General features: G+C 36.4%; 15 protein-coding genes, 4 long non-coding RNA genes and 4 pseudogenes across 31 annotated transcripts; 10 read left to right on the top strand and 13 right to left on the bottom strand.

Annotated features, from left to right (window-relative positions):
• The first annotated feature begins 4,995 nt into the window (after window positions 1-4,995).
• Window positions 4,996-9,017, top strand: LOC147537485 (luminal-binding protein 5). The gene is made up of 8 exons (XM_086640631.1): window positions 4,996-5,173; window positions 5,921-6,188; window positions 6,266-6,480; window positions 6,590-6,832; window positions 6,979-7,458; window positions 7,572-7,726; window positions 8,021-8,103; window positions 8,202-9,017. Exons 1-8 carry the CDS (start codon window positions 5,116-5,118, stop codon window positions 8,704-8,706), a joined length of 2,007 nt encoding a protein of 668 aa, XP_086496757.1. The 5' UTR covers window positions 4,996-5,115; the 3' UTR covers window positions 8,707-9,017.
• A 3,960-nt stretch (window positions 9,018-12,977) lies between these two features.
• Window positions 12,978-19,804, bottom strand: LOC147537484 (protein SAWADEE HOMEODOMAIN HOMOLOG 2-like). Its single transcript, XM_086640629.1, has 9 exons — window positions 19,470-19,804; window positions 18,230-18,312; window positions 18,058-18,103; window positions 17,844-17,976; window positions 15,390-15,456; window positions 15,211-15,262; window positions 13,959-14,102; window positions 13,749-13,868; window positions 12,978-13,557 (listed from the first exon to the last, which is right to left on the bottom strand). The coding sequence occupies exons 1-9, from the start codon at window positions 19,521-19,523 to the stop codon at window positions 13,141-13,143; spliced, it is 1,116 nt and encodes a 371-aa protein (XP_086496755.1). The 5' UTR covers window positions 19,524-19,804; the 3' UTR covers window positions 12,978-13,140.
• A 13,220-nt stretch (window positions 19,805-33,024) lies between these two features.
• LOC147537483 (uncharacterized) lies at window positions 33,025-36,149 on the bottom strand. Its single transcript, XM_086640628.1, has 3 exons — window positions 35,519-36,149; window positions 34,559-34,693; window positions 33,025-33,368 (listed from the first exon to the last, which is right to left on the bottom strand). The coding sequence occupies exons 1-3, from the start codon at window positions 35,970-35,972 to the stop codon at window positions 33,229-33,231; spliced, it is 729 nt and encodes a 242-aa protein (XP_086496754.1). The 5' UTR covers window positions 35,973-36,149; the 3' UTR covers window positions 33,025-33,228.
• A 17,532-nt stretch (window positions 36,150-53,681) lies between these two features.
• On the bottom strand, window positions 53,682-55,305 carry LOC147537482 (uncharacterized). The gene is made up of 2 exons (XM_086642785.1): window positions 54,559-55,305; window positions 53,682-54,362 (listed from the first exon to the last, which is right to left on the bottom strand). The coding sequence occupies exons 1-2, from the start codon at window positions 55,303-55,305 to the stop codon at window positions 53,682-53,684; spliced, it is 1,428 nt and encodes a 475-aa protein (XP_086498911.1).
• Window positions 55,306-77,182: 21,877 nt separating this feature from the next.
• On the top strand, window positions 77,183-77,580 carry LOC147537481 (uncharacterized). The gene is made up of 2 exons (XR_015224966.1): window positions 77,183-77,242; window positions 77,478-77,580. It is a non-coding gene; the product is annotated as an uncharacterized LOC147537481 (long non-coding RNA).
• A 291-nt stretch (window positions 77,581-77,871) lies between these two features.
• On the top strand, window positions 77,872-81,785 carry LOC147537480 (small ribosomal subunit protein mS33-like). Of its 4 annotated transcripts, none has more exons than XM_086641859.1 (3): window positions 77,872-78,030; window positions 80,417-80,653; window positions 81,466-81,785. In XM_086641859.1, exons 2-3 carry the CDS (start codon window positions 80,442-80,444, stop codon window positions 81,554-81,556), a joined length of 303 nt encoding a protein of 100 aa, XP_086497985.1. In that variant the 5' UTR covers window positions 77,872-78,030; window positions 80,417-80,441; the 3' UTR covers window positions 81,557-81,785. The 4 variants fall into 4 exon arrangements, with proteins under 4 accessions (XP_086497985.1, XP_086497983.1, XP_086497984.1 ...); XM_086641857.1 differs by having other exon boundaries at window positions 77,874-78,030; window positions 80,410-80,653; XM_086641858.1 differs by lacking the exon at window positions 77,872-78,030 and adding an exon at window positions 78,939-79,026 and having other exon boundaries at window positions 80,410-80,653.
• Window positions 81,786-97,665: 15,880 nt separating this feature from the next.
• LOC147537479 (uncharacterized) lies at window positions 97,666-99,920 on the top strand. Its single transcript, XR_015225028.1, has 2 exons — window positions 97,666-97,703; window positions 99,871-99,920. It is a non-coding gene; the product is annotated as an uncharacterized LOC147537479 (long non-coding RNA).
• A 233-nt stretch (window positions 99,921-100,153) lies between these two features.
• Window positions 100,154-106,350, top strand: LOC147537478 (Pentatricopeptide repeat (PPR) superfamily protein). Of its 5 annotated transcripts, XM_086640984.1 has the most exons (4): window positions 100,224-102,304; window positions 102,588-102,682; window positions 102,801-102,966; window positions 105,922-106,350. In XM_086640984.1, the coding sequence occupies exon 1, from the start codon at window positions 100,424-100,426 to the stop codon at window positions 102,161-102,163; it is 1,740 nt and encodes a 579-aa protein (XP_086497110.1). In that variant the 5' UTR covers window positions 100,224-100,423; the 3' UTR covers window positions 102,164-102,304; window positions 102,588-102,682; window positions 102,801-102,966; window positions 105,922-106,350. The 5 variants fall into 5 exon arrangements, with proteins under 5 accessions (XP_086497108.1, XP_086497111.1, XP_086497110.1 ...); XM_086640982.1 differs by lacking the exon at window positions 102,588-102,682 and having other exon boundaries at window positions 100,154-102,304; XM_086640985.1 differs by lacking the exon at window positions 102,588-102,682 and having other exon boundaries at window positions 100,172-102,304; window positions 102,875-102,966; window positions 105,922-106,242.
• Window positions 106,351-107,235: 885 nt separating this feature from the next.
• Window positions 107,236-109,230, top strand: LOC147537477 (inositol-tetrakisphosphate 1-kinase 1 pseudogene; annotated as a pseudogene). Its single transcript, XR_015225354.1, has one exon. The product of XR_015225354.1 is annotated as an inositol-tetrakisphosphate 1-kinase 1 pseudogene (transcript).
• Window positions 109,198-112,087, top strand: LOC147537476 (inositol-tetrakisphosphate 1-kinase 1 pseudogene; annotated as a pseudogene). Its single transcript, XR_015225352.1, has one exon. The product of XR_015225352.1 is annotated as an inositol-tetrakisphosphate 1-kinase 1 pseudogene (transcript).
• A 2,981-nt stretch (window positions 112,088-115,068) lies between these two features.
• On the bottom strand, window positions 115,069-119,175 carry LOC147537475 (inositol-tetrakisphosphate 1-kinase 1 pseudogene; annotated as a pseudogene). The gene is made up of 3 exons (XR_015225351.1): window positions 118,026-119,175; window positions 116,398-116,516; window positions 115,069-115,323 (listed from the first exon to the last, which is right to left on the bottom strand). The product of XR_015225351.1 is annotated as an inositol-tetrakisphosphate 1-kinase 1 pseudogene (transcript).
• Window positions 119,176-125,646: 6,471 nt separating this feature from the next.
• Window positions 125,647-127,824, bottom strand: LOC147537474 (uncharacterized). Its single transcript, XM_086642784.1, has 4 exons — window positions 127,821-127,824; window positions 127,698-127,747; window positions 125,850-127,655; window positions 125,647-125,761 (listed from the first exon to the last, which is right to left on the bottom strand). The coding sequence occupies exons 1-3, from the start codon at window positions 127,822-127,824 to the stop codon at window positions 125,874-125,876; spliced, it is 1,836 nt and encodes a 611-aa protein (XP_086498910.1). The 3' UTR covers window positions 125,647-125,761; window positions 125,850-125,873.
• A 52-nt stretch (window positions 127,825-127,876) lies between these two features.
• On the bottom strand, window positions 127,877-129,038 carry LOC147537473 (uncharacterized). Its single transcript, XR_015225780.1, has 3 exons — window positions 128,934-129,038; window positions 128,106-128,159; window positions 127,877-128,003 (listed from the first exon to the last, which is right to left on the bottom strand). It is a non-coding gene; the product is annotated as an uncharacterized LOC147537473 (long non-coding RNA).
• Window positions 129,039-135,235: 6,197 nt separating this feature from the next.
• LOC147537472 (binding partner of ACD11 1-like) lies at window positions 135,236-139,100 on the top strand. The gene is made up of 5 exons (XM_086643411.1): window positions 135,236-135,481; window positions 136,656-136,759; window positions 136,865-136,940; window positions 138,116-138,199; window positions 138,287-139,100. Exons 1-5 carry the CDS (start codon window positions 135,476-135,478, stop codon window positions 138,881-138,883), a joined length of 867 nt encoding a protein of 288 aa, XP_086499537.1. The 5' UTR covers window positions 135,236-135,475; the 3' UTR covers window positions 138,884-139,100.
• A 1,406-nt stretch (window positions 139,101-140,506) lies between these two features.
• NAD-ME1 (NAD-dependent malic enzyme 1) lies at window positions 140,507-155,486 on the bottom strand. Its single transcript, XM_086643409.1, has 19 exons — window positions 154,781-155,486; window positions 154,603-154,699; window positions 153,152-153,270; window positions 152,823-152,990; window positions 151,571-151,699; window positions 150,691-150,751; window positions 150,327-150,430; window positions 150,155-150,238; window positions 149,448-149,554; window positions 148,794-148,905; window positions 148,427-148,540; window positions 147,744-147,809; window positions 143,568-143,640; window positions 143,403-143,489; window positions 142,418-142,472; window positions 142,261-142,332; window positions 142,096-142,158; window positions 141,892-142,006; window positions 140,507-140,907 (listed from the first exon to the last, which is right to left on the bottom strand). Exons 1-19 carry the CDS (start codon window positions 154,970-154,972, stop codon window positions 140,833-140,835), a joined length of 1,893 nt encoding a protein of 630 aa, XP_086499535.1. The 5' UTR covers window positions 154,973-155,486; the 3' UTR covers window positions 140,507-140,832.
• Window positions 155,487-159,195: 3,709 nt separating this feature from the next.
• LOC147537470 (Cox19 family protein (CHCH motif)) lies at window positions 159,196-162,469 on the top strand. The gene is made up of 3 exons (XM_086643410.1): window positions 159,196-159,460; window positions 161,733-161,809; window positions 161,918-162,469. The coding sequence occupies exons 1-3, from the start codon at window positions 159,337-159,339 to the stop codon at window positions 161,963-161,965; spliced, it is 249 nt and encodes an 82-aa protein (XP_086499536.1). The 5' UTR covers window positions 159,196-159,336; the 3' UTR covers window positions 161,966-162,469.
• An 8,818-nt stretch (window positions 162,470-171,287) lies between these two features.
• LOC147537469 (uncharacterized) lies at window positions 171,288-174,512 on the bottom strand. The gene is made up of 2 exons (XR_015225934.1): window positions 174,384-174,512; window positions 171,288-173,371 (listed from the first exon to the last, which is right to left on the bottom strand). It is a non-coding gene; the product is annotated as an uncharacterized LOC147537469 (long non-coding RNA).
• Window positions 174,513-179,882: 5,370 nt separating this feature from the next.
• LOC147537468 (uncharacterized) lies at window positions 179,883-180,882 on the top strand. The gene is made up of 2 exons (XM_086642783.1): window positions 179,883-179,902; window positions 180,051-180,882. Exons 1-2 carry the CDS (start codon window positions 179,883-179,885, stop codon window positions 180,880-180,882), a joined length of 852 nt encoding a protein of 283 aa, XP_086498909.1.
• A 4,772-nt stretch (window positions 180,883-185,654) lies between these two features.
• Window positions 185,655-215,510, bottom strand: LOC147537466 (F-box/LRR-repeat protein At3g59190-like). Its single transcript, XM_086642782.1, has 11 exons — window positions 215,317-215,510; window positions 214,114-215,127; window positions 213,600-213,764; window positions 213,462-213,500; window positions 213,087-213,374; window positions 212,278-212,361; window positions 212,045-212,083; window positions 211,638-211,939; window positions 211,430-211,549; window positions 210,948-210,999; window positions 185,655-187,775 (listed from the first exon to the last, which is right to left on the bottom strand). The coding sequence occupies exons 2-8, from the start codon at window positions 215,113-215,115 to the stop codon at window positions 211,646-211,648; spliced, it is 1,911 nt and encodes a 636-aa protein (XP_086498908.1). The 5' UTR covers window positions 215,116-215,127; window positions 215,317-215,510; the 3' UTR covers window positions 185,655-187,775; window positions 210,948-210,999; window positions 211,430-211,549; window positions 211,638-211,645.
• Window positions 185,828-187,760, bottom strand: LOC147537467 (indole-3-acetic acid-amido synthetase GH3.5-like; annotated as a pseudogene).
• A 5,087-nt stretch (window positions 215,511-220,597) lies between the features above and the next one.
• On the bottom strand, window positions 220,598-224,070 carry LOC147537464 (putative F-box/FBD/LRR-repeat protein At4g03220). Of its 3 annotated transcripts, none has more exons than XM_086642043.1 (5): window positions 223,906-224,070; window positions 223,104-223,324; window positions 221,322-221,486; window positions 221,181-221,234; window positions 220,598-221,030 (listed from the first exon to the last, which is right to left on the bottom strand). In XM_086642043.1, the coding sequence occupies exons 2-5, from the start codon at window positions 223,314-223,316 to the stop codon at window positions 220,749-220,751; spliced, it is 714 nt and encodes a 237-aa protein (XP_086498169.1). In that variant the 5' UTR covers window positions 223,317-223,324; window positions 223,906-224,070; the 3' UTR covers window positions 220,598-220,748. The 3 variants fall into 3 exon arrangements, with proteins under 3 accessions (XP_086498169.1, XP_086498171.1, XP_086498170.1); XM_086642045.1 differs by having other exon boundaries at window positions 223,104-223,316; XM_086642044.1 differs by having other exon boundaries at window positions 223,104-223,680; window positions 223,906-224,060.
• Window positions 223,472-223,945, bottom strand: LOC147537465 (F-box/LRR-repeat protein At3g58900-like). Its single transcript, XM_086642781.1, has one exon. The coding sequence runs from the start codon at window positions 223,943-223,945 to the stop codon at window positions 223,472-223,474; it is 474 nt and encodes a 157-aa protein (XP_086498907.1).
• A 1,914-nt stretch (window positions 224,071-225,984) lies between the features above and the next one.
• Window positions 225,985-226,767, bottom strand: LOC147537463 (uncharacterized). Its single transcript, XM_086642780.1, has one exon. The coding sequence runs from the start codon at window positions 226,765-226,767 to the stop codon at window positions 225,985-225,987; it is 783 nt and encodes a 260-aa protein (XP_086498906.1).
• Between the last annotated feature and the right edge of the window lie 8,430 nt (window positions 226,768-235,197).

Genomic DNA, 235,197 nt, shown 5'->3' with positions numbered 1-235,197 from the left:
GACATCCTCCAATGTGTTGGATTATTTCATTTTTTTTTTTTTTTTTGTTGAAAGGATTATTTCATCTTTAAAGAAGAAAACAGTGCGGACTAGGGAAGCTACAAAAAAACTATGTATACATATAAGACTTCCTGCTGATTTTTGAGCATGAATTGATCTACGGAGGCGTAAGTAAACACTCTCCGCCTCATTATGTCATCTTTGATTGAGTTAAAGAAAAGTGTCACAGAACTCAATGTCGAACTAGTCTGACACCTATTTGCTGATGTCAAAATTTGTCATCTTAGAATACGTCAAGATGTTGAGACTGTTATGTTGAATCTTGTTGATGTCAAAATTTGTCTTTCTCAATCAGTCAAGGGGTTGGGACCGTTACACTGAATCTCGTTTTGCTCCTCTCAATCTGGGGGTGAAACCTGCAAGGAACTCGGAAGCTTCTCCGACGCTCAAGATTGCCCTTGCAGTTAAGAAATCGAATATTAAATGAACCCGAGTTTCCGGAGTGTGGTATTGTTGAGTTTGTAACTTGTTCAAGGCGTTCTGATTACATTATATAGGTTGTTTGACCGACTGTAGGTAGGTGGTGTTGATGAGGCGGCTGAGATCTACCATATTGGATTGAAATTACTATTTGGTAGTCTGAAGATATCAGAATTCCTCTTTAGGGTTATCCCGTCTTTGACATTTAGAAGTTACCTTATTCAAGGATACTTAGAGCTTAGGATAGATTGTGTTTCCGAGTTTATAGATCATTTAGGAGTTAAGTTGAATAAATAATCAAGATCCTCACCGCCTGGGATCTTCGATTAGATTTGGGATTAAGTCGGTAAGCATTTGGCACGCTTCTACTCCCATGTTCCGGCATTGAGGTATCATCCCCAGTTAAACAAACCTCTTAGTCTTCTCTTAAGTCCTACAGCAGACCTAGTTGTATTTGAGACAAGGCAGGGCTTAAGGCGCCTAAGACAGTCGTACCGATCCCCCAGTTCTGGGCTTGAGTAGCAAACCTCTTTCATATTCAACCTCCTTGTTGACTTGATACGGGTTGACCCGTTGGGCTTTCAAGTATCTTCTTGACTTATTGACATCAGTCAACGGATGATCATTTTTTGGATCATCACTATTGACAAGTCTCGGTTTGAGCCCACGGAGAATTGGCGTACTGATTGATCTGAATGTGTGTGGCGGGGACTGCTGATGTCAAAATTTGTCTTTTCAAAATCAGTCAGAATAGTGAGACTGCTACTTTGAATCTTGCTTTGCTTCTCGTGATCTGGGGGAGAAACCTACAAGGAATTCATTAAAAACAGGAGTCTACTAGATTTTCCACCTAACATTCGCCTGACAATTTCCCCTCGATCCCTGTAGGAGGGTCTAAGTGTGGTGTATCAACGGCTTCTCGTATGTCACCATGTTAGCTTCAATTTCATCTCCAAATCAACTTTGAACTTTACAAGCCTTCTCGCTCCTGACATGAGTAAAACATAACCTATTGAGAAAAGGAAAGAAAACTATAAAAACAAAAAGCAGAGTAAGATTTGACAGTACGAGGTCTCATGGAATGTCAAGTTCGAAAAATCTCAAACTAGGACTACTTCCGGTGTGTTTGACAAGACTAAGACTAGAGGTACCGAGAACCCTTAACTATCCATTTCAGAGAGATCTCAGACTAGCACTAGTTCAGGCTAGGCACCGAAGACTATTGAATTATCAAAGTGGAAGATCTTGGACTGAACTTACCGAGACCTCTCAAACCGATACAAAGCCAAGTCGTACTAGAAATTGATCTGACTCGTTTCGGTTCTTTAATACTCAAAAATCACTCCAAAAACCACTCGAAATTAACAAGAAAGTGATGGTAAACCTTTCTAACACTATGCATACCTTTCTAACACGTTAGACACAATAAACCTCAACAAACGCAATAAGGTTTTGATTAAGAATTTGAAAAGGAAATCAAAGGGACAAGAAGATTCAAAAGAGGAAGATGACTGGTTAGGGCACATGAGTTTTTGTCAAAGAGTTGTAATTTTTGTTCAAGCCTTCTGGACTGACGACCTTTAACGGACCATAGTTAAAGGGGGTTAGAGTGCATACTCAAGTCCTTAGTCACCCCGCGTACGAAGAACAGCTTAGCAAACTCCAAATTCTGACTTTCTGAATAAATATGCGCGTCGGTCTTGCCCAACCAAGATTCATCTAAAAATATTTGCTCGAGATTACTTATGTCGCTTCATTTTGTTGTCCCTGCGTTTATCTACAAAAGCTCTATGAAACATTAAGAGAATCACTGCTCGAACTCTATCTTTACGAGCTTCTTTTGATGTATTCGGTACTAATCTAATATCTAATCTAATTCTAATAAATATAAAAGATAACTAACTCATTACCAAAAATGTTATCTAAGTTCACTAAAACTAAAGAGGGGTTGGGCAAAAGGCCCAATCCTTGACACAAAATAAGAAGCAGGTCTACTGCAGGAAAAGAACAAGGGGCAGGTCCAATGGTCAGGAGGTGGGGGTGGAATTTCCGAAACACCCTTCTAGTTTTCGAAATTTACGAAACGACCATCGAAAAATTTTCGGGAAACTCTCAAATTTCTGAGAAATAATCTCACACGCCTCCCATCATACAGTGTACTTTCCATAAATTTACAAAATTGCCACCGAAAAATTCCCAGGAAATGCGAAATTTTTTGAAAAATAGTCTGACGCACCTGACATTAAACCTTGTACTGTCCACGAATTTACAGAATTGCCATTACAAAATTTACCAACTTGCCATTTTCGTTATTTTTTCCAGATTTATTTCTTATTTCTTATTTATTTTCTCCCACACATATTTATCTCTCCAATCTTTTTAAATTTCTCTCTCCAATCTCAACAAATTTCGTTCTTTTTTCCAGATTTATTTCTTATCTCTTTCCAATCTCAACAAATTTCTTCATTTTTGGTAGTTTTTCTTGAATTTGTACAAGGAAATTTTCTTGTGTACCGGGAATTATTTAGTTTACTAGCCATTTTTTGGATATGTACTATACATTTTTGTACTGGAATTTTCTTGTGTACCGGGAATTGTTCTGTGTGCTGGCCATTTGGTTATGTACTAGACATTTTTGTAGTGAGAATTTTCTTGTCTACCGGGAATTGTTCTGTGTACTCGCCATTCGGCTATATACTAGACATTTTTGTACTGGGAATTTTCTTTTGCACCGGAAATTGTTCCGTGTACTGGCCATTTGGTTGAATACTGGACACTTTTGAACTGGGAATTTTCTTCTGTACCGGGAATGGTTCTGTGCACTGACCATTTGGTTATGTACTTTGATGTTTTTAGAGATGAAGAAGATAAAATGTGAAACAAATAAGAATGATGAAGAAGAAAAATAAGAACATAAAACTTTTAGAGAGAGAAACACAGGAAACTTTGATGTTTTTAGAGATTGAAAGAGATGAAGAAGATAAAATGTGAAGCAAAATAAGAATGATGAACATCCAAAAATAAGAACATAAAACTTTTAGAGAGAGAAAGAACCGAAAATTTATGTTCTTGGAGATTGAAAGAGATGAAGAAGATAAAATGTGAATGTTTTCAAAAATAATGAGAGAAAGAACAGAAAATATAGTGGGGAGGATCCAAAAAAATTGCCTGAAATTTCATCAAAAAATGGCGCCATTTTTGAATTTTCAAAAAATTTGAATGTTTCTCTGACATTACGTCATGTACGGAGAATTAATTGCTTCGCTGTCATCCGTCAGATTGTTAGAAAACACGGAAATTTCCCGTAAAGGGGTAAAAGAAGGATAAATAAAATAAAAACCAGAAAAGTGTGAGCTGTCCTAACAATTTGGACTGGGTTCTCATTTTTGTTTTAGGCTGGGGGTAATACTTATTTACCCTCCATTTTTTGGGCCTCTCACTCAAAAATCCTAAAAGCTCTTGAGAATGGCAGAAGGGAATAAGTCCAGCTCCATGATAAACGACATTCCACCATATGTAATTCTTTTGTTTAATGAAATGACAACACTTCAACAAAAGATGAGATGGTCAAGATATATATCTTGCACAACGAACTCAAGATAGGACTTTGCCTTTTAATGGTAGGTACTTGGGAGATGTATCAATCTAACATTACACTTAAAATCCTCTTTTTCACCCTAAATTTCATTACCTCTTTCAAAGGATTTCTTGGCTTACACGTTTCATTTTTTATTAGATTGTATTCTATTAATATCATTTTATCAGAGTGACCTCAATTACTAATTTGAGTTTATTTTGTTTTTGCCATCTTCTTTCAATATATTATCAAAATTCTTTCGACATCATCTTTTACTCTTTTCGCACTTAGGTTTCCTTTACAAGATTCTCGTTTTGGTAGTGATCACGTGGGACAATGGGTAGATCTTTACCCGATCTAAACACAAACATTATAATATTCATTTGATTATATAGTTCTCGAAAAGAGTTTCGACTGATCAGGCGAAAACTTCAATTATCTATTTTTCCTTCATAAATTTGGCGAAAACAATTTATGGAGGACATTCTTTATGCAGTGTCGCAAAAACTTGACCTACTTACATACTGTCTCAAAGACATTAGATTTAATACATAAGTAATTGAAATCGTCTAAAATTTACTACTGGTCTTTTTCGTTTTTCCGTGAAATCTAAATCTTTCTTCCTATGTTATATACTATCTAATTTTTTTTTTCTTTTTTATAGTAAGTCAAAGTCAAAATCTAAATCAAACCACAATTTCAAAAAGAAATTGTGTGGTATTTATTTTCCTTTCCAGGTTCCTTCTCTCTCTCTCTTCCAAGGAAACAAACGGTGAAGATACAACCAACACAAAGAAAAAAATCTTATTGGTTAAGACGTGTTGTTCTCAACATCTGATTGGTCCACGTCATTCTCTATGACATTCATTTTTTCCTTTTCCTTTGCCACTTCCCTGGTATTTCTTTATATAAATAGTTTTCCAATCTCAGATCCAGCCTCACTTCTTCCCCCCAACTCCATTCAACAACAAAACCTCTTCCTAGAGAGAGAAAGAGAGAGAGAATTCTAGTGAGAGAAAGACGAAATAATTCGAGATCTATTGGCTTCAACGATAACAATGGATGGATCCTGGAGAGATCGCCGGTCTTTGATCTTGTTTTCAATCGTTTTAAGTGGTAATTGTTTGTTCTAATCTTCTTTATTGTTTCATTTTCAATTAGATCTAGTTTTTCTTTTCTATATTTGGAAACTGAGTTTCGTTGTTCTTTCGATCAAGTAATAGATCTGGTACGAGTGTTAATACGAATAAGATTCTTCATTTTGGATTTGTTTAGATCTATAGAAGAAGATCTAGGTCTTACTTCAGTAAGTAGCTTATTAATCTTGAAAAGATATCGACTTTTATGATTTAATTTGAACTATTGATCCTGCTAGATCAACATATTTCTAGATCTGATGTAATTTACTTTCGGTTCTTCGTCTTTTAAAATGTTCGTGATTCATCTTAGACGATGATAGATCTAGCTTAAATTAGGTTTTTTACTCCCTTTAGTCATATAGATAGATCAAATTACGAGGTTGAATTGGAAATGTGTAGTAGCTAATTATTTCTAGTATTTGATGCATCCTGTCATTTTATCATTTCAGATCATTTTTTTAGCATTTGAGAAAGTATTTAAGAACATTTATGAATTGGTGAATCTGACCACAGAATAAATCCATGTTTTCTATACATAAAAAAGCTATCTTTCAAGTTTCATCCTATATCCTTACCTTTCGATTGGTCTATGGTCATAGTGCAGTGAGCCAGTGACTATGGTCTAGTCGGAAATGACCTAATATTTTTTGCTTTGCTTTTAGCTATGGTTGATAAATAATGCATTTATATTATGTATTAACGTTATAAATGAATTCAAATACAGGATGTCTATTTGCATTTGCTGCCGCTAAAGAGGAACCCACAAAGTTGGGAACAGTAATTGGAATAGATCTTGGTACAACATATTCATGTGTTGGTGTTTACAAGAATGGCCATGTTGAAATCATAGCCAACGACCAAGGAAACCGTATTACTCCATCATGGGTTGCATTCACTGACGGTGAAAGATTGATTGGTGAGGCTGCAAAGAATCAGGCACCAGCCAACGCTGAGAGAACCATCTTTGATGTGAAAAGACTTATCGGAAGAAAGTAATGCTATTTTTATCTCTCTCTAGATTCAATTGTATAAGATGCTCGTGATGATTCTAACCGAAATCCTATGGCAGGTTTGAGGACAAAGAGGTTCAGAAGGACATGAAGCTTGTGCCATACAAGATCGTGAACAAGGATGGAAAGCCTTATATTTCAGTTAAAGGAAAGGATGGTGACAACAAAGTCTTCAGTCCTGAGGAAGTTAGTGCTATGATTCTAACTAAAATGAAGGAGACAGCAGAAGCTTTCCTAGGAAAGAAAATTAAGGATGCTGTTGTTACTGTCCCTGGTAATGAAATCACCTTTTTAATTTAACTAAAATGGGAATTAGGTTCGTGCTTGAGATGATTAACAATTTATGTTACATATATTAACTCATTTCATTTGTATCTCTGCAGCTTACTTTAACGATGCCCAGAGGCAGGCCACAAAGGATGCTGGTGTAATTGCTGGCTTAAATGTAGCTAGAATTATCAATGAGCCAACTGCAGCTGCTATCGCCTATGGTTTGGACAAGAAGGGTGGAGAAAAGAACATCCTTGTCTTTGATCTTGGTGGTGGAACATTCGATGTCAGTATCTTGACTATTGATAATGGTGTCTTTGAGGTTCTTTCCACCAATGGAGACACCCATTTGGGAGGTAAGGCCCTTTCTAGTTTCTATCACAACGGTTGTTTGTGGTTTTTTCCTAAAAGATGAAAATTTTGTTGACTCTTAGGCTTACCGTTTCCTAGTATATAAACAATCACTTTTGTTAACGGAGTTTTGGAATCAATTTGTCTACAGGTGAGGATTTTGATCACAGAGTTATGGATTACTTCATCAAATTGATCAAGAAGAAGCACGGAAAGGACATCAGCAAGGACAACAGAGCTCTTGGAAAGCTTAGAAGGGAATGTGAGCGTGCTAAGAGAGCTTTGAGTAACCAGCACCAAGTTCGTGTTGAAATTGAGTCTCTTTACGATGGCTTGGATTTCTCTGAACCACTCACCCGTGCTAGATTTGAAGAATTGAACAACGACCTGTTCAGGAAGACCATGGGCCCTGTTAAGAAGGCAATGGACGATGCAGGATTAGAGAAAAACCAGATTGATGAAATTGTTCTTGTTGGTGGTAGTACTAGAATCCCAAAGGTTCAACAACTCCTTAAAGATTATTTTGATGGAAAAGAGCCAAACAAAGGTGTTAACCCTGACGAAGCTGTTGCTTATGGTGCTGCTGTTCAAGGAGGTATTTTGAGTGGAGAAGGTGGTGATGAAACCAAAGGTAATTCCTCATAGTCAATTGTGAATCCATCAAAAATGAATATACGGAAGTTCAATTATATCTCGTATCATTATTGACGGTATAATGATTCATATACTTGTGTATTTGTGCAGATATTCTTCTTTTGGATGTCGCACCTCTAACTCTTGGTATCGAAACCGTTGGTGGTGTGATGACCAAGTTGATTCCAAGAAACACTGTTATCCCAACTAAGAAATCTCAAGTTTTCACCACTTACCAGGATCAACAAACTACTGTCTCCATTCAGGTACTTCCCTATCTGAAACTGCAATAAGTGACCAGTTCATTAGGTTTATTGTGGGCTCAATGAGCCTGATTAATCATCTCCAAAACTGTTTTGTTATCGAGAATCCTTCAAAACAGTAAGGAATAATCAGTTCGTCAATGTCACCTTGGGCCTCAATGGCCAGATTAACGACCATGACCGAGAATTCTCTTATCAAGTTTTGTTTTATTTAGCATTACCCTTGTAAAACGATCTAAATACGTCTAATTTCTATATAATATGGAATACTGAAATAAAATATATGATCTCTTGAAGGTATTTGAAGGTGAAAGAAGTCTCACAAAAGACTGCAGAGAGCTAGGAAAGTTTGATCTTACTGGCATTCCTCCAGCTCCAAGGTTTGCCTCCTTAAACCCTAAACCCTTCTGAATTCTGTTACTGTAAACATTTATATGTTATATTAAGCGCTTAAATTTAACTTGATTGATTTATACAGAGGAACTCCTCAGATTGAAGTAACATTCGAAGTAGATGCCAATGGTATTTTGAACGTTAAAGCCGAAGACAAAGCAAGTGGAAAGTCAGAGAAAATTACAATCACAAACGACAAAGGTCGATTGAGCCAAGAAGAAATTGATCGTATGGTTCGTGAAGCTGAGGAATTTGCAGAGGAAGATAAGAAGGTTAAAGAAAGGATCGATGCAAGAAACAGTTTAGAAACTTACATATACAACATGAAGAACCAAATCAATGACAAAGACAAGTTAGCTGAGAAATTAGAATCAGATGAGAAAGAGAAGATCGAAACAGCAGTTAAAGAAACACTTGAATGGCTTGATGAGAACCAATCAGCTGAGAAAGAAGATTACGACGAAAAGCTTAAGGAAGTAGAAGCTGTTTGTAACCCAATCATCACAGCTGTTTACCAGAGATCTGGTGGAGCTCCTGGTGGTGGTGCTGAATCTGAAGGTGCCGATAATGATGATCACGACGAGCTTTAGATTTTGTTTCTCTTAAAAATGAGATGAAGTAGAGAGAGGAAGATAGAATCGGTTCGCCCGAAGAATTTCTTGTTTTTTAAGTAGTAGTTAAGAGAAAAGAAGATAGAGAACTCAAGAACAACAACAATGAGTGAGAAGGAATGAAAGAAAGAAAGGTATTTCAGTTCTTTCATAAGTTTGTTTTTCATTCTACTCATTAGAGATTGTCTTGATTTTGGTGGTAAATGTTCGAGAAAAATTTCTGACTGCTGTAATTTTGTTTCGTACTACTCAGACTTATATCCTTTTTAATTGACATTGAATTTTGTTCATCTCTTTTTGTGTTTTGTTACTTAAAGTGCCTATTTATGTTCAGAAAGTTTTAATAGGCAATGTCCAAGTGTGGTTAGAGGCAATGTGTTTTTTTACTTAAATCTTCGTCAAAACAAATTGACCAAGTGTGGTTAGAGGCAATGCTAAATTTGAGAGTGTTTATACCTACCTCATCCTTTCATCTTCTTCCAGCAAAAAGTTGATGTTTGGAGTTCGAATTTTTCATCTCTGCGATTCACTGTTCAAAAGAGATGTGGCGAAATAGAGATGAACCTCCCACCATTCCTGTATATATTGTTTGTGATGAATCAAGGACCCTTTGCTCTCTAGTTTCCATTTATCGCCGCACACAAATAACTACACAAATCCTGTACATACTGTTTGTGATGGATCAAGGTATATACCATACCCTTTTCTCTCTCCAGTTTCCATTTATCATCACACACCAATAACTCAATTGGTATTTGAAATTTTTATCATCTAATAATAGCAAATTACTCAAATTCAAATACTAATTTTTCATTATGAACTTAAACCCTAGTTTTTCTTATTGGAAAGTTTAGAATAAGTAATTCATTTTAAGTATGAATTAACCTAGTTTTTCTTACCAAATATAATGTAGAAGTGTTAAACTGTTATTACAGAAAACTGGGTTTTCTTACCGGCCTACGACGACCTACCGGCCTCAATTGAATGTTAGGTTTTTGTATACTTTTTCTATGCACAACCTTTAACCGTTTTAAGGATTGCCTTTAGAAAACTTGCTTTTAACAACTTTGGACATTGCTTCATTTGTTCTGCCATAAACACACATTTAATTACTTCAATTGTTTCTTTCTCTACATTTATATATATATATTATATATCCATTATATGGAACAAGAGGGATTCTTTTAGGATGACCCATAGAGAGAGAGAGAGAGAGAGAGGGAGAGTGCTATTGTCTCAGGAAAATGTTGGTTAGTTGAGAGTTAGATTTTTGCATACTTTTCCTTTTGCAGCAGCAGGAGTTTTGATGTTTTGACTCAAGAATTATGAGTATTTATTTTTTGTATTTTGGGAAATAACAGAAAATTTGCGGGACATAAAGGAGACATAATTATTTATACCCCAAAATCAACTTCATTGAACTATCACCCTTAATCTTCATCTTCTCTCACCTCCACCACCACCACCACCATTTCCGGGAATACCAAGTCCGACCACCATTTTCCCTCTAATTACTTCAGTTTTGAAACCCCATTTCATCTATTTAGCTTAATAATCATTAAATGGCTTAGTTGTACTTGTTATTAGAGAAAATTCAAAATGTACCAGTGGTAACCAGTAAACAACAAACTACATATCCAATTTTCCAATCAAAACGAAGATACTAGATCAATCTCATCATCATTTGAATCATGAACAGAAGAAGAAAGTAATAACAGTATAACTTCATGCAAATATTCTTCAAGATGTGTTGGAAATTAAAAGTGTTTAATTTTCGAATGATAAAGGAAACTAATTTTGCATAGACAAAGAAGAATGAAGAAGATATTTAACTGAATTGAATTACTTGACTTGATTTGATTTTGAAATTAACTACAAAGACTGATCTGTTTGTAGATCCAAATTCTACCCACTAACTATGAACACTACTAACATTAACCCACTAACTTATCCATTAATCAACTAAAGAAAATAACTTCACACTAATAAACTTAACTCTCTCATTACTTAATTATAAAATTAATCTTCTCATTAAAATTGAGTTTAAATAAACTTTAACAAGATGTTCAAGAGGTTTTTCAACTGATGAAGATCCAAAAAAATCTAAACAACCCAGATCTGAAATCCCACTTGAAATTGATATTCTTCATCTCCTTTAAGTTCTTCAAATCATGCTGGAATAGTTCTTCCTTAATCAATCAACACAAATAGTTCTAAGAGATTTAACGACGAACTTGACTCAGTTATAGATTCTTTCTCAATCAACCATTCTGGAAAATTCTTCCCCAGTCTATCAACACAAACCGTGAGAAAGAGAGATCTAGGGTGTAGGAGCAAGAGAGGTTTACAGTACTAAGAGAGAGACTTACATCGAGAAAGAGAGAGACATCGAGATAGATAGATAGATCTAGAGAGAGAGACAACGAAACAGTAAGGGAGAGAGTGAGAGGAGATGGAGATTAAGGGTGATAGTTTAATGAAGTTAATTTTTGGCGTAAAAAATAATAAAGTCCCATAAGTCAATCTCGATTGACTAAGTCTTTATGCTCCGGAGATTTTTCGTTATTCCCCGAAACCACAACCTTATTTTTTTGAAGAAAAAAAAGGTCAATGTTTTGGAAAAATAGAAAAATTTTGGGTGGAAATAAAAATATTTAGAAACTTTTTGTTCCCTCCAACGTTACCCTTTATGTTTTTATTTTAGTTTTTTATTCTTTCCTCTCCCTTTCCCACCTCTACTAGAATTCCGGTGACCTCTACCATATTCCGGTGACCTCCACAATTAACGTCTCCTCTTCCTCTCTCTCTCTCTCTCTCTCTCTCTTTTCTTCTCTCTTCTCTATCCTCTTTCCTTCTCCCTGGTTCTCTGTCTTTCTTTGTCTAAGTTCTAGCGAAGGGGAAAGCTCCTTCGCAGGAACCTCGTCGGGCACACGAGGGTCGAGGGGCTTCGCCTGGATATGGTTTTTCCAGATGCAGACGACGGGGTGCATTGAAGGGGCCCTCCCCTTGGTTGGAATTTAGAGAGGGAGAGAGAGAGACAGAGAGAGAGAGAGGGAGGGAGGGAGGGAGAGAGAGAGAGAGGCAAAGAAGTCGTCGGTTAACTCTAGCCTACGACTCTCTGCCGACAACTTGAAGTGATGTGTTTGGAGAATGATTTTTGGATTTTCCACCTTTTTTTCGGTTTCTTATTTCCTCAAAACACCTACAAAAAAAGAATTACAACAAAACTTGGACAGCTTACATCATCATAGCTTCCCAGTTCTAAACAAAGTTGAATAGGATTTAAACTTAGTGGGCTTCGAATTTCTATTGCCACCTTTGTTACATTATGGGGACTAGACTCCTGTAGGTCTTATAGTTTACCTATCCTTCCAATGTCCAGAGTCCTGAAATTCTGTCATTGATTCATAGCTTGATCACTCGATTTTGCGAAGCTTCAACTAATGTTGAAAGCATCAATCAAGTAGAATCACAAGCCCGTAGCACTCCGGAATGCTACAATTGGTGGTCTGCGTCTCTTCATGCTCCTTACAAAGAATGCATTATTCACAAGTTGGAAGCCCATCTACTTAAGCTTGTCAACTGTGGAAAGCTTATGAAAGATGAAGAGGAACAGTTCAAATTATTAAGCCGACTCTAGGGTGGTTTGGTTTTTCCCTAGGAGGGTTTGGAGAGAGTAGGTGTTGTCATCTACATGTGGGTTCACCCTTTGGTAACACATTGCTTGACCAAAGAGGTCTTTATCTTCCTCTTCCAACCAAACCCTTATATCTTCCTCTTGATTGTGGTGGGGGGGGGGGGGGGGGGGGGTAACATTGCTTGACCAAAGAGGTCTTTATCTTACTCTTCCAACCAAACCCTTATATCTTCCTCTTGATTGGGGGGGGGGGGGGGTAACATTGCTTGACCAAAGAGGTCTTTATCTTCCTCTTCCAACCAAACCCTTATATCTTCCTCTTGATTGGGGTGGATGACATCGAGGATGCCCAACAACTTAACGACCTGAGCTAAATAATGTAAGACAATAGAAGTGTGGTTCCATGACATAATACTCTAACCAGAAGGCTGTCTACTCATCCCCGCCCCTCTCTTGATCGAACAACCACCTTTCTTTTCAACAAGGAAAGAAATCAGCCAGACCACCTTAAACCCACATTTCCGCACAAGATTTGGGCTTAATATCCACGGTAGGCAGTAAAGATTGATCATAACCTAATGGAGTTGAACAAATGGTCAAGCATTTGAGCAATGATAAATTTTTTTTCATTTCTAACTTCAAAATCCTCAGTTCAACAAAAAAAAAAAACTTCAAAATCCTTATTCGTCAAGTTTATACTTGAATTTCAGTGACTTTCCAATACATTTAAGCAATGATAACCAAGACATGGATTGGACTATTAACCATTTCACTTCTTAAGTACTTTTACCTGCACCAGTTCCCGAGCCTCCGAAGCCGCCTGAGCCGGATCCAGTGCTAGTTGCAGCAGTGCTAAATATAACAGGAGGAGCACCACCAATACGTTCACCAGATATTCCAAATTTACCGTCATCGAAGTTTTCAGTCTTCATGATTCTTGCAGCTTCAGTAGTTATCGGTTCTGCGGTTCCTGAAGAAGGAATAGTGTTCACCACCATCTCACTAGCTTTTCCTTTTTGTCTGCGATTCTTCCTTGTCTTTGGAGAATTGAAATCCTTAGAAGTACCACCAAGAGAAGGATCTTTCTTCATATCCTGCAGATTGACAGATCCAAGATCTTTCGATGCATACATCAACTGCAATCTGAAATCAGTTTCGGGGCGACGACAGAGCTTTCTCAGGGACACAACTTCCTGAAAGAAAATTAAATTCAAACAATATTAGCAGGAGCTTCCTATAACACAATCCATGTGGTCTGATCCTTCATCTACCTCAGTAGTCTGTTTGATAATTTCAGGGTACAAAACTTTAATCAGAGTCATTGAATGATAATCTTACAAGACAAAAGAAATAAAAATAAAGTGTTCTAAAAATGGATTTATACCTCAGACTGGTCATGATCATAACGGACGGTGAACCTGCAGCGACATCCTCGTACATCGTGCCTCCATCTCTGAACATCAACTACATGTGCATCCATGTAAAGTGCCTGTTCTTTACCTTCCTGAAAATTTTTGGAACATGAAAGTTTTTTCAGAAATCATGAAGGCCAGATATGATAATCGAAATAGTAGAATTTTAAAATGGAACCCACCAGAAAACACAGAATCAAGTCTCCAGGCAGTACAACAGCACATTCTGATGGTTCACAAGGAATGGAAGATGGTCTTATTTGGGTGCGCACATCTAACCACTCATCTTCCTCCTCTCCAAATCCACCAAATCGAACAAGAACTTCCTGAAAATACCCGAAATATTAGAAAAGAAAAAAAATGAGAGAAATTACATGAATCACCCTCCAAGTATATTTTCATCATGACATTGGAAGAGTAAATAAGATTTTTCAATTTGTCAAGTAGCCGAAGCGTCTGTCGACAAGTTTAATCACTAAAGGTGTCAAGGATAACGACGAGTAGTAGCCAGGACAGGTTGAGAGTTGAGACAGGTTAGAGCAAGTAGAAGAGCGGTGGGAACTTAAAAGATGAATACAAGCACTGAGAATGTGGGTCAATGTCTCTACATGTCAAAACCAGCTTTTATTTTGGCCATTGAGGCTTCAAGCTACAAAAGTCTCTCGAAGAGCATCGCCTTCATATAAAGTCAAGAGCGTAAATGTTGTGAATATTGTCATGAACAGCTAAGAAACGATAAAGAATGGAGAAACATGTCAAAGGATAATCTAGAATCGCTTCACCTAACAGTGCTAAAAAGTTCAAGAAAAACTCAGGAATACAATTTGGAAGGGTTGTATCAAATGCAGAGTAAGACAGAACAAAGGAGATTTAAGAAAAACATGAGCATTCCAACCCTGAGAGTAAGGACTAAAGAGAGTTGGAACTGATAATTTTAAAGATCTTGATATTGTTGATGGTCCTACGTGCACAACTTGATCCAAGATACATAGAGATAGAAACACCCATTGAGAAGGTAGTCTCTTTTCGGTAGAAGAAACGCGAAGAGCCAACATCGCATGATAGCAAGAAAGACTACAGAGGGCTCAATACAACATCAAATACCACTTTACCATTTCAGTGGTCGACATAGACTGATCTGCTCATCTAAACCAAATAACCATTGAATTCGGTGGAACATCACATAAACACTCCATTGTGATAAAACCAATTTCTCTCTCGTGCCCGCAGAACAACTGAATTTGTCTTCTTGCTCATACCAAGAGTCCAAGACCCTAACACGCTAATGTGACATGTCCATTGGCCATACCGACGAAAAAAAAACGCATCAATACATTCATAACTAAGAGAGATATGTTTGCATTTCCTCCAATTCTTTTAAACTCATTTAATAAGTTGACTAATATATGTAATAAATGAGAGTCAGGAAACTACCGGGTTACCCGTCTCAACCTTTCTATTGTTTATAAAGCTCCCAACATCATACCTGAGCAACAGACAGTAATAGTGAATGGCCATATAGAACAAATTGAGAAGAGTCGTGCAACATTATTATATGGAGTAATATGGAGAGTAAGAATCAATGTCAAGACAAATGTCAATGTTTTACTTACCATGCTCCATCCTTCGCTGACTTCGCTTCATATCCAATCGAAACATAGTTTTCAGAATGAGTCCTTCCTACATTAGAAAAACAAAGTAATGTTAGTTTGGAAGGACAGAGCAAAATAATATGTTTGTTCCATGTTTAGAGATAGATAATAAAAACACTAACATGGGTAAGAACATTATGTGAATGCTCTGTACGTGGCACTTTTGTTTCTCTTTTTTGAGCATCATCTTTTTATTCTTCATACTCAGATGGTTCAGATAAAACTTAAAACTATTAACAAAATTTCAGAACCTGAATTCTATGATTTTCCTAATCTAATTGACTGCAAGCAAATACATTACAAACTTAATTAGATTCTAAGTTCAATACAAGGGGTAGAAAATAGATATTTAGATTAAATCTACCATACAAATTACATAAAGTTCTTATACTAAGACGCAGAATTGACTAAATGAATATCCCAAATCTATCCAAAAGAAGAATTCACTAACGCTGAAATGATTTACTACTGGCCTAAAATGGAGAAGGGATCCAACGCTACCCTAACGATGATATTTCTTCTTCCCTGTTTCTTCATCTCATTTTCATTACTATGACTTGTCAGGCGGAAGAGAAAGAACACATCTAGGGAAAGATTAAGCAAACTGAGAAAATAATTCAAATGATAGTGAACTTTCTATGATCACAAACCTCCAATCAAGAGAAAAATAGCACTGAAACCACGACAAAAATCTAGGCTTTCTGTTAGTATTTAGAAAGATAAATCAACTGAAATTTCGATAGTAAAGCCTGAACAAGTAAAATATAAGAACCTTACTTTGATCAGAAATAAGCAAATTGAAAATAAGGGTTTTAGTAGGGACACATAGATCTGATTTTGCTAGGAATTTAGATAGGGAAAAAACGAAACCTTTTCTCTTCAGTGTTTTTTTAGGATACTCGCTAACAGATTCCTCTTGGTTCTTCTTGCAAGGATCACTCTTCTCATGATGGATTAAATAATGGTGAGCTACCAAGGTGTTAACAGTTTCAATCTTAGCTTGAGTGTCAACGTACCCCATTACAGTGAAAGGAAAGCAAAACCCTACTTCTGGTGAAACTGGAGAGAGATGAGGAGTTCCTAATCGACTCTTCTATTTATTCGTTCAGGGTTTGGGCGAGAGTTACAAAGACTGAAGTATTACAACCACTGCGATTGTTTTGTTGCTCTTTTCCCTTTACAGGTGTAGGTCCACAATAATTATTTGCCATCAGTGTACAACGTGGCTATTAAACTGCGGTCATCATTTCCCCACTAAGTGATACAAGCAAAGGTTTTATTCCAAAAGTAAATTTCATTAAGTTGTCAAGAAACTCTTTTATTGAATTTGCCTATTAACATTTTATCGCACATAATCTCTATATACATCACAATTTCATTACATTATGCTATCATAGAAAAGTAATTGCTTAGATTGCAAATAAAATAATTAATACTAAAATGGTAATATATCGTTTCAAAGATCCCCTTAGTTCTGTATGTTGGAGTTCAAAACAAAATTAAGAAATAACTCTGTCGTCACCCAGACTAAATCTTTCATTAGCTAATGTAGGTCACATCTCATCTCATACTATGGCCTAAATAATTAAGCCTTTTTACATTGACATAACTAAATAACAAGTTACTTGCTTAATTACCATAAGCTAACAAATATAGCATAAGGGAAGGAGGATGAATTGGACTGCCCTGAAATGGGATATACATTATTGGACAAATAGTAGCACGGGAAATTTGGTCAATACTCCCTACAAATTTTTTGCTTTGGTGAAAAGGGATCACCTATTTTTTGGTCTTTAGCTCCCTAGGTATTTTTGTAATTTGCAAGAGGTTTCAACAACTTTGCAATAGCTTGCAGCAGCTTTGCAACAACTTTGCAACAGCTTGCAAAAAAGTTGCAAAGATATTGAGTTTTTAACTAAACAAAATGAAAATTTTGGGTTTTTAACAAAACAAAATACAGATTTTGGACTTTTAACCAAACAAAATATAACTTGTCTTTTTAACTTAAAAAAAAAAATTTAAAATTGGGTTTTCGGCCCAATTTCCTATAGTAGCATTAAGAACATATCAATATTATCTAATTATTAGGCTCCATTTATTCAATTTATTTTCTTTTCTAGAGACTGTGTGCTTGATTACTTTGATATCAAACACGAACACATAAACGCTGAGAGCTAAATAGCAAACGATTTATGGCCCTGCCATTTGTAGGGTGCTTAAGAAAAAGCAGAAACACAAGAACGCAATAATCTTGGGAACTCTCCAGCTGACATTTCTACCAGTGATACTGATTTCTTTTTCCAAAGAAAATGTAAATTTCCAACTGACAATATACTTCCATGCAATATTTTCATATTTGGTGAACTGAAATGACATGGAATGTGAAGTCGAGAAAAGATAATACAAGAAGCATACCTGCAGAAACAGGTATACGGGTTTTGTTAAAACACAAATCATCTTGAGGCATGGAAGAGACATTTAACTTCCCGGGAGCCTTCGTTAATTTTGCCTTTTGAGCATACCTCCTATTCTGGAACCAATTCCATACCTGTTAAAGGAATTAAAATAAGCCAAGGCTCAAAAATATCATCTTCATGTGACATGTGAGAAATTACGTATAATAAGTAACCTGCTTTGATTGCACAACAATCTTTCCTGCTCTATCTGGAGAGGCACTACAAAAGAGAATATATATGTCAACTTTACAATGTTTACATACAACTATCACAGTAGCAATATTGAACTCTTATCCCAATACTTCACACAATCCTAAGAGACACGCAAGTTAGAATTGCACATACCTAAATTTTTCCGCAATTGAACAGACAATTTCACGAGTTGGAACTACTTTATTCTCTTGTAAAAAAGCTTCCATTTCCGCCACCTTGAAAGAAGTTGTATTATCACATCATTGAGGATATTACATTGAAAATCATCACTAGATTCTTAAAGGCGAGCATATAATAGGAGGTAAGTACCAATTAAACTATTAGATAGTATTTGATGATGCAAAAAACTAGGTATCTAATCACATCCTTAAGTGGCATAAAGTTTCAACTTAGACTTCAAAAGGTTTAGATTTCCAAAATCAGCACATCAACTTAACGTATTTAACTCTTCAATCAACGCAAGAGATTATGACTAGTTTTAATGCATATCATAACTTTTCTTTGATACGAGGGCATGAGGCTCACTTAGGAGCTTGAAGCGTCAATTAAAGTATACATGATACATATCCAAACCACAAATATACTTATTTTATTTCTTTTTCCACACAATGTACTGTACTCATATTCCAAAGGAAGATGGTCGTCCTTCTCTATCAAGGTCTTCTTCAATCAGAATATTTTACATGCAAATACGCAATTAACGGTTTATTAGCATAAAATCTATCCACATATGAATCCCAAATCAAACAAATGACAAAGATTTTTGTTCTTTTCGGGTTTACAAGCGAACACGTTGCAACTTGTGTGGATGTCATCAACAATTACTATGGTTCTTGTCAACTCTAACATATATTTCTCAATTTATCAAAATATTTAATGTGGCTTGAAATTTGAATAAACCCATGTATAAAGTTTCACAATCTTCTTGTGAGATTCTTTTAACCAAATTAGAGAAAGATCAGGTTTCACTTCCTTTATGTTTCAGAATCATCACACTGGTTTTCTGCAATACCCACAAATCGATTACCTACTTAAACAATAGCTTGAAAAAAAAATCACAAAATCAATAACCCATTTTCCTAACATAAACATTCTAAAGCTCAAATCCTGAAAGCATGCATAATAATCAATACCCAAACAAAGTTAAACCCTAAACCCCAATAATGTTCCAATTAAACATAAGTAAACAAACCCATTTCTAAAAAAAGCTCCAGATATTTGCATGAACAAACAGAGATAGATTAAGGTAGGGAAAACTAAAGTTTCAAATGACCCAAGTTCATTTTAATCAAGAATTTAAAAAGGTTTAATCAGTTAAGAGAAAAACAAATGAAACCCATAATCGATCATGTAAAATCAACACTGATGATACCTCAGAAGAAGTGAATCGGAAGGCAGGAGACCCACTCTGTGGAGGTTTACCCATTGAAGTAGTAGTAACTGAGAAATCAGAAGGAGGAGAAGAAAGGAATATAGAGATTTATTTATATAGGGGAGGGGATTGGGGTTTTGTAATTAGGTTTACTTCGATTGTGTCTCCAAGAGGTGAAGAAGTGTTTATGGAATCTTTTGGATGGTTTCAATTTGGACAGCAAACGGTGTGGTGCTGCTTCATCTCTTTCATCATTCTTCCATCTGTAGAGGTTTCTCATGCTCACTCAACTAAAGATTATTTCCGTGGATTTCAACTTTGAACTTCTAATAGATACTAAACGGGTTACTAATCCAACCCGTTCAGTTAACGGGTTTGTTTCAACTCCAGTTTCCATGCTCACTAAAGGTGGGAAATGGGCCGGGTTCGGGCGCCTATGAGTACCTATAGTAGGGCCGTTGGGGTTTGGGCTAGGGTTGGGAAAAAAGTTTGTGGCCCCGTTCCGCCCGAGTCCGATCGGGTGTCCGAGACGGACACTACCCGACCACGAACTTTAAGCGGAAGGACACAGACAAGAAGTTCTAACCGCCATTCCGTCTGAGTTTGGCCGATAAAGCCCGACCGAAGCTTGACGCTTGATACATAACTCATTTGGGAATTTTAATTTTCTATAAATAATAAGTATTTAACTAAAAAGTTAGCATTTAGGTTGTCCACTTGTACCTACGTGCATTAGTAGACTACTGCTCCCATTCCTCTTATTTATAAAGTTTTGGATCTCTTTTATCTCAAAAATTTACAATGTGGAACTAAGATATTATAACAAAAATAAATTTTGTTCTCTACAATTTTGTCCCACATCACTAGTGGTAAAGGAAAAAAGTGATTGAAGTTACTTATAAGAGTTGAGATATAGAACCTTCTTTGTTGGGTTTCAAAGTGGGTTTCGATCTAATGTAAAATTTTATCAATATCTTTGTGGGTACTTAAAGAAGAAATAAAAAGTGGTTATGCCCGGGTCCGAATAGCACGTGCCCGAATTGTTCGACATTTTAGGCGGACACGGATGGGTAATGGACAACTCGATTTTGTCAAGTGTTCGCATGTGTTTGTCCAGCAATATGAGTGGACAAATTTAAAATGTGTTTGTCCCCGGACCGGAGAAGTATGTATCCGCGGACTACCCGTACGGTCAGTTTCCTACCCCTAGTTTGGGTGTTCTAGGCATCTAATGTAGGTAAGCTGACTTAAGGGGCAGGGGAAAGGTTACCAGATTCGCGGTACGCTCGGGTACACAGTACGAAAATGGGTATGCCTATTAGAATGTATCTGGTATGTGTGGGGGGAGGGGGTATACATTTACGGTACATAATTCACTTAATATAAAATTTCAGTTCGTTACTTTAATAAGATATTCCAAATTATATCTTAATTATAGACATATATATTTAAAAACTCATAAAGGACGAAACAACTAATTACTCAAAGTCAGATATCATAATAGTACTTAAAACATGAAGATAAAATCTTAAAATAGCAATTACTTGGAAATCCAAAACCTAAAACTCAAAATCAAGAAAAATATTACTAATACTAATTCATCTTTCATTTGCCTTTGTCTTTTGAACTACTTCCTTCTGCAAACTTCGAAATGAAATTTGGAAGGCTTAAAGCTTTAGATGGTGTATTATCTTCTTCATTATCATCGTGAACTTGATCATCTTCTAAGTAACTCCAACGCATATCCTCTAGTCTAATAATCAAGTCATCTAGGTATGTGCTCAGGATCGATGTCCCACTTTTTGTAAGGACCTTCCTTATAACCCTTAATTAAACTTGATTGAAGACGGATATTGGAATGGATGTAAACCAATTTACCAGCTCTTGTACAATTCAACCTATTTCTCTTCACACTATGTATAAATGAATATGTGCTCCAATTTCTTTTAGCAGGCGAGCTAGTAATTGGTTGAGCCAATACCTTAAAATAAAAATATATAAATTTTAAAACTATGAAAATAATAGTAGAAAAATAATAAATACTAATACAATTTCACATTTTTAGCCACTTTAGCCAGTTTTGGAGTTTCTGAACCATATGTGCACCACCAATCAATTGCATTCATTGTTACAGCATCAGTTTGGGTAGACATCATGGCATATATATTTTTTCTTAAGTGAAATCTCGCAAATTTCTCGCGCAATTCTTTTGATTCATTAACATCTTCTGATATTTTGTCAAATGCTTCCAGAATCCCCATCATTACCTCCTTATCTTGATTTGGAGATTTTCTTGTTGTACCACGTGGGGCAGCTGTAGCAAGATATAGAGAATCATAATACCTTGGGGTTAATGCAAATCCAAGACAAGACAATGCAATTGAATATTCATTTTTTTTTCACCTCTTAAGCACAATACTTTCAAGTTCAGGATACTTATCGACATGTTTTCCTTCACACATAATATCGTTTATTTCACCAAGCATATTGTCCATTCTTTCATAAATTTCAGCTATTTTTTTGCCTTCTCCATCATAAAACTTGATTCGGAAATATATTGGTCTGACGATTCTTAGTATATGGTCCACATCATCCCAAAATTCTTCACTAATAATTGTATTTGTAACTAATTCTTCCATTTTCGGTTGTGTTCATCTCCACTTTTTACCATATCTTTCCATGTTCTAACAATAATAGTTGTTGCAAGAGCTTCTCTACAATCAAGAAGAGCTTCTCTACAATCAACAAGTCGCTTCAACAAATATAATGTGAAGCAAACCTAGTCTTTGCCACTTTAAGAAGTTCTAATTTGGAATGATTCTTAAAAAGCTAAAGCATGCGTATGGTTAAGAAAGTATTTCACAATATTTTTTCACTTCTATAAGTATATATAAACCAGGTAAATGCTTTTCCAATATCTTTGAAAATGAGATTTAAAGTGTGAACAACACAAGGAGACCAAAAAATATGTTTGTGTACCTTCTGAACTCTTTACCAACAAGCTTGCAATTTGCTGCATCATCAGTAACAACTTGCAATACGTTAGATGGATCTACTGTTTCAGTTGCTTCAAGTAAAAATTCGAAATCGCTAAACCAGTTTTTTCTGTCCCCTCAAAATCTAGAGCATATAAGAACATGACGCTTAGACTATTTACTACAATGATGTTATTCAATGGTTGATTTTTAACATTAATCCAACCATTTGAAACAATTGAAACTCCATGAGAAAACCATGTATCCTTGAGAGGTGTCATATCCCTTTCAATGTTTCTTCTACACACATCTAACAAAGTAGTTCTTGTCTTTTTATATGATGGAGCCTTGTAATCCTTGGGTCATCTACTTATTGTTGTAATCATCTTATGAAACTAAGGATTTCTAAGAACATTAAAAGGGATTCCATTTACACACAATCTTTTCATTGTTTTCATATCAACCTCATCTCTATCCATTATTCTGAATGCATTTTATAATGGCGCTGAAAATACTTGTTTTGGTTTTGTAAGAGTGAAACTTTTTAGTGACGAAAAAACTCATTTTTTCCACTTCAATTGATTTTTGACGCACTTTATCATATAAAGATCAATTGGTCATTAAAACATTACATCGTTTGATATCAATTTTTTTTCCTACTGGAGGACCAAAGAAGTGAGTGTAAATACGAGTATATGAACTTGTAAAATTACCTTTTACAATGTTTGCAAGACCAATTCCTTGCTCCTCCAGTATTTGTTGATTTATTATCATCGAAAATCACTCCATCATGCAATGGTTTTGATTCTTTTGAATTCGAATCATCTTTTATTTGTCTTGGTTTGTTAGAACTTACACATGAATTATTGTTAGCCTGAGTAGAATTGTCATCTTCACCAGAGTCCTCTTCCGAATTATGAACTTCAATCCCTTCTTGATCAACATCTTGTGTCTGAGATGAAAGAAATATCACGATCATCTCTTGTTCTTTTTTCTTTTCCAAACACCATCTTTGTAATTAACTCTAAAAAACTACCCAAAACCATTTAGTAATTGATAAACTAAGCATGAGGATATTAATACTTTTACATGCATATATATACATATATATATATATATATCTATTATACAAAACAGATCCTTGTGACTGGGACACAATTAATACAAAAGAATGTGACTAGGATATGTGATTAGGATAAAATTATTATGATTGGACCTATGATATGTGATTATGTGATTATGACATGAATTAAATTATTTTTAATTTCTTAATAATTATTAACCCTCCATCTTTATCTCTCCCTTTTCCATTATTTTTCATTTTAATATCTACTTACTCCTCCCACATTATATCAAATTTTTATCCTAATTTCTCTATTTATCCCTTAGTTTAATTTCACTGTAATTATTTCTCATTTTAATATCTACTTACTCCTCCCACATATATCAAATTTTATTTTAATTTATCTATTTCTCCCTTAGTTTTTTCAATCTTAAAACACCGGCCATTTTAGTTTCTTTGGATTTTAGAATATATAAAACTTCATAGAATGTGACTAGGATATGTGATTAGGATAAAATTATTATGATTGGACCTATGATATGTGATTATGTGATTATGACATGAATTAAATTATTTTTAATTTCTTAATAATTATTAACCCTCCATCTTTATCTCTCCCTCTTCCATTATTTTTCATTTTAATATCTACTTACTCCTCCCACATTATATCAAATTTTTATCCTAATTTCTCTATTTCTCCCTTAGTTTAATTTCACTGTAATTATTTCTCATTTTAATATCTACTTACTCCTCCCACATATATCAAATTTTATTCTAATTTGTCTATTTCTCCCTTAGTTTTTTCAATCTTGAAACACCGGCCATTTTAGTTTCTTTGGATTTTAGAATATATAAAACTTCATATGAAATTTCTCATATATAAAACTTCATTCGAAATTTCTCACTACATCTTTCTATCTTTGCACAGTCTGTTTGGGAAAATTTCAAAGTGAAAAAATTAAATATGTTCTGATGGATAGTTGTTATATTAATAACTCCAAATCCCTGTTATGTCGAATGCTATATTGAAGAGTCTAAATATCTAGATAAATTTTTAATCGATGAATTACAAATTTCATTGTTGGTGCTTGGACATATAATGATAATAGGGTCAAGGCTTCCAACTCATGTGAAAAAATCTACAGGAGAATACTAAGAGGTTGTCGTACAATTAATACTAATTAACTCGTAAGAACCTTGAAATAATAATTGATTTCCATGTATAACATGATATGAACTAAAAATCCTAAAAAATTATATATGTTGGACCGAGTTAACTCTTATGCTGCGAGACTAATGTCTCTATTTTCCCACTTTCATAAATCATACCATATAATACGCCACCTCGAGTAAAATCCAACCGTATAGGTCCTTCATTTCTCTCAAATGTCCCACTTCTCACAAATCAAATTCCCACGTTGTCACAACTCTTTCGTTTTTTATCTTTTCCTCTTCTCCTCCGTCATGAATCTCAAATCTGTAGATCCCAGTTTGAAACCTAACTATATTTCTCCTCAAAATCAAACATAATTTTCAAGTAGTCAAAGTTACACTAACAAAACTGTCGTCATCACCACGTTGTCATTATTTTTTGGTTTTTCCTCCTTTTTTGCTCTCATGAATCCCAAATCTGTAAATCCGAGAGTTCGGAACCCAACTCCATTTCTCCTCAAAATTAAACACAATTTTCAAGTATTCAAAGTCACACAAACAAAAATTTCTTCATCGCCAATTTAGAATGACAAAAAATTACGAACAAGTGAACAATTTCTATTTCTCCCGTGAAATAAATTGGTCTTTGATTCATTGCATGCATGACAATTCTTTCTTCGAATTTCTTGGCACCAAATACTTCAGCTTCTTGTTTTGTTACAGTTGAAGTATGCAGATAAGAAAAATAGAGATCCTATCAGTGAAGTACATATCAAGATTTTCAATTCGAATTGAGTTATCATTTTTTTAGCTTAAAGATTAAATATGTTTGTTAATATCCTCCGCCACTAGGCTTACCACTTTAACTCGTAGAGAAGGATTCAATTACTAAGATGTACAACGGGAAGACGATAGAGTGTGTGGCCAGTTACTTGAAATTTTGTAGAGGTAAACTTAGCCGCTGCATAAAGAAGATATGATTTTTTTTTTTTTTTTTTGCACTTTAAATTCCTATACTAAACATTGTTTTCCTACCGTTGCAGGATTATCCAGGTTGGTGGTCGTATCTTAAACCCATCTTACCGTGTGAGTGAGACTTTTTGTTTAGCGAAATTGTTATGTACAACAAACGCAACTAAAATTTCTTATACTAAGCTTTTTCTTCTTGTTGTTTTAGACCATTTTGTTTTGTAATATAGTCTAGGCAAAAAGAACACCAAGTACGGAAACATTCAAAATTACCTTGGCAAAATGAGCAACAAATACGGAAACATTCAAAATTATCTTGACAAGACCTATGAACTTGTTAAAGTTGCAAATGTTGCAAGCATTAGATTCCTTGAAACTTTAAAAATTAGGAGCTTGCCAAGTAAAAGGTAGAAACTAAAACTGGGCAAGCCATCTGTTATAGGAGGATCACTAGAGATATCATTTGTTCTTTAATCAAGAGTGTGCATCTCTTGCGAAGAAATTAAAAGACACCCCTACAAGGTTCTCCCGCATTGTAATTTCTCAATTCATCGCCTTTCGCAACCTTTTTCTTTCTTTCCCTGCAAGCTTCTTCATTACTTTTCGTTTATCTGAAACTCTCGCTTATTATCATCCCCTCCCAAGAAATTAATCAGTTTAGTTATGGAGTTGCCACAAATTAAGTTCAGTATGTGTTCTTCTTCAATTTTTAGCCATTTGTTTGAACTTATGGTTGGAATTTCCTTGATTAAATGTTACATACAAATTAGTTTGTTCATTCTTTAGACCGTTGACTGTAATTTTGGTTTACATAAAGCTTATTCATGATAAACCAACTTACCAGGTAAATATATTTTCTCATAAGTCTTTCTTGCATATGTAGTTTATATCTTTCTCATGTTCTATCCTTGTTTTTATTTGTAACTCTCTCATTCGATCTTTCTCTCACTCTAATTATCTTAAAACCATTTACATCCATATACTTAAAAACTCAGTTTTTCCTAATAATTATACATTCCCTTTTGTTGTTTTAGATGTATTAAACAAGTGCAATATATTCAAACCCATGTTCGTAAATTGGTTATTTTTAATGATAGTATTTATATTCAACATTCTATCTTCAATCTTTACTCATTTTGTGGTGAATGGGTAAATGTCATGAACTGTGTGTTGAAATACCACAAAGAGATTTTGTCATGAACAACGGTAAATGAAGCTACTATAAATGTTGTTGGTGTTTTGTTTTATGTTGAACATATGACACTTTCAGGAGTTCAACCTAATTAAGTAACAATTAGATTTAGGTTTTTATTTGATTGTCATGGTTGTTCATATTAGTTTGCGTATATATATGTCAAACAAGATAATTTAACACAACAAATAGTTTTGTTTACTTTGATCGTCATGGTTGTGCATCTTAGTTTGCGTATATTAGATCAAAATTTGTGATTTTCATCTATAGGGTGGATAAATAGGACTAACAACATCGGTCTAAGAACTTCATTTAATTAGCATCTTGCGTTAACTCGATCTTTTATGCTGAAAAACTTATTTTATCTTTCCCTTTTAGTAAAAAAAAATACTCCACAGGTAACAAATGGATAAATGTTATTCGATTTCAGGTATTTTGATCTTTAAATTTTTAATCAGAATCCTAACATACTTATATCAATATATGTCAAACAAGATAATCTGATCAAAAGGAACATTTCTATTTACTTCGATGTAAATTGTTGTTCATATTTTTGAATAAGTTTGATACAGTTTCGTGATTTTCTTGTATATGGTGGATTGATAGGACACGGCTGATGTTGATTCAGATACACGTGGTAAATCAAGTATGTTCGTTAAGCAATGGTATGGAAAAATTTCATCATTTATGTTGTAATGAGCATCACGGTAGCGAGAAATATATTTTCTTAACAGATTTAAGAACGTCAAATGGTTTTGTAGGCTTAAATTAAACCTTAAATACCTTAAGATAATTACGTCTTATACTTCAGAATACTACACATATATTTAGATGATCTGAAAAGTTAAAAATTACAATGAGAAAACATTAAACGCGGAGAAAAAGAGCAAAGTTAAATATTCAAATATCGCTTCTATATTTGGATTAAAAGGCATTTCCCCGCCCGTAGGGCGGGGATTATGCCTAGTATATATATATACTTTAACATGCAAAATAGACTTTGGTTACTGGTAGTCTTTTTTTGAATAGAAATTCCTATTAAGGATATTAATTTTTATTGGTAATAATGAGTTGTTTTTAATTAACTAGATAGTTGGTATTATCTACTCTAGTAATTAGATAGTTATCATTGTATTATATAAATTAGATAGTTAGATAGAATATTTTTGAGAATGTCTTCTTATGCCCGACTTTTCTATTCGTTTTTTATTCTGTTATAACTTTCCTATATTTTCTCCAACATACAATGAACAAAATATTTTATATTTGAAAGTTCTCTAAATTTAAAATCGAAAAGCCTAGAAAAAATATATTTTGGAAACACTTTCTTAATCGTTTTTTTTTTATTATTATAACTACTTCCCAAATTTTTCTTTGATTTCCAATGCAAGAACATTTTATTTTTGGAAAGTCTTTAACGTAAAAAGTTTTAACCCCTAAAGAATACCGATTGAAAATATTTTCCTAGTGGTTGTTTATTGTTGCAATGTATTAAAAAAAGTCAAAACCTTAAAATTCTAAATTCAATTGTCCCAATTTATCAAGATTAAAATATTTAGGAAACCCTATAGTTAAACTTACCTACAAGAACAATTACTCTTTCCTCTTCCCATAAGGCATCAACAATCCGACTACTCTCTATCTCTCTTTGAAGAAAACTGAACAAAAAAATGAAAAAGCTAATACATGAAGAAAAAATACAGAGTATAGAAGGAAAAGAAAAGATTTATTTTTGGCTTATTGCTATTTCTTTCTTATTATTTATATTACTCTGTATATATTTCTTTGATCCATTCACCAAGAGCTTAATATTTTGGAAGAATCAGTTCGCTAGATCTGGCAATCTGGTACGCAAACATACCCTAAATGGGTATGCGTGAACCAGATTGTAATTCGCAAGGGGTGCAACAAATCTGGTAACCTTTGACGGGGGGGGGGGGGGGGGGGGGGGGGGGGTGGGGTGCTCGGGCCAGACAAATTTGAGATTTCCTAACACTCCGTGCGCATAAACCCGACACGACCATGACAACCATCTGGTCGGTCGGGTTCGAATGCAATCATTTTAAAAGATTAAATATATAAAATTACATCAAGTACGAATAATTGAATCAGAAAGCCTCTTCATTAAAATTCATAAGTTCATATTTTAAAAATAAGAAGAGCATGAACACAAAATATTGCCCTGTTCACCAAAAAAATTAGTTGTCTACAGGATTTCCGAAGTCAAAAAACTCAACAACTTCCGCTTCATGATCTAGAAAATATAAATGAAGAATTCGATATAGAAAGATAAAAAAACGAGTTAGAAATAGAGAGACCGAAATAGAGAGATAAAATTAAAGGATTAGAAACATAATCATCATAAGGAGTTTGAAAAAAATAATAGAAATGCAGAGATGAAAATTACACTATTATCATCAGCGGTAGATCTTGGAAGGTCGTACATCATTAGATAATATGATTTGAGTCACCAGTTCACAACAATAATGTTACCTCTAATAGTTATTTACGCTATGATAACTAAAGTTTAGGTGTAATAGAAATCGGTTTTAATGATGAATTAGAAATATACTTGAACTGTTTTACTGTAATATGAGAAAGATTTTTAAAATATTTTTTTATGATACTGAAACTACTTTGGATTTTCTTTTATATAATCGCCTTTAGATTATGTCAAACTACGGGCATTAGCCATTGAAATTAGGATAACATATTGACATGGGGTGTAACCCATGTGAGGTGTTGAGACCTTGGGAGCGAAGTGGTCCACTCGCTCCTAGTGCTTGTGCTTCCATCGCGAGACTCATGGTTGTACAACCTGACCGCTCATCTGATGTGATAACATTGACTGGGATTCATCTGTTTTATGTGATGTGACTCTTGGTCGTTCCACTAACGTGTTTGATAAGATTATGAATTATGCAAAAATGTTGTTTTTGATATATGAATGTAATTGATTTTAATATATCACTTTAGATGCATGATAAGATACCAAAGAGAATAAAGTTCATGTGTTTTCATGTATATTAGGGGACGACTCTCACTTCGAACTCGATGGCGCAAAATGTATTAAGTACTTAAAGTATATGATATCATGGGGTGGCCTCTTGAATGGCTGCAGAGTTCCTTGTAGGAAAGTGACTTACTGAATAGGGGTAAGACTTCTTCTGGGAGATGCTAGTACTATGACTAATGTTGGTATGGGACAGTACTAGCTAACGTACAATAGAGTCTTCTGAGGCGACTCTCTTTACTTTAGAAGTGCACCATGGGTGGGAAGCTAATTCTTGCTATTGATTGTTAAATATATAAAAAAAATTAAAATAGTATATACATGCTCTATAAATTATTAGGTTATTTCCCAAATATCCCCCAACTTTCTGACCAGCTTCCTGCCTAGCCCCCTACTTTGTCAAAAAATACCCAGATGACCCCCTTTTTGAGTTTCCGTTATAACTTGTTAACCAGTCGTCATTTCTATCTCCTCCATCTCATCACCTCTCTCTCCTCCATCTCATCACCTCTCTCTCCTCCATCTCATCACCTCTCTCTGCCACCTCATCTTCTCACCACCTCATCGTCTTCATCGACAAAGGTCGCCGATCGATCAATTTTCCGGCAAGCGACACTCAAAAAGAAGAAGAGAGAGAAAACAGGAGAGAGGAAGAAGATAATTTTTTTTTTAGGTTTGAAGGTCGCCGACCGAAAAATTGGTCGGTCGGTGACCGAAAAATTGGTCGGTCGGTGACCTTTGCAGGTGAAGAAGATGAGGTGGCGAGATAGCAGAGAGAGGTGATGAGATGGAGGAGAGAGAAATGATGACTGATTAACGGAGTTATAACGGAAACTCAAAAAGGAGGTCATCTGGGTATTTTTGATAAAGTAGGGGGCTAGGCAGGAAACTGGTCACAAAGTTGTGGGCTATTTGGGAAATAACCCTAAATTATTTTGTCATGATTGTGTACATAACTGATTAAAGAAACTGTTCAAAACTGATGGATTTTGGATTGGTTCTACAAACATAACTCGTGTAGGTGAGTTTCTAACCCCATACTAGTGTGAGTATCCATGTGTTACGTTTTTGTTTGACGTGACGATTCTTGGTCTGTAGATACCTCTTTTGCATTAAAGTCATGTTTCCTTGTGGTTTTTCTTTTTTGTTCTTTTGACTTATCTTCGATATATCTTCGCTCATGGATAAACAAATTATGTGTATATGTCACACTTATATTTGGATTTAGGTTGTGTATGTTAAAAGAGTTGTTTGTAGTTTTCTTGGTTTGTGCGCCGACTCGAAGCAGTGTTTTGTTAGTTTGAGTTTTTTAGCTACCGCTTCGTAATTTCAATTTGTGCATGTGAATGTATATTTTGCATGACAGATTTTTTCCAGGTACGACCAATCTGATTTACAAAGGAGACTCTACCGGAACTTTATATCGTCTGTTAAATGCGAGGCGCGCTTGTGTCTATTTTGGAACACGGGGCGTCACAGTCCCAATGACCCTGAGCTCAAGGAGTAGCCTCCATGAAATCGATGATGGGGACTTGTTAGGCTCCGAAGAAATTCTGATAAACGCCTGCTTGAAGGTGGAGATCTAGTCGAACGGGTGTTTGAGACGATCGAGGGAAGAAACAAACTCAATCATCAGGAGCAAAAGAAGGAACGAACGTTCTCCCAAAATTCAGTACGGAACAGGATAGAAGGAACGTTGTATATATAACGAAGAAGGCTTAAGAAAAAGATTTGGAAAAAGACTTCATATGCGTGTAAAAGAAAAGAAGACGAAATTGTCAAGGAAATTTATAAAAGAATATAATTGTTGCACTGATGAGTACGGATCTCAGTTGGCGGACCAACAACTGATACGGTGCTTGCGGTAAAAATAGATAACAACATTGAGAAAAATAATTGTATTATTGAGAGGATTCTTGGGAAGATTATGCGCTTTTTGATTAATGTGCGCCCAATGGTGTTGCCTGATTCCCATGACATGCAAAGGTCCTTATCCAACAACTCTTGTTTGCGAATAAAGAACGAGAAGTTTGAGGCAGATTTATAACATGCTACTCCGCCTAATGTACGATTATATCTCACAAAGTTTAATGTCTTGTCAATATAATGCGATTATATGTCACTAACATTGACACGTGGGGATGAGTCTCTGAGTTCTTCAACTTAACTTCGACCAGTCAAGAAGAAAGCAAATTGACCAAAGCAACACATGACCAATGACAAAACCCTTAATCATTAGGGGGTCGATCCAACATAAGTCGATTACTTCACAACTTGCAACACTTGACTGACTTGAGCAGGAGTGTCTTTTTCGCAGACCCTCTCATTTCATACAAATAAAAATATTAATCAACTTTGACTAGTCAAGAAGTAAGCAGATTGACCTGCAGCACGTGCCCAATGACCAAACCCTCATTAGAGCCATCAAAGGGTATATCCGACAGAGGTCAATTACTTTGCAAATTGCGACTTTTGACTGACTTGGTCAATCAAATTTGACCCCAATAGCTTAGAGATATGACCCTTCGTGTTGAACCAAATATTAGTCTAACTTTGACCAGTTACGAAGTAAGCGGGCTGACCTAAGAAACATGTGCCCAATGACGAAACCCTTGATAGAGCCATCAGTGGGTGGATCCGACAGAGGTCGATTACTTTACAACTTACAACACTTAACTGACTTGAGCGTCGGAGTGTCTTTTTTTATAGACCTCCCACCATACAGATCAAAATTGGGTGGTAAATACAATTTAGGTGTAGGGAAATACAAGACTTGATTAATCTTTAGCATCCCCAACAGCTTGGCGGTTACTTGGTTAATCTTCAACGTCCCCACTCCGACCACCACCTTCAGCGGCCACCGCCGCCTCCACCTTCTTCTTTTTTCTCTGTTCCGGTGAAGCAGACCATCGCCTTCCCCACAACAAAGAGAGAAACCACCACGTCCACGACTCCACTTCTCTATCTCTCTTCTTCTTTTCTCTCTATTCCAGATAAGCGAACTATCCCCTTGCCCAAAAGAGAGAGATATATATGAAGGTTGCAGGGGTGGTGGTCGAAGGTGGTGGCAAGCGAACATGAAGAGATGAAGATAAAGTTGACCACATCTTGCATGCCCCTATTTTCTCACCCCAAAAGCCCATATTCCCACAAAATAATATCCCTACACCGCCCGCTAAAAGAAAAAAAAATTCAACACCACAAAATGTCAACATCGAATTATGAGGTACCCAATATTCAAAAGAAATACAACTCCTTGTACTAGTTAGGAAAGAAACAAACACCTCTCATTGCTACTCAAAACACAACCAGATAGAGAAGTAATAGTTTTTTAATACATCACATACTTTTTCTAAAGTGAATTGTTGTTATTGCTTACTTTGGATTCTGCAACTTCAATGCATAGTTCTCATAATGCCGTGAAGGTAGCCACCGGTCATGACCAAGGAAACTAAAGATACAACACCTGCTGGGAATATCTTCCCTGACTTCTTGAAGCGAGAACCCATTACTCCTAAAAGTGCAGCTGATAAGCCTGAGTTGTTGCCATTCAATGGTAAATGTTAAACTTCGAATGATATAATCTCACGAAAAACATGAATGTCAAAGGGTACATATAGACTGTATCAATAAGTAAATTAAATCGGCTATTTTCTATGGGATGAATACGATCATGGAGAGAGACGAAATATAGAACACCAAATTTCTCCATATAAAATCTCTCTCCTTACTCCTTTCTCTCTCTAACCCAAACTGATTCTCTCTCTCTAACCCAAACTGATTCTCTCTCTCTCTCTCATTGATGTTTTTAGAGAGAGAAAATCATAAAATGGATCGCTCTGACTCTCCACCTTCTCTCTCTAGTCTTCTCTGTCAAGATTCCACAGATTGCTTTGATGAAGAACTCAAAGAAGAAAGGGGTTAACAACAAGAATCGTTTCTTAACTTGGATTACTCTAAAAATGATGATAAACATATTCAAATGATGTTCGAGAGAGAAAGTACTAATTTTGCAAGCAAAAATAGTGAATTTTCAGAAATGGGGGTTTAGAAATCTGACAATCAATTTTGGAAGCAAAAATAGTCTAATAAGCCTGAGTAGTTGTCATTTAATGGTAAATGTTAAACTTCGTATGACATAATCTCAAGAAAAACATGAATGTTAAAGGGTACATACAGACTGTATCATTTAAGTAGTTTACATCGACTATTTTCTATGGGATGAGATGAATAAGATCATGGAGCTACATAATATAGAGACAGAATATGTCAGCACTATTTGCGCCATATCACCAACTAGGCTGGATAAACATATATCTGCAATATATTATAAATATAGGCAATATATAAGCCCAAGTAGTTGGGTTCGCAAGTAAATTGTGAGGCAACCTTGAGCTAAGGGGGTTTATCGCGACATACCCCAACAATAGGTTTAAATTCGCTTGGGAGATGCCTTAATATGGGTATTGTACCAAAAGGAAACAAGGCTGAGGACCCAATTTCATGCCTCTCTGTGCGGGCCCGTGAGAACTGTGAAAACCTTACATAATATGCGCAAACTTCTGCAAACCTTGCATAAGGAGCTAAAGCCAAAAATAAAACATGGATTCTTTTTGACAAACGAAGCTGGGTTGGGGAGGTTTAGACATTTTGCCTTGTACTAGAGCTAATTCCAACCCTACAAGAATCTATGAAATGAAGAAAAAGAATGAAATGGTAACTCACCAAGTCCAATAGCAGATGCAAAAGCTGGCTTTGTTGGAAGCTGAGTATACACATAGTACAACAGCAAGGCTGACAATCCTCCTGATGCTAATGACTTCTGGCTCCCACTCTTGACATAGCCCATAAATCCTCCAACTGCTCAATGAAAACAAATAATCACATATAATTACAAGAAAGATGAAAAACTTTTTGACCAACAAACACAGTATAGGCCTCGATGTAGTTGTTTATCGAGTTATTTTCACAAATTCTGAAAATTTCACCAAGAGAGATAGAGATACTGAACACTTTTAGAAGTTAGACTTTTCATAGACAGATACCGAAATATTTAGGAGCACGGACATAAGAATTCATTATCAGATTTCTATCGAGTCATAATGCAAATTGAATGAAATGTAGAATGTAGATGGGCTATTAGATGTTTCGGCTACATAATAAAGCGTGGACTGTCAATTTTTCTGATCAGGGCATTTTTCGGTAGAAGGCACAGTTCTAGGTATGATTTACAAGAGAATGTATCTGAGAAGAAAACTGCCCATCTATCCACCAATTCCATGGTTATTTTTGGTTTTATATAAAGCACCAGATCTTTAAGAAACTAGTTTCACCCAAAACCCTAAACCTGAATCAAATAGAAAGTCACTTGAAAATGTAAACATAAATTTCAATAAGATCCAAATCAGAACCATTCAAACCATTAAAGAAATCACAGTGTTTGAGTGAATTGAAATCCAACAGTATTTCAGAATCCCAAATAACAAAATCTAGTCAAGTTTGAAAATCCAAGATCAACATCAATAAAGCTCAGATCAAATATAATCAACAGATGACAATAATTCAATCAATCAAATAACATTATCTCTATTAAGAAATCCCCCCGTCGAAATTAAATTTAGGAAGAAACCCTAACTGTAAATTAGGAAGGTAGAAGTAGTAGTTGTGGTGATGGACTATAATTACCTCCAACTAGGGCAGCGTAACCAAGAGTTAACTTCTGTGACATAGACATAGCCATTTTCTTATTACTTTCAAATTCTTCTCCTCCACTTTCCTCTTTGTCGTTACTGTCGTCACCACCACCACCACCTCCGCCGCCTCTTCCACCAGTTCCACCAAAATCGTCTCCTCCGCCTCCGCCGCTGTTATCAAGCAAAACTTCGTTCTTCTCTTCTGTAAGAGCTAGTACTTTGAAATTACTCCTCGGTGTGAAGTTGATCGTAGTAGGAAGAGTCAAAGATCTTATTCTGTTGATGTTGATCTTGATATTTGATGAAGAAGAAGAGAAAGCGATGGAAGTGGGTGATGAAAATCCTCCTTTTAACCTAGTAAGATTAGTAGAACCAGAGAATAGAATCGAAGAAGTTGAAGAAGTTGAAGAAGTTGAAGAAGTCTGAGATGAAAAACACAACGCCATTTGTGTATGTGTTTGTTTTTAGGTCGTCTTTCTTTTTCATTACTCTCTTACCAAAATAACAACAAATCAAGTGCTTGATTACTTTCTTAGCCGTCCGATTAAATCATTTTTTTTTTTGACATAAACCAGACATTCGGGATGGACCAAGTAGAGACGAATTACGGTTTCATCCAGAACACCACCAAGTTTCTCGGAGACGAATTATTATACTTGATTTCGAGGATGAAGGTTGAGTGATTGTCTTCTTGTTGTTTATGTATAATCTTTCCTCCTCCATTGATATTTTCTTGGGAGATTTGTTATTTGGACCCCCTTTCATATAATTGACTTGTTGTTTGGACTCCCTTTTTTCAGAGTTGTACTTTGGACTCTCTTTTGACGGAATCACTCAGGAATATTCCGTTTCTAAAGTTATACTTTAACAAATTCCCAATTTACCCTTGTATAATTAATTTGAATTTCCACTTTCTCTTTTTGTTGAAGGCACCTGGTTATACTCTACCAAATATTCTCTTCACAAAAGTTCATCACAGCTAATTCTTTCAACTTCAAAATAAATAATTCATTATTAATTTCAAAATCAAGCTTCTTGTTTCTGTTTTAGAAATCTAGAGAGAGAAAGGAAATAGAGAAGAAATAACAGCATCACAACAACCAGAGTAGAAAAGAGAAGATGAAGATGAATGAAGAACAAATAGAGACAGACAACAATGGCAACAATATGATTAGTTCTTTTAGTAGCACGTTTAAAACATGCTTTTGAATCATTAATTCAACATTGGCGTCGTCCATTATTAGTATTTCTTCTCGATTTTGTTCTTTTAAGTATACTATTTATATCAGGCCGATCTAATTCGTCAAGTAAAGAAACAGAGAAAAATTAATCTTGATGATGAAGTTAAAGTAACAAGAGGATCATGATGAAAGAAAAAGAGACTACCTAAAAAAAACATCATTATTAGCAATGTGTCATCGTCATTATCATCATCAACCGTTCAACACCATTATTAGAGAGTGAGAAGATAAAAACAGAGACTAATTTGGATAAGTAAGAAAATGAAGAACTTGAAGAAAAACTTGAAGACAAACATATTAATGGAGTCTCAAGTACTAATAATGAAGATATAAATGCTAGGGTTGAAGCCTTTATTGTAATGTTCAGACATCAATTAGCTTTGGATGCTCTAGATAATGGCGGAAGAAGAAGGTCAGTTTTCGTCCCACAAAAATGGATCAACCTTCCTGGCCTCTTGTTAAGGCTAGGTCCAGTGGCTATGAATTTAATAATGGGGTTTCTGGAGATTGATGAAGAATCAAAACAGATAAAGGGAAGAGGTGGGTTGTTGGGTTAACTACTTAGGTTAGGGTTGGTTAAATAGAGGGTAAAATCATATTTTCACATGATTAGGGCAAAATAGTATTTTCATCTCCCATGAGTTATTTAAATGTTATATTTAACTTTTTTTTTAAAAGGGAGTCCAAAAAGCAACTCTAGAAAAAGGGAGTCCAAATAGCAAGTCAATTATACGAAAGGGAGTCCAAACGGCAAATCTCCCTTTTTTCTTCTTATCATCAAGATACAGAAACCCAGATCGATGAGGAAGAGAAGGAAATTTGGATATGGAAAATACCTTCTAGTTTCCTCTCCTTTTTTCCTGTTTTCTTGAAAATCTCTCAAATCTAGAACCAAAAAATAAATTGCTCTACTTTCAAAAAAATTACTATAAATTGAAGGAACCCCTCCTCCGAAATAATTGAAGATCTAGGAAACTAGTTTGGAGAGAATTGAGGAGGCGGTTAGGAGAGAATGGAGGAGGCGGTTTATTGTAACAAAAGAAGATTAATCTAATCATATTTCTTTACTAAGACAAAATGGTTCACTTTCATGTAGTGGTGTCCAACGTTCCGTGCTCGCTAACACTGTTATCAGCCATGCCATACCGTGTCGTGCTCACACTACATTACTACAAAGTCTCCGCGCTTTAATGTAGCCAACGACAATCACCTTTATGAGTCAGGCCATACCGTGTCGTGCTCAGACTACATTACTACAAAGTATCCGCGTGTTTTAACATTGCCAACAACATACACATTATAACAAAGTCTCCGAACAAAAACGCCCCATAGCAACGCCCTAACACTGTCGAGTCATTGTCATGGCGTATCTGGGCGTGTATCAATTTCTTATGGTTGAGATGTACGGTTTTACATGTATTTAATACATATCTAACTAGTGTTGGTAGCGGAATCTTAAACATCTAATGTTTAACACTAAGTTATCCAGCATCTATACATGAACTAACTACGAACTAGAAGGAAGAAGAATACCTTTAATCGCTTTCCCACGAACTAAATTTCGACCAGTATTCGGAAGATAAAGAGCTTCAAGCATGAAGCTCCTCTACTTGAGACACCGAATTGTATAACTCGAACTCCCTTCTTTCTAAAAAAAAGTCAGCTAGGACCTTGTTGAAGGTTGAGATGAAGAACTGCTTCTTCTAGACTTGATAGATATAATGAAAACTTTTTCTCTAAAATCCTCTCTCTCCAATAGTTGTGTGAAGAGAATGATTTTCTTCAGAGAAAATTTCACACCTTTTCTGAAGTCATAATGGGGTTTTATATAGGCATTAGCTTAGTAGATTCCCACTCAAATAAGGAATCCTAAAAGTCCCTCAGAAAAGATATGTACAAGTTAGTGTTAAACTAACTGGGACTCTTAATATAGGGAAAACCCTAATTAGGGTTTCCTCATGGTGTGGCCGGCCAGAGTAGCCCTTAATGGGCTTACTCTGCCCGGCCCACCCCCTTAATAAGGCCGGCCAGGGATCCCCCCTTAAGGGAATCCCTTGTTGACCCCTTAAAGTGGGTTTTTTCTTTTCCGGACTTCTCTTGGACTAGATCATATCCATCTATATAATAGTTCCCATCTATTCTCACTGTTCAAGTTATCAATTCTTATGTGTAACTTGTTGTAGGATCCAGTCTATGTTAGTCGCGGATAACCGAAGTGATCCGACAATCGTAAGCGGCTTCTAGCTAAGATTTATGACTCCTAATTGAACCAGATTTATTGATCTTCCACGATCGTCTCCTCCGCCTCCGCCGCTGTTATCAAGCAAAACTTCGTTCTTCTCTTCTGTAAGAGCTTGTACTTCGAAATTCCTCCTCGATGTGAAGTTGATAAGTAGTAGGAAGAGTCAAAGATCTTATTCTGTTAATGTTGATCTTGATATTAGATGAAGAAGAAGAAGAGAAAGCGATGGAAGTGGGTGATGAGAATCCTCCTTTTAACTTAGTAAGAGTAGTAGAACCAGATAATAGAATCGAAGAAGTTGAAGAAGTCTGAGATGAAAAACACAACACCATTTGTGTATGTGTTTGTTTTTAGGTCGTCTTTCTTTTTCATTACTCTCTTACCAAAATAACAACAAATCAAGTGCTTGATACTTTCTTAGCCGTCCGATTACATCGTTATTTCTTTGTTTAGAGAAATGGTTCACTCTATAGAGGGTGTTTGAGTTTTTAGCACTTAGAAGTGCTACTACTTACTAAGTGATTATCACTTAGTAAGTGATTATCACTTAGTAAGTGGTATGGCGTTTGTTTTTCGTCGCTTCTAAGTGCTTGATTTCTGTTTTTATATTAATTCTAAAGGTTATAAAGATGAGAAATTGCCTATTTTAACTTTAATGTATTTACACATTGGCATTTCATACTAATTCATTAAGTTCGCAAATTTTTCTATTTTTATATTAATTCGAAAGGTTATAAAAATGAGAAATTTCCTATTTTAACCTTAATGTGTTTACACATTGGCATTTCATACTAATTCATTAAGTTCGCAAGTTTAGGTAAAAGAGAATTACGGTTTATGAATACTATGTCAAAAATCGCAAATCATTAAGAATTATGAAGGAGAAAGAGCTTAGTTGTATCATAGAGTTTGGGTGTTCAGTGATTAGTGAAGGAAGAGATGCTAAAAAGAATTAGAATAAAAACTTAGATGAAGGATGAGTGAAGATGGAGAAGAGTCATCGCTAAAGTCGTAAAAAGATTTTGTATTTATCAATTGATTAAGATTTCTTTTTATTTATAATTATATTGGTAATTATAATATTAGGAGAAGGATAAAAATGACCTTTTTAGCACTTAAGTAAGTGCAAAAAAGTAAGCTCCAAGTTGGAAGTGATTTTCACTTATTAGGAGAACGATATAAAATGACCTTTTTAGCACTTACTTACTTTACCACCACTTAGAAGTGATTTTCACTTATTAAGTGAAAAAAGAAACGATCTAAAATTGCCGACCCACACTTAATAAGTGAAAATCACTTAATAAATGCAAAAATCAAACACCATCTTAGTGGTGGCCAACGTTCTGTTGCCAATGACAAACACCATTACGAGCTCTGCCATACCATACCGGGTCGTGCCAAACTACATTACTGCAAAGTCTATGCACGAAAACGCTTCATAGCAACATCCCAATCGTTGTCGGGTTGTTGCCATGAATATGGTGAGGTTTTGTTTCAAATGAAAACAGGATTGTGGAAGAGCAATACAAGCGTCGTGCGGCTAGGCGAATCGGTGGAGTGTTACACACTAGATGGCAAGAGTCCAATAGCCGAAAGCGTCACTAGCTTACGCTCTGATCCTAGTAGCATGGGGCACATGGATTCTCGTGTGAATCAACAAGGACCTTGCAATGAATTCCCGTGTGAATCAGCAAGGACCACCTTGCAAGGCTAAATTCTGTTGGAAAGGAAATTGGTGTCTTTTATTTCTTTTTTAATTTTATTTAAAAACACAAACTTTTGTTTTTGCTTTATCTTTCAGTAGACGTGGAACAAAATTACTAATTTACGTATTACTTCACTTTTTGTTTGTACTAACTTGTTAAGTCTAAGTTTACTATTTTGATCGCGGCCCCACCGTGTGACATGGTTTTTTTTTCTTTTTAACATAAAGTTGGCACAAAAGCAGGCCCGTGCGGGCAGGGCGCCCGCACTGGGCCTCCCACCACACGGGGCCCACAAATTTCATTTGATAAATAACTAAAAAAACGGTTGACTGTATTTACTAATTAAGGATTGGTGGTTCTAAAGGAATCAGGCCGAAAGGCTGTTAGCATCCATCTCTATGAACACCAGGCCCAACCGCTCCTTTCTCTATTAGCACCAACAAACTATGTAGGCACTAGTCCCTTTCTCGGTTAACCCTAACCCCTCCATTCATCTCTCACAAAACCAACCAGAAATCTCAATTTCAAAATTTCTCTCTTTAAGCAAACTGAGTATCCGATCATCTAAATCGAAGCTTCTCTTACCATAGGGTTCCAATTCACCAAAAATGGGTTGTTTTTTGTCGTCTAGATTGAGATTGTATTAGGGAAGACAGAGAATTTCGATATTCTGGTGGAATCAGCTGCTGCTGCAAAATTGGAACGACTGAGGTTGCTGCCACAAATTTTTAGGGGCCACATATTTACAAAATTGCCTGTAACCACTTCTACCAATTAATTGTTCTTAACCCGGCCCACCTCGTAACTACTGTATGAGAGCGCCCACATTCAACATGCAGCAACCTTGCTTTTAGGCCAGCGCTTTGGGGAAAGCTAAATAGTTTCCGGGGTGTGAAATTTTAAAGGGAATATGCATGTAGAACTTTAGAAATTTTCCGGGGAAATAAATTTTAAGGGGAAATAAAAAAAAAACACTCCACCTCACTTCACTCTATCTCCACCTCACCTCACTCTCTCTCCACCTCACCTCTTTGTCTTCTCCGATTAGGTCGCCGTCCGGAAAACTTTCCGGTCGGCGACCATGAACACAAAAAAAAAAACATTCACTCTCTCTCTAGAAACTCCGGCGAAGGGGTTTCCCTTCGCCGGAGTTCCGGTCTGTTGAAGAACAGACCGGAACTGGTCTGTTGAAGAACATACCAGATCTGGCCTGTTGAAGAACAGACCGGAACTGGTCTGTTGAAGAACAGACCGGAACTGGTCTGTTGAAGAACAGACCGGATCTGGCCTGTTGAAGAACAGACCGGATCTGGCCTGTTGAAGAACAGACCAGATCGGTCTGTTCTTCAACAGACCCGATTTGGTCTGTTGAAGACCAGACCAGATCGGTCTGTTCTTCAACAGACCGGAACTCCGGCGAAGGGAAACCCCTTCGCCGGAGTTTCTAGAGAGAGAGAGAGTGAATTTTTTTTTTTAATGGTCGCCGGCCGAAAATTTTTCCGGCCGGCGACCTAATCGGAGAAGATAGAGGTGAGGTGGAAAGAGAGTGAGGTGGGTGGATAGAGAGTGAGGTGAGGTGGAGAGAGAGAGGTGAGGTGGAGAAGTATTGTGCTTTCCCCTAAATAAAATTGACCAATTTTTGACCAAGTCTTCACACCCCGGAAACTATTTAGCTTTCCCCAAAGCGCTGGCCTGCTTTTATATCTTTTCAAAAAGTGGGCCCACCAATTTTTTCAAAAAATATCTAACTTTGTGAATATTGACACGTGTCTGCTAACAAGTTGTGATTGTGTATCTCTCCGGGCTCCTCTCCATCTCTACTTCCTATCTATCACTTAAATCTAGGTCACTAATTCTACCCTCGTCCCAATCTCCACCACTCTATAGTTTTTTATATTGTGATCGATAATGGTGATTTTCTGTTTCTGGTAGCTTTTACTGTGTTGAAATTCATTTGAGTTGTTGTGGTGTGAGATTAGAGGGAGAATTACAGGAAATGTTTGAAATCTGTTAGAATTGGTTGAAGAATATAGATAGATGTTGAGATAATCTCTCTTCACTCTTTCTTTTCTTCTTGTTGATTTTGTATATGTGTTTTTGTTCAGTTTCTTGTAGTGATGAAAAGGCGAAAAATCTATCTTGTCCTTGAAGCACGATGATATGAAAATTTGTAGCTTCTATGGTGGGGGTTTTTAGTATTTGAATCTAATTCATCTAAATTTGAATTTTGTATATGTGACTTGTTCAACAACATATGCACCCCAAATCAATCGTATCAACGGAGTTTCCAACGCATGCAAAATTAGAGCTCGAAACAAATTGATTGATGTGCAAACTATTCGACTCATGCCTTGCCAGATTGACACATTACTGTATTTCCAATCTCAAAACTTTTGAAAATCTACCTAGGCAGTTTGTGATGTGGGGATGTGGGGTTTGTGCCTTGTGAGACCTGTTCAGGTAGTTGTAAGATTTACTACGAAGAAGAGGAAGAAGAAGAAGATAGTGATGAGGAGAAAGAAGAGGAAGAAGAAGAAGATATTGATGAGGAGAAAGAAGAGGAAGAAGAAGAGGGAGAAGAAAATGGAGGTGGGTTTCATAGATGTCCAGATTGTAATGAAATGGTATTATAAGATTTCTTGTTTGTTGTAACTGGAAGAATTGGAAAAAGAAGATGGAAAAAGCAAACGAAGGTGAACGTCACCCACATTAAGAAAAAGGTGCTTATAGAGAACTCGGCTCAATGGCCATTGATCCGAGTCAATAAAATTTTTGGATGCTAACAAGCTTTTGGCCCGGTGCCTTTAGAAGCACCCTTGAGGATTGTTTCCTTCTATTCACTTTTAGCAAGTGGGGCCAAATTTTCCTACCAATTTGTTTGCCCTTACTTTATTTGAATCCGATCTCTCTCTATTTTTTTTATTTTTTTTTAGTAGACACCTTTCTCTATCTAATTCACAATATTTTCTCTCTCCCAAAATTTAAACATTCCATAAATATTTGATCATTTTTTGGTGTCTTTCTATCTATTGTTTATTCTCATTTTATGTTGCAAGTGATTTCTCTAACTAATTCTATAATGAGTTGATTAAAAAAAGCTAAATCTATAATTTATTCTCTCTAGTAGAAAGATTAAAACTTATATAATTTTATAGTTTTAACCGGTAGATTCATCTTTTTTTCAAGTTATTGACTCCTATGTAGTTTTGCAAAAAGAAAAAAAAAACAAAATCATTTAATTTTAGGTCGGTATGTTCGTTTTCTCTTATTTTGGCGTGACATAAATTTTATTTCTATGTTTTCTTACGTTTTTTTCTCTTTGATCCATCAAGTATTAATCTGTTAGCCTATCTATAGTATATCAAATTATTTTTCGCTTCTTTTTTATTTAGCTTTACGAAACTCATTTTTTTTTACAATTGACTATACAATAGGCCCAAAACAAAATTTGGCACTGGGCCCTCAAAATCTCAGGCACGGCCGTGCACAAAAGTCTTGTACATTTCAAATACATTAGATGAGTTTAGTTGGGTATGATATGAGACAGAAATAAAGAATAAAAATTTGAGCCGGCTCGTCATAAAAAATAAAATTGAAATACCTCTTCGATTAATTTGAAAGAAACAAAATGTGCATCACTAATTCACTATACCTTCTTTAGGTACATCCGAACTGGGTTAACACCCATCTAACTATCAATCATTTTCAAAGATACAAAAATAATGCACAAAAATTCCAAAATTAACTTAACAATAAAAATCACCACCATTACGCATGTCATCACCGTCTGTATTCGAACTACTGACGTCTAGAGGTTTCAATTGATCATCCAAATGATACTGTACTCAATTAATATTGACCTTCTAACTGATGAAGTTTTTCGAATTGTAATAAATGTTGATTCAAATGTTATTGTAGAAGTTAGAGGTGGGAGAGGATCTCGAGCAAATATAGATAGGATTGGAAATTTAGTCTTCCTTTCTCTTTCCACCAACCTAAATCGGTGTAATCTTTTTCTTCTTCTTTTGTAAGAACACTTTGTAGATTTGTATTATACTATGAGAATACTTTTGCAGACATTTGTAATTCGTGGTCTAATCAGACAACACCTTGCTATTCTCAGTCCCCTTCAACAAAAACAAAAGACTACGGGAATAGTTCATTGGTTTCTTTGATGGACATGAATAGTTCATTGTTGACAATTGCTTATGGTTGAGATTCATCAATTTCACTAAAGAATATATTACTACTTTTTTGGAAGTACCAAAGAATATATTTGTCGCATTTGTAACTTTATCAATAACCACAAGCAATGACGAATATAGGAATTCGACCCAAGGGGTGCAAAATTATATACCAAACGAAAAAAATTGCAAACAAAATAAATAGGAAAGAAAAACTATCGGCACAAAGATATTATGTATTATATATTATTATGGATGTATACGAAACTAAGGGAGGAGTCAAAATTTTACGTTAGACAGAGCTGGTCATAGATTAAAATGGTAGGAAAGAAAAATCCATTTGTTTGACCAATTTTGATGAAGACAATTTTTAGTGTGAATACAGTTGTTTCACTGTACATGTTTATTGCGGCACAAATAAAAATAATTTGATTTTTGAGTCAAGTAGAATCTTTTTAATTAGTGGTAAAAAATGCTTAAATAATTAGTTTAAAAGAGAACCGATAAAACCCGGTACGTGACGAGTATCCACACTTTTTATAGGTTTCGATTTTGATCCTTTTATGGAAAGTTTTACCCGCGCCTCCTAAAACTGTTATTGGGGCCTCCCCGGACTCAATTGACTGAGTCAATTGGAGTTAACCACTAATAGTTACAGGCGACTCCCTTTGGTAATTTCTAGCAAGCTTTGAAATGGGCTGGTAATACCGAATTTTCTACACACTTTATTGTGTTCACGTGTTCCATTTCTAAGTACTAGAGGTGCCGTTGTAGTTAGCAACCACCATGGGAGGAGAAAACCCCAAATTTAGGGAGACATTAAAGGAACCTATCTAATCGATTTAGGATGATGATTCGAGTTCTAAAGAGGTATACAAACAACAACAACAACACCTACCAAATTATTAGATATATGAAGGCTAATAGTTGATATTTATGATAAGAAAAACTTTTGATCACGAAGTCAGGTCTGGTCCTGTTCCAAACTATGTCAAATAATTTAGTACGAAAAAACCAAACTGGTCTGAAAAGAACCGAGTCCATATTATATGTAAAATATCAGTTCAAACCGATATTGTATGCAAAATTCGGTATAGACCGCTGATATGGATATCAAAACCTTCTGTTGCTGAAATCGGTGTGGCTGACCCGATAATTTGAATTAGATTTCGGTGTTGTTGGTTGGATATATGTGTATTAATCTGGCTTGAATATATTTCTTTTTATGTGTTATAGTTAATATGATTTACTTTTTTTATATGACTTAGATGTTCTTCTTGTATCTCAATTCCCAACTCATATTTCTTATGACACTTGGATTATGGAGGTCCTTATACCCAAGAGAAGTGGCATGTTGCAACAGAAGATATAGAATCATCTCCGAAATCTCATATTTCTTCTGCTCTTGAAGTCGGACTTTCTGTTTTCATATCGGAAAAACTTCTCGCAGTAAATATTCAAGTTCTGTAAGAGTTATCTTTGCTGGTTTCGAGCTTCACTGTCAAAGCTCTAAGTTGTGAAGCTCTAAGATGAATATATGTTTAAATCATCAACCAAAGCCATCTAATTTTTCAAATTTTCCACTTCTTTATACCTAGTAAGGAATGATTACAACCTCCTATCCACTACTAATACATTTAGTTCGAAAACTAGCCTAGTGTATGATATAGTACAATGTGCTTATTCTTTTTTGTAATTTCAGTCTGCCAAGGAAGTTGCCTTCTAAACTCAGCTTTTGACCATCTAAGTCAGTGGTTGGAAATTGGAATGAGGTGCATGTTATTTAAAGGTTGTCCTGATTGAAGGACTTAGTTTATTTAATCAAGTGATATATAACAGCCTGGTAACTGAAATGCCTAATAATTAAAATTTGAGACTGAGATGAGTTCACCTGTAACTAGGGGTGGGAAAAAGATCCGGAAGACCGCTATCCGATCCGTTCGACCGAGATAAAAAGTGTTCATGGACACCCGATGGTCATAACGGTCAGTGTCCGACCGGCCCGAAAGAATTGACAGACGGTCACGGTCAAAATTTTATGTCGAAGGACCGACCGCTGACCGACCGATACGAGTGACCGAATAGGTTGATCGACTAAACTGTCCTCATTTTTAGAAGTTGACCGTTGAATTTTATAGACATATAAATATATGATGTTCGTTGGCTATAGTCATATAGTCCTCTGGAAGACCAAACATTAGTGAATGGCTTAATTATATCTTGTCGAATGGTGATCAACTGTGTTTTTTCTTTTTTATATTTACTTTTGATTTCTTGGCTAAACATCTTCATTTGTAAGTAATTTTGTTTGTGGTAATAAAAATAAAGTTCTGAATTAAGTAAATTTATTGGAAAGTCCGGACCGAGACCGTCCGGTGTCCGACTGGACCGGTAAAATAAACGGTCTTGGACGGTCAATGGACAAAGAATTCTTGAGAGTGACCGTCCGAGTCCGCCCGAGTAAATAGGTGGTCACCAACAGTTTATGTCCGAGTCGACCGGTTCGATGAAGTTAGAGTCCGATACCGACCGGTCCGGACCGATTCCCACCCCTACCTGTAACCGACAATTTGATGTACCATTCCAGTTGAGTGAACTTGGTGCTTGTGATGAATCTCGAGAGTCCTACAAAGATATTCAATAGTTAAAATGTAAAATTGATGAATCTCGAGAGTTTTAGTAATTTGATGTACAAAATCCATACCTTTGAAGCATTTTCGCCGATAAGTTAAATATTTACCATCTTTTCCCCAGCTAATGGATTCACCGGAGCAAGATTTTTGCGTGTATGAGTCTTTCTATACACCACCGTATGAGGGAGATTTGTTACGCTCTTTCCTCAATTATGAAAGAAAAATACAGTAAGGTCTAAGCACATAGCAAATTTAATCATTCGTATTAGATATGGGAAAAGACAAAAGTAACCTCTTCCGCATGGTTAGCAAACGACTTTGAACCTCCTGTGTGTGGAATCCGGTTACATGCCCTATTTCGTGCATTTTTAAGGCTTTGTTCCTACATTATAAGTATCAAATTTTTTACAAAATATAATTTAATGATATATATAGTATGTAAGTTCTTAGCATCAGTACCTTAACTTTATTTTTGTTCCAGTAATTGACCATCTCAACCCATTGGTTTGGGACAACTCCGTCAGGTTGATTAGCGTATTGATCTTCTATTTTGTCAAATGGAGTGAACCCTTCTCTTTTAATCTTACATTTAAAATCTCTCCATCTAGCACTTAGCCTCTCAGATAACCATTGGTCGAAATTAGGAGGAGCCTCGAATATTTCCTTGAACAGAAAGAAAAGATCAATTAAAATTTATATCATGTAAACTTGGATAGAAGGTATTCATATACATACCTTGATTTGGGTTACTGCATTATCTATGAGATCCCTATGCAACTTCTCCATATCCTTCCAATTATATATAGTAAGTGGAAACATATTTCCATCCTTCGCTAAATATCGATATAGCTCGATAAGTGTGTTGCATTGATCCCTAAAGGCTGCAATTTATTATCAAGTTCTGTTTTGAATTTTCCCTCAATTGGTAGTTGATCTATCCATTTAAGCTTAGTTGACCCACTTCCTTCCTTTCTACGCACTTGGTTATCTAGTAAGCACTACAAGTAAGAAAATAGGAAACACTAAGAACTATAAACTTAGATTAAACATGGCAAAATTAAGTTTTGAATTAGTATTCCACAGATAAATATTTCAATACAGACCATCTCTTCCTTCTCTCACTAACACTAAAATAGTCAATTTGTTTGAATCTGAGTTTAAACTGATCAGTATTCGTTAAAGTGTCGCATGGGTGGTTTGTACAAGTTACTATTATAGCTATCAAAAAACATAAGAGATAATACAGAACAATGTATCAAAATCTAACACTAAAATAGGCTTCATCCTACACCCAAAAGGACTAAAGGAGACATGAGTTTGATTATTAAAATCTAACATGTTTGTTGTTCATAATAATTTACATTTTTTGTAGTGGTTCTAACAGTTTATCGAATACTTTCGATGATCTTAACAATGATAAAAATAACCAAAAACTCATTGGATCGGCTCATATGTCGGCGACTGCATTATTACAGAAAGCAGTTCAAATGGGTGCCACTATGAGTAGTAGTATTAACTCTCCCATTATGCAGAAAAGCTTTGTTTCTGGTATGGTTGAATTAGACCGTGATTTAAATAGCATAAGGTCTTCATATAACAAGCAGCAAGATCAAATATTAAAAAAATAAATAAAAAAAATTCTCCTCTCCTTTCTCTCTCTCTAGATCTGGTTCATGGTGAACCAGATCTAGAGCGAGAGAGAAAGGAGAGAAAAAAAAATATTTTTTTAGAGAGAGATAAGAGTGAGGAAAAAAATAATTTTTTGTCATGTTAGAAGGTCGCCGGCCGGAAAATTGGTCGACCGATGACTTTCAACGGTGAAGACGATGAGGTGGCGAGAAGGTGAGGCCGCAGAGAGAGAGGTAATGAGATGGAGGAGAGAGAAATGATGACTGGTTAATGGAGTTATAACATTAACTCAAAAAGGGGACCATCTGGTATTTTTGGTAAAGTAATAGGCTAGCCTGGAAGCTGGTCACAAAGTTGGAGGCTATTTGAGAAACCTTAACTTATTATAAATATACAAAAATATAAATATTTAAATTTATTTGTTAGGTTGGAATTAATTTTTTTAAACCTTTTTATTTACTAGTCATTTTAAATAAATAAATAAAATGTCACCATTATTATTTTAACTATCAATTTCATGCATTATTTATTTATTTTTTTAAGGCTAAATAACCTTTTTATTTTTAATATTTTCTTACAGTTTATTTATTTATTAATAACATTTAATAGTTATTAAATGAGTTTGCAGAGCTAAAGCCTTTTATTTTAAATATTTTATTACAGTTTATTTATTTATTTAATACAATTTAATCGTTATTAATTAAGCTTATTAAAACAAAATCTTTCTTTAATAGTTATTAAATAAGTTTATCAATTAACTTTTTCTTGTCTTGCAGGTGCCTTTAAAAGACGTAATGAATTGTTGTGTGATGGGAGATGACTTGGCACGGTCAACCTAAAGCTATCTTTGACTTCCAAAGACTAATATAATAAATCTCTTTGGAAACTCTGGTCCCATTTCCCTTTTCTTCTAATCTAGGGTTCTTGATCGAAATACTAGTATTAACAAAAACAAATATGCAACTCTTGAAGCTAGCTATTGCGGATTGTAAGTAGTTGTCCAAGAGGGATCACATATAGTTTAAAGAAATCTTTATAAACATTTTTTACAAATTTAAGTTAAACATGAATTGGTTCTAATTAAAACCATTCTAAAAGTTTAGTATAATGAAAAACAATTAAAACCGTGATTCATGGGATTTTAATATAAATAACATTATACTCAAATGGATTGTTAATAGTTATTCCCCAAAAGTCTTAGGAATGAACTTTATTAACTACAAGTGGTATTATTGAAGTTGGTGAGAACCCTTACATAAGTGAATTTACCGTTGTTGAAAGATATAGATTTGCTTACGAATAAATTTTCGTAAGATTATTGTTCTAAAAATTTGGTTGTTTTTATTTTTAATGTCTATTTTGTAACTTTATTAATTTTTTTATTAAAACTTAATTATTTTTATTTTTATATTAACTTTGTAGGTTTATTAATTGTTTTACTAAAACTTATTTTTTTTTTATTTTCATGTCTATATTGAAGATTTAGTTGCTGAGAACACTTACATAAATGATTTTAAAGATTTAGTTGATATCTTCGGAACGTTTATTTCTTCTTCTAATGCGCTAGAAGCTAGAGATCAATAAATTTTCGTAAGATTATTGTTCTTAAAATTTAAATGTTTGTATTTTAATGTCTATTTTGTAGGTTTCTTAATTTTTTGTTACTAAAACTTACTTGTTTTTATTTTAATGTTTATTTTTTAAGTTTGTTGATTCTTTTTTATTAAAACTAAATTGTTTTTATTTTGATATCTGTTTTGTAGGTTTACTAATTATTATTATTATTATTTTAGGATATCTAACAATCAATTATTACTATTATTATTTTAGGATATCTTACAACAAATTTTCGAAAGATTATTTTTCTTAAAACTTAATTGTTTTTATTTTAATGTTTATTTGGTTGGTTTATTAAAACTTAATTAATTGCTTTTATTTTAATGTCTATTTTGTAGGTTCATTATTTTTTTATTAAAACTTAATAATTTTTATTTTAATGTCTATTTTGTAGGTTTGTTAATTATTATTACTTATTTTAGGATATCCAACATCTTCCCAACAAAATTCAAATTTTGATTAAATCAAGAAACTATATATTATTTACCCAATATTTTATACGAACGAAAGTGTTTTAACATTTTTTTGGTTGATACAGTGTATTTTCTATTTGTGTAGAAGGAGATTTGATAAACTACAAAGAGAAAAGCTTGATTTTAAACAAAGAAAAGCAATAGGTAAATTTATATTTTTTTTTGTTGAGCTAGCTTTCATAGATTAAATAACAACGTTATTACAATATTTATTAACTAAAATACAAGGTACATTCTTCCACTCTTTACTCGTGTTTTTCTTCCTTGCCCATTTAGCTAATCTGTCTGCGTTGGAATTGAGTTCTCTTTTCGTATACTTGGATTTCACCACTTCGAATTCTTTCCTGCTTTCTCGAATTCTCCGGATGTGGATTAAAGATTGCTAGTGTAATGTGTAATGTTTATTGTGAAGATGTTTGATGAGATTGATATTGTCGCTTTCTACAATTATATTCTTGAGTTGATTTGCTTTCGCCCATTCGAGGTCGAATAAGATTGCCATCACCTCTCCTTCTTCACTGTTTCTGGCTCTAGTGGATTTTACTTTCGCTTTTATGAATTTCGATTCTGCATTGTGAACAATCAAGCTAATTCCCACATTGGATGTTATATTAGTAAAAGATGCACCAACATTCACCTTAATAAAATTCTGGGGCGGGGGATGCCATTTCTCACTAGAAGTATGTTTGATTTTCTCCTGTTTCATATTGATTTTTGGGAAGTTTTCGATCATTTTGATTATTTTATTCAGGTCATTGCTTTCATATTGAAAACAGTGGTCACACCTCACTTTCCATAAAATCCATAAAATGGTCGAAAAGTGAATATTATCTCTGGTGTAGCAAAGATGAATATGATTTTCCAAGAGAAGATCCAGTCAGATATGGACGTAATATTTTCAGATATGATATTGTAGTTAAACCAGATGTTTTTAGCCAAAGCGCAGTGTAAAAAAGCATGTTCAATGGATTCTATACTAGTGCAGTTGGGACAAGTGGTATTATTGTCGATGTATTTTCCGATTCTTTCCCTAACAGGGATAGCTTTGGTGCAGATTTTCCAGATGAACATTTTGATGCGCGGAACGGTTGGGAGAGACCAGATGAAATTCCAGTTTTGGTTGTTAGGGTTGTGATTATTGTTATTATTGCTGAGGTGTTGATACATGGAAGCAACCGTGAATTTACCCGATTTGGTAAGTTTCCATTTGAGCTGGTCCTTACCTTCGCTGTTCACCGGGATAGTTTTGATAAGATTCTGAGTATTAACGTCGAAGTTGGCTCTGAGCACTTCATTATTCCAGTTGTTGTTCGAGATAAGTTGAGCTACTTTGGTAAGATCGGATTGATTGTTGTTCTGAATAGTTTCATTGATTTCAGGGATCCAATTGTCAGTTCAGATGTTAATGTCATTACCCGATTGCACTTTCCAAGTTGATAGATCATCAAGAAGGCTATAGTGCTTTCTGATTGTCTTCCAATTCCAAGAGTGATGAGCTTTAGAAGGGCCTGAGGTGTTGGAGTGCGGGAAATAATTGGCTTTAAGCAGTTTGACCCATATTGCTTCTGGTTCAGTCTTGAGCCGCCAGGCCATCTTAGAAAGGAGAACTGTATTATCCAGATCTGGCAGATGAAGCCCTAGCCCTCCAAGTTTTTTAGGAGTGCAGATATAAGACCAGGCTTTGGTGCAAATACCTTTCGACTTACCCCACCAGAAATTCCGTTGAACGGCCTTGATGCTTTTGCTTATTCCTTTAGGAATTGCAAAGCACTGCATCTGGTATCGGGGTACGACCGCCGCTATGGCTGAGATGACCACAGTGCGACCAGCTTGGGATAGGAATGAGTGGTTCCACTTGTTGAGCTTATTCTTGATGTGCTCCAAGATATCCTTGAATACTTCGATTTTTTGTGCTCCGATGAACAACTGGGCTACCAGGTATTTCAATGAGGTGGAAGCATATTTAACTTTCAAAGTGCGCATAATCAGTCTTTTGAACTTGGGGTGTGAATTCTTTGAGTAGAAGATGTTGGATTTAGCGTAATTAATCATTTGACTCGAGCTATCACAGAAGTCCTGAAGAATCTTTTTGAGGATGTGGATGTTATCTATTGTGTTTTTACCAAAAATGATGCAATCGTCGGCGAATAGGAGGTGGGAGATCTCAAAGTCTGAATGATAAGTAGGAAAACCCAAAAACCTATCATGATTATTATTCATCATCAACTTACGACTTAGGCCTTCCATAGCTATAGTGAAGAGAAACGGGGAAAGCGGGTCTCCTTGCCGAATACCTCTAGTAGGATAAAAAGCTTTACCTGGTCGACCATTAATAAGCATTGACATTGAAGAAGTAAAGATGCAAGTATAGATCATCTTAATCCAATGTTCGTCATAGCCTAGTTTTCTCATGATGTCTGTTAGAAATTTCTATTCTATTCTATCGAACGCTTTGGACATGTCTAACTTAAGATCAAAATATTCAACGGAACCTTTCATCTTCTTGAAAGAGTGGATAATTTCCTGTCCCATAATGATGTTGTCTGTTATCTGTCGACCAGGGACGTAAGCTGCTTGAAAGGGAGAGATAATAGGGTTTAAGGTGTGTTTGAAACGTTCAGCCAACAGCTTGGTAATGATCTTGTAAGTGGTGTTCAGGAGACTGATGGGCCGATAGTCTGCCGGGGTTTGGGGAATAGGGGTTTTGGGGATCAGACAGATATGAGTATGATTTATTTCAGGAGGAAGGTAGGCTGTTTGGAAGAAATTCTGAACCAGGTCATAAATATCTGCGTTGACAGTCTCCCAGTTAGATTGGAAGAAATAAGGAGGGAAACCGTCTGGGCCTGGGGCAGCTTCTTTTTTGAGACTTTGAATAGCCCAATTGATTTCTTCCTCGTCTGGAATAACTAGTAGGTCTATGTTCTGATTCTGCGTGATAGTGGGAGTGAAAAGGTTGAGAGTATTCTGATCTTCTCTAGGATTGATCGTAGTACTAATATCAAGGAGATGTGAAGTGAAAGTATCTTGAATGTCTTTTATATCTTCATGCCAATCTCCATCTTTATCTTTGATAGCATTGATTTTGTTGGTCCTGTTGCGTTGAATAGCCTGAGAGTGAAAATATTTGGTATTTTTTGTCGCCTAAGGTGATAAAGTTGTTTCTTGATTTCTCCTTCCATAAAATCTCTTGGTGGTTGTAGAGCTCCTCCAGGGCAAGTGTGAGTTTGTGTTCTTCCTCTTTAGATTTACTATTCTGAAGGCTTTTTGTAATCTGATTGATGGTATTTTCTATGTTACCGAAAACCTTTTTATTCCATTTAGATAGCTGCTTGCTAAGCTTTTTAAGATCTTGTTGAATATTGTTGGGGTTCTGATATTGTTTTATGTGTTCCCAATTGTCAGCAATGAAGTTATAGTGGTCAGGGTGGGTCATCCACGTTCTGATAGACTTAAAAGGTTTAGGGGTAGTTTGACTTTGATCTTTGTTGTCAAGAAGGATGGGCAAATGGTCTGATCCGACTGCTTCCAAGTGAGTGACTCCATAAGATTGGAATTGGTGAAGCCATTGAAGGTTAGCCAATGCCCTATCCAGCCTATCTTCAATCAAATTCTCTCCAATTTGTTTATTACTCCAAGTGTAGGGATTACCTTGATAGCCTAAATATAATAAACCTAATTTATTGATAATCTCCAAGATTTTAGGAATATTAGAGTAGGACCCTTTAGAGCCTCCACTCTTCTCTATGGGACCAAGAATAGAGTTGAGAACCCCAATCATCACCCAAGGGTTCTCTTGGTTTTGATTCAGCTGACTGAGAGTTTTCCAAGGCTTGAACTTGTTCTTGTAGTAAGGGGACCCATAGAAACCAGTAATCGTGATGAGAGTGGGCCAGCTGGCATTCTTCAATTCAGCTTGAATAATGTTGTTGTCCGAGTATATAACTTTGAGGTTGAGGTGGTGCTTCCAGTAAATGGCGAGGCCTCCTACTTTGTTAAGAGGGTCCACAAAGTAACTAGAGTAGTTTTTGGAGATGGGAATGTATTTATTCATATTGTATGATTTGTTTTTGGTTTCCGAAAGGAAAATGATGTCCGGCTTGTGCTTCATGATCATGTTGAGGGTGTGTTTCTTAGTGAGGAAAGTTGAGGGGGCCCTCACATTCCAACTTAAAATGGATGGATTATCCATGGTGGGGGTGTTATTCAGCATACTGAGGTATAGAGGCAGACTTAAAGTCCCGGAGACCCAAAGAATAAAGGCACTCCCCAAGAGCACCACAAATAGAAAAATAATGAGCATAAACAAGCAGACGAACTAAATGAGAAGCTAGTAAGAGGCAGATACATAATTACAATGAAAGAAGACAATCACTAACACTATAACATATAAGGATGAGAGAGAGTAAACACGATTAATACTAACATTAAAAACTAAACGAGATTAAAACTAGGCGGAATCCGTGGACTCCTAAAGCAAAGAAAACAAACAGGAAAAATATACCAGCTAACAACAATACTATGAAACTAACAAACTCTATGTTTTTATTTATTTATAAAGAAAACTAACTAATCAGAGATCAAAAGAGAGAAAACCTAGAGAAAACAAAGAGAGACTCAAGGAAGAATCAAAAACTAAAATAAGCTAATCTTAAGACCAAGTCTAATAATTTAGTACTGCAAAGAAAAAGAAAAAGCAAAACTAAAACAAGCTAATCTTAAGACCAAGTCTAATAATAAAGTACAATTTACCTAAAAACAGAAACACTAAACAAGATACTAGACATATTATTAACAAGAATAACAAACACTAATATGGTAATTCACACTATTACTATTATATGTTGAACTTAATTCACACTATAACTAGAAAAGGGGATAAACTGAAAACCAAAAAGAAAAAGCAAACTATATAGATCCACAAAACCTAAACTGAAATTAAACAAAGATCTAGTAATAACTCTAAACAACCAATATTCTTCAAACTATAACTAATAACAAGTCAAATGTATACACAAACTCTAGAGAACTAAGCACAACCTAAGAGCTAACAAACGTCAGCAGATAATCTAACTCCCAAGATAATAAAAGAGATAACAGTAATAACTAAAAATTAAAGAAAATAAGCTAATAGAAATTACTAGAAGAGGCTAAGGAAATTAAAAGGGCAATCAAACTTTATCCACCTATCTCCATGGGAAAGACTAAATAGCATTCAAATTTCTCACCTAGCATGGTATTTAGACCCTGAACCAAGAGCAGGTAGCCAATTAATTAATTCCAAAAGCCCTAGATCTAATACTAACATGAGCATCAGATCAACTAAACGAAAATAATATTAAAAAGCCCTAAAGAGAGTAGAGATTACTGCCTTGAATACTGCAACAATCTTTGCTTGTTGACGATTTGAGCACTGATTCACTCTCTCGGCTACCTCCACTTGACTATTTTGCTTTCCTCCTAATTGGCGATCAAGGGGAAACCTGCAAGCAATGAATTTTCCATGGATTTCTTAGATCTCTCACTTCACTTGAAGCTACTTTACTCACTCGAAGTTCCGAAAGATGATCTCTCACAGACCCTGGCGCCGTTCTTTATGCTTCTATAAGAAAAGCTACGATTTAGGGTTTTACTGATTTATAAGAGAAGGTTCTAGTAGGTTGGGTGAAGGGGAATCTGAAAGCATGCAAGTTTAAGATGATTTCTAGAAAAGATTTGAGGGGTTTCTACTTTCTTCTTACTCTTTGTATGATTTTGGTGTTCTCCATTTAGATCTGGTTCTATATGCTATTATACTAACCTCTTAATATCTCTTAGTAGTACTAGGGTGAAATTAGTAGGGGGAATCGATGTGTAGAACTATATTTTGCTGGTTTTTTTATGGTAGATCAACTATGAAAAGGATGAAGATTAAGTTTAGTGTTTGATTGAGCCAAGGGTTTCGGTTGAAAGGAGAAAAAGAAAAAAATCGCCCGATGGGGAACTTCTCTCTCCTAAAATAACCTAGGCAAAATTCATTAGTTCAATCAGTTAATGCTTGTTCAGGTAAATTTATACTTGATATAAAAAAGTTGTTTAAAATTTTTAAATGTTGGGGAGAAAAAATTACGCGAAGTTCCAGGATTGTACAAAAAGTGTGTTGCCGAACTAAATGAAATTTTTAAGGGATATTTAGTGTTTGGGTCAAGGATAAGTACCGATTTTAGTGTTTAGGTCACAAGTTTGTCTGTTATAGGGTCTGGGTCACGGACTAACAGTTGACCCCTTGACTAATGACGATAGCTAACTACCGTCATTAGTCAACATGGTCAATGGTTAGTCCGTGACCCAGACCCTAAAGCCGGTATTTATCCTTGACCCAAACACTAAACACGAGCTGATGTGAGCCGTTCTAAGTCCCATTTGTTGCTGCCATGAAAACCGAGTTAGTCCCTTGAAATCCCAAGCTCGAGGGTGCTTCCATGAACGTCCAAGCTGCTGCCACCTTCCATGAGCCGAGCTCAACTCCTTCTTCCCGTGTCGGCGTAAGCATTGGCCGGTCGGCCAAGCTTTTGCCGGTCATCTCTCTCTCTCTTTCCCTCTTTTCAAGCTCTCTGAAACCCTAACTCTCAAGAACCCTGGAAAACCCCCAACTTCAGAAAACCCTAGCTTTTCCCCCCTTTTCATAATAAAATGTGAAGATCTGTTCATTTACTCATCTAACAACTTTCGATACAATTGTCATGGATTCACATCTAAAAAAACAAGGTAAAATCAGATCTAGAATCTTTTATTAAATTAAAACAATTTTATCATCGATTACGTCTTGTTTGGAAACAAAGCTATCTTCTTCGGTCTTCCATAAATTGGAAAATCATCATTCGTTTCCGCCATGGCTAAATTCCAGAACTACGATATCTACGATATAAATATATCAAATGTTACTGATGATTCTGACCTAAAAATGCTTCTTCTTCAAACAACAAAACGATTAGTTATTTTTATTAAAGATTTAGATCTATATTTGAATGAGAAATCAACATCTATAAGTTTATCAGGAATTTTGAATTTCATGGACGAAATTTTCTCTACTTGGTTGAAGAAAGAATCATGGTGATTACTATGAACAACAAAGACCAAATTGATCCATCAATTTTAAGACCTGAAAGAATTGATGTTCAAATCCTTTTTCTGATTTTAATGAGTTCAAATTTATTTCCGTCTTTGGAACGGCTCACAGCAACGCTATTTAGTGTTTGGGTCAAGGATAAGTACCGACTTTAGGGTCTGGGTCACGGACTAACCATTGACCCGTTGACTAATGACGCTAGTTAACTGCGTCATTAGTCAACGTGGTCAATGGTTAGTCCGTGACCCAGACCCTATAACGGACAAACTTGTGACCTAAACACTAAAACCAATACTTATCCTTGACCCAAACGCTAAATATCCCAATTTTTAATTCGACCCGTTACTTCCACTTCGCAATACAATAGGTTAAATATATCCGGAATCTCTTTTCGCCTTATTGAAAAATCGAAGAGACTCAACAAAAGAACCAGCATGTAGGTATATATCTCTGTATAAATTTTTTATTTTTACGCTTTAGTTAAAATAAAGAGTTAATTCCTATTTGGCCCCTTACTTTGTGACCAACTTCCTTTATGGCCCCTATTTTCCGTAAATTCAAGTATGACCCCCCTTTTTAATGTAAATGTCAGAACTACCCTTCCTAAAAATATTTTGTCAAAATAAAATTAAAATGAAAACATGAATTCCACCTCACTTCCCTTTCCACCACACATCTCTCTCCACATAACCTCTCTCTCTTTCACTCCCTCTCCCTCTCTCCAACTCACCTCTCTCTAATTCTCGGCGGGCGACCTTCAAACATAAATATATATATATATATATATCTTGAAGAACAGACCTTGAAGGTCTGTTGAAGAACAGACTAGAACAGGTTTGTTCTTCAACAGACCGATCTGGTTTGTTCCTCAACAGATCAGAACTAGTATGTTCCTCAACAGATCATAACAGGTATGTTGAAAAACATACTAGATCTCCGGCGAAAGGAACCCCTTCGCCGGAGTGTTTAGAGAGACAGAGATGCGAGATTTTTTTATTTATGTTTGAAGGTCGCCGGCCGGAAAATTTTCCGGCCGGGACCTTCGTCGGAGAAGAGAGTAGCGAGTTGGAGAGAGAGAGGTGAGATGGAGAGAGAGAGAGGTGACGTGAAGAGAGATGTGTGGTGGAAAGGGAGGTGAGGTGGAATTTATGTTTTCATTTTAATTTTATTTTTGAAAAAATATTTATAGGAGGGGTAATTCTGACATTTACATTAAAAAACGGGAGCCATATTTGAATTTACAGAAAATAAGGAGCCATAAAGGAAGCTGATCACAATGTAGGGGGTTTAATAGGAATTAACTCTAAAATAAATAAATGATATGTTCAGGGTGGGCCCTGCCCAAAGAAAGCAAACCTAGCTTTGGCCACTAAATTCGTCTATAGAGTTTGTTCAAGATCGGAGGCATGACTGTAGTTGGAGGCCCACTATGTAACGAGAGAGAGAGAAAGGAACGGGCAACTACCGAACTAACACAAAAGAGTGGGCCCGTCTTTTCTAACCCACTTCATTCCTTTTTCTTAGCCAGTGAGGGCCCCACCTCTTGTCCCTTTCTCATCATTTTCTCACTCCCAACACTCTATGGGTTTTTATTCTTACTCCATGACCTCCTCTTATATCTCTCCCTAGATTCTCATCTCTTTAGGTGGCCTCTCAGCCTCTCTTTACTTTCAAATTCTTTTTCTGTTTTTGCAAGTTTATTTTCTTGGCTCTTAAATATCAATTTGAATTTTGGGAGCCCCAGCCCAGCCCGTTGGCTGCCCAACCCGGGAGCCCGGGCTGGGGGCTCCCAGCCCCAAAATGCTACCGTTGGGGTTTCCCAACGGTGGGTGGATCCCCTAAAAAAGGGGATCCACCCTACTTAAATTTATTTTTTTAAAAATTTTTTAAAATTTTTTTTAATTTTTTTTTCAATTGTTTTTTTGTTTAATCTTCTTAAAATGTTTTAAGCTACTTTTGAATCTTTTTTTTTTTTTTTTTTTTTTTTTGTGTGTTTATCTTTTTGAAATTATCTATCTCGGACAATATCACATTTTAATTTATAGTCGAAATCTAATAATTCATAGTCGAAATCTAAAATCAAAATTTCGCACACGTACTTCACGCACGTACATTATTTGGTTTTGGGAGACTCTGTTGGGAGCCTGACGTTGGAATTGAGACAAAGCCCCGGGGTTCCCAAAATTCAGGGGCTCCCAAAATTGGGAGCCCGAGCCCCACACTGGCTTTGCCCTAATGCTTAGACGATAGTTCTCTTTGTGAAATATGCTTTAGGAGAACATCAAATACATGATGCACAAATAAGAATGATAACACTTTAACTCTTACGTTTGCTAAATAAATTTATGTTTATAACTATTTTTGAATAATAATTAGAAAAAGATTACTCCTTAAGATCCAAAATCAGATATAAAGCATCTCCATTAATCCTCAAAAGGATGTTGTAAACAAATAATTGTATAATTCTGCAAGAACCGTGAAACGTAGATAAGGGGGCCACATCATAATAACTCGCTTCGGGCCACCAAAATGTCAGGGTCGGCCCTGGATATGTTGTCCTTACAGGCCATTTTTGATCATCCATATCCAAACGGTGTTGTAGTTTTTATACAAAAGAAATTTCCGAACCTCATGATGGAGCTCTACAACATATATCGAAATAACAAACATTTGAGAACTATTCATGACCCCTTTTTCTTAAACCCTTTTTTATGTAATGAATTGGCTTTGATTGTCTAGACTAGCAATGGCTTGAGTTAGCAAGACAAGACTTTTGTTTCGATATGAGACGGAATAGTTTATCACTTTTAATGAACTAAATTATTGTCTACACCAACGTTTTATCTTTCAACGTTTTTCCTTTTATTATGAGTGAAATTTTTACAGGAAACTTCATGGCACCAATAGAAATATGAAGATTCTTTTACTTGAAGATGGGGCTTGCTCTCAATTTTTACATATGTATATATCTTTCAACTACTTACTCATTAAGTAAGTATTGGTTTGATTTCTGTTTGAAGACATACAAACAATATGTATAATTCTGCACACACCTTTAAGAAACTCTAAGAATGTCACTGCTGGAGTCTCCAAGGTACATATTTACCTCAAATAAAAATATATATAATTCTGCACACACCTTTGACTTGTTTCATTTGCAAATCAAGGTGCCTTAACTATTTCCATCCTAAAAATTTGATCGCATCTGGGTAGTAGTCTACTAGTATGTGGAATTTCAGAAACAAGTTGTTTCCCAATACAGAACAAGGATATGGAACCTCCTAGTATTAGAGGTTTGTTCTTTTTGATCTTATTTTCTTCGTTAGACTGATGATATTTACAGGAACACATCTAAATCTCAACATACCTCCCTACTCTACCTTATCTGGAATCTTGTTATATAGTGAAATTTGGACAATTTATCCACAACACAGGGTTAGAACCATGCTTGAAAAGAAAAACATAGGGGAATCTTTGGTGGGTGGAACTTTTCTTTGTGTTGCGTGTGAGGTGACAGTCGTTTGGATACCAAGTCCTATGGGAGAGTGCATTCAACTATACAACAAAACCTTTGTGAGAGGAAAAGTATTCAACTATACAACAAAATTCGACATTGTTTCAGTTTTGTGAGTGCATTCCAAGTCTTATGGAAGAGTCTACTATTGACTGCAACAAGGTTGGGACCATGCCTAACGTTACCTTCACCATCGCTCAGAGCAGGTGGAATTTTATGATAGGTTATTCAAATGTTATGGTTTCAGAGAACTTAGGGTATTCTTTTCGACTTATTTGTGTTTTCGTTGCATTTCAATAAATCCTAAAAAATTAGAAAAGGTACGGATTTGGGTCCGACCCAAAAAATGGTAGTCTTGCCCGACGTCATTCTTGACTTGGCTCCTGGTTAAAAGCTTATGAGAAAATGACTCTTAAGGTAGTAAAAGATTTCACAATTGCTAAAAAAGCAAGTATGTTTCTTTATTAACTAAAAGTTGTCAAAATATTATGGCTAATGATGCATTAGGTTTAAAATAATTTGAATAATTAGTAATCAGGTCATTTTTTAATATTTTGCTTCCTAAAATACCCTTACATATTAAAAACTACTTTCTCTCTAAAAAAATAGCTTTAGGGTTTTTTCTCTTCTTCTCCAATCCCTCTTTTTCTCCGATTCTCCTTTAGGGTCCGTTTGATACGTGTGCAAATGTGAGTAAGAAAATCGTTTTCTTAAGAAAATCAGTTTTCCGCCGTTTGATAGGCCACTATGAGTAAGAAAATCAATTTCTTAAGAAAAAAAAAGTGGGCAAATAGTCCAATTTTTTTTCCCACCTAAAAGGTGGGAAAACTGATTTCTCACTCTCTCCTCCATAAAATTCTAAAGGCACCTTCATTTTTAGGAAAGATGATGAACGAAATTCTAAAGGCACCTCCAAAAAGTAACAACGCACTAAATTGTAGAGGCACCTCCATAAAATTCTAAAGGCACCTCCATAAATTCTAAAGGCACATCCATTTTATGGGAAGATGATGGCCGAAATTCTAAAGGCACTTCCAAAAAGTAACAATGCACTAAATTCTAGAGGCACCTCCATAAAATTCTAAAGGCACCTCCAAAATTCTAAAGGCACTTCCATTTTTAGGGTAGATGGTGACCGAAATTCTAAAGGCACTTCCAATGAACCCCTAAATTTTTGAAACTCACTCTTAAAATCCTAATTCTAAAGGCACTCCCCTGGTTTTCCCACACTCCTATCAAACATCAAAAACTCAATTCACATGTGAAAGCAAATGACTTTCTTACTCATGATTTCTTACTCATGATTTCTTACTCATCATTTCTCACGTATCAAATGGACCCTTAGAGATCAATAAACTCTCAGCAATGGAAGCAAATCACTCGAGAACTATCGACATTTCTTCATAAGTTAACCACATCTGATCAAGATTTCGGCGATTATCCGGTAGTATTATCTGATGTTCGGATTCTCACTTCTAATCGATTAACAATCCTAGCAAATCCAAACATTCTGGTAATCCTCTCTTCATCCAGACCTTCTCTCTTAATTCATTACAAAATGTCACTCACAACTTATGATGAAGACTAACAACAAGCCCTAACTACTGACGTTAGAGAGATTCTTGAAAACCCCTAAAGAATAGGGGGAGTTCTGTTAAAAACCATAACTAGGGTTTAGTGTAGTCACCAAGATGATTCTTAATGCTTATTTTCTCTGTGGGTTTATCACTGATGCCAGGAAGTTGTTTGATGAAATGACTGAGAGAGATATTGTTTCGGACAACTTTGATTTCGGGTTTTTCGAGGCAAGGGTTCTATGACAAATGTTTATGGTTTTTAGAAGAATGATGGTTGATGAGTTAGTTGTGCAGGTTTTTAGAAGAATGATGGTTGATGAGTTAGTTGTGCGGCCCAATGTGGCTACTGTGGTTTCACTAATGGCAGCTTGTGCGAATTTAGGTTCTTTGGACCACACTAAGAGTTTGCATTCTTATTTAGTGAAGGCAGGGTGGGTGGACGTAGAGGTTTCGGGAAGAGGTTTCGCTAATGAATTGTATATATTTCTCGACGGATTAGCCCGTTTATCATGCTTGGAGTAGCATATTAGAAACCCAAATATTTCTACTCTAGACAGATACAAAACGTGATTATTAGAATTATTAACAATCTTTGAGTGAAGTGTGGATAACCCGTAGTGGAGTGGCTGGAGAAGGACCACCCTGCACAGTTTATGAAGGATGAATATCAATCTACTAGCTAGGAGGATTTCTGGGGAAGGGTATCCATTGAAGTCCCACTATGTGGTTAAGTATGATCCAAGATGATCATGTACATTTTCTTTGGGAGAATTTTCTATCTCCTTTTCAGTTGGATGATAAAAGAGAAATGAGCTAACTGTTATGTCTGATTCTTTCCAGGTGCATGATGAAAGAGAAATGGATCGTATGCTAGGAATAAACGGTATTGAACTCACTGGCATTAACAACCGTAATCTTGGTAAGACAGGCTAATCCACTCTTTCGGGAAATGATTATAGATTCTCATAATTTTGTTTAGCTTCACTTTATTTTGTGCCGTATTGTTCCGTTTTGTTAGTTTCTGAACTTACATTATTCCTTCTATTGATCAAAGAACAACAGAGCACATAATAAGGTTGGTCGGTCGTTTTAATAAACAAATTTTGCTCTGACTGACAGAAACATTTGAGGTTGATATTAGTAACAAAAAAAGCTTCTTGAGGGAGATCGTGGGGAAGCTATCCGACAAAAAGGAATCATTGTAAGTAATACTACTAGCATTACGAAGATTCCATGTGTAGAAATGTCGTATTACGAGGTTGATATTAGTATTTGACATGGAACTAACTACTCATCATGATACACTTTCAGGTAATTGAGGAATCGGGTATATTTACTCCTGATGACATTGGTTATGTACAAGATGCAAGGCGGTACTATCTTCTAGAGCATCATTGTTTGTTGCTTCATATTTCTTCTATGTTTGTTTATTTTTCAAGTACATTTAGTGGTGTAGATGAGATGGAGCCGATGATACCAAGTTGGTTTTGATCTCAAATATCAGTACCTATTCTTCTAAGACTGAAAATGATGGTATATGGAATTGCAGGTATTGGTGGGGGAATAGATAGTGAAACAGAATGATCCAGGAAGGGAATTAGTGGACTGTTTGGGAAGGATATTTCTCCATAATTTGATGTTTTTTTTTTCTTCTCATAAAAGAGTGATACAGACCACGTAACATAAAAAGTGTTGTAGTATGTTGTCAAAGTTTTGAATGAGTACATAGTAGGAGAAGGATCCCCATTAATTGATGTTAATATATGTTTCTCTCTTATAACCTGATCTGAGATCTCGTTCCAGTCGTTCGACGCTTTCCTACTTTTATTTAATTTAAGGTTTTTCCGAATGTGAGCATAGGGACTATTGATAGATCTTGTGTACATGCAATTGTTCTTACTGGTAGTTTCAATTTGTGAAACCGAACTTTTAGTATCTGGAGCCGAAACTATCACAAGAAAGGCAAACAACTTTGATCTTTATAAGAAAGCAGAACCAAAGTTCGTACAATCTTAGAAACTGAGTATGCAAAATTGCGAATTCAAACTCAAGTTGTAAAATCTGAAATTGAAACACACTTTGCAAAATCTCAAATTCAAACTCAGTTTGCGAAACCTCAAGATTTCGTAGATACATATTCTTAGTCTTTATATTCTCGATTTGCAAATCGAGTTTGCACGATATGCAACCCAAGATTATATTCTGCAAAGCTTGCAAATCATGTTTGCGATTTAAATTTTGCAAATACAGTTTATCGTTTACATGTGCAAACACATGTTTGCAGTTTACATTATGCAAACACACGTTTGCATAACAGGTCGTTGCAAACACATTTGCATAACAGGTCGTTGCAAACACGTTTGCATAACAGGTCGTTGCAAACACGTTTGCATCACAGGTCGTTGCAATCACGTTTGCATGACAGGTCGTTGCAAACACGTTTCGTTGCAAACACGTTTGCATGACAGATCGTTGCAAACACGTTTGCAGAAAAACGTAAAGGAAAAAAACGCCGTTTTTTTCTGGGTTTTTTTTTGGAAAAAAGTATTGAAAGTGGATCTTGTTAGAAAGCTAATGAAAAATCATTTCTAAATATATAATTTTTATAGAAATCCGACATCTCAAACAAAAATTATATCGATTTAAAGTGTAAAGAAAAATAAAAGAATTTAGTTACACAAAATGACAAAAATGGGTATTTTAGTATTTGCACACTTTTTGACCTGAATAATAATTTTCAAATGTTTAGTGCTTTTCTACTCATTTTCAATATTATTTTGACCTTTCTAGTAATTACCTCAAAGCTTATTCTGCTGCTCGTGGGTGATTCTTTTAATGAGGTGATTTTCTCCTGATCACATTGTGGGCTTGTTCCTTTGCTCTTTTAATGCTTTCTTACGTCAACTTTTTTTTCTTTTATTTCGAGCAATTTCCTCTATAATAGATCTGAATGGTGACACTTTTCTTGATGTTCTTTATGTTACAATTTCTTTTGTAATAGACTTAACTGAGTAATGAATCTATCTGTTATGGCTCTCCTCTTATCATTTGTTATCTTCCGAGTAATGACCACCTTTTAGTGGGGAACAATATTTGTCTCCCATACAATCTGCTTTGCCAATATTTTTCGGTTGAACCGTCCGCTCGTACTGTCTTCCCACGACCCAGGCCTATAAATATGGCTCGGATGGGTGGATAATTTCATCTGTTTCCTTCATGACCAATTTGTCTATCCAAGGGTTTCTCCATCGCAACGACCTTAGAGTTAGTCTTCGCCTGACACTTCTTGCTCCCGGATTTTACGTCTGTCGCTATCACATTGACGTTGAAGGCGAAGGTCCGATCAGGGTTTTTCGATTCATTGGCTTGTCGGTCTTTGTGAATCTAGAGGCGATTCTATTCGGCGATCCCTTTTGTCCTCTGCAACTCTCCTAGAGAGGGGTGCTGAACGACGACCGACGAGTGGCCTTTGAAGTGATGGGGTACTTGGTCCGCTTGTTAGATGGTAGTCTCGTGGCAGTGATTATACGGACCTCTATAGAACTAGTCCCTTCAGATGTAATCTCCATATCTCCTTCTTCTCATGTTTCTTCTTCTTCGTCTAACATGTAAATAGTTGATGATGGGTGTTTCTTGACGCTTATCTGCACATACTCAAACATGGAATGATCGCCCCTAGTCTTACTAATGCATTCCTAATCTTACTACGCATGCTCTAAATGATCGCCCCTACAAAAACTAAAGAAAGTTATACTTAATCTATCATGCTCTAATCTATTTACTTCTGCAAAATAAAACCCAAATTAGCATAATTCCGAGAATCATAGTGATTTTCGAGTCTGGTTGTGCCCCCGATCATGGCTATTGCTCCCAGGGTTGTCCTTTGCTAGTCTCGTCTCAACCAATTTAGCTAGGATTTCTCCTCGGACCCCTGGTCGTTGCTTTCGCTACAAGGGCTGGTTTCGTTGGCTTGAGCACAACTAGTTTGGCTAGGACTTCTCCTTGGACCTTGAAGGAGTTGAAGGAGATGTCCTTCGACCAAGGTGACAATGCGAATAATTTGTCAGATAGGACAATTGATGTAGAAGATCATCAAGTCCGATTGATTTAGGGATCGTAGAGTTGTAGCTAGAGACCAACTACGATCGTCGAATTACGAAGTAATTCGCGGCTAACTTCGATCGGATCATACAACGGATTACACATAAGAGTGACAAATTGATCTAGGATATGACTAGTGGGAGTGAGATATAATCATGGGAGTGTCCCATAAACATATCTCATAGGACGATTCGGGCACTTTTAGGGCCCGGATTGGGCTGATTTTTGGAGGGACGTTTCCTTATGTTATGAACATTAAATCTGCCAATTTTGGCTGGGTTTGGACGTCATCTCCTTAGGGAATTGAGAAAATATCAACTAGTTGCTATTTTCGACTATTTCCCTAAATCTTATTCTAAAGGGTGTTTTAGGAAACCTAAAAGGAGGTGGATTCTTATTAGGGTTCTATATAAACACTCTTAGGGCAGAGAATAAGGTGGGAATTTCTCTCTAAGCTTTCTTACTCTACCACATCAAGTAGAGAGGAGAAAGTAAGCTAATTCCCATTACTATCTATCCAGTCAAAGAAGAAGGTGTTCTTCTTTCCAACCACCATTGGTGTGCTAGCTATACAACAAGGTGGAGATCAAGTTGATTGCTCGTGTCCCAAGTAGAGGAGCTACACTTGAAGCTCTTGGTCTTCTTTAATCAATTCAACTAGTTCGAGGGAAAAAGCGATTAAGGTAATCTATTATCTCCATTAGTTTAATTACTAGTTTTGCATGATGATCTTAGGGATACTAGTGTTAGACATTAGATGTCGTTATCCGCTATAAACACTAGTATAAGGGTATAAATCCCTACAGTGGCGTCAGAGCCTCTTGCAATGAACTAGTTTTTGCTAAAAATCGAACTAGTTCATATTGGATATGATTGATAGTTTGATAAATTGAGTTTATAAAAGTATTTTAAAAGTGTTTTAAAATTATTTAAACTCACAAAATTTGATACTATTGAACGGGATTCAATGAATTTTAAATTAAGAATCAAATTGATGATGAAAAGTGTTTTAAAAGACTCAATTTGATTGAATTTCAAACTAATCCATGCTTGATTAAGTTGATAGTTATGTTTAAAAAGGTTTTAAACATAAAATTTGATTAATTTTGAATTGGATTCAAAGATTTTTCAAATTGATTTCAAAATTGTTCTTTGAAAAAGTTTCAAAAACCTAGATTTTGATCCAAAATTGGTTTGATTAAGAGTTGTTTTTAAGTTTTGGAAACTTTTGAAAAACAAAAAATTTGGAATTTTAGAAGTATTCTAAAAGGAGTTGTTTTGAGTTTAGGAAACTCCCAAAACAAATTTGTAAAATTTTAAAAAATTTTAGAAGTGTTCTAAAAGGAATTTCAAAATTTTAGAAAAGTTTTAAAATAGGAAAATAGCAACTTAGAGCTGCATAAGAAAAAAAAATTGGAAACTAGGGTTTTTTGGAAAAACCCTAGTGTCCGGCCAGGAAGCTTACTGGCCGGCCAGAAGCTCCTGGATGTGTCCTCTGGACGCGTCCAGAGCAGCTGCTGAGACGCGTCTAGGACGCGACCAGCAGCTGCGACAGAAGCTTCTGGACGCGTCTTGGAGACGCGTCCAGGGCTCTCGACCAGACGCGTCTTGGAGACGCGTCTGGGAGGTTCTGGGTGTCTCGGACTAGGTCCGAGACACCTAGTGCTGGTCCGGTCCAGCACCAGACGCGTCTGGTACATGGACTAGCGTCCTGGCTCCGGCCAGGACGAGACCAAGCCTTGATAGGCCTCGGCCAGGACATGCCGGCCCTATGGGCCGTGCTATTTCCGGACCTTGTCCGAGCCCTTTTGTGGGCTTGGGCCGGGACTTGTCTAGGACTTCTCCCGGGCTTTTTCGAGGCTTTTCGGACCACGAAAAGGGACCATCATTCGAGTGGGAGTTTTTGCCAAAATTTCTTTCGATTCCAACCAAATAAATTCCAAAATCAATCCGGGCCATCCAGAAGGCCAAAACGGATTTCTCTTTAAATTGATTTATGAAATCATTAAGAATCGAACCAATATTTTTTTCCGAAATTGACCCGGGCTTTAAGAACCCGAAACGGAGTTTTTCTTAAAAATGATTTTAGAAATCATAAAAGATAAAACCGGAACGCACCATTAGTTGAAATTCTTCGAATTTAGACTTAAGGTCCATAATGTGACATGTGATGTCAACAAAAGTATCTCCCAAGATAATCAAGCATATATAATTCTTAGCCTTGATATATTATATGATTGCATGTGATGTGAATGCGGGAAACTAGTATGGCCATAGATTTATTTCTTTATTCTTGTTTTAAGCACGGATGGGTGCATGCTTTGTAATTAATTTTAATTTCAAGTTTATACGATCTGCGAATCGTTAGAGTCTTGTAATTAGAGTTTAGGGTCTATGAGTCCATTGAAGAAACTCGAGGATGAAATTCAAAGGCGAGTGGGAGAAATCAATGGAGGTTCAAATATGGCGATCTAAGACGAACCAAAAGGCGAAACAAGAAGAAAACCAAAGGAGATTAGATCTTCTAGGTTAGGGGTCATACTAGGATCCATGTCTGCTTGATTTACTTTCTCGCGCGCATTTACTTACTTATTTACGCTTTATGTCGTGGATGTTAGTTAGGCTAAATAGTTCACTATAACAAACGCCAGACTAGCGTAAAAGTCCCCAAAACGTAATCTTGAGTAATCGCCTATCCAGATTAATACACTCGTTGCGCCCTTGTTCGAGGAAGGTGGGTGGGCCTTCGCAGAGTACCTCCTTTACCTTGGGACAATGTGGGTAGGTCTATAGAAGAGGCCTACACGTCTAAATGGTTCTACTCAACGAGATCAGTAAGAGAGTCTTGGATACTCGAGGCAAAAGGATAGATTAGTCATTCATTAATGAAATCTATCAACCAAGAGTCATAAGGTATGATCAGTGAAGTAGTTCACTCACCCGGAACGACGGAGTCAAAGGGTAGGGCCTTCGTCCGCTTTACTCCGAAGAACTGAGATCTTGGAATCACTTATTCAATCGGGGACGATTTTTATTGAATAATGTGGGAAAACTAAGTTTTTCAAAAACGATAACGAGTTTTAAAACTTTGTCATTTCTTTATGTAGAATTAAGATGACACATGAAAACGGTTTCAACTTTAAAATCACACCTAAGGGAGGTGTTGATCCACTTCCTAGAATGGAAGAATGAATCCGAGAATAGTTCTCAGATTCAAAAGGAAAGCTTACTAGAATACCCAATCCCAATGTTGACTCATACCGAAGAAGGTCAAAAGCCATTTGCAAGCAATCTTATAACATTCTCTTTGGAAGAGTATGGATGCTAGCATAACCATTAAGACAAACTGAGGAAGAATTTCCCACAGAAGTCATAAATGGAGAGGTACGAGACCTCCAAGGCAATCTGAAAGTCATCCTAATGGAAGACAACAGAATACATCTATCACCCAATTCAATATCGATTGAACAAAGATAGATAAAACCTTAGATGAGTCACTCAGGTTGTTACGAACAAACTGAGCAGAACATACGGGAATATCCAATCTAAGAAAGGTTCTTGAGATTTGGTACAAAAATCTAAGAAAGAGTTAAGATTCAAAAGGGCAAAGGGTCAGTCAAGTGAGACAAACGTTTGATCGAAGAAAAGGCAAACAGTTACCGAGTACATGATCAAAAGTATTTCTCATTACTGTGAGTGTTTCCAAACAATGGCTAGACCATTCAAGAGGAAACTACCCTTAGCACCTGGAGGACATAAGGAATGGAATTACGAATTCCGATTCCGATTCCAACATCCTTGTTAACAAAGTTAAAAACAAGTATCGTAAAATTTCTTCATCAGGTATTTTATACCGGATGTACGGCTCGGTAAAGCTCAAGGAAATCACATACTTGACTAAAAGAAGTAAAGATCCAAGAGGGAGCCGAAGCAGTAATGCTAAGGATGTTGAAAGGGATCAAAGTCTTCTTTTAGACATTGATCTAGCTTAGAACTTAATAGTGATTATTTTGTTCTTCTAGAAACGTCTGATGTTTTAAACCAGTGGTAAAATTAACTGAAGGTTAACATTGATAATGGCTAAAATCAAGAGATTCAAACTCATTAAACTTCAGCATTGTCAATTAGGTCTTAAGGACTAAATTGACAAAGTCACCCTTTTCAAAAGGCATAGAGACTAGTAATCTATTAGGACTCATACAGTGTTATGCAGACCTATAAGTTTACTTGTAGAAGCTAACGAGAGCTACTCCAATATGTACGCTGATAACTTCATGAAGTATGGAAACGTACAAATCATAAAGTATAAGTCAGAATGTTTGAAAGGTTCAAACAAAGTACAAACCGAAGTAAAGAATCATTTTGACAAGAGAGTTTAAGTCATCCGATTAGATTGGAGTGGTAAAAACTTGAGTCAAACATTTGATAACCATCAAAGGATTTGAGAAGCCGATTCCCAACTCGCTCCATAGAACACATCTATGGGATGGTGGATTCAGTGGGAGTAATCGAACATTGCTATGCATGATTCGATCAAAGATGGATTTAAGCCAGTCTTCCGAATATTTTGGGATATAGTCTAGACACGATTGTTTTCACACTTAACCTATTCCGTCTAAAGCTAAAACTTGTAAAAACGTTACAAAACTAGCTAATATCTGACGCAATTTCTTTTAGAAGAAATTTGGGCTTCTTCCACAACCAATCAAGAGAACAAAGTGTTTGTTGCTCATGATAGTATTCTTCTAGTAATTAGCACACCTAGTAGTCTGGGAGAAAAGTACTAATTATTACAAGAATAAGTGGGAGAAAAGTACAAGTCGATTTAATTCGATCATGAGAAAAATCATGAAGGGTCATGAAGAACAATCATGAAACTTGTACAAGACGATTAAATTCGACCAAGAGCAACAAACTGCGGCTCCTCGGAAAAGGAAAGGTTAAAGATATGATCTTGTAAACCCACCGCACAAAAGCGAATGTCATTTGCAGGAGAACTCTCAAAGCGAGTGAAAGTGTCTCTAAAGGAATATCTCAAAGTAGTTGAGAAAATTCCAAATTGTTGTTCAAAAACCCTGAAAGGTCAAAATAAAATCTCAAAGACTCAGAAAATAAAGGTTATTTCTGAAGAGATAAAAGACTTGCGCAGAAACGGAAACTGACTCTAGATTTTGGCTAGAAGCCAAAATCATCGTGGAATCCATATCTCGTCAAGACATGAAGCTTGATAATTTAAGTCAACAGAAGACCTAAATTGGTTTTCCAAAGTAGAAAACTGAGAAGGATGGAAACATTCATGTTTCCCGAAACTAGACAAGAAGAATAAGATTCTTCCAATCAAGTTATGTCCATAGGCATGCTTCAGAAATCTATCGACGGATTAAAAGTACGCAAGAGTTAGAATCTTCGATTCAAAAAGGCAATCAAAGAAGTTTGATTCCTGAGGAATGAAGATAATCTTGAATCACGAGTTTCAAGAAGGTAAGTGGGAGAAACAAACCTTCCAGGTCCGTATGCTGAGTACATACAAAAGATTGAGTACGACATAAGATGTTGTGTAACAGTGAACACACTGACTCAATAAAAGGACCACACACAAGGATGAAATGCCATTTTGGGCATCTGAAGATCTATCAGCATAGATCAAAAGGATGATAGGATTGGAGAGACTCAGTACGCTGAGATGCTTGAGATCCGAAACAGAAAATCTAAGACTCGGAAAGTCTAAAAGAATTTTGATCCAAAACTCATGACTAAGAGCATTGCTAAATCGGAGTTTGAAAAGACACCGATGTAGCAAACAAGCATGAGAGAGAGATTTATGTACGAATACATAATGTCAATCATATTGGATATGATTAGCATTTGAATATCCAACTTCGGATTTGAAAACCGAAACACTACTTAGAAAAATCCTAGAAGGCTAAAGGATGAAGTAGTACAAAAGTTGAACATATCATCATAGCAAACTTCCAGACATGGAAGGAAAGTATGCTAAAAGTGTTTTAAGCCGGGAACTGTTGCAAATACTACATAAAGAATTAAAAGCCTTAACTCTAGTAAAAGTTACTAGAAATTATCATGGTTGAAGATAACGGTCTTCAAATTAATTGATAATTAGCAAAGTTTAAACGGATTACATCCGTAGTCAAACTAAACTGTCACCTAAGACAAAGTATGAGAGTCATACACGAGTCTAAGGCATGAGGTATAATTTTAAACCTCGACAAGTAAAACTGAGTGGGTAAAAAGAGTTTTACGGAAGAGGCTCAGATTTACAACTCTCGTTATCAGAAATAATAGAGTTATTTCACAAGTCGTCTAAATTTGATTTAGTGTTTAAACGACAGTCCATTGATGATAAAACATTCCGAATAGGTTTGTCAGATACGTGATCTGATGAATGAAACCCTATTAAGTGAACTTGGAATATTTATTATCAAATCCCTGGTCCAGGTCATTGCATGGACAACAATGACTCACGAAGATTAGCACGGGAGTCGATGGGATAGCGCAGTTTCATGGGCTATAGGAATAGTATATTCTATTCGACTACGTGGGTGTGTAAAAGGTTTATACACTGGATAACCCTCAAATGAGAAGTACATCACTCGTGATGAACGTCAATAAATGACTTTTCGTTACTGACAAACGAAACGTCAATAGGGTTCGGGTTACTGAAGTGATGATTTTGCTGCAAATGCCCTCCTTCTAGCGCCAAATGCTGATGTCAAAAAATGACTTTTCGTTAGATCAGCATGAAATAGGGAGTTGATGATGCATGACAACCTCCGTTATGTGTGATTGTTCTGTTAAGTTGAGTGTTGTTCTGCTCTGTGCCTCCACTTCCGGCTCTACTTATTGCTCCGCTTCCTGCTACGCTTCCTACTCTGCTCCTTGCTCCCTGCTCTTACACCTTGCTCCTGCTCCTCGTTCCTAGCTCTTGTTCCTGTTCTTCTGCTCCCAAGGGGGAAAAACTGCAAAGGGTTCGAAAACCGCTCGACGCTCAAGCCAGTCAGGGTGCTCTTTCCAGTAAAAAAATGAATATTGATTGATCCCTTTGGGGGCGAGTTATGGGAACTATGAGATTTAGATGATCTTTTCGGGTAAAGAGATCGTGTCCTTTGAAGGACGATGTGGGGGGCCTTTTATAGGCGATGTTAGGCCGACTTTGATTAGTGGCGGTGGTGAGGCGGTTGCCGTCAGAACAAAGAGGAAGTTTCCTCTCTCGAGTATCTAGGGTTTCTCTTAGAGCCTAGCTCAGATTTTTGATAAGTGGAAGTTCTTGAGTTCAAGAATTCTTCGTAGATATCTTGCCGATGTGATAGATCCTAGAGGAGAAGTTTCCTCCTTCAGTTACGTGGAGTCCAAGCGGGCTTAAACACTTCGAGATGTGTGGCCGACTGAGATCCTTCTGGAAGATTCGGGATTAAGTCGATAGATCGCCCAGCGCTGCTGCCTTCCCAGTTCTGGGCGTAAGACATTGGTCGGATCTGTTTGGATCCCCCTTACTCCTCTGAAGACCCCAGGGTTGATCTGTTCATGCCAAGGGCGTTTGCAGGGCTGGTTTCTTCTGGCCGACCTCCCAGTTAGGGGAATGTTTGGTAGATCATCAGGGGCTCAACGATTCTGCTACCTTAAGCTGGGTTGACCCAGTAGACTTCAGGTCTGATCTTGACTCTTCAGACGTTAGTCAACGTCTGGACATTTTTATGCATCATCGGTACTGCTACGGGGGTGTAAAATGTCTTAAGAAAAGAGAATTTATTCTCGCCTCGACTCCATGATCTTTTGTCTATCTCAGTTAATCCGAAGAAGGAATTACTGATAAAGTCGGTATTCGCTTATCATTAACATGTCTCTACTTCAACCCAGACTTTGGCTAAGGCCTCATTTGGGTACATACATAGCTTATATTATGAGCTTTTCTATAAGCCCATAAATAAAAGCGCTTTTTAAAAATCTGTCTGAGTCGTTTGGTACGCTACATAAAAAGTGTTTTTATATCTTAAAAAGCTAGGTATGACATTTGGTAAAAAAATGTAATCTTCGTATTGTAGTTATCAAACAATATGCTTATATCATTATATTAATAAAAAATTATAAACATTAAATACTAAAATAAAATAATACTCCCTCCGCCCCATTTTGTTTGTAGTTTTGGGGAATTCAACTTATTAAGAGATATTATTTATTGTTGACAAATATAAAGACTTTTCCTAAATTACCCTCATTTATTATAGAGTATTTCATTAAATACAACATCGATAGAAGTGTAGAACCAATTAGAACCTTTGAATGGCATTCAAACTAAAGGGTAGTCTTGGAAGTTTGATCATTTTAATAATTAAATGAATGTTATAAAAGGAAAGTGACCAAACATTTTGGGACATCCACAAAAGGAATAACAACCAAACAAAATGGGACCGAGGGAGTAGAATTTTTTAAATTTTCATAAACACATAAAGATCAAAATTTGAACCTAATGCAGTGGTCATAGTGCTCAATGGTGGTGGACGTATTATGGCGGTGCTCAATGGTGGCGGAGTTATGGTAGTGATGGTGGTTGTAGATGGGGGGGGGTGTTTGGTGGTTAGGGGGTAAAGTTGCAACGACGGTAGTGAAATGGGGTTGGTGAAGGTGGTATTGTGTGATGGTGGAGTGGTCGATTCGTGGCGATGGTGGTGAAGTGGTTGTGGTAGTGGTGGAGTTGCACCGAAGGTGAAGCTACGTCGGAGGTTGTGGAGTTGCGGGGGAGATGGTGAAGCGTTCGGTGATGGTGGTAGAGTGCTGACGAAGGTGGTGGAGAGGTTGTAAAAAAAATTTGATGGTTGTAGAATAGTTGTGATGGTGGTGGAGTTGCGGCGAAAGTGGTGGAGTGGTGGAATGGTGGCATAGGTGGTGGGGTGATGGTCAGAGGTGGTGGAGTGATTGTGGTGGTAGAGGTGGTGGGGTGGTTGTGATGGTGGTGGATGTTTATTGATGGTGACAAAAAAAAAATTATTTTATTTTCATAGCTAGCTTGTAATAAGCCGCTATAAAAAGCCATAAAATTGTGGCTTCTGCTTTATAGAGAAAATGGGCTTTTCTAGCTTAAAATAAGCTACAGCTTTTTTGAACCAAACGCGTAAAGTTTTCAATAAGCGCTTAAAATATGCTAAAAGCTGGTTTTTAGCTTTTTTTTAGCGGAACCGAACGAGGCCTTAATCAAGACCAGACAGAGTACCTGAAAGTCGATGAAAGAGACTGGGGTCTGTTTTTATTTTGCACCTTCAATTTCAAAAATCCGGATCTTCCATTAACATGTCTTTACTTGGGGAATTACTCTTTCCCTCAGGAAGCTTATTTTGAAATCACAATCTTATCATTTCAAGATGATGATGATGATGGTGATGGGGTAGACTTTGTTCGACGAAATGCCAAACAAAGTAAGAAGAAGGAAGGTGAAAAAGCTAGGCTCATAGAAGAACCGCAAGATGTCGATTCTCGATTCGATCCATTAACACATATTGCAAGCAGCAAAAAAGTAATAGGTTTGAAGAAGCGAAGGTTGGGAACAAGGAAGAAGGCAAAGATGAAGGAGCCATGATGTCCTTAGGGCTTACACTTGGAGGCATTCTTCCTTATAAACTACCTGGAAGCTATCATGGTTCAATAGGACTCAATTCTAAGGGTTCTGCTTATCTTGAGGGTAACTGTTCTCTCATTTCTCTATTCAAAATCAAACTATGGTTTCTATAAATTGTTCTCATGTTTGTGAAATCTCTCTTGTGTTTACTTTGAATATTAAATTTGTAATATCTCTAACCAGCTTTGATTTATTCGTAAAAGTTCAAAGTATAATTTTGATTGTTTTTCTTGCTTTGAACTTTCTTTTGGTATTATACTCACCCGATAAACTCTCTTCCTCTCCTTTTTTCTGTTAGGTAAGAAAGATCTTATGTTTGAAGTTGAATGAAGGAGGCCCTTTCATTCACTGGAAATAAAGAGGGAAAAGTGAGATGAGAGAGAAGAAGGAAAGAGAAGAAGGAAAGAGAAGAAGAAAAAAAGGAGAAAAAATAAGAAAGAACAAAGAAGAAAGAACAAAGAAGAAAGAAGAATTTCTTTTTTAAGTAAGAGCAATCTCCGACTATTTGTTGGGTGGGTAGCATTGACTTTAACCAAACTTGGTCATAATGTATTGACCAAGTCAATCTTGCAAAATACATTGTCTTTAACAAGAACGGGCTTTGCCTATAAAATTTCCCTAACTTGGGTTAGGTTTGCTCTTAGTGTTAGCTTTGGTCACACCAAGATGGTAGACGCTCATCAAATTAATCTCGTCTACGACTCAAGTGTTGGCTCATTGCTAAACCCCGAAGGCCCAAACCAACCCACGTTTTAGGTAGGGTTTTAGGAGTGAGGAAAATGGGAGAACAAACCTAGCCGAACAAATCAACTCTTTCACTCTTACTCTTCAAGAATTCAATCCAAGTTGAGGTCAGTATTTCTAAATAAATCTAGTTTTCATTGATTTGAACCATAGTTTGATGTTCTTCAATGGATTTCGTTTTTTGTGTTTAGGGTTTTGGTTGTTCTTCAATGGATATATTGTTCACATTGTACACAGTTATCTGATCTAATCTAATCTTATAGTTTGAAACGAAAATCTAGTGTAGAAACCCTAATATTGTTTGGACCTTATTGATATCTGAATTTAACTCATGAAATAGGCATTCCTTGATCACTGTTTGACTGTAAATTAGTTTAGATCTTTCAATGATGTTCAATCAATTCGAAAGGTTGATATGGGATTGCATTAATTTTCAATACTCAGTATCTCAATGAAAATGTTACTTTGATTTTGCTTATTCTTTTTCATATCTAGTTTGTCAAATCAAGCTCTTTTGAATATATTTTTCGAAATCTGTAATTTTGGTATGTACAAAATTACAAAGTTGAACAAATATCATACAAATGGCCCGAAGTGGACGAATGAGAAAAACTATTTTCCATTGCCTTTAGATTTTAGTTTTGGAAGTAGTAGATGATAGATTATATAGGGGGTCTGACCCCCATACCTAAAATCCTAGTTCCGCCTCTGAGAACAGTGAAGAAGAAAGAACACAAAGAAGAAGACAAGAAGAAGACTGGAACTAGAAAAAAACAATCAAGATAGAAGTGGGTCGACTTTTTCTCTTCATCGTTACCTCCAATGTTTGAAAAAGCGATTGAAGCGTACGCATCGAGGCGCACTTCGCTTCGATGCGTAACCCAACCGAATCGAGTTACACGCTTTGGCCATCAATTTCAACTCGTACGCCTTCTTAAACCGAAGCGTACGAGTCGGGACAGTACGCTTTGATGCGTACAAGGCGTACGAGTTGGAACCACTGGTGTGTATTTAGAATTTGGGATAAAATAGAACTGTTAGGGCTTTTTTTCCTTCTTTCTATCTCTGCGAACTGAAGAAACTCCAGAATCAGCCAACAGCAGGTATGTCTCTCGATTTTCTTCTATCTTTCTCTCGATTTTCTTCTCTCTCTCTCTAGGTGTTCTTTTCTCTCTCTCGCGGTTTTCTTCTCTCTCTCTAGGTTTTCATACTCATTCTCTCGATTTCTCTCTCTTTTTGTTTTCAAACCACTGGTATATTGTTTTTTTTGGAAGAAAGTGATGGTATATTGTTAGTAGTAGTATATTAGTATGTGTATAAAGAAATATGTGTTAGACTGTTAGTAATACTGATAGTATGTGTATTAGAGTATAAGTTATAAGTAGAACTGTTTTAGTGTTACTGTTATACACTGTTAATTGTTGTTAATTGTTTAAATTGGGGTTAGTAATAGCAATATAGTGTTTGTAAGTGTTAAATCCTTGATCTAAGTCTTGCACATGACAATTAAGTTAGGGTTTTTATTAACTGAAACTTGGTATTAGTTATATAGATTATTTGTGAATATCATTTACAATTTCGAAGGGTTTTGGGTTATTACAATTATGAACAGTTTGGGTTTTAAATAGAGATTAAGGTCATCCCAGTTTTCCTAATTGAATGGGTTGATTCAGTTGTTTTAACAAAAAAAGTCGAAGAAATAAAAATATGGTTGTTAGGAAGTCCCTTCGAACATTTGAGAGTTGATTCATCGGGTTTTTAGGTAATGATATGATGCATATGATTTGTTTTACATGCAGATATGAGTTCATGAAGTGTTGTAAGAGTTTAGGGTTCAGGGAGACTATAATGGTGTAACACGATGAATTTTAGGAGATTATCTGCTAGGTAGTATATTGAAACTTTTCTAGGGTTTTGTTCTATTTTACCTGTGTTATATTCTTAGTGCTGGTTCTGGGTTTATTTTGTAATTGCAGAATACATAAACATTCAGATGTGATTTCCCACATGTTAGCCTGATCATTCATCATCAACAAACACATATATCACATTTTGCCTTCAAAAATTTTTTTGGCCAGTCTTTTCTTTTGACTTTAGTAGTATCATAATTGGTTTAAGTTACAGGGAATATAGGGTAATCATTTGGGGTTTTGGATAATATCATTCAGAGACACCTTTCAGGTTGAACATTATCGGTTGCAAATAAAATTTTTGAATGGGAATTAAAAAGTAAATATTCGTCAGGCATCGAATCAGAAATATCAATGAAAAATTTGGGTTTTGAATTCGGTTAATGCACCATTGAGTTCAATATTGTTTGTTATCACTCATAAGTGTCATATTCATGTTGAGATCTTTCTGGGGGGGGGGGGACATTAACATTAGATACAATTCTACTCACCCACAAAACTATAAATTTGTCAATCGTGCGAGTTTTATCGCTCTTTATGCTTTTCAGAATGACTGATTTTTCTTTGTTTTTGAAGAGATTAGATAGATTTTGAGGGGGTCAAGGAGAATGAGTAGCTTGAAGCTCATGCTGGCCGGGGCAACCCTAAGAGGGGTGACAGAAGCCCGAGCCCGCATATTTGGACATGTATTAAATCCAACTGGGCAGAGATCACCTCACAAGATTCTCCGGAAAAAGCTTATTGGGGAGAAGGTAGCACAGTGGTACCCTTACGATATCAAGAAGGATGACCCTCTCGTCATGGCTCGTGAAGAACAAGAGTAACGATTCCTATCTCATTTCTTTATTTTTAACAAGTTGACTTCAGTTCTGTTTCTCTTGGCATATTTAGAGGAGCAAAAATTTGAAACATGAGTGAGACTGTAGGATTCAACTTTCATTCGTGTCAGGATTACAGGAAAACTAACTTGAATAAGAAACTATGACTTCAGGTCACTACTGAAGAAGAAGAAGAATACCATTTAACATTGAATATTTGTAGAAAAATGTCGTAAATCAACAAAATTTTATACATATGCAGTAGCAAATTCTCAACATGATTGAAGATGGTACATTGGTCTGTAATTTGTATATTGGTCTGTAATTTTTATATCAGTCTGAAGTTTATATACGAACAGGGTAATATGAACAATAAAATTAACTAAATAGATCATTTTTAAAAATAACTAGATTATATGAAAACCAGGAAGCGTATCAATTTCTAAGACCAGTACAAGGTCATTGGACACTGTGGAGTGAAGGCCAAAAAAGGAACAAGAATGTAAAAAAATTTCATGTCTTAATTAGTAGGTCCCTTATCAGATTATACCCTCTAGGGCGACTGAATGTATGACAGGACAGGAGTATATTCGATAAAATCAAAAGAATACTAAAATGAGTGTCACACTGTTACATAGAGATAACAAATGTCATAATTCATGATATATGCTTGGTAGGTTGATGATTTCAGAACACCGAAATCATCTTTCAACTCTGTAATTTTTCTCTTAACGTTTAAACATAATTCCAATCTTGGTCATCTAATGATGTATGCTAATCTTTTATCCTGCACTTTTTCTATCTTATTTTGTAGGCGCTTATCGAAGCTTGAAATGTTGAAACGTCGTGGGAAAGGTCCACCTAAGAAGGGCCAAGGAAGGCGTGCTGTGAAACGAAACAAGTAGACAGGGTAACTCAACGAGAGTATTCTTATTGGGTACTGAAAAGTTCAGGAGATTTAAGTGGGCTGAATTTTGACAACAAAGTCTAGTTTAACTTTAATAATCTTGTTTGCGATCTTCTCTAATTCTATTTGGATAACAATACTTGTGTTATTTGTATTTGCTGTTGAAGGACATAATTGGTGTATCTTTTTTGATAATATCTGCAGCTTTGGTGGTTAGGTACTTTTCATGTTTGGTTTTGTGGAGAATGTTCTTTTCCTTTTCTCTTATGTTGATATTTCTGATGAAGAGGAAGAGAGAAGAAAAAGAAATGCTAGCAGTAATGTCAATTGGCCGGTCTCTTTGCGATTGGGCCAAATTGGCCTGCTATGTCCATCTTATTGGCTCAGTTTGTGGGTGAATTGGTTTGAGGTCTACCTATTTTTTGGAAAAATGAGCTAGCCGGTGAGTAGATTGGTACGGCTGGGCGTAGTTCAATGATAGCCGGGTTGGCCGGCCCGGCTATGTATGTGGTTTGGGCCAAGTTGGCCTTCTAGGTTTGGACCGATTGAGAACATTAAATATTAGGAAATTTCATGTAATCATCTGTTTTGGTGAGCATAGCCGTCTTGTTTGCTAGAGAAGCTAGAAAATTCGAGAAACTTCTTTTGCTCTTTGATTTATAGCAAGTTGTTTTCAACTGGTAGGCCTTGTGTTGGATACACGTGTACGTATATTTACCTTGCAAATGATATTATACAACGTAAAATAAAACTACTTGGGGTCTCTCTCTAAGTTTTTGCTCCCAGGCTGAGCCAGCACTTGCGGTGGGCATGAACGGTTTTTAGAGGCAGTTTTTGGCAATTACAACGGTTTCTCATTTGAATTCTCTGGTTTTTGTTTTCAATTTTTGGTTCATCACTCTCTTTAAAGGTATCTTCCGATCAAAGTCTTTTCATAGTGCTTAATCCTCGCCGGATCTGACGAGGGTTTCGAGCAAGATGACTCTCTTCTTCCCGTCTATCTGTTGATATGGGTCTTATTTCTCTATCTTTCTCTCTAATCAAAGTTCACGGTTAATATTATGCCAGATCCGACAAGGGTTTCGAGCGAGACGATGTGGTAATGGTGGTACTGGTACTGGTGGTGGGTTTTGTGGTAATGGTGATGGGGACTTGTGGGGGTGATTTTGTGGTTATGGTGGTGGTGGTTTGTGGTGGTGATTTAGTGGTGAAGGGGTGGTCTGTGTCGGTATGTGATGACGATGGTGAGACGTAAAAGATTTTTCTACAACACCGGGAGACGGATATAGAAGATGAATTCGTGCAAAGAAAGGGGTTTGGAAACATCGTGATTCGTCTTTTATTAGTATTACTGTAATAATTTTGTCGACCTTTAGGGTCTTTTCATTCTCCATCTTTAGGATCTTTTGTCGGCCTTTAGGGTCTTTTCTTTGAGTCGGTGTCGAGTCAATTTCTGTCCCATTATGAGGCACTTTACATTCGAAAGTTCTATGAAATTTTCTTATGTAACTCTCATGAAGTTGAAGAGAGAAATAACAATTATCTACCATGTATCTTCGTGATGTTTATCGCTTATGAATGAAATTAGTATAGGTTTACTAACAAAAAAACCGTAAAATAAAACTAAATATAAATGTGTCTATGTTGAAACTATAATGTGTGGACCTAACTTTGATACTATGTTGAGATCGTTCGACATCTAGCAAAATAAATAACGAGAGGAGAAGGTTTGGATATTATATTCATGGTTATAGCTACGAGAGTACGTTTTTTTTAACAAGAAAAAGGATGCAACATGAAGTTCCCCTGCAAGAGTTTGAAGAAAATAAGTATTTCTGAGGGGTGAAATCGGTTGGATAACCGACTTTTTGAGCCTGTTCATAATCCGATCCGAAGGGTTCGGTTATTCTAAATCTCAATCTGAACTAATCTGTTCATGGTTTGGTTTTTGCCAAAACAAAATTTTGAGTTGTCGACTTTAAAATCTGTTACAATTATACTTAGAACGTACTCAAAGTTGGTATTATCTCACAAACCATTAAGTCTACATTACTTGATCAATTCGACATAGTTTATCAACATTTGAGAAAGACAAGAAAAAACGATAAATTGAATCTCCACCATTCATCATGTCCAATCATATATTGTTACATATATAATATATAAAAGATAATAATAAATGGTTTGGTTCGGTTTTTCCTGTTATCTGTCAAACAAATCCTTGGACTAAACCAAACCACTCGATTTTGACATCTGAGTATCTGAACTAATCAGGATAATCATTGGATCGGTCCCCAAACCGCCTAACTCTGTTTGGATCGGATTGGTTTGGTCGGTTCAGATACAAAATGTACACTTCTAATTTGTCTCGTTCTCTTTGAAGCTTTTCTCGTATCTATATCTTATAAATCTCTAGTTCTTTCTCTACATCAGCCATCCTTGAACCATATATCTTCCACGACATTATCTCGTACTGTGACGAATTTGGTATCAAGTTTTACAATTTATGGGGATGCAACTCAAAATTAATCGATTATGAACAGACAAGGCCTAAATGAGGTATTCCTGAGTAAGGTGTTCAAATATAATCAGAATCCTCAATTCAAACCAGAACAAATCGATCCAACCGGCTTTTTAACCAAACCAAACAATCTCCAGTTTGGTTTGGAATAATCCAGAACGACTAGATTGATTTGGTTAGCAGATTTACAGAACCAAACCACATACAAATCATCTTAGTACATTTTACATATATTTAAGAATTTAAAATGTTAATTAATATAAACCATATTATATATATTGATGATGCATAAGTTGTCGAGACGTTGACTAACGTCAGAAAGTCAAGAACTGACCTGAAGTCCAACGGGCCAATCCGGCTTAAGGAAGCAGAACAACTGAGCCTTTAACGCTCCGCCACCTACACCCCAAACTGGGAGGTCGGTCAGGATAAGCTAAGAGGTAACAACTCTGTTTCACCCTCGGCACAGACAGATCAGCCCTGAAATCTTTTAAAGAATTAGGGGGGTCCACGTAAGCTAGGCCTCTACCTCACACCCTAAACTGGGGAGGCAGGTCAGCGCTGCAGGCTTACCGGCTCAATCCCGAAATCTCCTTAAAAGATCCCAGTCAATTATAATATTAAGTGTTTAAGCAAGCTTGGGCTTCAAGAGTCTCCAAAGAGAAAGTATCTCCCCGAAGATCTATCACCTCGGCAAGATATCTACGAAGTATCCTTGAACATAGGAACTTCGTGTTATCTTAGATACGAGATAGACTCTAAGGAAACCCCTAGATACGAGTAGAAGGAAACTTCTTTAACGATTTGACGGACATTGCCTCACCTACGCCACTAATCACAGTCGACCTAACATCGTTTATAAAAGGGGGCCCATCGTCTTCCACAAGACACGATCTCTCAACCAGAAAGATCACCACTTCCACTGAGTAACACATACTCGCCCCTAAAAGGTTCAATCAATATTCAATCTTTTACTGCAAAGAACACCCTGACTGTCTTGAGCGTTAGAGCGGTTTTCGAACCCTTTGCAGGTTTTCCCCCTGGGAATCAGGAGCTAGAGCTAGAGATAGAAGTTGGAGCTAGGAGCAGGAGCTAAGATCAGGAGCAGGAACAAGGAGCAGAAACAGGAGGAGCAGGAGCAAGGAGCAGAAGAAGGAATATGAATCAACTCACAGAATATTCGATCATAACGGAGGCCATCATGCATCAATTGCCTTTTTCATGCTGATAAAACGGAAGACCATTTTTTGACATCTGGATATATATATATATATATATATATATATATATATATATATATATCGCTATATGCATAAATAAAAATTATACATTATATTCTAGTATCAAAAGATAAGAAGAAAACGATGACGATAACATAATATTATTTTTTTCATCATGAGTAACTATTTGATTTTCAATCATATATATTCAGATATATTATAATGGTTCATTAACCAAACCATACCAATCTACTTATATTTTTTTTGTTTTTTTGTTGAAAGGTTATATTTATGTTGTTTGATTAGCAGATGACTCCAAAATATTAGATTATAAGCCAACAAACACTCCTAAAACTAATTGATTAGGAACAAAAAAAATGTATATATGTTGTAAAGCAATGCCATATTGGTGGTGAGACAGAGTGTGATGTTCCTCTTAAAGGTCAAGCGCCCTTCCCTAGTGAGAGACCTTTAAAATCGTGAGGTCCAGGTGGGCCAAAGCGGACAATATCACTAACAACCCAGAAGGCTGGTTCGTATCATCCTATAATAAAATAATATATTTTTTATCGTCAAAATATCATTGAGCCATAGTTTTCTGAAGATTGAATGTTTCTTCTAGGAAGAGGATGGCGGACCTTGGCCTTTAAAGAAGGGGTGTTACTAATCAACATCTTTTTCTTTTTAGTCTGTCCATCTTTAATTTATTTCCACTTCTGATCGTGTATGGTAAACCTAAACTATCATTAGTTTCTTGCCATCTTATTTGTTTCTTGTTGTTAGATCTGTCCACTATGTTTAAGTTCATTTAGGTTTTCAACTTTTGTTTATTTCCTCCTTCTGATCTAGTTTATCTAGGTTATGTATGTTGTTGGAGACTGATGAGATATGAAAATGTCCCATCTGAATCTCTTAACTCGGGTTAGTTAGTCCGTCTCGGGCAGTTACTCTGATAAATTGTGCGTTTCTCATTCCCAGGTGTCTTTTACGGAGTTCAGTGCAAAAAATGGATAAAAACGGGAGAAAGACGAACCTAGGGGCATTTTGGTAATTTTGAGATGATGGTGTTCTAGAAATGTTAGTACTCGGATGATACGTAGAGTCGAAGACAAACCCGTGAGTGAAAACGGGAGTTAAATCGGAGTCCGGATGCGAAAACTAGGACGGGTCAAAGTTTGGTTCAAAACCAAGTCAACTGGAGGACACGTGGCGCGCAGGAATGGACTGAATTGCACGGCTCCAACGCTCCACGGGATATATTCGGTCATATCAGACGGGCTATCGGGATTTCTAAGGTCTTTGATTTTGTGTGACCTGACACAATATAATACCGTCAATTCGAGTAAATCTAGCGGTTGGAATTATTTGTGGTCACGTGGTTTTATATGTACTTGTGGTACAACATCTTATACTACTTCTTGATGCACCAAATCATTCTACATAAATGCCCACAAAACAGCACGGATTTGCCACGATTTTGGGAAGTAGTTGTCATCCTTTCTCTTTCCTTAATTATTTCTTTTACAGTAACAAGGTAAATAGGAAAGTGGAAAACCAAGAACTTGGAAATTATTAACTGATTAAAGAAAGGAAGGGACTGATTTTTATTCTCTTCAAATCAAGAATGGAACCCGAAATAAAGAAATGATTTTGTATCCAGAAATAAAGAAGACAGAAACCATTAGGAAGAGGAGATTTCCATTGAGATGGAAGGAGGGGATTAGCTGGTCAGTTTTCTCTATATGGGATACATTTTAGAGAGAAAGAGATTGATAAAAAATCTAATATTAGCTGTAGACGGCGTGAAGATGGAATCGACAGAAAGATTATTGCTGGTCTTATAGAGAGAGAAGGAGATAATTCTATTTCATTTCTTCTCTCTAATATTTGGAATTTCATAGAAAGGAAAGGAGATAAGATATGGCAGGTTAGAGAAGACATAGCTGGAGATTTCTACATAGAAGGAAACAAAGAGAGGGATTCGGCTAAGAGAAATATTAAGAGAGATTGAGGATGAAAGATTTCTAGAAATAAGAAGGACAATTGCTACTATTTTCTTCTCCTTTATTCTCTTATAAATAGCCAAGAACAGAGAGTATGGAGGGGATCTTCTCTTTGGTCTCTAACAGCAACTGAACAGGGAGCTCTTCTTCTCTCTCAGAGCTTCAAGGATATATTTGAGTGAGAGAGAAGAAGAGCTGGAACTGAAACAAAGATTAATTTTAGAGAGAGAGAGAGAGAGAGAGATCAACTTTCACCATAATGTGTATTTCTTACTAGCTTGTTAACACTTTACAGAAGATCAATAAAGCAAGATAGTTAGTCTTTGTGAGAGAGATTAATCTTCATCACTTCATCATATATATCATCTTTGGTAACTTAGGCTGCAATCAAGAGGAACTTGGTGATAAGATCTCCTTTCTTCTTTATTTTCTTGTCCATGTATATTGATTATGATTATGTGTATGCAAAGTATGAGTAGGGAAGACTAAATAAATAGCTTCTTCATTTTCTTTTCGTGATTCTCGTTGATGCGCTTTATTGTTTAACTAGGCTTAATTTGATTCCACCGAATAATAATAGTAACTTCATCGTCTATGCTTATAGCTTGATAGGTCATACTTAGGATTAAATTTCTTTGATGATTTATACTTGTCGTTTGATAGGCGATAGTTGGGATATGATTATTTAGGATTTAAATTTAGTGTAGTTCATCTCGGATATATTTGTTTAAAAGGTTTAATTTTCCGATGTTTAGATAATGTTGTTTTTCTAAATGTTGAGTTATAAAGTTAGAAAATCATGATAGAAAGGGGGTTGATGTTATTTATGAATGTTTAAAGTGGATTTTGAACTCTAGGATTTATCTTCATAAGTGTTTCTCATTAATTATCTTTTTATTATTTTGTTCGTTATTTTATCACCAAACCTAAAACCATTTTCAAAACCGTCTTACTTCCAAGTCTTAGAATAGGTTTCAGTTAGTCCCTGAGGAACGAACCGGTCTTACCGGAACTATCACTTGACGCCCGTATACTTGCGGGTGGTGACCTATTTAGGAAACTTTCTAGGCCCATCAGAGACCCTTTGCTACACTTATTTGTTCTTCTTGTCCATGTTTTCTTCTCAGTCAAAAAATGAAAACCGTCCGATTTCTTCGTTCAACCACTCATGACCCTCCAGTAGGCTTAACTTTTGCTCTACACGTGTCTTTTGGAAACAAACACCTGTTGTTCTAACTCCAAATCTTTTGACAAGTGTTGAGTTTGGTGGGTTATCTACTCCAATGGGCTTGGCCCATTCTCTTAGGACTACTAACTTGTGGGCTGATAGAATAAAGGCCCAAATTTATATTCACTGGGTTCCTTAAATGCCTTTCAATCCAGGGGTGTAAATAAGACTTTTTTCTTCTAAATCATGGCCCAGTACTGATACTCCCTTTGTCCAACTATTAACTCCTCTCCGATAAGTCCTTACTCAAGTTCCCAGTCAGAGCCAACCAACGTTTCATTGATTCATTCTTCCTTTTCTTTTAGTTAGATCTTTTATTTAGATTTTCTAAATTCCTTCTTCGATTACGACATAAATGAAATATGAAATTCGGTCAACTCACATGTACTTCTTTGGCTGAGTGGCATGTACTTCCATGGTGTCCATTTTCCAATTATGAAGCATGGCTAAACGATCCTACTCACATTGGACCCACCCCACCCTTGGAACATACTACAACCCCAGGTGGCGAAGAGCCGACATCGAGGTGGCAAACCTTTCCGTCGATGTGAACTCTTGGGGGAGATCAGCCTGTTATCCCTAGAGTAACTTTTATCCGTTGAGCGACGACCCTTCCACTCGGCATCATCGGATCACTAAGGCCGACTTTCGTCCCTGCTCGACGGGTGGTCTTGCAGTCAAGCTCCCCTAGTATGGGAATTCATAAATCCCTTCTGATGATCTTGCTTGCTCTCAGCTTTATTCTTTTCTTAGGTCTTTACATAACATTTGATCCAGAAGGTCCTTCTATCATCAAGGTTTTATGTTGCCATGTTTTCTCTTATAGATGCCTTACATTATCCTTTTTCCCTGCATCAGTAAGCACAATTATAGTTATTCTCTTGTCGGTAATATCTCTCCGCTTTTTCATCGTTACTTTGGTGCGATTTTGTGTCAGTTTTGATATTCTTACTTGAAGGGCTGATGCGATCTCTAGATTTTTCATCGTTACTTTGGTGCATACTTTTGTGTCAGCTTTGAAATTATTACTTCAAGGGTTGATGCAATCCTAGGTCTAGGAGTTTACTCTCTACTCTTGCTATCAGGATCAAGACAACTTATGGTCTCTTTATTGAAACGTGTGGGGACAACCTCTCTATCACTGGCCTTTACTACCTCGGTTGGGCCACTTTTTGTCTCTATGGAACATTGAGTTTTCACAGCAAGACTCGAAGATCAAGAGATATCAAATGTTTGGTTATGTGTGTGCTTACAAGTTATTGTCTTCACTTAGGAGATCTTAATTTATGGTTCAAATTGGGCGAAGAAGTATTCATATTGGACAACAGATATGGGCAGCTTCTCAAGGATTTATGTGTGTCAATTGTGTATCTTACAGAAGAGTGGTCCTTGAAGGAGAGAGTAACAATAGTGTAGACATGCTAACAGGTCAAACTACTCATGCTTATTGGATCAACACAAAAGTCATCACCTTAGATCTAGCTTTAAAAGCTTCTTTTTGAAATTTTATGCTTTAATCTTGTATGTACTATTAAAACTTACATAAAATAAATTCTTTACTAGAATTAATTCTCGTTGCATTGTTGCAGAGGTACTTGTTTCTTAAATAGTAGTTATGATTTGAAATTCAAAATGACTAACTGCCAAATACATGTTTGATCCTTATCTACAATGAAAATTGTCTAGCACATCTATCATCTTTAACCCCCGCCCCTTCAAACTGAACAACCGTCAGAGATTCAATTTGTGTCGTAATAAGAGAAATCGAAGAGATGACAACGGTTTAGTAAAAACTTCAGCAATTTGATCTACTGTGGAAATGATCTTTACTGTAAGTTGTTTTCGACTAACCATTTCACGAACAAAATAAAAATCAATTTCCACATGTTTAGTTCGATCACGAAAAATCGGGTTAGCTATGAGATATGTTGCACCAATATTATCGCACCATAGTGTAGGAGGAGCTGTAACATTAATCTTTAATTCACGAAGTAGGGACATGAACCACATCAATTCTGTAGCAACAAAAATAATAACTCTGTATTCTGCCTTCGTGCTTGACTTAGCAATGGTAGGTTGTTTCTTCGAACTCAAACACACCCAATTTTGACCAAGATACACTGCATAGCCACCAGTAGAACGACGATTATCTAAACATCCAACCCAATCAACATCAGAAAAGAATGATATCATTGGAGGCGAATTTTTGAAAAATTGAAGGCCAATTGTAATGAAGTCTTTTAGATGACGTAAAAGACGTTTAATAACACACCAATGTTCTACGGTAGGTTTATGCATGTACTGGCACGCTTTGTATATAAAGTGATATGTGGAAAATATTCACTAGATGTTGCTGTAATCTTGGCATTTGATGCAATTGGTGTTCTAATTGGCTTGACTTCAAGCATTTTAGTACGGGCAAGGAGATCATTGATGTACCGTTGTTGAGAAATAATGAGACCCAACGAATTGTAAGAAGCTTCAAAGCCAAGGAAGTAATGCAATATACCTAGATCTTTAAGGGAAAATTCACCACCAATTGTGGTTATTAGCTTCTTAATGGCATCTGGATTGTTTCCGGTAACTAGTAAGTCATCGACCTAAACCAATACATAAAGAAGAACACCTACCTTATGAAAAATGAAAAGTAATGGATCTGTCTTTGAACCTTCAAAATCAAGTTGTAATAAATAACCACTAAGTCGATTAAACCATGCCCGAGGTGATTGTTTGAGCCCATATAGCGATTTAACCAGTTTGCGCACATAGTCAGGGTATTGATCGTGAACAAACCCAGGGGGTTGGACCATAAAAACTTCATCATCTAAATGTCCATTAAGAAAGGCATTTTGATGTCTAGTTGGGGCAAGACCCAACTTTAAGAGGTATCATAGGCAATAACTGTGCGGAGTGTAATAAATTTAACTACTGGGCTGAAAGTATCGGTATAATCCAAACCATGTTGTTGATGATATCCTTTGGCAACAAAGCGAGCTTTAAAACGTGCTAGGGTCCCATCTGCATGACGTTTGATTATAAAACCCCATTTATTCCCTAATACATTCATTGAAGGTGTACGTGGAACAAGTTACCAAGTACCTTGTTGGAGGAGAGCATTAATTTCGGAAACCATTGCTTGGTGCCACTGTGGTCTTTTAAAAGCGTGGGCCGCACAAGTTGGTATATCATCTTTTGGGATGTCAACATGTAAAGGAATAGGATAACGAGTAGTTAGAAAAGTTTTGTTCTTCGTAATATCTGACTTTGATCATGTTTGCATGGGATGAATATTTGAAGAAGTATCATCAGATGCGTGAGTTTGCGAGCAAGAGATCAACTGAGTGTTGTTGTTGGCGTGTAATTCTATGCTTAATAAAGATTCTCCAGAAGAAGAAGGAATATTGGTATTTGCAATAACAACCTCAGAAATATTAATTAATTCATTAGGTATTTGATAACTAGCATCATTACTAGTAATAATGGGAGGTTGGTGGAGAAATGCATTATGTGATGGCACAACTGGTGGAGATGACAGTATGTTGTTACTTAGGTCTAGCAACACAATTAGAACAGACGAAGTAGGGGGGAGGTATGCATATAGAAGAAACTTCAGAAAAAGGAAATAGAGCCTCGTCAAAAATTACGTGACGAGCAATATACATACGCTTTGCTTCAGAATTATAGCAACGATAACCACAGTGATGAGGGTTGTAACCCAAGAATACACATCGTGTGGACCTGTAATTTATTTTCTGCCAGTTGTAAGGATGAAGACACGGGTAACACGCACAAACGAACACTTTCAAAAACTCATAATCGGGTTTATTTTGAAATAGTACTTCCATAGGTGAAACACCCTTAAAAATTGTAGCAGACAAACTGTTAATTAAAAAGACGGCAGTCTCAAATGCATAGTTCCAAAATTCATGAGGTATTGAAGCATGCGCCATAAGTGTGAGACCCGTCTCGACTATGTGGCGATGCTGGCGTTCCACTAATCCATTTTGCCCATTGTTTATGGGAATAGTGGTAGTAGTAGTAGTAGTTTTCAACTGTGAAAATGATGACAACGCTTTAGTAAAAACGTCAGCCACGACTAGAACCACGAAACACGAGTATGAGTGTCCTGAGAATGACGTCCACCACGATAATAATTGCCTCCTGAAACACGACTATTAACACGCGTAGAAGTGGAATTGGAATTTGTGGAATTGGAATTAGTAATTAAATTTGCCAGTGGTGTGGAAGAATCAACAACGGAAACTTCATCGACCAAATAAATTTCGTGGCTCAAAAGAAATCCTTATAGATCAGAAAATGTGACAGGTTCGGATCGTGTGGTCATTGCAGTGACAAAAGACCCATATTCGGGATCTAAACCACCTAATATGTAGAGAAATAACTCATCATCGGAAAGAGAACGTTCAGAAGCTATGATATTATCCGCAAATGATTTCATCCTAGTAAGATATTGAAGGGATTTTATCACTTTACACCATGTTTTAGAAATTGATTCATATATCCCCATGTTTTTTTGAAATTTCATTTCCTACCAAGTTCCGTCATATTTAACACCACAAATAGTTAAGTTCATGTGAAAAGTAGTCAATTTTCACCCTTATACCAATTTCTAAAATATTAGGGGCGATTTAGTCATTTCCGATTTGGAATCCCCAATTTCTTAGGGCCAAATATGTTTTTCTCCCTCCACCAAACAGTCGACTTTCTCTCTCTACTCCTTCACCGACGATCAGGGAAGCCTCCGACGATCAACATTGAAACGAAATTTCTCTCTCTAATCACTTACCGACAATCAGGTTAACATACTTTTTAATTGTGAGGTTTGAAACTCTAGTTTTTTTTTTCAAAAACTAAAAGAGAGTTGTTATTGTGATAAGAACTTAACACCATGTTCTTGATTGTATGAATATGGTTGGAACTTAACACCATGTACAAATTGGTTTAGTTAGTTTCCAAAATAGGGTTCAAACCTCACAATAACAACTCTCTAAAGTGATAAAACTAATTAAACCATTAATAGCAATTTCTATATAAGACATTAGTAGCGATTTCCATATAAAGCTTCCATATAGTAGTAATTGATAGTTATAATATCATAATATCACATTATCACATATAGTTAAAAAAGACTTTACAATATCACAAGTAGTTATTGTTATTGTTATTGTAGGGTTAGGAATTCATTTTAGGTTATGTTATTGTTATTATCATTGTTATTGTATGGTTATGAACTCATTTTAGGCTATGTTAATGTTACAGTTCATGTCGTGATATACGACTGCCCGACGACGTAACGAGCTCGAAAAAGAAAATGTAAGTTTCGTTATCGATCAATTCTTTTGTGCGCGGATGTTTAACAAATTATTTCTTTAATTTTTGTATATGGTTATTAATGTGTAACCCTTTGAACAGGGCTCGAGTTGGGGGTAAGGGTCATCTTAAACAAATGGTCGATAACTCGGCTTTAATTCATGAGGATGATACTTATGTTGTTATTGATGATAATGAAGAAGTCATTCAAGCTGATAATAACAGAGTTGATTGGGGAGCAATTGACAGACAGTTTGAAACGTTATATATGGGTAGACAACCGGTTTTTGGAATACCTCCACCACCATCAAGTAATTGGTTTTGTTGTTTTTCTCTTATTTCATATTGGATTAGTTTATATATGACTTACTAATGATCCTTATCTTGTAACAGGTGCTACTACCGGTGCCAGTGAGCCTACCTTTAATTATGGTGATGAATATGTTCAAAATAATCCCTATGATCATTTTCCTATATTTTTTTAGCCTCAAATAGATCCGATAACCGGCAATGTTTTGGGATTAGATGACATTTGTGTAAATGATACTGAAGAAGATGAAGATAGCTTTTGGGCTCAAAATGGGTTTGTTGATGAGGGTGAATGTAATGTGGCTGAACCTAATGTCGAATCTGCCGCTGACATTTATGATCCACCTGGAGACGTTAATCCTCCTACTCAACCTCCACTTCATTTTGATTGAGCACAAGGAAGAACAAGAGTTTGGTGAGTTTGTTCACGACACCGAAGGGCTGAAAGAGTACGACATGGAGTTCAATGATGAAAGTCAAGTTCCTGTTGCATTTCAGAAGGGTATGTAATTCTCTTTTGTTACCTTGTTTAGAAAGATTGCTAAAAATATGCTATTTTGAATAACTTTAATATGCGGACTCCGTGGAATGATGGTGATAGGATCTTGTGTGTTTGTGCCGAAAACCCCCTTTATCATTGGGTGAATCTTGAAACGAATAAATCACATTCATGTCCATGGCATGTTTATTTGTCTCAGGTTGCTGGTACAAAAACAATTAAAGTGAGGAGGGTTTATAATGTTCATACATGTGGACTTAGGGGTAGTAAGAAGAACTGTAGTACCACTTATGTGTTTTGTGCTGATGCAACAGAGAAATATGCCAGACAAAATATTTTAAGTTTCAAGCCAGAAAGTGTTGGTAACTATATGTGAGAGCATTACAGGGTGAGAATTGTTTATATAAAAGGTTATAGAGCATGCAATCTTATTAAAGATAGGGTTTATGGGAGTTTCGAAGATTCATTTGCATTTATCCCGTTGTTATGCCAAAAAAATTATAAACAAACCCTGGGAGTGTGGCACAATATGGCATAGATCCAGTAACTAGGGAGTTTAGATATTGTTGTGTGGCATACTAAAACTTGATGGGCCTAAAAGATTACACCTAAAAGTTCTCCACCCGCAAGTATACGGGTCTCAAGTAGCTCGGCAAGACCGAGGTCAATTCACAGAGACTAAGTCAAACCTATTCTAAATCTTATAACTAGTACGAATTTTTTCGAAAATTGGTTTTGGGATAAGAAACCTATTCTAAACCTATTCTACGCCATTATCCAACTATTTTCTCTTACCTCGATCACGTAAACGTTTGGCAAGCACTTGATTAAGGAATATGACTGGCCTTTCACTCTCTAGACGATCACCTAATCAAGGAAGACGACTGATCTTTCTCTCTCCAGATGACCACCTGATCAAGGAAGACGACATATCTTTCTCTCTAGATGACTATTTGATCAAGGAAGACGACTGATCTTTCTCTCTTTTGACGACCACCTGATCAAGGAAGACGACTGATCTTTCTCTCTCTAGACAACCATTTGATCAAGAAAAGTCGACCGATCTTTTTCTCTTTCCTGACGACCAAAGGGTCAAGCATTTTATCTCCCTCGACGACCAGAGAATTAGGCAAGCGTACACCTGATTGTACCACCTTTTCTCCTGACCATCGTCTTGCTTACATAAATAACTCCATAGCTCAATCTTTGGTTTACAATTCGTATTTATTATTTGTCAAGCTTACTGACTTAACCGTCGGAGCCCCCTTAGGCCGACACCATCCCGGTGTCCAAGGATCTCACAGTCACGTGTGTTTTGTATCTTGTCACAAGTTAAGCCCAAAGACGTTGTCGGTGTCCGTAAAAATATTAACAGGTGAAGGTCCGACTTCCGGTCAACGACCGGTCCTCTTGACTTCTTGACCCACTATTTCAGACCCTCACAAAAATTGTCCAGCACACCTATCATCTTTAACATAAACAAAGTGTAGCTATTTCTATGTTCAGCTAGCCCAATTCAGTTATACTGAACACATTATTTGAGAATGACATAGTATTTATAGGTCAAACTCGTTGTCGAATTGAAATGATGTTTTTGTTATATCCTTCCAAGCCCGTAAACGGTGGTCCGAAAGTCCGAATCCGATCCGTATCCGCACTCAAATAATCCGAAAATTCTGATTTCAGATTCGAATTTCGGATATCGATTTCGGAGTCAGATACAGCTATATCCGAATTCGAAATAATCCGATCCGGTTTTGGTTTGAAATCAACGGTTAAGATTCACCAATGGGATTAAAAAAACCCTAGTCAACTTCAAGTCTAAGTCTAACTTTCTAAGTCTCCAAAGTTTCAACAAAAAGAAAAAAACCCTAGCAACGGAGCTCGACAGTACGCACTCCGGCACTCGACTCCATCACTCCGGTCTCCGACACTCGACTCCATCTCTCGGCAGCTCCTTCCCTAAATCTCAACTCCATCTCTATTATCTCTCTCCAATTCATGTAAGTATTTAGTTTTGATCACAATTGTTTTTAGTTCTGGTTTTGGGTTTTTGATAATTTCCATAATAAACCAGATTTCATAATATTACTATAATAAACCAGATTTCTGATTCATGGTATGATCTCTTTAACTTAACATTTCATTTTATTTTGATCATCATACTTTAAATCTTCTATTTTGGTTTAAGAGTTTACTTTATGCAAAGATTATACTTGTTGTTCTAGGGTAGATTTTTGGTGTTCTTTGCTATTTTTGAGAGAGAGAGAGAGAGAGGAACATGGGGTATTGTTTAGTTCTATGGGTTTATTTGTGTTTATACATAATTCGTTCAAAAGGAGTGATCGCGTAAGAATATGGGGTTTTCTTGAATCATTTTGTGGGTTGGTTCATGGTTGCCCTATATTTTGGATATGATTAAGTCCTATATTGTAGTTAGAGCGCTTTTGGTAACTGGTGTTATCGAAATTTTTTATCGGTATAATCTTTATCTCTAACCTTTATGGTGATTCATGAATTATTTTAGTGAAAGATGCAAACTTTACAAATTGCTAAATGATTGTGGGGTTTTAGGTTTTTGCTTTGTATGAAGTATGAACTAACAACTATTCAAACAGAGCATGTATTTCTGTTTTCGGTGAACATGATTGTTTTTTGTTTTGCGCTAATGAGATCTTTTTATAGTGGACTAATGAATAATGATCATTACTTTGTTATATTAGTTATGATGCTTTCTTAGATATTGTAGGATGAACTAACTGATTACTTCTATCAACAAATTATTGAATGATGAAATACACTTAGCTGATAGGAATGTAGAAAGTAACAGTTTTCTTCCGCCAACTAATTTGTATCTGTTCTTTCTTCCATTTTATTATTGAGGTTGAAATTTATTATGGCAACTTAATCAATGCAGTATCTAGAACCTTACAGCAGTAGTATGACGTGCAAGAACGCTTTTCAGCTAGGAACATTCACAGAGCAGCAACTAAACGCGGCAAATATGTTATGGATTTGAATGTTAAACACTTAGGTGTCGTTTGGCAACACTAAGGTGTCGTTTGGCAACCAAAAGTAGAAGTCATTTTACTTGTAGTAGAAGTTCTTTTGCTTTAAAAAGGTATTAAAGTTTCAAAAGTATATTTGGCAAAAATGATACTTATAAGTAAAAAAATCAAAAAGTTAGTTTGGCAACTCAATTTACTCTTGATAATTTTATTTTTCTTTTTCATAAAGATGTTTTATTTTAATTGAATTTGTTTATGATTTCCACGATTACTCTCGTATACGAAGTAGTGGTGATATTGGTGGTAGTGGTGGTGTCATGAAGGTATGGTTATGGGGTGTGGTGGTGGTTGAGGTTTGATGGCGGTGGTGGTAGAGGTATGATGGTGGCAGCGGTGGTGATTGTGGTAGAGGTATGGGTGGTGGTGGAGGTATGATGGTGGCGCTAGTGGTGGAAGTATGGTGGTGGTGGAAGTACGATGGTGGTGGATAATGGTGATGGTGGTAAAGGTGGTGGATAAGATATATAGGTGGTAATAATGGAGGTATGGTGGTGGTGACAGTGAAGGTACGGTGGTGGTGGTGGAGGTACCGTGGTAGTGGTGGTGGTACGAGGTGGTTGTTGTCGAGGTATGGTGGTGTATGGTGGTGGTGGTGGTGGTACGAAGATGGTGGTTAAGGTGTGGTGGTGGTAGTTGCGGGGGGTGGTGAGGGAGGTGCAATGGTTGCTGTGATGGTGGTGGGGGTAGAATGGTATGGTAGAAGTTTAGTTGTGGTAGTGGAACGGAGATAGACAAAAAAATCGTCAAGTAAAATTCAGCATGTCTCAAAAAAAAGTTACTTTACTTTGAAGTCAAAAGCTAAAAATTTTAACTTTAAAAGAAAATCAAATTTTAACTTAAATGAAGTCGGTAATTTTTGCGTACCAAACTAACTTTTCGACTTAAATAAGCAAAAAAGTAACTTATTCTAGTGTTGCCAAACGACACCTAAAATAAGTAACTTTTTTTGCTTATTTAAGTAGAAAAACAAAAAAGTTAGTTTGGGAACGTGAAAATTTCTGACTTCACTTAAGTTAAAATTTGACTTCCTTTTGAAGTTAAAATTTTTAGCTTTTAACTTTAAAGTAAAGTAACTTATGTACAACACATACATAAATTTTACTTGACGAATTCTTTTTTTTTCGTCTACCTCCGCTCCACCACCACAACTAAACTTCAACCATTCGATTGTACCTCCGCCACCACCTCAACAACAATTGTACCTCCCCCACCACCATACCTCAACCACCTTCGCACCTTCACACCTCAACACCTCCACCTTCACCACCACCACCACCACCACCACCACCACGATACCTCCATCACTAACACACCTCCACGACACCACACCTCAACTACAACCACCTTCGTACCTCCACCACCACCGTACCTTCACCACCACCACCACCACCGTACCTTCACCATACCTCCATCACTACCACCCACATATTTTATTAACCATCACCACCACTATACACCACCACCACCAAATTTCCATCATTACCACCTACATATCTTTTCCACCACCATACCTCCGTCACTACTAGTCACTTACCTCATCCACCACCACTACGACACGTCCACCACCACCACCACCACTACGATACGTCCACCACCACCACTACGATACGTCCACCACCACCGTATCTCAACCACCACACCACCATCGTATCTCAACCACCACACCACCCCCACCATACTTCCACCACTACCGTACTTCCACCACCATCACCATCATCATACCTCCACCACTACCATCACCATCATCACACCTCCAACACTACCATCACCATAGCTCTACCACCACCATTGCCAACATCATTCCTCTCCGACCACCATCATACCTCAACCACCACCAAACCCCATAACCATACCTTCAAGGCACCGACACCACCACTACCCCCAATATCACCACCACTTCGTATACTAGAGTAATCGTGGAAATCATAAATAAATTCATTAAAATCAAGTATCTATATGAGTAAAAGAAAAATAAAATTATCAAAAATAAATTGGATTACCAAACTAACTTTTTGACTTATAAGTTACATTTTTGCCAAATATACTTTTGAAATTTTTTTACTTTTTTAAAGCAAAAGAACTTCTACTACAAGCAAAAGTACTTATACTTTTGGTTGCCATACGACACCTTAGACTTATGTTTTAGCTTTTGAGGATTACAACTTATATTTTCAATGGTGTTATACTGTTATGGCTTAAACTTTATTATTATTGTGATATCTGATATGTTTCTGTTAGGTTTTATCATGGTTTATGTTAAATCTGAAATTTAGAAAAGAATTTGAAAGGTTCAGAATTTCGGATTGGATAATATTCGATATCCGATTAGCATTTCGGATATCGGATTCGGATGTCATTTTTTACCATCCGTCGGATATCGAACCCTTTTCGGATAGTTCGAATATTTTCGGATTTCGAATTCGGATAATACTGCATCCGAAAATAGTTCGTTTCGTTTACAAGCCTAATCCTTCCATCAATGAAATGAGTTCCCCTTCTTTAAAAAAAAAAAAAATTATTCTCTTACATCTATGGTGTATGAAGTATCCAGAGACCATGAGGTTTGCAAAAAAAGAAAAAGCACAAGACCATGAGCTATTCAACCCCTCTTTGAATTGAAAATGTGAAGAAGCATATGTGAACTTACTTCCACAACCCTACACAAAGTTCCCAATTTGGATCCAAAATGAAGTTTTTACATCGAATTGGTAGAAATTTCATCTCTGAAATAATCTCATCAGATATCAAACTCATTAGATTTCAAAATCACTCCCCAAAAAACTTCCGATTAATCCATACATCAATCATAAGAGAAACGGATAACGAGGATATTATCATCCCAATCTGTGATTTGTTAAGAAGAGGTGGAAATTGGGATAATTTGAGTCATCAATTCAATTCAATTAGGTTAAATGATTCGATTATTGAGAAAGTATTACTAGAATTGAAAGAACCTATTGATGCAAAAAAGGCATTAACTTTCTTTCACTGGTCGAGATCTCTGAATAATAACGAACTAGGGTTTCGATCTTACTGTATTACAATTCACATTTTAGTTCGAGCTAAGCTTCTTATTGATGCTAAAGCTTTACTTGAATCAGTTATTAAAAAGAGCATCAAAGGTGATTCTTCATCTTCTTCTTCAGGAATTAGGGTTTTGGAGTTGCTTTTTGCTACTTATAAGAACACAATTTCAAGTCCTTTTGTATTTGATTTGTTGATTCAAACCTATTCGAAGTTGAGATTGTTCGATACAGCTTTTAATGCTTGTGTTTTTGTGGAAGAAAATGGGTTTTCTTGTAGCTTAATAAGTTTCAATACTCTAATTCATTTAGTTCAAAAATCAGATCAATGTTCATTAGTTTGGAGAATTTACGAGTTTATGATCCAAAAAAGAACATACCCAAATGAAATTACTGTCAGGATTATGATTAATGCATTGTGTAAGGAAGGGAATTTGAAGAAATTTGTAGACATTTTGGATAGGATTCATGGGAAAAGATGTTCACCTGGTGTGATTGTTAATACTTCACTTGTTTTTAGGGTTTTAGAAGAGGGGAGAGTTGATGAAGGGGTTACTATATTGAAAAGATTATTACAGAAGAACTTGATATTGGATGATGTCACTTATTCTTTAATCATATTTGGTAAGATTAAACTTGGACAATTTGAGTATGCACAAAAGTTGTTTGAAGAAATGCTTAAGAGAGGATTTAGTGCAAATTCTTTTCTTTATACTTTGTTCATTGGTGTTCATTGTCGAAAGGGAATGGTCAATGAAGCAAATAAGTTATTTGAAGAAATGAAACTTGGAGGTTTTAAGCCTTATGATGAGACCTTTAATGCCCTCATTGAGGGCTATTCGAATGCGGGTAGTCCCAATGAGAGCTTAAATCTTTGTGAAGATATGATGAAAGATGGATTCTTGCCAAGTAGTTCATCTTTTAATGAGATGGTAAGAAAAATCGGCGAAATAAAGGAAGTAAAGAGGGCCAATTCATTGCTCACTCTTATGATAGACAAAGGATTTATACCGAATGAAATCACTTACTCTTATCTCATGGATGGGTATGGAAGAGAATGTGAAATTGATGAGGTTCTTAAGCTGTTTTATGAGTTAGAATACAGAGTTCAATTTCCCACTGAGATTCCTTATGCTTCATTAATTAACAATTTATGTTACTGTGGGAAGTTGAATGAAGCAGATAAATATTTAACGATCATGGAGGATCGATCTTTAACACCGACATTGCCTATTTACGAAGCATTAATGATTGCTCATTGTAAGAAGGATAACTTAAAGAGGGTTATTCAACTTCATACTGAAATGGTTAAGAAAGATTTGAAGCCTAACTCTGGTATATCAGAGCTGCTGAAGAGAAGCCTTAACGTCGATTTGTCTGCTGTGAAGACCATCTGTGTTTAAATTAAACGTAAACACAGATGGTTACCATTCTTGTTTCTACGATCAAAATTTCATTACTTTTGCCTAGTTTGAAGAGCTATGGCCTTGCAAGAGTTTCGCTTGGCATTTTTTTGGCTTCACGAAATAGTCGCTCCTCGCTAGGTAAGTGGTAAGATCTCTGTAAAGTGTTTTTTTTTTCTGATATGTATCCAACAAGTTGTACGAGCTGTAGACTAGGACGAGTGGAAAAGGTCAGTATTGTGATATGGTCATACAGATACATAATTGTCTTAGTTAGTGGTCTTTTGTTTTTTGTTTACGCTTTTCATTTTAAAATGCAAAGATTTAGGAACTGACAAATTTTAACTTTGAGTGGCTATTTATGGTTGTCAAACTATTGTGTACAAGTTCTACATACAAAAATCTGACACTTTAGTTCATACAGTGACGAGTATATCAAACACCTACAGTAGTATCCTGATGTTTACTACGGGCTTCTCTATCCGGTGCACCAAAAATAAATACTAGACAGGAGAACAGGTTATATATGTGGTGTATTATTTACTGCTCTGTTAAACTGTATCTTTGAGTGGGATCAATTTTATTTGTTGAAATTTGGGTTTTTCTATTCTGTGAACTCTTGTTATGTAAAATACAGGATTCCACAGCTGAGATAGAAGCTTAGGCAGATGCTGGCTGGAGCTTTCTGACTGTTGTGGTGTCTTTACTCAGGAGACAACGTACTATGATCAAATGCGTAAAGATGAGTCTGACGGTGGGAACATATCAGCTTGATCTATATCACCTAGCAGAAGGACAAAGAGGTAATGAGATAAAGAATCTGTACAATATAATTTTGTTATATAAATGACAATACCAAATGAAATAAATAAATGAATTAAACTATACGTAGTTTAACTTAATACCAAATTGAAGAACTCGTAATCTCAAACTTTGATGATTGGCCAATGATCAAGATTCGTCACAGACTGATCAATTTATAATTAAATGAATAATTTATAAATGGTATTATGTGAATAAATGTAAGTAGTCACTTTTAGTTTTCAGTTTTCTCATGCAATGAGTTTATATGAACGAGTGCAAATAGCTGCATTCAGAAATCTTAATTAATAATTTATTACTCTTAGCAGGTAAAACAAAGAAATCTAAGATGCATGATTACACAACACTTACATTTCTGCAATTAAAGAGTTCAGAAATGCAGTAAACAAGATAACTTTCTTATCTACTACCTAAAGGTTGTAATATTCGTCAATTATGATCTCAATGCATGAAGGTCGTAATATTTAACAAACTATAGAAATGATGGTTGTGCAAATGATAGAATGCATAGTCACAAGATTATTAGACAATAAATACGCATAAACAAGATGGCATCATACTCTCACAAGTCACAACAAGTGATTAAGGTATATTTAACAATGACACAAACTTCTTCACTAAAAAACACTTAATTGTTTTAAGTTCCTGATAACGACACGCGTTCATTGCAGTACAGATTACAACCACATTGGTCTCCTACCATCTTCATCACCGTCTTGGTTTGGATTTTGATGGAACTGATGTCCATGTCCTACATAACTGCAATTGTGTCCTTAACATATACTTACGATAGCAATTATGATATTCTTGAAGGTATTGTCTATATTCCTCCGCATGAATACCCCATGATGGTCCAAGTAGCGGGTATTTAAAATTGCAATGGAACTTAGGTGCGCCCTATACGAACCCTTGGGTTATAACCAATACAAGTTGGAGCTCCGCACAATGTTGCTGAGAAATTAGTTTCAGTGCTTGGGTTGTTATGTCCAAATACGAGGACGAACTACCATAACGGGCCATCTTGAATACCCATACTACTGAAACACGCAGCAACAGATTCAACATCATTGGTTGAAGGAGTATCCACATCCATTTCAGCTAAATGTTTAGACTTTCTGCGAGAATACGTTCTGTCTTTTGCTGGTCTCTGCAATGCTCAATGATCTGTATCTTGGGTTGCATGATCACAGATCAAAGTGGGTTTCTTCCACGAATGGGACATATCTCTGATTTGTCTCATACTCTCATTGTTCTCTTCACCAACATTGTCATTATCGTTATTGTTTCCAAATTCCATCATCCCCATCCCCAGTATCTCCTAATATGTTAGAAGGGATAAGTGTACTTGACACACTAGGACCATCTGAGAATGTCACATCTTCAGTTTGAAATGTCCTCATGTAGTAATCAGCATCTGCTCCCATTTGAGAAGCAATTTCAGAACTTAGCCTATTTCGTGTTGCGTCCATTACAGTTTCCCTCATCTCTTTTAACCATTCATATAATGGGTCTGCATTACCTTCTTCGCCGAATGTCTGCTAGGTCAATAGCGCTTGAATCTCGGTTGTTTGTATCTTCTCTTACGTCTTTCGCATAGAATTTGGTTCGGTCATAGCTGCTTTTGAAAATGGGAAGTTAATTGGATCTTCATGTGTGACACATCTAAGCAATGTCAGTTATAGGTAGTTATGTTTTAGTCTGTATATGGTGATGGTAATCTGCAGAAGAGCTCATGAGACTTAAGTTGGTTTTGCATCACTCTCTTTATTAATTCAACGTTAGTAGCTTATAAGGGATCCGAAACGGAAAATATTGTCGATAAATAGAAGGACGTCTTGTTCATTAACATTCCGGAAATATTCCGCCATAGTTAGGGCAGTCAAACCAACTCTTATACAAACTCCCGGCGGTTCATTCATCTGACCACAGAACAGAGCTACTTTTGGGTTCTGCAATATTTTGTCCATTAATCACTCCAGACTTCCATTTCCATGTAAAGATCACTCCCTCCACGAGTACGTTCGCCTACTCTGCCAAATGCGGATACCCCTCCATGAGCTTTGGCAATGTTGTTGATCAATTCAATGATAACTATTGTTTTACCCACTTTTGTGTTTTTGTATAAAGGGCTCCATTTGCAATTTGGCGCTTGACCCCCAAATAGTTAGTGACGCCTTTGTTCATTTTTTACAAGAATTTCTTTCTTCAATAGATGTATGTATTTAGGTATTGTACAGTATAATATGACACGACAGAATGCAATGGCGTGGATAGAGGGTTGCCTGCGCCCAATAGCGATGGTTAACTTGCCCCCTTGTCCATAGGGACCTTGTGGCACACAACCGCCATGACTCCCTCTAGATAGCTACCCTCTCTCTCCCTTATTGTAGCTTCATGTGCATGCGAAAGATGGAAAGTTACAGAATGGGGCAGTGAAGGCTCGCGATTTTGTTGAATTCTGATCTGTAATCGCACTCGAGACTGAATAGGCTTGATTTGGATTTCAATTTTCTTTTTTTTTTGTAAATTTTCTGACGGGTAATTCTTGACCACAATTGCCATTAGACGGCCGAGGCAGCCAATTGTGAAACTGTGAAGTACCAAAATGTCGATGGTTCTCTATGCCAAATGTGGATCTGTATACCACTTTCTGTTGTTTGGATATCAACTATTCATGGAGCAGAACCTAGCAAATTTCATGCGCTTTGGGTATTTATTATGAATTTATTTAGCTTTTTCTCTCTTTCCAATCTTAAAGGTAGGATACGATAATTATGATGGTCATGTTCTGCCTTCTTTATCATCTGTTTTTTTTTTTTTGACAATATCCGTTTTGCAAAAAAATTGTTACAGTATCTGTTTTGTTCGTCATAACGCTAAATGTTAATGTCTATAGATCGTTATAACAATTATTTGGTTTTTGAAACATTAATCAGGGTTATCTCGGAAAGGTGGTGCCTGGTGGTTTAATTGAGAGTAGGGAAAGCTTCAGAAAAGGTGATGTTATTTTTCATATTTGAAGGCGAAATTGTTGAGATTAGGGCAAGGCAACAGAAACTCCCGGTTTGGTTAGTGTTTCTTCCTTCATTCTTCCATACACATTACCTTTATAATTCCCTTTATCTTCACAAACATATCTTTAGGGGATGAGGTTACATTGACAAATCTACTTGACCTACTACTTCGTGCATGATTACCTCACTGTCCATTTTCAATATTTTAAGCAGATATATATAGAATTCAGATCACCTTTATCACTATTTTACTTTTATCCATTTTTTGTTATAAGAAGAGAAGAGACCAATAACTACAAGGGTCAAAGTCTTCCACTAAAATAAAATAAAGGTTTTTGCTTTTATATATAATATATATATATATATGTAGACCAATTCCACACGTTTTGCTGCAACAACCACAACGGAAGGAAAATATTAGTAATATCTTTATACTATTTATTGGTATTAGCCTAATGTGATTAATTATTGAGTTATTTCCCAAATAGCCCCTTACTTTGTGACTAGCTTCCCGCGTAGTTCCCTACTTTATCAAAAATACCCAGATGACCCCTTCTCTGCGGTTAACGTTCCTTCTCCCGAATCTACCCTTCCGCGTTGTCAGACTAGCCTGTTTTTGAACTTGGTAAATTGATGTGTTTATGAATGTTGTCTGACAACACGAAAGGTAGATTCGGGAGAAGGAAAAAGAGTTTAACGGGCTTTTGACGTTCACGGCAGAAAGGGGTCATCTGGGTATTTCTGATAAGTAGGGGGCTATGTGGGAAGCTGGTCACAAAGTAGGGGGCCACTTGGGAAATAACCCTTAATTATTTTGTTGTTCTTATCATCTGGATTTTAAGATTTAAAAATTGCCGTCAACAACTGATACTGATACTGTGTTTAAATTTCTTTTGGGATTCGGACTAGATAAATTCGAGTGCTACAAAGATGGTTGAATTAGAGGTGTTCACACTCTATAGAGATTTAGTATACGACGGGTATTACCCGATTGAAATTAATAAGATTTCAATCATCGTTAGGTGATATTGATGGGTGCCTTGTACCCAACTCTAAGAAGTGATCAATTGAATTATTTTACAAGTCTCAGTTATTTATAAATTGTTAACTAGGTTCTCATTACGTGATTGCAGTTTATCATGTAATGCAAAATCCCGAATTGGTTATAGAAATATTAGATAACAAATTTTATTGGAACTATTGTTATATAATAATAAAATTAGTTCCAAAGTTTGATAATTCAATTATCCATCTCTTGTCAAGGAGGCTTTAATAAAATAACATTTATACGTTAGATGCCTTTTACTTGGTAGTTGGTTTAGGTTTGGTTCTATAGTTTTGTTTTGAGAAAATCTAGAGAAAGAAAAAGATTGATTTAGTAAGTAGCAGAAAAATGGAGATAATTAGAACAATTTTAAAAGGGTGACTTTCAACTGTTTTTGTCCGAAGAAAGGTCTATATCAGTCGATAAATATCAACATTAACCTAAGGTCAATGTCAAAATCTCCCTTAGAAAAATAAAGAAGAGTTTTCGCGCCAAGTGAATCTCTCTCTATATATATATTTCATATTATGTCATCTTCCTTGCATCATACAGTTGGTAGAGTTCAATATTTTATTAACATAAGGATTAAACTCAAGCACTTAGTAAATAAAATTCAGCTTTTTGTTTGATTATTTAAGTCTGTCAACTCTGAATTCATTCCGAACATCTAGTTTCGTTCCAACCTACTTTTTGCTTGCTTTCTCTGATCCAACCTTTTGAATATCGTTTTTATACTTACTCTGTATAACCTTTATAACCGTTTGTTGAGAACTCTAAGAAAGTAGAACAGGTGTTAAAGAAGATGTCAGAATCGAGAAGAAGGAGAAGAAGAATAGGTTATGCTTTTACACCAGGGAAAATTAAAAGCTTTATGAAGGATTCTTTAGTGAATCACTCAAAAGAACGAGGCGTTGATCTAATTTGCATCGATACTAGTAAAAGTTTAATAGATCAAGGTCAATTTGATTGTATCCTTGTCAAACTAACCAGTGGTGATAAATGGATTCAACATTTAGAGGAGTATTCTTCGAAAAAACCCAATGTCTTGATAATCGATCCGCCTAAGGCAATTGAACCTTTACGAAATCGAATTTCAATGCTTGAGGTAGTTTCAACTTTGAAAATTCCTCAACAAGAGGAGACATTTGGAATTCCTAAACAGATTTTGGTCGAAGATATTAACAATCTATTAGAATCTACAACACTTGATACTTTGAATTTTCCTTTGATTTCGAAACATTTGGTGGATGATTGGACTCCAGAATCTCACGAGATGTCAATTTTGTTTAATCGAGATGGTTTGATTAAACTAAAACCTCCGGTCGTCTTACAAGAATTTGTCAATCACGGCGGAGTAATATTCAAGGTATATGTTGTTGGAGATTATGTTGAATGTGTTAAAAGGAAATCACTACCTGATATTTCTAAAGAAGAAGTGAGGAGTTCCAAGAGTTCTTTTTCATTCTCACAGATTTCAAACTCACCCGAAGACATAGAAGATAGCTACTCTGAGGTAGAAATGCCTCCTATGAACTTCATTAGTGAACTTGCTAAAGGATTAGGTCAAGCTATGAATTTGCATCTTTTTAACTTTGATGTCATTAGGGATTCAAGAATGGATAACCATTACCTTATTATTGACATTAATTACTTCCCTGGGTTTGCAAAAATGCCCAACTATGAGTCTGTTTTTACAGATTTCTTCTGTAAAATGATCCCTATAAGCTGATATTGAATGAAAGATATGAATAAGGGATAAATCCGGAGTACTGGGTCTGAATCTTGGAAAGCACATATTTCTTTATGAAATTTACACGTGTAGATAAAGTAAAGGTAGTTGTCAATGGACTCTAGGGTCTGTTTTGTTTAGGGTTCGTTTCAATGGCTTTTAGGGTCTGATGTGGTGTTTTAAGAGATAATTCCATCCTCTTAGATGTATCAATTACATATAGTGTGATGATGTTTTATGTTTGTTATGTGTTTCTTTCTTTTTTTGTTGAGATTGTTATATGTTTCTTGCATCTTCCAATGTATCTATGTCATATGTAATGAATGTAACAAACCCTAACAAGAAAACGTGAGACACGTAGAAGTAAGGGTAGTTATGTCTTACTATGTATATAAGAATTGTAATAAAAAAAATGAATGATTAGTTTATTACTAAAACTTGTAGTTTTAGATTCTTCAACTGAAATAAAACTTTTTAGTTTTAGAGGGTGATTTATCAACTGAAATATGAAATCTTGATTTGCCTGCTTTTTCCCATGTATATTTGACATTTGGTTATAATTAATAATGACAATTTGTTGCCAAAAATATTTGAAATTTTCTAGAAGGGTACCGAATTTTTCTCTTCTTGCCCATAGATTTTAGGATATTTATGCATTTCTAGTCATTTATTTTTTCTTATTAAGTTGTTCAAATATACAAATTCCCCGCGTGGTCTTAGTTTTATTTTTCTCGGAATACAAAATTTTAGATGGAATATTTTGCCAATTTTTTCTGCTCTTTTGTTTTCCCATTATTTCCTCTCCACGATAGTAAGGGCCTCAATAATACTGCCATTGGCAACGGTATTTAATTTTTGTCCCAAATCTTTCTCTCTCTTCCTCACCAACACCACCAATTCTCTCTTCTCTCTCTATACATACTAGTTGTTCTAGGGAAGAGAGGGTCCTTTTGCCGAGGTCCCCTTCGCCCATGAGGGCTTCGCCTCCTGAAGGAGGTTTTGTGATATGGCAATTGCGAGACTCTACAAATATTCGTGGTCGACCGACCACGAATCAATCAATCATGGGTTTTAGGGGTTCAAAAGATCCCCATCAGGAGACAACTTGCATTAGCTGGAATAATGAGGACTGAGCAGAAGAAAATCAAAGTTTTAGAGAGAGAAATGGTGATGGAGGTGGTGGTGAGATGGGCGGAGGCAAGAAAAGAAGTTGGGTTGTCCATTGTGGTCTACCTCACTAAATAAAAGACCCACTGATTCCGTTATTATTATCTACTCACTTCCGTGTTATAGTACATGATCAATATCATATAAAAGCTTCTTCAAGAGCCAATTCTGAAGTTGCCTCAACAAAGATTTTGTCAAAAATTCATCTCATGAGATTCTCTCGCATTAGATTTTCAATTTAATACTCCAATAAGTTCATAAAAAAAAAAAGAAATTAATTGATAATGGAGTTTTCGGCCTTCTGTAACTGGTAATTGAGTGTGTTCCCTCAAACTTATAATATTTGTCAAAATACTTTAAGCTATGTTTAGAGTGTTAGACTAGAATGTTTTTTTTTTTTGTTGAAACGTGTTAGACTAGAATGTGATTACTTTTAAGTAAAAAAAATAGTTTGAAATTGATTCTTCGATCCAATTTCCTGATATGAAAAAGTCAAGTGAAGTTCTGAAATGAGAATGGAATTGATTTCCTAATTATATGAAATACCCTCTATGTAATTAAGGCAAATTCAAGGGACCATATTTGAAATTCATCCCATTTCTATTCCATGTTGAAAAACACGTCAGATGCAATGCCCGGCTGGCGCGCCACGTCAGCGTGCCGGGACTAGGTCGGGATTCCAGCGGGCAGTTATTGTTGGCTTGTGAATGAAGCAAGAAACCCTAATTTGATTGCAATTCCTAATGTAGAAGACAAACGACGATGTCGGAACCAAGAAGAAGAGTTATAGGTTATGCTCTCTCACCGAAGAAAATTCGAAGCTTTATCACTAACTCTTTAGTTAATCAAGCTAAAGAACAAGGCGTCGATCTAATTTCCATTGATACTGGTAAGAATTTAATAGATCAAGGTCCATTTGATTGTATACTTCACAAATTAACTACTGATGAATGGATCCAACAACTACAAGAGTACTCTTTGAAAAACCCTAATGTTTTAATAATCGATTCACCTAAAGCTATTGATCCTTTACGCAATCGAATTTCAATGCTTAAGGTCGTTTCCACTTTAAAACTTCATCATGAAACTGCAACCTTTGGAATCCCTAAACAGATCTTGATTGATAATACTGATGATTTATTGAAACCTTCAGCCATGGATGATTTGAAATTTCCTGTGATTGCTAAGCAATTAGCGGCAGATGGATCTACCAATTCTCATGAAATGTCGATTGTGTTTAATCGAGATGGATTAATTGATCTGGAACCTCCGATTGTGTTGCAAGAATTTGTCAATCATGGGGGAGTGATCTTCAAGGTTTATGTTGTAGGAGATTTTGTTCAATGTGTGAAAAGGAAATCACTACCTGATATTTCTGAGGAAAAATTGAGTAATTCCGAGGGTTCTGTTTCGTTCTCGCAGATATCGAATTTGCCTACTCCAGATGATAATTCTTCTGAGGTAGAACATTTGGAAAAATCTGAGATGCCTCCATTGAACTTCATTAATGAACTTGCTAGAGGATTAGGTCAAGCTATGAAATTGCATCTTTTTAACTTTGATGTCATTAGGGATTCAAGAATTGATAACCATTACCTTGTTATTGATATTAATTACTTCCCTGGGTATGCGAAAATGCCGAACTATGAAGCTGTTTTGACGGATTTCTTCTGCAATATGATTCCCATAAGCTGAAATTGAATGAGAGTGAAGATTTGAATAAGGAATAAAGCTTGGAGACGGATTCTGCTCTATCGGAGCTCCTTCAGAGACGGATTCTGCTCTATCCTTCAGAGACGGATTTTGCAGGAGCACTTGGGAGGTAAATTTCTTTCAAGAACTGAAATTGTGATTTGGTTGGGTTGGATTGGTTTAATAAACTAACTAGTGACTTCAATGTCTTTGAATGCCACTTTATCTTGTGTATCATGTTGAATTTGTGTGTTCTAATCCTGAAAACAGAGTGATAGGCAATTTCTTACAATATACTTGAAGTTTTAGGGGTTTCTCATGCCTGTCCTGGCTTTCAGAGTTTCAGTACATGAAATATGCTTTTCTGTAGCTAACACTAATTGAATGTTTTCATCCTTTCTGTGGTTGATGCACTCATTTCATTTGTTGGAATATAAAGTACGTATATTAGTCGCTGTTTGTTGGTGTGTGCTGACAAAATATAGCTTGTAATATGAGGAAATAGAACATAAGAAAGCTTGAAACCTTAGGTTTTCATGTTTTGAGAGATTACAAACCACTGACCTGTATCTGTATGAATATGTACACCTTCCACATAAGAGATAAGTCTGCGAGTTTGGCCAGATCAGTCTGCCACGACCAACCGCCTACATCTCTCATATAAGAGGTGTGAGGTAGTCTGTACAAGTTTAGTGCTCTTCTAAATACCAGCCATATTATTCATGATTTAAAAGCGTCGGGGACTAGCTTAGTTGACGTGATACAAGGTTCTCCATTGGCAAGGGTTGCTACAAGTCACTTTGGCCTTCTCCGCTTAACCAATTTAACGCACACAGAAGACAGACCTTGAAGATGTGCAAGAGAAGGTATTATGTTATACCCCAGGTTGACACGGTTTTTGTGATGCCTCATGCCCTAAATAGACAAGGCCAAATCATAAATGAGACTAAAATGTGGCAGAGTCTCCAGTGTGAATCGAACTGGTCAAACCTGTATAACCTGTCATACAAGCCATACATTTCAACCCACATTCATTCTAGACACAACATATGTTCCTCCATCTATAGATTCTATATACAACATATGTGATAACTATTTATGCATGTTTTTGGTTCGTCTTTCTGTTAACCATATAACTTCGAATATAATCAAAAGTAACTAGAGGAAACAAATAAAACAAGTGCGACACCCGACGCGACCTCCACGAGCCAAGATCCTTTGTTGGCTCAGCAACGACAGTCAAACTACTAAATAGGTACTTATAGACTATAAGTTGGTAGGGGGTCAGTAACTCACCAACATGAGTTATACTGGTAAAGTAATCCAAAACAAAGCGATGGTAGAACCTTTTTCGATGGTAAGACATGCTAGTACATAAGTATATATAAATCATGGACTAACATATAATAGCAGACCTAACTGTCCAACCATGGTTGACTCTTAATAGATGAAGAGTTACCCAGAGAACTTTATTGTACTTGGGCTAGTCCGGTCCCATACCAACACTAATCAAGGCACTAACATTCTATGAGAAAGCATCTTACTCCTCAAGCTGATAAGTCGTTCTGCCAGTAGGAAACTCGTGAGTCATTGACAAGTTAACCTTATGATACATACATACCCCTATCATAAGTATTCACGTTTTAGTTTCACTGAATTCAAATAGTCAGCTTCTCCTTCAGTATCGAGTTAAAACGGAACACCTATTCTCATCGATATTCTAGGATGCAACTATGTTCCTTGTTTTTGATGTCGAAGCCTGTTGGGTGGACTCGTGGAGGTTCTCCAGAAACAAAACTCTGTACGTACTGTACCTATAGACTTGCGTCTTGAGTGTCAAAAGTGGGGACAATATTGATAATTACTAAGACTTGGGGCTTCCCAACATTCCTATGAAGTTGTGAAACTAAGTTTTCTACGTCTTGGCGCCAGTTTACTGCAGTGCAATAATTGTGATGTTCATGTTGCTTTGTTCGGTATAATGCATGGACGGTTGTTTTATCGAGTTCTATAGTTAGGTATAGACGATTTAGGGAAGTTATATGGATTCTTGGCACATTGGTCCTCGGCAGATAAACACAAACTCTTAGTACTTTTTGGAAAGTTTGATTGATGTAAACTCAGGTCGGGAAAATAGTGGTTTAAGATTCAATGCTAGTACCAACCCAAGCTATCAAACTCAGGTTGTTATCAATTTCTTTTGGCCCTCATCAAGTTCTAATGTATAGTTAGGTTAGATATAATCTGTGTGCATTTAGTTAGTACTTCGCGAAGTTGCAAGCTTCTTACTTTTAGATGTATTATCTCCTTCGTATGGTTTCCAAGGCAGTCGAGAAGTCGTGTCGTAGGTAATGGGTGAGTAGCTATAATAACAGGGAATGTGTGGCTAAATCTACTGAAGAGGTGTTGGAACTTGCTGGAGTTGAGCCAAAGGCCACAGTGACATGATAGGTATAGGCTGCCAAGGGCCCCTGTAGGAAGGAGACTAGAAAGCAAAAGTTTGTTGACTGGGCAATGGCTTTTCTCAGTTGGATGGTGAGAGTCAATTACTGAACCAAAGATTACTCCAGAAGTCTGTATTTAAATAGGAGTTCTCTGAAAGATCGTCGATGTTTTCAGTTCTCATTTTCCCTTTTAAAATAACGTATTGAAATTTGATCTTGTTTTTAACTATCAAGCAAATCACCTACAAATAATTTATCGACATCCATCTGTGTAATGTAGTAATAAGAAAGAGGTAAAGTAGTAATAAGTATTCGTTTTTAATTATATTGAATCTAAACCCTAAGAAAAAACAATATGAATGAGGTCAAGTAATAAGTATTCATTTTTATATGTGAGGTTAAATAAATAATATTTATATGTAAGATGTATGATACAAATATATTATAGTTCTTTAAGAGAGAGTGAAATTGTATTACGTTTTCAAGGGAGAGAAGTAGATCGTGTAGGTAGAGAAAGAAATTTTTGAAAACTGTTTTTTTTTACTAAGAAGGTCAATTATCACTTTCAACAAAAAAAAAAAAGGTCAATTATGTTTTTTTTACAGGTTAGAATGCCACAAGGAGCTGAAACCTACAAAATTTTGATGATTTTTTTCAACTAAAGCAAAAGTTTTTCAGTGCGATACGATCAAATTTCCCTATTTTATATACTCCTCTCTTAACTCAAATATCACACGCAAGTAGTTAAAGTGTTGACATATACTCCACAGATCCCTGGAGGTCGCAGGTTCGATTCCAGAGGAGGTAGAATCTCTAAATTATTGAATTTGAGATTATTAGAGTGTAAATAATGTAGAGGTTCAATTCCAGAGGAGGTGGAATCTTTGAATTATTGAATTTGGGATTATTAGAGCGTAAATAATGTAGGGTCGGAAATCACTGTACATACATCCATTTATAATGAATTGTTAACTTTTTTTTACATGTTAGAATGGACAACCACAAATTATGCCATTATTATAGTAGTAATGTGACATTTTTATTATACAAAAACAGATATGAAATTTATCTCTGTCTAGAACAAAACATCAAAAAATAAATAAACAAAAGCAAAGTCTTACTCCAGAGGGCAAAATACAAATTATGTACAGAAGCAATCCTTTAGTAAATTATGCAAACTTCATCTGAATGGGTGCCATATCTCCAACCACAATATTCCTTGGTTTTCCACCTCAACACAGTTTGCTCTGAAAAAAGGTAATTTGTATATCTTAGATTACGGGTGTACTCGAGTCGAGCCGAGTAGTAAGATGTTCAAGCTCGGTTCGTGTATTTGACTGTCGAGCTCGAGCTCGTTCGAGTAATTGTCCACTTGTTCAAGCTCGGTTCGTATAAGTTTGAAAGAGCTCGAGTTCGCATTGTTTTAAGCTCGTTTATCAAAATACTTCAAATTAAAACTTTCTAAATCATCAAAATACTTCAATGATCATTTGTCACATACAATAATAATGATTAATGATTCATATTCCAATAATTTTTTAATGGTTGATATTTCATGTACAAGTTTCAATACTAATACGTAATTATGTACTATACTATTATAAGAGTATGTTAAACGAACTGTTCACGAGTAGCTCGTGATACACTAAAGAATGTTCAAGCTCGGCTCGTTTATGTAAACGAGCTTGATTTTGAGCTCGTGTTAAGCTCGGGCTCGTTAATATTCGAGTCGAGCACGAGCAATAGTCGAGCCGAGCTCGAGCAGCTCGTTAAGAGCTCGGCTCGTGTACACCCCTATCTTAGATAATAAAAAGGCGTACATCAATTTCGAAAGGAAAACGACATGAAAAATAAGATAAAGTTTTAAGTGCTTCACAAAGAAGAATATTAAAAGTATATATTGTTCCACAAACTCAACAAGTCAAAAAAAAAATAAAACACTCAAAAGACACCAAAAAAGTGGGTATTTCATCAATCAGTATATGCCTCCTATGTCATCCGAACTTCTCGAAGTCATTTTCACTGACTGGCCTCTTCAGTTTATTTAAGTTTGAAGGACTCGAACAGAATCTTCATATCAATTTACTTAAACTTATAGGAGTCAATTCTCTCAATATTTTAAGGCCTTTGGCTAACCTAACTCAATTTAGTAGACTTCTTCTAAAAGGGCAAAAGGAAAGCTTATTAGTGTAGTAGTTAAACAACTCCTACTTAAAAGTTTGAAATCTATTGACTAACCTAGTCTATTCATTTGAGTTTAGAAGACTAACCTATACTAACTTTCCTTACTTTAGATGACTTATTACAAATAAGTTATTTACCTGAGCGTCATACCATGACATTTTTATTATACACATGACATCAGAGGCGAGAAACGAGATCTCCTCCATCGTAGTTGAAAATTGTAGTGCTAAATCGAACTTTACGGAGAAAATGAACCCTACAGTCATATACACAAATATCATCAACCAAATTAGTATCATTAAGGTTTTAGTATAAAATATAGAAGAAAAAATAAGTGCAAAAGCAGAGTTCATCTGTAAGATGCAGTATCTCTTAATTTTCATATGTATCACCAGTACTAACATCGAAACTAGAATTTGAAAATAATATATATATATATATATATAGTTTAGGGTTGCATCGAAATTAGAATTCAAAGACACACATACACATGTATACATATATGCGTGTGTGTCTGTAAATAAACTACTCTATTGTCTCGCCTTCTCTAGTTTTCTTTCTAGTTATAAAAGCTCCATATCTCTTGCAAAACAGTGAAAGTAAATGAAAACAAGTACCTCAAGGAATGAATCGCACAATGGACCTAAAATCATTTAATGATCGATTTTGAGCAAGGATTCGCTGTAACTGAGCAAAACCTTGGTGGGCTAATAAGTACATCCTCATGGTCTCATGGACCTGACCTCTGACGAAGAACTCTTCTCCCTAGAGATCAGAAGCAATGGCCATAATTTGTTTCATTTAAAGATTTCATAAGAGGCTTTGTTTGCTAAACTCTAGGTCTTTTTTGTTCTTTTGATTCTTACTTATTTGTAAATCCTATTCTTTTTCCATTATATTGTAAATCCTATTATTTTTGTTCTTTTGGTTCTTACTCATTCAAAGATTTCATAGTGAAGCTTTGGCTTCTCACTTATTTGTACATCCTATTCTTTTTCCAATATATTTTTTATTTGTTCCAGAAAAAGACTTATTCATCAGTCTTGCACAACCGAAATAGGAGCAACTTTTAATGGGTAACACGATGATTGGTAAGGCTTGCAACAATTGGGGTGTGAGTTCCTCGACAAAGGGTTCGGGAGAGACGTCTCAGAGCGAATCATAAGGACAAAGATTCCTCAAAAGTGCTATTGGCTAAGAGGACTAATTCCTTTGTGATATTTTTACTTGTCTTCACTCTTCACCTATCACACAGCTCATGGTGCACCAACTACCATATCGGTCTACATATCATATTCAATTGGTTTATTAAATAGAAAACCTAGTTTCCCATCTAACAACAACAAGCAATGATTCAACATAATTCCCAAAACTGTCTACACTATTCTAGTAGTAATATGGTAGCACTAGTCTTGTACGAATATGCAATTTATAGCACTCAAGGAACAAATACTGAAATACATCAACCAGCTCCACAATAAGGTGTTAAGATGTCACAAAGACAATATCTAAGCCTAATTTTGAGCTATTGGTAGAATCCGTATTTCGAAATGCATTTCAATTAATTAGTAAATGCATCAACATAGACACTGCAATCATTAAGATTTCAGAACGCAAGAACATAGACATGTCAATAACAGTCGAACAATAACTTCAAAATAAATTTTGAGAATAAAATACACATGAAGCGATTGAAGGTATTATTTATTAAAACCTATTTATCGAACAAACCCAACACAAATTGCATTTCTTGAAAGAAATGTACCTTTGCTATAGCAGCAAAACCTAGTAGATAATTTGATGCCCGCACGCTTCATTTATTCCGCCCAAAACCGACACATACACATACAAATTCGGCATTGTTCTTTAGTGAGCTTCCTCACAAACCTACTCGAAAAGCACTGTCATGAACTAATATTAGGCATACTCACATAGCTAGACTCCCGAACCGAGGAGCTATCACAATATCATCATTCAACTTTGTTTTCGGTAACTTTGCAGAAGAAATCCGTCAAAATAGTCTCGTATTTCGACAATTTCTCATACCCAGGGAAGTAATTAATGTCAATAATAAGGTAATGGTTACCAATTCTTGAATCTCTAATGACATCAAAGTTAAATAGATTCAATTTCATGGCTTTACCTAACCCTCTAGCAATATCTGTAATGAAATTGGGATCAAGCATCTCTACTTCAGAAATGTTATCATCATCATCATCTGTGTTTTTTGGAGTAGGCAAGTATGATACCCTAGATAAAGAAAGAAAACCCTCAGAATTCCCCAATTTTTCTTCTTCAGAAATATCAGGTAATGATTTCCTTTTCACACATTCAACATAATTTCCTGCAACATAAACTTTAAAGATTACTCCACCATGATTGACAAATTCTTGCAACACAATTGGGGGTTTCAATTTGATCAAACCATTTAGGTTAAACACAATCACCATCTCATGAGATTCTGAACTTCCATCAGCCACCAATGGTTTCGCAATCACCGGAAAATTCAAACCGTTCATGACTTTAGAAGGTTCTAATAATAAATCATCAGTATTAGATATCAGAATCTGTTTAGGAATTCCAAATGTTTCATTTTCTTGAGAAATAGTTAGGTTAGAAACTACTTCAAGCATTGAAATCCGATTTCGTAAAGGTTCAACTGCATCAGGTGGATCGATGATCAAGACATTAGGGTTTTCAATAGAGTAATCATTTAGGTTGTTAATCCATTCATAACTGAATAAATTGTTAAGAATACAATCAAATGGACCTTGATCAGTTAAAGAAATTTCAGGATCGATAGAGATAAGATCAATGTGTTGTTCTTTGGAGAAATTGAGTAAAGAAATTTTGATAGATTTTTTACTTTTCTCAGGTGTGAGGGCATAACCAATTCTTCTTCTTGATTCCGACATAACCAATTTGGAAGCTGGAATCAAGAAATTATGCAAGAAAAGAAGATCATAAGCTTAGGAGAAAGACAGAGAGAGAGAGAGAGAGCAGAGAGTTAATGGAGTTAGAAGATTGATGTATTTGTAGAGAGGAAGTCCTGATTTATAAGTTAAGGGGAGGTAGTGGAGCGGGACTATCACATACTTTCATAGACAAAATGTCCCGTAAACATTTCAAGACATTTCGGATGAGTTATTATAGACAACATGTGTTCATAGACATTTTCAAGACATTGAGAGTTTGTAGACAAAATATCTTTATAGACATTTCAAGACATTTGATCCATAGACAAAATGTCCTGGGGACATTTTAAGATCTTGAGTCCATTGACAAAATGTGTAATGCATATTATATTTGTGCTAATCAAAAATATATTTTTCGACTTTTGTAGACATCTGTGAATATTTGTGGACATTGATGGACATTTGGTAGACATTTATTATTTTAATATTATTATTATTATTTAATCACATGAAATAATATATTAATACTAACATTTCAAAAATATATTTTTCGACTTTCGTAAACATCTGTGAATATTTGTGGACATTGATGGACATTTAGTAGATATTTATTATTTTAATATTATTATTATTTTTTAATTACATGAAATAATATATTTATACTAACATTTCAAAAATATATTTTTCGACTTTCGTAGACATCTGTAAATATTGTGGACATTGATGGACATTTGGTAGACATTTACTATTTTAATATTATTATTATTGTTTAATCACATGAAATAATATGTTTATACTAACATTTCAAAAATATATTTTTCGACTTTCGTAGACATCTGTGAATATTTGTGGACATTGATGGACATTTGGTAGACATTTATTATTTTAATATTATTATTATTGTTTAATCACATGAAATAATATATTTATACTAACATTTCAAAAATATATTTTTCGACTTTCGTAAACATCTGTGAATATTTGTGGACATTGATGGACATTTGGTAGACATTTATTATTTTAATATTATTATTGTTGTTTGATCACATGATGGACTTCAAATGTCTCTTGTTTTTTGAAAGACATTTTGGCTTCCAAATTTGTCCCAAATCCTTCACAAATTCATCAAACTATGAAGTCCACCAAAGTCTGGGACATATTTTGTCTACAATCGAATGCCTCGGACTTTCATAGACTCTCAAATGTCTGGATTTGAATGCCTCAGACTTTCGTGGACTCTCAAATGTCTGGATTTGAATGCCTCAGACTTTCGTGGACTCTCAAATGTCTGGATTTGAATGCCTCAGACTTTCGCGGACTCTCAAGAGTCCGCGAAAGTCTTGCTCCACTACCCCCCCCCCCCCCCCCCCCTAAGTGTGTAGTGGACGATGATTCCCGGTCAATTGAGACATTTGTGAATTTTTAACTCACTTCAAGCCAGAGATTTGCTGTTTGGACCCACTTTCACGTAATCCACTTGCTGTTTCAATTTTTTTTTTTTTTTTTTTTTTTTTTTCAGAGTTACATTTTGGACTCCCTTTTTCACAAAAATAGTTAAATACAACAGCTCAACAATATTTTTGAGATGAAAATACTATTTTACCCTAAGCAAATGAGAAATACTATTTTACCCTCCAACCTAACCTAACCCAACCTATTTTTTAACCCTCATGTTAACTAAACCTAAACTAAACTAGCTAGTGGACCCGTGAACTGACACTAGCAGAGACCTATCGACCAAAAGAGAAATCCCAAGAGAAAATACACTTCGTCTTCTTCCTCTCTCTATAAGCTTACAGAAATCGATTAAGAGAAAAGGAAATTGTGAGTTATTGTCTTCTTCCATTCTATCTTAATAGACTTTCTTCTTCGTATCTTTTCTAAAATAGTTACATATTCTCTTGCAGAAATCGAATGGAGTCAAGATTGTGAATTTCTTTTTACAAAAATCGATTGGGAGATGAGTATAACAATTTTGAAGAAGATGTAAGTTTTTTTTTTTGCTTTCACCTTACTACATATTATGAACTTCTTACAATTGTAATTTCAAACATTTAGGATTTCTGAAAATTGAGAATTTTCTAAAAACAGGGGTTGTTCTAATCTTAGGGTTTATGAAAATTGGGAATTTTCTAAATTGGGAGAATCCTTAAAATTGAGGGTTTAATTTTGTTACTTTTTCTAACATTCCATGATAATTAAAGCATCTCCAATTCCATTTTCCAGATAATAACTTAGGAATATGGTGTCTAATCAAAGTTATATGCAACCACCACCAGCTACTAAAGGTTCTCCACAACCACCACCAGTAGAGGCTAGTACATCACCACCATCACCTACTCAAAGTTTTTGTGAGTAATGTTAACTACACAGTAGGTTATTTTTTTTGGTTAATGAATCATTAGTTGTTACATATTTTTAAATGTTTTACTAGGGGGAGACCTGGAATTACCGTCCTTTAACCTGTAAGCTAATCCCGGTATCCCCTCATTTGATTTGGGATTTGAATTTGATGGCATATATTCTGAGAAAAAAAAAAATTATTCCCAAACTTTATGAGCCAGAACCGGATGCAGAAGACAACAGTATACTTAATTTAGATGGAATTCCTACTAACGATGAAAGCGAGGATGAGGAATTTCTTTTTAAATCTAAGCTTGGGTTTGACGACGATGAATATAATGAGGATGAAGAGATGGAACAAGTGACTGATGATGAAAATGAAATTTATGAAGAATCAGATGAAGGTGAAGAGGATGAAACCAATATATGTAGAATTGAAGTTGTTATCGATGACGAAGAAAAAGAATATGGCCAATTTGAGAATGAAACAAGGGAACTGCAGGAAGCAGACATTGGGAAGGAGTTTGCAACTGAAAGTGTGGTTAAAGTGAGGGGTTTTGAAGCAGATATGTTGTTTGAGAATACTAGACATCTAAGACAGTGTATCAGAGCATATGCCATCTACATTAAGGTTTTGTTGGATTGGAAGAAAAATAATAGTGTGTTTGGATGACGGAATCATGAATTCGCGGATTCATGAGTCCTTGGGATTCATGATTCCAGGGATTCATGAATCCAAGTAATATTTTTTGGTTTGTTTGACAACTAATAAGAATCCGATAATTTACTATTATTGGAGTATGTTTAAACACTTATTTAGAAAAAATGCTGAATAAACCTTGTTCTCAAAACTCGTTTTTTCATATATCGTTTAATTCGAGAACTCTCCATTTTCTTCAAATTTTTTCGAGAACCATTTTTTTTAACTTTTTTCATAAACAATTTTTTTTTTCAAAAATAGTTTTTCCCGAAAGCCGTTTTTTCCTCAAAAAGATTTTTTGTTTCCCAAATTTTTTTTCAAAAACATTTTTTCCGGTAACCGAAATTTCATGAAACCTATTTTTTCACAATCGTTTTTCCCCGAAAATTGATTTTTTTTTCGAGCACCGTTTTTTCCTGGGAAAATAAATTTCTGGAAAACAGTCTTTATGAAGCAAAATTTTTTTTTATAAAAAATTTCAGTTATTGAAACAATATTTTTCAATTAAAAAAACGGTTTGGAGGAAAAACAGTTTTTAAGGAAAAATCGGATTTCGGAAAAAAAAGTTATTAGGAGAAGAATCGGTTTTAGGGAAAAACGATTTTTTGAAGAAAAAATGATTTTCGGGGAAAAAATGATTTTCGGAAAAAAAAAAGATTATTTTTGGAAAATAAAATGATTTTTAAAGAAATAATGATTTTTGAGAAGAATGATATTTTTGAAATGATTATTTCGTAGAAAGAAATATTTCTTTTTGTTGTTGATTTTAAGTTCGAAATCTAGGTTTATTAATCCAAAATGGGTTAATTCTGTTTTGGCCCCCAATTTGTGACCAACTAGCCGTTTTGGCCCCTATAGTGTCCGACAGTTCGCTTTGGCCCCCAATTGTGTCCAGAAGTTCGTTTTGGCCCACAATTTTTACCAAAACTACCCATTTTGCCCTTATGGCATTTTTGTGATTTTATTTTCTTTTATTTTCTTATATTTCTAATTCCTTCTTTTGTTTCTTTCTCTCTCAACAACTTTTTCTACTTCATTCCAAACTCACACCAATTCTTTTTATACCAAGAAAAGAATGTGAGAAGTTTTCTGGTGGGTGCTTCATTTTTGCAAGAAGAATGATTCATGGGTAACTAGTTTTGAGTTATTAAAGCTTTTGAATTGTTCAAAACCACCTTCTAACTGATCTAAACCACCAACGCCACTTGAAACAAAATGACAGCTTCCTTAAATCAGGTGATTTAGATTTTCCAAGTAGAATTGTTGAATAAATGTCCGGTTTCTTCTGTTGGAATTAGAAAAGTTGCCATGAATCATCAAAACCCCCTTTGTTTCTAATTCCTTCTTTTGTTTATTGGTGAAATTTGTGAATGCTTCTTAGTACAGTAATTTTTTTTGAATAATGGTACATTAGATCTAGGGTTATTCCTGTTACGAAGAAAAGCTTCTTGTCACAGTAATCATGAATCATCAAACCCCTAATTTGTTTTCTTGATGATATTTCTAGGCGCTTCTTGGTGAAATTTCTATTCGATTCTTTGCTAATCTTTTACTGGGTGCTTCTTGGTGAAATTTCTTTTGTTGACGAGATTAGATTCAAAGGGGAAGTTCTGAAGAATGAATTTAAAGGAAATTAAGTTGTTGTTTCAGATCAAAGGGGTTTAGATAGGAATTTCAAAAGTTCTGGAGATTTTTCAATCCATATTTTCATTTCTGGTGCCCTAATTTGTCGACTTTTACTGGGCAGATCTAAGAACAAATCGGATCTGTTTTGAAGGTCGATTTATGCTTATTTTCTTCTTTATTGTTATTTTTGGGTATTTGTTGATAACTTGATTGTCTCTTGGGATTTTATCACTTTACACCATGTTTTAGAAATTGACTTTCATAAATTCCCATGTTTTTTTTGAAATTTCATTCTCCACCAGGTTCCGTTATATTTAACACCACAAACAGTTAATTTTTTAAAATGACACTACAACCCATTTTACAAAATGCACCAGGTAATGTTAATTAAATTTCATATTACACCAATGTTTTTGAACTTAAGGTTCCATCAAATTAATATTAACTAAAACATGGTGTAAAGTGATAAAACCCCAAAACTAGGGATTTTACCACTTAGTTTGGCACAACTGCTTTCCATTAAACTTGATGGCAGCTTTATCATAAGCTCTAGACAAGATGAAAACAGCCAAACATCACAAAATCAAATAAGTATTTAGCATAGAATTGTATCAACAACCCACATTTTCGATTCTTAGTTCAAGACGATTATATTTTACTACATATCGATAAAAAATCTAAAAGAGAAAGCTTATGACCTATCTCAAACGGTTCATATCTGCTTCAACTCCTCTCAGTTTAACAGCTGATCTTCATAAGCATTAAACCCCCATTTTTCTTGTTTAATAAACAATTGAAGCTAATAAAACTTTTCCATCACTTCTCACAATCAAATTAGAAAATTTAGGTTTAGACATAAGCTTACCGAGCAACAGAATGAGCTGTACCAAATCCACCTAAATAAACTTGTTTTCCACATGTTTAAACATCTATTCACAAAAAAACATTCATTTTAGAAACAAGGAGATTTCCCACATCCTTACAATCAAATTAAAATTAAACTACACTTAAGCATCCAAGTTAACATCCATTCGAAAAAAAACTAACATCCAAACATACACCCAAAAAACATGTTCTTTTCTAAAGACATGTGCAAAATCAAGCAAGTAAAAATTAAGCGTTAGGTCGAATATTTATGGTAATGTTGTTCTGCCTCACATCTCGTCCTGTTATGGTCTGATTTACAGACACATGCATGCTATGTTTAGATGTCTTTGCATTAGCTCTAGGCTTGGCAGTTGATGTGGAGGATACAACTGGACGTGATTTTGATGTTTCTCGTGATGATGATGCTGCTCGTGATGCTGCCAACTCATTTAGTGATCGTGCCGCAGGTGTTGCTCTTGGAGGTACTGATGGTGGAGGAGTGACAGACTCTCCAACATGTGAAACATTACCTACAACTGCACCTTTACTCTTTCTCGGGTTACTTCCAACCTCTCCTCCCGCACATTTCCGGATAATATGACCAATTTGCTTGCATCTTGAACACCTTTTAACCTTGATTGTGGACTGTTGTGGGGGTACGTCGACAGACCTGTATCTGTTCACCTTTGGTCTACCAGGCCTTCTCCTCAATGGAGGTGTGTTGACAATTTCAGTTGTAGGTTGCATTTGTAAAAGAAGAAGAGATAGTAAGTAGGTGGCCTAACACTTGTTATATAAGAAACCTTAATGGCATAATGTAATTAACATTAAAGTATAAGGCATTCATTCACACCTCCAAAGGACAAAAAAATAACATATTAAACAATAATAAACCCACTTTAAATAATAGCTAGACAACAAAATAAAGTAACAGTAACATTTGAAAAATATTACCTTTACCCAATCACTTCACTGGAATCACCAATTGGGTGCACACTAACACGGTAGGACCTCTTATATGCTTCACACCTATACAACCCACTGCAAATACTATATAAACAATCAACAATCACTTAGTAAGATTAGTATTTTTTAACAAATCATAATAGTATTGATAAAATAAAGTGTAACTACATACTTTTCATATATTGTGTCACCCCAATCAATTGTTGCACGCACACCATGTACACATGAATTTTCTTAATTGCCATTGACCACAAGTGCAAGTCATTTCTCCAAGATTCACTGACCAAGACTTCTTTGAGTTATTCAAGGTGACTTCAGCCTCTTCGAAAGTAGTCAATCCGAGACCATACTTTCCAACTGCAGATTCTATAGCAAGCACTTGTTTTTGCATTCTAGGGACTAATGTGGTATCATCCCAGGAAATTCTCTTTTTCCTTCTCTTTGTATGCATAACCCTGAGCATTTGGTTATGTTTGATAAATAACACACATATTGGTTTGTCCCTCAAAGGTTTAGCACAACTATTCAAAGACTCGCTCATTCCATTTGTTGTGTGCTCTAAAGCCGAATATTTATCATAAAAAGCTCGAGCCCAAGTATACTTTGACTCTCTCATCAAGTAATCATAAGCTTTAACGTTCAATTCTCGAATCTTGTTAATGTATTTTTCAAAGTCTACCTCTTTGTAAGCTAATCCTGCCTTCCACATAAGACCCTGCACAGATTGATCCTTAAAATACTTCTTAAAATTAGCATACAAATGTCGTAGGCAAAATCTTGAAGTAGCATCAGGAAATACTCGCTCCACTGCATTTACGAGACCCTTGCCTTTGTCACTCATAAAGGTAAGTCTCTTGTCATGTAACATCAAGTAAGGCTTCAAAATATCAAGAAATATTGTCCAATTCGCTTCATTCTTAGAATCACAAACCATAATAGCTAATGGGTATAGACCTCCCATAGCATCCAAAGCAGTGGCTGCCAGTAAATTGCCACCATACCTCCCCTTCAGAAAACAACCATCTATTCCTATAATGGGTCTACAAGAGTCTTTAAACCCTTGGAGTGAACATTGGTATGCCACACAACAATATCTAAACTCCCTCGTTACCGGATCTATCCCATATTGTGCCACACTCCCAGAGTTTGTTTCTAAATTTTTTTGGCATAACACTGGTATAAATGCAAAGGAATCTTCGAAACTCCCATAAACCCTATCTTTAATAAGATTGCATGCTCTATAACCTTTTATATAAGGAATTCTCACCCTGTAATGATCCCACATATAGTTCACAACATTTTCTGGCTTGAAACTCAAAATGTTTTGCCTGGCATATGTCTCTGTTACATCAGCACAAAACACATAAGTGGCACTACGGTTCTTTTTACCGCCCCTAAGTCCACTAGTATGAACATTATGAACCCTCCTCACTTTGATTGTTTTTGTACCAACAACCTGAGACACATAAACATGCCATAGACATGAAGGTGGTTTATTGGTTTTAGGATTCACCTCATGACAAAGGGGTTTTTCGGCAAAAACACACATGATCCTATCACCATCATTCCTTGGAGTCCGCATATAAAAGTTATTCAAAGTAGCATATTTTTTGGCAATCTTTCTAAATAGGATAACAGAAGAGAATTGCATACCCTTCTGAAATGCAGTGGAAACTTGACTATCATCATTGAACTCCATCTCGTACTCTTCCAGCACTTCTGTGTCGCGAACACACTCACCAAACTCTTGTTCTTCCTGTGCTCGATCAAAATGAAGTGGAGGTTGAGTAGGAGGATTAACGTCTTCAGGTGAATCATGAATGTCAGCGGCAAATTCGACATTGGGTTCAGCCACATTACGTTCACCCTCATTAAAAAACCCATTTTGAGCCCAGAAGCTATCTTCATCTTCTTCAGGATCATCTACACAAATGTCATCTAATCCCAAAACATTGCCGGTTATTGGATCTATTTGGGGCTAAAAAAATATAGGAAAAGGATCATTGGGATCATTTTGAACATAATCCTCATCATAATTTGAGGTAGCCTCACTGACACCGGCAATAGCACCTATTAAAAGACAAGGATCATTAGTTTCATATATAAACTAATCTAATATGAAATAAGAGAAGAACAACAAAACCCATTACTTGATGGTGGTGGAGGTGTTTCAAACTGTTTGTCAATTGCTCCCCAATCAAGTTTGTTATTCTCAGCTTGGATGACTTCTTCATTAATACCAATAGCAGCATAAGTATCATCCTCACAAATTAAAGTTGAGTTATCAGCCATTTGTTTACGATGACCCTTTCCTCCAATTGGGACCCTGTTGTGCAAAGAGTTACACATTAACAACCATATAGAAAAATTAAAGAAACATTTTGTTAAACATCCGTACACAAAAGAATTGTCGGATAACGAAACTTACATTTTGTTTTTCGAGCTCATTACGTCGTCGGACAATCGTATTTCACGACATGAACTGTAACAATAACAATAACAATAACAATAACAAAAAGCTTGAATACTCAAAAGTTCCCATAAGGATAACACAATAACAATAACAAAAAGCTTGGATACTCAAAAGTTCACATAAGGATAAACAATAACAATAAGCTTGAATAATCAAAAGTTTACGTAAAGATAAACAATAACAACAACAAAGGAGAGGGTTACTATGAAGGTGAGCATTTTTTTATATGAGTTACTGTTATTCATTTCATTTAAAAAAGAGATGGTTACTGTGAAGCTTGTCTCCATTTATCTTTGTTAGAGAAACCTTTATATAAAGAAACCTTTATATAAACCAACAATGAACTGACTTGTTAAAGAAACCTTTATATAAAGAAACCTTTATATAAACCACTAATGGAACATTGGAACTGACTTATTAAAGAAACCTTTATATAAACCACCAATGGAACTGATTTGTTAAATAGCGTAAGATATTATAGTTATCCATGGAATTCTTAACGAGGTTAAGAGACCAATGGAAATTAGGTTAAGAGATTGATTGTTAAAGAAACAGCTTAAAGAGACCTTTATATTGAGAGACCAATGGAAACAGGTTAAGAGACCAATGGAAATTCTTAACAGGATAAGATATTATAGTTGCCAATGGAACTGACTTGTTAAAGAATTCTTAAGAGGTTAATTTCTTTAACAATCAGGTTAAATATGATCCCCTTAATTGATTGATATTATAGTTATCCATGGAAATTAGGGTTTCAAAAAAAAAACTCACAATTATGCTAACCTGATTATAGGTAATTGATTAGGGAAAGAAGATTCGTTTCAATGTTGATCCCAACCAGGCTCCTTGATCGTCAGTGAAGGAGTAGAGAGACAAAGTCGACGTCGGTTTACACCCTTACTCGGTTTTGCTCTTCTTCCTTCTCGCGAGGAAAAAATAAAAATAAATTTGGCCCTAAAGAATTGGGGATTCCTTTTAGAAATTGTTGTACGGGTGTAACTTGACTTTTCACATGCACTTAACTATTTGTGGTGTTAAATATAATAGAACCTGGTGGAGAATGAAATTTCAAAAAAAACATGGGGATTTATGAAAGTCAATTTCTAAAACATGGTGTAAAGTGATAAAACCCTTTGTCTCTTCTAAGAACATATTCCGAGTCTGTTCTTGAATAGATCGATATGTTCTTAAAAGAAGATGAGAAGAAATGGTATTCAAGAAGAAAGAAGATATGGTAGTCAAGAAATGAAACCTGTTTTTTTTTTAGCTTTTGTTTCTTTAATGGTTGTGGATGAAGATAAAAGACTGTGGGGGTGGGAAAGAAGAGAGAGGAACGAATTGAAGAGAGGGACACAAATTAAAGAGAGAGAATTAAAAGTTACAGAAAAATGAAAGGGGAAGAAAATAAGAAAATAAAAATAATTACAAAAATGCCATAAGGGCAAAATGGGTAGTTTTGGTAAAAATTTGGGGCAAAAACGAACTTCCGGACACAATTAGGGGCTAAAACGAACTGTCGGACACTTATGGGGGGCCAAAATGACCAGTTGGTCACAAATTGGGGGCCAAAACGGAATTAACTCATCCAAAATCCTAGCAAATCCTAGGAGGTAGGGTGGGATTTTAGTCCAATACAAATTTTAGAATTAGGAATCCTTAGGATTCGAGAATCCTAGGATTCTTGGTAGCCAAATAGACCAAGCATTTATGATTCCTACCAAATCCCACTTTTAATAGGAATCCTACTTAGGAATCCCGCAACCAAACACACCACAAGCCTTTTAAGCTTATTATTGGATGCAAAGGGAAGACTAGAGAAGTGAAGGGAAAAGAGAGTGTCCCATGTGAATGTAAACTTTATGGTAGAGTAATTGGGTGTAGAAAAAAATCCCATAAACAGGGTTATGAAAGTGAGGTCTTGTCAAAAGGGAGTCCAAAATGCAACTCTCGAAAAAGGGAGTCCAAACAGCAAGTGGATTATGTGAAAGGGGGTCCAAACAGGAAATCTTTCCTTCAACTATACGTTTAGAGTAAGGGTGGCAATAGTACCCACTTATCCAAAACCGAACCAGAACCAGAACTTTTTATGTTGGTTTCGAATCCTCATTTTCATACCCGATAATGATTCGCGACGGGTATTACTCTATTGGAACCGATAAGATATCAATGCTACATCTGACACGGATCTGATGGGTACTTAATACCCGACTCTAATACATGATTAATTGATACAGGAAATTGGGTTTGGTTAAAAATACATTTTATTTTTTTTAAATGCTAGGCCCCAAAACAAGTTTTCAAAATGTTCTTGAAGGACATTTTTGTAGACACTCACATTTTCAAGGTAAAAAATACCCTTTGCCGAAAGAAAAATACCAAAAAAACCCAATCTATTATATTAAAACAGCTCAATTAGTTACTCAGGAGATAAATCTAACCGTTCATTTTCTTTGGGAGATTTACTTTTAATTAGATTCAACGGACGATACAAAATGCACTTCTGTAAATAGAATAAAAAGAAAAGGGTGTTATAGTGGTTTTATGTATCAGAAACCACCTTCTTCAAACTCCCCACGCTCATGATTTCTCTAAGCCAACTTCTTCTAAATTTTTGAACTGATTTACACGATCGACAACTACATCTCTAGAAGATCTCTCTATCTCCATCAAAGTCTATCGACAACTACTTCAAAAGCCTCTCGAAAGTCTCTCAGATTTAAATTTGAAGCGATACCAATTTTCTTTTCAATTGAAGTCCCTTAGGTAAACAGAGGTTTCAATTGAAAGTCTCTCAGTTTTTATCTCTCTAGCTCCAGCAAAATCTTTCAGTTTCGATCAAAGAGGTACTGTAGGAATGCTTCAAGTTCTAAATTATCTTTCTTGGTTGGCTTGAAGTTTTAAATTGATCTTCTAAATTACAGGGAGGTGAAATTCTGTAATTTCCACTTTTTTCTTTCTTTTCCTTTTTGGTTAAAGTTTGATTTTTGATCATCATCACTTTAGAAAGGTTTTTTTTGTGGGTTATTTTTTGTTAAAGTTATTCTTCAATTCTTTAGTGTTTATTAAATGCTCACAAAGTGTTTGAAGAAATGCTTCACTGAAATTAGAGAAAGAAATTTCATGTTTGTGTGTTTATGATTTTAATGTATCAAATGATATTGGAGGAAGAAATTTAGTCAAAATGTAAACTTTGATTCACAATTGGTCATCAAAGATTCACAATTGCATCATGGTTTTTGTGATCTTTTCAACTTCATTATTTTTTTAATGTATTTTTTATTATAAAATACGTGGAATCGTTTCTTTTACGTGGACTCAAGGAGTCGTTACAACAAATAACATTAATTACATCAGGTGGATGTAAAATAAGGACTCCACACGAAGATTGATGAATCACATAAACAGTTATAAGAATGACAATTTTATCCTAAAACACCATAAACATTTTCTTAATAATCATCACAATATACTAAATAAAATGTTGTAGAGACCATAAAAAAAAATATTACTTTGTTTGGACAACTATGGTTCCACCGCGCCCGTAGGGCGCTATAGACCCTCTTGGCTAACGTCGTTGTGGTAGATAACATCTCGATTCTACGGGCAAAGTGCCTTCAAGCATTCTCCGAATATGCGTGTACAGTGGTGTCTGTGATCAGGTCGTCTGACATCCCGTTGGGTCGAGCTTACACAAGCAAGTGTATACACAGTGGTGCTTAATTTCACACCTTTTGGTGTACACGCGAGTACCTGTCATTTGAATCACGTACTGATTTCGGATGAAATCGCGTACTGATTTCGGATGAAATCGCGTACTGATTTCGGATGAAATCGCGTACTGATTTCGGATGAAATCGCGTACTGATTTCGGATGAAATCGCGTACTGATTTCGGATGAAATCGCGTACTGATTTCGGATGAAATCGCGTACTGATTTCGGATGACAAGTAACCACATGTCGCGAAAAGGGGAAGAAAAATGGCATCTTTTGGGAGATGCACTTTGTTAGATTCTCACCCTTTGGATGAAGTTCCATTAAATCTAAATCATCCAGTTTTAGAAACCAAATGTCAACCACTTGTTATAACTTCAAGGGAAGAAATCTGGGCCATTGAGAGAAGGGAGAAAGATATCCTCATCCCTTATTATATAGATTGACTTTCCACATTCCTCTCAGAATGATCGGGAAGGATATGGGCACCGGACACGTGTGAGATAGAGAACCAACCTTCGATTACATCTATTAATTTGCACAAACTAATATGTTTTCATGTTCCTGCCGCTTATAGTAATCCCGTGAAAGTAAAACTAGAATTAGGTGAAGCATTAAAATTATATTATTGGGTTAAAGTTCAATGTGGTTACCTTGCAAAATCTCAAATATTTAAGTTTTTTTTTTGAGGAAATCATAAATACATTCATTAATTGAACCACAACATTACATGAGAGATTTTATTCTTCTGAGAACTACATGAGAGTTACATAAGTAGTTCTACACATAACTTCGAATGCAAAGTGCCTCATGAAGGGAAATGAATTGACAAGACACGGACTAAAAAAAAAAGACCCTAAAGGTCGATAAAAAGAGATCTTGAAGATCGAGAATTAAAAGACCCTAAAGTTCGACAATAAGAAAACTACAACAATAATATAATACTAATAATAGTGAAATTTTGATCGTTCTTTTCTCTTATGTTGTAAATTCATCTTCTTGAGATGTTGTAAATTGGGAACAGTAAATCTTCTTTTCTCACTAACATCTATATCCATACTTCCATTCCATAAACATTTAAAATCACCAAAAAGTGGATTATATCTTTCATCGAATTTAATTGTTGTAACGTTAAGAGATGCATCAACGATCCATGTTAGAGAGAGAAGAACAAGAAGAAGAAGAAGAATCCAATAAGAAGAGAGAATTGGTGATCTTGTTGATGATAATGACATTTCTTTAGAGTTGAGAGAGTGAGAGAAAACCTGTGAAAGATGGGTTTTGATTCAATAGTTTCTCTCTCTAAAACTTACACTCCAGGAACTTATTATAGATCTAAAAGATAACATAAACTAAAAAGACGAAAATCCGGAGGAGGGATCCCTCCTCCAGAAAACACGAACATCTGTAAAAGTAGTTTTAGAGAGAGAGAGGAGAGATGAAACGGTTATTATTTTCAGGAGTGTGATTAGGGGAGAAAACCTGTGAAAAAATATTTATGTCTGTTGCACCCAAGTTGGAGTCTGAATTGATTTCTTTTTTTCTTTGATATTAGGGAGTTTAAATTAAGTAACTATTTGGACAGTTGGACTTAAACTTCATTATGTAAAATTACGTCTACTAATTACACAATCGGTTAACATTTTTAGTAACACATGTCTCAAAAAAGTAATATTGCAGTGAGTTATCCATAAAAGAAAACTAAAAGCTTTTAAGAGTACTTTTTCTAAATAGATTTAAGAATGTCAAAATAAAAAATAGTTTTGTAATCTCGAAACCTTAAATAACTTATGACAAGTCTCATACCTCACAACATTACACTTATCTTTAGAGAGTATTGATCTGAAAAGTTAAAACTACAATAAAAAAATACCAAATGTGGAAAAAGTTTAATAACCGAATATAATGTTTATTTATCCGTGTTGCAGAAATTATCCATATTATTAATGGTAAAATATAATTCTACATAATAAAATAGAAGGAAAAAGACTGAATGGGACAAACATCATTTTTTAATAAAAGATATTATCTAGCAGTCCTTCGAAATTTATAATATAGTCCTTCGTCAAATACGGGTAGCACAGTCAACGTATATTATTTTGAAATGCGCTTTGATATAATATAACAAAACATAGGTGAACTTTAATTTAACGGGCTAGATCCTCTTCCTCCCAACCCGTCTTTTGTTCGACATGTGACTTCTTTCTCATCTTCTTCCTCCCAAAACTCTAACGCCTATCTCTCCATCTTTATTTTCAACTTTGTTCAGTAAATATTTCAGTTACTAATTTTCTCATTAGTCCCCTCATTCGAATCATTGTTTCGACCTTCCAACAACATCCATAATGGAAATTTCGACTCAATCTTTATTATCTGGATCTCGAAGCATTTGTGTTGAGATAGACTAATCTTCTTATTGGCAAAGTTTGTTTTACCTCTTCTTTTTAATTAACTGAAAGTATTTCGGGGACAATCTAATATTTATGTTTGAGTTTATATATCTACGTTCTTTTCATTCGTTGTCTTTTTGTATTAAGACATTAGGTATTTCTTCATCCATCAAAGCTAAAATAAAAATAGATGTTCATCCTAAAATAGGATTTTTGTAAAAGGATGGGGTGACACCAATAATCAACCTCTAATGCCAAAAAAAAGAGTTGAACTACAATATTAAATATTTTAAAACCTCTAATGCGTGTTTTTTATTTTTAACTTTTGGCACAAAAGTGATACTTCGGCCTTACACTTTTCATTATATTGATATACAAAGAGATTTGGTACGTTTTACCATGTATTTTATTACAACAGTGCTGCTAAAATCTAAAAAATAAGTATGGAATTATCTTTTAATTTTTCTTACCGTTCTCTTTTTTGTTCTCCCATGTGGGCATCAGACACTAAATCATTTCTACCTATCTACAATGTTGCAAAACTTAATAATTAGAACACATTTAGGTATATAAAAATGATAATATATCAATTTATGTTTCATTAAAATCGTTTAGTATTATCTCAGACGTAAGTAATTTTGTTTCTGTTATGTTTTTAATCTCAGATACAAGGTGAGTTTCTTATCTTTCTATTTTCCTTACTTGCATTTTTTTTCTTTAGCATCTACTTACACACAATCTACATACGTAAAGTGCATAATAAAAGTGTCGATGTCGGAGACACGAGTTATACCTAGTTAATATATAATTAAGTATTATATGTTATAATGAAACCACCTATTGACCATGAAGTATTATATTGGTGACGCCTATATTAAAAAAAAAAAAAAAAAAAGTATGGCGCCTATAAAATTTCCGAAATGGTGACGTGAGGTCCATGATGAACGTCAGTAACACGCACGACGAAACCGCGTACAAGTATTAATTTAATTTAATTAATTATTAATCTCGTACCCTTCTCGTCACACACCATCACCACCACATCCCGTTGCCCGCGCTCAGAGTTCTTCTTCTTCTTCATCTCTCTAATTTTTCAACACAGAAGACCCCACCCCGATTCTGATTTCTACCACCACCACCGAAATACACGAATCCACTCGATCTTCCTACTTTTTGTTCTAATCACGCAAAAAGATCTTTCAGCAACACAAAAGGGATTTCAAATGCCGGTTAGTTTCTGATTTTTTATATATTTCTCTTTTTTTATTTTTTGTTCCATTCAATTTTCTATATAGGGTTTAGAAACTTGGGTTTTAATTTATTTATTGATTACAGTAATTACTTATCCTTTTTTTGGTATCTTGTTTGATTGGATTGAATCTATAGGATTACAATGAATCGGATGATTCTAGATTTAGCCAAATGTATTATGCATTGGCGTTTCTATCTCTCAAAATACATCTTTATGCAAGAAGATTATTTATTGTCCAAGAACATCAAGAAATTCATGATGCTTGCTTGAGACCTTCTAATTATATTATCAGATTTCTCATGTGCCCAGTCTTTAAATGAATTTCAGATACCCTTTCAGACATTTATTTGTGCTGGCAGCCGAAAAACAGGAAAAGCAGACACTTTAACCTTTGAACTTTCATACATTCTGCTGACAAATGAGTTTTTGAATTGTCAGTGTGCCTCGAACCTTTGACCTATAAAGTGGAAGACTAAATTTCTTACGACTCACTCCAACCAAGGGTTGTTGACGAAACATTTTGGTTTTATTCTTTATATATATATTTCGATATTAATAACAAAACATTTCGATGAAAAGTATGCTTTAATCTGAATTTGGAGGAGAAAAGAGTAAGAGAAGTTGAGAATGTTTTGGTTTGAAGTAAAAGTTTCAGAAAAACAACAAATAAAGTTGGAAACTACGAGTAAATAATGGAACTCTGAAATATACCCAGCTTAAACATAACTCCAATACATTTATGGAGCGACTTGACAACTTTGTAGTTAGGTAAGGGACTTATTTCCGTCTTGACTGAAGTTGAGCTGACTTCAGTGGATTACCCATTCATTTCTGGCATAGTACTCTGGCGATACCTCTTGATGTGTTATTTTTTGTGTATTCTTGGTTCCCCTTTAAACAAAATAACATTTATGACTTTGCGTATTACAAAATGACTTCCTGTATTCAGACATACGCTTGAGTTTTGGTACACAAGATGATGTTTCCATAGAGGATGATCCATTTCCAATGAGGATTTTTTTCTTCTTAAGTAGATCGTCTTCATAATAAAACAAGATGATGTTTCCATCATCTGCATAATTTCTTTTACATATCTGCAAATTTTGTAATTATCACCACCCTATGTTAATTACCACAATTATTTTTTCCAGACAAAAACAGTGGAAGTCAGCAATATCTCCTTACGTGCAACTGAGCAAGACATTAAGGAGTTCTTTTCTTTCTCTGGTGACATTGAATATGTTGAAATGCTAAGGTCAGTTTTGAAAACGGTTACGGACCTCATTATTTATTTTTTCTTCTTCTGCTTACTCTGTGTTTCAGTTCTATGTTCACCAAAGCTTTTTCTCTCATCTTACAGGGAGGATGAGCCATCTCAAGTTGCTTATGTTACCTTTAAAGATGTACAGGGAGCAGAGACTGCTCTTCTTCTTTCAGTATGTTCGCTATTTCTTCTCTAATTTTGTTATGACATTCGTTATTTCTAACTTTCTCAGTGTAGTCACAATTTCTCGTCTTTCGTGAATGCCTGTAAACATTTTTCTTTTGTAAATTGTACTAAATGTATTTCTTATTGGAAGATATGCATTTCTAGGCATCCTATTCCTAACTAGACATATCTGTGACCATATTCTCCTCCTGTTGTAGGACTCTTAAATCAAACACCCAATTACCCTTTATGAATAAAAAGTATGTTCACCTGTGATGGTGTTTTGCTACAATTCTCATTGTCCTCATTTGGCTGATTCCTTGGTCAAAATTTAATCTACATGATTCTTACACATCAGATATTTTTAACGTTTGGAAGAGATTTGGAAGTTATATTTGACAGTAATTGTTACATTATATTGGAGCATGGAGGTGTTTGTATGAGGTAGAGAATATAGGAATTCGTAATAAATCCTTCTAGATTTCGTCTTGTTTTTACTATGTGAACTGCCTAACTGCAAATGAGAATTTCGAGTGTCAAGTGCCTAGAGTTTATGCCTAGACACGTACTCTCTTTTGCTTTCAGAGGTTCATCGAATCAATATTTTTCCAGCAGCCCATTTATTAGTTATGTATTGTAGAACAAGTGCAAGTGTTACCTATCTCGGAAGTTGTCTCTAAATGAATGGAGTCGAACACCCAGAATGCCAAGTTTGTAAAGTTATATTGTTGTAAGCCTCCATATAATAGTCGAACTTATTCACTCCGCAAGGTTTAGTTGTTGCGCCTAAATGATTGAGGAGTTTCATGTATATGTTGTTTCAGAGATAATTGTTATCTTTGTCCTTCAGTTGTATTTTCTCTTGTTTTCTGCCGTTGGTCCTATGTTGTCAAAAACCCCTTTGCTGCTCCACCATGTCTCTATTAATATTCTTCACAGTTCACACCACTTTGTTATAGTTTAGCACCTTTCCAGATGACCAGTTTGCAAGTAACTATTTTATTCTTTATATTGACCACAATGACCACTTTGCTCTTGAAACATTCGTAATGAACTCATTGTTGAAGTCTCTGTATGCTTTGTTTGCTAAATGAAAATAGAGATATTGGTTAACGGTTTTCTCTTTCTGCAACGTTTTTGTCCACCTGGTTATTCCCGTTCTTACAATATGCTATTTTACAGGGAGCAAGGGTGGTTGATCTTACCATCACCATAACCCCGGCTCTGGATTACCAGCTTCCACCATCTGCTGTACCTCCGCCTGAGGTAAGCTTACATACTGGTTATTTCAGTCTTCTTTACGTATGATAGCGAAAGCTAAAATAATTGTTTATCATTGTCCGATCTTGTTAGGAAAATAAAATTGGTGCTGCTGAATCTGTGGTTAAAAAAGCAGAAGATGTTGTAAGCAGTATGATAGCCAAGGGATTCATCCTAGGCAAAGGTGCTCTTAACAAAGCAAAGGAATTCGACGACAAACACCAATTCACAACGACTGCAACTTCTAAAGTTGTCGATCTCGACAAAAAGGTTGGACTAAGCGACAAGATAAGTATGACTACAACAGTAGTGAATGACAAAGTTAAGGAAATGGAGGAAAAGTATCAGGCTTATGAGAAAACCAAAATTGCCTTTTCTGCTGCGGAGCAAACAGTGTGTAATGCAGGTTCTGCTATAATGAAAAACCAGTTCGTCTCGACAGGGACTTCATGGGTAACTGGTGCTTTTACTAAAGTTGCTAATGCAGCCGGTGGAATAGGGCAAATGGCAAGAGAGAAAGCCGGTAGAGCAGAGGATGAGCAGAGAAGAACAATGGTGGAAGACTTTGCTAAGGTTCATCTTTCTGAGAGTCCTCGAGATGGACATTTTTCTGAGAGCCCCAAAAGTGAAGGAAAAGATGAGACTCCTTCTTCGAAGACCAACCCACCTGCTGAAGGTTTGATTCTTTGATTGCCTAATCATTGTTGTTGTGGAAGAGCTATTTTTACTCAGTTCTGGATTATAAAGTCTGTTATTTTGAGGAAGTTGGGTAAATTTTGAATTAGGGTTTTTAAGTGTTGGTTTTATTGGCGGATATAAATCAGAGATGTTTGTTTGTTCTAATATGAATAAGTTGTTGGATATCTCTAAGGATTTGTTGAATACACATGCTGATGCTTTTTCCCTCTATGGGCCAATGCTGCTTGAATAATTGAAATCAATAATGATGTTTTTTAAAACGATCGTTTTGATATTTATAAAGGTGGTGTAAAAACTATTTATCACTCCTTCTGAACCATTTTGTTAGACTTTTGGGGAATTTAATTTATTGAGGGGAATTTATTTACGGTTGACACTTAAAAATATTCTGTTAAAGACGGACGTGTTAGAAAAACGAGACAATTTTTTTGTGTCAAAATTTCAAAGAGAAGGATTTTGTCAAATTTTGCGAGATACAAAATTTTAAAGAGAATCGTGAGTTTTGTCAAATTACCCGAGGCAACAAAATTTCTTTTTCTTACTCATCTTTCGCTACCTCTTTGCACCTCTCTTCTCTCGATCTCTGTCTTCTCTTCTAGAGTTTTCTCTATCTGGAGTCTTGCCTAAGATATTCGTAGGACTATCTCTTGAGGTTTATAGAGATCTCATTATTGTTCTAAGTTAGAATTATTGCTACATAAAAGAGGAGTTCGGCTTACTTGAAGTTTTAGCTAACTAATTGGTGGTGATTGTGGTTCCAAATCATGCCTGAAGTAAACGAGTACAACTGGAGCTGTCAGACCTTTAATTAAAGGATGTTGCAGGTTCTTATTCTAAGGAGTGATTTGATCCTCTCAAGGAAGCGCATACCTTATGCGCCGAAGTTTCTAGAAAGAGAGAGTGAGTGAAACATCTGAAATTAAGCCGAACCCCGAAAATTTTTGTCTATCCTCTTAAGGAGCTGGTGAGGTGGAGAGAGAGAAGATGAGGTGGAGAGAGAGAGGTGAGGTGGAGAGAGAGTGAGGTGAGGTGGAGGTTTTTTTATTTTTATCTTTATTTCCCTCTAACAACTTACAAAATAAAATTGTCAAACAAAATTAACCAATTTTTGACAAAGTCTTCACACCCCGGAAACTATTTTGCTTTCCCCAAAGCGCTGACCTTGTTAAATACACCCGTACGGAACTAATTCGAACCTTTTGTCAGTATTGAACTAGAAAAATATTATTGGAATTGGCATCATACCACAAACGAACGAATGTTATGTAAGAAAAAGGAGTCCCACCCAAACAAAATGGTAGGAAATAATTAATTACATAAACTTCAATAACAAACAATATTTTACTATTTGATTTGGTCAAAAGAAAGAGATCATTTTTGTCTATAGACGTTTAGATAGACAACCCCAACGAAAAGAAAACACACGCCCACCCATCCCCGAGTCTAGAACTCCTCTCAGATGGTATCCTTTTCCGTTTGAGAATACGAATAATGATGTACTCCTGCTTGCGAAACACTTACAAAGTAAAATTTGTGGTAATTGCACTCCGTTCCCTTAAGGTAGGAACATAAAAGAAGCCGATAAACTACAACCGCAATACAATGTACCAAATCTCAGCACAAAAAAACCTTGATTATTATTATTAAACTTAAGAGATTTTCAATCAACATAGATGAGAATAAAAAACCTAATTCAGTAATAATTGGTTGATTAGGTACAAATAGTCAGACAGTACAGTAGGTCATACACACACTACTAGAAGAATAACAAGTTTTGCTACGTAGTGCTATAGATCAGATGGTTCAGCAAGTTTTGCTACAGTAGGTTAAGACACCAAGTCGAAGATGAAACTACGATGGAATGATTAACTCTTGCTTTACAGACACCTGAAAATTACCATAGGTGGAAGAATAACCCTTTTATCCCCCTGCAAATAAGTTCAATCCTGTCTGTAGACCATAGTTGGATATTCAGGATTCCACATGTTGTTCTTCACATAAGTTACAATTTCTTCCTGCAGTATGTATACACCACCAACCAACAAAAAGATCAGCTCATACCGACGAAGTTGATAAAATAGCCGATGGAATTATAAGTTAGACCGTAAACCCCAGACTTATGAAGTTGCCCTGTCTCAGATGGTCCCTATATGCTGTTATGAGTAAATAGTTGAAATACGTTATGTGACTCTAGGTTGCTTAAGATTCCATTTGAGATTAAGAATGAGAAAATCGGCTGCCCTAGCCTTCAGTCATGCAAACTCTAATTTGCGAGAGGCGGCATCATTTTTCTAACAAAAGTCACAGGTTCTGAACGTCTGATAGAAATGAATGGGGAAAAAAATTAGATCTTGCTCTTGCTAACCTCAAATAGCTAGGATGTCATTTGATGATAATGCAGTTTCAGTTGATATTATAGTTACTCCGGAATACAAGGGATAATGGTCACGGAATGAGTTCATAAAGATCCATTCTTGGTTTCATTACATAGCTTATTATGTTCCATTATTTATACATAATTAGATTTTGAGAGCTTTTGGTTTGTTCAAGGAAGCGTTATAAATAGAGGTAGTTGGAAAAGGAAGAACCATTGTTATCAGAAAAAGATAGTTGATGGAAGCAAATATATGACGTGAGGTCACTGACGGAGTCATTCCAAAATTCTACGTGTGATACCATTAACACGTTTTGGATAGTAATTTGAACTTTAATCCGTGTTCTATTTTATCTTGTGGTGTATAGGTTTTGAATGGAACTACGAATATTAGGTCCTATATTGTATCTATCTATGTTTTGATCTTATGCCTCCACATCATATAGTTACATCAAAGCGTCAAGTTTGGTCGAGTAGAATCTCTTATAGGTGAGACCTTGTGAATGATGAGGACCTACAAATTCTAGTCACAGGTCATGCCTCCCCATTATAAGATAAACTGCAGGCAATCATATATATATATATGCTATTTCTTTATCTCGTTTCTCGAAGGAAAGATATATACCTGATTTAGTTTTTTTAGTTCTCGAGCATCCATGTCACGGTATCCCTCTGCTAAATCTTCTTCAATAGCTTCTTTAACAACAGCTGCTGCTACCTCCTTTGTTATGTCACGGATACTGCATACATATTTAATAAATCAAGCCAAAATACTTGAGGCATAAAGCATATGACATTAATAAGCTGAAATCGGGTTCCCTTAATCTACCTTGAAATTGAAGGATATATTATCCCTTTGAGAACCTCTTCCTCTGTCATATATGCTGCCAAACTGCAGTTTCAAGAGGATGAGAAAATGTGGAAAAACAAAATTATCAAAAGAGAGTTCTCGGTCGAGCATCAATTAAGGCAGACACAGTTTCTTGAGAGTTACCATTCAGCTGCAGCCTGTAACATTCCGTCGGAGATGATTCGAGAACCAGATAACAGTGTACCAAGCCCTATCCTGCATTATGGATAGGTTATATCCCGGAAACTTATGCATAACGAGTTGATCGGATCAAAGTCGAAGAGAGCAAATATGAACTGACCCTGGGAAGAGATACATGTTGTTTCCCTGGTTGCAGTGCCCAATTTGACCATTTCCTAAAATGTTAATGATTGCGATGATTAGCTAAAAGGGGAAACAACAAAAATAACATGTTTTTAGATAGTAATGATATGCGAGGAATTAAATTTCGAAATATTTCTGTCGAAATGACCGAAATTTAACTAAGTTGATATATGTGCAATTTCTTCATCAACAACCAAGGATAGCAATGGTGCTATCGAAAATCAGTCTCGGATATCATAGATCAATCCCAGTCAAGAGAGCCAAGAAAGATCTTTGGAATCTAATTCCTTCCGCTATTTGTTGGTCAATATGGAAGGCATGGAATGATGGTATTTTCAAGGACTCCTATGCTTGCCTCAACTTAGAAGTGGAAGACATCCTTGGACTGCTTTTCCATTGAAGCAGAAGTATAGGCTGGGCAAAAAGATTTTTCATACTTCGACTTCATTTCGAATTGGGATGGTGTAATAAATAGAATGTAATTATTGTAAACCATCCCATTTCCTTTCCTCTTTCCTTTTCTTCTCCCAGTTGTATTCTTTTTTTTCAATATTAATTCGAACTTTTCTCAAAAAAAAAGCAATTCTTAGTCAAGGAAATAAATTTCGTGCTGAATTTACATTCCTTGATGATATTAAGGCACATTTTTCGTCAAAAGATGAGTGGAAACATTCACACCATTTCATTTGACAAATTTGTTTGGGCTAATTGACAAAATGCTTATATGAAGTTAATAGACAACATTCACAATACGAACACACTATTCAAGCATGACCTGGGTCTTGAACTGTCGTTGCGTGCCAATGTTTATATAGTTCTTATTCAGATGTACGAAAAATTATTTAACTAATAGTGTTCCTGAGATTTTTTTTACGCACATTTGATGGAGAAAACTAATAAACATTAGTAAAAGACAATTTAAGTGCACTTTATTGTTCCATTAGGTTCATAAGATTTCATACCAAGATCAACATCTTTGAAAGGGCTTCCACTTGCAAATATGATATCATTGCCCAGAATGGAAAATGCTTCATCAGGGGTGCATTCAGCTGTAAAGAAAGATTTCTCAATGAGGAGATATTAACTGAAAGAAATCATACTATAAATCTGTTTGCACCCTAAAGTACCATTCTTCGTAGGGTTTGACATGGCAAAGATAGCGGGCCTTGTCGAAGTTGAACCCTTGAGTGCCTCCAAGACCTAAATATATGCAATAAAAAGTTAGCAAACCAAATCCACAAGCTTGTCCTCCTTTTACATTTCACGCTTGTTTACTTGAAAAGCTATTAGAGAGTTGATCGCGATGAAAAGTACAAAACTCAACAATGAAGTCAAAATGTGAAAAGAAAAAACAATAAGGTGAGAAATCAGAGGGGGAGATAGCGTCGGCACCTCAATCCTCGATAATATATTATCCTATAATGGCATTACAGTAAGAAATACACTATAGCGGAATTCCTGGATTCCTGTTTATATCAAGGCCTAAAATCGAATGCTACTTGCTAATAGAATTTGAACTAAAATAGACTTGCTATTTCCTGATAAAATGAAATACTACTCGGTAATATTTCTTTCAATTTCTCTGTCTTAAAACAGTCGACAATTAGTCTATCTCAATGTTTTATAAAAAAAAAATTCTTCATCTTTTTGACCCAGATTTGAATTCCTGGGGTATCATGTACCCAGCTTATTACAGTCATTTTATGTAGCCCTAGGTAGTAACCGTAGTCCGAAGATAATTGGGGGTCCTAACTAGGTTATGGGTAGTTATGTTAGTGTTCCATATACATGTCTAATTTAGTTAGGAAAAAAGATCTCTTTCACAGGGAAAAGTCGACCAAACACATTCTCAATAGAATAGGTTTACTCCACATTTCATTTTTTTAAGTTTGAAGAAGGTAGTGGTGCTTGTCGCGCCGGAACCAGCCCGTTTAAGGGCGGCCCAGACTGGACCCTAGACGGACCAAAGTCTGGGTTAATTTCAGGTCCCGCGCTGGACTTGGTTTTGAGCCCTGCCGGCCAGTCTGGCCCGGATAGGCAGGAAGGGGGTTGGAGCAAAGCCCGCCAGGCTGTTAGGACGGGTCAGCGACCCGGCACGGCCCGTTCCAACCCTCAGATTTTTTGAAGTACCCAGCGGAATGGTCACTTTACTTCTCCCATATATCTCTTCCGTGTATATGCTTTGAAATCTCTATAGCCCTCTTAAAAGAAAACCCTTTATAAGCTTTCACTTCCTTTCAAATTATTTTGATTATGGTATATATATAAGATGAGTAGATTATTAGGTTAAATAGTTCAAGGGTCAAGCAAAAAATTAAACAGGTAACGATCTTTTGATGAATTTCATGTGTTTGTTTCTTCTAAGTCTTATGATATTGTTGTTTTCTCAGTTGGGAATGGCAGAAAACAAGCCAATAATTTGACTTAAATGGGAACCCAAATTGCCTAGTTTCACATCCAAGGTTACCAGATTCGCGTTACGTTCCCGTACGCGGTACAAAAACGGGTACGTGGTACGCCTATTACAGTGTATCCGGTACGTGAAGGGTACGTCCGCGAACCAGATCGCCAGATCTAGCGAACCGATTCTCATGAAGAACAGTGCAGTGAAGCAATAACATACCTTAGATTCGATTTGTTGAAGCCTCCCGATTCTTCCGAAATATTTAGTTTTTGGTAAATTGATCAAGAAAAATATGCAGAATAATGTAAAGAAGAAGAAAAGCTTTGAGAAATAGCAAGAAGCCAAGAACAAAACTATTCTTCTTCCTTCTAGTACTCTGTATTTTTTTCTCCATGTATTAGCTTTTGCATTTTCTTGTTTAGTTTTCTTCAAAGAAAGAGAGAGAGAGTAGTCGAACTGTTGATGCTTATGTGAAGAGGAAAGACTAATTGTAGGCAAGTTTAACTTTAAGGTTTCCTAAATATTTTAATCTTATAAATTGGAACCGTTGGATTTAGATTTTTAGGGTTTAAAAATTAAACAACCATTAGGAGAATATCTCCAATCGATATACTTTAGGGTTTAAAATTTTTACATTAAAGACTTCCAAAAACAAGATATTATTGCATTGGAAATATTTATGTCTATAATTAAGAAATAACTTTGGAATATCTTCTCAAACTAACGAACCGAAATCTTATATTGAGCGAATTATGTACCGAATTAGCGTAACAAAGAGGTACACCCCCACGTACCGGATACACTCTAATAAGCGTACCGCATACCCGTTTTCGTACCGCATACCAAACGTACCGCGAATCTGGTAACCTTACTACATAATTCGTTTAATATAAAATTTCGTTCGTTACTTTAATAAGATATTCCAAAATTATTTCTTAATTATAGACATGAATGTTTCAAAACACATAAAGGATGAAACAACTAATGGCCAGCCTTTCTTATTCGGTTTTTTTCTGTTATAACTTCCCTAATTTTTCTTTGATTTCCAACGCAAGAATATCTTGTTTTTGGGAAGTCTTTAATGTAAAAATTTTGAACCCCTACAGAATATCGATTGGAGATTTTCCTAGTGGTTGTTTACTATTGTAATTTATTAAGAAAAAGTCAAATCCCCTAAAAATCTAAATCCAATGGTCACAATTTATCAAGGTTAAAATATTTAGGAAACCCTAAAGTTAAACTTGCCTACAATTACTCTTTCCTCTTACCATAAGGCAGCAACAGTCCGACTACTCTCTCTCTCTCTTTCTTTGAAGAACACTAAACAAGAAAATGGAAAAACTAATACATGAAAAAAAAATACAGAGTACTAGAAGAAAAAAGAACGGATTTTTTCTGGCTTCTTGCTATTTCTTAAAGTTTTTCTTCTTCTTTATATTACTCTGCATATTTTTTCTTGATCCATTCACCAAGAACTTAATACTTCGGAAGAATCAGGAGGCTTCAACAAATCAAATCTAAGGTATGTCTTTGCTTCACTCTCCTGTTCTTCGTGAAAAGCATTTCGCTAGATCTGGCGATCTGGTAGGCGAAAGTACCCTAAAAGAGTACGCGCGAACCAGATCGCGATTCGCAAGGGGGTGCAACGAATCTGGTAGCCTTGTTCACATCTTCTATAACCAAAAAAACTTCATCTCCGAAGTCAAATTGTGTTTCTTTTTTAACAATGTACTGACCAGCCCGGCCCGATCCGTCCCGTTGGTCTCGGCTCGAAGGCCGAACCGACCCGCTCGGGGTTTAGTAGGTCCAGTCCCAGGCTTGAAAGGGATTATATGTATCAACCGGCCATCCCGACACTATTTCAGCCCAGGCTTGGGTGACCTGGGTCGAAGCCCAGATTGGCCCGTTTTTCCCGCTTCAGCCCGGCCCGCGGCGATAAGCACCACTAAAGAAGGTGAGATTATACATAAATCAAGTAAAATTAAAGCATGGAACAGAAATAAGTAAAATTGCAGTTCAGAGTTATATCTAACACAAATAGATCAGCCTAAGGGTGGGAATCGGACCAGACGGATTGTCCACGGCTAATCTCCCTATCTGGTCGGACGGCTCGGACACCCAAGCCTCCTGACCGTCACAACAATCGGACGGAAACTTCACAAAATTTGTGTGTCCATTGCCCGTCCGAACCCGCCAAAAAGGTCGAGCATTGCAGGTTCCGGACAATGGGGCATTGGGTAAAATATTACCACAACCCAAGCCCGGCCATGTAAAAGTGCGCATAACTAGGCAAGTGCTTTTAGAACTCGGCCCATTCTTACGAGTGTTAGCTAGAGAGGCTTATTTATAAACTCCCCAAACCTCCACCAAATGTTTAGGTTACCGGTGTGGGACTGTTGGGCATCCCAATGACTAGTTTCCTTTGCTCAAGTGCTCAACCTCCCATACGACAGAATGACTTATTTGGCCTACCGGTTCCTTTACTTTTTCATAACTTTATGATCCCACACAGCCACACTACATTACAAACACCCACAATATATTATATAAATAAATATATACACTGACTGGTACACACACACACACACACACACACACACACACATATATATATATGTATACAACTAGTATGTATGCATAGATATAGGCATTGATTGTATAACCGGGTGGTCGGGCGGACAATTAATCGGTCGGACTCGGACGGTCGGGCATCAGGCGTCAGCGGACAAGGCGTTGTGTATGTCCACTAGTTCTAGTCGGTCGGTCGGATAGTATCCGTCTCGGACATCGGGCTTCCACGGACTCAGCCAGCCTCGGATGGGCGTGGCGGATTCGGGGTCGCGGGCTTTCTTCCCAACCCTCAGCCCATTCAAATATCGAATTTTAAGATTTTCTATACCTCTTTTGAGAACAAGCCTCCTACTGCAGATAATCCAAGAAGAACATCTGGCTTTACTTGACGAACCTGAATCAAAATGAGATCAGTTTGTGATGTAAGCACTGACTGGAGTTATAAACAGCAATGACAGATTTCATCTCAATTGAAGTTATCCAATATCCTAAAACATATAGTGACGTACGAAGTAATGCATCAAAAAGAAATAGTGGATTTTTCAACAGGGACAATAATATAAGTTCTTGATGAGCTATTTACGTGTGATTACAACTGATTGTAGAACCCAGATTAATGGAAAAGATAAAACAAATCGTATCTAGATGCTTCCGGTGACTAAAGTCTAAAGAAACTCAATTACTAGTATACTTATGTACGTTACGTAATTAGCAATGGGATAATGGTTCCAATCAGTGAGACACCCACAGGTAAAATTGAGTTTTCTCGTCATTCATTCATGCCCTCTAGATTAATGAATAAAAAAGCTAAATGTTGAACTGTTTGAAACTAGTCATAGGGTAGACATTTCAGAACTACCTTGCTGGCATTTGAAAAGTGCCAGAGTTTTTCTTTATACCTTCTGTCAAAACTCCAAATGAACTTAAATGGAGTCAATGGACAACATGCTGTTTCATGCAATATCTAGAAATTATTAAAATTACTTACTAAAATAAATAACATCAACATACCACTTCTTCTAGGCTCGCCCCTGACCTCAATCCTTGAGGGCCAAGTTCTTTGACCTTTCTGGCAAATGGCACTGCGTCTGGGTCAACGTTGGTACGATCCTCTGTAATAAGGCCCTTCATTTCAATAAGGAAAATCACTCAGCTTATTTACCAAGTCAGTGAAGGCGTAAATCTTCCACTTAAGTTTGAAGTTCCACTCAGTACCATAATTAAAATCAACATAAATACCATTATACCAACTAATGGAATGCAAGATTCTTCTGGAAAAAACTTTGATTTAGTGAGCACTAAATACAGAAGAAATGTATAGGAGAATGTATTATAGTCAAAGCGGCCCAAGTTTAGAAACTAAAAGTTGAATACGCACATGGGCATCAATAACCCAGAACTGACTCCGAGCACTTTCTAAAGCAGCCTCGTTATTTCCCAGCATCCTTGCCATAGTTTTCTTTGCAGCATTGAGAACTCCTATCCCTGCACTGTAAGAGCACAAGGTACCGTGAAGTATGTATACAGTATAGTGTCAAGATCCTTCACTGTTGGTGTTACTGCTAATTACCAAGTAATATGCCAGAACATGAGGTCCACTAGTTATAAAGAAAACTGAAATTTGTATCAAGCAATGGCGAGACCTTTGTATTAAATATCCATATAATTAAAGCTAAACATGCTGCGAAGAAGAAAATATTGTAGGAAACCTAAAGTAGAAAGATCTTAACCAGCCCATTAGTCTGGACTCTGGACTTAGCTAGGATTGAGTTGAAGCAGCAACGTAGTTCTAAGGGTCTCGCCTTTCTTCTCACTTATTGAGTTGCTTAAGTTAACAGGTACTAGCTTAGAGGCATCAAACCCATCTGCTGAAAAAGCCAATTGCCTTTGAACCGAAGGTCGGACTCCTACTTTAATTGCTAGAGTTCTAACTCAACTATGCCTTTACTCAACACATATAGAGAGGCAAAACAAACTTTCGGTAGCTAGAGGCTAGAAGTCTAATTTGAAAACTTTAGAAACAACAACTAACCTTCCAGCGCCAGCAACAACAATTTTTTGCTTTGGAAAGTCTATCATTGGTTTTCCCTGTGCTCGAACAGCTCCCAAAAGACCAGCTATTGCAACTCCTGCAGTTCCCTGTTGTGTATAATTGACAGACAATCAGATGGGTGTTCAAAAACAAGTAACTAACTTTATATTAAGAGAGTGGACTCCAAAAAGCCTACTTGACCAAGCCTTTGGGTACAGTGTTTCTACTTCAGATGAGTTTATGTTATCATAGTTATTACTCTGTTTCCAATTAATTAACATTGCAAATGTAGGACAGTTTCTACTTTTATTCCTTTCGAGTTTTCATAGAATTAGAATTGCTTGAAGAGAGAGGCATTACCTCTATAATAAGGGCTACAACATAATTTCAGTAGGGAAAGTTAGCAAGATATATAATAAAAAGGTAATCGACTTGTACAAAAGAAGGATGAGTTCTTTTTCTGAATCTGCATTTCATACTAGTACTTAGAATCTGCTTTTATTGTTGAAACATTTCTGAAAAGCAAAGACCAAGTTTACTAAAACTGTATCTAAGGTATCAAGCACATGCCGCCACTTCTCATGGCCCAATGCCCATTAAACAGTCTACACAAGACTTTTAATGAACATGGGAGAGACATCTATTATATAATCTACAATCTTGTAATAATACCATATCATATGATACTGGCATAGTGCATTCTTTACCTGAACATCATCGTTAAACATACGGTAAGTATATCTATAACGCTGCAATAACTTGAAAGCCCACTTTGTCTGAAAATCTTCAAACTGCCCATACAGAAACCTTGTTAGTACTTCCTAATTGAATAACAAATTAGCAGCTTAGGATATGAAAAAGAATCATGATAAAGAATACCTGGACAATCACATGCGGCCAGCGTGTAAAAACAGCTTCCATAAATTCATCAACAACCGAAAGGTACTCATCACCATCTAGACGATGTTGTTGCAATCCCAAGTCTATATACAAAAAAGAATTAATACTAGACATAAATCTGCAATTTGGCTAAAGTCAGGCCAACCAAAACACTGCTATGCGGTCCACATCCTGTTGTCATCCATGCATACATCAGGTAACACGTTGGAAGATAACATGATTTTTATATTGCCCAGAAAATAATAAGATGAACCAGGAAAATGCAAACATGAACTTAGCAAACTGAAAACAATAGAAAGAATCAGAAGATGGAACAGAGGCCAAATGATCAAGGAATTCTCACATAAAGGGTCTTTCAGAAGCTTCTCATTATTAGTTCCCACGTCAATCATCACAGGAAGGACCTATTTTAACAGGAAAATATTAAAATAAATTCCAATGCAGACCCTCTAAACAAAGGGCTTACAATGTTTTACTGTTTAAATAAAAATATACAAAACAGAAATATAGATATGAATCATTTCCAGTTCCTTAAGCACCCTCAAATCCAGAAGCAACGATACAACATGATAAGATGGAGAACATCAAACAGATGAAGCCTGGTAGCAATCGAACCTTACGTTTGAGTGAAATGACCTAATTTTCAAGAATCATCAACTAGAATATTTTTCTCATTCCCACAAATCCTTCAACAGAAATCACTAGTGTTCAGTTGTTAATAGTCTAGAATATTTTTCTCGCTCCCACAAATCCTTCAAAAGAAATCACTAGTTTTCAGTTGTTAATAGTTTTGGAGATTGTACAAGATGGCTTATATTTTACTTCCCTATTTTTAACTTTTTTGTTTTTTATAGACATCTCCCTAGTTTTCCTTGTCGATCATGGATACTTCATATTTCCCTCTTTGCATTTTTTATTTTCTACAGATATCTCCTTAAGGATTAAATTGTACCCCTTTACATCTCTCAAGATCAGATGCAATCAGATATGTTGATGCCAGCATCCTTATACCCTCTTTGGAAGAGGAGAACACCCCAAGGTATCAGGGTCTACAGTAATCAATCCCAATTGACAAATTTATTATGTTTAAGAACTGTTGAAGAATTGGTCATGATGCACGGGACTGTAAAACATTTTATCAGTATCGTAATGCTCAACAATCAAGAAGATTCATTTCATCATCCGGAGGGGTGGATATTAAGAAGAAGAAGATGATAGATTACCCTCTGAGGATTAATCCCAGCAGCAGCAACATATAGATCTAGCTTCCCTATTGATATTCCAATACCTTGAACGCCAAGATCTCCAAGCCCCAATATTCTGCTTCCATCTGTCACCACTATCATGTCAACCTATCATATAACATTGTAGTATCAATAACTTTGCATTATATAGTGTAAAGCCAGTTTTCCCCCTTAAATCCCAACTTCTCTTTACAAGATAATATATCATGAACTCCAATTCTTCGATTTTCCGAGGAATTCTACAGTACAATATCAATAAACAACCTTATGTCCTTCCTAGGATATGATATTATGTACAATAGTGTTAAATAGTGTAACTGATTTTCTTTTAATAATTTGATTGAATTAAGAGATAGAAAAGATGCAAATGCAGTATAATAAATTACCAAAAGTCCTCAAGTGAAACAAAATAAGTGGCTTCTTTTTGCACAAAAAGTACTTCGACAAGCATATCTCAAAGCAAGACACCAACGAAAACTTTTCGAGGATGCACTTCCGGTCATACCGGTAATGTCAGGCCCCTTTGTTTTTCACTTATGATGCAAATCATGTTACCAATAATGCCTGCACATCTAATATAACAATAAAACTAATCTCATAATTACATGTAACTTATGTGAGTTGCCAAATTAGATGGGATACTTGTATATATTTCATGATCTATGTTAACTCTAGTCTCTGCAAATATATAGAAGAATGAGTTTCTTTCTGACGGGGATCAGGGGAAGAACTTTCAGTTACTTCTTTGCCTGGCTTAATTAATTCTGAGAACTAAGATAGCATCATAACTCTGAAGGATATTCAGTCAATAAGTGAAATACCCCAATCAATCTGTAAGAAAAAAAATTAACCAGGACATTGTTCTCCCAACGGAAGATTCGCAATGATAAGAAAGACCCGTCTACTTTACTGGTAGTGTTCTAGAGTTGTGCAGTGAAATGCCCGAGCGCCTAAAGAAGTCTGTACTGAAATATTTCTACTAAAGTTGGATTAATAACACTTAACAACAGCCGAATGAAACAAAATTTAGTAAGAATCGAGAAGAGTGATTGTCTTTGCAGAAAAAGATAGTAAAAGTAAACAATACATAAATAATAGAGCTGCATGCGTAAATTAAACAATCAATTTATATGAAAGAGATCTAAAAGTTAACATGGTAAATAACTGGTAGTAGCAGGCGATCTGCTACTGGCATCAGAATAGAGAACCTGCAATTAACAAGAATAAATACCTGCTCGGCTGGCCAATTATAAACCATGGACATCATTTCTCCACGATCCTGTGCACTAAAATACATTCCCCTTGGTCTTCTAAACAGACCACTGTAATTCTGGCAAACTAGCCCAACAGTTGGTGTATAAACTATAGGTGCGTATTCCTTAATATTATCAACTAAAACCTGCAAAAGGACAAGGGGTATTAAAATTGAGTGATGAGTCACCATTTCTCTTGTCTCCGCTGGAATAGAGCACTAATGGCCCCACCAATAAGTTAACAAACCCAAATGTCTTCAACTGAAGAAAATAAAACAAACTCAGTAAACTGGAGTAATGAACATACCTTGTAATACATAGTCTCATTTCTGTCATGCAAACGGTTAAGTATACGCCACTTAGCTAGAGCATATGGGTCAGCTGGTCCATCTCGTGCGTGAACCTCCAGTCTTTTCAAGTCAGCCACTGTAAAAGATATGGAACCATTCACTTTTGTGTTCTTTTTGTAGTACATGATGAATTTGAGAATTGTTATTAACACCAAAAAGGAGATATAATAGAAAGTAAATGTGCAAGATCGTTTTAGAATAAAGTTTCTAATAAGAAATCCAATTTAAATTGCACCACACATTAGAAGAATTAGTCAATTACGGGTGAAACTAGCATCAGGAAGCACGCGTGAAATGAACGTACATTTCATTTTGTTAACCCAATAAGATTCAGTATACTACCTCAAAACTCAGCTGTTAAACTCAGATTCCGCTCGGGATAGGCCAGGGGCCGAGCCTGAGTCAGGGTGCGAGCCAAGTCGAGTCACTAGGCCGAGTCAGGTGTACGTGAAAAAAACACACGTCCAGCTCTTGTTCTTTTTAAACTTACTCTCTCTAGAATCAATTTATCTCTTCATTTTCTTCTCAAAAATTGTAGTTAAAACCCTCTTAACTTTCACTACATATTTTCTAAAAGATCTTTCGGTATTTCCTTATTTCTAAATACTTTGAATATCTAATAACTATTGTTAGTAGTTGCTAAATATTTTAACGAGTAATTAATTACACATTTCCAAGTTTGTACCTGCCTTTTCATATCTCAGGAAGTTAAAAACAGTAACTGGATATCTTAAGCACCAATTAAAATTTTATTTCCTGAATACTCGTTAATTTCCGCATCAAATCAGAGTCTTCCGGGTCAGCCGAGTCACTCGGCTAAAGTGCTAAACCCTAAACTTGGGGACTCGGACGAGCTTGGCTCGAGCTACCCGGAGTCTTGAGTTACTCAGCTGAGTCACTCAACCGAGTTTAACTGACAGATTAGTACAAGATTTGGCTGCATCTTGAAACTTAAACCTCACAATCAGGTACTAATTCATAAACGTTTACATTCAATACAGCATGCGACAAATTTGACCAAGAAAAGCTTGCCCACATTTTCCTTTTCTGGATATAGTAAGATTTGAACCTTCGTCTCTCTAGCGGAGAGTCACCACTCAATCCAGCGGCATCAAGCACTTTCATACTAAAATTTCACTACGATCTTAGTTCATACAATATGGGTTTAAGTGAATGAATTTCATTAGATACGACAATTTTATGCCATCATGACATTATGATAAACACCTCTTGTTCACAACTAAACCAAATCAAGTTAAAATTGGATTAATGAACAAGGCAATTAGTCCTAACCACCATTTTTTAGCCGCTCTAAAAGATAGAAACAATTAAACACCACTGTCTCAAACAACAAACAGAGCAAACTGATCTGACTTCTAAAAATAACAAAAGAAGTAAAAAAACTTACTGAATCGATCGATTTGTTGTTTGGAAGACATAACATTTGGAGGTAAAAGACCACGAAGATCAAGACGATCTCTTTCCGTCATGGAAAAAGCAGTTCCCTGTTGTTTGAATTTAGATTAAATTACACCTAATAATCAAGACATCTAGAGAGAGAGAGAAAGAGAGAGATGAGTTTAGACCTTGTTGAACCAAGGATCATGGAGGATATCAATGCTACGTTTATGGATAATGGATGGACGAGAACCTTCGGTAGTGGTGAAAGATCTTCTGTTATTGATCATCATCGTTGTGGTTGGTGTCATTTGTTTTTGCTTTAATCGTTGTTCCATCTGTGATAGACATCTTAGCTTTGATGATGAGAATTTCCACATCTTTTTTCTCTCCAGAGAAATGGTAGAGAGAGAGAGAAACAAAGTTCTTCTCGGTCTGTTCTGCTTGGCTTTACCGAGCGGATGGATCTCTTCTTCGTCTTTAGAGAGAGAGTGAAGAAAGGGTATATAATTGAAGATTTATGAACACTAATACGCGTATTCAGTAAATCATTTTGCTCTAGGGTCAATCGATCAAGTCAATGCTCCTTTCTTGAGTTTTCTTATGGACGTGGGTGGGAAGATCTCTTTCGATCTGCGGTCATTCCCGGAGAGGGGGTCTAATTTTTGCTAGTCTATAGATTTCTTTTATAAACGTCCGTATTGACTTGAGTATCGGAATGTCTTCACATATACTTCCCCCTCTCTCGAGTTAGAGCATCTCCAATGCAACACTCAACAAAAACTCAAATAATCCAATGTGTTAAGTATGAGTTGAGTGTCTCTTTCCTAGGTTGTACTATTGAGATCCTCAATTCAAAATTCATCTTCAATGCAACACTAAAAAAAACTCAACATTTACTTTAGATTTACTTTTGGTTCTTATTTTAATGTATAAAATGTTGATGTGGACCAATTGAAATACAACAATAAATGTTGGGATACTCAAAAGAAAACTCAACAATTGAGTTTTCTTTTGAGTATCTCAACATTTATTGTTGCCACATCACATTGAGACTCTAGTTGAGTGTTGCATTAGAGAGTGTTTTTTTTTTAAAACTCAAGTAATCCTATGAGTCAAATTGAGTTTTGTAAGTTGAGTGTTGCATTGGAGATGCTCTTACAAGGTTACTTCTTATGTTAATTCTCTAGAAGCAGGGGCATGGGAGAGGGGGTGCGACCGGTGCGGTCGCCCAGTGCCCCTCTCCATCTAAGGCCCCATTCTAATAACGTTAAAGCGTTTTTAAGTATAAAATTAGGACCCTTTCAACAAAAAAAAAAGTATAAAATTAGGACCGTTGGACAATATGCAAGAAAGTCCCAATAGCTTAGTTGGTCGGGCACATGTTTACGCTCCCACGAGGTCTAGTGTTTGAGTTCCCTCATTGACAACCTAAAATCATATTTTTCAGATGTTTTTATAGGATATGATACCTAAGGGCATCCACCAATATATAAAGCCCATATTATTACGTTATAACTGTTCTAAAGGCCTCTCTAATCTTTTTCTCTATTTGGTTATTTGATATTTTTATCTAACTTCATCTCTATGAGTCTATGTTTCTCATTTGCTATAAGAATACTTCTTTAATTCATATAATTGCATCTTTCAAATATTCAGTTAAATTGTGTTTTTAGACTTATTTACTTACATCAAATATAATATAAATGTTCTTGGACTTATTCACGTAAATATTTTTTCGATTCATACATCATATGAAGGGTCCCAGTTAAAAGTTCGCACTGGACCCCAAAATCTCAATCACGCCATTGTCTAGAAGACACTTTTCGGTATCATCAATTTGGCGCTAGAAGAAGGGGTGACACTTCAGCAAGTCACCAACATTTGTTATATATAGATGATAAAGAGAAGACTAACGGGTTCTGCTCGGTTAAGAGAAGAATAAAATGGGATGTCGATACACTCTCGGTGATGCAAACAACTCTCTTGAGGTTGCAGGAAGAGCTAGACCATATGAAAAATAAAGAGAAAAAGAAGGGAAACTCTTCAATCCCTTATGAAAATTTATTCATCACGTTAAGTACTCCTCTTTATGTTCCCTTTTATCACTAAAGATGGGGAACTAGATAAGATGGGGAACTAGATAAGATGGAGAAGCTTAGGCAGAAGGTAGAAGAAAATACCAGAAAGAATAGACATTATGAAAGACGTATGGAAATTGACAGGCTCTAGAAGAACACATGAAAAAGTTTCGACAACTACAAATAGAGAGGGTCGTAGAACACCGCTCCCTGTCGTAGAGGTGGAGTCTGAATAAGAAAGTGGAATTCGTTTCAACTCGCTAACGATAATATTTCGACATCACAAAAACATATGAAGATCATGATAAGGTTAAAAGAGATTCTTTCACTTTGACATTTTTGTGGAGGTTAGAAGGGCATACTTAGGGGCGGGATTGGACTAAAATATCAATGGACTTAGCGTGTAGGTTCGATTCAGGCAAGGCTGAAATTTTATTGTACAAGGTCCGCTGTGGTACTAGCATGCAGCAGGCATGATGGGCTTAGGGTGGCCCGATTTCGGCTCATTCATCAAAAATTTGAAAAACAAAACAATCAAACTCCGGAGATACAAAGTTAAAAATCTAAAATTATCATCATTGTAACATTAATCAGAGCTACAAAGTTATGGATCTAAAATGATCACCATCGTGCGTGTAATTTTTCTTTTTTACATATCTAAAAACCAAACGCATTAACATTGGGTTAATTCCGTATCTGTCTCCAATATGTGACCAATTGTCTATTTTGGGCCTATAAGTGTCTAGCAGTTCGACTTGACTCCTGAGGCCCATATTTTTTTAAAAAGAAAATTAAAATTACACTTAGGAGTCAAAATGAAATTAATTCCAACCAAATTAGGGTTTCGGGAAAGGCCGGTGTTTCGGAGAAATAAAGAAATTTTTCGGGGTGTGAAGTTTTGGGTGGAAACAAAAAAAATAGACTTTTTGTTTCCCCCAAACAACCAAATCCTTTTCATCTTCTTCTTCCTTTCACCTACCATCTCCGGCGACTTCCACCATCTCTAACGACAATTTTTTTTCTCCTCCACTCCATCTTTGGTTTCATCTGGAAACCAAACCAGACGAGCTCCAGCGAAGGGGCTCATCCTCTTCGTTCGGAGACTGAAAAAAGAAAGAGAGAGAAAGAGAAGAGAGCGAGAAAGAGAAGAGAGAGAAGAAAGAGAAACAAAAGAGAGAGAGAAAAAAAGGGAGATAGAGAAGATGATGAAGTTGTCGCGACGGCACCATCCGGCCGACGACTTATAAGGTGCGTTTGGTTTGATATTTTTTTGTTTTCCACCGTCTTCTCCGAAAATATTTCTGCTTTCCCCAAAGCGGTGGTTTCGGGAAATCCCAACCAACTCTAAGATTTCGGGAAATCCCAAACCTTCGTGTATAGAGAGAGATACATATGTTGTTAGTGTTTTCGGTTGGGACGACAGTGATGGTGGTGGTGGGAGGAGAAGAAGAAGAAATTTTTTTTTCTTTAAGTTTGAATGTCATCGAAAATAGTGGTTGGTCGGCGACATTTTGTTGGAAAAGATGGTGAGGTTGAGGGGGAGAGACGAATGCGAGGAGAGAAGTGAAGAAATTGATGAGGAAAGTAAAGACGAGGTGAACATGATGTTTTAAGAGTTTTTCTGGAATTAATTTCATTTAGCTCATTAGGGTATTTTTGGGTCCTGGAGGCTAAATCGAATTGTCGAACTCTTATGGAGACAAATACAGTCAGTTGGTCACAAATTGGAGACCAAAACAAAATTAACCCTTAAAAATTTAAGAAGATAATAGATCTAAGATTACCATCGTTATCATCGCTTGATGAATGAAAGAAAAGTTCCAAATCCAGAATCACCATCATCATAAGTATGGAATGCAACAGATGCAATGTCGATTCCTTGAGGAGATAAACACCTCCTTCTATTGAAACATGAATAGATCTTTAACTATAAAATGATCTCTTCAAAGATAGTTCTAAAGAGAGATAAAATTGTGTTGCTAAACCTACCATAAACCCTAAAACGAGAAATCAAGAAGACGGAAGAAGTGAAGAATCTGCGCCTTTATCTCTATCTATCTTTAACCAAGGAGACAAAAACTGCTTCTCTGCCTCTCTCTCAACCCATTATATAATTAGATTTCGGGTGAAATGCATGGGAGCCCAAGTCGGCCCACTATCTATAGGCAGGTCGAGCGTGGACTATTGTGTCGTGTTTTAGGTTAATCGTTTTTCCATCGAACTCTGCGATTTGGGTCCAGTTTCGGGCTTCCGAGCAGAATTCCCTTCCTTAGACGCATCCAGTGATTCAAACTATGAAAAAAATTGACCAACCTAGTCTTCTTTAAAATAAAATAAAACCCATTAACTTTTCTGGCTTGAAATTTACCTACGACTGAATTGCTCAAAATTACATAAGTGAGAGATCACAATGTGGACATCTGGACTTCAATCCATAGATAGAGAAAAATTTGGCCAAAATTCGATCGTGCATGTCGTCGGATTCTATGACCTAATTTTTGGAGCATCCTAACATTTTACTGTCTCACTTATCCTCATTGGGTCCCTAAATCCCTAACCATTTACATTCCGGACCTGGTTATTACGAGCCTGCGCCCTAGCCCAGATCCCCACCCATCTCCTCTTCTCAATACTCAGTTTTGATTGAAAACCAGAGAAAGAAGATGGAGTCTTCAACTAGGGCAAATTTATCATCATCATCATCATCTTCACAAGAAACTGGATACCCAAGCGCCGCAAGAATATCTGATTCCGTATGCTATCCTCAGTACACTGCTTCTCTCAAATGTAATGCCTCATTTCCTCCTGTCTTTCTATGATTATATCTTAATGTTTATTGCTGAGATTATTCTAAAACCCTAAAAAAAATCGATTACTTAATCATCTTTCAAACATATGAAATTACTATTCTTGTCTTATTTTCTTCCATTCTCAAACTAATTTGCTTAAAATCTTCTATTGATCAAATTAGTAATTTAGATCTTACCAGTGACCACTTGGAAATGATCCTAGGGAGCAAAAGAAAAAAAAAAAAACATAGAAATTGAACATCAAAGGAGGAGAAAGATCCCAAATCTTTCATACCATCTTACCCCAACTAAAACAATAGTTTGTTTATGGGTCTTGATTATCCACAATGGTTGTTGGTAATTTTCATACTTTGAAAAGTATAGTTACTGAAAATATTATCAGTTGAACCAAAGTATGATTTTAGGCACAAGTGCACAATAATATGCATTGTTTCTCCTCAAACTTCTCCAGACATTTATGTTAAGCTTGTTCGTTGTGGACATTCAACTCAAAGCCAGTTTGCAATGAGTGGAGAAGACCTAGGTACTATATATTTGGTTATGAGAGTACATTTGTCCATGTCGGACTATCCTCACACGCTCCCTCGCATGTGGCGTTCTTTCAGATTATTCTCACATGTCTTTGTGTTGTGTCTAGTGGAGCACATGTAGCCATTGATTCTATCACTTGCGACTGTAGCTTTGGTACCATGTTAAGTTTGTGGACGTCTGACTCGAAACCAATTGGCAGTGAGTCGAGGACCTAGATATCGCATAGTTGATTATTAGAGTACTCTTTGTCCATGTACGGCTATTCTCACATTATCATGTTGGCCTCTAATTGAAGTTGACTACGACTTGGTCGAGGCACAAGTCTCAAGTGGCAGATGGATTGGTAATTTGTGTATATAAAGAAAAATCAGTTTGCGTGTTAAAGAACCGATAATGATTTTAAATATTACCAGATTTTCTTTGAAGTTTGAAGTGAGAAAGATCTGATATGTTTATGTAGATTAAAAGAGAATCTTGTTCTTATATTGGATTTTAAAGATCAGATGTTGCGTATAGGCAACTAAGAGTAGGAACCATCTAGGAACAGATTATTGTATCATAAGAAAGCCTTTTTGGTTGTATTAGATTATTTGGATTTCCTTATGTTTCTTTCAGAATTCAAGCGATTATTAATTCCCAAACGTATTAACATCTTTGATTTTTTTATGCTTAGGATCCCGTTCTAGCTGAGTTTGGGTTGACTTCTTTCCAGGAGTATGGATATGTTTTGAACTTTTAACTAAGATTAGCTCATAGAGTTGTCACTCTGGCTGCCTCAATAATAGATGTCCCAGTACCTGTGGACAATCTGTCAAAGCCTTGATGAAAATATCTATTGTCATTCGAATATCTGCTAGGAGTCTAGGAACTACATACTTTACATAGTTTTAGTTTTGATATAGATAAATAATTTACATATTCTACTTGTATTAATCAAATTCATATAAACCTAATAACGATATGGTTGGGCATTAAAATGGTTTTGGTGACTTTGGCTTGATATTTGACCTGGACCACCTGGTTCTTCCGTTAAAGATTACCACCTTAGTCTCATGTGGGTCGAACCGACTAGCGTAAAAAGTCACATAGCAGAAAGAGGTATATGAATGTCTTGATCAATATGAATTTCATCACTTGCTTGCATTGTTATGTTACACAATAAATGGTTGCTAGGTGACTTCTAACCTGGTTCGCATGGTTTATTCTGTCCTTTAAGATGTCATGCTTTAAGTCTTAGTTTTCTATCCTTTGTGAGATTTTTTAAAATGTACTTCTAAGTTCACATTCATGACTCTGCTTTGGAGAAGCAGTTATTCGTGAAAAAGTGTCCATCTTTTTAGCCAAGCAACTTGCAAACAAAATTATAGAGTATATGTTTCTATCCATAAAATATGCACTCCTTAAGTAGGCATAAGGTGTTATCTGACTCGTCTCACTCAAATGGATTATGGACCCAATATCAGCCCAAATTAGTTAGTCATCCGTACGAGTCAGACAAAAACAAACATTCTACAATCTGACATGAGTCGACCCACACCTTGACTCGGATTTCTGACCTGACATGGAAACTAAACAAACATTACCTCAAGTGTGAAGTTCCAAATTCCAAGGTTAAACCTCATAAGAAATCTTTCAAATCAACTCGAACGTTATTCATTTTATGTTCCATGCTTTTAAGTACTCTTGTTTTTTTTAAATGTTGTGGATCAATTTTGCAGGCTTAGAGGAATCAAAGTCGGATAAAAGCAAATGTCAAGAACAGTTTGATGCCTACAAGGAATGCAAGAAGAAAGAGGTATATCTTATCGTCAATTATGTGTTGCATATGACTTTTCATATATGAGTTAGACCTACAAATAATTTCACATTGTATACCCTCTACATTTCTGTTCTCTTTTGACAGAGGGAAGCTAGACTGGAACGAAACAGTAAAAGATCACTCTTCTCGTAGAACTCTTTTATTGCAAAAGAATCAATAGTGGTATATGAGATCTTCGACAAAATACGAATAAGAACCTGGGATCTCGCATACCTTTGGTGGTTGTTCCTGTTGTTTCAATCAGCTAATCTTTGGAAGTTGATAAAATGATAGTTATTAAGATCAAATTTGACTGGAAAATGAAGAACTCAACTTTTTTTTTTTTTTAAATATATTTGGAATAGAAATGCATGTAAAGTAGATACTTCAAGTTGAACTGAACTCACTCATTCCTCCCAAATGTTTGCTATTGTTCTGTGTAAGTTGGTTTGGAGCCGTTCCATTAAAAGAGACAGCATTGGCTTAATAATGGTGCTACAACTATAATGGTGTTTGTTTGTCTTAGGTGTTGTTTGTTTTTTATTTGTGTCTGAAACTGAGGTGGCTGAATCTCAATTGTCTGAGTTATTTTGCTAGATGTTTGTGTTTTAAATTTGAATTATAAGGTATGAATTGAAATACTGACATTTATAACCCTATTTGATGTTTTCGCAAAAAACCCTAAATTTTAGTTCTCATACTCCTCTCTTCTCTCAATAAAGAGAAAACCCAAACCCTAATGAACTCCTCTCTTTCTTCTTCTCTCTATAGTCTCTCTAATGGAAGATTGGGTGAGGATCTCTGAGTTGCTCTCTCTTTCTCTCTAATGGAAGATTCGGCTTTTTTTGGTCCCTCTCTCTTTCTCAGTCGCTCGCTGCCGCTCTCTCAGTCGCTCGTTGTCTATCTTAGCTGTTCTCTTTCTCTCTGTTAGTCGCCTTCTTCCTCTCTCTGTTACCCTCGCCAGATTCAGCCAGAATTCGAATCCTCCAAATCTGACGAGGGTTCGACAAGATGGTCATCTTCAGATTCGACGAGGGTTTACCTATTTTCGTGGTGTGGTGGTCGTGTACTGTTGGTGGTGCTCGCGGTGTGGTGGCGTTGTTGGTGGTGGTCGCGGTGTGTGGTGGTTGTGTACTGTTGGTGGTGCTCGCTGTGTGTGGTTGTCTGTTGTTGGTGATGGTGGTTGTGTGTTGTTGGTGGGGGTGAGGGTGGTTGTCTACTATTGGTGTGGTCTCTTAAGCAACCTCCTGTCTTTGTGGTGGTGGGTTGGTGGTGGCGGTGGTTTGGTAGTGGTGGTAAAATATTTGGCTATGGAAAACTCTTTAATATGTGGGGGCATAAGAGTCATTAAGCACATTTCAGATATTGAGCCTTTATTTCAGACTTGTTTTGGAGTATAGACAATGTGGACTATTTTTTAGCTCATTCAGACAATGACTAAATTCGATTAACTTTTCAGATTTGCCTTAATTAAAAAACAAACATCTGAAATCTAAATTAATAACCAATTCAGATTTCTAATCTGAAAAAAAAAAACAAATAACACCTTAACGTTTGAAGTGGAATCATTTGATTTAAAATTTATCCAGGTGACCAGGTACGACTCATTAAGAACTAATGTACAAGCCATTAAAAATCTAATTAGCTTGGACTTGACGTATTTGAATATCCCCTCTGTCTCATATTAAGATTCTCACTTTGGAACTCCAACTGTTTTTTTTACATATTTTGTTCTTCCATTTGTACCCTTGTTTATTGTTGAAAAACATCTTAAATGTTAGAGAGAGTTTTCATGTTTCTACCTCATTAAATGTGAATGTGATTTTATTGCAAGTACTAATTCCAACAAACTAAAGTAGACTCATTTAAACCAAAACTTTGATTTGGATTTGGCTCCATTTTAAAAAAAATTGAATTTGGATTTGGCTCTACTACATCCAAAACAATATTGCAAACGAAGACTTTCATAACAAAAATAAATTTGAATTTGGCTCCACAATTTGAGTTTGTAAATTTGTTCAAACTAATTTTGATTATACAAAACTTTGCTTTCATTAGGCTTCATTAAATCAAAAGTTTGCTTTGGAATTAACTCTGTTAATAAAAATTGAATTTGGAATTTGGCTCCACTAGACCCAAACCAAATTTGAAAGTAGTAAGACTTTTGAAACAAAATTGAATTTAGATTGGCTCCATTATTTGAGTTCTAGATTGCTCAAAGTAATTTTGATTTCTCAAGTGAAATTTTAATTTTAATTCCTCAAATGTGGTTCCTAAATTTAAATTGCACACATTTTGAGTAAATAATTTTAGCACTATATATTCACCATTAGGGATCTTCATCTTCTAATATTTCTCTCTCTTCTAACATCAAGTAAAATGCTCCTTCATAAAAAAAAGAAAGTAAAATGCACTAGAATAATTTTTCTTCTCTTTCACTACAAAAATTATATTATGAATTCCTCATGTCACTTCATTTCTGGTTCTAAAAGAAAGCTATCCAATCAAGAACGTCAAAATATTTTAGATCACCTTTCGAAAACAAGTGATAATAGAAAGCTACAACAAGGCACCATTAGTGATACGGCAAAATTATTTTCTCTAAGTACAAAAACAATACATCGGATTTGGAATCGTGCTCAAGAATGCATCGCTAATGGAGAAATTGTTAACATATCCAATAGATTTTCTGGTCATGTTGGTCCTCAAAAGAATCCAAATTGGTCGTAATAAGATTGTGGAAATTCCTGTACGACGTCGCACAGATATTCGGTCCATGGCAAGTGCTTTAAATATTTCAAAAGACACACTTCATAGACGAATAAAAGAAGGTATGGTTAGACCACATTCTAATGCTTTAAAACCATCTTTAACGAATGAAAACAAGAAAGCAAGACTTCATTTTTGTTCCTCAATGCTTGATCAAGATAGTCTTACTAGCAATCCAATTTTTTAAGATATGTATAACTATGTTCATATTGATGAAAAAATGTTCTACATGACTAAAGAATCTCAAAAGTATTATCTTCTCCCAGATGAAGAAGATCCATATGGTACTTGTCAAAGTAAACGATTTATCGCAAAAGTTATGTCTATGGCTGTTGTTGCTAGACCAAGAATTGATTTTGCAAGTAATGAAGAATTTTCAGGAAAAATTGGAATTTTTTCCTTTACATGTAAAGTGCCGGCAAAGAGAAACAGTAAGAATTGCGTCGCCGGTACTTTAGAGACGAAGCCTATAACATCCGTGAATAAAGATGTTATTCGATCTTACTTAATCGAAAAAGTTATGCCGACAATTAAAGAAAAATGACCACTTGATCGTATCTCTGAAACTATTTATATTCAACAAGACAATGCAAAACCACATATTAGCCCAAATGATGTTGAGTTTCTTCAAGCCGTCTCTAACATTGGACTTGATATCCAATTGTGTTGACAACCACCAAATAGTCCTGATTTCAACGTGTTGGATCTTGGATTTTTTCGAGCAATTCAGTCACTACAATATCAAGAAACACCTAGAAGTATTGATGAATTGATTCATGCAGTTGAAAATTCCTTCTTCAGTTTACCGACAAAAATTCTTAACCGTAATTTCCTAACAATGCAACAACGTATGATTGAGATAATGAAAATGAACGGAGGCAATTATTATAAGATTCCACACATGAGTAAACATCAGTTAGAGCATCATGGGAGTCTTCCTTCTCAACTCCAATGTGACCATACCCTAGTAGAAAATGTCGTAGGATTTTTGCAAGGGTTAGAGAATTGAAATTTTGTTACTTTTTTTGTTACTCAGGTTTAATATTTATGTAAGCAAGAATGAAAATATTCACGGAGTAATACTAAATGGAGTATGTATGGGAAAGATTTAATTTTTATTGGAGAACACAAAAAAAAAAGTTTTAATTAATGTCTTTTTTGTAGTTGACTTGAATTTCATTACCTCTTTATTTGATTTCATTAATGTTGATTATAAATTTTTTATTATATCAAGATAAGGGCATTGTTGGAAAGTTGACGGATTAGAAGATACAATTGTCTTTTCAGTTTAATGAAAATAATTCCTCATTAAGAAGTTTCCATCTCTACAAAAAGTTGTATTTTCCTTTGAAATGAATGTTTCCATAATCTTTTGACCTAAAGAAAATCTATTATAACTCTCTCTTCTTCAATTCACCGAGAGAACACCTAGAGAAATCGCAGAGAAAAATCATCCACGCTTTTTAGTCTTCACTGGGAGAAAACTTAGAAGAACATGATGCTCAATGGATTAAATTTCTCCTTTTACCATATTCTCATTTTTTTCAACAATAGATTGTTGCACTGTGTATGGTATCGTTGTTCTTATTCTTAAAGTTAGGATATCAATCTTTTTTCTTTAAAAAATCCTTCAGATCTTGTCCCACTGTTTTTCTGAAACAATTGAGAAAGATTTTTGTATTTACTCCAATAATTGTCAATGAAACATATACTAAATTAGGAGAAACCTTCAATAAGTACATGATTGAAAGAAAGGAGTCTCTTGAAAGCCATGAATCCAACTTCAATTGTTTTAGATTATAACGTTGAACGAGGTGAATTTCTAACAATGCAATTGCTCCCGAAATAACCTTCGCACATGAAATAGGTAAATAAATATGTAGATTTTGGTATTACCAAATCACAAACAACAATAACCCAATCGCAACTCATGACCAAATAACTTACGCTCATGTGTGGTAAAAGAATATCACTGAACCAACTAAGGGTGGGCTTTGATGAGACATGAAAATGTTTTAATGTCCCATCTGAATCTCTTAACTCGGGTTAGTTAGTCCATTTCGAGCAGTTACTCTCATGAATTACTTGTTTCTCTTGTCCAGGTGTCTTCTATGGAATTGTGCGCGAAAAACGGTTAAGATCGGGAGGTTGACACATTACGGGCATTTCGATAATTCGGTGCTAATGGTGCTCTGGTAGTTTGGTCTATTTTGATACTCGGATGAAACTATAGTTCAAGACGAACCCATTGGTGAAAACGGAGGTCAATTCGGTGCCCGGATGAAAAAGAAAGACAAAGTCAAAGTCTTTTGACCTAAGTGAAGCATAGACCAACCAAGGACACGTGGTGCGTAAGTGGAGGAGGATCTGACGGTATGCAAGGGGTCTGGGCTATCTTCGGTCATCATAGGTGGTACTTTGGGAAACCCACGAATCTTAGATTCAGTATAACTGGGTGTAGGGTTTTGCCATATACCTGACAACAACTACCAGATCTAATGGTTAGTGTCCATCCTTGAGCACGTCGCAAGCTCTTAAAATGACCGCGAAGCATACAATCATATTCAAGATTTCTCACAGTTGGCGCCCAGATTTGAAATAAGGGTCCGTTTGATACGTGGGCAAATGTGAGTAAGAAAATCGTTTTCTTAAGAAAATCAAATTTCCGCCGTTTGATTGGCCACTATGAGTAAGAAAATCGATTTCTTAAGAAAAAAAAAGTGGGCAAATAGTCTAATTTTTTTTCCCACCTAAAAGGTGGGAAAACTGATTTCTCACCCTCTCCTCCATCAAAATCTAAAGGCACCTCCATTTTTAGGAAAGATGATGACCGAAATTCTAAAGACACCTCCAAAAAGTAACAATGCACTAAATTGTAGGGGCACCTCCATAAAATTCTAAAGGCACCTCCATAAAATTCTAAAGGCACATCCATTTTATGGGAAGATGATGGCCGAAATTCTAAAGGCACTTTCAAAAAGTAACAATGCACTAACTTCTAGAGGCACCTCCATAAAATTCTAAAGGCACCTCCAAAATTCTAAAGGCACTTCCATTTTTAGGATAGATGATGACCGAAATTCTAAAGGCACTTCCAATAAACCCCTAAATTTATGAAACTCACTCTTAAAATCCTAATTCTAAAGGCACTCCCCTGATTTTCCCACACTCCTATCAAACATCAAAAAACTCAATTCACATGTGAAAGCAAATGACTTTCTTACTCATGATTTCTTTAGGAAAGAGATAACCGAGAGAGTTGCTGATCAAATCAAAGAGAAAAGAGGGTGATATCTTATTCGGAGATAAAGATAAATCTGAATGGAAAGAAAAAGAGATCGAAGGAGCGTGAGATTTCAAAATCAAGGAGGACTCGATGGAGATTTTTAGTGAGAGAGAGAGAACTCGGGTAAAGGAAGATAACAACAGACTCGGAGTTGTTCGGATTTGGGAAAGAGATTGAAGGGTTTCTCGGGTCTATATAACAAAGGAGAAGCAGATTACAGGAGTGATCTCAGCCGGGGGCTCATCCTCTTGGTAGCTCAACAAAACCAGAAAGTATTAGAGAGAGAGAGACCATTATCATCTTCATCATCTCATTCTTAACTAATATTCAATCGTTTTATTTTCTTTGTGAGAGAGAAATAGAGTGATTGTAGAGAGATATAGAGAGAAACAGAGAGAGAATGCAGAGAAAGAGAGAGATTGTAGAGAGAGAAATTACAAAGAGAAAATTACAGAGAGTATATTATTCATTTAATCCATCATTTATTTTATCTTCTCAATTCTTCTCCTGTTATTATATTAGAGAGATAAAACAGAGCAGGAAGAGAGAGATATTAAACAGTAGAAAGAGAAAGAGGAGTTTTGAGGAAGACGAGAAAATTGTTGAGAAAATAACTTTCCCATACAGAAAATATTTCCGAGAAGACGAGAAAATTATTTTCCTTAGGGGTGCGTTTGACTGCCATGCCGGAAATCAGCAAGAAAAGTTCTGTTCTTCTTCCATTTTCTCTCTTACTTTTTGTATTTACTTTAATCTCGTATTATGATTAGCTGAACATCTCATCTAGGGCTAGGATGAAATTCATGATTGATCTTTTAGAGACACATTATTGTTATGAGTTATCGGTTTTAAACGAAAACATCTCTCGGAATTAAGATAGTTCATTATCTGAAATTCTGAGTTATAAAAACATAGAGTTAGTCGGTTAAATTCGTGTAGCTAAAAGTGATTATTGGACGGATTCAAAAATCCTAGGCTTCTCCCCCATTTGATTTCATTTTTCTTAGTTGTTTTAGTATTTTATTTTTATCACCAAAAACAATTTCAAAACCAAAATCATGTTACTTGCAAGTCTTAGAATAGGTTTCACATAGTCCCTGCGGATCGACCCGGTCTTACCGGAATTATCACTTGACGCCCGTATACTTGCGGGTGGTGACCTATTTAGGATAACCTTTTTAGGCCCATCGAGCTTCGCCCAAACCATAAGGCCTAAAGCATTTAAGATCATTTCTTATTTGAAATGTAGCATTTAAGCTATATATTGACAAAGGAAACCCAAGATAAGGAAGAAAGAAAGTGACATACCTCAAGGAAGGTAGACGATAAACGTAGACTCTTCACATTACGTAGTACTTCAAAAAATGTCATCACACGTTGAGTGTATAATTATCTCTGTTGCACTAGGAGCTTGAAAAATTTGTCTGGACTTTCACCATATTTCTTTAGGGTTATTTTGCGAAAGGGTCGTACATAATTACAGGGTTTTGCGAAAGGGGAATGACCATTTATTATTTTGCAAAGGGGTCGTGGACTAGGATTGACCAGTTAAGCTTTAACACCGTTAAGTTTAACACCGTTTATTCTATCTACATTACTTAAAAATTTATGGTTATATTTAAGTAAACTTTATACAATTTTGACACTAATTCACGGAAGTAACAAATTAAGACATTCACTATTATTTTTCTAGATTTCTTAGCTACTTCAGAACTTGGGTAACTTTGAATTTCTTCTAAATTATTAGATCAAACAAAATGATCCCATTAAAATGGTTGATAAATTGGTCATTTTAGTGCACTAACAGTGCACTAATGTTGTGCGACTACATTATAGTCACGTCCAGTCCAATCATCTAAAGGGTTAAACAAGTTCTATCAATCGGCAACACCTCTTCATTATTCGGTGAAAATCAAAAGTTCGAAGAAATAAAAAGGGAAGAAGATGAACTAAATGAGTTGTTTTTTTTTTTAACAAATGTGAGATTAGACAAGTTTTATCAATAGATTTTAGCCATCTATGTGGAGGAATAGCGTCCATCGGATTTACTTGAGGTAACATCGTTACATCTACATAACGGCGTTAACTTTTCATATAATGTGAAGTTAAATATAACATTTATTTAACGGTCAATCCTAGTCCACGACCCCTTCACAAAATAATAAACAATCATGTCTCTTTCGCAAAACACGGTACTTATGTATGACCCTTTCGTAAAATAACTCATTTCTTTACTACCATGTTAATATCCGATGTTTTTACGCAATAAAGGTCTCCAAAAGAACAGTGTTGTGACAAATAATCTTTGCAAATGAAGGATCTGAGATTTGGAGTACATGATGCACCCGAAAAGGTTGCACACCCAAGCGGAGGTATCAAGTAGTAATCCGGCAAAGTCGGGATCGATCCAAGGATAGGAAGGTAGTTTGGATATCGAAAGGGTCTCGTTCGCCGGTCTAGATATCACTAACTAACTTAGGCTAAAGAGGAAAAGAATACAGATAAACGGGGGGGGGGGGGGGGTTTAGATTAAATGTGAAACAAAACAAGAAAACTAAACAATAAAAGTAAACGGGCGAGAGAGATTCGAGAGAAGAGTTCGGAGGAACAAGAGTCGGGAGATGGTAAGACTCGATTCGGGCAAACATCGATCGAGAGGGATACTTCGATCCACAAGATTGAAAGTGACAATTACTAATAATCTATTCACATGAAAATGCAATTAACTTCACCCACATTAACAATCCTAAGCATCATGTATCTAACTAAGCATAATCGATCAAACGTCACTAAGCATCGACTATCAAACTTATACACACTATCTAATGAATTGCAAATGAACAAATATGACACTAATAAGTATAATACGTCAAACTAAGTATAATCGATCAAAGGTTAGTAAGTATCGATTATCAAACTAAGTACGCATTATCAAACTTTGTGCCAATAGGCGATTAAGATCAAGGTTTCTAGTTTATAAAACTAGACGAAGTCAATTAAACTCACATGTAAACAAATAATAAGTCATTCATCACATTCAAATCATGCTTCAAGAGTATCCGAATACAAGAGTAAGGTGTCGAAGTCCGAGAATCCATAATGATAAATCTACAACTATGTATGGTCCAATCTAATGTTCATAAGTATAATCGATGTTCAACTCCTAAGGTGATGTCCATAAGCACTACGTATATCCGGGGATCATACTTAATCAAACAAATGTCATAATCGGTTAATCCCGAGTCAACGAAGGTGTTGTCTAGTCGCCTAACTATGTGAAGTGCATGACAAGACACATGAAATTATGACTTAGACTACGATCGATATCGAATACTTCGTTTCGTCTATTAACTATGCGAAGTGCTTGACAAGACACATGAAAATACGATCAAAACGATAATCGAAATAAATGAACATCAATTTATAATCAAAACATCAAATCATATTAAACATAATCACGAATTCATCACATTTCATCTCATATAATCGACACACTAAAGTTAGCTAAACATGGTGATTGAAAAAGAAATGGAAAGGAAATGATGAGAGAATCCCCCTTTTTCGATGTGGTTTGAGGCTAAGATCGTCGACAAATATGAGTCTTTAAGGTGCAGCCGATCTTCCCTTAGCAAATTCTGGGTTCCCCATAGCGACCATCATCATCTTCTCCATTTAGAACTCAACCTCCATTAAAGCTAAATCCTAGTTTTCTCTCTCTAGCAATCTTCAACCAAAATCAAATCAAACCACATGGGAAGCTAGCCAAGGATGAGGGGAACAAAAGCCCTAAAGTTTCGGGTCAAGAAGGTTGCCGGAGAACTCATAAAAGTCCGGCCAAAGTTGAGAAGAAATCCGGCCAAAAAATGGAGTTTACGGCTAAATGAGGTGTTGTCCGGCCTTGAGCTGCTAGAAGTCGCGTCCCCAAGGCCGTTCCGAGCTGCAGCCGCGACCTTAGCAAGCTTCCCGTGCATGATCTGTCCGTTCCGAGCGAAATCGGGGCTGCTCCCTTGCTGTCCCGCAGGTGCTGTTGTGCGTCCATGAAAGCTGCAGCAGCAGCTCCCGTGCATCCTTCCCGTGCCGGCCAGCTGCTGTTGCAGCTCTCCCGAGCAGCCCGAGCTGCTCCATGCATCCCGAGCTGCTGCCGTCCAAGCTTGGCCAGCCTTGAGCTTGGCCGACACTTCTCCTTCTCTTTACTCTCTCTCCTTCAAACTCTCAAAAGCCTAGAAGTTGATGAAGAACACCAACCCTAGGGGTGGGAACCGGGCGGGTATGGACGCCCACGGGTAGTGTTGCTTCGGGCTCGGGCGGATCGGGCAAACTTTGAAAACGACTATTAGGGTACTCGGGTGAAACGGGCGGGTAGTATTCAACTTCTCAATGCTCAAAGCCCGCCCAAGCCCAGTTAAAATCTCGGGTAAAGCGGGCTTCGGGCGAATGGGCATCGGGTGAATTAACTTAAACTAAGCAGAACTCCAACAAGATCAAACCCATGGCATAGTGCCTATGAAATGTTGGTAGTGGCTGCCTCCACCTTGCTGACGTTGCCTTTTAACTTCCTAGTGGAGGAGTTAGCTTTATAAAACTCTTACACTCTTTTCCAATCCAACGCGGGCGATGTGAGACAATGAATGCAACAATGAACTCTTCTGAAAGATCAAACCTTTAGCCCCACAATGACTGCTCAGTAAGAGAAAAACATGGGATTGTGGTTATTTAACCCAAGTCCCAACGCCAAATTTCCGTGCAGCTGATTGACCCCCAAATCTTATCCATCCAGTAAGGTATGAAAGGGGCTTTAGATACAGCTTGGTCCGGCGGGTAATGAAGACTCCGTCGGGCTTACCCGATATGTGTCGGGTGTGGGCGGGTGTGCAGGTAAGAGACTCAACCCGATCCCGCCCACCAATATTCAACGGGCCGGGCGGATGATGCCCGACACCGGGCGCGGGTGCCCATGGTCTTCAACGGGCTCGGGTGAACGCCTCGAATATCGGGTATCCGGGCATAATTCCCACCCCTAACCAACCCTAGCACCCTTTCTCTCTCTCCTTTTTCTTGCCTCCTTTTCCAAGGTAGAAGATGATGAATAGTGTCTTTGACCCCTTTCTCTAACTTCATTCAAACCCTAGACTTAGTCAAACTTGACTAAGTCTTTAGACCACAAATGGGTGCCCATAAAATCTCTACACAATTCTTCTTTTCTAAATATTTCTTGGGCTTGGACTTGGTTTGGGCTTTGATTTAAAACCAAGAGAGTGCCTCCATCCTTGTCTCTACATCTTCAAATTCTCACAAAGGACTAGAATACCCTCGGACTTCTTTCTTCCACATCTTCCCCGTCCGAACTCCGAATTGAATACCGTTTTCACTGTCGGACTCGTCATTGACTATACTTGTCATTTGATTTGCTTGAAGTCTTTCTTCTCTCATTTTTGGCACATGAAATGATAGTGATAATTCGCTCCTTTTATTCCGAATCACACGCTTAACTCCAAAATAAGTACCTAACATGAAAAACACATAAAATATTATTGATAACACTCAAAAAGGACTAATTAGTCTAAGTTAGGCTCTCCAAATGTGACATTTTCGTGTCACATCAGTGCACAACTTGATAGTATTGGGATTATTACGCAAAATCGGTTGTTCTTCTCGATTCTTTATTTCAAGATGCATAAGTTCAGGGGAAGAAATGTTGAAATTCCTATTACCATCTAGAATACCAGATTATATTAAAATCAAAGATTTGAGATGTGAAAGGCTTGAGAAGAATTTGTTAGTGATTGTTTCAACAATCAAAATTCAATTAAGCTTAAGATGTTCAAGTTGGGGTAAATTAAAAAGATTAGGTAAAATAATCTTTGAGTTTTATCCTCTTCCAAACACAAACCTAACTCCAATCTCGTCAACGATTTACATGTAAAGATACAACTAGGGAACTGAAAAGCATATTCATTAAGTAGTTCAATAGTTAAATCTTGAACATTACTTCTCAAAGCAACAAGGATCCATGTATAAAGGTAAACTCTAATTTTATTACAAGATGATTCTTGTGGAACAAAAGAAAACTTTTTAATGTCAGATTTTCCACGACGAACGAATACCCAGTTCACAAAATCTTCAAAGTCATTCTCAAATTCACATAAATTGAAAGTGGAAATAGAAGTCCAGAGATACCTCCATCTACTTCACAAGAGACTAGTTTGGACAACTTCAGACATATCAAGGAAGGACATGATATGATTAATTAGATTGTCAGGTAAGTTACTGAGTCTAACTAAATCTTTAGAATGTAATGATTTTCTTTCTCCCGTCGTGAACTAGGGTAACAAGAGATTGAACAAATTGCTTCTTTTGACGTAAGGAAAAGCAACTTAGAAAGATTTAACTTCAATTAATCAACAAAAAATGAGCAAAGTAATTAGGGATTTTGTTTCAAACACTGAAAACAACAAGAAATGAAAATTTCCATTATGACACACTCACAAATACACAACTAGAGAGAAAAAGGGAGACCTGATATGGAGGATAAACGTGTTAGTAATGGTAGAGACGGTAGTGTTTACTGCTGAATATCTGAAATCAGAGGTTCAAAAGACGAAGAACAAAGAGAATCGGGATGAAACCCTAAAGCTTCATGTTAGAGACTGTTAAGAACTAAGGATGAGTGAAAAAGTTGTTTTTGCTTTTTTTTTTTCTATATTTATCCAGAGGAACGTATGCCCAAAGATGTTAAAACGATATATTTTCCTACCAAGAATGGTATGTCCACTTTCTACAAAAAAAAAAAAAAATGGTATGTCCATCTTCTTTTTGGTGGCCAATACGACAATACGTGGACAACCAATTATTTTTATATGGACTACTATTTTTGGGTTCGGTGCTAGTCAACTATATTCGACTTAGTTGACTTTGATTTGAAAAGGGGACAACTCTACAAGGACTTGAATATTAACACTAATTAATGTGAGGATCATTAACAAATACAATACTTAAAATAAAAAACCCAAGTGTCATTCATTTTCATCTTGATTCATCATCTTCCTCTTTTTCTTCTTGTTAGTCTCAAAAAACAAAAACTACCCTAATAAGAGAATGAATCCCCATAAAAGTGTGAAAAACCCTATAATAATCGACCTTGACTACTGCTTCCCAGATCCCTTTGCAGAAGATCTCAAACCATACTCTCCTAAAAAGCACAGACATTAAAAAGTGAGGAGAGACTAGAGAGAGAGAGAGAGAGGTTCAAAAATTAAAAAAATAATAGGCATTAAGAGAGAGTACTGGTAGAACCTAACAAACCCAAGAAGGGTTTAAAGAGTACAAAGGAGGACCCTACGGTCCCTATAGAAAGGGAAGAAGTTCTTCGACCACCATCAAAGAAAGACTGGAGAGAGAAGGTATTGGTGGGGAGTTTCTGAGTAGAGAGAAAGAGAGGGAAGACTTGAAATAAAATTTCCAATTCTTAGAGGACATGACTGAAAAATCATAGAGTGATGTCCCCTTAAAAAATGTTGTCCGTGTATTTTTAATTTTTCTAGTTGTCCACATATTGACCACCTTCTTTTTTTCTCTAGTAAAAATCTTCGACCGAAAATTTTTCTGGCTAACCACCTTAACTAAGAAAAAGGAAGTTTCCTTCTTCTTCTTTATACTCTCCCGTCTCTCTCCGGTGAAGGGGAGGACCTCCACCGAAGGGGACTCCTCCCCTTTAATGGGGAGAGACGAGAAAGAAAGTAAAGAGAAGAAGGAATTTTTTTCTTGGTTAAGATCGCTAGCTGGAAATTGTCAGCTAGTGACCTATAACCAGAGAAAAAGGAACATGGGCATTACCTTCAAGACCACATTGCCTCGAACGTGACATTTTGCCAGAGAAGAAGGAACATGGGTATTGCCTTTAAGACCACATTGCCCCGAACCATTTGTGAGATTGTTTTTAACAGCTTTGGACATTGCGTGTAAGGTCTCCTGTATCTGAATGATATAATTGACTAGGTTTATTATCATTATCATTATCTCAAAATCTACATTAGGAGCCAATCGCTTGAACAAATGGTTCTACTCTGAACATCTAGAAGTCACGAATTCGATGCATGGTAGAAGTGAAATCCCTCATTTATTGACTTGTATAAATAAAGATTAAATATGCCGTGTTCAATTCGTAAGTTAAATATATAAAGCATTTCCAAGTCTCTTCTGATTTAGAGGGTGTTTCATTTTTTAGCACTTATAAGTGATATCACTTAATAAGTGCGATGCCGTTTGTTTTTATCACTTACAAGTGTAATGTCGTTTGTTTTTCATCACTTATAAGCGCTATAAAAATGTAATTGTCTATATTATCCTCGCATAAAATCTCTTAATTTTCTAACTTTGTTAATACATATTCACTCAAAAAATCAATCACATTCAATCAAAATTTCACATCATAAATTGATAAGGTAGATAAATTTCATGTCAGATAGAGTAATGTAAGAAACTATGCATAAACAATAATATTTGTACTATTAACTAGTTCATCTGCAATTTCGTTTCGAAGTTGGATCATTGTAGCTTGATCTTGAGGTCAAAATGTCAAAGAATGTGGCATTGGATCATATTAGTCAATGACAAAATTTATTCAATCTAAAGACAATCATGATCTTCAACAAAAAAAAAAAAAAGACAATCATGATGAAATCAACTACTTGTTTAGACTTAAGCTTTTTGGCTTTTAGGTGGTTTAATAGGGTAGGTCTTTTGTGTCTTGAAAATATTTTCCTCTCTCTAAACCTTTTTTTATCTCTCTAAAATTCTCTTCGCCAACTTCTAGTACTTTTCCACGTACACTTTTATGTCTTGGATTCAAATACATACGATTTTAGAGTTTTAATAGGTATTAGTAATTTTAAAACTTGTTTAGGTTTTTATGTCTTTTTAGCACTTAAAAAGTAAGTGAAAAAAATAAACTCCAAGTTGGAGCTTACTTGTTTGCACTTACTTTGGCACCACTTAGAAGTGATTTTCACTTATTAAGTGAAAAAACAAACGACCTAAAATTGCCGACCCACACTTATTAAGTCAAAATCACTTAATAAGTGCAAAAATCAAACACCCTCGCTTGATTTTTGCACTTATTAAGTGATTTTCACTTAATAAGTGTGGGTCGGCAATTTTAGGCCGTTTGTTTTTTCACTTAATAAGTGAAAATCACTTCTAAGTGGTGCCAAAGTAAGTGCAAACAAGTAAGCTCCAACTTGGAGCTTATTTTTTTTCACTTACTTTCTAAGTGCTAAGAAAGACATTTTTATCCACTCCGAATATTATAATTACTAATATAATTATAACTAAAAAAAAATCTTAAACAATTGATAAGTAAAAAATCTTTTCTAAGTGCTAAGAGTCCATACAAACATAACCGTCTAGATCCGTGGCAGACATTAGTCAGCTTAGCACCCAATAATGGTCTCCCTTGGGTAATAATAGGGGACTTGAACACCATTCTCCATCCGGAAGAAAAATGGGTGGTAGCCCTCACATTCCGGCCCATGTTAAAGGCATTAATAGCATTATCAATAAGTTAGGGGTCCGGGATGTGGGCTTCAGCGGCTATCCTTACACTTGGTCGAATAGGCAATTCTCAGGTAACCTAATTCGGGAGCGTCTGGATCGGGCTCTCACCAATGACAACTGGTTAATTGAATTCCCTGGTACTAATCTCAGTCATCTCCCCGGGGTAGGCTCTGACCATATCCCCATTCTGCTGACAACCACCCCGAAGCTGCGACTAGGACCAAAACCGTTTAAGTTCATCCGCACCTGGATGTCACATCCAGAGTGCAGCCAATTCATTCTTGAGAAATGGACTTTCAATCCTGCCCACATTCAACTGTCATTAAATCAGTTGGCGGGACACCTGTCAAGATGGAATAAAGAAGTCTTTGGGAATATAGACAACAAGATCAAGAATTTGACGACACAACTTCAAGGGCTCAGAGACCAAGACACAGTTCACAGAATCTCTAAGGAGCTGGAAGAAGCGTATAATCAACAGGAAAGCCTGTGGCGCGAAAAAGCAAGAATAGACAACATCCAACTAGGAGACAGAAATACTAAGTATTTTCATTCGAAAGCGATTCACAGAGGCCGGAAAAATCAAATCATGACTATCAAAAAGGAAGACAATACTTGGACCAATGATCACATCGAAATAGCTAGCATCTTTCAAACTAACCTTAAGGATATTTCTACCTCCAATGGATATATAGCGGAAAATAACATCATGAGCCTGTTTACAACCCAAATCACCGAAGCACAAAATTCTACAATGACAGCGACTCCATCAATAGAGGAAATCAAAAATGCGGTCTTTTCTCTTAAACCGCATGCAGCTCCAGGCCCTGATGGTTATCCACCGTTCTTCTACCAATCCAATTGGGAAACAGTCAGCAAGGACATCGAAGCAGTAGTCAGGAATTTCTTTAATTACAATTTTCTTCCTGAGGGAGCAAATCACACACACCTCTGTCTGATCCCCAAAACCAAGACCCCACAGCACACTGCGGACTACAGACCAATTAGCCTGCTGAACACCACCTACAAAATTATTGCCAAAGTCCTAGCTAACCGGTTCAAAAGCACGTTGCCCTCTCTGATATCCCCTTTTCAAGCGGCATATGTCCCAGGAAGACAAATTATGGATAACATCATCATCAGTCAAGAGCTAGCTCATTCTTTTAAAAAGACGCGAGGATCCAAGAGCTACTTTGGGCTCAAACTTGACATGTCTAAAGCCTTTGATCGTGTGGAATGGTCCTATCTTGAGCTTGTCATGTCCAGGTTGGGATTTGCGGAGTATTGGATCAAAATGATTCACTCCTGTATTGCCACATCCTCAATGGCGATCCTCATTAATGGGAGGCCGGGCCCGTCATTTAATGTCTCTCGAGGCATTAGACAAGGGGATCCCCTATCCCCCTTTCTCTTTACTCTGGTAATGGAGGGGTTGAGCAGACTGCTTGAGAGCTCCAACAATCCTACGGAATTCTTAGGCTTTCCTATTCCGAACTCCAATCTTTCCATCAAACATCTGTTGTTCGCTGACGACTGTATTATCTTTGGTAGAAATTCGATCGACAACATCAACACCCTAATGACCATCCTCGAGATCTTTGGCAAGAACTCGGGTCAAGTAATCAACTACTCCAAGTCCACCATCTTCTTCTCCAAAAACACCCACCCCAAGTTCAAACGCATGATCATTCGCACACTCAAAGTACACCAGTCCTCTAACTTAGACAAGTACTTAGGCACTCACCTTTTCATTGGAGCTAATAAAAAACAAGTCTTCTCCTCACTGATCTCTCAAATACAGTGTAAACTGTCGAAGTGGCATACAAATCTCCTCTCCCAAGCAGGCCGTTCGGTTGTGGTGTCCACCATAGCGGCGGCCGTTCCCCGATACCAAATGCAATGCTTTGCCATCCCAAAAGGTATAAGCAACCGCATCGAGGCCTTGCAAAGGTCTTTCTGGTGGGGAAAAGCTAAATCCATTCATACGATCAAATGGTCTCGTATCTGCAAACCCAGGAAAGAAGGAGGCCTAGGCTTCCGACTTCCTATCTTGGATAACCAAGCATTCCTCAGTAAATTAGTGTGGAGGGCCTTGAAAAACCCAGACACGCCCTGGGCGCTTATTCTAAAAAGTAAGTACTTCCCGAAGCAGCCTCAACCCAAAGCAGTCAACCAAACCCACTCCTGGTTATGGAAATCAATGTTCAAACAGTATCATCAGGTATCTCAGTTGATTTTCTGGGAGGTCCATAAAGGCACAAAGGTGAATATTTGGCGCGACTTCTGGATTCCTAACCACCCTCCACCAATAGAGAATAACCATAATAGCAAGCTGGAGACGGTATCTCAACTAATAAATAACAACCAATGGAACAAAAACATTATTATGCAAACATTTGAACCCAATATATGTAATGCTATTCTAGGAATTAACCTCCAAGAATCAAATGAGGATACGATAAGATGGACACTGACAAAAACAGGTAACTTCTCGATACGATCTATGTACCATTTCCTTCGACAAAAAAACCAAAACGACCAGGATACGGAAGTGATAAAATGGAATTTCATCTGGGACCTAAATACTATACCTCGTATTAAACTGTTCCTATGGAAATGCTGCACTAATAGCTTACCAGTAAGAGATAGAATTGGGAAATATATCGGAAACATCACGACATGTACATACTGTGACACACTAGAAACGTTATCACACATACTTCTGAAGTGTGATTATGCCAGACAAATATGGGGCCAATTCCATGTACACTCCGATAGGATTGACAACTTAGAGGAGTGGATCATTCAAGGGAAAGACTTAGAAAAAGAACAAATAATACTTTTTGCGAAAATTATCTACTTCATCTGGAAGGCAAGATGTGAAAAAATCTTTGCAGGAAGGGACCAATCACCAATGCAGGTTGTAGCAGTGATAAAAAACACAGCAGCAATGACGAAATCACTCCCAAATGCCAAACACAAGGATCTAGACCAGTCAGACTCAGGACCGGAAGGTAATTGTATAACAGTCAAGGTAGATGCATCTTTCACCACGGCCCAGGAAGCAGCAGGGTATGGCTGCGTATTGACCGAGGAAGGATCCAACACAGCAATGGCTCTAGCAGACCATATTAGGGGGCAAAATTCTGAGGAGTGTGAATGCCTGGCCATCCTCAGAGCAACGCAATGGATGAAACAACTTCGAATAAAACGGGTACTCATTCAAAGCGACAACCAGAATCTAATCAACTATCTTACTAGCAAACAAACAACGATTCATTGGCAGTCAGAGAAATATCTGGATGAAATTGGAAACCTCAAAAAGCAGTTTGACTACATAGCCTTCCGGCACATCGCGAGAGAAAATAACAAAGAGGCAGATAAGCTCGCCAAATGGGGTCGAATGAATTCAAAAAAGAAGATATGGGCGTCGATTTCTTGGGAGGAATTGGCTCGGTTGTAATTTCGTTTTTTCTTGTCCTTTCTTTCCTTTCTCTCTTGTCTTCTCAACAAAAAAAAAAAAAAAAAAAAAAGCTTTTCTCCTTCATCAATCACGGAACCACTCAAAACTCCATCATGCAACGTAAGTTATTTCTCCTTCATAATTTTTAATTATTTGAGGTTAATATTTTCAACTCAAAATATTCATAAATCGGTAATTCTCTTGTATCCAAACTCGTGAGCATAATGAATTAGTATAAAATGCTAATGTGTAAATACTTGAAGGTCAAAATAGACAATTTCTCATTTTTATAACATTAAGAATTAATATAAAAATAAAAATCAAGCACTTAGAAGTGATGGAAAACAAACGCCATAGCACTTACAAGTTGTAGTGGTCAAAAATCGTGTTGGGCCCACTTCGTCTAAAGGTCGCCTAGACCGAGCCTACTTCGAACAAATATCACTTGGGCCCGACCCACTTGCCTACTAGTTGGACACTCTCCAACGTGAAATTCGGCCAACTAAAGGTCCAAACAGCTCTAAGCCCTTGTGAACGTCCATCTAGACGAACAATAACCCATTAAAAGTAACAATACTCCAAGCACCCCTTGGTCGCCCTCAACCGAGCTTGCCGGTTACCGAGTCAACCTCAACTCCGGAGACCTCGCCACGTATTCATTTGACGAAGTCCCTCTAAAATCCCACGTCGCCTTAAGTATCGTTAGGCGATCTCAGACTACGAAGAGTCTAAAGTCGAGGCGGCGTAATCGTACGGTCAAATTGCTCTAGACGACAGATCGATGACTAGAATGAGTCTCCCTTAGGGCTCAGAGTCACCCTCAACCCCAAGTATTTCGGACGTGATAGACTCCACGAGTCCATCAGCCGCCTATAAATAGAAGGAGATTCAGACTCGAAAGGCATCGAATACCGACTAGAAAACTACTGAACACTCTTCTCTCTCTCATCTTTAGTATCTTCAGTGCTCTAGACGACGATAATCGACCTTCGAATTCCAGAAGACTTGAAGAGTAATCTTCTAGGGGATCACTCTACACGACGATATTATATCTTCAAGCTCCATCACTCTCGAAGTCCTTCTACAATCCTTGTTACATCACACTTCTCCATTATCCAGAATCTCCGATCGAGACGACCTTTCAACCTGCTCCAGGAGACCAATCCGACCAACTATCCCATAGAGTCGAAGCTCCGGCCACTCTACGAGTCGAGCCATCCTCCGACGATACAACACAGTGACACCCTCAACATTCAATCGACTTATATTTATTTCACTTATAGTTTGCTGACTTGACCGTCGGAGTGCCCTTGGCAAGACACCATCCCGGTGTCCCCAAGACTTCACAGTTTCTGCTCGTTTTTGTCTGTCTACAGGTCCAACCAGAACTTCATCCGTCTCGAGGTCTAGAGCCCAAGTTGTCGGTGGCCCACCAATCGACGATCTATTAATTGTGTGATTTTCTACCATCCACACAAGTGATATCACTTACTAAGTGATTATATTTAGTAAGTGGTAGCACTTATAAGTGCTAAAAAATCAGACACCCTCTTAGTTAATACGTTTTTTATTGCTACTTGTTCAAAATAAAAATATATTATGTATTTAGGAGATCAACCATACGAAGGACCACATGTTAGACGTTGAAAGAGTAGAGGAGATGTAGAAGGAGGGAGAACCGTTGTTGGAAGAGGGAATAACCAACTGGTTCAGGAAACATAAGGGTCTCAAGTGGCACTAGTATCTCAAGGTCTAAGAGTTAGAGGTAGAGGTATCAGTAATAATGCAAAAGCTAAGTTATCTAGGTAAATCTAACTTCTTTTGATTCTTTAAGTGGACAAATTAGTAGTATTTGATACTTTAGGTGGATGATTTTTACTTCTTTGCTCCTTTAAGAAACACTTGTTTATGGTTGATATTGTTTTTTAATACTATTTAGATACTTAAACAAGTTAAAAAACAAAGGAAGGAGAAGAATAGATAAAGTTGTTTATTTAATCTTACAAGTAAATTTATGGTTTCTTGTTGTTAATCTTCTTTTCTTTACTGATTTATTCTTGAATCTATTTCTAACTTGAGAAGAAATTCTTCATCTTCTTCAATCTTGATAACTCTGATTTGAGATTTCTACTTAATAAAACTCTGATGTCGTCCTCTTTATTCTTTTTTATTTCAAAAAGCATTAGACTTGTACAATGATGCTTTACTGTTTAAAGTAGTCTGATTTCTAGGAGTCTACTCTTCTTTTTAAGAGACAAGTCCATGTCACTTTTTCAAACTACAGTCTTCAAAGTTACTTTTTCATGAGACAATTAATTTAGCACATTACCCCACCCAAGTAGGGCTGGGAAAACGGTCCGGGACCCCGGGGTCCGGCCCGTTCGGCCCGGACCGTTAGGAACCGGTGACCGCGTTCTACCCGAGCCGGGCTTACCCGGCCCGATGGCTCGGGCTTATTGGGCCGGGACTCGGACAGGGACTCTAATCCGAGTCCCGGCCCGATAAACCCGCCCGATACCCGAGCCCGACGGTGAGCCCGATACCCGAGCCCGATACCCGAGCCCGATACCCTACCATCTCTTATAAAAACCCTAACAGAAACCCTAAAAATAAAAACCTAATCACTCTCTCTCTGCATCTCTTTCTCTCCGCCTCTCTCTCTCTCTATCTCTTAACTCAAAACATAAACCTAAATCATGCCTCCCTCTCTCTAATCGGTTACAACAATGGATGCTACTTAGTGTCTTAGTGAAGTTATTACTCCGTTATACCTCGTTATACATCGTTATACTTCGTTGATGTTTGTATATATCTTCCATCTACAACAATGGATACCATGTAATTTTTTATTTTCTTCGTCGCCATTAACCTAAAGAGATGAAGTGTTAGCACCGAGTTCTTCTATGTTCTTGATGTTCTTGTAGAGAAGTATTTGATTTATATTTTTTTGTTTCTTTCTCTATCCTTGTTCTTTGTAAAGCTCATATGTTATCTTTTGTTAAATCTATTAGTGATATTAACAGATCTGAAGAAATCATGAATAGATCTGTTTATATCACTAATAGATTTGTTATATTTAGGTTTTATTTTGTTCTTTTTTGATGATATTATATTATGGATGTATTTAGTTAAATAGTATATCAAGTTTTGAAAAGAAAACCCTAAAATTTACAGAGTTGGTTCTTTCATTCGTGTTCATTTTAGATTTGCAAAGTTAGAAATTAGGGTTTTGGTTTGAAGAGATAAGTGAGAGAAGAAGGTAAAGTGGAAATTAGGGTTCATTTTAGAAATTAGGGTTTTGGTTAGAAATTAGGGTTCATTTTAGATTTACACATACAGAATCAAGTTCTAGAGAGAGAGAAAGTTAAAAATCCGAGCCCGTCCGGCCCGAGCCCGTTGGAACCCGCTCGGGCTGGCGGGCTCGGACGGGCTTCGGACACTTAAAACATGAGATTCGTCCGGCCCGATCCGCCCGACTCCCTACCTCGGGCTCGGCTTGTACGAGCCCGATCCGCCCGAGCCCGGAACTTTGAAGCCCGAGCCCGTCCGAGCCCGTCCGATTCCCACCCCTACACCCAAGTATTTAATGTACAACAAAATTAATTTGACTTTGTATACTTTTGAAACCAGATTTCAGTATTACCTCTTTTCATTGATACTTCTTTGATTTTAAGCTATTACAAGTTTATAATAAATGAAAATTCATATCAAACCTATATAAATATATGGATGCACATATAATAAATAATATATATATATATATATATATATTTATATGTAAATAGAAATAAATCTTACGATTTTTGATTTGAATTTATGATACGATTCATAAAATCGAAAAACGATTCGACTTGATAACATTGGCAACAAGGATCCATGTATAAAGATAAAACTTAATTCGATTACAAGGTAATTCTTGCGAAACAAAACAAAACTTATTTATGTCACAATTTTCACGACGAACCATAAACTGCATCAGTTTGCTTTTTGTCCACAACGGGTATCACCAGATTGTTTATAGACCACCCCTTTTCAATATCTTCTTTTGTTTTTGGTATCAGTATATAGAGAGGAGATTTGGAGACTAACCTGACAAAAAACTCAGAAATGGGCTGTTGACAGAGGATTGGTGAAGTATAGCCATTAGCAACCCGTCGATATCGAATTGGATATCTTCTTGAAAGTCCGAGGATTTGTATGGCTAAGGAGTCCATGTTTTTGCAGATACTTGATGTTGGCCTTAGTAAATAGGATGTCAGAAAGAACTTGTCTCTGAACTTGATCAACATCCGTAGTGATTTCTTCAATGAATTGAAGTGTTATCTTATCCTTCTCAGCTATGCTAGTTTCCTGTTCCAAGTTCTTCATCTTGTTGACCTCAAGTCTTCTTCAAGTTCTTAAACATCATTCTAAGAGTAATTAGCTTTATCAGCTGACGCAAATCATAACCACCAGAGATTCTTTAGATTAAATATAATTAATTAGGAGTATATTAGAAACTAGTAACTTATGATTAGACATGGCACATGTTAAAGTTGGAAGGAGCTCTAAAGATGTTACTAGTTCATAGGAGTGCCATGTAAAAGACTTTCGGTTTTCTGTCATATTTTGGTCGACCGACGAATATGAACATTTCATGCTAGCAACCCATGTCTTGCTTCACTCAATTGGTTTAATTTTGTTTCTTTGCTTCATCCAAATTTCGAACAACCACATTAACAAAAGCGCAATTTCCACAAATTCCTTATTAATGTGTATCAAATGACTGCATATGAAACATCAACTATTTTTAATGGACCCAAATTAAACCATAAACAATCACTCGAACAAGTTGAGATCACGAGTGAAATAAAAATAAAAAAACAGTTTGAAATCTGACTCAAGTCATTTCAGACTTCGAGTTAGATTTCAAGTCTGACTTAGAGAAAAAAAAAGTAATTATGGATTAAACCCAGCACAAGTGAACTTCAGAGATTTCAGCTAAGTCTTGATTGTGCCACTTTTTATGACCAGGAGTGTATTTTGGGCACTTTGAGCTAAAGTGATTAGAAATAGTTCCAGAGTTTAGAAGCTCAAGAAGGGGACCAGATTTCAAGCATCTTGGAGTCTTGTACTGGCTCGGTGCGACACTTCTACTGATTGCATACTCCATCAGCTTGTTAAAAGTTCCAGTTTCGACTACCTTTATCTCCAATGGCCCGATCGACCCAACACCACGAAATTGACGCTAAACACTATTGAGGCAGTCTTCAATTGTGTTACAACATTCCTCAAATGTTAATTGGGGAATCTTGATGGGCTTAACACTAGTAGTATTGCGACTCCGAAGCTCCCAATAGAATACATAATGGCCTGGTGTAGTTGATGTGTCCGCAAAAGTGGTATCGTCCTCTAGAGTTATATCAAGCGGTGTGAGATGTTTAATGGAATTATTCACAGCATTTCGCAAATCCAACTAGTTGGTCTTTTCAATATCAATGCTCAAAATTGCGTTCTTTCTGCACATGAAGTTGAATTGGGGAATCTTATTCTTGAACCCTGATACCCAGAGCAATTCTCCAACTCTGTAACGATAAAGTCCTGCATAAGTGGTGATAACAACCTCATATTCTTGACCTAGCTTAACATCCACAAGATCGACAAATTCTTGTTGTAGATTCGTATCCTTAATGTCCTTGTTACTCTTCTCTATTGGCAAAACCTCGAAGTAGGCCATGGTAGGGATGAAGGTGAAGGCTATTTTGCTTGGCTTACACAAGGGGTTGAGATTTATACGGAGACAACACTCAGAAGACATATAAGTTTTGGTGACTATAGGTAGGCCATTACTGTAATAATCAAGTGTTGGAATATATTGAGACATACTACCGCTCGCTATAACGTCAATGTACTTAGCATTAGGCCATAACCTTGATATGATACCTTCCCATGAGTCTTTACCACACTCACTCTTGATGAGATCGGCAAGTTTAGGAGCGGGTGCAAGGATTTTCAACACTGATTCTCGGACAGAAGGGTCGGTGATTTTGTGGTGAATTGCTCCAGTCTGAATGCCATTGCAAAGAAGGGTCCAATGTTTCACTACGAACCTTATCACTTGAACAAAATTAGAAGCAAAAGGAGATCCGACTCGAAGAACTTGGTTGTTTCGGAAAAGCCCACAAAGCAACTGAGAGTACATACTTTCATAAGAATCTTCACAAAGAATGGTTTCAAGTGGACAAGTGAAAGGATTAAACTAGGTCATGATCTCCTTCATCATTGAGCTCTTGTATAGGGCAGTTGAAAACCAATGAGCTATTAGTCATCCAGGAGTCCTTGATTGAGGCTTCACAAACATAAACTGCATAACCTTGCATTTCTCTAAGTCAGGAATATATTGGTTCATTACAAGCATCAAGAGGTTAAGAATAGACCAACCCCTTGCAATATCTCCTTTGGTTTTTTGTATCAGTTTGTTCTCTCCGCCCGAGGTCCCCGAAGGCCTGAACTATAGAAAGAGAGAGGACGACTATTTAGCATTGTAGTCTAAAAAGTAATAAAAGAGGCTACAAAAGTTAACCTACACCAGACTTAACAAAGCATCAGTGAAAAAGTCTATCAAGAGAGAGGGTCGACTCGAAAATGAAAACCGTTAATTCGTGTAGGTCTAGAGAGAGAGGGTCTAGAGTAGATTTGATATCTTCATAAGTGATGACTGGGATCACCTTCTTGAAGGTCTCAAGATCTGTATGTCCATGGACTTCATTTCTCTGCAAATATTCGACATCGGAATTAGCAGATAGGATTTCAGAAAGGACTTGTTTCTGAACATGATCAGCATCAGTAGTCACTTGTTCAATGTATTGAAGAGCTTTCTTTTGCATTTCAGCTAGCATAGTTTCTTGCTCTGACTACAAGATCCCATCTGAAACAGAAACCCATTTGAATGGAGCTCATTCTGAACCATCAATTCCTCCTCCTACAAGATCATGCCACAGACACAGTTGTGGAGGTGGTAGAGATTGTTGTTGTCGTATCCTCCGTAGTTTTCTCAAAAGCTTGTTCAATACAATCTTCCCATATATGTTTTTCGGAATTATTGGTGTAGTTGTATGGTTAGTTGTTCGTCCATCGGAAGTGAAGTTCAATGTTACTGATGTTATGCTTACTCAATTCAATCTCACTGATGATAATATGCTCCATTATAATTTCTCACTAGGTATGAGTATAACAAACCCAAGTAAGAGAGTTGGATTTTATTATGATCAAATTGAAGCTACAACTTTTTACAATGATCAAAGATTTGCTTCAATTTTTTTAAAACCATTTTATCAAGATCATAAGAATACAACTACCCTTGGTGCCGAATTTCAAGGGCAGAATATTATACCTTCTTCACTTAGAGAATTTAATAATCGAAAAAGAGATGGAGGATACAACATTGATATTAAAATGTACCTTGGGGTTAGGCTCAAATTTAGTCGTATTAAGATTAAGTACAAGCGCACGATAATCTGTGATTTGGATGTTCCATCAAAGTCAGACCACCACCGCCACTGGAGTCAGACCACCTCCACTACCGTCTCAGCATAACACCAAAGCACATACCACATACCACATATCACAAGTCTGAAATATATGTGCTCTTTTTCAGCCATTTCAGACTTCGGCCCAATTCATCCCAATTTTCAGATTTTTTTTAATTTGAAAACAAACATCTGAAATCTGAATTGGAACCCAATTTAGATTTCAGATCTGAAAAAATAAAAAAAAAACAAACAACACCTACCTCCTACAAGATCCCATCTGAAACAGAAACCCATTTGAATGGAGCTCATTCTGAACCATCAATTCCTCCTCCTACAAGATCATGCCACAGACACAGTTGTGGAGGTGGTAGAGATTGTTGTTGTCGTATCCTCCGTAGTTTTCTCAAAAGCTTGTTCAATACAATCTTCCCATATATGTTTTGCGGAATTATTGGTGTAGTTGTATGGTTAGTTGTTCGTCCATCGGAAGTGAAGTTCAATGTTACTGATGTTATGCTTACTCAATTCAATCTCACTGATGATAATATGCTCCATTATAATTTCTCACTAGGTATGAGTATAACAAACCCAAGTAAGAGAGTTGGATTTTATTATGATCAAATTGAAGCTACAACTTTTTACAATGATCAAAGATTTGCTTCAATTTTTTTAAAACCATTTTATCAAGATCATAAGAATACAACTACCCTTGGTGCCGAATTTCAAGGGCAGAATATTATACCTTCTTCACTTAGAGAATTTAATAATCGAAAAAGAGATGGAGGATACAACATTGATATTAAAATGTACCTTGGGGTTAGGCTCAAATTTACTCGTATTAAGATTAAGTACAAGCGCACGATAATCTGTGATTTGGATGTTCCATCTAAGTCAGACCACCACCGCCACTGGAGTCAGACCACCTCCACTACCGTCTCAGCATAACACCAAAGCACATACCACATACCACATATCACAAGTCTGAAATATATGTGCTCTTTTTCAGCCATTTCAGACTTCGGCCCAATTCATCCCAATTTTCAGATTTTTTTTAATTTGAAAACAAACATCTGAAATCTGAACTGGAACCCAATTTAGATTTCAGATCTGAAAAAATAAAAAAAAAACAAACAGCACCTACCTCCTACAAGATCCCATCTGAAACAGAAACCCATTTGAATGGAGCTCATTCTGAACCATCAATTCCTCCTCCTACAAGATCATGCCACAGACACAGTTGTGGAGGTGGTAGAGATTGTTGTTGTCGTATCCTCCGTAGTTTTCTCAAAAGCTTGTTCAATACAATCTTCCCATATATGTTTTTCGGAATTATTGGTGTAGTTGTATGGTTAGTTGTTCGTCCATCGGAAGTGAAGTTCAATGTTACTGATGTTATGCTTACTCAATTCAATCTCACTGATGATAATATGCTCCATTATAATTTCTCACTAGGTATGAGTATAACAAACCCAAGTAAGAGAGTTGGATTTTATTATGATCAAATTGAAGCTACAACTTTTTACAATGATCAAAGATTTGCTTCAATTTTTTTAAAACCATTTTATCAAGATCATAAGAATACAACTACCCTTGGTGCCGAATTTCAAGGGCAGAATATTATACCTTCTTCACTTAGAGAATTTAATAATCGAAAAAGAGATGGGGGATACAACATTGATATTAAAATGTACCTTGGGGTTAGGCTCAAAGTTAGTCGTATTAAGATTAAGTACAAGCGCACGATAATCTGTGATTTGGATGTTCCATCTAAGTCAGACCACCACCGCCACTGGAGTCAGACCACCTCCACTACCGTCTCAGCATAACACCAAAGCACATACCACATACCACATATCACAAGTCTGAAATATATGTGCTCTTTTTCAGCCATTTCAGACTTCGGTCCAATTCATCCCAATTTTCAGATTTTTTTTAATTTGAAAACAAACATCTGAAATCTGAATTGGAACCCAATTTAGATTTCAGATCTGAAAAAAAAAAAAAAAAACAAACAGCACCTACCTCCTACAAGATCCCATCTGAAACAGAAACCCATTTGAATGGAGCTCATTCTGAACCATCAATTCCTCCTCCTACAAGATCATGCCACAGACACAGTTGTGGAGGTGGTAGAGATTGTTGTTGTCGTATCCTCCGTAGTTTTCTCAAAAGCTTCTTCAATACGATCTTCCCATATATGGTTTTCAGAATTATTGGTGTAGTTGTCTGGTTAGTTGTTCGTCCATCAGAAGTGAAGTTCAATGTTACTGATGTTATGCTTACTCAATTCAATCTCACTGATGATAATATGCTCCATTATAATTTCTCACTAGGTATGAGTATAACAAACCCAAGTAAGAGAGTTGGATTTTATTATAATCAAATTGAAGCTACAACTTTTTACAATGATCAAAGATTTGCTTCAATTTTTTTAAAACCATTTTATCAAGATCATAAGAATACAACTACCCTTGGTGCCGAATTTCAAGGGCAGAATATTATACCTTCTTCACTTAGAGAATTTAATAATCGAAAAAGAGATGGGGGATACAACATTGATATTAAAATGTACCTTGGGGTTAGGCTCAAAGTTAGTCGTATTAAGATTAAGTACAAGCGCACGATAATCTGTGATTTGGATGTTCCATCTAAGTCAGACCACCACCGCCACTGGAGTCAGACCACCTCCACTACCGTCTCAGCATAACACCAAAGCACATACCACATACCACAGATCACAAGTCTGAAATATATGTGCTCTTTTTCAGCCATTTCAGACTTCGGCCCAATTCATCCCAATTTTCAGATTTTTTTTAATTTGAAAACAAACATCTGAAATCTGAATTGGAACCCAATTTAGATTTCAGATCTGAAAAAATAAAAAAAAACAAACAGCACCTACCTCCTACAAGATCCCATCTGAAACAGAAACCCATTTGAATGGAGCTCATTCTGAACCATCAATTCCTCCTCCTACAAGATCATGCCACAGACACAGTTGTGGAGGTGGTAGAGATTGTTGTTGTCGTATCCTCCGTAGTTTTCTCAAAAGCTTGTTCAATACGATCTTCCCATATATGGTTTTCGGAATTATTGGTGTAGTTGTCTGGTTAGTTGTTCGTCCATCGGAAGTGAAGTTCAATGTTACTGATGTTATGCTTACTCAATTCAATCTCACTGATGATAATATGCTCCATTATAATTTCTCACTAGGTATGAGTATAACAAACCCAAGTAAGAGAGTTGGATTTTATTATGATCAAATTGAAGCTACAACTTTTTACAATGATCAAAGATTTGCTTCAATTTTTTTAAAACCATTTTATCAAGATCATAAGAATACAACTACCCTTGGTGCCGAATTTCAAGGGCAGAATATTATACCTTCTTCACTTAGAGAATTTAATAATCGAAAAAGAGATGGGGGATACAACATTGATATTAAAATGTACCTTGGGGTTAGGCTCAAAGTTAGTCGTATTAAGATTAAGTACAAGCGCACGATAATCTGTGATTTGGATGTTCCATCTAAGTCAGACCACCACCGCCACTGGAGTCAGACCACCGCCGCAACTGGAGTCAGACCACCTCCACTACCGTCTCAGCATAACACCAAAGCACATACCACATACCACAGATCACAAGTCTGAAATATATGTGCTCTTTTTCAGCCATTTCAGACTTCGGCCCAATTCATCCCAATTTTCAGATTTTTTTTAATTTGAAAACAAACATCTGAAATCTGAATTGGAACCCAATTTAGATTTCAGATCTGAAAAAAAAAAAAAAAAACAAACAGCACTTACCTCCTACAAGATCCCATCTGAAACAGAAACCCATTTGAATGGAGCTCATTCTGAACCATCAATTCCTCCTCCTACAAGATCATACCACAGACACAGTTGTGGAGGTGGTAGAGATTGTTGTTGTCGTATCCTCCGTAGTTTTCTCAAAAGCTTCTTCAATACGATCTTCCCATATATGGTTTTCGGAATTATTGGTGTAGTTGTCTGGTTAGTTGTTCGTCCATCGGAAGTGAAGTTCAATGTTACTGATGTTATGCTTACTCAATTCAATCTCACTGATGATAATATGCTCCATTATAATTTCTCACTAGGTATGAGTATAACAAACCCAAGTAAGAGAGTTGGATTTTATTATGATCAAATTGAAGCTACAACTTTTTACAATGATCAAAGATTTGCTTCAATTTTTTTAAAACCATTTTATCAAGATCATAAGAATACAACTACCCTTGGTGCCGAATTTCAAGGGCAGAATATTATACCTTCTTCACTTAGAGAATTTAATAATCGAAAAAGAGATGGGGGATACAACATTGATATTAAAATGTACCTTGGGGTTAAGCTCAAAGTTAGTCGTATTAAGATTAAGTACAAGCGCACGATAATCTGTGATTTGGATGTTCCATCTAAGTCAGACCACCACCGCCACTGGAGTCAGACCACCTCCACTACCGTCTCAGCATAACACCAAAGCACATACCACATACCACATATCACAAGTCTGAAATATATGTGCTCTTTTTCAGCCATTTCAGACTTCGGCCCAATTCATCCCAATTTTCAGATTTTTTTTAATTTGAAAACAAACATCTGAAATCTGAATTGGAACCCAATTTAGATTTCAGATCTGAAAAAAAAAAACAAAAAAACAAACAGCACCTACCTCCTACAAGATCCCATCTGAAACAGAAACCCATTTGAATGGAGCTCATTCTGAACCATCAATTCCTCCTCCTACAAGATCATGCCACAGACACAGTTGTGGAGGTGGTAGAGATTGTTGTTGTCGTATCCTCCGTAGTTTTCTCAAAAGCTTCTTCAATACGATCTTCCCATATATGGTTTTCGGAATTATTGGTGTAGTTGTCTGGTTAGTTGTTCGTCCATCGGAAGTGAAGTTCAATGTTACTGATGTTATGCTTACTCAATTCAATCTCACTGATGATAATATGCTCCATTATAATTTCTCACTAGGTATGAGTATAACAAATCCAAGTAAGAGAGTTGGATTTTATTATGATCAAATTGAAGCTACAACTTTTTACAATGATCAAAGATTTGCTTCTATTTTTTTAAAACCATTTTATCAAGATCATAAGAATACAACTACCCTTGGTGCCGAATTTCAAGGGCAGAATATTATACCTTCTTCACTTAGAGAATTTAATAATCGAAAAAGAGATGGAGGATACAACATTGATATTAAAATGTACCTTGGGGTTAGGCTCAAATTTAGTCGTATTAAGATTAAGTACAAGCGCACGATAATCTGTGATTTGGATGTTCCATCTAAGTCAGACCACCACCGCCACTGGAGTCAGACCACCACCGCCACTGGAGTCAGACCACCTCCACTACCGTCTCAGCATAACACCAAAGCACATACCACATACCACATATCACAAGTCTGAAATATATGTGCTCTTTTTCAGCCATTTCAGACTTCGGTCCAATTCATCCCAATTTTCAGATTTTTTTTAATTTGAAAACAAACATCTGAAATCTGAATTGGAACCCAATTTACATTTCAGATCTGAAAAAAAAAAAAAAAAAACAAACAGCACCTACCTCCTACAAGATCCCATCTGAAACAGAAACCCATTTGAATGGAGCTCATTCTGAACCATCAATTCCTCCTCCTACAAGATCATGCCACAGACACAGTTGTGGAGGTGGTAGAGATTGTTGTTGTCGTATCCTCCGTAGTTTTCTCAAAAGCTTCTTCAATACGATCTTCCCATATATGGTTTTCAGAATTATTGGTGTAGTTGTCTGGTTAGTTGTTCGTCCATCAGAAGTGAAGTTCAATGTTACTGATGTTATGCTTACTCAATTCAATCTCACTGATGATAATATGCTCCATTATAATTTCTCACTAGGTATGAGTATAACAAACCCAAGTAAGAGAGTTGGATTTTATTATGATCAAATTGAAGCTACAACTTTTTACAATGATCAAAGATTTGCTTCAATTTTTTTAAAACCATTTTATCAAGATCATAAGAATACAACTACCCTTGGTGCCGAATTTCAAGGGCAGAATATTATACCTTCTTCACTTAGAGAATTTAATAATCGAAAAAGAGATGGGGGATACAACATTGATATTAAAATGTACCTTGGGGTTAGGCTCAAAGTTAGTCGTATTAAGATTAAGTACAAGCGCACGATAATCTGTGATTTGGATGTTCCATCTAAGTCAGACCACCACCGCCACTGGAGTCAGACCACCTCCACTACCGTCTCAGCATAACACCAAAGCACATACCACATACCACAGATCACAAGTCTGAAATATATGTGCTCTTTTTCAGCCATTTCAGACTTCGGCCCAATTCATCCCAATTTTCAGATTTTTTTTAATTTGAAAACAAACATCTGAAATCTGAATTGGAACCCAATTTAGATTTCAGATCTGAAAAAATAAAAAAAAACAAACAGCACCTACCTCCTACAAGATCCCATCTGAAACAGAAACCCATTTGAATGGAGCTCATTATGAACCATCAATTCCTCCTCCTACAAGATCATGCCACAGACACAGTTGTGGAGGTGGTAGAGATTGTTGTTGTCGTATCCTCCGTAGTTTTCTCAAAAGCTTGTTCAATACGATCTTCCCATATATGGTTTTCGGAATTATTGGTGTAGTTGTCTGGTTAGTTGTTCGTCCATCGGAAGTGAAGTTCAATGTTACTGATGTTATGCTTACTCAATTCAATCTCACTGATGATAATATGCTCCATTATAATTTCTCACTAGGTATGAGTATAACAAACCCAAGTAAGAGAGTTGGATTTTATTATGATCAAATTGAAGCTACAACTTTTTACAATGATCAAAGATTTGCTTCAATTTTTTTAAAACCATTTTATCAAGATCATAAGAATACAACTACCCTTGGTGCCGAATTTCAAGGGTAGAATATTATACCTTCTTCACTTAGAGAATTTAATAATCGAAAAAGAGATGGGGGATACAACATTGATATTAAAATGTACCTTGGGGTTAGGCTCAAAGTTAGTCGTATTAAGATTAAGTACAAGCGCACGATAATCTGTGATTTGGATGTTCCATCTAAGTCAGACCACCACCGCCACTGGAGTCAGACCACCACCGCCACTGGAGTCAGACCACCACCGCCACTGGAGTCAGACCACCTCCACTACCGTCTCAGCATAACACCAAAGCACATACCACATACCACAGATCACAAGTCTGAAATATATGTGCTCTTTTTCAGCCATTTCAGACTTCGGCCCAATTCATCCCAATTTTCAGATTTTTTTTAATTTGAAAACAAACATCTGAAATCTGAATTGGAACCCAATTTAGATTTCAGATCTGAAAAAAAAAAAAAAACAAACAGCACCTACCTCCTACAAGATCCCATCTGAAACAGAAACCCATTTGAATGGAGCTCATTCTGAACCATCAATTCCTCCTCCTACAAGATCATGCCACAGACACAGTTGTGGAGGTGGTAGAGATTGTTGTTGTCGTATCCTCCGTAGTTTTCTCAAAAGCTTCTTCAATACGATCTTCCCATATATGGTTTTCGGAATTATTGGTGTAGTTGTCTGGTTAGTTGTTCGTCCATCGGAAGTGAAGTTCAATGTTACTGATGTTATGCTTACTCAATTCAATCTCACTGATGATAATATGCTCCATTATAATTTCTCACTAGGTATGAGTATAACAAACCCAAGTAAGAGAGTTGGATTTTATTATGATCAAATTGAAGCTACAACTTTTTACAATGATCAAAGATTTGCTTCAATTTTTTTAAAACCATTTTATCAAGATCATAAGAATACAACTACCCTTGGTGCCGAATTTCAAGGGCAGAATATTATACCTTCTTCACTTAGAGAATTTAATAATCGAAAAAGAGATGGGGGATACAACATTGATATTAAAATGTACCTTGGGGTTAAGCTCAAAGTTAGTCGTATTAAGATTAAGTACAAGCGCACGATAATCTGTGATTTGGATGTTCCATCTAAGTCAGACCACCACCGCCACTGGAGTCAGACCACCTCCACTACCGTCTCAGCATAACACCAAAGCACATACCACATACCACATATCACAAGTCTGAAATATATGTGCTCTTTTTCAGCCATTTCAGACTTCGGCCCAATTCATCCCAATTTTCAGATTTTTTTTAATTTGAAAACAAACATCTGAAATCTGAATTGGAACCCAATTTAGATTTCAGATCTGAAAAAATAAAAAAAAAAACAAACAGCACCTACCTCCTACAAGATCCCATCTGAAACAGAAACCCATTTGAATGGAGCTCATTCTGAACCATCTATTCCTCCTCCTACAAGATCATGCCACAGACACAGTTGTGGAGGTGGTAGAGATTGTTGTTGTCGTATCCTCCGTAGTTTTCTCAAAAGCTTCTTCAATACGATCTTCCCATATATGGTTTTCGGAATTATAGGTGTAGTTGTCTGGTTAGTTGTTCGTCCATCGGAAGTGAAGTTCAATGTTACTGATATTATGCTTACTCAATTCAATCTCACTGATGATAATATGCTCCATTATAATTTCTCACTAGGTATGAGTATAACAAACCCAAGTAAGAGAGTTGGATTTTATTATGATCAAATTGAAGCTACAACTTTTTACAATGATCAAAGATTTGCTTCAATTTTTTTAAAACCATTTTATCAAGATCATAAGAATACAACTACCCTTGGTGCCGAATTTCAAGGGCAGAATATTATACCTTCTTCACTTAGAGAATTTAATAATCGAAAAAGAGATGGGGGATACAACATTGATATTAAAATGTACCTTGGGGTTAGGCTCAAAGTTAGTCGTATTAAGATTAAGTACAAGCGCACGATAATCTGTGATTTGGATGTTCCATCTAAGTCAGACCACCACCGCCACTGGAGTCAGACCACCTCCACTACCGTCTCAGCATAACACCAAAGCACATACCACATACCACATATCACAAGTCTGAAATATATGTGCTCTTTTTCAGCCATTTCAGACTTCGGCCCAATTCATCCCAATTTTCAGATTTTTTTTAATTTGAAAACAAACATCTGAAATCTGAATTGGAACCCAATTTTGATTTCAGATCTGAAAAAATAAAAAAAAAACAAACAACACCTTAGTTAATTATATACACCCGGGCTGCAGCCTGGTAGAGCCCACTAGTGGCTCCGCCTCTGTGTATATACGAAAAACGAAATGATAGTATACCCTCCCAGACCTCCCTTAGACAGTGAAACTCCGACTAGTTTTGATGGAATCTCATTCTTCTCTCTAAATCATGTCCTTCGACTTAAACCGGCAGAAATTTCGTGATCCTACCATTTATGGGTTCTGTCGCATAAACACTCGCCGCTGATAGACCACGTGGTTTAAGTTTTGAAAATCTTCTATTGATAATTCAGAGGGAGAAAAGCCTTGCAAATCTTTTGAAGATCCCAAAGTAATACATAGAGAGGAGTCTTAATTAAAATCGAAGAAGATAAAAGAAGAAGAAATATGATGAAAAAGTGATGGATGTTGGGTTTTCCTCCTAGTGGGGAAACCTAGTTGGGTTTGGTTTAGGAAACAAACCCGAGCCCGAGTCGAGTTTCTTTGGGTCGGTTACTTATGACGGTGGAGTTAGGGTTAAGGGGAAGTCTATAAATACTACCTTAACCTAATTTAGATGTGTGTGAGGAGCACCAAAGGGGAGAGCACAATTAGAAACGCACAAGAGAAGAGGGGAGAGAAGGAGGTTGCCGAGAAGAACGGGGCAGAACTTTTTCAGCACGCACAGTCTTCTTTGTTCGAAAAATTCGACGGTGACATCTTCTCCAATTGAGCTGAAATTTTGCAGAGGTATTCCTGACTTGTTCATCTAGTATTTGTACGGTGTGTTCGTTGATTGGTGGTTGGAATCCTAGTGAATTTAGGGTCGTTTTGGACTGCAAATTTCTGGACTGTTTTGTTCTTTCTTGTGAGGGTTTCTCTGTGTTTCTTCGTGTTTGAGATTGATTCGTTTTTTGGAGTCTGAGTCTCGGGTGGACGTATTTTGTAACTACTTTTCTTATTATAGTTGATTTGGTTGGACTACGAGTCCCGTGGTTTTTACTTCTCATATTGAGGAGGTTTTCCACATTAAAACTCGTTGCCTTATTTACTTTCAGTTTTTTTTCTTTACTGCTCCCACTATTCTTCTATATTATCCTCGTGACTAACACAAAGGGGGAAAACTTATATTTCCGCTACGTCGATTCGACCCGTTTTTCCGAACAAGTGGTATCAGAACTTCAAGTTAGAGAGTTATTTGGATTGTGATAACTTTGGTGATCGATTTGTTTGTGTTAGTGATGGAAAATATGGGTAGAATGTTAAGTTTGAATGGTGCTAATTATTATCTATGGAAGGGTAAGATTGAAGACTTGCTCTTTGTGAAGGAATTTCATGCTCTGGTGTTTCATGAGAAGAAACCCAATGAGAAGACTGAAGATCAGCGGGCGACTGAAGATCAGTGGTCATTGCTACATCGCCAAGTGTGTGGTTTGATGAGGCAATGGATAGATGATAATGTGATGTATCATATTGAGAATGAGACTAATGCTCGTTCGTTGTGGTTGAAGCTGTAGCAGTTATTTACTTGGAAGACAGGAAACTATAAGATGATACGATGGGAAAATTGCTAGATGTGAGATATCTTTGAAGGATAGCGGGTCTGGTTGTTCATGGCTCCCGAGGGGCAAGTTTGTTGGGTTTTCCTCCTAGTGGGGAAACCAAGTTGGGTTTGGTTTAGGAAGCAAACCCGACCCAAATTGAATTTCTTTGGGTCGGTTACTTATGACGGTGGAATTAGGGTTAAGGGGGAGTCTATAATAACTACCTTAACCAAATTTAGATGTGTGTGAGGAGCACCAAAGGGGAGACCACAATTAGAAACACACAAGAGAAGAGGGGAGAGAAGGAGGTTGCCGAGAAGAGCGGGGCATAACTTTTTCAGCACACATAGTCTTCTTTGTTCGAAAACTCCAACGGTGAGATCTTCTCCGATTGAGCTGAAATTTTGCAGAGGTATTCCTGACTTGTTCATATAGTATATGTACGGTGTGATCGTTGAGTTGTGGTCGGAATCCTAGTAAATTTATGGTCGTTTTGGACTGCAAATTTCTGGTTACCAGTAAGCACCTTAATTTGGAAGATCCAAGTTACCAGTAGGCATGACCCGTGCCTACGGCACGTATATGCGTCAGAAAATGGTAGATGAATAGAATAACTTGGATTTTGTCATGGTAACCTTTTCAGGTATTGTTATTCTAAGAAGGTTTATAACCATTATAAACTTACCCCAAAAGATGACTTCAACACTTAATTGTGGTTGCGGTTCTGAATTGTGATTACCATTCACCTCATTATATCTTGAACTATTGTAGTTGTTGTCAGATAATTTAACTTTTAAATAAAATGGAAATGATGCACAAATCAACAAATGCACCTAACCGTAATTAGGAATTATTTGACCTATTCTTAAACTGAGTATTTAGCACAAAACATAACCGTTGATTATTTATAATAATGTCTATTCCCACCACAAATATAAATATACAAATTTCCCTTAATGATAGTTACATTTGACTCAACGAATTTAAAGTTGAAAACCCCAATGCTTGAATGATTATCGAAAGACAGACGGGTTAAGAAAAAGTGAAAATTTCAAATTCCAAATAATATTTACAACAAAAAAAGAACAGAATCACCAATTCTACTGTTAGTATTTGATCCAAATTTACGCCCATAGCATTCGATGGAAGTAGCCTCAAAGAAAAAATTGCAGAAACCTTCTGCATGTCAAAAACTCCAAAGCTCTTCTTTTATTTTTTTCTTCAAGCTTCTTTACCTGAATCAAATAAAAGCAAAGCGAAAATGGTGAAACCATTATCTTACGAGAAAAGAAAATTATACTTTTCAACCAAAATAAGCCAACCTTTGTACTCAAGAAAAATGCAAGTTTCTTCGTTTCTCTTATGTCATTAACCTAACTATACCCAAGTGGCTTCTCCCACTAAATTTTCACCTCGACTTTGAATGTGGTTGCCTTTCAATTTATTTGACCTTTTTTGTTAGTTTTTGTTTAACATTTTTTATCTTTCTTTTATTTCCAAATTTATTTGGAGTTCCATATGCGCCGTACTTTATTTCTTCTCCCCCATTTGGCCAATTGATCCGCTTGAGTATTAATCGTCTGTGGGCCGTAAAGGAATTGGATTTGGTCGAAGCTTTTGCTGAGAGATCTTATGCCTTCCATATGATTCTTCAATTGCCAATGAATATCATGTCTCTGGTCCCTGAGGTGAGAATTGAGGTTGAGGTTGTCACTTTCAATCTGAAGATGAGAGATATTGAGCTCCAAAGCCCATTGGATGGCCTTTAGAATCGCTATACATTCACACTCCTCTGCGGTTTGTCCTCTGATGGTGTCGGCCAAGACTATTATGAACTCCCCATTCTCGTCATGAATGATGCCGCCAATTCCAGCTGGTTCCGCATAACTCGTGAACGAGGCGTCCACATTGATTTTAAGAAAAGGTGGTGTCGGAGGACTCCATTTTGGTTTGTTGGTTTTCTTAATAGACGGTTTAGCTTCCTGAGTACTGGTGGCGAAGCACTGTATCATATGAATCACTTGTAATGGTGTATAATCTTTATTGCCAAAGCTTTTCTCGCATCTCGATTTCCAGATGAACCACATAATTTTGGCCACCATCGCCAGTCGAGCTTCCTCTATCGTATGCCAATATAGAATCCGTTCCAGCACAGTGGAAAAGTTGCTCGTTCTGATATTAAAATGGAGCCAGATGGCTCGGGCGAAGTTACAATGAAGCATCAGATTCAATAAGGATTCACAATCCTCATAGAAAGAGCACTTATAGTTATTGCCAATGAATTGCCCGATTTTGTCTCTGACCGGGAGACTGTTAGTACAACATTTCCAGAGGAATAGTTTCATCCTCGGGATGGTTTAATCGTTGAGCTTTGTAAGCAGCTTACCTTAAATAATCATTTTACCTATATAAAACATTGAGAAAGCACCCATTTCTCATGTATCAACCAAGAGGTGAAAAAAAGAGAAATAAAACATAGACATCAAAGACCTATAAGAATTGGAGAGGAAATAACATACTTGTCTTTGTAATAGGATGTTCCCTAGTAGTGTAAGGAGTATAGGGTTCACGCCCTCAAAATAAGTATGGATGGTTGCAAAATTTTCAGGCTGCATTGTGTTCAGCGGACGCTTACACTCTCCGACAACAGTAACAACTTCTACATCCTCCTACAACAGAAAACGATAAACTGCATGAACAATAGAGACATGCCTACTTTAAGTATTCTGTCCTTCTATCAATGCAACCTATTTTTAAATCATATTTCAACCTTTAAAGTCAAAACGGACTTAGGACTTGCAATCTCCAGATATGTAAAGGTTCTCGATGAAGCTCAATCCAAGAATTCATCACTAAAAGAAGAAAAAGATGAGAACTTTACCATGTGGTGTTGTTCAACAACCTTTTGGTGGTCATTTTCATAAGACATTTGAAACCATTCATCAAAGTTTAAGCAGAACTAAATATCTCTGGAAGAAAATTAACGAACGACCAGAGATCATGTAAATTGTGCGGCACAAATATGATATCAAGTACATTGGGTTCCAAGAGAAGAATTTCTGACAAAAGGATTTCAGCTATCACACAACTATTGTTAGTTTATAACCTCATGGAGAAACCTAAAAATTTGTCTCGTACAAAAACTAAATAGTTCCACACCTAAAATGAGAAAATGATTATATTCTTGCTTGAACCTAGAAGGCTCGGACAGGAGGGAAGAACATATTGTAGAAATGAAAGAAGGTTTTATATGACTTAAACCACGGTTATGCTTCAATGAAAAAAAGGTGAAATATTTTCATAACGCGACAACCCCAAAGTTCTTTCAGTGGGTTCTTTAGAACAGAACAACGGGTTACTTCCAAATATGTAACTCCCAACGCGTCATTTTATCAACTACCGCGACAACCCCACTCCTCAACCCGTTACGTTTTTATATTTAAACACCTCTTCCTTCTTCTTCTCCTTCCATCTCCACTAATCAATTACGATGCTGTTTTTTTTATGTCTGAATCTGAATTGGCTGAATTAGCTGAATAATCTAATAAGTAGCATGTTTGTTTTTTCAATCTGAAATCTTATGTCTGAATTAAAAGATTGACGTTTATACCCCTGGTTATTAAAAATAATACCTATTAGTTTTCAGTTTAAACAAAACCCTAGGTTTATCCCTTTACTAAAAAAACCCTATTAGGTTTACCCCTTCACTAAAAAAACCCTAGGTTTCTCTCTCTCTCTCTTACCCTAGGTGTCTCGCCGAATCTCTCTTCCTCTCCACTGCCGGAACTCTATCTTTCTCCCTCGCCGGATCTCTCTCTCCCTCCCTTGCCAGATCTCTTTTTCCCTCGCAAAATCTATCTCTCTTTCTCTCCCTCGCCGGATTTCTCTCTCTCTCTCTATATCACCAAAGGTATGTAACTCCATCTCTCGACCTCCCTCTTTCTAGTCAATTGACAAAGAAGAAAAGTGAAGATGGTCGTGATATGTGTTGGTGATGGTGGTCGTGATATGTGGTGGTGGTCGTCGTGATATGTGTTGGTGATGTGGTGGTGGTGGTTGTGATATGTGTTGGTGATGTGCTTTGGTGTTATGTTGAGACGGTAGTGGAGGTGGTCTGACTCTAGTGGCGGTGGTGGTCTGACTTAGATGGTGGTGGTGGTGTTACTTATAGATGGTTGTGGTGGTGGTTTTACTTATAGATCGTGGTGGTGGTGGCCTTACTTATAGATTGTGGTGGTGTTGGTCTGACTCATTTGGTGGTGGTGTTGGTCTAACTCATTTGGTGGTGGTGGTGGTCTAACTCATTTGGTGGTGGTGGTCTGACTCATTTGGTGGTGGTGCTGGTCTGGCTTAGGTGTTGGTTCTCCTGACTTTGGTGGCAGTGCTCCTGACTTTGGTGGCAGTGCTCCTGACTTTGGTGGTGGTGGTCGTCTGACTTAGGTGGTGGTGGTCGTTTGACTTAGTGGTGGTGGTCCTCTGACTTAGTGGTGGTACGATTTTGCCGGTGGTGGTGGTGTTTACTCATTTAATGTTGGGACAAAAATTTCTAAAATACAAGGGCATGAACGTCATTTGTCGAAATTCAGTAATTGGACCCATTTTTCAGACTTGTTTTGAAGTCTGAAATATATGTGCTCTTTTTCAGCCATTTCAGACTTCGGCCCAATTCATCCCAATTTTCAGATTTTCTTTAATTTGAAAACAAACATCTGAAATCTGAATTGGAACCCAATTTAGATTTCAGATCTGAAAAAAAAAAAAAAAAAAACAGCACCTACCTCCTACAAGATCCCATCTGAAACAGAAACCCATTAGAATGGAGCTCATTTTGAACCATCAATTCCTCCTCCTACAAGATCATGCCACAGACACAGTTGTGGAGGTGGTAGAGATTGTTGTTGTCGTATCCTCCGTAGTTTTCTCAAAAGCTTCTTCAATACGATCTTCCCATATATGGTTTTCGGAATTATTGGTGTAGTTGTCTGGTTAGTTGTTCGTCCATCGGAAGTGAAGTTCAATGTTACTGATGTTATGCTTAGTCAATTCAATCTCACTGATGATAATATGCTCCATTATAATTTCTCACTAGGTATGAGTATAACAAACCCAAGTAAGAGAGTTGGATTTTATTATGATCAAATTGAAGCTACAACTTTTTACAATGATCAAAGATTTGCTTCAATTTTTTTAAAACCATTTTATCAAGATCATAAGAATACAACTACCCTTGGTGCCGAATTTCAAGGGCAGAATATTATACCTTCTTCACTTAGAGAATTTAATAATCGAAAAAGAGATGGAGGATACAACATTGATATTAAAATGTACCTTGGTGTTAGGCTCAAAGTTAGTCGTATTAAGATTAAGTACAAGCGCACGATAATCTGTGATTTGGATGTTCCATCTAAGTCAGACCACCACCGCCACTGGAGTCAGACCACCTCCACTACCGTCTCAGCATAAAACCAAAGCACATACCACATACCACATATCACAAGTCTGAAATATATGTGTTCTTTTTCAGCCATTTCAGACTTCGGCCCAATTCATCCCAATTTTCAGATTTTTTTTAATTTGAAAACAAACATCTGAAATATGAATTGGAACCCAATTTAGATTTCAGATCTGAAAAAAAAAAAAAAAAAACAAACAGCACCTACCTCCTACAAGATCCCATCTGAAACAGAAACCCATTTGAATGGAGCTTATTCTGAACCATCAATTCCTCCTCCTACAAGATCATGCCACAGACACAGTTGTGGAGGTGGTAGAGATTGTTGTTGTCGTATCCTCCGTAGTTTTCTCAAAAGCTTCTTCAATACGATCTTCCCATATATGGTTTTCGGAATTATAGGTGTAGTTGTCTGGTTAGTTGTTCGTCCATCGGAAGTGAAGTTCAATGTTACTGATGTTATGCTCACTCAATTCAATCTCACTGATGATAATATGCTCCATTATAATTTCTCACTAGGTATGAGTATAACAAACCCAAGTAAGAGAGTTGGATTTTATTATGATCAAATTGAAGCTACAACTTTTTACAATGATCAAAGATTTGCTTCAATTTTTTTAAAACCATTTTATCAAGATCATAAGAATACAACTACCCTTGATGCCGAATTTCAAGGGCAGAATATTATACCTTCTTCACTTAGAGAATTTAATAATCGAAAAAGAGATAGGGGATATAACATTGATATTAAAATGTACCTTGGGGTTAGGCTCAAAGTTAGTCGTATTAAGATTAAGTACAAGCGCACGATAATCTGTGATTTGGATGTTCCATCTAAGTCAGACCACCAGCGCCACTGGAGTCAGACCACCAGCGCCACTGGAGTCAGACCACCTCCACTACCGTCTCAGCATAACACCAAAGCACATACCACATACCACATATCACAAGTCTGAAATATATGTGTTCTTTTTCAGCCATTTCAGACTTCGGCCCAATTCATCCCAATTTTCAGATTTTTTTTAATTTGAAAACAAACATCTGAAATCTGAATTGGAACCCAATTTAGATTTCAGATCTGAAAAAATTAATAAAAAAACAAACAGCACCTACCTCCTACAAGATCCCATCTGAAACAGAAACCCATTTGAATGGAGCTCATTCTGAACCATCAATTCCTCCTCCTACAAGATCATGCCACAGACACAGTTGTGGAGGTGGTAGAGATTGTTGTTGTCGTATCCTCCGTAGTTTTCTAAAAAGCTTCTTCAATACGATCTTCCCATATATGGTTTTCGGAATTATTGGTGTAGTTGTCTGGTTAGTTGTTCGTCCATCGGAAGTGAAGTTCAATGTTACTGATGTTATGCTTACTCAATTCAATCTCACTGATGATAATATGCTCCATTATAATTTCTCACTAGGTATGAGTATAACAAACCCAAGTAAGAGAGTTGGATTTTATTATGATCAAATTGAAGCTACAACTTTTTACAATGATCAAAGATTTGCTTCAATTTTTTTAAACCCATTTTATCAAGATCATAAGAATACAACTACCCTTGGTGCCGAATTTCAAGGGCAGAATATTATACCTTCTTCACTTAGAGAATTTAATAATCGAAAAAGAGATGGAGGATACAACATTGATATTAAAATGTACCTTGGGGTTAGGCTCAAAGTTAGTCGTATTAAGATTAAGTACAAGCGCACGATAATTTGTGATTTGGATGTTCCATCTAAGTCAGACCACCACCGCCACTGGAGTCAGACCACCTCCACTACCGTCTCAGCATAAAACCAAAGCACATACCACATACCACATATCACAAGTCTGAAATATATGTGCTCATTTTCAGCCATTTCAGACTTCGGCCCAATTCATCCCAATTTTCAGATTTTTTTTAATTTGAAAACAAACATCTGAAATCTGAATTGGAACCCAATTTAGATTTCAGATCTGAAAAAAAAAAAAAAAAAACAAACAGCACCTACCTCCTACAAGATCCCATCTGAAACAGAAACCCATTTGAATGGAGCTTATTCTGAACCATCAATTCCTCCTCCTACAAGATCATGCCACAGACACAGTTGTGGAGGTGGTAGAGATTGTTGTTGTCGTATCCTCCGTAGTTTTCTCAAAAGCTTCTTCAATACGATCTTCCCATATATGGTTTTCGGAATTATAGGTGTAGTTGTCTGGTTAGTTGTTCGTCCATCGGAAGTGAAGTTCAATGTTACTGATGTTATGCTTACTCAATTCAATCTCACTGATGATAATATGCTCCATTATAATTTCTCACTAGGTATGAGTATAACAAACCCAAGTAAGAGAGTTGGATTTTATTATGATCAAATTGATGCTACAACTTTTTACAATGATCAAAGATTTGCTTCAATTTTTTTAAAACCATTTTATCAAGATCATAAGAATACAACTACCCTTGATGCCGAATTTCAAGGGCAGAATATTATACCTTCTTCACTTAGAGAATTTAATAATCGAAAAAGAGATGGGGGATACAACATTGATATTAAAATGTACCTTGGGGTTAGGCTCAAAGTTAGTCGTATTAAGATTAAGTACAAGCGCACGATAATCTGTGATTTGGATGTTCCATCTAAGTCAGACCACCACCGCCACTGGAGTCAGACCACCTCCACTACCGTCTCAGCATAAAACCAAAGCACATACCACATACCACATATCACAAGTCTGAAATATATGTGTTCTTTTTCAGCCATTTCAGACTTCGGCCCAATTCATCCCAATTTTCAGATTTTTTTTAATTTGAAAACAAACATCTGAAATCTGAATTGGAACCCAATTTAGATTTCAGATCTGAAAAAATTAATAAAAAAACAAACAGCACCTACCTCCTACAAGATCCCATCTGAAACAGAAACCCATTTGAATGGAGCTCATTCTGAACCATCAATTCCTCCTCCTACAAGATCATGCCACAGACACAGTTGTGGAGGTGGTAGAGATTGTTGTTGTCGTATCCTCCGTAGTTTTCTAAAAAGCTTCTTCAATACGATCTTCCCATATATGGTTTTCGGAATTATTGGTGTAGTTGTCTGGTTAGTTGTTCGTCCATCGGAAGTGAAGTTCAATGTTACTGATGTTATGCTTACTCAATTCAATCTCACTGATGATAATATGCTCCATTATAATTTCTCACTAGGTATGAGTATAACAAACCCAAGTAAGAGAGTTGGATTTTATTATGATCAAATTGAAGCTACAACTTTTTACAATGATCAAAGATTTGCTTCAATTTTTTTAAAACCATTTTATCAAGATCATAAGAATACAACTACCCTTGGTGCCGAATTTCAAGGGCAGAATATTATACCTTCTTCACTTAGAGAATTTAATAATCGAAAAAGAGATGGAGGATACAACATTGATATTAAAATGTACCTTGGGGTTAGGCTCAAAGTTAGTCGTATTAAGATTAAGTACAAGCGCACGATAATTTGTGATTTGGATGTTCCATCTAAGTCAGACCACCACCGCCACTGGAGTCAGACCACCTCCACTACCGTCTCAGCATAAAACCAAAGCACATACCACATACCACATATCACAAGTCTGAAATATATGTGCTCATTTTCAGCCATTTCAGACTTCGGCCCAATTCATCCCAATTTTCAGATTTTTTTTAATTTGAAAACAAACATCTGAAATCTGAATTGGAACCCAATTTAGATTTCAGATCTGAAAAAAAAAAAAAAAAAACAAACAGCACCTACCTCCTACAAGATCCCATCTGAAACAGAAACCCATTTGAATGGAGCTTATTCTGAACCATCAATTCCTCCTCCTACAAGATCATGCCACAGACACAGTTGTGGAGGTGGTAGAGATTGTTGTTGTCGTATCCTCCGTAGTTTTCTCAAAAGCTTCTTCAATACGATCTTCCCATATATGGTTTTCGGAATTATAGGTGTAGTTGTCTGGTTAGTTGTTCGTCCATCGGAAGTGAAGTTCAATGTTACTGATGTTATGCTTACTCAATTCAATCTCACTGATGATAATATGCTCCCTTATAATTTCTCACTAGGTATGAGTATAACAAACCCAAGTAAGAGAGTTGGATTTTATTATGATCAAATTGATGCTACAACTTTTTACAATGATCAAAGATTTGCTTCAATTTTTTTAAAACCATTTTATCAAGATCATAAGAATACAACTACCCTTGATGCCGAATTTCAAGGGCAGAATATTATACCTTCTTCACTTAGAGAATTTAATAATCGAAAAAGAGATGGGGGATACAACATTGATATTAAAATGTACCTTGGGGTTAGGCTCAAAGTTAGTCGTATTAAGATTAAGTACAAGCGCACGATAATCTGTGATTTGGATGTTCCATCTAAGTCAGACCACCACCGCCACTGGAGTCAGACCACCTCCAGTACCGTCTCAGCATAACACCAAAGCACATACCACATACCACATATCACAAGTCTGAAATATATGTGCTCTTTTTCAGCCATTTCAGACTTCGGCCCAATTCATCCCAATTTTCAGATTTTTTTTAATTTGAAAACAAACATCTGGAATCTGAATTGGAACCCAATTTAGATTTCAGATCTGAAAAAAAAAAAAAAAAAAACAAACGGCACCTACCTCCTACAAGATTCCCATCTGAAACAGAAACCCATTTGAATGGAGCTCATTCTGAACCATCAATTCCTCCTCCTACAAGATCATGCCACAGACACAGTTGTGGAGGTGGTAGAGATTGTTGTTGTCGTATCCTCCGTAGTTTTCTAAAAAGCTTCTTCAATACGATCTTCCCATATATGGTTTTCAGAATTATTGGTGTAGTTGTCTGGTTAGTTGTTCGTCCATCAGAAGTGAAGTTCAATGTTACTGATGTTATGCTTACTCAATTCAATCTCACTGATGATAATATGCTCCATTATAATTTCTCACTAGGTATGAGTATAACAAACCCAAGTAAGAGAGTCGGATTTTATTATGATCAAATTGAAGCTACAACTTTTTACAATGATCAAAGATTTGCTTCAATTTTGTTTAAAACCATTTTATCAGGATCATAAGAATACAACTACCCTTGGTGCCGAATTTCAAGGGCAGAATATTATACCTTCTTCACTTAGAGAATTTAATAATCGAAAAAGAGATGGGGGATACAACATTGATATTAAAATGTACCTTGGGGTTAGGCTCAAAGTTAGTCGTATTAAGATTAAGTACAAGCGCACGATAATCTGTGATTTGGATGTTCCATCTAAGTCAGACCACCACCGCCACTGGAGTCAGACCACCTCCACTACCGTCTCAGCATAACACCAAAGCACATACCACATACCACATATCACAAGTCTGAAATATATGTGCTCTTTTTCAGCCATTTCAGACTTCGGCCCAATTCATCCCAATTTTCAGATTTTTTTTAATTTGAAAACAAACATCTGAAATCTGAATTGGAACCCAATTTAGATTTCAGATCTGAAAAAATAAAAAAAAAACAAACAGCACCTACCTCCTACAAGATCCCATCTGAAACAGAAACCCATTTGAATGGAGCTCATTCTGAACCATCAATTCCTCCTCCTACAAGATCATGCCACAGACACAGTTGTGGAGGTGGTAGAGATTGTTGTTGTCGTATCCTCCGTAGTTTTCTCAAAAGCTTCTTCAATACGATCTTCCCATATATGGTTTTCAGAATTATTGGTGTAGTTGTCTGGTTAGTTGTTCGTCCATCAGAAGTGAAGTTCAATGTTACTGATGTTATGCTTACTCAATTCAATCTCACTGATGATAATATGCTCCATTATAATTTCTCACTAGGTATGAGTATAACAAACCCAAGTAAGAGAGTTGGATTTTATTATGATCAAATTGAAGCTACAACTTTTTACAATGATCAAAGATTTGCTTCAATTTTTTTAAAACCATTTTATCAAGATCATAAGAATACAACTACCCTTGGTGCCGAATTTCAAGGGCAGAATATTATACCTTCTTCACTTAGAGAATTTAATAATCGAAAAAGAGATGGGGGATACAACATTGATATTAAAATGTACCTTGGGGTTAGGCTCAAAGTTAGTCGTATTAAGATTAAGTACAAGCGCACGATAATCTGTGATTTGGATGTTCCATCTAAGTCAGACCACCACCGCCACTGGAGTCAGACCACCACCGCCACTGGAGTCAGACCACCTCCACTACCGTCTCAGCATAACACCAAAGCACATACCACATACCACATACCACATATCACAAGTCTGAAATATATGTGCTCTTTTTCAGCCATTTCAGACTTCGGCCCAATTCATCCCAATTTTCAGATTTTTTTTAATTTGAAAACAAACATCTGAAATCTGAATTGGAACCCAATTTAGATTTCAGATCTGAAAAAATAATAAAAAAACAAACAGATTCATCTTGTCTTCCTCAAACAAATCAAGATGAGTTTTTCTTCCAATTCCTTATCAAGTATCAAGAAATATAACAATTAGTTATAAGAGCACAAATCAAAACCACTAGATTCGTTGACTAGTTAATATCACTAATTAATTGGAAATTCTCTCTCTTATCGAGAGTCTTGGATTCAGGTTTGGTAAACATAAACTGCATAACTTTCCTTTGTCTAAGCCAGGAAAATATTGGGTTAGGACCGGAATCACTAGATTGAGGACAGACAATCCCCTTTCAGTATCTTCTTGTGTTTTTGGTAATAATAACAGGAAGGAAGAAGAATTTTTTTTTTAATTAAGCTCGTTCTACGGCGACAACCTAACAACGTCAATCGTGATCTGGACCAAGTTTATCGATACCATCTGAAACAGAGTTTGCTAGTCATAGAACATTGTTATTATTACAGTATTCCAAAAGCTTCTCCTTCAGATGATTCGGACCTCTCCTTTCAACTCATTGAGCAAACAACAAAACTTAATGCAAAATGGGTCATCGCTGCTTGCGAATCATTTCCACCAACAAAATCGCACCAAGCTACCGCCAAGATTTGAAATTTCACACTGCAAAAGAACAACTAGGCATGATTTGGTATTGAGTTGAAAACCAACAAACTTAACAATATGGCTTAGTACGAGATAAAAAGATCACCTTTTACATTAGAATCTGAACTGAATCATATCATTTGCAACTTCAGAGGCTCTTGGAAAGCTCAGTAGCGTCTTTTTAAATTTTTTCATTCGTTTCTTAGGAACCGATGATTTTGAGGAATAACCATCGACGAGATCCAATTTCTGTAAGACAACAGAGTTCTTCAACAAAAATTTCAAAAATTTGAGTTCATTTACGCATCCCAAAAGTCCTTGAATCTTGACAAACTTGAGGTGAGAGAGAATACATGGCAATGAAGATGAAGTCCCTTCGTCCCAATACTCTACATTGTTTCCTGATATCTAAATAGCATAAACGATAAAACTTACGCGGCGGAATTTATGGACTCTTGAACTATTTAACAAATTAAATGAAAAGCAAACAAGATATAGAATTTCAAGAGTTACCGCGTCAACATAGTAAAAATATTGGTCGTCAATGTTCACCTATATAACAAACAAAGCGACTGTCAAGACAAGGTTAATTTGTCTAGGGAGCAGAGATAAAAGAAAATTAATATACCCAATGGTAAGATATTTTTTTTTATTACCCCATATACTTCCACTGAAAGATATTCAATATTAGGAGATATATGCATTAAGTATGTTATAGCAAGAAAAGAAGCTCCTGTGAGTCATACATCGAACTTTAAGCATCGTAAATTGCAAAACTGAACCGGGGGACTGTGAACTGAATCAGGTACTCTCATCATAACCTGAGCACATAAAAGGCACATATATTATATATATATATAGACATATATATATATATATATATATATATATATATATATATATATATATATATATATATTGGATAACTCATGTTTGGATCTAAAGATGCATCCATTTTCTGGCTTTTCTTGACCCGACAAATCTAATATTTTGTACCAATGTAGCATAACATATACGGGTTACGGGTTAGGCCATCCCCATGAGCCTTAAATCCCATTTATACGACCTTTACTTTGTTTAACACTATAATTACAAGGGATAAACCTTTGGGATGCTACACCTCCACTAAGACCCAAATTCATAACCTTTGGACTTGAGAGTGGGAGGCAAACCACTAGACTCGAAGGCCAATTTGCAACCAAATTGGTCTTGATTTAGATACCCACAAACTTAATATGGTACTACAACTAGGCGAACATGATAGACCCAATGGCCATACAAGCTCAACGCCACAAAAAAGAAAATAAATGTTAGGTCCAAAGAAAGCCGCACATGAAAAAGCATTCAAGAATAGTCCAACATAAACACAAGGAAAACTCGTGACCTAGAAAATAATATCCAAGGCATCTCCACTAGTAACATTGTCTAGAGATAAAGTCCATACATACAACAAGAATAAAAGATGTATATCATGATAATACAAATTAGCATGACATACCTGCCTTACACAGAGAAATCGAGATGGAAAAAAGAATCACCTTTTACATTAAAATCTGAACTGAAACATATCATCTGCAGCTTCAGAGGCTCTTGGAAAGCTTAGTAGCATCTCACTAAATTTTTTCATTCGTTTCTCCGTAACTGATGATTGTGGGGGATAACAACTGACGAGCTCCAATTTTTGTAAAACAACAGAGTTCTTCAACAAAATTTCCAAAAGTTTGAGTTCATTTACGCATCCCAAAAGTCCTTCAATCTTGACAAACTTGAGGTGATAGAGAACACAAGGCAAAGATGACCCTGCTTCCCAATACTCTACGCTGTTTCCTGGACTTAATGTTATCTAAACAAAAAGAACGATAAATTATGGACTCTCGAACTATTTAACAAATTAAAAGTAAAGCCCACAATACATAGTGTTGTGAGTTACCTCGTCAACATAGGGAAAATGTTGGTCGTCATCGTCCACCTATATAACAAACAAAAGCGCAGTGTCAAGATAAGGTTACTTTGTCTAGGGGGATGAGACAAAATTAATATACCGAATAACTAAGACATATTTTATTACCCCATATACTTCTAGTGAAAGATATTCAATATTAGGAGATATCTGCAGTAAGTATGTTATAGCACGAAAAGAAGCTCTTGAAAGCCATGTATGCGACTCGAAGCGTCGTAAGTTGCAAAATTGAATGGGGGGACTGTAAACCAAATCAGGCGCTCCCATCATAACCTGAGCACATAAAAGGCATATATATATAAAACATCAATTTGGATAATCCATGTCTGGATGTAAAGATGTATCCATTTTCTGGTTTTTCTTGACCCGCATAGGATAACATATACGGAATAGGGGAAACTGTAAGTTATTCATGCTAGTTAGCCACTTAGGCCCAAAAATATGCAAGCATTGTAGCTATTTTCTAAAACCCTGCTAGAGCCAAAAACCATCTAGATAGTACTAAAATTGGTGGCTCATATGGTGGATTCTACCTGTCAGACTTGTCTTTTTTATTTAGGACGTTGAATGCAAACATTTCAGCTTTATTTATTAAGAGAAGAAAGGATGGACGCAATTATACCTCAAGGAAGCCAGCTGATAACTTAAGATCCTTTACGTTATGAAGCGCTCTTAGAAAATTCATCACACGTCGAGCATATAATTCTTTCGATGATAAAGAAAGATCTAAAAAATCTTTTAGCGGTTCCCATGGTTCAAATAATGACATTTCAATATCAGCAGTTTCCAACCGATCAAACCTGTCTAGATAGTAGTTTTGTTCAATGACATCTTTGCATGAGAAGAATCTAAGTTTTGGCGCATATAACTTCACAGTTACGACCTTATTTTCCTCTGGAGATTTAAGTTGTTCCAATGTAAGACGCTTAAGTTTAGGAGAAGAAATGTTGAAAGTTATATCACTATCTTTTACAGAACAATAGTCTAACATTAAAGTTTTTAAAGACGGACAACTTGAGATGATCTTATTAGTTAAGTTCTGATCAATTGAAATCCCCCACAGCATCAAATAATCGAGCTTAGGTAAATCCATTGGATACAGAAGAAGCTCTGAAATATCCCCATCCATCATAGAGATGGAAAATGACTTCAATGAAGTAGATGTAAAGACAGATGAAGGAAACTGAAAGTTAAGATCTTCAGGTAAGCTAATAAATAACTCTTGAACATTTCTTCGTACAGCAACAAGGATCCATGTATAAATATGGGTTGTTCGTATTTCCCATTCGGAGTACGAACAAGAAAGATGAAACCTTTTTATATCAGATGAATCGCGAAGAAGCAATACAGTGTCAACAAATTGTATAAACCGACTAATCCGTTCTGTTCCACTCGAAGAAAACATCATATCGCAGAAGTGTAGACGGGAGAGTGAAGTCCAAAGAGGTCTCCATCTTTTTGAAAGAACACTGGTTGTTTGAATAACATATCTTGTATCATAAATGAAAGAGAGAATGTGAAGAATGAGTGAATCAGGTAATTGGCTAATTCTATCTTCAGTACTATTAGAAATTTTCATCTTCTTTTCTAATTCTGAAACTGGTGAATTTGTTGTTACTACCATTGTTCCTTATGGCTGAAAAATACAAGTTAATAGACAATCAAACATGGGTTGTTTAGATTATTAGTTAGACTTTACAATAAATGAAAGCAAGAAAAAGTAAGTAAACCCTAATCTCTAGTTGAATTGGCAAACAATGTCTGATAATCATCTCTAGAAGCTTAAATCTAAAAGAGAGAGACGTACAGAAAGAGAGAGAGAAACCTGATAATGGCAGACTGGAGTGTTGGTAAGGGTAGAGAGGGTAAAGATTACTTCTGAGTTTCTGAATGAGAGGCTTCAATATCCCAACTCCAACCAGGAAGAACCAACCGAATGGGGATGAAATCGGTAAGTCCCCCTTTTGAGACCATTAGCCAAGCCTCTGGGTTCGGTGGATTCAAAATAGTGCCGCCCTAAATGTAAATGTAATTAAATTATACATTTGACAACAACTTCTGGTTGGAGTGATTACCAATTTTTTTTTTTTTTGAGAATTCAACTACGATGGACGTCAGTCGTTACAAGACACTGATGTATCATGAACATGTAATAAGCACGATAAACGCCTAATTTAAACAAAAAATGAAAGAAGCTTAAAGCCCAACAACAAAGATGCTTAAAGCGCGATAAATTATTACATTATTTATAACCGAATTTACATAAGATAAATCTTGATGGCAAACTGCTTCCACCGAGACTCGATCTCACGACCTCATGGACTTAAGAGGGGGTGTCCAACCATAGCACCAAAGGCTGGTGGACGAGTGGATACCAAGTTGATTTCGGCTCTCTACGTCAAGCGTTCGAATTACAGAGTCATACCTCCTAAAATATTCTGACATTTATAAAGAATGAGACATTTTGAAGGAAAATGAGAAAATTTAGGACAAAATTCTTAACAGGCCCTTCTATTTTGTCAATCGAAGATGATTGGATCCTACTAATCAAATGATGAATCTTGCAATTTAGAAGAAGAAAAAGAAAAAAATCAAGGTCACCAACTAACTGTCGGTCAGTCGTCATTGAGCACCTCATTTTCCTTGAAGAAATAATAATAAAAAGACATGAAAGGAATGTTTTGCAGAATAAAAGTTGAAGAGTAAAAACTATGTCATTTTTGGTATATTTAAGGTCATTTTTGTGATTGTCTACGTCTAAATCGCTTTACTCAAATGAACCCAGAATCAACCTAAAACTAGTAATTCACACAAGTCCATTGATATCTGACTTTAGTCAATTCAAATCTCGAGTCAGATTTCAAATTTGACATAAATAAAAAAAAAACACTACCATACCCTAGACCTCCTTGTAAATAATGGAGAATTCCTCAACTCAACCGGCTGAAGATCATTAAGCAAAAAAAAAAAAGAACAAAAGAAGCTGCAGAAAGGAAAAAAGCTGCCCAAAGCTCCAGGCTTATAAACTGCATTGCAGCAAGTCCATCATCCCTTAAGTGATGATCATCATTCTTCAAACTAAACACCAAAACGATAAAAAAAAAAACATATCAACTATTCGTCAAAACATAATTTATTTTCAAGAAATAGAAAAGCATATGAAAGTTACAAAGAATCAAACTTGGGAAGCTTTTGTCACTACAGAAGGCTGTCAGTAATTAATTTGAGCAGCTTTTGGTGAAAATTTCTTATCTGGCTTATAGTATTATCTGGGCTATATCCCAGTTCATCTCAATAACCACTTTTTCGAAGACTGAGGTCTTCAATAAATTTTTTAGAAACTTTAAGCTCATTATTACATTCTCGGGCGTCCTCTAATTTGATAATTTGAGATGATCCGGCCTGAATGGCATCCCTAGCAATTCTCCCGAACAATTCTATTAAGTTTGATGAGCTCGACTCTACCTGAACAATAGAAACAAACTGAATGTTGTTAACTAGATGGAGCTTGTTTCTTGGAGTAGCAAGAATCTCACTATCCTATACTGAATCAGAGTCTGGTGCCGCTGCCACATCACCACATCACCAGTGTGCGAAATGGTGTGGTTAAAAAGATTGTTGGAATATTTTAGGCAGCAGATAAACTATGTTGTGACGTTGAAGTGCATCGTTGATGGATTTCACAGCCGGTTCTGCTGCCAACTACTGGGCCGCAGTGAAGGACTTTGGCGAAGGGATCCTGTAGAGTGAGCAAAGTTCAGCATTTATAGAAAGGCAATGGTTTCATCTTGAGAGCTAAAAGATGTGAATGTCTTTTTTTTTTCCTCATTGGTTAAACCTTACTGGCCAGATTCCAAATTTATGAATCTTAATGGTTTGAGCCTTACTTGTTTTGTTAAGGGGTGCAACAGGAATCGGGCTTTCATAGTGCTTTGTCCTATCCAGAGATCTGTCCAAAAGCTGATGTCTTCGCCATTACCTAACTCCCAAGTAGTCAAATTCCAGAACAGACTACTGTGTAATTGAATCCCTTTCCATACACTACAGCCATAGACTTGTTTCTTTGCTCTACTTGACCATTCCTTGTGGGTGTCCCCGTATTTGTTACAGATCACCTCTCTCCACAAGGCCTCTTTCTCTTCGTCGAATCTCCACACCCATTTCATAAGGAGTGCTTTGTTCATTTGTTTCAGGTTCTTGATGCCCAGACCTCCTCTTCTTTTACTTGTGCATACCAAATTCCAAGCTGCCCAGTGTAACTTTTTCTGTTCCTTTGCACCTTCCCAGAGGAAATTGCACATCTTCCTATCTATTTCTTTCAACACTCCAGAAGGGATAGAAAAGAGGGAGAGAAAGTAGGAGGGTAATGCTTGAAGGACTGATTTGATAAGAGTAATTTTGCCCCCTTTAGAAAGGAGTTGACCTTTCCAGGCTGCTAATTTATTGTTAATCCTTTCTATCACTGGATCCCAAAGCTTTTTTGACTTATAACCTTCCCCCAAAGGAAGACCAAGATAAGACGTGGGGAGAGATCCCACTTGACAGCCGAATTCCTTCACCAATTCGTGATTGATATTGTTATCTCCAACCCTATTGATTCTATATATGTAAGATTTAGCCAAATTTACCTTTAGGCCTGAAGCGATTTCGAACCAAACTAGGATTTCCCTTAACTTTCTGAGTTGGGCCTGGTTCTCATCGATGAAGAAAAGAGTGTCGTCCGCAAACTGTAAATGGTTGATGCTTCTGCCATCACTCGCTGCTTTGAAACCCAACACCCCCGATGAAGAAAAGAGGATTTCCCAACAACTCGCCTTGATAGTCAATATCTCTCTCTCAATCCTACATCCTATAAATAGAGTATCTACTATTGCTAGAACAAACTTGCACAGTTTCATTCTAGGTTTCTTTAATGGTTCGTAATTATGAGAAAAGAACTACGCCCCTCTAACACCCCCGTAACCTCTTGTTTGTAGATTCCCTTCATACGAACTTCGAAGCAAAAATTTCTTCTGTTTACACTATCGTCTGTAGTAGAAATACCCGTCTAGCAAAGAGTGTCACTCCTTCACTTAAATCAAATGCAAGTGCTCATTAACGATCCCGACGCATCGAATCTCGAGCACACAACAAGCTCGAGCTAATAGTGTTGGCCTGAAACTGGCCAACAAGGTCGACAATGCGGCCCAGCCACGACCTGTGCCTCGAGTAGCCTCACTCACTCTACACCACCTCCTTTTTGCAATCCTCGCGCACGATAACATAATAGAAGAAAACCGTCTGAAATGTGACTAGCATGGGGCCAGACCTTTATTCAAATTTCACACCTGAAATGTGGGAAAAGAATACAACATCTAAGACATTCAAGTTCCGAGGCTGTTCCATCCCTTCCCACTAGATATTTCTTCGACACTATTACACCCACAAAATAACTCCATTATTACTGTTATTACGTCCATCATCATCATTTAACTAAACGCGAGAAAGGACAATATTCTTAATTATTCAAAGAGAAAGAAAATCATACCAACTCTTGGTCTGAGCCTAATATATTGTATAGGAAATGATACAGTACAGATAATTGCAATCTATATAGGAAGATCATAAACAAGGTGAATAAGATGGGGAATATCAAATAGAAGTCAAGAGGAGTACTAAAATCATAACGTTAACATTCAGAAGTAATTGTCACTAAATATGAAAAAGGGGATTAAAATTTCACTTACTAGAATTGGTACAAAGGAAAATGCTACCAGACGTCTTAGACGAGCATGATTTCGACGCCAGAAGAATTTCTTGGCAAAAGTAGCAGCTTCTCGATTAGTTTTCTTCTCGCGCGATGTGAGTGAGTCTTCGCAGAAACATAAAGCACTACCTTCTGCAAGCCCTTAGTGTTCTTCAATAAAACTTCAAGAAACATAAGCTCGTTGGGATGCCCTTCGAATTGTCGAATCTCAACAAACTTGAGGTGATAATGGATGCATTGAGAAATCACTTGTACTTCTTGGATTTCTTTTCTTACCTGGACAAAATCAGAAAATAGTTTATTTAATCGGCTCTGCTTCCTTTTCCTTTCCGTGTTCTTGATGTGTATTTTTAGGAGAAAGAACATAAACAAAACAGATCTTTCACCTTTTCAATTTCTATATGAAGCGATTCTACATTAGGAAATATCTTGAGAAGGTATGGTATTGCGTTAATATATTTTCTTGAAAGGCATCTTTGTAGCTTCAAACATCTAACTTTGCAAAATTGAATAGGATCACTTCCTCCTCCTAGTCTGGCAAGAGACCATGAGAGGACCTTAAAGACCAAATGAAAGAAGATACAAAACCAATAGAACAATAGTCAGAGTTCTTCTTAAAATGCAAAATATAAAAGATTGGCATCGTACAAAGAACTAGGTGCTTGAATAACTAAAGTGTTACTAACAATAATCATCACAATTCGAACACAATTGTTTTGAATTCTACCCAAAACTAACTTAAAATGTAAAATGTGGATTGTTAGACTTATCCCAATCACTTTTCTTTGACGCAGAAATCCAAATTGAGATACAAACGTCGTCTAGTGGTGAGTGATAACAACTAAGTTCTATGAAATTGTAAAGAAAATGAATATACTTTACCTCAATTGATATAGACAAGAATGATCTACAACTTATAGATTCTGAACTTGCTAATGATCTACAACTTAAAGATTCTGAACTTCTTCTTTTCTAGTTCTTGGGTTGGACAAGTAACCTAAAAGAGTGAGATACCAACAAATCAACAGTCAATGAAAGTTGTGAGTTAAAAATATCAAAAGAACATCAAATTTAATTAGCAATATCCTAAATTAATCAGCTTAGGTCTGAAAGTGGGGGGAGAGATAAAGGAGATACCTGATACGAGGCTGGCAAGTCGTGGGTGTGATTGGTCGTAGAAAATCCACCAGAAAAGAAACAGATTGAGCATATTTTACATGAGATAAATGTGTTAACAATAGAGAATCTTGTGAGGCAAACCATCACGGTCTCATGTTTTGGGGATATAGGCAAATGATGCAATGATAATCACATTAGACAATCAAGTGCTCAGAAATAAAAGCAGAAGTAACAAACGGAATTCATACAACATTAAAGCTACTGATTTCAACACTATTAACAGACAAGATCTTTAACTTTTTAGTTACAGAATGAACCAATAAGAGTTATAAAGAGTGCACACTAGCAATTACATTTAGAGCAACAACATACCGATAATCACCTAAGAAATTTTATACTAGCTTGATAGTTACACCTGAAGAACTTGGCGAAATAAGTAGCTCCTTGATAAATTTCATTAGCCTTCTCTTCGTACGAGATAATGAATCGTTGGCAGAAACATAAAGCACCAACTTCTCCAAGACCATAGCATTTTTCAGCAAAATACCTAGAAACATTAGCTGATCGAGACGACCTTCACATCCTCTAACCTCAACAAACTTGAGGTGATGATGCACACATTCAAACATCGCCCCAACTTCTTGAATTTCTTTTTTCGCCGAATGAATCATTACCTAGATGAAACCAAAATAATTAATTAGAATGGCAGAGCTTTCTTTTTCTCTCTCTTTCTGATAAGCTATAAAACTATATACGCAATATCACTTTCTTTCTTCCGTAAATGCATCAAAATCGTGTATAGTGCTTGTATGTTTGATGACTACCTTATCCCAATGTGAGTCCTCTAGCTCTGGGTCTGAGAAACATACGCGAGCAGCCTGATAATTATAACAAGAAAGTTAAAGAAGATTTCAAATCTTGGCGTTTACTTTAGGAGAAGGGACATAAACATACAAATCTATCACCTTTTCAGGTTCTAGATGAAGTGATTCCATATTAGGAGAGACTTTGAAAAAGTACGTTACAACATTGAAATATTTTCTTGGAAGGCATGTTTGCAGCTTCAAATATCTGAGATTGCAAAATTTAGCGGTCTCACTTTCTATTAGGCCGACAAGTTTTGAGACAACCTGAGAGAGAAAAGAAGAAAAAAAATAGATCAATTGACAAAAGATTATTCTTGTGCAAAAAGTATAAATTCACATCATATGATAATGTAGGCCCTCAGTCCGTTTAAAACCTCTCTGGTAAAAATTCATGATTCAAACTCGTAGTAAATGTTTACAACGCATTTTTTCCGCCTCAATGGGGTTTACTTTGAAGATGTCAGACAATGCCTCAAGGCTCAAGGTGTAAAACTTCAATTTCATATATTAGTGTAGTATTCTACAAATTAATAGTTTTTATTTTGTTAATAGTATATTTATTGATTTTGTATTTAGTATTATAGAAGAATAGATTTTCGATAGTAAAGTCGAAAATATTAACGCTTTTTACTAATTGTCACTGGTCACCTAAAAGGACAAGGGGAGTTGTCACTTCACTTGTCACATTCTCACTTTACAGTCTCACTCTGTAATAAGAGAAACGAGAGTAAAGTGGCAAAAGTACGAGCGACTGACGTTGATGTGTACTGCATAGACGCATAAGTTCAAACACGGAACACCTATATTTGGCTCGAGGAGTGCGAAACCAAGCACGCCTCATGCACCTTTTAGAGTATTGCTTGTAGTACTATCGGGTCACCAATAAAAAATTCCCAAACCAACTCATCCAAGCAACATAGAATGTAAGTATTGAATTTTTATGTACACCCTTATCACTATATTTATCCAATTGCACAAATCCTAATTGGACATATGTCTAGTGGACCTGGCAATTAATAATAAGCAAGTTTTACAATATATATATATATATATATATATATATATATATATATATACAATGATGTCAAAATCGTACGATTTCCGATCTGAATCGGATCGTACCCATTTCGATTTGAATCGCATTGTAGATCGCAATCTACACCGAATCGGGCGATTTTTATGCGAAATCGTTTTTTGAATCATGAATCGTGAGATTCAGGTTGAATCCCACGATTCAGATAACAGAAGAAAACACAGAGGGTTTCTAGGGTTCTTCAAAAGTTTTATGAACTTGTCGAAGAATAGATGAAGAGGGTATCTAGGCTTCTTCTCTGTCATCTTCTTTCAAGATTTTTAGAGAGAGAGAGAGAAATTTCTGGTTTAATCTCTCTCTCTAGAAATTTTACTAAACATGTTCAATGGACAGCTAGCGGGTCAGAGAAAGAAAGCTCTCTCTCTCTAAAGTCTTCTAAAGTCTTATCAATACAGCTCACATTTTTTTCTTGGAATTTGGGAAGAATAAATTAGCATTTAAACTGACCTTCCTGTATGAAACTATTATGTTTAAGCCCAAAGTAAATGTAAGAGAATGTTATATTGGGTGGAAATAGTTGTATTCTAACTCATAAACCTTAATTAATTAAATATATTTTTAATATAAAATGAATAACTAACCTAATAGATCATTTGAAATAAATTTCATAATATATCATGCATAAGAAATATATACAGCTGATAAAATTAAAATCTTACGATTTACGATACGATTTGGCGATTCGATTTATTAAAGTAAAAATCGATTTACGATACGATTTGCGATTTGACAACATTGTATATATATATATATATATATAAATTTGAAGCTACTTATGAAAGGTATACCTCAATTGACTTATCCAATAATGTTAGAGTTTCGATGTTTTGAAGCCACCTTAGAAATGTGATCATTCGTTTCACATGATCGTCTTCTTCATACCAACTGATTCCAATTTCAGCCTTTACTAATGAGGAAAGGTTCTCTAGAGAAAATGCAGACAAGATGCCTTGGAAACGAAAACGTAAGACGTTTGGAGCATTTATTTTGATGTTATCCATCTACAAAACTATTCTGGAAGTTGTTACAATTTCTTATAACCAAATTCTTAAGACTTTCAGAAGAAATAGAATAACTATCTTCACCGAAATCGCCCCCAATTAAACTCAATGATTCCAAAACAGGGCAACTTGAAATGAAATTGTTCATATCATCACTATATCAGAGTTTTAAGCTGAGGCAAATTCACTATATCAGGTACCCTAAGATTATCATGGGGATCATAAACTTCAATAAACTTCAACTCCAAAATGGTCAACGAATTCGAATTAAAGAGCGAGTCAGGCAAGGTATGTGGATGACTATCATCTAAATGTACATAAATTTCTTCAACGTTCTTTTTCAGTGCAGCAAGGATCCATTGATCTACATAATCATTGAATTCACAGGAAAGACTGAAACTTTGAAGATTAGGGTTTTCATGGAGGATGAGTACCTTATCTATAAATCGTTGAAAACTTTCAGACATATTATCACCATGAAAGTTGAGAAAGGGGATAGATTTCCAAAAGTTTTTCCATGATTTAGACAAAATACAAGTTTGAACAACAAGTTTGGTATCAATGGAAGAGAATATGAGATGAAGAATACCTTGAGGTAAATCACTGAGTCTATCAACCTTCTTCTTCATCTTCTACAATTTGAGATTTTGTGGACTTCTATTGAAATTGGAAGTTGAATTTTTAGGTTTTCAGTTGTAAGTTCATGTTCCCCCTTGGGGAACTTGTATTTAGTGGTTGTTGGCCACTTTTCCCTGGTCAACAAACGGAAGTCTTATTATTATTTTATTTTTTTTTGTTAATAAAGTACATTAAGGTTGTGTTTGTTTTTTTTCGTAGGTCTGAATCTGAATTGGCTGAATCTGAATTGACTGAACTGAATTGGCTGAATCTGAATTGGGGGAATTATTTAAAAGTTTAGATGTTTGTTTACTAATCTGAAAAATTAAGTCTGAAATAACCATTTGACATATATACCCTCCCTCTTTAATAAAATAAACCTAAAAAAAACCCTAACTTCTAAATCTCTTTCTTCTATCCCCGTCCTCTCTGCCGTGAGGGACTCATCTCTCTCTCTCTCTAGTTATTTGCAGGAACTCATCTCTCTCTCCAGTTGATTGACGCCGGCAGGAACTCATCTCTCTCTCTCTCTCTCTCTGGCTCTCTCGTTCTCTCCCTCTATCTCTTGCTTTCGTGGACACATCGCATAAAAAAACCGACTGAAGAAGAAGTTGATCTTTCAAGTTTTTGTTCTAGGGTTTTAATGGATCTTCAGTTTTTGGTGTAGATTTTGAATGAACCTTTTTTTTCAAAGGTTTTTGTTGTAGAATTTTTAATGAATCTAGCTACTGTTTTTGGTTTTAGGGTTTGAACTCTAGGATTTTGAATGGATCTAGAGAGATAGACATTAATAGAATATGAGAGGGAGAGAAGGGTGGTGGTCGGTGGTGGTAGCGGCCATGGTCGGTGACTGGCGGTGTGGTCGGCGGTGGTGGCGGAGGTTTTGGTAGTGGCGGTGGTAAGTTGTTAAGTGAAAGACAAGTTTATGGAAAAGTAATTTCTGAGATTTAACAGGGGTATATTTGTCTTTATCACATTTTTCAGATGTTAGATTTCATTTCAGACTTGTTTTAAAGTCTGAAATGAGTGGCCACTCATTCAGCCAATTCAGACAAATATCCAAGTCAGCCGAAGTTTCAGATTTTGTTAAATAAAGAAAACAAACAGCTGAAATCTTAATTGGGTCCAATTCAGATTTCAGATCTGAAAATTATAAAAAACAAACAGCACCTAAGTAAACTAGACTGAATTAATTTAACATCTGAATTGTCTGAAATGAGAGGCCAAAATCTGAAACATAACAAATGACTTGTATACCCCTCGAAAATTAGAAATATACTAGTTTCTTCCATCTTTTTTACACAGCCAATACTGAACCAAAACCACCAACCACCACTGAACCAAATCCACCGACCACCACTGAACCAAAACCCCCGACCACCACAACCACCATCGACCAAAGCCACCACCACCACCACCACCAACCCCAACCCCAACCCCTTCCTTCTCTCTCTTTCTCTAAGTCTGTTGATCTCTATCTCCTCAATGTCACTTGGTCAGGTGGGACTTCGTCCAGAACGATCGCCAGACTCATCTTTCTAACACCACACTTCCTCATCTTTATCCTTCACATCCTCTTCGTCAAGGTAATATCAGAAGGTATGAACCCTCGCGCAAATCAGGGTTATTTTGCTCCAAACCCTCGCCGAATTTGGCGAGGGTTAGCTTCCTGATCGAAGATTATAGAGATAGATAGATAGAGAAAGAGGAAGAGATAGAGAGGGAGGGGAAGAGAAAGAGAAAGGACAGAGAAAAAGAAGAGGTGCTACCAACACCAAGGCAGCCATTGTTGGGATAAAGAGAGAACAAGAAAGAGAAGCTAGGTTTTTCTTTTAAAGTTGGAGAACAGATATTAGGGTTTTCTATTTGTTAAGAAGACCAACAAGGGTATATATGTCAAATGTTTGATTCAGACTTAGTTATTCAGATGGAGAAAACAAACATCTTACTTGTGAAACAATTTAACCAATTCAGATTCAGCCAATTCAGTTCAGCAATTTCAGATTCAGTCATTTCAGATTCAGACATCCACAAAAAAACAAACACAACCTTAGAGTAGAACATTATTACAGTACTTATAAACTAAAAAAGATGGAACAACTTTCCACAACTTAGACAAATTCTTCTTTCTCGCCCATTTTGCCAGCATGTCTGCTTTATCATTCAGCTGCCTGTTGGTGTAGTCGAATTGAACCCTATCCAGTCTTCTTGCAACTTCCTTTATCCTCTTGATATGAATATTAGAGTACCAATGGATGGTATGCTTCTGGTTATTGAGGTGGTTGATGAGATTAATATTATCACTTTCGATAATAATATTCTTGTGATTGTTGTGCTGGGCCCAGAGGAGTCCTTTTAAAATAGCAACGGCTTCACCTTCTTCACTTTTTCTCGCTTTCTCCGAGGATGCATAGGCACCCAGAAATCTGGAATTAGCATTATGAGCTATGAGGCATATCCCAATATGCTCAGTAACAGAGATGAAAGATGCATCTACATTGATTTTGATGTAGGGGTCTGCAGGGGATTTCCAACTAGCTGACTTTGAAGAGTTATTTCTATTCTTTTCTACTACCTTTTCAGGAAAGCTCTTAATGTTAGTTATGACAGAGTTGGTATCCGAAATGGTCTGTTGGAAGCAGTTATCACATCTCATTTTCCATATAAACCAAAGGATCGTCGCAAAGTGGGATCCATTAACGGTAGTGGTTCTCTGAGGGGAGTTCTGCCAGGAGAAAATCCAGTCTATAATCGAAGTGATATTTTCTGTGATAACATTAAAGTAGAACCAGATGTTCTTTGCCATGGGACAATGTAATAGTGCATGTTCCATTGTTTCCTGAGTAGGACACTTTATGCATAGAAAGTCATTACCTATATATTTTCCAATACGATACTTAACTGGTAATGCCTTAGTGCAAATTTTCTAGAGAAAAAGTTGTATACGTGGAATGGTGGGGATCGACCAAATGAAATTCCAGTTGTTAGGGGTAGGAGGGGTTGTGCTGATGGTATTCCTAAGGTGATTATACATGGACTTAACTGTGAATTTCCCTGACTTCGAAAGTCTCCATCTAATATGATCATTCCCGCTACTATCTATGGGGATCGTTTTAATTAGATTGCTCGTAGCCGCATCAAACGTTTCTGCCAATATATTTTCATTCCACCCATCATTCGAAATGAGCTGAGAGACCTTGACCAGGCTCGAGTTTTTATCATTATGGAGAGGAGGTTGGAATCCAGCTGTCATTCCAGATGTTGACCTCTGTACCTGTGTGGATTTCCCAACAGGTCAGATCTTGCACCTGATTGTAAACTTTATTTATGTTCTTCCAAAGCCATTAATGGTGATTTTTACTACTGCCTAGAGTGTTCGTATGAGGGAAATATTTAGCTTTTAACAATTGCACCCACGCAGCATTCGGCTCCGTCCGTAGTCTCCAGGCAAGCTTACTGAGAAAAGCGTTGTTATCCACGTCCGGCAGGTGTATAACCAGTCCACCTTCTTTTTTTGACCTACATATGGATGTCCAGGCCTTAGTACAGATTCCTTTAGACTTACCCCACCAAAATGACTTTTGAACGGTCATAATGCGTTTGCTGACACTTTTCGGGAGTGCGAAGCATTGCATATGGTATCGAGGTACGGCTGCCGCCACGGAGGCTATGACCACCGTTCGACCTGCCTGAGAAAGAAAAGAATGATTCCATTTATTAAGTTTTTTTATTAATCTGCTCAATCAGCTCATTGAAAATTTTTGTCTTGTTTGCACCGATGAATAATTGTGCTCCCAAGTATTTCTCCGACGTAGAAGCATATTTGACTTTCAGAGATTTCGTTATCATTCTTTTGAACTTAAGATGAGAGTTCTTCGAGAAGAAGATGTTCGATTTATTGTAGTTAATAATTTGTCCTGAAGCATCACAGAAGATTCCGAGAAGATTTTTCAGATTATAAATGTTATCTAGGGAGTTTCTACCAAAAATGATACAGTCATCAGCAAATAAGAGGTGGGGGATCTCCATCTCAGAGTTACTGATCGGGTACCCTGTGAAGGAGTCCGTACCCACTTTGGCAGTGATGAGCCTGCTGAGACCTTCCATTACCACCGAGAAGAGAAAAGGGGAGAGGGGATCACCCTGTCTTATGCCCCCGGAAGGGAGGAACTTCTGGCCTGGCTTACCATTAATGAGGACTGCCATAGAGGAAGTCGAGATGCATGTGCTGATCATGCTGATCCAGTGCTCTGCGTATGCTAGTTTACGCATTATCTCTTCTAAGAAATTCCACTCAACTCTGTCGAAGGCTTTCGACATATTTAATTTAAGTCCGAAGAAACCTTTATTTCCTTTCATCTTTTTGTATAAGTGAATAATTTCTTAAGCCATGATAATATTGTCCGAAATTTGTCTGCCTGGGACATAAGCCGATTAAAAAGGAGAAATTATATTCGTAAGCGTGTGTTTGAATCTATCTGCAAGGATTTTTGTTATTATTTTGTAAGTTGTGTTCAGAAGGCTAATCGGACGAAAGTCTGCCGGAGTTTGGGGAGAAGTAGTTTTAGGAAGAAGGCAAATGTTCGTATGATTAGCATTCGGGGGAAGGATTGCAGTGTGAAAGAAGTTGGTTACCATACTATAGATATCCTGGCTGATAGTGTCCCAGTTAGCTTGAAAGAAAAAAGGGGGGAAGCCGTCCGGACCTGGAGCTGCCTCTCTCTTTAAACACCTGATCGCCTCATCCACCTCTGTTTTATCTGGCGTTCTAGTGAGCTCTTGGTTTTGACTGTCTGATATGGAAGGCTGGAAGAGCTCCAGGATCTGGGCATTAATATTAGTGTTGCTAGAAATGCTTATATTCAGAAAATGGGAAGAGAAAATGTTCTGTATATCGTTGAAGTTTTCTTGCCAATTACCTGTATCGTCTTTAATAGCGAGAATACTATTATTACGATTTCTCTGAATGGCTTGAGAATGAAAATATTTAGTGTTTTTGTCTCCTCGAGTAATAAAATTATTCCTTGATTTTTCTTTCCACAAACTTTCTTGAAGATTGTACAGATCCTCTAACCTTCTACTGAGGTTAATCTGGTCTTTTTTGCAGTTGCAATTCTGCATTTGCGCTACTATCTCATTGATACTAGAGTCAATGTTACCGAAAACATTTTTATTCCATTTGGTAAGGTGCATGCTCACATTCTTTAGATTGGCTTGAATGTCATTATGAAGGATATTATTCATCTCCCACTTACTAGCTATAAAGTCGTGGCACTCTGGATGAGACATCCAAGTACGAATGAATTTAAAGGGTTTAGGATTTTTTTGTTATTGTTACGATTAGACAGAAGTATTGGAAGATGATCCGATACAACACTGTCCATGTGAGTAATACCCGAGTTCTTAAACTTTTGTAGCCATTGCTGATTGGCCAACGCTCTATCTAATCGTTCTTGAATTAGATTATTACCGAATTGTTTGTTACTCCAGGTAAAGGGGTTTCCTGAAAAACCCATATCCAGGAGCTCGAGTTTAGAAATGATAGTATTGACTTTGGGAGTGATGGAGTTAGTGTTGGAGCTGCCTCCACTCTTGTCTTGAGGATCAAGGATAATGTTAAGATCCCCGATCACAATCCAAGGCGCATCAGAGCCCGGGTTTAGTTCAATTAGCTTTTTCCAAGGTTTCATTTTGTGGTTATTATAGAGACTACCATAAAAGCCCGTGATAAACAAAGGGTTAGAGTTGTGAACATCTTGAAATTCCATATGAATCATGTTGCTGTCCGAAACAGAATATTGACCTTGATATTGTGGTTCCAGTACATGACTAGACCACCGACTTTGTTCACCGGTTCTATGTAGTGACTAGCGTATTCTTTGCCGAGGCGGATATTCTTCATAATATTGAAGGATTTGTTCTTGGTCTCAGAAAGGAAAATTATGTTCGGTTTAGTCCGGCCTATGATGTTAAGGAGATGCTTCTTCGTCATAAAAGAAGAGATACCTCGAACATTCCAACTTAAGATAGTTGGGCTACATTCTGGGGGTGCCTGCATAGTCAAATCACTAAAGGCACACCTGCCGAAAGATCAAATTATAACAAAATAAACCCTACCAAGCAGCCCACAAGAAGAACACTACACTAATAGTAATCAGACTAAACTAAAGGCCAGGAACACAAGTAACAAATTAGCCAGGCAGAAACGAAAGAGGAGAAACGAAAGGCACTTAACTGAAACAGTACATAAACATAAGATTAACCATTAAAAGTCCACGACATTAACTGACACAAGACAGTCCAAAAAAGTCCAAAGACATCGACTGACTACTAGCAAAAGAGACCCACTGATCAACCACTCCTGAGACTAATCAGGCAAGCACCACCACGACTCACAGCAACTAACCACATTAAAACCCCATATACTATTCGACTAGACCAAGAAGACACAACAAAAGGATTTAGACAGGAGAGAACCCAAGAAGCACGACTAAAAAAGAGTAAAACACTAAGTATAGACAAGTAAGAAAGACCAGACACTAATCGACCAAACTAGGCTGTTCATCGACCTCCTCATTTCTAGCTTCCGAAGCATCTCCAGGCAAAACTAATAGAGAGTCAGCAAAGATATGACGTCTCCTCTCTTCTTGACTGTCAATAGATTCTGGTGGAGAGAAATACCAATTAGGAAGATTCGCCTGAGCTAAATCATATTCTACTATTGACTTGTACTTCCTGATGCCTCTGCTACTGCTTTCTCCAAACTCACCCGAGCCCCTTTCTCTAACTTTCTTTGTCATTGATCTATGAAACTCCCCCTCCTCAACCTTAACCTCCATAAGGTGATCTGCCTCCTTCCTCTTACTAATCTTATTATTTTGAACCATTGAAGGCACTTTATCTATGCCTTGTTCATTGGAAGGGACTACAGATAAAGCCCAGTTCTAAACACTTGAGTTAATGGTTGGGGAGATGTCCATCTTAGAGCTAGAAGCTCTGACATTAGGTTTGATACATGGGACAGGGGAGTGTTCAATAATCCGACATCTATGACAAATAGCTTTAGGAAACCGTAAGTAACTGAAATTAACTGGCTTACCTCCATCTGTGAAAATGGAATTCAAGGTAGCTAACAATGGAGTCCTCACGTCATACATAAACTGGATTCGGACAAGGAGTTAGTTACCATACTAAAATTCCTCGGCTGCACTTGCATGATGTAACCCATGGACGAAAATATGATGTCTAAGTCTTGACGATTTTGAATAGCCGAAGGAAGACCAGCAAAACTACACCACATGGGTTCACACATCAGCTCTGGAGCCTCTTTACTCAGTGGGAAATCCACCTCTTTCATGACCACCAGAAGACCTCTAACTATCCAGGGTCTACCCTGGTTAATCTCATTCATCACCACTGAACTCCTGGGTTTGATAATGAAGTGATTAGGACCATAGGGAGCTTTGGTGATCTCACATTCTCTGAAAAAGCAAGACTGAGCAGAGAGGTTCTTTCTAATAAAACCTATCCCATAATCATAAGAGCAACATAGTCTTGCTAAAAATCCTGCTTGGATCTCTTGAAGATCTTTGCTAACCGATGGCTTTTGATATGCTATAGTCAAGTTACCATACTCTGAGATGTTCATTTGTAGTGCCATCTTATCTGTAAGATCTTCTATTTGGAGCTTTGAGAAAACGTTCGACATTAACAGAGAGGAGGGAAGATGGAGAGGCAAGAGATTATAAATGAATCCAATTAACCCCAAGCAGATAACTATGCACCAAATCCTTCTCAAGGTAGAAATATAATTAATACACTTGACATGCATGGTCTCGAAAATATAATCTAATCTAATATAGTCTACATACACACTCAAGCTCTAATGATCCTCGGGAAGAAGGGATAATCCAAGAGCCAAACACCACTTGTAACCCAGAGAAAGATCTGACCTATCCAGAGAAACCAGACGTAACTGAAGACGAGAAATCCGGCGCACGCTTGAGGAGGGATAATGAACAGCCTAGCTAGGGTTAACTACTCTTGACACATGTTAAAACAATCTAAAAATTAAAGATTAAAAAACTTACCTCGCTCAGCGAGAGATCTCAGAAGAGATTATGCCTTGCCTTTTTGCTATTTTCCGATGCTAATGATGCTAATACCTTTATTCTTCTTATTCCTTCTTACTCTATCTTTGTGCAGCTTCTCACACGAATTAATTGGTTTAGGTAATCTAAATTTGATCCCTAGAAATCCAAGAGTTGGATCTGACGGTAGTTATGGATGATCTATAAGGATCGACGCTTGCATGTACGATTTTAGGAGATTAAAAGAGAGATGGAGAATCCTTTAATGGTGGTTTAGGGTTTATTCAGGTGGAAAGGAGAGGGAAGGAAAAAACGTCTGCTGACGTCACCGGAGCTTCTCTCTCCTAAAAAAACCTCTCCAACTCATCTTGGAAGTCTTATTAATTATTACAAAATGCTAAATGTACTACAAGATTCTTGATAAAATGTCATTTCAACCGTCCCGATCAAAGTCAAATTTTGAAAAGCCTTGATCAATTTTTATCTTTTAGTGAAAATTAGTCATTAAGTCACAAATCTTGTCAAAGATCTTGTACATGTAGCACTCTCGTTTTAGTTAGCTAACAGTGACCTTGTTGACCTTCTATTGACTACTTTAGGATCGTTATGGTTAGTCTGTATTAACAAAAAGAACTAAGTTTCTCCATAACTCTTTGGTGCAATGGTTAGACACTCCCTGCTTTTAGGATCTGAGTTTCTTTGTCATCAAAATTCATCCGATATAATTTATGCAGTAAATAAAGCAGAGGTAGAAATATATAATACTTTCAGGTCCACTATTATACAAACCTATGGTTTTTAGGATCGAAGTCTTTTGGAGTCCAATCTCAACAGAAAAAAATTAAGTTTAGGAACATAGTTTTGGTGTTATCAGTGGAGATTATGGATGGTTGGAGAAGAAAATAATATAGTGCTTTCCTGAGTTATTGTTTAGTGTAACTTAAATCTATTAAATTTTAGATTTGAGGAACTAAGCGAGTATATCAACCCTCATATAGTCATATTGACGAATGGATCTTCCAATTTTTTGCATCATAATAACAAAAAATTGAATGTGTACAATTTTTTTTTTGATTCATTACACTCAAAATAAAAGTCTAACACATAAATGTCAAACAACATCATGGATAGGGGTGGGAATTATACACGACAACCCGATACTCGCCACGGGCACCCGGCTCCGACAAGACCTGTGGACGCCCGTGCCCGATGATGAGTAGTACCCACCTAGCCCGAACGAATTTAGTGCGCGGGCTCGAGTGAAAAGGCCTACCCGACACCCCGCCCATGCCCGAGCCCGTTGGTTTCACCCGGTGGGTGCCTTTAACTACCCGCCCATTTGGGTGCATTAATACACATCAACGAAGCCCAACATGGAGTTAATTTGTCGGAGATGACCTTGGCTTTTGGATGAGGGTTTACTAAGATATCCACATCCGTTAGATCTGAGGTTAATAACCTGAACCCTAAATTGAATTGAACTTTTATATATTTAGAAGGAAGTTGGGTTTCTCAACTTCCATCCTAGCTAGCCAATCTAACCCACTTTACTTTGAAAGTAATTTAAGTGGGCCAAAGTATGCAACAAGTGAGGCTTAGGTATAAGTTAGATAAGGGTTCCATATATAACTAAACCCCTAACAACTTTTTCCATGGTCTGGCAGTGTGGGACTAAAACATTTAAAGTGAAAAGCTTTCAAATGCACCTAAGAATAGTCCCACACTGCTCCTTCATAGTTGAGAAGTGTTAGGGAAACTCTTATAAATGGCCCTAGGTAGCTTTGCTCATTTCGAAGACTTCGTGTGTTCCTTGATATGCACAATGCTCAACAAAATTGAACGTTTTGTCACAATTAATATTGGGTTGACCGAAGCCCGATAGCGCGAAACCCGCAATGCCCGATTAACTAAACGGGCATGGGCGGGCTTTGAGCATTGGAATTTCCAAATTTACCCGCCCGATTCACCCTAATAGCCATTAGGGATATATGCCCGACCCGCCCGACCCCGAAGGAAGATTACCCGTGGGCGCCCATACCCGCCCGATTCCCACCCCTAATCATGGATCCTAAAGGAGATACAAGTGAACAGAAAGGGTCGCTATAGCAAACTGTAATGCCAAATAATATAAAAAAGTCTTCATTGCCAGGAGCCAAAGCCTACTTACCCTCGTTAATTTATTCACAGGACTGGCTAATAGCCAAGTTAAGCAATAGTTTCGCATGCTCATTCATGGCTAGCATGAGCTAATAAGATTTATGACGTAGGAAATGCCTTCTTCCTCATCCCTCTCTGTAGAACCACCTTTTCTAGAGTGTTGTCAATAAGTTGGGTAAGTTTGCCCTGTACCGAACAAGCTAGAGATGTTACAAATTAGTGCATCCTAGTACTAGTGACATGTCTCCTTTCTTTTCTTTTGCTTCTTTGTTTATGTTTGAACTAGTCTTCAAGTCCTTCATCAAATATGGAGATACTCCAGGAGCATTATCTAGTCAGTAAGTAGTTTACTAAGTCTTAGTTTAGTATATTTAAGAGAAAATGGTTTAGTCGATTGAGTTTATTCAGGAGGCAGTTTAGAGTTTCTTATTACTATAAATATTAGGACTGTAACTCTGTTTTGATCATCATTAATAAAGTCTGAGTTTCTTCATACCTTGTTCCTATAAAAGCTTAGGATCTTTGATTTTTTTACATGGTATCAGAGCTAAGGTGTTGAGAAGGTGTTTGGTTTTATTCCTAAGTCAACGTATTTGTTAATAGTTGTCTCAAAATGAATGGTGGAAATGGTTCTTCTCAAGGTAGTGTCGATAAGTTGGTCGGAGCAACTACAACTATTGGAAGTTGTGCATGGAAGCTTACTTACAAGGACAAGATATATGGGATCTTATCTCTGAGGCTGAAACGGTAATTCTAGAGGACACTCCGCATAATGTTGATGTACGGCGAAAGTGGAAAATCAAGTGTGGAAAAGCTTTTTTTGCTTTACGGACTTCAATTAGCATGGATTACATCGAGCATATCCGCGATCTGACTTCACCAAAACAAGTATGGGAGACACTTGACAACACGATGAGGCTGCAGTTTCTAGAAAATGAACTTGCTGGAATGGTTCAAGGTAACCTTTCAATTCAAGAATACTTTCTGAAAATTAAAAATCTGTGTTCTGAAATTTC

This window comes from Eschscholzia californica, unplaced genomic scaffold (genome assembly GCF_041429995.1).
Source record: "Eschscholzia californica isolate CP2 unplaced genomic scaffold, dmEscCali1.0.p SCAF_5, whole genome shotgun sequence".
Lineage (NCBI taxonomy): Eukaryota > Viridiplantae > Streptophyta > Magnoliopsida > Ranunculales > Papaveraceae > Eschscholzia > Eschscholzia californica.
This window is presented reverse-complemented; position numbering and strand designations above follow the sequence as displayed.

Bases quoted from the DNA above. Each gene is read 5' to 3' on its own strand.
- LOC147537474 (XM_086642784.1), bottom strand. The intron at 127,656-127,697 runs GTTCAAAATGAT...ATATTTTTTTAG, and splicing joins CAAATTATGATGAGGATTAT to CCCCAAATAGATCCAATAAC.
- LOC147537472 (XM_086643411.1), top strand. The intron at 136,941-138,115 runs GTATGTTCGCTA...GCTATTTTACAG, and splicing joins AGACTGCTCTTCTTCTTTCA to GGAGCAAGGGTGGTTGATCT. The intron at 138,200-138,286 runs GTAAGCTTACAT...CGATCTTGTTAG, and splicing joins CTGCTGTACCTCCGCCTGAG to GAAAATAAAATTGGTGCTGC.
- LOC147537485 (XM_086640631.1), top strand. From the start codon at position 5,116: ATGGATGGATCCTGGAGAGATCGCCGGTCTTTGATCTTGTTTTCAATC. The intron at 6,189-6,265 runs GTAATGCTATTT...ATCCTATGGCAG, and splicing joins AAAAGACTTATCGGAAGAAA to GTTTGAGGACAAAGAGGTTC. The intron at 6,481-6,589 runs GTAATGAAATCA...GTATCTCTGCAG, and splicing joins TGCTGTTGTTACTGTCCCTG to CTTACTTTAACGATGCCCAG.
- LOC147537484 (XM_086640629.1), bottom strand. From the start codon at position 19,523: ATGGGTAAACCTCCACAGAGTGGGTCTCCTGCCTTCCGATTCACTTCT. The intron at 17,977-18,057 runs GTTACTTATTAT...TTCCTTTAACAG, and splicing joins TTGTTGTGCAATCAAAGCAG to GTATGGAATTGGTTCCAGAA. The intron at 13,869-13,958 runs GTGGGTTCCATT...AAAAATTTTCAG, and splicing joins ACTTGATTCTGTGTTTTCTG to GAAGGTAAAGAACAGGCACT.
- LOC147537480 (XM_086641859.1), top strand. From the start codon at position 80,442: ATGAGTAGCTTGAAGCTCATGCTGGCCGGGGCAACCCTAAGAGGGGTG. The intron at 80,654-81,465 runs GTAACGATTCCT...CTTATTTTGTAG, and splicing joins ATGGCTCGTGAAGAACAAGA to GCGCTTATCGAAGCTTGAAA.
- LOC147537483 (XM_086640628.1), bottom strand. From the start codon at position 35,972: ATGGCGTTGTGTTTTTCATCTCAGACTTCTTCAACTTCTTCAACTTCT. The intron at 34,694-35,518 runs GTAATTATAGTC...TTCATTGAGCAG, and splicing joins TTACGCTGCCCTAGTTGGAG to TTGGAGGATTTATGGGCTAT. The intron at 33,369-34,558 runs GTGAGTTACCAT...GCAACAACTCAG, and splicing joins TGCATCTGCTATTGGACTTG to GCTTATCAGCTGCACTTTTA.
- LOC147537468 (XM_086642783.1), top strand. From the start codon at position 179,883: ATGGACACTGACAAAAACAG. The intron at 179,903-180,050 runs GTAACTTCTCGA...CTGCACTAATAG, and splicing joins ATGGACACTGACAAAAACAG to CTTACCAGTAAGAGATAGAA.
- LOC147537465 (XM_086642781.1), bottom strand. From the start codon at position 223,945: ATGAAGAAGAAGGTTGATAGACTCAGTGATTTACCTCAAGGTATTCTT.
- LOC147537464 (XM_086642043.1), bottom strand. From the start codon at position 223,316: ATGGATAACATCAAAATAAATGCTCCAAACGTCTTACGTTTTCGTTTC. The intron at 221,487-223,103 runs GTATACCTTTCA...TTTCTCTCTCAG, and splicing joins TATTGGATAAGTCAATTGAG to GTTGTCTCAAAACTTGTCGG. The intron at 221,235-221,321 runs GTGATAGATTTG...TATAATTATCAG, and splicing joins TTCATCTAGAACCTGAAAAG to GCTGCTCGCGTATGTTTCTC.
- LOC147537478 (XM_086640982.1), top strand. From the start codon at position 100,424: ATGAAGTTTTTACATCGAATTGGTAGAAATTTCATCTCTGAAATAATC.
- LOC147537463 (XM_086642780.1), bottom strand. From the start codon at position 226,767: ATGGAACATGCACTATTACATTGTCCCATGGCAAAGAACATCTGGTTC.
- NAD-ME1 (XM_086643409.1), bottom strand. From the start codon at position 154,972: ATGTGGAAATTCTCATCATCAAAGCTAAGATGTCTATCACAGATGGAA. The intron at 150,239-150,326 runs GTATTCTTTATC...CTGTATGGGCAG, and splicing joins GGCCGCATGTGATTGTCCAG to TTTGAAGATTTTCAGACAAA. The intron at 148,906-149,447 runs GTTAGTTGTTGT...GTGCTCTTACAG, and splicing joins GTTGTTGCTGGCGCTGGAAG to TGCAGGGATAGGAGTTCTCA.
- LOC147537482 (XM_086642785.1), bottom strand. From the start codon at position 55,305: ATGAATAAATACATTCCCATCTCCAAAAACTACTCTAGTTACTTTGTG. The intron at 54,363-54,558 runs GTTTTCGGTAAC...TTTCACTCTCAG, and splicing joins TATCTAAATGGAATAAAAAG to GCTATTCAACGCAACAGGAC.
- LOC147537470 (XM_086643410.1), top strand. From the start codon at position 159,337: ATGGAGTCTTCAACTAGGGCAAATTTATCATCATCATCATCATCTTCA. The intron at 159,461-161,732 runs GTAATGCCTCAT...TCAATTTTGCAG, and splicing joins GTACACTGCTTCTCTCAAAT to GCTTAGAGGAATCAAAGTCG. The intron at 161,810-161,917 runs GTATATCTTATC...CTCTTTTGACAG, and splicing joins AGGAATGCAAGAAGAAAGAG to AGGGAAGCTAGACTGGAACG.
- LOC147537466 (XM_086642782.1), bottom strand. From the start codon at position 215,115: ATGGTAGTAACAACAAATTCACCAGTTTCAGAATTAGAAAAGAAGATG. The intron at 213,375-213,461 runs GTAACTCACAAC...CTTTTTGTTTAG, and splicing joins ATTTTCCCTATGTTGACGAG to ATAACATTAAGTCCAGGAAA. The intron at 211,940-212,044 runs GTAACTCTTGAA...TATGCTATTTAG, and splicing joins ATTTTTACTATGTTGACGCG to ATATCAGGAAACAATGTAGA.